Raw genomic sequence first — 286068 nt, 5'->3', positions numbered from 1 at the left:
CACTGGCCACATTTTCCCAGCCCCTCTTCTCAGTCTCCCCTCATGTGAAAATTCAGACGTCAAAGTTTAAAACTCTCACTCAAACGCTTGACTCACCAGGTAGCTGGCTATGGAAGGGTTATGCTGCCAGCAGCCAGCACTGCTCCAGCCAGCCTTTGACAGCAGTAGCAGTTTTCATATGGCCTTGCCACAGGCCATCTTGACTCCAACAGGAAAGAATCACTGAACAGAAAAAAACATCCAGTTTGAAAACATCCATTATTGTGTGTAGAATAGTTTTCTTCCCACTATTTCTTTAATCCATAATTATTTAACAGCTCTCAAGTCACTGAAGGTCCAAAAAAGAATGCAGAACATTTAAGTGTTCCACATTCCATTGAAATTACAATTTCAGTTAAATCCTAAGGACTTTGCTCATAAGAGGAGATAGAGGCTACCCATGGGCTCAAAGCACATTACAGTACAAGACAATTAGCTGCAGTCTCTGTAGAAATTGCTTGTGAAAGAGACAGAATAAACAGTCTTCTCTTGGGCTTCATAAGAACTACTGACACACAGATTTTATCAATCCTTTTTTTTCCTAGAAATAGACCAATGGATAATATTAGGTTTTAGTACTACAGCCAGTAATAAATGAACACATTTTACTGACTCTGCTTTATTACTGAAAGATGACTTGCTTTTTAGATTTCAAATTTAATCTTTTCCAGAGGGCCTTTATATAGCAGAGGAAAAAAGTCCATCCAATTTTTATGAGAGAAACTAGTTTCCCTTGGAATGAATAATTTTAATTATTCTTGGTTAGCATAAAGGCATATGCACTATTGTTTATCCCTAGAGCCTCAGGTCCTGGTTTCACATCCATATTCAGATTATTTCTCAACTGAAAAACAGAATATATCCACAACTCAAAGAACACAAAGTGCCTGGACAGGACTGCTGTCCTGAGTTCTGCCTGAGTATAGAAAACTTCAAAGCCTTTCTGGGAGGCTTTGTCTCCCGTATTATCTTTTTTCAAATACCACGTGAAGTAATGGATGGCATCAGTACCCAGGAGAGTCACCAGCCAAGAGAAAACTCCAGCCAAGGGGACTTGCTCAGTAAACTCAATTCACCTTGATTGCCACTCGCAAGTTGCAGCAAGCCCACAGACGTCATCCTGACAGCCCTGAGAAAGGGAAGCATGCAGCAGGAATACAGAGGTACACAGAGCTTTGCTGGAATTGCTCCGTGCTCCTGTGTCTTTGGGAGGGAGCAAAAAGCACTGCTAAAGCTCACTGCAGGCAGCAGACTTCCATTTCATACACTCTAGGAGTGGGGGGCTTTCCACTGCTGTGTTTCCATACTGTCTGAACCCAGCCTGCATTACATAGAGCTGCCAAGGATGATCAAGAGACTCACTTCTCCACAGAGCCAAAGAGGGCTGGCTTCTCCCCTCAAGCAGGAAATTTACAATTTGTTGAGGCCCAACGGTTCCAGGGAAGGAGTGTTACTTTTCTGTAATGGCTGTGTGGGATTTGTGATTTTGCTTTCCCACTTTTCACTTGAACTTGATTTCTCACCAAAGGACATGGACAGAGAAATGGTGCCAAAAACAGTGCCTGAGAACTGTCTCAAAGATGTAAAAACATCCGTGCCCAGGAGAGGAAAGTTTGTAGCACTGATAAACACCAATATAACGCACTGCCAGGGTCTCCATTACACAGTTCTGTAAACGCCAGCAAAAGAGGTGGTTTCTTTTTCTGACACTTTCCTAAACAACATCAGTTCTAATCCAAACAAATTAGACTTCTACTTCCAAAACAGCAGCGAATGTTACTGCTCAGTGGGGACTCCCATGACAGCACTTGCTTCACCGTTTAACACCCCAGGTGCCTTTGCAGGTGTCCTAAAGCACATCAATACTGCCAACACTTAAGCAATTGTTCAGCTCACTTGCACAAAACCCCAAACACGACACCAAAACCTCAGGCTTTGTTTGCCTCCCTCACCTTGAAGAATTTAAGCTATTTTGCAGTCCACACAAGCGGGATGAAAGAAAGAGGGCAATGACTACAGTCTCCTCCTCCTGCAAAAGGCTTCCCGTCTCCAGGAGACTTCTCCATCAGGTTCTGCCGTGCAGAACTGCTCCGATGCAGAGACAGTCACAGGCCAAGCACACTGGACTCTCGCTTCACTGAGAGGCCACCCCACAGGGAAAGAGAAGCCCAACGTATCTGGTCCCACTCATATTTTATCCGGAGAGTGCTCACTGGTGTAAGCCACTGACCTACTACACCCACTTTAGCTGTCACTCCTCAGACAGCTCCCTGCTAGTCCAGCCAGCAAGCTCTAGAAAAACACCGAAATAAACTACAAGTCTCCATCACTAGTGTTTCAGAAATCATTATATAAATATCACCAGAGTTCCCTCAATGGTCTTTTCCAACTCTATTTCCTGTGACAATGACAGTCATCACACAAATTATTTAAAAAAAAAGCCATCCCCTAATTTTTTATTTCTTTTGGTATACAAAGATTCCTAGACTTTATAGCACACCTTTTGTAATGTGTAAGTCCTTCTGATAAAGGATTTATTTTTTAAAGTATTTCACAGTCACAATTTTTGTACGCAGAACTGCTTTTGTTCATCTGAAACTTAGAAGGTAATAAGAACAGGCATTACTCGACTGTGGCCTGTTTCTCTCCTATATGAAGGATTATTAGAGTATATTGAAAGTGCTGAAAGCCTAAAGCAGCTTAAAAAACAAAATATGATTGTCTTACTACTACTGGGTAGCAGCCTGACTATAGCAGAAGCATGCTACACAAACTGTGTGATGTTTGAATGGCCTTGCTATTAACTACATCATTTGCTAACTAAATATATATAGCATGAAGCTCAAAATTTATTAATGCTGCCTTTATTATTAATCACCAAGCATTTGCAGTGTCTTTACTTTTTTTTTTTTTATACATCAAGAGGAGTTTCACGCTTATTTACGTATGGTTTGGAAGAAAACTCATATTTGACTGTATGCTTGCCTGCTTGCTTTTTCAAATAGAGACCTCAAGAATTTTAAGTACTTATGATCTGACTGCCAGTTCTGCCGATGTAACAGGATGGCTGGATCTATTTCACTTATTTTGCCAAAAGACATACCCTTCTCCAAGTGATTCTTTCCAAAAATGAGAGCTTGGTTTGTCTTTCAGATCCTTACCCAGTGCCCTATAGCAGTCTATCCAGTGATGCTAAACCAGAATAAATTACACTATGTCATGGTTGTTTAACTAGAGACTGGTTCTTTTCATGAATTAGGTTAGGATTTTTTTGTAGTAAAACTACAAAACAACAAGATGAGCTTGCCTTTCATTTAATAAAATTGGTTCAATATTTAACATCAATCCATCATGAAGCTAAATCCTGAACTAAGAGAACAGACTGACCTTGATTATATTCTTGGTTTCAACAATTCAGAACTCACTGCCATTAAAATCTGGCACAAGCTAAGTTCTTCAGCAGCATGTGAACAATAATACTTTCAAGAGGAAACACTCTTCCCATTGCAGAATCTTGGCTTACATATCTGTAAATATTAATCACCCAGAAATTCCCACGCAAGAATATAAAAAGTTACCTCTGTTATACTCAGGAAGAATTGCTATTAAAATTGAATCTACATTAATTTCATTGCTACTACTCATAGCTGAGTATTTTTTCATTACTTTAAATCACATTTAGTGCTGGCAAAAAGCATTTAATTAGCTATTAAAGAAAAGAAGTTGTACGTACACAGCAGGATGATTTCATTAATGTCTCTACCAGCCAAAGGCCAGAAAATCTTGGTGTTTGAGGAACTCCTCCCAAGTAAATGCAATCTCTAATCTCTGCTGAAGTTCTGAAGAGAGACAGTTACTACTACTCCACATTTTTGACTATGAACTGATTTCAAAGCACATTCAAAAGATAATCGCTTTGGAACGCATTGTAAAGGTCTGGATACAAATTTTGACCAACAAAGAGTTCAAATCCCAAGGAAAGTCTCAATTTCCGGAAGGAGCTACTCATTGAAGATTCTCCTAAGGTACTTATCCTTCAACTGCTCAAATAAATTGAAGTCATAAGACAAAGAATCTTTATCAAAAGGTAGAGCTATTATTTACTGTGCTGTCAGTGTTATGATTTAAAGCACTGACCAAAATGAGACAGACTTCAGGAAGGGTTATTCTAAAGCTCTGTATGGCTGAAGTAAAACAGTATCCCATTTGCAATTTTCGAACTTGGAATTACTGAGGAACAAGACACCCTTAGTGAGGTACATCCTAGAAGTGTCAGTGCCTCTGGAAAAGAATAAGCAGAGGATTTGTGTGTGCAGCTGCTTTGTTGCACCTAAGTAAGGTACCCTCATATTAAATATATTAAAGCATGAAGTTAACAACCCACTATAATCAGGATTCTTAATAAAGCTGGTAAATTTTTCAACGCAGATGTTCCCACATCAGATTTAATCAAAAAACCTTTTTATTTCTCCAGTAAAAAATGTTTGTCATATTTTTCATTAGCAAAAAAAAAAAAAACATTAAATGAAGGTAATAGAAAGTTCAGTTCCAGTTCTGTTTTCTCCAGAACGGTATTAAAACAGTTTCTTCCCTTGTGCACTCTAAAAAGGTGAGGAAAGACCGAAAGAAATGAAGAAAAAGAATTTCAACTTGAGAAGTGTTTTTAAAACACAAGTGCTACTCGTTAATTACTTTTACTCGTTAATTTACTTTTACTTCAGTCATGCATCTTTAATATGCAACCCCACATCTTTATCACTTTCACTTCACCCACCCATCAGAAGGGTCCCCAAACCCATAGCTTTGTTAAAGCTTCTAACAGAAGTTTTATAAAAGTGTTGGGATTTTTTCCATTTGGTTGGTGATTTTTTTTTTTTGGGGGGGGGGGGGGGGGGGGGGGTTGGGGGGGAGGAAGCAAGTATAGAGTCCTGTGAAGGAACAACTGGACGTATCAGTACAGGCTGGAGAGGACCTGCTGGAGAGGAGCTCTGAGGAGAAGGACCTGGGGGTCCTGGTGGGCGACAGGTTGGCCATGAGCCAGCAGTGTGCCCTGGTGGCCAAGAAGGCCAATGGGATCCTGGCGTGCATTAAAAGGAGTGCGGCCAGCAGGTCAAGGGAGGTGATCCTCCCCCTCTACTCTGCCCTGGTCAGGCCTCACCTGGAGTACTGTGTCCAGTTCTGGGCTCCCTGGTACAAAAGAGACAGGGATCTCCTGGAAAGAGTCCAACAGAGGGCCACAAAGATGATACAGGGCCTGGAGCATCTCCCCAATGAGGAAAGGGTGAGAGACCTGGGTCTGTTCAGCCTGGAGAAGACTGAGAGGGGATCTTATTAATGTTTACAAATACCTTAAGTGTGGGAGACAGAGGGATTTGGCCAACCTCTTTTCAGTGGTTTGTGGGGACAGGACAAGGGGCAATGGCCACAAAATGGAGCACAGGAAGTTCCGCACCAACACGCGAAAGAGCTTCTTCACAGTGAGGGTGACGGAGCACTGGGACAGGCTCCCCAGTGGAGTCTCCTTCTCTGGAGATATTCAAGACCTGTCTGGACGCCTACCTGGGCAACCTGCTCTAGGGAACCTGCTTTGGCAGGGGGGTTGGACCCAATGATCTCTTGAGGTCCCTTCCAACCCCTACAATTCTGTGATTCATGGTCTTCACTTGCACAACCACATACTTACTTTCTACACGGCTCCCTCCTTATTTTGTATACGAGCTCTATAAAACCGTAAAGCTGCTGCTTCCTAGTATTTTAATACTCTGTTTCAAAACCCCATTTCTATCAGTAATTTAATAAGCACACCTTATTGAGACGCCTGAGAATAACATAGATGGAAACCTGTAATATGCTGCTGACATTGTTTTTCTCAGCCTATGTACATAATCTTAAGACTAGCAAGAACATTACCATATCTCCAGTGCAGAAGTACGAGACTGATGCAGTGTTGTCAGGCAACCAACTGCAAGCTAAATATCACACTTCTCAACACATGTACCTCTCAAGTTCATTAAATGCAGGAACTACATAAAGGGAGTTACATAACAGAAAACATAACCACCAGGTTTCCAGAAATCAGTGCAACAATAAAAGCACATTTGCAAATCCAGTTAGATAAGACTGAATCTTATATATTGGTTATGAATACTCTCCTAAAAAGTATATAATTCCCTAAAAGCATGAACACCTCACTGTCTATGCTTAAATGTGATATCAAGTTCAAGGATTTCTTGTGGAGCTGGTGCTGGTCAGATAGCTGTTCTACTGCTCCCACAACAGCCTAGGACAGCTTTGCCTGTGGCCTTAATATAATTCATATAAAAACTATAAATTCAGAGTGAGATTTTCTTCCTTTCATAGCAGTGAGTTGCACAAGTAGGTACAAAGGAGGAGCAGAAAGTTTAGTGTCAGAAATGAAACACCTGAGCATTATAGGAAATGAATAAAACAGTCTGTGTGTAACATCCCTTGAATGCCACAGAATCTGAAGGTGGCAAACTGTAGCGCCAATTTTCAAAAAGCACTCTGGGGACATTCCAGAGAAATACAGACCAGATCTCTGGCTTCCACAGCAGGCAAAATGCCAGACATGATAAGGAAAATTTAAGGATACATGCATAAACAGAACATATGGAAGAAGAGTTAACACTGTTTCTAGAAGAAAACCAGAACTCACAAGCTACTGGAATTCTTGGAAGGAGACATGGAGCATATGGAAACAGAATATAAGCTTGATGTAGTCTCGATGGATTTCTGTAGGGCTTCTGATAACATTTATCACTGAAAGTTCTTATAAAAGCAATCTGCCGGGGAACAGAAAGATACAAGTTGAATGGGTTAAATGTTCAGCTAAGAATGATACAGAAATGAACACATCATCTACTCCAGGAGGCCTCCAGTGTGGTCCCACTGCTCTAGCTGCAATCATGCGGAGATCATAGCACAGATTTCTGCTAAAGACTGAACTGTTCAAAATATTCATAATTCATCTGGAGAAGGGGCGAATACCAAGATAACAAAGTCTGCTTACGTTACTAAAACATCTGTTATAATAAAAACATAATTTGACAGCAGAGAATTGCAGAGGGTTCTCACTGTACTGAGTGATTTTGATTAAACAGCAGACAAAATCCCAGACTGATAAATGTAAAGTAATGTATACATAGAAAGATGATCCTAACTTTTTACACACAGTGATTGACTTTGAAATTGCTATTACCACTCAGGAATGAGATTTTGAAGTTATACACAGTTCTGTAAACACATCAACTCAGTCTTCATTAGCAGTTAAAAAAAAAAATCAAATGCTAGGAGTTATTAACAAAGGAATAAGTGCACTCCCTTTTCTCCCCATCATAACAAAGCTGTCAGACTAGAAAAAGTACAGAAGACAGCACAGACAATCAAAGAAATGAAATAGCTTCCATTCAGATGAACAATAAATACATCAGCACTATGTCTGAAAAGAGACTGCTAAGAGTACGAGAAAGATTTTTAAGATACTAGAAGCCATGGAAAAGGTAGATAGGAAACAAGTGCTCAATAGCTTTCATAATACAAGAGCTATGGGATGTCAAATGAAATTGCAACATGTAATTACACTGTAGAACGCATTGCCTTAGGATATAAAAGCTTACACAGGTTCAAAAATTAAGTGGAATACTGGAAGCATGAGAGAAATTTTAGTACGTGCTTATCTTGCTCTTCAGTATTTTCCTAGGCATCCACTTGTGCACTGCCACAAACAGGCTTTAGGTTTGGGAAAGAGTATGAATATATACTGGGCCAAACAAGTATACTACAACCCACTTCACAACACCCACGAATTGCATTCTGTAACAGATTTAACTTAGATGAAGTATTACTGCATATTCTGAGTGGTTTAGAAACAATACAAAAGAAGCCTAGGTAACTCTCAATACAGAACTTTCTCATCTTCACAAAAGAAATAAAAGAAAAATCACTTAATAGACCCTACCCAGCTGTAAGTTACATAACCACAAACTGTCAGAAAAGTCAGTGCAGAAGCAGGGGCTGCAACAGTTTTTTCTACTGTTTTGGAAAGCATATTAAGAAATTAACCATGAAGAAAACAGTAAAAGATTAAAAAAAATCTGATCTAGAAACATTAAATTAAAACAGGAGGCATTTTAGTAATAGCTCCAGATCTTGCAACTTTCCATATCAGGTTCTTCCTCTCACCAAGCAGAAAGGGACATTCCCTGTTTTACTGCTGTTTACTGCTTTTGAAAAAAAAAAATGTATAGGAAAATGCCACTGTTGAATTCTTAGATTACTTGTTTCCAAGATTAACACTGAAGCAACAAATATGTTCTCTCAGCCTTACACTAATTCTGGAGCAAGAGATAGCACCATCTGCTTTGACAGCACAGCTACATAGGAGATGTTGTTATAAACTTGTAACAGCTCGTTCAGATTATTTGTATTTCAGTGAATTCAAATCAAGGTAACGATATGCTTGCAAAACTAAGTGCCCAGCTCTGGATTGTATGACTACTAAACAGACAGAGAAACTAAGGCAACAGAACAAATATTTGCTGACTGACCCAAAACAAGAGTGGCAGAAGAAGGAACATAGCTTCATTCCTGTATTTAACAACAAATCTCACTTTCTGCACAGCAGCCACACAATTTCCCAACCAAGGGAAAAGACGTCACTCCCGTATCCTAGAGTAAAATGTAGAGTAGGCTTCTTTCTTACGGATTTGATCCCTTTGAGTTACATAGTTCTGACTACCTATGCAGAAGTCAAAGCACAGACAATATGACCTGTAGTTCAGACAACTTGTGATTTATTTCTGGTTCCACCACTGCCCTGCTGCATTTTACCTCCCTAGCTAAACATGGCTTCACATCCCATCTTCTGCCTCTTGAGTAGTGCTCTAAGCAGACTGGAACTTCTTCCTGGCCAGGGATTGCGTTTTTATGCTCTGCAGTACCACTGCCTAGCACAGCTGTGTCTCTGTTATGGTGGAAGTCCTAGCAGGAGGTGACAAGGATCCCATCGCATATGCAGAGAGAGGAAACTAAGGTAATGGGAAAGGGACTAAAGGTAAACAGAAATCCACTTTAGTTGCACATGTGGAATATTCCTGACACAGCAAAAAGGCTCCACCTGCAAGAGAAAGACTGCCCAAAAAGCATTCCATAAAGGAAACCTGGAAGGTTGTGTGACCGCTGTGGTTTTTGCAGGCAGGTCGCACTGGCAGCGCAGACTTTTTGGCCAAGGCTAAGCCACATTGAAGGGTGAGTGTGAAGGTCGCCAAACACTCCTGGAATTCTCTCCCCCCTCCTGAAACACCTGAGCAGAATAACTCTGCACCTGAAAGAAAAATGGTAAATCACTAACCATCCAACTTCTCTCTTCTGTGGGGGATGTGTGATGCCTGCAGGAGAGATCACCAGAGCACAGCATAAAACAAGCCAAGCAAGCACATCTGTTTTCTAGGCTCAGGCAGGGCATTTGCAGGACAGGTAGGAAGACTGGGGGGCAGAACTGGTTTATTCATTGGTCAGCTTTTGACTTGAATCTAAAAAGAGCACAACGAAGAGCTTGAAGTATTCAGGAAAGGTTGGTATCTAACCCTATCTTCGCCAAGCTGAGCAAGAATTATTACAAGGCACCTTTAAGAACTTTTGCCTATGATTTCTGTGGAATAAGAGATGGTCCTCTGGGATGTTCAAAGAGTCCACAGTAGCAAAAAAGTAAAAGTAGGATTTGTGCCATTCCTTTCATTTAAGAAAGGCTTTCCACAGTTAATTTGAGCAAGAAATCCTAGAAAGGCTTTCTGCAAGAAAGCAGATGTTACAACTGTGCAAACAAAAGCATTTGCAAATATTTATGATTTATTTATAGACATTCAATGCAAGCTGAGTATTCTCCCTAAAAAAAAATTCACAGAAACTTAAACAATGAAGCAGGTTTTTTTGTGATATGCACATTAGGCACTTTGGAGATTAAAGCATATTCCAGAAAGAATAAAAGTAGCACACGAGGGGCCATCCAGTCATCTAACTAGAAGAAATTTTGTATTCAAGGCCTTAAGCCACTAGTCCCAGCAGTAGGTACACATTGCTGCTATGAAATATGGTAATATCTTAAAATAATTCAAATCGCTCCTTTTGACTTTTTCTTTTTTTTCAAATAAATCCATTGCATTTGTCAAGTCAGTTCATTAGAGAAATGGGTCTTTACGTTAGGAGAGCTAGAGGGTTAAATACAAGAGACCTTGGCAGGAAGAGCACTTATGGATGCTTTAAGCAGCAATACTGGGAAGTAGAGGAAAAAAAAGAAAAAAGAAAAAAGAAAAAAGGTAAGGCCATTAACAGCTCTAGTATCTCCCAGAACATTCCTTTGTATAAATGCAGGAGAATAAGGACGTGGAAAGAAACAAGGAAATGCTCACAAAGTCCATGCTAGATTTGTGTCAGGAAGGAGAGGGATGCAGCAGAGATCTGGATTTTTGCTGTGTCCTTGAAGTCAGCCCTATGAGAGTACACTTCAGTTTCTTCTTCAGATTTAATAGGTTTCCGAGGGACAGCCTCAGGAAACCTGCTATAAAAAGTAAGGACTTTGATTACATTACTGTCAATATTTTAGGTTTAAAAGACAGACATGGGAACCCACTCAACCTTACTACAAATGAATACCACAATTTAAACCGCACTGCCAATATACAGCAACATCCCTTTTAAACAACAAGACAGCATAACTTTTTGATCTCTAAAATACATTCATATATACAAACTGTATTTAGGATAAAATATATCTTAATTTTAACTTGATTTTAATCGAAAAGCAAAGTTTCATTACTTCAGTAAGAGTAAGATCAGATAAAACCATCATATGATCAAGTTGAGTGTATAAGCTCTAGATAAGCTCTAGAACCAAAACGGCAGCATGACTCTGTTCTCAGCAGCTCTATGAACAGAACATCCAGAAATCAAACTAAACCCACATGCTGCAATTTTCAGTTTGCATCTTTGTAAAGAGATCAGGCAAGGCCTCTGATTTCAGCTTCCATTAACTTCTGAGCGCTCCAATTGCAAACTGATCCTGTAATCTCCAGTCAATTTATTTAAAGGCATTAAATGCTGCGCAGAATCCCCAGTCATATTATCGCACAGTGCCTTGTGTAAGCTTGTGTGAAGAAATGCACATTTTACCCTGCGTAAGCCACATCTAATTGAACTAAGACCGCCCCTATCTTGTCTAAACCAGCAAAGATGGACACAGCTATCTCTTATAGTCAGTCCTGGCGTCCAGGCAAGAAGCCACCACACACAATGCTTTTAGTGCAGCCCATGTCCACACTAAACACAACAGTAGCATGCCTGCAACCTCAAGTCTTTTGTAGATTAAATTCTGTAGAGTTTATACAGAGCTCCTGGCACTGCTAAAACAAGCAAAGCATAGAGCAGAAATAAAATAATGCCATTTTACAGAGTGTTTCTCAAACTCTGGTCTACCTCCATATATTATGTCTGCTTCTTACTGTTAAAATGGACAGCAACACATCATCCCCTTTGGCCCACAGGAACCTAAGGTCATTCGGAGTATCTAGGCAAAAGGCACATTTTCAGCATTTACAGTAATTGGGACCTTTAAACCGCAAGTACTACATTAGTTATCTCCACACTGGAAGACCCTTTCCACACAGCCCAACACCCAAAACACTCAAGGTAACTGCAATTAGAGCTAACACCAGGCCAACCTCACAGCATCCTAAGGCTTGCAACTGCTCACCACAGCTCATGAATGAGTGTTTGTTTCCTGTAAATTTAAACATACACCCCCCCCCCAACAATATCAGGGTGTACATTATTTTCAAAACATGACTTTTTTTTTAGGCAATGAAAAAGTGAGTAAACCTGTGAATTGCAAGTACTATTTCAAAGGTAGTCACACAAAGGATGAAGTTAAAGATCTTCTTCTAGAAGGAACTCAGTCTTACACACAGAATCCCTTTCTCTCCTTTACCTTCCTTTCCCTTTCCCTCAGCCTTCTCAATTCTCCTAAAATGAATACACAAATGGATAAAGCAATTGAATTCATTAACATTTAAGTTTGTTCTTGCAGATAGTTATGCCTTACACAGAATAAGCAGTGAAGTGAGTATTCCGAATACAAACTGCTAAAAGTCTGAAAGAGTCCTTTTTTATTTTAAGAGCAATGCAAGTAATATGCAAATATGGCAGACTCATTTAAATAAGAACTCACCTTTTATGTTACATCACAACTTTTCCTACTTTTCCTCTCAACATGAGTGTTCTTCATGCCAACTTGTGATCTAGCTTAAGTCTCGTTTTTGTTTTTTACAATAATGGACAAAAATTACACAAATGCACATGAAAGCTGAATAGTCTCGTAACACACAATTAGAGCTGTCAATGAGAGCTTCAAAAAGTGCCCAAAAACATACAAAATGCATTGAATCAAATGAACCTGCCCATTTGCTGTCACTATTACTTCACCTTCCCACACTGCAATTCACATTTATCATCCTTAAGTGCTTATATTGGTTTGGGATTTATTTATTTTTTTTTGATAGGACATGAGGGAAACAGGGTGCAATGTTTAAAATTTAATGCAGACAGGTTGATGTTATAATAATCTGTACCCTGAAAAAGGTACCAAAATCCAAACTCTGTTCATCTCTGGACTGCAATCTGACACTGACTTCCTACATGCATCTGGGGGAGTCCTTTAACCTCTTTCTGCCCCATTTATGCCACCTACCAGACACTTCACTTATGCTCTAATGCTCCAAGTTTTAAAGGGAAAATCTACGTTACTGGAAATGTTCAAAGCTAAAAGTACTCCTCTGCCTTTCAATTTTGTGAAGAGTTAAAGTCTGGCCTGAAAAAGAGATATTCTAGAAGCAAACAAGACTGCCTTTATAGGTGAGATTGCTATAGATAAATGGGAATGCTAGGGAGAAAAACCTAGGCAATATAAGATGCCAGACATTAGATGCTGAATGTAACCTAGCAGCTATGTCAAAATAGCAGCTTACCAAACCATACCCTTTGGAAAGTCACCACAGTGTTACCAAGCAAAAAAGGCCACTCTGGGACCAGTTTTACCCATAATACTTGTCTGTAGTTCATTTACCTGGTGAATCCAAATTACACAGCCTCTCCCCTGTGATTCCAGCCTCCTCCATCTTATCTTGATTAGTCTTTCCAGCACTTCTTAGTGGTTCACATTGGCAGCACCTACCTCAGTAGTTCAGTGATAACATCAAGTTACCTGAGACAATACCTGAGAGAAATAATTAGAGTCCCTCAGCACAAAGGCGGACACTAAGTGAAGCAAACAGTGACAAACATAGAAAAAATCTACAGCTTTCATGCTAGTGTAATTGATGGGAGAAGCTCACTTGCCAGAATCTAACAGGTAATTCTAGCACAGACAATGGAAATGAAAAGCCTACAGAAAAAGACAACATGTACCCAGCTACATTACAGCATGCACATGATCTTATTTGCCAAAGAAATTTAGTGTTCCATAGCAACTAAAATAATTTCCTTGCACTACTGAAAATGTTAGCTTTTCCATTTGTAATTATGGCATGTCAATACTGATTTTAGTTTGATTTGATAAGGACCCCTGTATTTGTAGAAGGGACAGTTCAGACCATCAGTAGCACAGGCAATTCTTTTTCCTGAAAAAAGTGAAAGGATTATTTTAAAATACCCTTTCACACATAAGTAGACAAAATAATTGAAATAAAAACTGATTATATAAGACCCCCAATTAACCCATTTGTCACCAACCCATCTGTTACCACCCAGTTTCATCAATTTGTTACAACAAACTGCCTCATTATATTTAGCACAAATTATGAGAAATATAAGCCTTTACCATTGTAAGGCAGCAGAAAACCTTCCTTCCTTGCAGAGAAGTTCCTAGTTGCCTAGAAAAAACAATTAGCTGTGCAGGCTGTTTGGTAAGTCATTCACTCCATCTTTTGGCAGATGAAAGGACTGCAATGCTATTGGGTTCCCCTCTTCCTCCCCTACTCCACCAACTGTTGGAAACTCAGACTGCTAGAGATACGAATCATTACAACATTGCTTATGCCACAAGCTGAAAGCTTATCATTGAACATCTCACATACGAAAAATAAAATTAGATGCCCAATAGCGATACCTTGCTATCAAGCAACAGTGAACTTGAAGCTACCGCAAGTTTCTGGACTCCAGCCCTATAGGTCTCTGTCCTCACTCAAGCCAGTAGAAGTTATTGCTGGGTTAGTTCACAGAAAAAACAAGATCCATACCCAAAAAGGGGAAGTCAGAACATCCCCAGAGGGGCCTTAAAAAGCCACAAAAAAACAATACTTTGACAAATATTAAAATTTACTACAGATAAAGGAAACCACCTCATTCATTATTTACTGATCAATTCATTGAAAGTAATGTATTTACCCTGTGTTTACCTTTTACCACCAAGCTCTTTTATTAGCAGCTGTGTAAAACCAAAACAAGGATAGAGAATTATTTAAATTATTTTAAAAACAAACATGTAATAGCTGGGTTTTTGTTTTGTTTTTAAGAAGGCTGACAGAACTAAGTAAATAGTTACCACAGAATTCTGAATGCACGTTTATGAACAGCTTTAGATAACGCAAAGACAATATCCAGCACAGTAAACATCAAAAAAAGCTACAGCATGGACCACCACAAGAGAAAATAAAATCATCTAAGGAAAGCATCACTTCTCTTTGTCTTGGGAAATACTTTTATATAACTTCACTTTGCCATTATAGCGTATTGCTTTAGGCTACATTAGCACAATGTGCCGTGATATAACCCATGATTACATCAAGCAGATAAATGGCCTTACAGGAGCTACTTCCTGGTAGTTCTCATCCGAATAACACTCACTCTCTTTTGTTAACATAAGAGAAAAGTATTAAGTCTTATTTGTAAATCCATTTAAAGAAATATAAAAAAGGAATGCTTCAGTAAGAAGACAAATTTTTGTTAAATATGTTCTCAGAAGTCCTGATTCTCTCAATTAAAATATCCCCCAAAATATCCCTAATTCCACAACACAGAAACATGTGGCAGAAATGCCCCCAACAGGAGTGGAAGCCTCATCCAAATAACAATGTCAGCTTGATCCCTCTCTGCCCCTCGCATACCTAGCAGGGAGGAAGAACCTGGGGAGCCCCAAATTTGACCAAGTTTTACCTGTAATTTTAGAAGCAAAAGCCCCCAAAGAAATCCTTAATTAACTGAAAACTGTTTATACAAAAACAGCTTGGGGGAGGAGAATGCTTTGTACTTCACAGCTATAGATCAGATCACAAATAACAAATAAAACCCACACAAGCTCTCAAGTACTGCCAATAAGTAGCAAAGTACACTTTCACAAACAGAGGTCACAAATAATAGCTTAGTTAAATCATTCGACTATGATCAACATTTGAGTTAAATAAAAATCATATCTTCATACTGAGAAGCAAATAAGATAAGTATGTTAATGGACACTTTATTATAAGAAGTCTAACATTTAACAAAATTAATCTCACATTTTTATGCTGATGCGCACAGACAGTAAATCCCACACAACAGGAGAGAGAAAAACCCCAAGCCTGGGAAAGAAACTTCTGGAGAATATGTGAATCTAATGCTAGGGTAATGCTAACGTCAGTGCTAGGGGAATGCAACTACTGAAAGGCAAATAGAGATGAGGGGAGTAGTACAAAAGTGATGGGGGGAGGCAAGGGAGAGAAAAATTGACAGAAAACAATATGGTGTTGAGGAAAGCAAAAGTGTATCAGGTTAAAGCCATTAAAAATCACAACCATGTGCTGAAACAGCAGTTATAATAAACATCACAGAGGTTGTATCATTACAAATTAGAAGGTTAAAATTCATGAAGGCTAGTTAGTGAAAGATGAACACAATTTCAAAACACATGTCTAAGGAAAAGGCAGACCACACAGATTTTAGTTGTGTGTGTCTGTTTAGTTTGGTTTTTGCTTTTGTTTTCTTTTTTATTTTTGGGGGTGGGGGTGGGGTGGGGATCACTGAAATTTATTAAAAAGGCTGTTGACTTTTATTAAAAAGGCTGAGCTAACTCTCCAGTATCTGGTACCAGTTCTGCTGCTATATAATTTGCAAAGCCTTTTCGCATGTTACTTAGGTTAAGAAACTCAGTGGAAGTTTCCCTGTTTCATTATGCCTAGAAAGTACGTATGTTGACTGTGAAAGCTTCAATTTTGCATTCCATTTCAAGCCAGGAGTTCCAAAATGCAAGCTTAACCAAAAAGGCTGACCGGCAGCATCTGCCAACACAATAATCCTTATGGAGCCAATGAACTGTCCTTGTCCCTTTTAAATGGCTTTTAAGCATCAGAAGAACCTTGGATAAAACTTGTAGCACATGAAAATCCATATCAGTCAACAGAAATGGGAGTAGCTCTTTCCAGCACAGAGTTCATCCTCTAGGTGCTATTTGAGAGAGGCTGAGGACACATTTCCTAAAACAACCCTGAGCAGATTCTGCTGAAGAACTGGGTCAAATGCAGCTTATATCTAACACGGGAGGAAAGGCTCCGCTGATTTAAGTTTACCCCAGTTCTCACATGTACCTTGCACAAGTTTCTTTCTCTGGTTCTATGCTGAGCTTGACTCTATACCTCAAGGCTCTTATCCTAGAAGAAATACAAGACAGTAAACACCTGTTGGGCTATATAATCTACAGGAGCTTAATTTTAGTGCCTCTCAACAAGAAGTCTTTGTTGCCAGTTCTACAGAGATTGTTTCCCAAACAGGTTTAAACGAGGAACAAACTAAAAAGTTATATTTAGGAAACATTCCTACCAACTGTTACAATTCTACCACATGCCAGCTGTACAGTGCTAACCTACCTCACCCCTTCCTTACATTTCACACCTTTCAGATTCTTGTAGACTATCACAATCCTTTGCCTTTCTTGCACTTATTTAGCAAATGTCTCTATAAGCATCTGTTGCTGTGTGACCAACTGTAGGGCAAACCCACAGTGCAATCTAAACCCATGCTTAGAACTGAGATGGATGTGCCAGAGCTAATAGGTGAAAGTAAACTAAGTAGCAAGACTGTTGCAGCTGCAGAAGTAGCAGCCCAGCATAACTTTCTAAGAGCCACAAGCAGGTGGGGTGCTTGCAAACATCAGTGCATCCAGCACTGACAACTGAACTGCCACCAGGATCTGGGCTTGCTACACTGGATTTAGCTTAGCTCTGCTTTCACAAATCACACTCACATCTTCCTGCTTAATACAGCCTATAAAATTCCAGCCCTGAGAAGAGTGCAGTTTCATTTAACCTTTCAATGCCTTTTTTCTCCCCCCCAGCCTCTTTCTACATTTTACCTACTTTTCTGATAACTGTAATTTTGTCAGCTCTGTAGTGATGAAATGCCCTGATCAGAGGCCAAGTTCTAGCAGCAGTCACCCACATGATGCAGCAGAAGATGGTTCTTACAGTTAAATCACCCATCCACTTACAGCCTTCTCTTTGCCCTCCAGGAACGCTGATATCTTTGGGAGCTGATAATAGTTTCACTGGTAAAATTCAGGTGCTTCTGGTTTTACGTAGATCCATCATCAGAATTTGAGCAGTTCCTGTGAAGAGAGGCCAAAGACATTCACATTTGTCTTGAACCTTTCACCGTTAAGAAGGTGATCCAACTCATTTGAGGCTCCCTCAGAGAGCTGTTTTCATACCTATCCATAAGCACAATAGCTTTGCAGATTAGAGTCTGTCCCTGCTTTTAAAAATTCAGCAACAAGATGAAGCAATGAAAGAAGATTACATAGAAGAAACACAAAAAGGGACAGAATAAAACTCCTTCTCACTACCCTTTCAGGAGATGGCTAAAGAGAAACTGCATTTCTGTATTTAAGAGACGACATACTCTATATAGCACAGTATCACCCATTCAGACAGGCACGCATTCAGCACACGCAGGCAGCAGGGTTTCAAACAAAGGCATGTGTTTTAAATAGGACGAGCAAGAGCATGCAGGCCTAGAAGGTACAGAGGGAAGAAAAGAGCACAATCAGGAGCACAGAGCTTAAGGAGGAAAAGCTCGTTGACTGCCTGGGAGCCATGAAAGAAGTAACCTCTCTCTTCCTTGTCTTATCCCCTTCTTGTCCATTTTGGGGAAAGGCGACTTGCTTTTCTGACACTTAATACAGCACAACATCATGATAGCTCCTTGATACGAGCTTCAGCACCGCCTCCATCCTTCATTTTGGTAAAGCAGTTGTGGGAAAGGAATTCACAGGTGGCTTCGCGCTGTTTCACACATCCCTGAATTAGAGATAATGAGGAAATAAGCAGCAGAAACAAATACTTGAGCAAGGTTGAGATGAAGTAAATTGGCTGCAGTGTTAAAGATGAGCTTTGGGCAGTAGCCAATTGCTGGCTGGCTCGAGGCGCGTGTCTGAGGGTCTCTAACCAATTGTATGACAGATTCGGGCGTGTGGACAGCGCGTGGGGCTACGGGGAAAGTATATGTAGTAGTGAAAAAGGGCAATAAACGACTCCTGTTCAAGAGCCATCAAGAGTCCATGTCTTTCATCCCTTCAAATGATGACCCTAACATGGGAGGAGCAGCGCTGCACGAGCATCTGAAGTGAACCCAGCCGAATGAGTCAAGCTCACAACTGGACTGCAGCTTCAACCCCGGGACATCACCTGAAAGACAGGTGAGCAGCTGGGCATTAATCATGGGAGCTAGCCTTCCAGCAGAGGAAGAGGCTATAGTGAAACTAGTAACACAACTCCTAATAGAAAGGGGAGTAAAATATGATCCGTTTAAGATAAAACTATTATTGAAATTTTTGTGAAAACAAGGGTTCCCCTCAATGGCTCCCGCAGTATTTGATGTAAAAACTTGGGACCAAGCGGGGGAAAAAATATGTGAAGCAGCGTCCAGTGGGGATACTAACGCTGCTGAGGTGATGACTACATGGCAGCTGGTGACTGAGACTTTAAGATCGTGGCAGGCAGAAAAGAAAGTACAGAACGCCGCTTCCCAGGCAATAACAGCAGCCGAACCGAGATCAGAGCCTGCAATGTCACCAGAGCAGTGCAATTTGATAGACCTGGGGGATGACAACGAAGAGGGCCCCTCCCCGCTGCCGCCGCCGCAGAGCCCCTCCCCGCCGACCCCCTCGGCTCCCGCCTTGCCTGCCCCCGATAATGCCCCCCTGGGGGCCCGAGCTTTCGACCCGCGGGAACGATGGGAGCTGGTGCGCCGGGAAGCACTAAAGGACGGGGACCCGGTAGGAATGGCTTTCCCGGTGCAGGTGCGACCCAACGGTCCAAATGAATACAATGCCTTCCAATGGGACCTAATTAAAGAATTAAGAAAGACTGTGACTACATATGGATTACACGCACCATTTACTCGGTCATCATTAGAAAATGTTATGACTGGTCAATTGCTGGTGCCATACGATTGCCGTCAGATAGCCGCGATGATTTTAACGCCAACACAAAAATTACTCTGGGAGCAAAAATGGAAAGAAGGGTGCGAATTAGCCGCCCTGGGTAACATAGAACGGCAGCCTGACGACCCCCTCCGGGGAGCCGGGATCCCACAGCTGATGGGGACCGAGCCGTTATTTGATCCGAGATTGCAGGCTAGGCTCAACGATGCCATCCTGCGGCAGTCCGCGTCTCTGGCCCTCCAGGCTATGCTGAAGTTGCCTGAAGTTGGAAAAGTCCAGCCATCATTTACCAGCATTAGGCAACAAGTTACCGAGCCTTATATGCAATTCTTTGATAGATTGCGAGACGCGTTGGACAAACAAATTGACAACCGCGAGACCAAAGAGGCCCTTATACTAATACTGGCAGTGAAAATGCAAACACAGACTGTAAGAAAATACCCCAAGCCCTGCCTGCTAATACTACATTAGTACAAATGACAGAGGCTTGCAATCGAGTTGGATCCATAGTACATCACACTGCCGCTTTGGCCGGAGCTCTTGCTGCTGCGCTTAAAACCGGGCGTAAACGGTGTTCTCGCTGTCGAGCCACGGGGCATTTTGCCACTGAATGCCCACAGCGAGGAGCGGGGGGGGGAACGCGGTAACCCTGCTCCTCCCACTATTTGCCCACGGCGCGGCAAGGAATGGCACTGGGCTAGCCAGTGCCACTCGAAGCATAAAGCGGAGGGACAACCTTCACAACCGCGGCAGGGAAACGGGAAGCGGAGCGCGGGGCGGGGCCGCGCGATGACACAAGTGCCCCGGCCCTGCGCCGCGGGCGGGCCGTCCTCGCGGAAGTCACCGCCCCGGGCGCTGATGACCGCCGGACCGGGACCGCAGCCGCCCACTGCTCCAGCGATCCTGCCCACTACGTCACGGTGGATTCCCTCACAGCCAAAACCCGAGGAAGCGCCGGATCGGATGTCTCCACAGTAACGAGCTGCACCCTTTGGGACACTCGGGTCCGCAAAATACCTCTAAACGTAAAGGGACCGATAGGGAAGGGATGCGGCGCCCTCTTGCTGGGACGGTCTAGCACCACGCTAACGGGTCTTTTTGTACTGCCTGGAGTAATCGATGCTGATTATGAAGGAATAATACAAGCAATGGCATGGACTCCTTCTGCTCCAATGCTCATACCCAAGGGGACTAGAATTGCACAGTTAATACTATTTGAAGCCATAGTTCCACAAGCAGAGATGCGCGACCGGCACGACACGGGGTTTGGATCGACAGGACCCCCATCAGTTTTTTAGGCCTCGGCAATCGCCATCAAGAGACCTACGCTGACCCTAACACTTCATCGACCAAAAGCCAACCCCTCAAGCGCACAAATAACTGTATTAATGGATACCGGGGCAGATGTCACGGTCACTGCTCTTCAGGATTGGCCCAAAGGTTGGCCATTAGATTCCACCACAAAAGGCCTTGTGGGAGTCGGTGGTGTCTCTGATACTTTTCAGAGCTGGTATATGCTTACCATTAAGACTCATGAAGGCTCGCTGTATGATGTCCGGCCGTATGCTGCCCTCATACCTGTCAGTCTCCTGGGGAGGGATGTGATAGGACAGTGCGAGTTCACCCTGAGCTTTCCGGAAAATTTTCGATAGCGGCCATTGACGAACAACCGTGCATGAGACTCACCTGGAGGACTAATAATCCTGTGTGCGTGAATCAATGGCCGCTCCCTGCGGAAAAGGTCGCTGCTCTCCAAGAACTTGTCCAAGAACAGTTACAATTGGGACACATTACCCCCACAACCAGCCACTGGAATTAACCTGTGTTTGTTATTAAAAAGAAAAGCAGAAAATGGCGATTACTTCACGATTTACATCAAATAAACAATGCAATGGGAGACATGGGATCTCCCCAGCCCGGATTACCTTCTCCTGTTATGATCCCTCAAAATTGGAATATAGTAATTATTGATTTAAAGAACTGCTTCTTTACTATTCTGCTTCACCCTGCTGATGCTCCTCAATTTGTGTTCTCGGTCCCAAAAATCAGTAAGACCGAACCAATGGATAAGTATCATTGGACTGTGCTGCCCCAAGGGATGAAAAACTCCCCAACAATTTGCCAAACATACGTAGCAGGAGCACTACGCCCCGTACGCAAACGATTCCCGCACGTATAAATCTATCATTATATGGATGACAATATTGCTCTCCAGTCCGACAGAAAACTTAACGCAAGAAGTACTGCCTGTTCTACGGCAGAAGTTACAAAATGGGGATTACAAATCATGCCGGAAAAAATTCAAATGGAGGCGCCTTGGAAATATTTAGGCTGGAAGATACTGCAGCAAAGTATTCAACCGCAAAATGTAGCCATTACAACGAAAATTCGCACGCTCAATGATGTCCAGAAGCTTGCAATATAAATTGGATAAGAACGCAATGCGGAATTGACAACCATACACTAGCACCCCTGTTCGAGTTGTTAAAAGGGGACACTGACATTAATGCGTCCCGCCAGCTGACTAATGAAGCCAGGGCAGCACTAAACCACAAAGAGAAGATCTCTGCCCAACAATGCCAGCAGCAAGCAGAAAATTTACCCATTCAGCTCTACATATGCAACCAGAATCCACAACCTTTAGCTATTATTGCGCAATGGGACTCCAATGCAACAGACCCATTGCTGCTATTAGAATGGGTGTTTCTACCCCACCAACAGACAAAGACACTTGCCACCCGCATTGAAATGTTTTCGGATTTGATTAGGAAGGGTAGAGAATGAATTATACAAATGGCCAGAGAAGAGCCAAAATCCATTATCATTCCGATAGTTAAAGGCTACCTTGATTGGTGCCTCCAGAATAGCTTAGAGCTACAATCAGCCCTTTCGGGTTTCAATGGTCAATTTGATATATACATCTCCCATCTCATAAAATGCTTGCCTTTTGTAATAATGTACAGGTTGAGGACAAGCCGCTATATCGATGGCACCCAGTCCAAGGACAAATAGTATTTACAGACAGGTCAGGGAGAATGGGAAAAGCTGTAGTCACGTGGGAACAAGGAGGCCACTGGCAACATGTGATAGAAACAATAAAGGGCTCCCCTCAGATAGTAGAATTACATGCAGTAGTAATAGCATTCAAGCAATGGGACCAGGCTCCACTAAATATTGTGTCTGATTCACAATATGCAGTAGGAGTAGCACAATGAATTGAAAGATCTCAGATAAACACATCCAGAACGAGGCACTATTCTTAAAATTTAAAGAGTTATTATTTCTTGTAGAGCACCGTACCCACCCTTACTGCGTGATCCACATTAGAAGTCATACGACACTCCCGAGATTCTTTACAGAAGGAAGTGCCCGGGCCGATCAATTGACCAACATTGCGTTGCAAGTCCCAGTGCCAAATACATTGTCCCAGGCTCTTTTATCACATCAATTCTTCCACCAGGCAGCAAAAGCATTGTCCAAACAGTTTGCCATCCCCATAGGAGATGCTAAGCTCATAGTACAGACCTGCCCGGATTGTCAACAACGATCAGGCCCACCGACTACAGTTAATCCCAGGGGCCTCTCTTCTCTTCAGATTTGGCAAACTGACGTTACTCACATTCCCGAGTTCGGGAGGCTAACATACGTTCACGTGTCCATAGATTCTTTTTTGCACGCGCTCTGGGCCTCTGCGATGACAGGCAAAACAAGCCATCACATCCAGGCACATTTCCGTGCAGCCTTCACCGCCCTCGGAATCCCTAAAGAAATAAAAACTGATAATGGCCCGGCTTATGCGAGCCGCTCTATGCAGGTTTTTTTCCATACCTGGGGTATCACTAACAAGACAGGCATCCCACACTCACCCACAGGACAAGCAATAGTAGACCGTGTTCACCGCACATTAAAGGACTTACTGGCAAAACAGAAAAAGGGGGAGACACAGGAGACCCCGCAGAATAGATTAAACAAAGTAGTATGTGTCATGAATAATTTGACGCTACCTTTTCAATGCGAAGAAATACCACCTATAATTAATCATTTTAAATCAATGGAATCAGGACTAATGTCCGTTCCAACGGGAAAAGCGATGGTTATGATGACAAATCTGGATACTAGGGGGTGGGAAGGACCATATCCCTTAATAACCTGGGGGTGAGGGTACGCTTATGTTTCCACAGGACAAGGACCACGATGGGTGCTGGCTCGTGGTGTGCGACCATGGTTGGGACCATCATCCTCATCCGCCTCTGCAGCTTCCACGCCTCCTGGGTCTCAATCCAGACCAGACAAAACATCTGGGTCACCCTTGCCAACATGATCAGACAAAACCATGTGTGTCTGTCTATGGTCAGCACGGAAAATCCGTTCACGACCTGCCTAGTTGGGATTCCGCTAGAAGATAAGGATCGGACAAATTTGGTTAGCAGCACATCGACAGGGCCACACCTTGGGGGGGGGAGGGGGGGGGTTGGAACCTCTCAGATACAGGAAATGCCTCCAGAGAGGCAATGAACAACTGGGATGGTTGGGTGGCCCAATTACCAATAGCCCTGTTGGAGCCTCAGGAGCTAGATATCTTGGGAAGTGTTAATGCGCTTGCCTGCTTAAAGTTCAGTTATACTGGGAAAAATATTACTGTGGTTAACATCACGGCCAGCCTATCTGTGTACCGGAATGAATCTAAATGGTGCAGTATACCACCCCTAACATATCTAGGTCCTCGAACGCACCACTGGCCTTGCCAGCCGGGGTGTTCCTTATTTGCGGCGACCAGGCCTGGCAGGGTGTCCCCTCACATATTGTGGGAGGACCTTGCACTTTGGGACGTTTAACTTTATTGACACCTAATACGTCTATGATCTTGAATATCACGAAGCTCCATAGGCAGACAAGACGAGCGGTCAATCACTACCAGAAAGACTACAAGGACAATCTTGATTTCTGGGAGGCTGATAAAGTTATCGTAGCCTCCTTCCTTACACCCGGTGTTGCTGCCACCCAGGCTCTGACAACACTCAATAAATTAGGGTGCTGGCTTGCCAAACAAAACAATGTCACGACTGCTGCGCTAAGTGCTCTCTTGGCAGATACTGATTCTATTCGACACGCTACTTTGCAGGAGGGAGGTGGCTCAGGGGCATAGTGTAGCAAACAAGCTAGAAAGGAGGAAGTTGGAGCTGATGGGAGGAGGTTCCTGGATCTGGTGGAGCCAATGAAATGACCCGTCTACAACATGTCTGGTGGGGAACCCGGCAGATAACAAAGACTGGACTGTCTACTTACCGCAAGCACCCCTAGAGCCACAGGAATTAGATATCCTGGGATGTGTAACAGCAACAGCATGTGTGAGTTTCAGTTGCTTGGCCAAAAACCAAATCACAAAACAAATGGTCAACAAACTGCTCCTTATTGCAATGCGTCTCTTTGGTATAATTATACAAAACTATAATAGCATCATTCCTTGCACCAGGAGCCGCTCTGCTCGGCTGTGGGATCGACTGTGGAATGGACGCCCCTAGGTGCACCCTGAGCATTTTCCTCGGAGGGGTCCCCACTCTCAGCCGCTCACCACGGGAGTACACAAGACCTCCTGAAGCTGCAGACAAATTATTTTAAGTGATACTTTCTTGTGGTATGAATGAGAAGTGCAAGAGGCCTCTCTGCGTGATTGTGCTGTGCAAGTGAGAAGCAGCATCGCTGCGAAGCAACATCCCTAGCACTTAGTGGCTTGTTGACTGATGTAGATTCTAGCAGGCACGCTACTTTACAATCGTAATTCTACGTGTGATTCTTACCCTGTTGCTTATTGTACTGTGCTTATTGCAATGTTTTTTGCTTATGCGATGATTGATAGAAAAAATCTATAGAAAGCGTTTGGTTGGTTGAAAATAAAAAAGAGGGAATTGTGGGAAAGGAATTCACAGGTGGCTTCGCACTGTTTCACACGCCCCTGAATTAGAGATAATGAGGAAACAAGCAGTAGAAACAAAAACTTGAGCAAGGTTGAGATAAAGTAAATTTTGAGATAGGTTGAGATAAAGTAAATTGGCTGCAGTGTTAAAGATGAGCTTTGGCCAGTGGCCAATTGCTGGCTGGCTCGAGGCGCGTCTGAGGGTCTCTAACCAACTGTATGACAGATTTGGGCGCATGGACAGCGCGTGGGGCTACGGGGAAAGTATATGTAGTAGTGAAAACGGGCAATAAACGACTCCTGTTCAAGAGCCATCAGGAGTCCGTGTCTTTCATCCCTTCAAGCAGTGATTATTATTATTATGGATCCTGGATGTGGTCCAGTCTAACTGAAACCCATTCCTTCATCCAAGGACCAAGTTATTTGGCAATACAAGGCAAACTTTGCCAAGACAGAAGCAAAGATAGGTTATTAAACACACACTAAAAGTACTAAATTCAAAATCCCTCATTTAAAACTATCTTTCTACCTCTGGTGACTACCAATCTGTCTCTTTCAGTAACAATTATCGTAAGTAAACTACAAACTTATCTAGTTCATAGACTCTATAAAAAGAAATTCAGCCTTAAGTTTTATTCAATGCTAAGCAATTCCTCTTCTAAGTAATTCCTCTTTGTTCACTACTATATATATATACACAAAACGCAAAAGTACAAAGTCAGTCCAACCACTCTCCAGTAGCTGAAATACAGCAAGAGTCCTGCTTTACAGCTTTAAAAAAAATTAGAAAGTTAGGAGAAAGCTGCCAGGGAAAAGAGAAAATATTGGGTACCCACACCCTACTTCTATGACACAAAAAACCTAAGTGACACCTTTGGAAAGAAAAAAAGTCTGACAGAAACCAAACACCTACCTGGGAGAGATACTTTTCATGTTGAATGGCCAAACCATCAAACTACAGTTCAAATGAAATATTTCAAGTCAACAAATGTAGTACTGAGATATATAATACAGTGAAAGTGTCATCATGCAAAACAAGGACAGGCTATTCTAAGCATACAGAAAGTGTCAGGATGATAAACCACATAAGCACAGAATCATATCAAAGTTAATGGCTACTATCTGATATTTAACTTTCTTTCATTTCTCTTTTCTATTTTTCCATCTAGCCTGCTTGGCTAATAAAATTGCCGTTGTGAGAAGCAAAGGCACGACTCAATGCTACATCAATTATTATGACTTTGTGACACACCGGTATTCAGCTGATCCCAGCAGGCTATCCTGATGCCTTATATGCAATTAATTTTTGATTGATCTAACTCACTCTGCATGTAAAATGTTCAGATATTTGAATAATTCTATTACATGCAGATTACTGCACAGAGATCATTTGAAACTAATTGCCAAGTTATTTTAGTAAATGTAATACACCATTCCAGTCCTATTGTGGTAACAGTTATGTAATTGCTTCACGAAGTAAACTAATGAAATTAACTCCTACTAATATGTGGCACAACAGGGCTCAAAAAGTGAAATCGCACTGTAGATTTATTCTGTACCACTACAGGGTTGGGTTTGGGGACTTAACTTTCAATTGCAAAATTGAACAAGAATGAAAGACCTCATAAAAAGGATTTTGTTTCACTGGCTGCAGGTGACCTCAGCAGGGGGCAACTTTTAAAAAAATTGATAGAATATAACTTCTCAGTACCTTGCTTGCAAAACCTAAGGACAAAGAAACCATCATTATCGCAAAAGGTTGCTGGGGTTTGTTTTGGTGTTCGGTTTGTTGGTTTCTTTCTCTAGCCTAGGATCATCTCAGTTAAAATCAAACCCAGCAGCAGTGTGAATCCCAGCAGACATTACAAAGGCATAACAAAATGAATAGCCAGTTTCCCCATTAACTCACTGTATTTGCAGGACTAGGTAGGACCTGTTTGTGACATGATACAGCTATCGTGTCCAGATTTTTAAAAGGAAGGCATTCTTCACAGGTTTCCTCTGCAAAAGACCCTCTACTCTGCCCTGGTCAAGCCTCACCTGGCCTGAAAAGAAGAGAAAAGAAGACAGAGGGGATCTTATTAATGTTTACAAATACCTTAAGTGTGGGAGACAGAGGGATTTGGCCAACCTCTTTTCAGTGGTTTGTGGGGACAGGACAAGGGACAATGGCCACAAAATGGAGCACAGGAAATTCTGCACCAACATGCGAAAGAGCTTCTTCACAGTGAGGGTGACGGAGCACTGGGACAGGCTGCCCAGGGAGGTTGTGGAGTCTCCTTCTCTGGAGATATTCAAGACCTGTCTGGACGCCTACCTGGGCAACCTGCTCTAGGGAACCTGCTTTGGCAGGGGGGTTGGACCCGATGATCTCTCGAGGTCCCTTCCAACCCCTACAATTCTGTGATTCTGTGAAAAGATTTTTAATCAGATTTAATTTTGGGTACAGTCTGAAGTTCTTAATCACAATCCAGACTCTGCCATCTATGGGGAAACAGCACTTCTGCAGACCACCTGAAATTGATATCGCTAATTAACAAACTTGTTAAATTTCCTGTGTGGCTTATTTCTATTGATAGAAATTGATAAATAGAATAGATTGATATTTCTATTGATAATGTTTTAAATGAAAAAACGTGGCAAACTATCCACAGAAGAACAGCCTTAGCATATTTTCAGAACTTCTCCAATGTACCAGGGCTATAGATAAAACAATCCTTGACAGTGCATTCTTGCATTAAACACATTACTCCTTCAAAAAGGAATCCAGAACTGTACACTACAGGTTTTTAAAAGACCTACTTTATTATTATGTATTATTATAAATATTATCCTAACGTTAATTAACTCTTCTAAAGATTTTACATGCATAAACACACATTTTAATAAAAAATGCAATTTAAATACCTTATAAGAAGTAAATTTGACTCTGACTGACGCTACAGCAAGCACGACATACTCCAAATTCCAATGGCAAAAACTCTTCTGCCCTGTTTACTCCAAAGAAACCAGAGTAAAAATGAGTGCATATAGCATACATTTTTAGGGAGTCTGGACTATCTGGAAATGACACTGAAAACTAGAATGGGCAGGCATAATTATCATTCTACAAAAAGTATTTGTTCAATAATGTTTTGTTAGAAGAATCTAGCATGTGTTTTGAGTAGCTGGTACACCTACAAAAAGTAGTGTCATCAAGAAGAACACAAAAACAGTCAGCCATCGATAACCCATGCTGGCCTGTCAGTGATCTACCCAGGTAGTCTGCAGCAAAACACCTCTGGCCAAGTTTCTTATAGAAAGTAGGCTAACATTAACCCCGCTCACAGGCATCAGTGCAGAAAATGTTCCATACTGTCACTTTGGCACACTTCACATTAAGACCAATAGAAATAATAAAATCCCTAGCTGCTCAACTAGCTGTGGACACTGACTGGAAGTCTCTCTCTGATTAAAACACCCTGGGTGTAACTGGCAACTGCTTTCTTTACTGTTCACCTGCTTAATGCTGCAAGCAAAGCTCCATGTCAACTTCATGTTGGTGCAAAAAGCAGCCGCTAGCACTTCTTGTTTTGCAGGGTCATGGCCTTATTTGAGGCTGGAATTATTCCTTGTCAGGCTTTAGAAGAGGACTGGAAAAGTTGGTCAGGATCCAAGCAAATAAAGTAGATGTCTGATGGTGTCAATGCTTTAAACATGGAAGTTACAAGAAAAGTGCTTTTCCTAATTATTTGAATACTTTGTAAAAAGCAGGTGCTGAAAATATCAGCACAGAGCAAAATTTATATTGTGGAATAGTCAAAAACCTGAAAAATCCCAGACTCCCTTGTCTCAGGCACACAAAGGCAATCACCCCAAGGAAGAGGTAAGTTTTTGTTATCATAGTTACTACTGGATAGCAAAGCACAATTAGTAACTAGCACAAGGAAACGTGGTAGAGGAATCAAAGTCAGTTCAGATTAGCAATACAGTGGAGTGAACTAACCACAGTTAAGTACAAGATGAAATCCCTTAATGTTTCATATGGCCTGTATTTAACTCAAAATCTAAGAGCAATGTAAATCATTACAGGAGTTTAGGAAACCTTAGTCACAGGCCTCCAGACTGCTGCCTGCAAAATCACTAGCAACACTGAAAACATACTAAGGAAATAGAGTTGTGGAAATCTTGAGGTGGAAACTATCACAAAAAAAAAAACAAACAGCTCCACCTGATGTTTGAGCAGTGTGAGTATTTTGTTCAAACTCACCTTCCAAGCACACATCTAGGGGAAATCCAGCTCCTGTAATCCACACAATGGTCAAAGACATTACTACAGCAGCTCTGGTCTGGAGTTATTTTTTCCATTCCAGCGTTCACAGTATTACTGGTGGTAATAACTATGCTCTCCACAAAACAGATGTTGTGTCATGACCTCTTTACTTTTGCAGGCTGAATTCAGTGCCAGCAGTGAATTTGCTAGTGACAAAACAATATTATGTTCAGCTGCAGTATTTTTCCATCTAATTCACAGCTGCAGGGGGGAAAGAAAAGTCCAAACAACCAGTCAGAACCCTTCATAAATTGTTCAAGTTATCAGGAAATTAGTTTTAGATGGCATATTTCAACTCAGATGACAGAATCCATTAGCTATTGGAAGAGTGCATTTGCTTAAAACCTACTGGCTTTGATCCTGTCTTTCTCAGAATCCACTTTGGCACCAATTTTGTAATACTCATGAACTGAAGTTTATGTCTATAATAGGGAAGTATTTTTAAAACAACTAGTGTTTGTTGTTTCTTTGCTGTGACCAGATGAACACATACATTTAAGTCTGGAATTAGGTAGTGGAGTGCAATGGATCTAAATCCTGTTCTGAATTGCTATACATGGACTTCGATCAAATAATAATTAGAATGACTTGGGTTGAAAGGAACCATGACTCTGCTCAAGAATAAACTGTAGCAGGCATGTAAACTTGACATAGTTCAGAGTACAAGAAGGATGACTTGTTGGGGGGTCCCATAGCCCATATTCCTTGAAGGAAAACACAGATGCCACCAAGAGACAGCAGAGTGAGGATGAGGAGACGTAGTACGGAGCGGTTTTAAATTTTTTTCTCCCCACTACAACAATATTGTTGGCAAAGGTTAGCAGTCTATGTATCAAACAAACAGTTTATACCACCTTCGGGATGTTCTGGGGAGGTAAAAAAAATGAAGATGCAATGAATGATCTCACACAAAAATTAAGAAACCTGTAGCATTACTTACAAATCAGTTTCAATTTGCTAAAACCACTACTGTTTAGCAAAGGCACTCTATATAAAACCTTATGTAATTTCTCAAGTGATTGTCTGAATAGAAAGAAAAGTCGTCACTCCTTGCACATATCAAAAGAACAGCCCATTTTTACATACAACCAATCTGCCGTGGCCCAGCATGAGAAGCAGAGCACATTGGTTAATGGTTATCATAGTCCCTTTGTCTAATCCTCACATTGTAAAAGTCTTAGCCAAAAAGATCCTGAACGCCCCACCACAGAGAACAACAAAAATATACCATACAGTTTTACAAATTATTTCAGAAACAAATTTGCAAGCTATCCCTGATCTTCCATAATAAATGGTTTTCAGAAGCTACTTGGCAGAAATGTAACTTACTGAAGTCTATTAATATTTATGTGTACATCAATAAAAACGGGGTTTTACCAACAATCTTTCTCTAGCAACAGAAATGTTTCTTCTGGTTTGTGATGTTCTGACACATGCATATTTGTTTGGCATATATGTTCATGTTCATCTGGGTGAAATCTATCTGGCAGTCATTGCATATTGTCATAACCTATACAAACACCAGAAGTTTGTGATGGCAGCAAATGGCACAGAAATTGATTAAAGTTTTAACAAGAATAATTGTTTCCAAGTGTCAATGGCCAAGTTATTTATTGATGATAGACTCAGCACCAAAACATTCCTTATTAGTTGCAGTACCACATGTTAAAAATAAATGGATGTACTGACTTGCTCAAATTTGGTACAAACAGCTATAACTTACAATTATACTTATTTTCTTTTTAGGAGCATAAAGCTTATTAACTTTTTCTTCATAAAGTTTGTTTGTAGTTAAGAGAGGTCTTCAGCTAATATTCCATGACTGATATTCTTTAATTGTAAATTCATATGCTGTCACTGTTGCTTGTCAGTTCTAATGACAGAAATATTGTTAATCATTGAAGAAAAACAGAGTATTATTATCTGTATTATTTTTTAATCTGATGAAGTTAATCATTGAGCAGACTTCCTACCTTTGTAAAGCATTAATTGTACTCAGACAGCAAACTTCTAACCATAATTTGGGGTGGGTTTTTTTTTTGCTAATATTCTTGTGAGTAAACTAGAATATTTCTCTTGCATAACATTGTTGTGATCTGCTTATACCTCGTCTATTTGCTTGATACTCACTGGTTCCACTTTATGCCCCCCCCCCAAAAAAAAAAAAAAAGCAGGTAAGCTTTGTATCTAGTCCAATTAAATAATCATTAAATCTATAGCAGTATGCTAATACAGCAAGCAAAGAGCAATAATTATGCCAAGATGACGTGATGATTCTTGAGTAGTCTCAGTGCAGATGTCTGTGCTCTGAACTCTGCTTCTGCACAAAAAAAAAAATTCTTTCCAAGATGTTGGCTATTGTTACTAGCCTATGGGCATCTCTACAATTTTTGCCTTAACTCTGAGAAAAAGTATTCATTTTCCATTAGCTTTATCAACATTAACCACGTTCATCAACTGAAATTGTGGTTAACATTTGAAAATATGATACAGATACACAAATGAAGGAAGGCAGATTAAGCAAGCTTTGGTTACCAGACACATATTAACCTCCTCTTATACTTACCTATCCCATCTTCCTTGAGCATTACCTCTATCCTAGTTTGATGGCATTATTTCATTAGTCATTTTTCCTTCGTATCCATGTTAAACTCCTTACTGAGTATTCAACTCCTTACTCAAGAACAGTACTTAGTGTTCCTCCATTTCAAACCTTTTCCCTTCTGTTCTGTTCACCCTCCTGGAGTACCTCTATACTTACACACTTTCTTGAAGGGACAATAACTGAAGTCCACATCATCACTAGGTTGAGCTGTTTCTCTTTAAACCATTAATGCTGGTAGTGTCGTTCTGTAAAATAAATGGTAAGAACCTACAACAAATATTAAGTTAGTTTTTGATTTACTCTTCCAAGCTTTAACTGAAACCAATTAAATCACTTCATCCAAGATTGGTCGTCTTTTTTTTTTTTGTCTGTTTTGTTTCTGCTTCCAGATCCACTGTACAACCAGGTCTTTCCACAATTAAAGCTAGGCTGTGACTTCACAAACATTTAGTCATCTATAAAACTTGGAGGCTGAGCTGCATATTCCCGAGGGTGATATGTTATTGTTCTACCACTCCCTGAGCACATCTCTCTTTACCTATATCAGTCATGACTTCGCAACAGCTTGTCAAACCAACTTTAAATCTATGAAAACAGTGATTTGAGTTTTATTACTTTAATGGCTGAAGTTCTACCTCCTCAAACAGAAGGGAGGCTCCTTTTCTTTCATCTCTGTTTCTTGATTGACCCAAATTGTGTAAATCCTGCCCATTCACCCTTTGTCTAAAGTACATGGAACTGTGAGTAACCAGTATTTGCTAATCTCCTTCCTTCATTCATTCAAGATTGAGTCCAGACTTAAATTTCTTCTTCTGTTTAGACAGTGAACACACGCATCTATTTGCAATTCATGCATTAACTTTGCAAAAACCTACTTCTCTACCACTGTTTCCTGATTCATTAAACCTAGGATCCCCTGTGCCAAGCATGCCCTTGCTGTATGTCCAGCGTATCTTGTTGGGGACAGTGTGGTCTGCACCAAACTTAACCCTTTATTGCCATATGCTCTGTGTCCTATGATCCCCATTAAAGATGTACATTCCCATCCACATGGTGTGACAGCTTATGGGAGTGTCAGAGCTTTTGATCTGCTGGCCACAACCCATGATTTCTCCCATTGCTTTGCATCAGGACTGCCCCACAGCAGGGTTAGTACAAGAGAATTGTTCTTAAGGCATGACACAAAGAAGCCTGGGGAGAGGAAAGGGGCGTTCTCCAGGTAATGCAGAGGATTTCCACAAAGCAGTCCGGATCGTACAGCTATCTCCACCTCAGTCCCAACAGTCGAGGTTTCCCCATCTAAATCCTGCACCGATTTCAACCACACCTTGTTCTACCTGCAACACTCTTCTCAAACACTAAGTAACTCCTCTAGCAAGCCGAATGATCCAATCCACAGCACTGCTTATAACCACCCACCCACCCTGAAGCTACTTAAGCTTCTTTCAACCGTCAGTCTGACTCTCAGCGTGAGTTCTCATTGTCCAGCCTTTTCTCCATTCATCACACACCACCTGGATGCGCTGCAGATGCTAAGCACAGGCTCTTTGCAGTGGAGGCACACCACTCTGCGCTACTTTTCTTCTCCAGCTCAGCACTGATTCCATCTCCAGTAATTCAAGCCCTGGTTTCAAGTCCACCTTTGCCTTCCACATACAGACTATTTTTCCTTTTCTTAGCTGTAATAGACTAGTCAAAATAGTTGCAGCTCTCCACAAGGCCCATCCTGAAGCAGCCTTAACATAGCCTTAGATATAACGCTCCCCTGACAGAGTACAGATGCTCTTCCAACCTTGCTCAATGCATCTTCAGCCATGAAAGCTTCCTGCTCCCCCACAGGAATATCTTTCAGGTGACCTACACCCCTAAACTTTCCTCTGGATGGGAGGAAGTTACTCCCTTTTCTCCCCACCTGGTAAGCAGTCAGCCCCAGTAGTATTCTACGTATGCCAAATACCCAGTTACCACAACAGTCTGCTGGGCATTTGTTTTCAACTTTTGTTATTCTGCTTTTCTGCACTCAGACTCTGACCTTCACTCCAGAAGACCTAGTTTACCTACAGTCTCCATCAATTTGCAGTCCTCCGAGTTATTCCATTCAGACAACTTTTGACAGTTGCAAATAGACTCCACAAGCAGGATACAGTCAACATAAAGGGATAAAACATTTATTGGCTTAGATGCACAAAACCAGTGGAACCTCAGCTACCAAGCCTAGTAGAACAGAACAGTTCAGTTGGAAGGGACCTACATGGATCATCAAGTCCAAGTGCCTGAGCACTTCAGGGCTAACCCAAAGTGAAAGCACATTACTGAGGGCATTATCCAAATGCCTCTTGAGCACTGACAGCCACGGGGCATCCAGCACCTCTCCAGGAAGCCTGTACCAGTGTTTGGCCACCCTCACGGTAAAGAATTTTTCCTAACTACCAGCCTGAGCCTCCCCTGCTGCAGCTTTGTGCCGTTCCCATGCGTCCTGACATCCATTACTGGGGGAAGAGACCGGCGCCTGCCTCTGCATTTCCCCTCCTCAGGGAGCTGCAGAGAGCCATGAGGTCGCCCCCGGCCTCCTTTTCCCCAAACCAGACAACCGGAGTGTCCTCAGCCTCTCCTCACAGGACATGCCCTCCAGCCCTTCTACCACTTTTATTGCCTCTTCTGGATGCTTTCATGCACCTTTACGTCCCTGAAGTCCAGAACTGCATGCAATACGCAAGGTGAGGCTGCACCAGCACTAAACATAGTGTGACAATCACCTCTTTTGACCAGCTGACCTTGCTAAGTTTAATACACCCCAAAATATTGTTTGCCCTCTTGGCTGTCAGGGCACACTGCTGGCTCAGTGAGCCTGCTGTCACCAGCAGCCCCAGGTCCCTTCCTACTGAGCTGCTCTCCAGCCGCTTGTCTCCCAGCCTGTACCTGTGCCAAGCATTACTCCATCCCAGGCGCAGAACCCACATGCATTTGCCCTTGCTGAATTTCATGCTGTTGATCATTGTCCAATGCATCTAGATCCCTCTTCAACACCTCTTGTCTCTCCAGGATTCGACAGCAGTTTAGTATCACCAGCAAATGTGCTGAGAATGCATTCCAGTCCTCCCCCTTGATAACACGGAACAGACCCAGCCCTGACATCGAGCCCTGGGGAACACCAGTGGTGGGCAGCCAATAGCCAGATGCAGCCCTGCTCACCATGGCCCTTTGAGCCCCACTGTCCAGCCAGTGCATTCACACATCCCAGGAAAACTTCAGGGTGCTTCTGCTAACAGCCAGTTAGGCACAGAATCTCCGCAGGATCTTTGCAGCTCCCTGGAACGGACCTTCAGGCATCTTCCCTCTATCTGCACTCCTGCCTTTCTTATCCTGCACAGCTTCGCTACAGACTTTTTCCCACAACTCTCAACTTCTCCTTAGAAAACGGGGCCAGGGTCATACAGCTGTGCAGAGCAAGCCCCAGGCCACGGGTCACACCACCTACCTGCTGTGGAGCAGGGGAGGTCCCACACAGCCCTCAGGTGAACACCAGCACCTCCCCAGTCCTAGCCCTGTGCTTCAGCAAAGCTCCCAGACCAAAACGTGCTGAACTACTCTGTGACAAAGACATCTGAAGGAGAAAAATATATATAAATACCATTCTGAAGTAATTAGGGAAGTCCACACTTCACTGTTAATATACAGTCAGCCTCAGATGGGAAGACTGTTACAGTGTGCGCACGTGTGCGCCAAACAGCATTATCACACACCACTGCCTCTATTTTCAATGCATAAATTAATAAAACGATACTTGACTAGCAAAGCAGAAAGATATGTAGTCTGTAGCAAAGTACAAACTATTTCATGGGCATAGTTTGCTTCTTCCAAGCATGTTCTACTAGGTGCCTAGAGAAGCACTTGTGCAGCACACGCTCAGAGCTTTCACCTGCGGTGACAAATACATGCAGAGAGATGGAAGTAACCCAGAGAGTGAAGAGCTCTCCTTTGACAGAGACACTATGCTCCTTGCACACGTACCATACCTGGACACATTCCTTCTTCCTCTCCTCATACCACAGCATTTCCAGACTTCCTCCAGACTGCTTCCACAGACATCCTCCAGACTGCTGAAAATCCTTACACTAGCAAGAGAAGGCATCTAAGTACACTTTTTTGGTACTTGTTAAAGTAACACCAAAAAAGCCCTTCCTTAGGAAGGCACGATTGACACTGCCAAGCATCCCAACTGAAGCGAGGCCACAATTAAATTTTCCTATGCAACCATAACTTGCTCCCTCCTCACTCCATTGTCAGGGCTTCCTAGCAGGCTGTAACATGACCATCAGCTTCTGCCCAAAACATTCCTCATTCTATCCCAGTGCAGAACTTGATGACCCATCAGAATTTTACATTGAGACTGGCTAGGTTGATTTTTTCAGAAAAAGAGAAGAGATCTACATACACGAGTTGGTTACGAGCAACTTCCCAACATCCAAATGGAACAATCTAAGGAATCCACGAATTCCAAACAATAACAAATTGAAGATATTAACAAGTGGTCCCAAGGCTCTTGCTCACTTGTAGGTCTCAGTCAGTCCTCAAGACACAAGCAGAGCTAACAGCACTGATGCGCTCGCTCTTTCACACTCCTCCCTTTCCCAAGGAGGAGCCATGAGGGAGCAAGAGTCTGCAATACTCCTGCATTCACAGGAAGTTACAGACAAAACCGTGAAGTCTTCCCCCAGGCTCTGATATGTTCTTCTATTTTTCAAGGTCTCTCTCCAAACCGTATCATGAAGAACAAAATTCAATTCTTGTTCACTAGCAGATTCAAAGAATTCAAGCTCCTTACCTCTATTTAAGGACTGCTATTTATGTGTTTTTTTTCCATGACACAGCTTTAATTATTCCTGTCTTCTTAAATGGGTCACAGATGTAGCATGTCTGTCTTCCTGGTCACTTTCCTTTCCACTTTCTCAGTTTAGGGAGATGGCATAAAGCTCTCTGGAATTAAGTCATGCTGAAGACAGACATCTGTGAACCAAGAAATCTACCCAGCAAATGAACACACAGAACAGAGCTGTATTAAATGCTTGCTTATGGTGACTAAACAGGAGTCACAAAAAGTTGTTCTACCTATTCCCCACAATTATGACATTCTGCCTTAGCTGCAGATGAGAGCACACATCTGACTCCATGAATGAAGCTCACTACAGCAGCACAAAGTTACAAACATCCCAACAGAAAACTGGTGGTTCCTTCTCTTAGATCACAGCAAGGTAGTGCATTAACCACAGTTCAGATCCACAAATAAAAGAGCACAAGCATCTTTGTGTCCAAAATGCACGAGATAAGCACTTCTGACCACTGTTTTGTTCAGATCCCCCAGCTGTTATGCTTTTGACTGTGTCTTACACTTAGCTTCCATGGCCCAGCTGTACATCAGACATGGAGAGCTTCAAACTTTATTTTAAGCTTATAATCAAAATAAACTGCACTGACACACTATCAGAATGCAAATGAGTTGGGCATTTTATGCTGACCAAAATCCCTACCTCTCAGCAGATGTACTGATGCGATGTTGTGGTTCAAAATCACTCTGATCCTTTCTCTGCAGTATTCTCTTTATATAAAGGCAATTAAGCCACAAAACTATGACCGACAGCAAGAGAGATGAAATTCACAAAAAACACTTGGAAGTTCAGATTTAAGCACTATCCGGAAGCCAGCAAATTAGGCTGGGGTCAAGGTACCCACACTCAGGCAGTCCTTCATATGAGCTAACAATCCAACACCTCTCATGGGTGCTGAACCATCATCAACATCCAAGCTTACGCCTCCTACCTTCCATGCCTACTGGAGCAGGTTACCCACCCATCAAGGTAAAGTTCTAACTCCCAATTTCTTTTCCTCCCAGAAAACGCACCCACACACCCCTACGCCTCTAGAGGTAAAATACTTCTGATGCTAGAAAAGAAAAAAATAAACACTTGCTAATATTGTCAAATGCATAATTTGGCTAACAAACTTCATTAAATACCAGGTTTACTCCTGGCCATTTAAACAGCATCTGCCACAACACCCCCCTGTTTAAAAGCAAACAAGCCGGCAAGCAAAGCCCAGTCATTCCAATCCATACAAACATACGTTCTGGCACAAGCAAGGAGGCAGAAGGAGGGAGGGGACCATGGTGATTATCACAAAAATACTTCAGTAAGTTTCCTCAATGAGTTTGTCAGGGGACAGTGTACAAGTTTCTAGGTTGATAAACGTGTTTATACATAAGAGATCCTAGGAAAACAGCCAAATTTAAGCTTCAACTGTACCAAAGATACAAATAGTACTCCAGTAAGCCTGCAACAGCAAGAGAAAGACAAAACATAAGGGAAATAAACTTTATTTATCCTATTATATAGCCATTGTATATTACAGTTGTCTGAGTGTCATTCATCCAAGTACTAAAGAACCACATCACATGAAGCATGAAATCAATTTTTTCTCTGAAGAAAAACAGTTTAATCCTCCTCTTGCTTAAACTAAAGAATTTCAGAGAAACTCTGCAAAACAGCTTCATGAAATTTACAAACATCCTGCTGTGCCTCTGACAGAAGGAAGCATAAACAAATGCAAAATCTAGTCAAGTTCAATCCCAAGGTTGTCGCCAGGTTTAACAATGTTTGCTTTTTTATATAGCAATTAACAGCTTTCACATTAAGGATCACAAAGATAAATAAGAAACCAGGAGACAGCTTTGTAGGTCTGTAAGTCCTATCACTCCTTAGGTTTCCTGCCACATAAAATACAATAAAAAACACCCACTTAATTGCTGAAGATCAAGCTTAAATAGGAATGTATCCTTAATTTGCAAACGAACAATGACTAAGCCACCTTAGATGTCTTCTTGATATATGAAATTCCATTTTCACTTGTTGAGAAGAGATACCGATAAGCCATATCAATATAAAATCAAAATAATTAAAAAATATATAAATTCCCTTTAGTTCATATGCAGCATCTATGGGAAACAAGATCTATGAGACTAGGCAGCATACTGTTTGAGCAGTGAGACCCTACATCGCCCTATTCATGACAATACTAGTAGCAGAAGTACTATCACTGTACAGTTGGGATCATAAGACTAGGCAACACAGCAAGACTTCAAGCTCATTTTGCTTTAAAACTCCGTCCATCTCCAAAGCACATCATGTGCAGGGCTACACAAAATTTCCCATTCTAGGAAGCAGTTATAATTCACCATACAGACTTGAGGTATTCCCACAATAAGGTCCCAGAGTCGTGCAGAAAAAGACAGACCCTAAAAAGAGTCTGCAAGTGCAACTTTTTTTTTTTTAATTATGAATTAAGAGGTAAAAGAAAAAAGACCCAAGCCCCTGCAATGTATGGAGCTGCACTTCAAACTCCATATGTGATAGAAAAATAAAAAAAGCTGCAAGACAACTCAGAAGAGAACAAATTTAAAGGCAAACAAATACCAAATTCACGTAACAGGACAAACTGCTGTCAAGTTTATTCAAACAAATTTCATAACAACTTCAGAAGAACCAGCAAATCTCTATCTACTACCTTCCGTTGAGGCAACGGAAACACCACCATGCGCTGAGTAGCGCACTTTTCTTTTCCTTCTACTGTTGTATTTTGGTTTCTCCGAGATAATTTTCCTATCACTAAATCTCATATAAAGTATCTCTGGTGATATCCTCTGTGTGAAAATTACAGGAGTTTACAAAGTGTCTCTAACAGCACCAAACTGAAGACACTGACACTAGAGCTATGACTACCAGTACGAACTCCACAATGCCATTACAGTGAAGTATTTTTAAAGCTGTCTCAGGATCTGCAGAGTTGCTATGTAATTAAACTAAAGTCTTCAGACTGCACATCGGAGCGCACTTGACATTTCTGGTCCATTCAGACACCGCAAAGGAACACTGATCGTTATACACACGATTCTTGTACATTCCGAAACCGCCAATTCAAGTCTTAGACCAGCAACCAAATAAACCTTTGGCAAACACATATCAGCAACCTAATACATCATTTTAAAGTTTCTAAGCATCCAGGTTTTCCATAATTTAAGTAAAAAAAAGAATATAAAAGGTAAGACTGAACATGTAAAGAAACAACATAAAAAATCTCTTTGCAAGAAAAACAGCACTTTCCATCCAAAAACAAAAACATACGCACAAATCCTTGAAAGGCATCTTATTAAACATTTAACATTTAGTTTTGGAGAAAAGCAAAAGTCTTTTTTATTAAGACATATTTGTTCGCACTTGCATTGAAAATCTCAAATAAAAACAAAAAACAATGGAGTGAAAGAAATTGTGTTTAACTCAACCTTTTGGAACTTCAGCATGGTTGCACTTCAGACCTGTTTAACCAGTGCTCAAAAACATATATTTGAGTTAAAGCTTCAGAGGATTTTTGACAAGTTAAATAATACCATCATTAAATGAATGACGCTGAAGGAAGTAATTTTACATAGCTAGCATGGACACATGCTGTGTATTCTATTAACTTATCTGCAAGCATTGGAACTTTCTGTTTAATGCTTTACACTTCAGGACACTGATAACTCAGATTTCTCTGTACCACATCACATTCTATTTTGGTAACAGCTGGTTATTGGTATTTGGTAATAGTGGCTATTGGTTCTTGCTCCAGTGTTTTGTTTTGTATTTATGTCAGACCATTTCTTTTCTAACAGTTAAACAGCCCACCGTGCTCACTAAGGTCATTCTTAATTACATCTTAATTAAATATAAGTCATAAAATACCTTCATATATGTACTCCCTATTGGTAAGAATGGAAGCTCCCTACATAACGTGTAGCAACTACGTTATGTCAGAAGGGTATATCATAGACCTTCATCACCAAAGAGGCTCTTTGAAGAAAAGCTTGAAACAAACGATGCATGAAGAAGAAATTACTCAGCTCTTTCACTGTACTGACCAGTTTAGAAGAAGAAATAATATTCAAATGGCAACCATCTACATTGCTATTCCAGTATCAATGCTTCCAACAAACTCATGTGGAAACCTTTTTCCACACAGATCAATGCAAAAGACACAGCCCTTCACTGCCAGCATGTAAGAGACTTGTTTTGCACGAGTGTTTCATGTTCCTTTCTTCATATACCGGGAGAGGAACTGGCTTCTGACAAAGTGAACCAGCTTGGTCTCTGTGCAGAACATAGTAATGACGGTTGCTGCAAAGCACACAGCCCCAGTGCTGATGTGAATCAGCCTTGCCATCCAACCCTTATCACAGCAGAAGAATACCTAAGACAAAGGAAACAAGCAATTGCAGGAAAACTAGTCAGTACAAGATAGATGAACTGTTGCAATAAACAATAAGGTCCAACACCTTTCTTGACCACGCTAGCACCACCATCAGGGTGAGCATGGCAACTAGATGCAAGAAAGATTTGCTACATGCACTCATCCTACAAATTGCTTTAGTAGTCACAACATTTGCTTTCTTAAAAACACAACAACAAAACTGTCAAATTGCAGAAACTGAGCACTCAGTATGTACCTAATAAATGCTGAAGTTATTTACCACACAGAAGCAAGTTAATTTACCAGGAAAACTTTGCATGGATATTTGGGTGGACGCTATCCACACAAGTCTGACATTTTACAGTAACGTATTAGGCTATTTTTCCAAAAAAACAAAAACATTGGAAACCTCCCAAGCCAACAAAGCTCTCCCTTCTAAGGCATAAAGGATTTTCCATTTGTCAAATTTTTGAATATTGAAATGCTACCATCTCTGTAATAACTAGTCTGTGCAGTTACCATGCTGTAATCTGAATACATGCAATACTGAATATTGCTTTTAGCAATTTTTGCTTGTTTTTTAGTACAGAATTTTTGACGACAGTTTTTGTGCTATCACTATTTCAATTACTAAGAACCGAGGATATGGATTTACATACAGATAACAGAAATACATTAAATTTTATTTTACTTGTCAGACAGATAGTCCTCTGCCACCTGGAGGTGCATCAGATACACACATGAAGTTCAATATAACCACGTGTATTTGTTTTATCTTTTAATAGATATAAGCAGCCTTACAAGCCTGTAATGGAAGTCTCCTAGCCTATGGTTATAAGCCTTTTTTGCTAATGATATTTCTCTGCTTGTGGAAACAAAAGTCACCCGATACTCGCTTTCACAGTGAAAGAAAGACCCGAGAAAGACACTTACCTCTGAAAAAACAGTAATTACTCCACTTACAACATAAACGAGTATCAACACTGGTGAGGGAAGCAAGCCTGTCAAAGGTCTGTAAGTGCTTTCCTTGAAGTAATCATAGATATAGTGGGTACTGTGAGCAATTCGAATACCCATATTAAAGCAGTTTGCAAGGATAAAGCCTACACTGCCATGCCAGTGGGTCAAGAAGTAGGAGATGCACAGGAAGGTGAAGGACAAGGCCAACATAACAAAATTGTACCTAGGAAAAAGAAAATTTGAACAATGTCTACAGTTACAGTATTTACTAAATGTATCTTTGAAAAATAAAAGTCCCACAATTTAGTAAAATAAGGAACAAATTATCTCATCTTGAAACAGAAGAAAAACTTGAGAAAAAAAGATAAAAAAATGACTGAAAGAATAGAAAATACATCAAGGAAACTAAACCAAGAACTACATGATGTTACATAAATTCTATTGTACTATTCAGCTGCATACTCATTTCAGAAAGTCAAATTCAGTAACAATAATTAGTAACATGAAAACCTGAGGATTTTTTGCTATTTTATATTAGGTATTAAAGAAAAAGAATATTCAGCAACATGACACAGTTTCTGCTCCTAACAGTGCCTTTGAAGCGAAGTTCTAGGTTATGACAGCAGCCCTTGCTAGTCTAAAAGGATATTTCTTTGTGGAAAGCAGACCTCATTAATTAAATGACTTTTTAAAAAATACTTAATTGATTTGGTATGGTCTTTTAATGGACAGCTGCTACAGAAGTGAAAAAAGCCTGATGGTAGCAGAGGGGAGGCCACCAGGCTGCAACACCAATATGCCAGGATGAACACAGAATCAAGAAATAATGCAGGCTGGAAGGGATCTCAGGAAGTCATCTAGTCCAACTTTCCATTTAAAGTAGATTAACCTGAATTCAGATGCACAAATTAGATCCATTCAGAAGTGTACTTGATATATAGTAACTGTACATGAAAAATTTTAACAGTTGCAAGTTCCTAATGAGTTTTAAATGATAGTCTGCCTTGAAAGCTGAAACTCTAAATGCATATGTATAATAAATAAGACTTCACATTTAAATTACTTCCCCAGTTAGTCATCTACCAAAAGATGATTGAACCTTTTCATTTCTTGATTTCCGACCTTTTTACCCCAACATTTAAACATTTGCTAAAGCTTCTATGTCTAATTCTGCATACCGGCACCTCAATAAGGAGTTTGGGTTTCTGTGGGGCAATGCATTTTTATGCCGGTTTCAAATGCACCAAGCTCTTTATCCAGTCATGATAAGCTGATATTAAGACAACATTCATTAACAAACATGTAAAAAACAAAACTAGCATGTGTGTCCTTGCCCATCTGTTGCACCTGGCACAAGACAAGAACGGAGTTCTTAATGGCTGCAAGAAGAAATTGGCTCTTGGCGGGGGGGGGGGCGGAAATGTGTTTCCAAGCACATACCCAAGCAGAACAACTGTCCTCTAAACATACCACACACGGATTAATTACAGGAACGTTCTGGGGACTCTACTACTTACCTGTCTACCTCTTCTTTGCACATCAAAGCAAATGTAAAACATTCTGTTACTCCATTGATAGCAAGAAACAGGACATATAAAGAGTAACACCGAAGAAGATTTGGACCTAAAAAAAAACCATTTAAATGATACATTATTTCTTTTTACAAAGATATGTTGTTTTTACACTTGCTGATAAGAGAAAAAATTGTGATGTTATCACTGATGATAATGGAAACTTTTAAATTCATTTGAACAAACTTCTGGTTTAGATATCTTTACAAGAACATGAACAGAAAAAACAAGGCAAAATAAAAACAAACCCAGAACACAAGGGAGTAGCAGTTATGGTAACAGAAAAGATCTCCACTACCAAAGTGATATTTTATTAAATGGGATTCCCCACCAAATTAAAATTTACATTATAACTCAAGTCTTCCTTTGTACAGGAATTGGTGAAAATGAATTCAATAATGTGAGGTTCTCAAGGCAACAAAATATATACATTTTGAATACCACAGCATAAAAAAACTAGAAGACTGTTTAACATATTCAAAACTGTGCTAGATAAAAGATATTCCGATTTTACAAGTCAGAGGTAATTTATATATGACTTGAAAATTCTCCATTCCGTCTTGGAAATACTTTTCTTGTCCTTTTGAGACTAGTTTTAACACTGGGAAAAATATTCCCATGGTTTTTAACAGGTTCTTGTGCATCCCTTAATATTCCTTCTTGAGAGCTAGCTCAACAGCAGCAGTGTAGTTCCTATCACGTCCTCCCACTTCAGTCACTGCCCAGTGAGCAGTAAACACACATGCTGACACGTGGGGTAGAGCTGAGGACATTCTTTTCAGGCATACATATAAGCATTAGACTAGGGAGCACTCAGAAAAAGATCCAAAAGAATATATCCACAAGTAAGACGGTCCCACAGCTTCTGATAGACCAGATTTACATCCAAACCTGATCATACATTTCTTAGAGCTCCTCAGCACATTTCAACTTAAGGTGAGTACATATGTAAAGATGCTACTACTAAGGGATCTAGTTCTGGATTTGGACAAGCTAAGAAATTGATTTCAATGGGAGTTTCACAGAAAAAAATCTGTAAAGAGCAACTAACAGATCATGAAAGCAAATTATTAAAAAGCTATAATTCTGAAGCACTGATTACATACATAGGCAAAGCCCACACCTAACAGTTTTTTTCTGCAAGCTTTATTCATTATCTAAGTAATTGTGTATCCTGATTTAATTTTATCCTGTGCAATTCACAAAAAGCAATCTTACAAGGGATGCTCCACTAATTATTCATGAGAGCAACACAGCAGTGATCAGCTTCAACTTTACCAACAACATCAGGACTACTAAGAAAGTCAGATACAACAGACAGTTTGGAGCGAAATGGAAGGTACTTCACAGCAACACAATCATCATTTTGCGATACCACATGACTACATGTAAATGCACTAGTGCATAGGACATGAAAAGACAATTTCTTTATTCTTCCTTCCCAGTAAGTCTCCACATCTGGTTAATACTACTGTTCAGCAACATTCCAGCTTCCATAACAGTTGCTTCAAAAACAACTTCACAAGCTAGAATTCTACAGTCAGAATATTCTGAATTTAAGCATCTACAACAGGACAAAGAAATCAAACAGTTTAGCCAAAATAAGGCCAGGTGACAATATACCAGTGCTATTCAGTTCAAAATGAGCAATACGACTCAGTATTTTAAGCTTCTTTTAATCTGAGATGACCTTTCTCAAAAAGATCAGCTGATTCACCCAAGAATTCATAATAGCTGAGCTGCAGTTTCTGTTTATAAAGAATGCTTGGTTGCCAGCTCTACCCTCTTTACCTGTTCCAGAACTGAGCATTGAGCCTCCGTAAATATCCAGAGCCAGCTGAGAAAAGGCATATCCAAAAACAGTGATGGTAAGGCCAATCAGAAGCACAAGTTTCAACAGCAGTTCTAATACATTCGCAGCCATAGCAATGTCATCCTGAAAAAAAAAAAAAGGCAGACATTTACATGGATCAGAATCAGTATAACAGTTATTTTGACAAAGCAAAACTATTCCATGGAAAAAAAAACAGCGCACCTGCACACTGTAAAAAGGTGTCAAAACTCATTTGGTATTGATTTATCCGTACACATGGTCCTAACTTCCAACAGTGCTCAAATATTTATTATTCTGTGCTGTGTTTTATGCATTCAAAACTCTAAACAAACATAAGCCATCAACATGCCTGCTAAACACGTGCAACTGCTGTTTCCTTAAACAGGAAGAACTAAGCTCAGGCAAAAAAAAGAAGGGTGTTTGCCCAAGGCTGCAGTCTGAACCAGAAGGGTCAGATTTTTATTGCTGCATGGGACTAGAGATCTGTCACACCAGAACAAGCAACTTGTCAGTTCTGCCACCACCTAAGATGCAGCTGATGACACACAGAAGTCAAACGTTTTTACCAGTTACGCTATATATATACACGCAGCACACTACCTATAAAATATCAAGCACACGTACAAGTACACCTTTGTTTAGCCTCCCCATGATCTGAGGCACAGGAATTGTTTAACTGTGTGACCCTCAAACCTGAATGAGAATTTCTTATCTAGAGCATACAGAAACCTCTTGTTCAACATTCATCGTTACTCTACAAACGAACCCGAAGCACAAGTAAAATACAATTCTCTTCCTAGAATTGCACTCTTTGGAAGCACTACTCCTTAATATTTATGAGCAAAATACATTTACAAGTCAGTCAAAGCATGCTTTCATGATTTAATCTACAATAATTGCCTAAGTACCCCTAGAAATACACAGTACACAAGTGTTTACACCTCATTGTTCAGAGCAGATGATGTTAACTCCAGCTATAATACAATGCAGTACTATGCCACTGCATATCTTAACTTGTATTTCACTGGCTTTTTACCTACTCTCTTTTCTTTTTGGTACAGCCTCCCTTGACATATTCTCCACTTCAACTTACTTTCAATTTTAACAGTCTTTATACTCAAAGACTTTATAGTTTTTCACTTCACGTTTTTTACTTTAACAGTCTTCATACTCAGTTTAAACGCACACTTCTGCCATTCACACTCCTGTACCAAAAAGCAAGCATCTTACATTCCATTAAACCAAAAAAAACATACCTGCTTCTGATCCTTTACATTCTTCCCTCTTTCCAATACTTTAGCAAAAAAGACATAAAAACTCTCTTCAATAGGCGAAAAGATGAACCTGGCCACCAGTGAACCAAGATTATTCACAATATCATATACACCTTTAAAAACAAAAGTTAACAGCATCCTGTAATTTAAGGCATTTCAATTCCAAGTCTTTAACAGTGACACACATTCCAATTTAATGTTTCCACTGAACAAAGAGAACACAAGTGGAACTTAATGCAACATTACAGCTGCATTCCCCAAAATCTTCTGACAGTCACAGCAAGCACAGCTCCAAATTAGACGTCTTGCCCACAGATGGATGGCAAAGCTAGAACAAGAATTTGGTAACAGTACCAGACACATTCCAAATTCGTACTGTAGAGGAAGTTCAAAGATTCTGATGAAAGAAAAACCTATTCACTGACTGGGGACAGAAAGATAAGGATTTTACTGATACAAAGGAAGAGAGAGAGATCCATTTTTCATGTTTTTTCTTTCTTTCTGTTTTCATTGAGGTGGACAAGGAACCCTACGTAACATTTTACTAGCACTTCCATCCTCATCAAGACACTGAGCACTGCTCCAAACCCGCTCAGACATCTGTGTGTGTTACTGTAACACAGTGACTGAGAGCACACCAAGTTAGGCATATAGATAAATGCTTTACAGGCTCACATTGAAATAAAATTCTGACTGATTTCATAGGACTCAGAATCAATGTTTCCTAACATTTTGAACACGCAAGTGCTTTTGCTCTCATTGCTCTTTTAAAGACCCTTTGAGTAAGAGGCAGCTCATTTGTTCCTCCGAGAAGGATTAAGAGTGGCTGCACTTACTGGTGGCAAGCATATACAGCCAGTACTTAGGGGGGAACATACTTGTGGCAGCAATTAAAAGCAATTCAAACTTGCCAAGAAACTTCTAACATCAGGCCAACAATTATAGCCTATTTTCCTTCCCAAGCTGTAAGACCCAAGGTGCTGCTAATGCGGTCACCTGAACTGCTACTGCCATACATTACTCTGTAATGACACTGAGTTCTTTTATGGAACACAACTCAGTTTTGAGAAGTAATGCTACAAACAACGATGCTTCAGCTGTAATGTCTGACAGATTCAAGAGGAAGACAAAACAGAAAAAAACAATTACAAAAAATGAAGAGAAAGACAACTGTAATGTATCAGATACTAAACTATATGATGAAGTCAAAACCAAGTATCAGGTCCTGCACTTTGGCCACAACAACCCCATGCAGCGCTACAGGCTGGGGGCAGAGTGGCTGGAAAGCTGTGCAGAGGAAAAGGATCTGGGGGTGCTGGTTGATGCTCACCTGGACATGAGCCAGCAGTGTGCCCAGGGGGCCAAGAAGGCCAACGGCATCCTGGCTTGTGTCAGGAATAGTGCAGCCGGCAGGGCCAGGGAGGTGATCGTCCCCCTCTACTCTGCTCTGGTGAGGCCACACCTCGAGTGCTGTGTTCAGCTTTGGGCCCCTCACTACAAGAAGGACATCGAGGCCCTGGAGCGTGTCCAGAGAAGGGCTGCGAAGCTGGTGAAGGGCCTGGGACACAAGTCCTATGGGGAGTGGCTGAGGGCACTGGGAGTGTTTAGTCTGGAGAAGAGGAGGCTCAGGGGAGACCTCATTGCACTCTACAACTCCCTGAAAGGAAGGTGTGGGGAGCTGGGGGTTGGCCTCTTCTCACAGATAACCAGTGACAGGACTAAAGGGAATGGCCTCAAGTTGTGCCACGGGAGGTTTAGAATGGAAATTAAGAGACACTTCTTCTCAGAAAGAGCAGTTACGCATTGGAACGGGTTGCCTGGGGAGGCAGTCACCATCCGTGGGGGTGTTCACAGAAAGGTTGGACATGGTGCTTAGGGACATGGTTTAGTGGGTGATAGTGGTGGTACCGGTATATTTGGATGATCTTGGAGGTCTTTTACAACCCTAATGATACTGTGATTCCATATCTACTCACACAAATTTTAAAAAAAGAAAATAAATGGCACCATATATGCAGTTGTAAGTTTATGATCCAAAGGAAAACAATTAAAATCCAGGATAAATTAAGTTTTCTGAGCAACATGGTCTAGTGGGAGGTGTCCCTGCCCATGGCAGAGGGTTGGAATTAGATGATCTTTAAGGTCCCCTTCAATCCAAACCATTCTTTGATTCTATCTCCTTTTTTCAATCATTCTCTGAAAGATGTCTCAAAGTCAGAAAGGCTTTGAAATCTGAGACTTTGAAGTTACTTTCAAATACTGTAAATTATTTTCAGAATCAGGTGAATAGTATCAACTACAACACTGTCACCATTCCACAGTATCATCACACTTACCCTGATCTCCAAAATTTAACACATTCAAAAATGTCATCACGTATCGTTCACCTGGAAGTTTAAAATAAAGAATATAAGAACAAGACCCTAAATCTTTCCTAATACATATTCAGGTACATCCAACATGAAGTATTCAAGAGACAAGGTCAAATGGGACAGGACCTAGTTCAGGTGCTGTGAAAACCCTCGAAACTTGATCTGAGTAAGTAACATCTGCTGCTGCCACCCTCTGAACATCACCACCCAGCCTTCTCAAGCTCCACCTCAATTTTGTAAATAGTATTCGCTCACCCTTCCCCAACATGCCTATACATCACACCTCACCCTCTGTCAAAATCTGCTTCAAGAAGGACTGTTTGAAGAAGCTCCAAGTCAACCTTGCTTCCTTCCAGTTAAGGAAAGTCTGTAAGAAAACGAATACTGAAATGTAATAACCACGATTGAAACTACAGAGCAGAAATACAAAATAGAAAGTTCGTCCATTAGGCTAGCTCTAACCACTCTGTATTGATGAGGAAAACCCACAGTATCATAGCTACTAATATCTAAAATATCACTAAACTCAAGCACAAACGTCACTCTGGTCTGGCTGAGTAAGAATTTTTCCTTTGCTGAAAATGACTAATGTTGCAGATAGACAAAAGGACCTGAATAATCTTTCTACAGAAAACTCTAGCAGAAAAAAAAACAGAGGAGAGGGGGAAAAAAGTTGATAGCATGCCAACATAACTCTCACTCTCATAGTAGATGTAGGGACAGTTTGAAAAGCAGTAAACAATTTACAAGTCCCACAAGGAAGAACAACCTTTATCTTCTCAACACGTAAATCTTTTTCAGAATGTCTTCCTTGCTGTGTTTTTTTTTTTTATTATTTTTTTTTTTATTTCTTTGTCCCACTTCCTTTTGAGAAGGCATCAGAGATATGAGTATCTGTAGGTTGCTGTACACTACCATGCTTATTTTCTGGAAAAGCTGAAGTTCTGGTTTCTCTTCTGCCTCCTACCTGATACTAGGTCATTCCCCTTAACACTGTAAACATTCCATCTCCAATTAATGGTTCATGCAAAGCTGCTGAAAGATAAACAAGCCCCCAAAAATACAAAGGGGTCAAGTTTCATAACGTTTTTCTGTTTTACTCATGCAAACCGTAAACAGAATTTAATGTAAATGTCTTCTCCTAGCCATATATTCTAAAGCGTAGAGCTACCCTCAGAATCGTTCATTTAACTCCACCATCTCAAAATAATTTTCAAGGCTCTCTCAACAAAGGCTTAAAATAAAAAAAAAAATAAACTGTGCAACCTACCTCATCTTCCACCAATTTAGGTAATAGAGCTTTCACTCTAGCAACTGGAAATGACTTCTTTGTTGCTTCAGGAGATCCCAAAAACATTCCAAAATAAATTACATAGCACATTACCAGAACACTGGTATATAAAAGCTGAAAAGATAGATAAGGAAAGAAGGAAACCAGTAGAACAAAATTAACTTACAAATGCAGAATTACATGCTAGAATTGCATGTGGAAAAACATGCTGGAATTACAAATTCAGCAAGAACAGAACATAGTAAGTAGCTTTTACTCCTATCAAATTTTAAGCTAGCTCAAGACATTGATTTAAGCCTCACCAAGAATGCTGTTGATTTTGATTAAAGAAAAAAAAATAGGGCAACATCAATAGTCCTTTACCAGCTTTTGTAACGTTCTATTCAGCATTTTTAGAAAGATCATGTTAAGTCCAATTTTAAAGTCAAAAAAAGTTGACAGCTGACTACCAGCTACATCTCTCGCTTTGATCAGTTATAAGCTATCTACCCAGGTCACTGCAAAAACTGAAAGATAAGAGCCATGTCTGCAGCGGCTCACATTTTCCTATCTAGGTGAGCTGACTGCACAGGCCACAACATTTTTCAGGTGCAAATATATCCATTCTTCATTGTAGCAAAGATAAACTTGTAACCCAAGTACGCGTTACACACGATTAGCACTTTCTGATAAGGTGATATTATAAGGTTGGTGGTGATAAGGTTACATAGGATTGTATCCTCCTACACAACAGAATCTGAAGTCGAACCTTAATACTGCCCAGTGGTGAGCAGTCTTCTAGCATTACAATGCATAACTGATTTAGAAAAAAGTCAACATAAAGCTTATATAAAGCAATAACCTTATGTGTAAAACATGCCTTTATAGACAGAACAGGGTGCTTTCTTATACCTCCATTAAACTGATTGCGGTCAAAATGTCAAGTCAGTAAGTATCAGCAAAATACTACATATTTAAATCTTAAACCTCACAGGAGCAGTTGGTCTCACCTCCCCAGTTATGTACCAGGCTAAACATCAAAACTAACAGCAAATAATTATTTTTGAGGAATTAAGAATTCATGGAGAAAGACCACAGGAAACTTACCTGAGCCAAGGAAAAAATGTAAAGGCCCCACTGAGGATAAAGGATTACTAAAATAACTGTCAAAACACATTTTGACACCACCGAAAGGCTTTCAGCTATTACCTTTAAGAAAGAGAAAACAGAACGTTTAGCCAAGTTAACCACCTACAGAAGCATAAAATGCTTAAGTTTCACATACAATTTATGTACAAATATAAGACTTTGAAAGTCAGTATGGCTATCACATTTTTTCTGCTGAGTTGGCCACCTTAGATTGTAACTTCTCTGATTTCTCTAATCTTACAGTTTGATTCCTCCACTGCACTTCCCCAGTCCTTTGCATAGAACATAAGGGGGAAAATTTTGTGTGAGAGAATCACAAGTTCATGCCGACAATCATGTGAAATGCAAAGCTGTGGAAGCCATTTTTGCCCCTCTCCAGTTAAAATCATGACTATACATTTCAAGATCAGTTAAGTGATAATTTGTAAATAAACTGATTTATTTAACAGGAACAAACTACGTTACAATTAAGTCATACAGTATTAAACAGTACATAGCTTTTTAATGTTATTGAACATAGGAAGATCTAGTTCAGGAATCTTTTCTTTACATTCTTGGCATCATCTTTTCGACAAAAATCACTCTCTCTCTCTCTCTCTCTCTCTCTCTCTCTCTCTCTCTCTCTCTCTCTCTCACACACACACAGCTTTGTACTCAGCTTCTTTACTAACCTTAAGTCTTACAAACAAATGAGCTTGGGCTAAAACCCAGAATGGTTCTCCCAGAAGCTCAATAATTGCAGAAAGGCCAAATGCCACTACACCAGCCTGATAATGAGGAACCACAGAAGGATCAGGTACTTCAAGTAAGTGTAGCCAGACTAAGCCCAAGAAAACAGACCAAAAAACACCGAGAGGGACTCTAAAAAGTTAACATAAAAACAGTCAATACAAATGTTAATTAAGCAGAAGAAAGAACACATGAAAAATCAATTAAAATTTTAAGCATTACCACAATTTAAAAAAGAATGCCTTGGTGAATTCATTTCTATTCTAACTGCACCACGAATATCTTTTTCTTTTTTGGAGTGAAAATTTAATGCATTCTTCTGCCAAACACAAAACATTTTCCTGACCTACTCTTTGTCTACTCAAGAACCTAACATAAGGCCACCTATTTGCATTTCTTATTCTGTAGGACTCAGTAAGTCTGATCCCGCATCGCCCTGCAGAATACTGTAAATCTCTTAACAGTGTAATTTTATTGTCTTCTGTGATTACCAGAGGTTTGCAGACAAGCTTTGGTGTATCTTGCTGTAACAGACAGATGCTACTGCTCCAACTGCTAGTCTGAGTCTTCCAGAGACCACTGCTTCTCCAGAGAGCAACAGCAGAGGCAGATGAAGGAAATGCACGCCTGCACCTCAGTAATCTACTGTAGCTCAAAGCCACACTGATTAGCAACTGCAGCTAAAAAGCAAAGCTAGGCACAGGAGTATTACCCTCTGCTGACAATGCTTCAAGAACTCACAGCCTATTGCAGAGCACAGAAAATTTTATACCATTGCAGCAGGACATATCTGACCCTCCCATTATCAGATTCCTAAGGTATTTGACAACAAACTCCTAGGATGCATTTCAGATCATTCAAGAAACAATCTTCATTTTAAGCTATGCTTCTCCAGGAGAAAAAAAACACAGCTGGTCATTTATAACTGTATCATTCAATATCCATTTGAAAGGCAGTCAAACAGAAGAAAATCGATTAAAAGAAGTTACAAAGAAGAAATTTAAAGTATCATGTTTAAAGCTCTCTCTGGAACTGACTATCCCTCTCTTACACCTGGATCCAGATGACAACACACAACCCCCCAGCTCCTGGGTCAGATCTAACCCAACGAAGATGACTATTTTGTCTTGCAGAGGTAGTTTTCCAACATATCACAGACAAAATTGACTTCCCGATCCACCCGTCACTGCACAGCCGCTGGATCTGACAAGGGACGCAGCAGAACGGTGCGTCCAGGAGCCAGAAGAGAAAAGCTAGCCATAAAATCCCTTTATCTCCAATGGGTGATTATGCACTCTGGCTGCAGCTTCACATGGACTTTAAGCATTCTACTTTCTGATATAAAACGGCACTGCAGTTAAAAGAAGTGGACCTACTTATTTCCTGTTGCTTGTTTCCAACCTTTCACATCTCTCCAACACAAACATTTACGTTTCCATCCTCATTAAGTTGTATTAGGGCTCAAGACTTTAAAAAAAAATTTAGTTTGAGGTGAAAAAAAATCTTAAGCAGCTTCATAAATACATATCAAGTAACAAAAGAGTAAGACTAAGTAGGCAGAGAAAGAAAAAAGACTAAATATCTGGGTAACAGAGCTGTCCTTTACCAGCTACACCACAGATGAAACTTCGGGCTGGATAATGCAATAAACAGCTCCTGATAATACATTTGGTGACACACTTTCCTATGTGCTCTGAGACCAAGTTCATAAATACTAAAGCAGTAAATTGACCCGCTTCCTGTGGCTGTCACGAAACGTGACTGGGATTACTAAACACTCAAGGGTGAAATAGGTACCTCAGTAAATACAAATAGCCTTTCATTTTGTATGTTCCTAGGCAAGAATCAGAAATAAGTTCTAAAGAAAAAAGATTTTAAAGAGATCTTACGTCAGCCACAATAGATTAATTGTTTTGGTCCAGTTTCGCTTCGTACTCCCACTCAAGCAAGCTCTGCGGAACGCCTCCCTGGCTAGGAAGAGAACCGTTGAATAAAGTAGAGTTAGCCTAAAGATAAAGAAGAAAAAAGAAAGTTATTTCATTACATACTGTTTCTGAAAGCACGCAGTACAATTACTGACTTTTTTTTTTAAACACAATACTTTCTGGAAAACAAAAACCCCAGTTACACAAAGCGTTTCAGCCGCATACCCCACAGCCTACAAACCCCGAGGCCCCGCAACACACCCAAGCACTTTAAAAACCCGATAATAAATGAAAAAAGAACCCAATCGTGCTGGGAACCCCGACGCTCCTGGGAGGGAGGCAAGAGCGCGGCCCGGGCTCACCTCACGCCCGCTCACCTCACGTTGACGACGCCGAGGAGCTCCCGAGAGAGGTGGCGCAGGGTGAAGGCGTTCAGCCCAAACGTGACCGCCCGGAACAGCACCTGGCAAGGAAAGGAAACACCTGCGGGCTGGCTGGGGCTCGGGCGGCACCTCTGAGGAGGAGGAGGAGGAGGAAGAGGAGGAAGAGGAGGAGCCCGGTGCCGCCGCACACCTGCAGCAGGGCGCTGGAGGAGGCCAGCCGGGTGGTCTGGCTGAGCACGTCCTGCGAGGCCATGGGCGCCGCCGCCAGGAAATGGCGCCGTCGCGCCGCGATCCCGTCAGGAGGAGCGGGGCGGGCCGGGGCCGGGGCCTCCTTTCCCTTCCCTCCCCTCTGCCCCGACCTGCCCAGGTGCCCGCCAGCCTCGCAGGCTGGCATTCCGCCGAAAAATAACTAAGGTGACAGACACCGAGAGCTGAGAAGAGATGCCTGGTTAATAGCGTTTTCTGACAGATGGGGTTTTCCAGTGGTTTCTGAAAAATCTCCATGCGGGTTTGATCAGGCCCTTTCTGAACAGAGTAAGCCCACTAGTTGTGGGGATGTAAGGAGAAGATGAAAGCTGAGGTAAAAGTGGAGGAAAAAAACCACCTCGCTTAATTCCGTTTAAAAAAAAAAAAAAGCTTCAAATAGCAAAAATACAATCTAAGTGGAACCTACTTGAATTTAATAATACACTGACTTAAAATCTTAAAGACAGTTAAGACCTTTCTCAGCATAAATCAGAACACATGTCCCAAACTATTTCAGATTACTGTTTCAGCACCAATATGTAAAAAGAGTACAGCTGTCAGTGTTACAGAACACGTCCCACCAGAGCGTGGCTCTCAGAGCAGTAATGTTTTTCTTAGCAATTCTACAGTTGAACCCAAACTTTTTAATTCTAACAGCAGCTGTTAGAAAGCGCTCCCAGAGGGGAAAAAAAGTGTCCGAGGCCTACTTGATTTCAACTTTATGACAGAATACAAACAGCAACAGTTTAAATTGGGATCTTAAGAGAAACTGGAAAACCAAATGAAATTCAAGATCATACAGAGCAGCAGTCTCCCCATCAGCCACCTCCTCCTCCTCTGAGATGCTATCCAACACTTTAGGTGTTCAGAGCAACATTTTTCAGACCCTATCATCTTTGCTGATAGCATTCTTTAAACAATCTGGACGTGATGTACAGAGGTGGATGTACGCAGCAGAGGAATATATCCTGTGAATGCTTAAGTGTGGTACTAATATTGGTAACAGCTAACTTGTGGTTTGTACATCAAAGCGCCTAACAAAAGAGATTATTGTAAAGACAAGGCAATGGAGACAGAGAAGACACTGGTCTGTGTTGGTTCAAGTAATCAGACCAATGGCAGAGACAGGAAGATGATCTCAGGTTTTGCGTTATGAGGAGTGTTCAGGCTCCTCCACTACCCTTTCCTTCAGTCAGCTTTACACTTCTCACAGGGAGAAGAACTTGATGTCATGATAACTCAGGCTCTGGGCCTTTCTTAGTAGAGGCAATGGTGACAGTGGAAATCAAAAGACAGTATTTTACAGCTTGTGCTGATGCCAATAGTGGTGGTGAACTGTAGGCTTTGAATTGTCGTATTAAAATCCTTCACAAGTTACTATATACGCTGCAGAGGGAAACAAAAGTGCAGTTGAGCATAAAGTATGCAGCATCTACCAACACTGTGGTAAAGATTCACATTGTTCTCTGCATATGCCTGTTCTGACAAAAGTAGGGATCTTCAAGTAATAAAACAGAAGAAATCAGTGTGCTAACTGGAGGCAAGAGTCCAATCTTTTTGGGCATCTGTCATGGGTAACAGTGAGTGACAACTAATGATGTCTTGTTGGACAGTTTGGTTTATCACCTCAAAGTTGAAACAGAAACAGCTGCAAAGCACAGGGAGCTAGGGAAAAAAAAAACTGCAGTTTTAATTGGTTTTAATAGGAAGTGGCTTTGCCACTTACACCGTTTTGGCATTAATGCATTTAAACCACTAGATGGCAAGCAGCCACAGATGAGGCAGCCAGCAGCTAGACAGCCCGGTCAGTCCCCAAAGTACGTGGTTTGTCAGAACTTTTTTTTTTTTTTTTATTAACAATTTGAGAATGGTAAAACTTATGGTAATGAATGGTAAGACTGTGTTACTGAATTTGTATGCAGTTTGAAGAAAACTTAACGAGAAAATGTATTCAAAACCATTATTCTCCAATTCCCACAGCAGGCAATGCCCACTTAATGCATTCCTCCAGACTCCCATCAAAACGTATCCCTTTTTTGGTTGTCATGAGACAACTATTTACAACGGCATATTCTAAGATAGTTCAGTTTCCTTAACAGCAAAGGGAGGAAGATAAACTAACCACTACAAAGGTCCTTACTCCCAAAGTTAGGCTGCATCTGGAGCTAAACTAGGCTGGATGTTCCTTCGGCACTGAACAAACATACTGCTCGGCTCAGGGCAGTTGGATAAACCCCTGTTGTATGAAAGGTACATAGAACCTCTAGAGCAAAGAGAACCATTAGATCTACTCTAAAGTTAAACTAGTCCGAAAAACACCACACAGTTGCATATACAGGCCTTAGAATGAGTTGCAACTGTTTCTATAAACTTTCAAAAAGAAAAATCTTAGTGTTTATAACTTCATTTTACTATCCCATTAATAAAGTATTTCATGACAAAAAGTGATATGAAGTCAAAGTCCACAATTTTTATACTAATCGATAAAATTTTCTTGAGCACTAACTGCTCTTAACATGTTATAAGACCTTCCATTATATCACTTCATCACAAGGGAAATCATCTTCAGCTAAACTATTACAGCAAATTTCCTTTAGGACAAAAGCTTCCAAATTAATGACAAAGTGACAATGGGCAGCAGGAATCTTACATCAGCAGTGAGATCTTGAAACAAGACCACATTTTAAAACAGCTCATTGCAAAACCAAAATTAAAGCCCCTATAAAGGATCAATAGTAAACATGCAAGTTATTAAACCAAATAAACACTACACTTTATATTTAGTAATGTAACTTCACAACTTTGTCTTATTTGTGCATTTTTTTTTCCCTTAAAGGTTGCTTTTAGGAATCAAGTTAGATAACCAACTATGCTGTGAAATCATAGGCAAAGTTCTCTGCTACTGCCCAACACCTCCTGGAATAGTGCATGATGCAGATGACTACCTATGCTGTGAGCTAAAGACTGTAGATTTCTACAGCTACTGCAAAAGCCTTTAGCTTTGGAGTCAGGACCGTTTTTAGAAATGAACAAAAATACACTCAAAAACCTTGCTGCTGGCTGAGCACCCTTGTCCCCATATGGCATCCTCTCCAGTTATTTTGCACACAGAGACAAAACAAGATCCCTAACAGCCAAAGGGAGCAGCTAAAGGCTGCCATTCATATGCCCAGCCCTGCTCTGTGCCTCCGTTTGCCTGGACTCTGCTGCAGATGGAAGGAGAGGCTCCGAGGGCAGCAGGCCCTCCCAACAGGGCATACTGCATTTAAGGTTGATATGCACCCCTCTTCCTATCCCTCCCCCTCTGACCTGCAGCCCGCAGATACCACTACAGGAGACAAGGGGGTACAGAGCTGGAACCGTACAGTGCTGGCTTTGCTTTGCTGGCTTTGTAGGAAGCACGAGGCTCAACAGAACTGCTCTACCTCTGCTCTAAGTCCACACTTTGCCATTTCATTAATGAGGAAAAAATACTTTTTTTCCCTGGGATCTTTTCCAAAAGAATTTCCTTATACCGCTTGGAAGCCTTGTGTCAGTACAAGACACAAATTATGTGGGTTTTTTTGTTTGTTTTAGATTTTTAGAAGAATGCATGTGAGAGATATCTTTGTTCCTGATCATATAAAGCTTGTCCCTCCACAAAAAAAAAACTAGGAGTTTGGGTGGCAAAGCAAGGAGTCACATCTAGATTTACCAGACTAGGAACCAAACCTCATTAAGCTCTCTGGTGATCATTCATTCCTCTCTCAGATCAGGGATGTATCTGGATGTGAGGATGTACTATTTCCATTTCAGTGCAGAACTGCAAGAAGAGATAAAAGAGATTCACAGGCCATTCACTAGCAAAGGACACTAGCAATTACTGCTGTGACAGTTTCTCTTCTCTCCAAAGTGTCCCTAAAGGGCTTTTCAGATTAATGTCCCCAGGCTTTGTGGACTGAGTTAATCTCTCAATGCACGTTACGTGGTTAAACAAAGAATTGCATCTTTTTGTGGCTACATACTAGTTCAGCAAGGATTTCATTTATGTCTTTTCTTTGGGATTAAGGGTCTCCTTGAAGAATGCAGAGAATTTTTTCTATGATATGCTACATTTTAAAAAAAAATGCACTGTCTGCTTTCCGCAGTAGCCTTGGACTACTAATTAATGTTAACACAAGTTAATGTTAACTTTGCCTCACACATTTTCAGAGTACATTGGTCTTAAATACACTGCTTACATGTAATTTGATCAACTGTTTTGCTGCTTTATCAATTTCACTTTTAAATTATTTTTATTTATTGAAATATTTTAAGTATATAGTGGACTTTAATATGTAATGTAAACTAATGTCCAACTCAGGAAAAGCAAAAAATGCAGCAAATACACAATTCAAATAGCCAAATATTAAGGATGGGATAGTACCAAGTTTTCAACAACTGCGTCAAATGATTACACTGCATACTTTACAATATATTAGGCAGATTTTAAGAAATAGCGTATATTAGTTAGAAGAGCAAAAAAGGAACGTTCTGTGCAATACTGTGTGCTTCCAGTAAGCTTTACACTTCTCTTGCTCTCTTTGCACTTTAAAAATCCATAGTGTTCACAGACACTAAAATCTAAAAAAAAAATAAAAAAAATCAAAGTTATTGAATCTGGGGAAAGTAATAAATTACAGTAGTTTTGTCACTGGAGCTTGCAAGCTCCTTGCTTAAATTCTTGCAGAATTTGTACATTCCTTAAACACGTACATATTCAAATCTGCACGATCTTTACTGTTCAGTATGTTCTAAATGCTAAGCATTTCCTTTGTATGTACTTTTACGTGTTCAACTGAATTTGATTTTTGTCTTGCCTTCCTCAAGGCTAGAAATTCCAGTCATGTTCACTACAATCTAACATTCTCTTCTTACCTCTCTCATAATTGGCTTAGGAAACTTTGCATCAGCCACTCACTTCAAACACAGATTAGACAATTCATCTAACTATTGTGGCTCTGGAAGTCTATCAATATATAATGGAAACATCTTTGTCTTTTCAGAAAGTTCATAATGTCAGCAGCAATCATAAATGAAAAGTTCTCCTGAAGGTTGTTTCCTTCACCGTGTAAAATATTAACTGTCTTCACTTATCATTCATGCTAGATATATGCAACTTTAACTATCATTGTGATAAGCATTATTTCCAGGGAACAATACATCTCAAATTGTAACTTACAAACCTGAATTACAAATGTGATGAGTAGGTGTTGCAAAATTCTTCTTCCTTCATACACATTGTATAAGGTTAAACTTCACAATTACGCTTGGTGCTGGTGAACGCATTATCAGTGAGAATACACAAGTATTCTCTGGGGTATAATAGCCATACTAAAGTTATAGAAATAGATTCTGCAGCAGTAAGCACTTAAAAATCTCTGCTAACTGGTGCTTGGTATCTTATCCTTCCATAAGCTCCAAGCTACTTCCCTTGAAGAAAAGTATATTTGAAAGATACAGAGGTGCAAAAAGTCTACAAGAGACTCCTGGTTGCTATGCAAACACACGCTCATATACACTATTTCCTCTAACAGTCATATAGAAATAAGGCTCTGTTCATTAAAACACTTCACAGCTTCTGAGTATTCACGCAGGATGATCCTCCTATGTTTTCAAATTCAGCAACAAATGCTATTACACTTGCTTTGACCTCAGCATCATTTGTTTTTGCGTGAAATGGCCATAAGACTTAAAATCAACAGTGACGATAACTCAATGAACATGTGAAAATATTCACCCTGGAAGGACTCATCTAGCAAATGCTTCTTCAATACATAGTAGAGCTTGGATTCTGAAAATGCATTAAATACAAAATATTCTTGTAAAATATTCCGGTTTCTCTTTTCTTCTTTGAGTCACTGGAGACTTACTTATAAAGAAACATCCAGGAGTTATACTTTACAGCTAGTAAAGCTTTATAGCTGACACAAAACAGGATACTTTTTTTTTTTTTTTTAACTACTTCAAGTACTTCAGTATTTGAAAGGAAAAGAATCACTGAAACGGAATACCTTATAAAACCTGAGAATACAGGATTTGTGAGTCACCATACACCACCTTCAGATTACCATTGTATGATATTACATAATACTGTGAACGATCACCTGTAGAACAAAATTAATTATGAGTCAAGTATTTCTTCATGTCATACATTTCCATCTCCCTCAAGAGCTGACTTCCATTGTTAGCTGAAATAACCCCTCTGAGCATACAGTGATCAGTTTGGCAAACTGAAAAGATTAAAATACCTCTATCCCCCTTACGAGGCCTCCTCTAGCATTCATTACAGTTACGGCTAAGTGAATTTTACAATTTAAGTGAATAATACATTTTTTGGGTTCCTCTTATTCCTTAGTGACAAGTAAGCAATCTCTTAAAACAGTCAGGAACTCTCACGTTATCATTCAACGACTAAACTTCACTTCCAGTGCAAAACCCTGAAAATCCAATTACAAAAGCTCATTAGCAATATGGGAAGTAAAGCTTCTCCTCCATCAGGAGATAACTTCTTTTCCCAAAATCTCCATTTTTGAGAAGGGCTCCCAAGAGGACCATCCACTAAAAGGTAAATAAACACCTAAAAACAATATAGGGGGTTGAAGAATGTTAGAATCCCCTAAATTTGAATATAGGGGAACAATCTTGAGAATCAAAATCATCTCTGCCTTTAATCCAGATCTGCATAAAGTCACGTTACTGACCTGTGTTGCCTCAAACTGTATTGAAAATATGACTTTATTGCACACCTTTCTCTTCAGAAAAAAGTACTACTATTCTGTCCTAGATTAAGAAAGCCCAAGGTCATAAGACAACGCACTTTGACAAGTCCTTAGTTTGTTCTCAGTTCATTAGGACAAGACTACTCTCCAAGTTTAGCTGCACTGCTATCCCAGCTGGCTCAGTCTGTAGGCTTACACAGAATAAACATAGGATGGCTTAGAGCCTAGTGACACCACCTGCCCCAACCACTGTGCTGATGATGGACAAATAGAAAAGACAAGTGAGATCAGTCATTATATGAGATGCCTTTCTGAAAGTCCTCAAATACAAGATCATGCGTCACGCTAACAAAATCACAAGCTTTACCAAACCTCTTCCATTAAGAAGTATTGTAACAGTTACAATTTGTTTGAATAAAGGGAAGTATTTTTTTTGTACTTGACTGTATAGCACAAGCTCAGAGTGACAGGCAAAGCTAAAAAACAAAGTATGTCTTCAAGAGGAAATGCAATGCAACAGCTTATTTAGTAAGGAAGCAAGAGGGGACTTTTTATTTTACAATTAAACCACAACGTTTGCAACGTGAAAAAGACAAACTAGAATGTCCACTCAATTCTAAAGGTTTGTCGGTGAGGGTGGTGTTTTTTTGAAGTGTCAGCATAACAGTACATGGGGCTAAATTCACAGCTGGAAGAAGCAACTAAAAGAAAAAGATAATGAGCAATTAGTTTAGGTTAGTTGTTGCCTCAACTTAGCTATCCATTTGCTGCCTTTCCTCTCCCTCTTCAGACTCATGGTTTAGTTGCTGAGGGTAAAAATCTGAGTATTACAATAGAAGATGTGATCATCCTCTAATGCATTCCTGGTGGGTGTATTGGCCGTAGTATCATCAAGACGCTTGGGCATAAATAATTAGGCACCTTACTTATAAAGGAGTTACAGCTTTAACGTGGCTAGGAAGGCATTACAGACATTTAATAGACTGTTTCCTTTCCCTGGTAATCATCAGGGCCACATGGGCACCTTGATGCTGGTACGTGTACATACTCTGTAATTCTTACCTTCCTAAGATCTTGTGCTATGAAAAGTTACATATATCCTACTAGGTACTCTATTTTTACTAGGAAGTCTGCATTCCTACCACGAGTCACAGCTTGACTTCTTGCCCAGTGAAAGAGAGGTTGAAAAGGAATGCAGTCAACCCTGCAGCCCATAAGAGGGCCCAGGTAAGCCAACCGAACAACAAAAGTAGGTCTTCCCAGGTTCAAGTTTACTCAAGAAGTAAACTTACAGAAGAGGAATCTCTCTCAGTGGAAGAACTTTCATCTTCTTGACCTCACAAGCACCATGTTAGAAACCTGAAGGCATAGCACGTGACACGCTACTAATCTGGAGCCATAAACTGTCACTAGTGCCTTTACGTACTGTTCTGCAGCTCGTGGGTCACAGTTCACACCATGGTTCTTTCATCTGTACGTTTCAAAAGGACTATGTATTTCAACATACGTTTTTAGTTCTCCATGTTCATCATACCTAAAACAAAATTCTTTTCTGAGAAACCAGTAATAAAGGAGGCTCATCACAAAATGTTACAGGAGTCGTTTAAAGTTTTTGTAAATGGTAGAATACTCCCACTCACATCCTGAAGAATGTTGGGAGGTTCAAACAAAAGGATCTGACCATATGTCTGAGACTAAACCAGCAGTGCATATCTTCTACCCACATCATACTCCTAAAACTTAATGTTTACTATGAAGCAAGTTCCTGTCCACTTGCATGCAAAACCTACTTGATGTTATCAGTCATGCTGAAAGTCCAATGCAAAGAGTGAGAAATTGTTCTGTCTGTAGCAAACTGTTCAAATTCCTTCCATCAAATACACAGAGAATCTCACAACATAAGCACTATATAAGCACTTAAGCACATATGGTGCTTCTAACTGTTTCACTGACACTGTACCCTGAGCCTGTGACTTCAATCACCTCCCCCTCTCTTAGGTATTAAATTGTGCAGAATGAATCCCAGTAACGTTGTTCATAATGACTTCAAATGTGGTATGCGAGTTCACTGCAGCCTAGAAAAGCACTAGTCAGGAAATTATGAAATTAACCTTTTTATTGCAATTATGGCAGTTTTCCAAACCTTTACATCACTAATTCCATGTGATTATTGAAAAAGAAAAGTGAGCCATGATACTAAACAGTGAGATCTAATCCGTTACACAGATATGGAATATATAATTTGCAACAATGTAGGCCCAATATCTGAGGTGCCTTGTTAATGCATAAGTACAAAAAGTAAACAATCCTTTTCACTATACAACACTGAATATGCACAGGACTGAATATATAGTGGGTTTTTCAATAAAGTCCACTCAAAACTGCCCTCATCTTTTGTTTGTTTTTTAAACTTGCTCTTAATTATTTAACAGAATATTTACACTTGCAGAATGAAGCCTGACAAGTCTGACTGACAATGGACAATATTAAAATAACTTTTTTTTTTAACATATTTTTACCCCCTAAGAACAATCTATTTTAAAGACCATGATCACTTGTATACATCTGTAATTAGCAGTTACAATTGCTTCTCCATGAATAAAATCGTTTGCTTTAAAGTGCCATTTACTGATTTGTGTCCCCAATGTGACATTAAACATTCTTTCCCGTGCTGAAAGTGGTGAGGTTTGAAGGTGCTGCAGGCCCCTAAAACTGAGACCTGTACGGGCAGAATTGGTTCAAAATAGTTATGCAATAAGGCATTGTAAATTTGACAATAGAAAACGTTGCCAAAGCAGTAAAAGCTGTTCAAATCTCAGATTTTGTTCTAAGCATATTATTAAAATCATAGGCTGCTTCCTGCTTTTTGTGTAGTGAATATAAACACACAAAGTTTCACCAGTTTAAAAAAAAAAATGCTCATTCAGTTTGCGCTTTTTTTTTTTTTTTTTTTTGCAAACCAGACTGACATTTGGTCAATTTCCACCTGAATCAAAATCTAGCATCATTAATGAGAGGCAATGCAAAGACATTCATTTAAAGGTAATTCAATTTCATCATGATAATAATGCAGAAGTACATAAGGAGGTTACAGCTAGGTAGTGCTGTGAAGAGACAAAAGCTATCTGCTCAATACTGAACTGAAAAAACAGTAAGCTTCATCTTTGCTCATACCATCATCACTACCTTTTGTTCTACAAACACAAACTAAGAAGCACAGCTGTGTGAAAAACAAGTTTTATGCTAACTGTGGGACACAGGCAACTCACGCATGGCTACTCTTCCACTGATAGTGTTCTCTTTACGCTTTTTGCTTCAAAACTGAGCAAAAGAGATACTGACCAAAATACAGTGAAACAAAAAGAACAGTAAAATTACATGAAAAGTGATTGTGAAATAGACACTTAAAAAATAGCTCAATGCTTATAGAAGAAGAAAGACAGGTTTTGAAAACAAGTGAAGCTTACTGCATCAATCATTTTAAAAGAATGATGATTCTATATTTAGGAAAGAAGTCAGACACTGAATTTCACAACCATATGTGGAAAACATTAAAGAGAGAACTGGATGGGATTGCTAAGGCACTGTGGGACCAAAAACTGCCTTTTTTTTTTTTAATCCACCCCGGAACACCATAGGAGGGGGGAAAAAAATCACAAAAACCTCCCCTCTGCAACTATTTCTAAAGTGAAGTTGGCTAGCAATATGCAAAAGCTGACAGCACTGTACTGCCACAGAGACTGAATTATGCTGACAACATCAGAGCTGGTCGGGCAATTTTGGGACAGTTTCCAGTGTTACTCCCCATCATGTGCTGGTTTATGAATAAATAGGAAATTTCAGTCTAATTATCCTGTGCAATTTGTGAGATGAATAGACAGCACACAGAACAGAAAGACTTCCCAGTTTTCCTTTGGAAGTGCATGAGAAGATTTTTATGGTCAATAAGCAGCAGAAGTTTGCCAAAAGTTTACTGTGAACAGCAGAAAACTAGTGACTGTATTGTCAACAGATAAAAATAAATAGACTGAATATGCATTGTTACTGCTTTCTTCTGGATATGTACCAAAGGAAAGCAAAAGATAAGAACAGTCTTGCTCATAGCTCTCTAAAGATTACCTCATTATTAGTTCCTTCCTCTATAAGAATAGATTAAACCTAATGAAAGTTTGTACAACTTAAAAAGTCAAATATTCTTTTTTAGATCTCATCTAGTTTCTGCCAAAGGGCACACAGTCATGTTGGCACTTACTCTGTTCAATCCTTTGCACATTCAGAGCATCATATCAATATTGATTAATTGTCAGAACGCTTGCATGAGACAAGCACATAGAAATATGACAACCAGATGCTACGAACTGCACTGTATTAAATCAGATCTTATCATTGTTGCTTTCCCCTACTATTTTCAGCCTGGATAATGTAACTTAAGTTGCACATTCTCAATAAGCACACCATACAGTATACATCAATATAACTAAATACAAGTCACAAAATAAATCAAAATAAGGGGAAAGGGGGAAAAGAGGGAGCAGATCATTCCTTTATAAGATTAAAAAAAACCTTGGGATTCTTATTTGAAAGTTATGCCGTGCAATCCCTGAACTTCCTTTTCATCCCAATGTTTCCCAGATACTTTATCCTTCACAAGACTGTTTTTGCCTCTGGGGAAAACACAGTATTTCCACTGTTCAAGCATTACAACTTGAAAGCACAGGACAGGAAATAAAGTATATTTAACTGAGTGAAACTGTAAGTTGCATTTAGAGACTGAAATAATGTAGAGACCCTAAGAGTGAAAGCCCTCCTCTTATAAAAACAGCATGGAGGTTTCAAGAGCCACAGATCAAGAGCCACCCGTCTTCCCCTCTGTCACTGAAGGAGCATGCTGGCTCTTTAAAAGGATGTCTCTGTGATCCTCTCATTTTCTAAGGCAACAATCTGAGAGGGGTCGAATGACTCATTATGGCTCAAGGTCTCACAGGACTCACTAATGCTGCGTCCCCCCAGGCAGAGTAAGCACATGTAGAACTCTGCACAATGCTCCCAGGAGATGCATGGGAAGACATGTACTGAAGGAACCAACAGCAACTGTCACCTCCCTGGGAAACAGACTGATGAGGCTGAGACTGAAAGGACAAAGTACACGCTTCCAGTTTACTGTTCTGCCTTCTCAAACAGAAGAGGAGTCACCCACGACTAAGCAGCTTTGCTAATAATTCACACTTCCACTACCTGGAATGAGAGTTCCACTGCTTAGCAATCTGCGTAAAGAAACAGGGAACACACCTGCGTAGGTCAGAATACCAACCGTGACTTCACAACCAGTATCTTTACATTCGTCTTCTTGAAACCAGCCAGGACAGTCACATTTCAAAGATGACAGCTGTCTTCACTGACTGATTTCTAGACCAATTTCTCACCCTGTGACTCTTTAGCTCTTTTCTGTCACATTGTAAAACCGCAAGCATTAGAGATCTTGCATACACCTGCACAGAGAACAGTGCCTCCCACTTAAGGCCCACAGGATGTACTCCAAATCAGTCCCTACATCACGTAGTATTTCATCACTTCTGGAGGCACTGGCTCTAAGAGATTATATAATACGCTCTACACCTACATAAACAGGGCACTTATCTGCGTAGTGGGTTTTAATCTAGGCTCTTTGCTTGCCAGCTGTTACTCTGGGAGACGGATAATGCAAATAATTAACATGCAGCACATTCTTTCAGCTGCTATGCTATGAAATAATTTCTTAGAAGTTATCCCAGAACTAGATTAATACTGATTATTAAGTACTTGATAACGATGGGCAGTAGTAGACTGACAACTGTAACACTGAACTAACAGTACACAGGAAGTGCTGATTTTCATCTTACTGACTTTCTGCTTCTGTTTCTCTTTGTTTCTCTTTTTTTTTCCTTCAGCAGTGACAAGAGTGAATTAAGAAACCTTTTTCCTGCATGCAGACAGTTTTCTAACTCCCCTCCCTGCACCCATATCACATCTCTGATAATAATATCTTTCATTAGTGATGGGCCAGCACTACCTACCGCCACAAGCTGAGTCACATTCAGGTGGGTGCCCACAGTTTCAGGTGTGCCCTGCTGTTCAGAAACAGATGTTTCCCTCTTATAGCTAACCACACAGGCTGGCTGTGCTGCACCAAATATCCACATCCGGCTTGGCAGACAGCAGACAGACAGTAACAGTCATCAATATACTCAGCTCCATGCAGCATTTCTATGAGCCACCACGTATATTGCAGGCAGAATCTGCCAGGGTTTGGTTGTTACACTTAGTTGTCAGAATTAGCGGACACTTCCCATGAAGTTTTCTCTGCCCTAAGAGCTGCAGAAGAGCCCACTGCCACTGCTTATGATGGGACAGAAGTTATTTCAGCCCTTGCAAGAGACAATGACTTCACATAGGCTTTTGAGCAGATCCCAGTTACTAATAAACACATATTTACCAGTGTCTGGTAAAAACAAGCCTTCCACAAATGTTCAATCAACCATGAGGCTCTCTGTGAGGATCTGCATCTCATCATCGCTTCCAGCTTGCCCAGGACCTGAAATCAGTGAATCCAGGCAATGAAGACTCACTATTTAGGAAACAGATAAGTTCACAATTAAAACTACACTTCTAAAAGGGAAGTTTAAAATTAGCATGTCTGTATGACTTTTAAACTGGAGTACCCAAAAGCCATAGTGCTTTGGATTAGGGCATGTTCAACTAATTTTATGTAATTAACCAAGACACAGAATTCTTTAAATACTTAAAACTGCAGTCCATATACTGTCTCCTGCTTTCTCCTGTACCCAATCACATTCACCCTAGTATATTTGTGGACTTCAGTTTCAACAGCATTAGACATTCTAATTTAGTGAAATATGTTGAATTTGTTGAGAGCACTATTTACATTGACAAAGCCAAAAATATTAGTTACTCTAAGAGCTGAGTGTTATGGATATATCAGCTGAAGGCACTCAGTACTTGGATGCAATTCCTGGAAAAGCTTCGGGAAGCTGTTTCATTAACGGTGCTAAATCAGTAGGCTTCATACTTCTCAGTTACTAAACTGATTTTTTCATTATTTGCAGAGGCTCCCAGGGTCTGAAAAAAATTTTTTGGTAAAACTGGAACTACATACTCTGAGTATTAAAGGTTACTAGATTAAATTTTGTTTGTATGTGAACACATGGATTGTGTCCTGAGTATCAGAGTATCACTGCAAACCCAGTCAGGAGACTGCACTGACTTCTAATGAAGTTTAAGGCTGCACAGTAGTATATAGAAGTACTGTTCTGGGCAGTTGCTTAAAGATGAGAAATCACATCTGAATTTGACCTATGAGATGGTAGCCAAGTCAAAACCCTCAAAATTTTCCGAAGTGTCAGTTAAACTCACTTTCCTGTTGGATGACCTCTCAACTCCTAGCTGGAAGAATCACAGATGAAATGCTTAGTGCTAGGACCTGAAAGACTTTTTTCTTCAAAAACTACAGTTTTACTGTAATTCTGTGTCATGGTTTTGGCTGGGATGGAGTTAATTTTCTTCACTGTAGCTGGTACGGTGCAATGTTTGGGGTTTTCGATGAACATTGGTGGTACTAACACCAGGGTTTAGCTGTTGCAGAGCAGTGCCTGCGCAGCCAAGGACGTTTCTGCTCCTCACACCCCCCTGCCAGCGAGGAGGCTCCAGGAGCTGGGAGGGGGCGCAGCCAGGACGACTGGCCCAGGCTGACCAAGGAGCTATTCCATACCATACGATGTCAGGCTCAGCAAGAAAAGCTGGGGAAAGGAGGAGGGAGGGCACTCAGAGTGCTGGCGTTTGTCTTCCCAAGAAACTGTTTTGCATGACGAGCACTGCTTTCCTGGAAACAGCTGAACACCCATCTGCTGATGGGAAGCAGCAATGAATTCCCTGTTTTGCTTTGCTTGCAAGCAAAGTTTTTGCTCTACCTATTAAACTGTCTTTATCTCAAACCCATGAGTTTTCTTACTTACAGCTTTAAATTCTTTCCCCCATCCCACTGTCGGGGGGGGAGGAAGCAAGTGGCTGTGTAGTGCTGAGCTGCCTATCAGTGTTAAACCACAACATGCTGCTACCATGGAGCTGCTGAAAATTATAAAATTTATCAGTTAAAGAAAAGGGGAGGGGCAGGAGGAGACAGGGAGACTCATACCCACTCCTCATTGAAAGGCAGCTATTGCTTACAACCAAACATTATGAGGAACAAAAATCTCCTTGCATGAGGCAAACAGGCCTGCCTTGAGGCTGGAAGAAGCAGAAGATATTTGCACATGATTAGAACAGAGTATCAGTCTGCAGCCTTCAGAATGTGGTATGTTTTCAAAGAGGTTCTGATTAATCAGATTGCCTGATTTAAGTGTCACTTCTATAACTATTAAGTCCCTTGACTACTGCCTTGTAACAGTTCATTTTAAACTGTGACTGGATAGAAGTTTGACTGTGCTGATAATCCAGTTATGTTCAGGGAATTACTGTGCACCAGTTGATTAGATCAAGAGATGAAAACAGGATTAGGTACCATTTGCCATAGCTACATCAACATAGGCTTGCGTGCATGTCATAGGGCTTGCTGCTGCAAATGAAGCAAAATCTTCTGAAATAAAGAGATGATATAGGCAAGAGCAGCCCTTTGCTATTTAGGTTAACCTGTGAATAAGCCAGGCAGGAATGTAAGGGAGGTCTATTATCTTCTCTTTGATTAACAAGGAAACAAGCTGTCCTAATAAAAACATAAGCAAATGTTATTTTCAAAACTTTGTCCTGCTTCTGTCATCACAGGAAGAACCAAAGCAAGCCATGTCAGGAGTATTTCTTTTTTTACTACAACACACAAGTAAACTGTGTTTATTTGTGTGGGGTATACTTTTACCAGCTGTAACTAGACTGCCAATCCTAAAGCGTACATCAAAACAAAAAGCAAAGGATGTGATTTTTCATGGGATTACCCATACACACAACCACACCACCAGACGTTGCATTTGAAGGTTTTATTATTAAATAAGCCATAGGTAAAATCTAGACTAATTCTCTAACCCTACATTTCTATCTCACAGTAAAATCTGAAACTGCTTTGTAGATTTGCAATGGGAAAGATTAGATGCGTGTATTCTTGTGTTTAAAGAAGAAATACTTTTTGGTGGCAAGGACATATATTTGCAGTTAACTTGCCACACATCACTGCACATTATTCAGAGATCTCTCCCAAGCATTTTAAGAGTGATTCAGCAGTAATTCCAAAGCATTTCTCAGAAATTCTTTACCATGTATGGACATACAAACTTCCCCCCCCCGCCTTTTTTTTTTTTTTTTTTTGGAGTGCACTGCAACTTAAACGAGTGTAGCAAAGCAAGATTTCTGAAGCAACTTGAAAGTGGACTGTGTTCCAGGCTTGCAAATGATCAGTTATTTCAGTTTTGGGTTCAGCAGTTCACCACCAAAGAGGGAATATTACCTACCGGTTAAAGAGAGGCGTGACTCAAGACTCCAGGCTCCATTCCCAGTAGTGCTCAAGACCTGTGAATTCAAGCAATCGTCTACATTTCAGATGCCTTTTTTCATATTAGAAGTAAAGTATGTCACAGAGTTACTATAGCATAGGACAATGTACTACAGATACACACACAAAAATAAACTAGTTAATAGCATAAACTTTTGAGGCATTAAAAAGTGAGGTATTAAAAACTAAGTTATGCTTCTATACCATAAAACATTAGTAAATATTAATGTATTCGCTTTGGGAAAGGAAAGAGGTGTGCATTCATTTCAGCAACAAGGCACACAGCTCCTAAATCCTCACTGATAGATGAAGATAAGCCATAATTTTTCTTGACGGAATTTATAAAATGCCTAATTACTAAATTATGAATTAGTGAAATTCTCAGATATTTCATCCACTGCTGTTAAATAGGTTATTCTAAGATGATACAGGATCTCTTTGTAACCCACCACCTCCAGTCCTGACATATTTCTTTGAGATATATAAAAATCAGCTAAATAAAGTTAGTTATATGAAAATTGTATATTTAATAAAGGGTCTGTTGCAAACTTTAAAAATGAAAGCGTTTAATTTTCACTCCTGCCTATTCACTACCCAGGAAATGGTGTTTTCTCCTGAGATGTTTGGGTATATGCCTCGAGCAACATTTTCACAGGCTACAGTTAAGAATTTTAATTGAAGTAACCCATACACAATACAGAATAAACACAAAATAACACATTCCTCTAAGTCATTGACATCCCCAGATCCAGACAGAGGTAGTAAATCTACAGTTGGCCTTAAGGACCACAAGAATCAATAAAAAGACATAAAACACAGATGCTATTAAATGCCTGACTTTGGGACTGATTATTGGTTTTTATTGTCAAACTGTATCTGCTGCAGGCACCAGATTCACTACAGACTTCTGTTTTGCATTGATTTTGTTGAACAGTAATCAAGAGTTCAGTATTTAGTGGCATGCAGCTCAAACTGATGCTCCTGCTTACTAGACAGAGGTTTTAAATTAATTCTTCCGATTACTTTACATATTCCCATTCACTACGTAACTGCCTTGCATAAAAACATAAAAGAGCAATAACGCGATTTTGTTGTCATTAATACTCCATGAAAATTCCCTTTACTCATTAATTTAGCAACATTTATTGATCTTTAGTGTGCAAGGCTTCAAAGCAGTCTGAAAATTGACAGATTTTCTGCATGACTTCTCATCTTTGCTACTTGGAATTACACAACTGTAATGAAAGAGGCACATTGGAGAGAATAATTCCGTCACTTAACAGCACTGAGTCAACTTGACCTTATTATAAGGGGTCCAATTAAAATTCCCTTGCCATCTAGAGTTTAAATGACCCCTATTGATTACAGTTGCAACATCCGAGATAATGAACCCTCTCTCCAATAAAAATGAAGTATACCTCGTCTTTGGCAAAGATGGTGAAATCACAAAAAATAAATCAAGAAAAAGCTAAAAAAATAGTAAATTACAGACTTTGCTTGCTATCAACTCTTCAGATTGTGTGTGAATAGTCTTGCACATGTAATTACACATGCAGAAATTCATTTCTACCTTTGTAACCTCACCTTCACAATGACTTCTGGTAGAGACAATTTGTTACTACCATAAGAGCAGAGTAATGAAAACCTGAATCAATACCCGTACACTCACTGAATCCACTGCAAAGATAGAGAGACAAACCAAGTACAACTATGTGGAAGGTTAGATTTCGAGAAGACGTTTAAGTAACTAAGAATTATAGTGGACAATATGAAATAGAAAGAACTATTAAAATCCGTTTGTGTGAAAAACAAGCTGGAGAACGACAAATATAATTATGGTATGAGATTATTCCTCCCAAATTACATGAAGCAAAATATAATCAGACAAAACTTTTTTGAAATACAAAAGTGAAAGAAAGCAAAGAGACTAATTAGGGCTTGTAGCCAACAGATGATGTTGTAAGCATGGGAAATGACAGTATGGTCTGAAAGAATTTAGATACATAGCTAAAAGACAGACAGTACTACAACAGGAAAGTAGGTCCATTTATATATGTGAAAAGAATGAAAATCAGCTAACTAGATTAAGTGTAAGTAGCTTTTTACACTTTCCTACTAACGTAGAGCCAACTGTGATCACATTCCAAAAATAACTGCTGATAAAAAACTAGTGGAATCTCCAGGTAGTTCTCAGATCAGCCAGTCTCAATGGTAGTACACAGATGTGATATTAGTAGAACCTCAATTGTATGAGAGCTAAAAATTATTTCTGGAAAAAAAAAAAAGAAAAAAAGACCAGAAAAAACTTGAAACAAATGACCACAAAAAAAAAGGAGAGAATGGTCTTATCCCTTATAGTCTCCAACCTTTGAAAAATTAGAAATGTTAACAACAAATAACAAGGAGCTTTGTCAAAAAAAAATAAAAATAATAATAAAAAAACTGTAAATGATGCAGTAATTTTTTGATGCTGTGCGAAAAAATAGGAGAAAGAATTAAAGGAGACTTAATAAATTTTCTATTTAAAAATTGAAAACTGTTTTGCAACACTTGAAACTGTTTAGCTCTCCTCTGAGAAGAATGCTCTGTACAATGTATGTCATGAGATCTTTTTTTAAAAAAAAAATTAAGTGGTAAAGACATGAAGCAGAAGAGTAAGTTTCTGATAAGAAGTGATAATTGGCCATGGTACAGAGGCAAACTCCTACCCAGAGTTGTGTGTTGTCTACCAGTATTCATCACTTCTGTAAACAAAGTTTAAAGTTTTAACAAAGACATTCAATTTTTTTACTCTGCTCTAAGTATTGTCAATGAAGTTAAAGCAGGAAAACTATTACCAGGAAACAGTATCTGCAAAGTACAAAAGAAAATACAATTTTGGAAAACAAAACAAGAAAAAGTTAAAACAAAGATGAGGAGGAAAGGCAAGAAGTGGAAAAAAGCTTCTTCTTGCTTTTCCACCCTTCTCATTGAGCTCTGTGCTAACTGATGCCGAACACACAGTGCCATTAATTCTGTTGATCATCTACACAACAAAGCAGGGAATCCTTTGTAAAGTCATTTAACTAGCAATACAGGTATGTTCAGATGAAATGGTTGTGTCAGCAATTGAGAGACAAGGTAGGGGGTCATTCAGCCACAGTAGCTCTTAGCTGGCTGGGAAGCTGGATAGATTGCTGCAGACACAACAACCACCTACTGTGAATACCCAGATAACCTATCAAATCAGTACTGATCTGTGTGGACACCTGCCAATAACTCCAAGAAGCTTCTGCTTTTTGATCATGAGTGACTCCAGCCAATAAACATAATGCAGAATTTCAGGTGCAATCTATTGGTTCCCAACGCAAGACAATTTGTCAAAAAGCTTTAAGAAGTAACATTCCAGTGACAAGAGCTACAGGTATCAGGAGCAATGCTTCATTCCAGCAATGCCTCCTTGGCTAACAAACAATATCCACTCTCTGTATGGTTATCAGTCCATTTAGTGATAGATAAATAGTGAGTCTTTGAAACTACATTGGTTTCTTATCTAAGACAAGTCACAGTGGACAACTGTAAATCAGGAACAAAAAGTCAGTTAAGAAAAATGAGTATATCTGAAATCAGGTAAAAGATGCAAAACCTCCTCTGCTGCTGTAAGGTTTTCGTTCTGAAGTACTAGAACACTACATGCAACTAAAATGATCAGAAGATGTAGTTACTGAACAAACACAGTACAAAACGCAGGAACTGCATACTTTTTCCCCATAGTCCTCACACAAAGTACTTCAAATGAAACTGCCACGAATATGTAAATAATCATTCTGCTCATATCTTATGAGGTCTGAATAGCAACAAATACGCTCTATTTATGATGTGGCATCATCTTCGTGCAGCAGACTGATACTCTCTAAAGGGTAATGATTTTAAGTCAACATTCAGCTGTGTGCTCCTCTGCCAAACCCTGAGCTGGATACTAGTAGAGGGATTCAAAGGCCACAGATTTCAGTGTTTTACTGAGAGGAGCTCCTTCATGCAAGTGTTCAAGGTCAGGTACCAGAATTGTTCAGCTGCTGCAGTCCAGAACTCTGCATGGCCCAAAATGATATAGTGGGTGAGAAATATTATTAATATTAGCAGATAGCTTGCCACACTTAGCATTCATTGGACATGTACTCAGGAAGCCCAACACTATCAGTTTGCTAATTCCCATCAGCATGAGCTGAATTTTGCTAGTACCTAACAAACTGACTTGTGCATGGTCTTCCCCACATTTCCTGTTTTAGATTGAGAGATACTATGCACCTGAAGCACATGGAGCCAAGCATATATTTTACGGGAAAAAAGGGTCCATCTTCAATAGGTTATGCAGCGATAAATGTTTCTATCTATAATGAAGCATGAACATTACAGTAGCCAGACAAGGCTGTCACATCCCCCTTGTGTCACTAAGCAGCACATGGGACTGTAATCCAGCATGCTAAGGTGATGGTCAAAACCACCCTGAAAGTACCAGGGGAAACCCAAGCTACGTGTCATCCTTCAGACTTCTATGAAGAGTGATTTGTTCATAAAAGAATTTAATTGAACTACAGGTTTTGGCCGATGATCAAATATGATAGATTCACAAAAGACAGAAAAGAGTTGCACAGCTGACAGCGCTAAGAGGAACACAACACTGCCTTTTTAAATGATTTAACTGCTCTTACCATCTGCAAGGAAGCCATCAGAATTTGGCTGCCCTTCCACTGTATTCCACTTCCTTTCATCTTGAGCATGTTCTCCTCAGGCTCCCACGGAGAGCAGCTTTTTACTGGACAGGAATGAAAACAAATAAGCTGTGAAGCTAATATAAAATTCAGCCTCTTAAAATCTCAAAAATAAGACCTACTCCCTTCCTCCCTCCATCCACCCAAACCTTGCCAGACAAGAGTGAAGCACTATTGGGTAATACCAAGACACGAGAATGAGCTTTTCAGGGGAGAACATCTTTGCTCTTACTTTTCTCATCGCTCTCTATAGGTACCTTAAAGGAGGCTGTAGTGAGGTGGGGGTTGGTCTATTCTCCCACGTGCCTGGTGGCAGGACGAGGGGGAATGGGCTAAAGTTGCGCCAGGGGAGGTTTAGGTTGGGTATTAGGAAGAACTTCTTTACTGAAGGGGTTGTTAGGCATTGGAATGGACTGCCCAGGGAAGTGGTTGAGTCACCATCCCTGGAGGTCTTTAAAAGACGTTTAGATGTAGTCCTTAGCGATATGGTTTAGTGGAGGTCTTGTTAGTGTTAGGACAGAGGTTGGACTAGATGATCTTGGAGGTCTCTTCCAACCTAGACGATTCTGTGATTCTGAGTAGTAATGTTTCAGGCTACCTTTATGAAAAGGAGGTGACCTTTTAAAAAAGAAAAGTCTGCTTCTTTCATCGTAATCAAAGGATACTCAAAGGTCACTCTGAAGACTCTGCCTCAGTCATAAGCAAACTGTGACTTCACTACCCTTTGTGTTTCATACTACAGAATGGAAATCATCTGTGCTGTACATGTTAAACATGTCATATACAGTTGTGCTTTTTAAAATAAAAATTTAAACTCAGAACACAAATGTGTGAACAGATCACAGAATAGTTTGGGTTGGAAGGGACCTCAGAGCCCACCCAGTTCCAAGCCCTCCCACCAGCCCAGGCTGCCCCCAGCCCCATCCAGTCTGGCCTTGGGCACTGCCAGGGATGGGACAGCCACAGCTTCTCTGGGCAGCCTGGGCCAGGGCCTCATCACCCACATAGGAAAGAATTTCTTTCTAATGTCTAATCTAAATCCACCCTTTTTTAGTTTAAAGCCTTCCCCCTTGTCCCATCACCACACTCCCTGACAAAGAGTCCCTCCCCAGCTTTCCTGCAGCCCCCTTTAGATATCTAAAAGCCACTATAAAGTCTCCTTTGAGCCTGTGCAATTCTATTAGTTCTTTAACACAAATTCCCTTAAAACAGCATCCATACTCCCCAAAAACAAAGTCTGTTGGACAACCCAGAATCTCACGTCTTTCCTGCATTGGGGATTTGCTCCTGTTGCTTTTTTCTTACCAAGATTTTTCCGTTGTACTAGTATTAGTTTGGTTCTAGATTCTTCACTGTACTTCTTCTGTGACCAAAGACAATATTACTCAGCACCGTTTGCTACCTTTCACTACTCTCTGCAGATGCCATTCTGTTCATTCAGGCATCCACTTCTACAATGTTATTCTCTATCAATTACCTTCTCCAAAACAACAACATTACCCACGTCACCAGAGATATGACAGTGCAGCTCTGAAGAAAAGTCCATGTCAATAAGCAAGGAGTAGACATACTTTACCTTTGGGCTAGAAAAAAAGGGCCAAAGTATTTAAGAACTGATATCCCTGACACAAAGAAAATGAGCCATGTTTTCAAAGGCTGCTATGCATCCATTTCACTGTGGAATGTACAAAAGGAAATAATATCAGTGTTGATGGAGCATCCAACTGTGGGAGTGAAATGGTAACTCTTAAACATTGTGCTTCATTTCATACTGGGTAATTGCCCTCCTGTGCTCATATCTACATCAGGCTAAAAATGCTGGAGGACATGAGAACCTTGTCTACATTCCTGATGTAATCCCCAAATTCTGCAGTCAGCAAGGACAAACTTGCTGAGAAACAAATTTAGCCAAGTGAAATGTCTTTTCAAGCATGGATGTGGCCATATGGTTTTCCATGTGATGCATCTAAAGCATAACTCTTTATCTGATGTACTTTAAGAAGCAAGGGAATAAATGCATTTTCTTATTGCTGTGCCTGAAGGATTCTAACATTATTAGTGATACTTCTGTCCCTAACAAATACCTTCTTACATACAGCTTTGTGAATGAATTTCTAAACTAACAAAGAAAAGCCTGATCCAGAGCTCAAGCTCCCCATGAAGCATTTCCTGTCAGAGAAACTCACAGAAGCATCACTGGTCTGGTCTGTACACAGCACAGCAAGATTCTGGACCTCATCACTTACTGCTGAGGATCTTTTCCGGCACCTTAGGGCTCTGCAGTCTGGTGCAGAGCATTAACAAATCACAGTGATTTTTCTCTAAACTGGAGTACTAACTTAGACCTAATTTACACTTGCTTTACCTACATAAGTGACAATAGGGTGCATATCACTTGAAAACCTGATCCAAGAGTGAGATGTGGAAACAGAGGTTGGAATGAACTGCTGAAAAACAGAAGAAAGGAGTCATGGGGTCTTCTTGTCTTTCAAGAAGGAAAGAAAACAATATTCAGGTAGAAAGCAATGTTGAGAGCACTCAACAGTGACGAGTCTGTATTGGATACACACAGTATTTGTTTCCAAAGGAGTATTTAAAGCTGCATTTGTCTCCTCTGTAAAGAATGTGAAAACCACAAAACAGATGTGGATCTGTTATGTAATTTAAATAGATAACATTAATACAGATACTGAAATAAATTACAAAACATGTAAAGTCAATACTAATTTAGAACACCCATGGTTCAGTGAATCTCCCCCACCTCATTACAAAGACTTGTAGCAGGTTATTTTGTGAAGATAGCAGCAACAATACTTTACATTGCCTGATGTCAGCTGCAGCCCTCAAGCGTTCTTCCCTATAATCAAGGTTTGCTGTAGGAGGATGTGGGGGCTGTAATTGTCCCACTGAGGGCTTTTGATGGATGATTGTATTTCAGATATCTGGGCCTGCTATACTGTAGGTTTCTTTGATTTAGCTTTACATTAAAAATAAAACTTTCAGACCTCTGCCAGAAAAAACTCATTAAAATGGTTGTTCCTAAAGTGATCCACTACAAAAGGATAGGATTGTTTTTACTTTCTCTATGTAATTTTAAATAAAATTGAAGATACCAAATAAACACAGGAAATTTCACAGAAATATCCTGGATGCATGGAATCATCTACTATGAATGTTAAGCTAGAAAGTCAGTAGACTGTCTTCAACAGAAGAAATAACCAACAGAGTATGGGAAATTCTTTTCCTACATCACTTTTCTTAGGTTTACTTCACCTAAGAGATTTAAGAAAGAACTGTCCCCAGGATATTTGCACTAGTCTTTTGCCAGAGGTTATAAACAAGGTAGCAGAATGGGACACATGCCTGTGCCTCAGCTGTTGTGCACAGCCTACTACAAAAAGAGATGAGTTTGAACCTAAAGCTTTGAATGTGTTGGCAAACACGTGGTGAGGAGCAGAACTTAGTTACAAAATTTTAAGCTATATCTACTAGAGCTCTTCTCTCTGAGACCTTCATCTAACCTCAGCACTTGGACCCACATTAGCCTGATTTTGCTCTTAGCATCATAGTTATGTAATCTGTTGTTTTAAATTGCATTTTACCACCTTCAAGAAATAAATCACAGTAACTACAACGGCTTTGTTTTCCCTAACTCCAGAGAAATCAATAGTTACTCGTTCAAGCAAAATCATTCCCAAACTATTCAAAATTCACATGATGTGTACAATTGAGTACTTGGACAGATAAGCTGTGAGAGACACATTAACAGATGACCTGAAAATGGTATTCAGGAATAGAAATCTTAGTTGCAGAGCTGTCCTGATTTCTCTTCCTTTACTAACATTACAGAACACAGACTGCTTGCTGTTTACATGTAATTTTCTACGTTAACTGCTGAACTCACAAGTCCACCTACTTACCATATGTAAATTTGTTGCATACGAATGCCAAACCGCTTAAAGTTCCATTGTTTTTTCCTCAAGTGACATTTTTATGGCATCCCCACGACAGCACAAAGATCACTTCATGAGAACTCAGTGGTTACCGTTTGACCAAAGGAAAAAGGTTCTGCAGTCCGAGTGATGCACTGTGCTCCTCAGCGGTATCATGTATTCCACTGTAAGGCCTACCCAGTGACACAGGAAAATATGCGAGTTTATAGAAGTATTTAAAATACACAAGGGTCTGACTGTATTTTAAGTTTTCAAATTATTCATATTATTATTTCATATTATATTTCATATATTTCAATTATTTCATATTATACAATATAGACAAAGATGATATGATTGTTTAATCTAGGCCTCCACTTTAAGAGAAGTACCCAGAGTAGTGGCTTTAACAGACTGCTGATACAGAATTTAAACCAACTTTGGATGCAAATTCACACCAGTCAATAGTTACCCATATGTACCTTCAAGCTATTGTTTTACTTTATTTTTTCCCACTGTTTTGATGAGCATCAAGTAGCTATTTGATGATGTCACATATGTCAAACATATGTGCTCCAAATTCGATCTGTATAAAAAAAATTAGATTAAGCTTTGGAAGAGGAAATGAAGTTGCATTCTTGGACTTTTTCAATGCAAGTGTTTTGGAAACGTTCATAAACCAGTCAATTCAAGATAATTCCGTATGTTCAAAGGAAAAAGAAGCTGTTTCTCCACAAAGGCCTGTTAGAACTACTGGTACTAGAGAAGGAAGAAATATTTGATCAGTTGCCAGTGATTAAACTCACAACAGTGCTGAGTGGGGATCTGAGAACTGAGCTCAACATCAGAGCAGCTATTCATTTCTGTGAACTTGTTTATCGTTTCCCAACTTTTTAATTCACATCTCCATAATGAAATTTCAGCCCTTCCATCTTGCCCACTCTGGATACACCTTTCCCCACCACCACCAAAAGTGATATATGAGTGATAGCCATAGTTTTACTACACATATAAAACACTCATTTTAAGGCATTAGCTTGAGTACCTGCATCCAGGAGCAATCATGAACTTATATTTAACAGATGAGGTAAATTTCTTATACTTTATTAACACCTTAAAACACTTCAGTGCATAGTATTCATGAAAGGAAGCCTTTAAACATCTTTAATCTTTCAACCTAGTATTGTGATCCATAAAGCTCCCTTTTCATCCAAAGCTTCTGTTGCATTCAGTTGGCATCCCAACGTGCTCCAGCCACCAATGAATCTCAAATATCTGAGCTGCTTGCAACTGTCTGCTTCCCCAGTCAAGGTGGGAAGAGTTTTGATAGCAGCAATTCAGAAGAATAAATTTTCTAACTTTTTTTTCTCCTATTGTAATTTTACCTACCCAATTAAGCTGTTTGCTGGTAGAATATCATAGGAATGTTCCTCTTCTTTTTTCATCTGTTCTTCTTTACGGCACCTTAACACTCCACAGACTGGTCTACTTTTAAAGACTATATCTCTAAGTCAGGCATTGTGACCTCTTTTATCATAATAATATAATATAAACCATAAGTAGATGCCCTAATTGTAACAAGCACCTAGAACTGGTAGCTTATTAGGCTTGCCAACATGGACTATCAAAATAGCACTTACTTGAGAGCTTAGCTAGTGATCAAAGAACAGAATGCATTGACTTAACTCTAGGCATTCAGCTTGCTACATTATTTTTAAGTTCCTTAAATGGCAGATTGAACTTGCTACTGCCCCGGAACATACAGTTTAAATGAACAGGTGACAATTTCACTTAGAAAAAAACGGTACCTTTTCATAACCAAAGCCATGTTCTCATTTGTAAGGGTACCAGTAACAGTACCATTTCTGGAGCACCCTTTATTAAGTTCTTTTTGTAGTATTGCACAGTCCATACATTGTACATACATTGTACATACATACAAGGCTGGGCTATGAGCTGAACATTCATCCTGCTTAGGAACGATTTGAAAAATTTCCCAGTCATAGGGAAAGCAAACATTTCATATCCTTCCCATTCCGATTAGCAGCCTATGTGCAGGCCATTGAACTAAAAGGCACGAGACTGCACCTGATCTACATGGAGAAACTCTCAACGCTCAGCACAGCCAATTACATTACACTGTTCTAAAGTTACTCATCCTGCTCCATAAAGTTTTTGTTTCCAACTAAAAGCACATGCACTACTTATTTTTCCAAGAGAGCTCCATTCTTTCTGTTTAGGCTTTCATATTAAATGCAATTTAAAAATAAATAAAAAATAAAAAATAAAAGACTCCTAGAGATAAATGTTTGACTGTTCTAGATACATATGAAATTTATGCTTTTTAATTCAGGGAGAGAAAAATCTCTTAAGTATTGTGAAACAGCTTGCCTGAGTACTACTTGCCTGAGTATTTTTAAATGTCTTTTTGCCATTCCTTACTTGATGGCATGCCACCAGAAACAATGGTGAAACATCCAGGACACAAATTTGATCATTTCAGAAGCCAAAGACAGTAAGGGCTGTGGATGACAATCTATTCCCAGTGAAATTATCAGGGTTTAGATATCCTTGGCCCTTTTATATAACCATAAAGCATCATGAGCTTTCAAGATAAGAAAACATCCCTGCCTGCCTGGCTCCACTGACACTGTTAGCATCCAGGTTGCATCAGAAGCCTGAGTAGTTAAAAATCCCTTCAGAATCTTATCCATCTTCCTCCCTTCAGCTCCTTTTGGAGTTGTTTTCATATCCATAAAAATGCATTAAACTCCGATGTTTGCTCTTCTAGCAAAGTTCTCGGAGACTCTGAAAACAGCCTTCCCGTTCTTTCCCTCTTTACTACTGTTAGATAATCTGTACAGAAATAGCTACATTGTAGATCTGGCCCCACCCAAAAAAAAGCAAAAAAGCATTTGAGAGTTTATTATGAACCCCCACCTGCATCACTGTTTCAAGATGCTGCTGGGTGTTCTGCCTTGGCCCCTCGCAGAGAATATTTTTTTTCCCCCATGTTATGGGGAGAATGTCAAAGGGTTTTGTGATAAACAACAAATGTGGGTGGGAGCCTGGGGCTCTTCTCTTAGATCCCAAGACATAGTCCAAATACACAGCAAGCACCCATGCAAAATAATATTATTAAAATATTTTTGCATACTGCATCTGTTCTCAACACCCACTATCTTGCTCCTGCCTTGGTACTCTTGCCTACTGGTATGAGTATTTCAGCTTTAGACAGAACCATTTTAGGGAGGGGGGCCAGGAAGGTTAATGTCAATTAGCTTTTATCATTCAGATTTAATATGGCCAAAATTAAGGACCTCTCTTTGTATAAGAGCAGGATCTCTCAATCTATGTTCACAGACAGTTTTAATAAATAGGCACGGACTGTGGTAGCAGACAAGTTCATTATTGCAGAAGAGAACTGCCATGTGAGCTTTAGCAATGCTTCCAAGACTATGCCTATGCAGCACCTTCAGGAAAAAGTGGTTTTTTGCTGTTTCTTAATGATGCTCTTTGATCAAGCATGTCTTTGGGAAGGCTGCCCATTTTATGTGCTAGGATAACTCTGACATTAAACAGATTTGAACTTTTAAATCTGTCCATGATCAAACTAAAATTTTGAAATGAGAAATTTGTTTCTATGGCTCTGCTTCTTAGATGTCCTGTCAGTCTAACCATTTCCCATGTAACATTCTAGGTGACCCTGCTTGAGCAGGGGCATTGGACTAGATGGTCTCTGGAGGTCCCTTCCAAACTCAACCATTCTGTGATACCAGTCTTAAATTATCCAGTTCAACAGACAGTTGTACAATTATTAGAAAGTCAATTCCAGAACCACTGTAGTGAAATTGTTTTTAAAAAGCTATTAACTTACATAAAGGTGCACTTGTCAGATCAGATTCCTTACTGCTGTTGAATATGTGGCATATATTTTCTAAATTAAGGTGACTGAATTTTATAGTCAGCTGTGAACTGAAAAAGTAACAAGGCTTGTCAAAGCACACAGGACATCACAATGTCATTTTTGAAGTTTTCTACAACTTCCACTACTTGAATAATTAAATTTGAACTTTTTTCTGGTATTTTTATTATTTACATCATACTTGAAACTGATACTTTCCTGAACACATAACACTCACTAAGACCACAGGAAACGAAAGTATTCAGTCCAATAGTCCCTCTCACTGACAGCTTTTATTACCACTGAAATGAGAAAAAAAATATATATCAAAGAAAATATTTTATTACAACTCTCCCTATTCTTTCTTTTGTAAGAAAAAGTAAGATGAAATGCAACAGGGAGAAAACAGGGTAAAAATGTCACCATTCTAATAAAAACATCTAAGTTTACATGTTTCCCACCCCATACAACTCAAGAATGGAAAAAACAATGGATTTTTTCCCCTCCTCTCAGATACCTGAGGTTGGCCTGGCTTCAAGGGGGAGGCTGGGCTTGATCTCTCTTCCAGCCTAATTGTTCTGACTCTAATCCCCTCAGCAATGCACTTCAAAATGGCTAGAAACTGCAGTATAAGAAAGGATTCCTGTGACTAAAGTACTTCTACAGTAAGGAAGTTATGTGCTTCATGACTGTACAATTTAATGTCAGTTTGTTCACACCCAGACTCTACTGCAGAAATGGGGTGAGAGCAGAAGTCACACTCAGGCACAGCAACTACCCTGAGCAGTCAACCGGGACCCTGCTTCAAGGGTCATTGGGAACATTAGCCTGCAAACCAGTCACCAGCTGGATTTCCCTGCAACATGAGACAAACAGCTGATTATAATCCCAGGTAAAGCACCAGAACGATGATACACTTGCTGAGAAGTAGCCTCCTCTGTTTGGGATCACACTTCAAAGAAAATGGATGTAGCAGTGAGCAACTGATGGTCAAAGACTATGTGATTAAATGGATTTATCCGTTTTGTTCCTTAAGAACATTTTTCTACTATATAGAAGAATCTTAGCCATCGCAGACCCTTTTCTAGGGTGTTTCCCTACACTCTGAGGTCTTGGCATTTACAAGGAATATCAACACAAGTTTAGAAGGACAATTACTGTTAAAGCACAAGTAAAATCAGCACCCAAGAGCAGTTTCATTGTTACTTAGCTTAATAACAGAAGTTAATGTACCTGAGAAGTACATTTCTTATTTTTTTTTTTGTCCTCCTTGCAACAAGACAAGAGTTCCATTTATTCCATTGCTCTGGATTTGCACAAGGGTAACTCACTCCAGTAGCTTCAGATGAGTTATTCTGGCAAGAACCCAGCATAAGCAAAAGCAAAATCTAGTCTCTCATTTGCTCTTACAAAGCTCCTGATCCTTAAATATCAGACTGTCCAGAACCAGTCCATAGCCTTCAAGTCAGAGAGGAGAAAAATCTAACGTGAAAAACACAAGTATGCCAAATAAATATGGTACTGTTCTATATTCTACCAACTCAAAGATGCAGAAGCTTGTTTTTAAAGAAAGGTTATTGTGTTTAGCAAGAAAGCACTCTTAACTGGGTATAGCTTACTACTGAAACTGCTGCTTCCCCTCATTACAGCCTGTAGTGCTGCACGGGGCTGTTGTGCCCCAGGTGCAGGACCCGACGCTTGGCCTTGTTGAACCTCATACAGCTGGCCTCAGCCCATCAGTCCAGCCTGTCCAGGTCCCTACACAGAGCCCTCGTACCCTCAGGCAGATCAACACTCATGCCCAACTTGGTGCTGTCTGTGTACTTACTGAGAATGCACTTGATCACTTGTCCAGATATTTTCCTATAGTGAGACAGGGACACACTCTATTTGTAAGCATAACAAAGGTATGAAGTTCTGATGGAATATTATTCACTAAAAATCAATGCTACCTTTAAGTAGAAATAGGTTCTTGTTTTATCAAAGGGTTCTGAACCAACAATCAAAAAAACACAAAAAAAAACAACTGTCTTTGAGAGTGGCTCATTTATCCTACTATATTTCACTGATTAAGAATTCCATCCCCGCGTGGCATGTGATTGACACACATTATGCTCAGCAGCCAAATCAGTGACCAGCACAAGGCTGTAGCAGACACCAAATTAGCCATTATGCATTGGCAGCTCTGTGCTGGTACTACAATCTCACCCAGCAGCAACCTGAAGTACCATGCTAACACAGGTAGTCAGGAACGCCAAATGACGAAAGGAACACAGCAGTTGCTGAACATTGCTCTGCTCTGCGACTGTGCAGTCATTTTAGCTCTAACAGCTTCTTTTTGCCTGCTATAATTTAGTGAGCAAAAGCAGCTAGGAGATAATAGTCCATATTAAGAGCTATTCAAGACATCTTGATTGAAACGCTTGTCACTTCTAAGAAGTTCCTCAGCACTGCTAATGAGTCCAGTTACTAGGACCCTCCTAGTTTTCCTCAGCTGCAATGCATCTGCTAGCCTAATCTCTCTCAAAAAAATTCAAACACTTACTTAATTAGGCCCCCAGGACCCTTATCACATCATCAATGCTATTCAAGTCTGTGAGGCTGCTAGCGATACAACGAGCTGCTGCATTAGTGATTTAACATATGGTGATAATTTAAAGATAACAAAAGCAAAAAGTCATCGGGTTTTCTTCCTTTACATTTATTTACAGGACATACATGAAGCATTTAAGACAAGTCTTAATAGGCTTTGTTCCTTTTTTCTTTTCAAGATTGTCAAGGTATCACAAGCAAGCCTCCATCTTTTAGGCAAAATTGAAAGTAAACAGATGAGGCAAGAGATGTAAGATCAGAACTGTATCAGAAGATGACAAGACACATCACAGGATCAGCTCACTTACCCAGATTTCCAACAATTTCCAATTTCTAAACAATGCAGTTAAGGTCAAAGCAGACCACTTACAGTCCTGAAAAGTCATAAAAAAAAAAAACACACCACTTAGTCCTTCCACAAATCTTTAGTTCAGAATAGAGAAGTTATTTAGAGTTTAAACTAGCATTTGTATAGCCCTGCAAAGATTTCTACAAAAGCCAGTATCTGAGAATAGGAACAAGACAAAACCTGTGTTTTAAAGAAGGATGAGCGCTCTCTGAAATAACTCAGAGCTAAAATAGACCATTTCCTATGGTAACGATTGGTGAAATCTGGCCTTCCACCCTCCCTCTTATTAACCATGACCAGTACTGAATAAAGAAAACTGCGGGCAACATACACATTTTACAGGGAAATTAAGGACAGATCTAAAGGATAACAATGCCACAAGTCAAGGCAATACATTTGATATTACTGAGGACCACACCTCCTCACACAGTTCTGTTTTACCAAGGCTATAAATCTCCATCTCTCTCAACCCTCTCCCTGCTTGGCCACATTTCTATAGGGAATTTTTGTTCCTCCCCCAAAGCCCCACAACAACAAATGAAACATTTGTGGTTGGATTCAGAATTATGAATTAATATCTTTGTGTAATTTCATGAAACTGGAACATTCCTGAAGTTCTACACCAGAAATTCTCAGAATTAGGAGCAACTGTAAGCTAGGGGCTCAAAGTAGAATGCTAACCCACTCATGTTTGGAGATAGTAATGGTTTCAGCTCGTTTCCATACAAAAAAGGTAAAGAGTATTGAAGGGGTTTTTGTTTGTTTTAAAAAGTTTATACATAAGCAGGAAAGAACAGCATAGAGCACATCGGAATTAAGTGTGCTTCTAAGAAACACCAACCTTCCTCCCTCTTCCCCCTCCTCACCTTTAGAAGTTCTACCTAGCCAAAAGACAACATAAGGTTCAGGAAAGCTTCCAAACAATACGATTATTGTACGAACAGCTTTAAAAGTTAATACATCTACTTTTATATCTTTGAAAAGAGAAAAGACAGATAGAAGATTTACACATTTTTGCAAAACGCTAGTTGTAAATGGCTTTGTTTTTCCCAATTGTGTTTAAATTATCTTTTTTTCCCCAGTGATTTGACATTCTTCAAATAGACAGTACAGTTAGTAGCTTCTAACTGCAACTTCCAGTTAACGCCAATTCCTTTTAAATTTTTTTCTGGATAAGGTTTCACATGCTGCTGCTTTACAGAATAAGAGCTGTGCTTTCAAACTTCCAGGGTTTCGGCTTACTTTGGAAAGGGGCAAAATCCCATCATTCTGCATGTTCAAGTCCATTACAGTACAAGAAGATCTAAACAGGAAACTGAAAGAATAATTAATCTCTCTAACATATAGCTAAATGAAACTAGAAGCAACTCAGCAATTCAATGCCACTGTAAAAATATGGCTATTTACTTGTCTGTTCTTGAAATCAAAGCTTTCATTGCAAACTGGAGAGAATCCCTCCCCACCCCTTTAAAAAAAATTACACCTGAAAATGTATTGGTCTGGAACAAAACAGATGTAAATAAAGACTGCTTTGAATCTTCTGGTGAGTTCAGTCTCCTCTTGTAAAGCTGCAAGCTGTTACAACACATTTATTTTTAGGATTAACACAAAGTTTTAAAGCATTAAAGCTTTATTACATGGATTCCAAGATTTGTTCTAAATCAACATTTTTTCTTCAAGTGATTGTTTGAGTTGTGATGCTTGAAACTTCAAAATTAATGATGTCACCCCTGCCAGTGTATCTTTGAGTTTGAGCCTTCCACTGTTTATGGGGGGGGGGAGGGGGGAAATCAAACTTGTGCTAGTTTCTACCTGACCTTCGTTCACAGAATTCTGATTTTGAAGAAAAACAATTTTTTTTGTTTTGAGGGACAGAAAAAAAAAAAAGCATCTTCTCGTCTCAATTTTAAGGCAAAAGAATTAATTCTGACCTTCTATTACAATGTCTATTGTTAATGATTAGAGATGTACAATCTTTATTACACAAATATGAAAGGACCACAACTATTATCATCACCTGAGAAAGCAGTTTCCTTTAAGACTGGTACTGTATATAGCGCTTGTTTTTATTAAAAGAACCTTACCTTTGCCAATCATACCTGAACACTAACGTGAACTTTCCCATGCCTGTGACCCTCCCCTTCCCATCTCCATACGGACAACTCAAGGACCCTAACAAAGCCTTATGTTATTGCACCTGCACTGGATCAGAAAGCACAGACGCAGCTTTGTTAGCATTTTCTGGGAAAAAAAAAAGGATGTTTCTCCTGACTAAACTTCACTTCCATTAATTGCTGTCTGCTTCCCCATACTCCTCTGGGGTTCTGATTGGAGCAGGAATTTTCTACTTATTGCAGACTGCTCTGCACCAACATAATACCAGTGGTTTATTCTCAGGTGGTTTACTTCACAAGTAACTTCAACAACATCTAAGTGCACCTCGCACCTACTTAAGACCTACTTGATACATCAACACTCCCTTTATGTCCATGTGCCTTTTGTGAAACGACTAGCAGAGTGAAGTTAACATAAACAAACTCTTGCACTGGGACACCAGCAGGCTGGGTTGGCCTGTAATTTGTATTCTTGCACTGTTACTCCAGGATGACTGCATAGCTATTTGCAATGCCATAAAAAGGTACAAGAGACCAAGCCCTGCCCTTCTTGGTCAGTCATGACCCTGTAATTTGTGGTAGCAACAATCTTAGTATAGCAGGAGGGGTGTGATGGCACCATGCTTAGGTGTTTCATGTGTGCCAATAAAATGGACCAGATGAAAATGTTAATCTACAGCAGGAATGAGAAGGGTTGCTGGCAGGGCTCTGCTCCAGCTAGTCTTCCAGCTCATCAATCAAGTCTCTTCTGCAGAGTCAAGAGCACAAGTTTTCTCCCCAGTTATTCTGCATTTAAACATGGCCTTGTCCATGTTCTGCTATGTAACATTACCTGAGACTGTGCATTATTACAGAGGCTTAGATACCATAAGGCAAGCGTACTCTGTGACATTTTATTCTGCAAAACCATTAACATGATTGCTAGAAATACAAGCAGGCAGCTGAAAGCTGAATACAAAGGCTCTTCTTAAAGAACAGGTTTCATAACTAATTAAAGATGCTTTTTAAAGTAATAGAAATAAGTAATGAAATAAATAGCACAAGTAATTAAGCAATAGAAATAAGTAATGAAGAGCAATTTGAATGTACCTAGGGATGATTCCTGATTCAACTCACAAATCAGTGAGCTTCTAATCATACATCTTTTTATTCATCCATCATATAGTTTATTTTCTTCTTCCCTTGATGTCATAGACTCAAACTTTAGAAAAGCCACTGGAAGATGTCAGCAGCTACAAGTACGTAGAGATTGTATAAAATCTATATAAAAATCTATATAAGGTCCACAATATGCTATCAAATATACAGGGCAAATAAAAATTAATGCAATTATACCCAAGCTAAAAATCTATTCAGAATTTTTATATTGTTTATCTTTCTCTGCTGTGTGGCCAAACAAAAAAAAATGCATAGTTAGTTGAGTCTACAAGGAAAATATAACAATGCTCACAAAAATGTTGCTATCTTATCTGAGGAAATCAATCAGGGAGAAGGGTAGTTTATGAAGGAAGTTAAAAACACCACTAAATGTGTCTGCTGGAAGTATAAAAGAAGGTAGAAAAACATTTCTAAAATGTCATTCTGTGTACGTACAGAGGTCAATAAAACAGACTTTAGTCAGAAAACTGAGTTACAAGTTCTTTTGGCCCAGCTGTCACTTCTATGAAAAACATCTAAAACAACCAAAATTCAAAGTTGACAATAGCTTAGCTTAACTCAGGTTACTTGGCATCCACAACACCCCAGTAACAATCAGTAATTGCAGGCAAAAGGAAAGTGCCAATTCTAAAACCTCTCCTGTGCAGCTCCTGGTGACTGACAACACTACAGGCCTGTTAAAAAACACAACTGTACTGCAAAAAAATAAATCAAAAAAAAAAAATCAAGTGCTGCTTCACTTAAAACCAAATGACAAATGGAAGTTTGTTTCATGAAGATTGTTCACATGAATTCCAGTCTTCTCATATGTAAGAGATGAAGAAAGAAAATCAAAGGCCTAATAAGACTCAGACCTGAAATTCTGTATGTGCACATTGTTAAATTTAAGACCATAAATTTAAGACCATTTAAGACTTCAGGGCCTAGGCCATATTCAAGTATGAAAATTTCAAAACAAAGCCTTCCTTAAAATTTGAGCTCTGCCTTAAAACTGTATTTACAAGCAGCTACTATAGTATTGCAATTACAATCTCAATTGAAGGCTAAAATATGCTGAGATATGCAATAAGGTTTACATGGAAAATAGCTGATAGTCTCAGTGCTAGTCATAAACCAAGCATTTTTGCAACATTATTTCTTAGTATGATGATTAAGTATGAAGTTTGTAAAGGAAAGAAATGATTTGAGGAAGACAGTGTCAGTACCATAAAGTGCATTCAAGCAATTTCTTTCAACAGCATTTGATACGGTAGAATGGCTGAGGAATAACCACTTACCTTTGAAAAACAGTAGGATGCTTTTGAGAGATGACATGCGCAATGCTATATCTCATTCCAGTGAAAATGTAAATGTACCACAAAGTGAGCAGTGGGTAGTTCTGGTCAATCTAGCTAGGAACTGTCATCCTTTGAGGTTAGGCTACAGTTTGTAAAATAGCAGTATCAATTTGCATTTGTTTAAGGCCCAAAACAGACCCTAAGCACTACTGAAGTGCTGGAGATCTACAACACATCCCAGCAGAGGCTGATACTATTCCGGATGACTGAAAACAGCTATTCTGCCAGGCAGGTTTTCAACTGTACTTGAAGTTTTTATTTCTTAAAACAAAGCAAAAAACTCACTCTGAACACACCACTCAAGTTTTCTTTGCTTCCCGACAAAGTAAAGATTATTTCCCCAGGCAGTTGATCTATCAAGGCTTTGTAGTTCTTAATTGCATTTTAAACAGACAGACGCTCTGTGATGCACTCTGCGTGGTGAAACAGAATACACATCGTGAAATGTTCTCACTATATATAAAGAAGTGCTTTGCTAATGTAACCCACTGATTAGTACCTCCGCAAACAGCGAGAAGCTATTCTCTAATGCCAGGGGAAAAGATAGGAAGGGAAGAGCTGACTTGTACAGCTCTCGTACATGACTGTACAACAGAACAAGCAGAAAGCCATTAAGCCTCCTCACAGTGCTCCTGAAATAGAAAGCTCACTCAAAAAAGAAAAGATGCCAGGGTTTTTGGTTATTCTGAAAACAAAAGGTATTTTGCTAGGGCTATTTTGTATTCTACCCCATCTCCCACTCAGGGAAGACTGCCTACACAAAATGCGCAAATAACAATAACAGGATCATAAGTGGAATAAGTGTATTTATCATTCCGATTTAAAAGAAAACAATAGTATATTCCAAAGTGAAATACTAAGCAGAAACTGTAGCCCAAGTTCTGCACTCTGTATCTGGCTTAACAGTGCAACAGTAACAGCTTCAGCCTATTTGCTCCTAATTCATAGCTTTGGAAATGCAAAATTTAATGCCCATTTTCAAGCTTTAACTTCTATAACTAATATAATCTGTGTTTTATGTATTTTCACTGTCAGGCCAGTAGGGAAGCACAATGAATAAAAAAATATATGTGTACGAAACAACATGAAGAAATAAACCGTGGCATACAATATGAAATCCCCAGACAATTTCCTTTCCTAGAGTAGCATCTTAAAAGATGAGTCTGTAGAGGATGAGGACTTAGCCTTTGTTAGGCATTTCCAAGGTGCTCTTTTAGAGAGCTGGCCTCTGTGAATTTGCTCTCACTGTTACAACAAAACACCTTACCATCCACAACAGGAACCGTCCCTACCCGATCATATAATGTCTGCAATACATCAAATCGTACAAGAACTGGAATAGTATTCATTACAAGCAGGACAGCTCTTGCCAAAATTCACTCTGTTGGGTGACCTAATTATTCATCCATCATTTAAGGAATAATAATTTGAAAACCAAGCAAAACCAAACACACCAAAAGCACCGCTTGTGCTGAACGCACCTTGTACATTAACATACCCTTTTAGCTAATGCATTGACCCCCACCCATTATCTCAATATGAATGTGTTCATACATACTCACACTTTCTGTACTATCAGATTCCCAATAGTTTGTTTATACCCTAAGCTTCTTAATTTATACCCTAAGGTGTCACAAGTTTTCTGTCTAGCATACTTCATGCTGTATCTTCAAACAGTATATCTCAAATAGTGCTTTCTAAACAAAGGACCCCTTAAATTCAGTCAGGTACAATAGGATGATGTGGTGGACACAATTACCATGGCTCCAGATGTTCTTCCAGCAACTTGAGATAGCTTTGCAGTGACTGAATGAAAAAAGTGAGGAACTTGTGTAAAAAAAAAAAGTTTAAACAACAAAGACAAGAAATCAAGAAATCCTCAGTGAAGACCTGACAGTTTCGTGATCTATTAGCAGCCGAGTTAATTTAAGCATTAAATGCTTGCTTTTGTGAAGCACACAGTATTCTCAGCTGCATCTTACTGACAAAACAACTCCTGTGACTTTAGTATTATGGAAAGTTAACAGCACTCCACTAATGTCTCAACTTCTAGCTTCAAAATCCCCCAAATAAACCATTTCAAAAATTCTCTGATCCAAGGGGCAAAATGCATGTTTCCCTTCTATTTTGCTTTTTTGTCTTGCTCCGGCTAATAATTTTGTTGAATGTGGTTAGTGACACTGGCACTTTACCTCAGAAAACTGTAATTTAAAAATGGAGATGTGTTTTTCATCATCCTCCCTCGTACAAGAATCAATTCAGTGGAGAGCAGAACTAAAAACTGCTTTCATTTTGCTACACAAAAAGGTTACGGACCAAAACAGAAGGAGAACTTAGGGCACTTCATTAAAGCCATTCATTTCTCTGAAACTTTCTTCCTCCCCCCCTCCAGTTAGGCCTAAGTCCCATCCTCTTGTTCCTGTGCATACTGGTTATAGTACTTCACTTTCAAAATACAAACAGGGCAACCCTGAAAGCAACTACACTCAGCTTCCACATCACAAAAGGTAACTCTACAAAGAGATGCAGGGCCCAGAGAAGAGGGCACCAAGGATCTCGAAGATAACACAGAAATAACTCTTCTTAGGATCCTGAAGCACAGGCCTTCTGCAGAGATGACAAGGAAAGCCTTTCTTTCACATATTAGAAGATCATTAAGATTTCTGTATGTTTTCATTTCAACTACTGCAGAACACAAGAAAGGGTGGGAGCCAGAGGGAAAAATTCTTCCACACAGACTTAAACTGTCAGAATGGAAATGAAGACAAGAAGTCACAGAAAGAAAAAAAAAAAAAAAAGGAGCTGAGCTGTGATAATACTGTATGACTCACATGCTTTAACAAACTGCCTTCAGAAATACTGTTGGGCAGGGTAAAGGCTCCCTTGTCTCTTTTCCATTTACACATTTCCAAGACTTGCTGCAAAAGGAAACACCAATATTTTCCTCCAAATCTTTAGGGAGAAACAGCTTCATGTTTTTGCAGCTGCACTTGCCAGAATGCTGTTCCCACTAGTCCTTCAAGCTCTTTCCTCAAATGTGCCACAGTTCAGATTCCTTTAAGAATAATTGTTGAATCCACTTATTAGTGCCCAAAAGAACATGCTGTGGTGGTTTAACATCAATAGGTAGCTCAGCTCCATCACAGCGTGCTCTCTCCTTCCTCAATTGGACAGGGGGAAAAAATGGGATGAAAAAGCTCATGAGTTGAGGTGAGGACAGGGAGGTCGCTCACCAGTTACTGTCAACGGGCAAAACAGACTCAGCGTAGGGAGACCGATGGAATTTATTGCCAGTTGCGAACAGATGAGAGCAGTGAGGGCTGAAGGCCAACCAAAACCACCTCCCTCGTCCTCTCTCTGCTGCCTCCCCCCAGCAGCAGGGAGCGGGGCTGCAGTCAGTCCCCAGCGCTGCGTCCCCGCCGCTCCTTCACGGTCACCGCCTGCCCTGCTTCACGTGGGGTCCCTTCCCAAGCCGGTCCTGCGTGGGCTGCCCACAGCTCGCAGCTCTTCGAGCACCGCTCGATGTGGGCCTGCACCGCGGGGTCTGTCCGTCGGGAGCAAACGGCCCCAGCACGGGTCCCCCCCGGGGGTGACTCCCCCTGGGCCTCCTGCGTGGGCTCCTCCACGGGCCGCGGCGTGGGGATCTGCTCCGCGTGGTGCCCGGGGGCTGCAGGGGTCAGCCTGCTCCACCATGGGCCTGCTGTCCTGGCACCCGGAGCACCCCCTGCCCGCCTTCCTCACCAGCTTCGGGGGCCGCAGAGGTGGTTTCTCTCACTCCTCTCCCAGCTGCAGTTGCACTGTCTTTTTTTTTTTTTTTTAACCCTCTTAAATCCGCTCTCCAAGAAACACAGCCAGCACATCTCAAGGCTCAGCTCTGGCCAGCAGCGTGTCCTTTGTGGAGCCAGCTGCGACTGGCTCTTGTCTGACATGGGCAGCTCCTGGTGACAACCAAAGGCCATTCCTGCAGCTCCCCTGCCATCAAAACCCAACTCACACAGACATAGCCCCATTTTAAAAGAATGATTCTCCCATCTTACAGTTGGTACAGCTCCTGCTACATAACACTACCAAAAGGAACCCAACACAGTCCAGTGACTGCACCAACTTTTTTCTATTTCTTCTCCTTTTTCAGGGTCCATAAGCATGTTTATCCTGTCAGAGCTCACAGAACAGCCCTGCAGTCTTCACCCAGACTGTACTTTAATGAGAGTAGAAAGACAAAACAGCCCTCTAGTCATCTTGAACGCGCCCTTTTGCTCGACTCTACCTGCATAAGCAGTCAATCTAGTAGAAGGAAGAGGTCAGCTACAGGTTGAGAATATGAATATGGATGTGCTAAATTTAAGTAGGAAGGCTGATGGCACAAGGCAACAGCAAGTAAGATACATGTCTACTTCAGTTCTTTCCCTTGTAAGTGCTCTGACTGAGTTTAAAAACAAAAAGAAAAAAGATATATTACAGGTTCACAGTAGCTATGAAGTACCCCTGCACATTAAATAGCTATACTCTGACCCGTAATGTTTGCCTAACGCATCAGTAGGGACATTCCAACATCTTAAAAGAAGGATTGGTATTTTACGGCAATTAAGACCATACACAATATCTGGTGCAAAGAACAGTAGCCATCAGGTTCATTGCAGGTCTTTTCTCTTTGAAATGGATGGTTGGAAGCACTCTGCCTCCAGATTGTGCCAAAATCCTTTAGAAACTCTCACTAGCACTTGCCTTAGAAATAAGGACTACAAAATCAAAATAGCCTTGGTTGCCTCCACAGCATCACACTGCATGTAAATGCAGTTCAGTAGCACAGCGCACAAGATGTGCTAGTAACCTGAAAACAGGTGTCAGACAGAAATACCGCTCTTAATAGAGGAGAACTTCCCTCCACTCTCTCTGATCCACTTTACAGGTACTGCAACCAAAATAGCGCACGCTGTATTTATAGGTCCACAAAGTACTCCAGGAGGCTTAGTCATCAGTGTGACGATGGACACACCCCTCCTTCAAGGTCTAAAAATAGGAGACTGTTAAGGACTTCTGAGCCAGACTTGGTAAAGCGATGTAGTACTACTCACCATCAGCAGAGAAATGTTATTAGCTTAAGGTTTCCCTGCAGTTACTTACCCAGTGATACCTGACTCCTCCTTAACTACTTGCCTTGAGCATAGCTAATGATTACATGATTAATCTGTACAACCCTTGACTCTAAACAAGGGCTGATAACTCTTGTTGACAAGAGCAGTTGACAAAAAGTGCTTTCCTAGTCCCTCCAACACACAGTACTTCACACAAAACACATTCTTAAAAGGCAGAGGCAAGGACAATTGAGCCCATTTGTATCACTTAATTTTAAGTACATATATTCACAAGCATGAACAGCAGAAAATGGCTTTGCTGTCTTCAAAGTGAAAGTGAAACTTGAACTTTGCTTCAAGTGAATGGAAGCACGTTACACACCTGGTAAGAAAAAGTTCCAAAATTAAACTTAAAATGGTAATGAATCCTGAGCTTTACATGCAATCATTTGCCAAGACAGGTTTTAGCAGAATTAAGGGGCTTAAAGAAAGAAAAAAAAATAATGAGAGCTCACCTGGTGAAACCCCTCAAACCCAGTTTTTGTGCCTTTTTTCATAAAACTCATCTGGTGCTTCTCAGCTTGTTGACAGCACAGGCTTCATTAGTCCAGGTCTTCCTTCCACTGCTCTTTCAAAGAGTGCACCAGGATGAGATTTCCAATATGTCACAGCTGATGCATTCACAACTGAACAGCCAAAACACACAAAGAGAATTATTCCACTTAATCCCCTCCATAGTATCTATTTCCTTCTTTGTTCTCCAAACCCAAAACACTGATCTCAGCTCTCATAAAACTTTATATACCATGCCTGAAACTCCTGGTGATATCGAAAGTTCTACTGCTTAGCTGCAATTAGCTGCGATTTCAACTGCCAAAAATCATCTTCGGGATTAAGTGCTCTGCATCCTGTTATGATTGCCTCTCTCTTCCATTTATGTGCCAATGGATAAACAGCATTCAAGAGCAGTGGGGGGGGAGAAGCAAGAAAAACAAAAACAAACAACCAAAACAGCCACGTATCATACAGACTCACCATCTATTTCCCTGGAACATGCTTTTTTTTTTTTTTTCCTTTTGCTTGTTGTGGTCTAGAAAAATGTGGAAGTGTTCTGTGCAGCAGTAATATTAGAGAAAAAAATTACTTAAGCATCTCTCTTTACCAAACTAGTACTTCCACACAGTGTTACGATAGAACAGTTTCAGACCACGACTGTGGAATGAAAGTAGTTAATTCAGCTAACAATTGTCCAAAACCGTCCCAATTGGTCTGCTAGACACTATTTCTATGAAAAGCATCTTTGCTGAAATCCCCAAGAAAAGCAGGTCTGTGTTTAACCTCTGCTGTACAAAAAGAAAGTAGGATAAGCAATAGAATGATAGACAGGTACCTAATTAGCATCCTAAGTAAGTTTTCTGACAAGTCATCTCCAGTGGAAACAGAGGCTAAGAATATAAATGGGCAAAACTCCTTCCATTCTGGGTGTTAGTCTTGATTTTAATACTTAATTGACAAACTGCTTAACTCCACTTAATACTTAATTAACAAACTGCTTAACTCCACCAGTTTACACTCTTGTTGCTGACAGATGAGGTTGACATTACTTATAAGAAAGGCTTGAAAATCCACCTTCAGGCATTTGTCTTCATAAAGAAGCTAAAGGGAAGACGGTAGCACTAAATTTGTGACTGTGCACAGAGGTCTAGAGAAGATAGACTTAATTTTGAATCCTTTTCTAGCATACACCTACCTAGATGCATTTTATATAAGTGTTTTAGTTGATTAGGTCCTTTCTGTACTTAATTTTAATGTACTCTTTTGAATTTTAGATGCTGGCTGAGCAAAAATAAAGGATTTCTGGACATGGCTCCACTCAGGACAGTGTCAAAAGGGCACAGACTTAAAGAATCTTTTCCCACAAGGTGTGTCCCTTCCCGGGTTGTCATCCGACAGACGCATGAGAAACACCCACTGACCACAGAAGAGAATAGCCTAAGGGACAAAGGTGACAGCTGTACAAACATATTTTCAATGCCAGGTTTATCTAGGACAGTGAAATATTTGCTTCTTAGCCTTCTGAAGCATCATACGTCGTCTTCCCCCACAATTACCAAGAAAACTGAAAGGCAGAGCACTGCAATATCTGATTTCACAGAAAAGCCAAACATCTTGTAAATGAAGAAGTCAGCTTTTGCCTGTGGCAAAATTTACAAAACCTCTTGACACTGCTTAAAAGGCTGGGTTTGTTTTGTTTTTCTACCTCCTGGCTCTCCCTTACAAATACTTGGGCCACATTCAGTTTTAGCATCCAAATTACAAAGTATCCATGGCGTGCTTGACACAGCTCCAGGACAACAGTGTCAAGCAGGCTTCTCTGTGCTGCAGAATGGCACAGTCACCAGCATCTGCCAGGACAGTCTGCCACTTCTCTCCAAGAGTTACTCAGTGCAGAAAGAAAAGCAGAAGAAGGATGTAAATAGAAGAGTGAAGCTTTGTCTTTGTTTGGCGTACAAGGGAAAATAAGTTAACTCATTAAACAAAGGAAATCAGAAGGAAATAATTTAGTGAAGAAATGGGGACTCCCTTTAGTATCTGGTTCACCATTAGTAAAGGAAACAGTTGATGAGTTAGATTCTGATAAGGCCAAAAGGGACCCTGCCTTGCTTGGGTACTTATTCATCAGTCACAGGTGTTAACATTTGGCCTGTATCAAGATGAAATCAGAAACTGATAACTCAAAGGGCTAAGTAATAGAAGGGCAGATAATAGAAGGGATTTTTAACCCATCTGAATAGAAACCAGTCTTGTCCTCCTTTATTACTTCTATCTTGGACCTTCAGACTGTCTGTGAACTATGCTACAGGAATCAACAGAACTGGAGGAAAGAAATCTGCTGCCTTCCACTAAAACACGTCCTTGAAACTCTCAAACATTGACAGTTTTACAAACTGGAGGTTGAAGCAAGTGATAGAAATATGGTCCTGTGCTCTATGTTCTTATAGTTCCACCTTAGGTTTTTCTTGAAATTATTTTAAGCAGTGCAATTAATTTCATAAGATCTTAAGAAAACCAAGCAAACTTGAACAGAAAACAAGGTATGCAGCAGAGCTGGTCAGAAACCTCCCCATGAAGTACTAAAATGAAACTTCTGATCAGGGAAAACCTACCTGGGTGATGGCACTGGTGCCATTTTGCTGGCCTCCAGTCAGAGTCACCACAGCACACCTTGAGGTGCCAAAAGATACTTAAATCAGCCACCACCAGTTAAGAAAAAGCAACATTTTATTGTGCAGTGGAAGAGAGGTGAGGGCATAAAGGGGAAGTCTCACAGTGACACAAGAAATCTGGATCCCAAAAACCTTGGGGGACTGGCAGCTTTTGTCAGGTTCCAGGACATGTGCTCAGTCCTCATGGCCAGACCGTTCAAGACAAAACAAGCAGGCTCAGGGAAGAGAAGTGCTGCAACTGCTGACCAGATGGTACAAACGTTAGGTGATGTGTTTCGTTTCTCAGCCCAGACAAGCTCTGAATACTCCTCAGCTAAATACATGCTCTATTTAATCTAATTTCTCAGGTGTCAAGGGGCTTTAAGACTTGCATGGCTTAACATTTGTGAAACCTTCTGAAGATGCAAACAAAATGTAAATACCAATGCACCTGAAACTAACAGGCTTTTTCCTGTAACTGTCACGTTGCTTACATTGCACCTGAGTCACAGTATGGAAATCTTACTGAGGCACAGATTCTTCTGGCAAGAGTATCCACATGAAAACAGGAACATAAAAAAAACAAGAATTACACCTGAGTCAGCATCATCAGCCAGACTGAATCACTGTCAGACAAACAAGGAAGTTAAAAACTACAACAGGTATTTTGATTGGAAGTTTCCTCTTTCATATAACTTGAAATATTTTAAACCTTTTTTTGTTGCAGAAATTGATTAGAGAGATACTGTGGAATAGACTCATGGAAAATTAAATGTTCTTCAAAGCTAGGTATCAAATTTACAGTAATAAGCTGACGTCCTCTAAAACCAAACACTTGGCTATTGATATATAGTGATAGAAACTTTTATACTTATTCGATAAATAACAGTGCAGACATGAACTTAATGTGGCTAGAACAGTTTTCCCATCATCACATCTAATCACATTATTTGCTTGTTCAGACTACAGCACTCCAAAATTTCTCCAAAGAAAAAACTTCCTTTCCTGGTATAGAAAACCAAGTTCAGAGAATACACATTTAACTGCATAGGATATGTTGACTTTTACCCTAAAAGGTGTCAAATACACATTGAGTAAAACGTGAGTACCTGTATTTCATGGGTGACATGGAAGAGTGCACATTGCCTCTTTAGCAGGCAAAACAGCATTGTGTGAGTACTGTAAGTGGAGAATAATCCACACTGGTGAAACCACAAGAACCCAAAGTCAGGAGAGTAGCACTGCAGTTACAGGTGATGTGCTTTGGCCAGGTACCTTGCATTACAGGTTATCCTGCTCTTTACTATTGAAGTGCCAGAGGATTGGAATTCTGATTGCTGTACTCACAGCTGAATTTACCAGTCTTTGCTTGAGCCAAAGGCTTCACACAATTCTCAGACATATCCTCTACAGGTTAGACCAGATAGACGGAACCCATGTTAAACTCAGGGGTTTTCTTCACTCTTCTCACCCAGTAGGTCATCCATCGGCCTCAGCACCCAACCTCTCTTATGCCCAATGTGCTTATAACGGAAGTTACTCTGCACCACTGAAGTCACAGGATGGAACTGTCACCAACTGCACTAAACTTCTCCAACAGCTTCAGCTTTTGATCTATAGCTTGGTCTCTAGCAATCCATTGTACAGGGCACTAATTCTACACATTAGGAAACCTTCATTTAGTCATGAGATTTTGCTACCAGATTTTACTGGCGCTAATTTAAAAAATTTTCATTTTTACTGAGTTAGTGTTATTAAAATCAAGTATTCCTAATCAAACATATTAAACTTCTAAACTTATTTTATAAATACATACTTTTCAGTGGTTTGTGGGGGCAGGACAAGGGACAATGGCCACAAAATGGAGCACAGGAAGTTCTGCACCAATATGTGAAAGAGCTTCTTCACAGTGAGGGTGACGGAGCACTGAGACAGGCTGCCCAGGGAGGTTGTGGAGTCTCCTCTGGAGATATTCAAGACCCATCTGGATGCCTACCTGGGCAACCTGCTCTAGGGAACCTGCTTTGGCAGGGGGGTTGGACCTGATGATCTCTGGAGGTCCCTTCCAACCCCTACAATTCTGCGATTCTGTGAAACCCTTTTGAAAAAATAAGTGTTTCAGCACACAGCAACAAAAGACAATATAAAGCTTTCATGGTGACTTGGACAGAAAGGATAAAGCAAATATAGTGAGAAAAAGTGAGTTTTTAGTGACTTGCTGCCATTGGTCAAGTAGCATTAAATAATTTTTGTCTAGGAAATACTCAGGAGAGAGGAAGCTTTCATTATTCTGAATCTTTGTTCTTAAAATGGCAGTATGAGAAATAATCATCATTCCACTCAGTTCATTCCTGAAGAACCCTGGAGCAGGCATGTTCACTGCTAAAGAGTCTGAAGTAAACAGACAGATCACAGGTAAAGAAGCAAAAGGCATTGCCTATACCTTTCAAAAAGTCTTTCTGTGAAAGAGACCAAACAGTCTGCATCAGTGGTGTCTACATCTGTGACACTACTGTGAAGTATTGTGGGTTTGCATCTTTTTTTTCCTGAAGGAAACTATTTTTTCACCTGGAAGAAAACATTTTAAATCTCTAGCCAGCAATATCAGTTAAGGAAGGATCCTAAAGACAGACTCAGATCATTCTGGGTTGGGCTGAACTTTCTCTGCCTTACTCTACAAATTTCTCTATCCCAAATCTCTTCTTACACCCTTAACAAACTCTTGAATAAACTTTACTCCTCACTTGCCTACCTCACCCATGGTCACTCACCTGTCCCTTCACCAAGGGGCATCCTTCCCTTTTTATTTACATGAGCATCTCCTAAAATATATTCACATCTCGAATTTAAGAAGCTATAGTACTAAACTGACTACTGTGTCATTATCTAAATCACTCAGCCATACTTTCTACTCTTTCCTTCCCCCTTACGGAAGTCATGTCATTCAAAATCATTAATTTTCTGAATTTAGACATGGTTGCTGAAGAGGACTCCTTCAGGTACAACCACAGTAAGCAACAGTAATTAATAATAAATTCAAATGGTTGCATAAGAATGTCAGCTATCACTGAAGTTTCTAGCCACCACAGCTGCAAGACGAAAGAATAAAACTATGACCCAAACACACTCTAAATATTTAGAAAACAAATAAATTCCTGCTTTTCATGTTTTTACATTATTTTTTTCTTGATTTCTAATAACTTCGACAGCAGTATTATCAGCCTTGATGCTGTGTCAGTTTCAAGCTGAAATTTGGCAGTCATTTGGCAGTAAGTGTGATAGCAAATAGTACAGGGAAGAATCACATGATGAAAAGTGTTCTTTCCACACTTCTACACAGGTTCATCAGGTTAGAATGCAACATCCTGTTTTGTTTTGTTTTTCTTCTGGTCTTTCAAACCTATTTCTTCTGCTTATCATAAAGCACAAACCAAAAATAAAAGGGACCACATGACAAGTGTACTTTGCAAAGAACATAATAGGATTAGGGAAACAGTAGCATTCCTTGTTAAAAAATCACCTTGCTCCCTATTTATGAAGCTTGGACTTTACTTAGCTATTTAGGAAAGTGTCTTACAGACCAGCAGCCAGTCACAAGTGGAAGGCATGGAACACAAGAACAAGAAAATCGGTCCACATGTGCAAGGACAGATGAACTTCTTTCACCTCTGCTGTGCACTACTGAAAGAAAAAAGTAATGTTTAAACAATTACTGTGGACTCATTAAAGTAAAATATTCCATCCCACTCCCCAAAACCTTATTCAACAACCAAAATGAGTCACATAGAAAGAACATGGGAAATGGAAAGGAAGCTCAATAATATAAATGAAAAAATTCACATCTAAATGATACTCACTATCCCAATTCATCAAGAAATCTAACTCAAGTCCAATTTATTTCAAGATGTCTAATTACCTTGATGTCCCTTAGGAGTTGTATTTATGTCCCACTTACTACATTCCTGCTGTCAAAGACAAGCTTGGTTTATTTTCCTCTGCAAGTATATTTGGAAAAACAATACGAAACTGTTTTCCTTACAGGGAAAACAGAAACGCGAGCCTTTTCCATTCTGTGAGACTAAGACGAGCAGCTTCTAATTCATGAGGAAAATCATCCTCATTTTGCATCTGATGTTTGCAATGAGTAAGAGTTACAAGCTAAGTGATGAAACTTGACACCCTAGGCAATCAGATCTTGACAGAGAAAACAAGTTTCAGGATCTATGGGAGTGAACTCCGCACTATATTTCCATTTGATTTCAAACTTCCTTGTGGATAAAAGTCCTAAATATATTTTAATGCATGCCTGCACACCACTGCCTTAGATAGTTTTCTTCAGGAAGTCTCATTTTAGTTGTTTCACTCACAACGCAAATAAACAATACAAAAAGGTCACTAACGGACGGCCTTAAAGACTTTGCTTGCTTTCACCAGGATCTGCATTCTTTCATGTCCCCTGGGGCCTATTTACATGAATGATTTTGTATTTGAAGTTCCTTACCTGTACTTTACATACGTCTGAGATAACATAACACAGTAACTTAGCAGAAGTTACAGAAGTTACTATAGACTTAAATGCTTTGAAATGAAGTTTTCAGCAGATGCAGCTCAGGGTTCTCTATTTTAATTGTTCTTTATGTTTTTTCCTCAGTGAAGAACGTTTTTGCTCCCTGCTTGAGGAAGAGTGACCCTCAAAGGTAAGCCCAATCAAGGACTGCAGATGTTTCATCTGAGTGCTCTAGGAGGTTGTGCAGAACTGTAGTGAGGCATCAACATAACAGTAAGAGCCTTTCCTCAAAGGTGTGCTTTTCAGACCCCTCTCCTTTATCTTGTAACTCCTAGATTCAAAGCCTGGAAACCCCAATGTTTCAGGACCCTGCTTAAACACTGGCTGAATTTCATCAAAGCTTCTTTTGGAACAATCAATGGTCCAGAGCAGAGTTTTAAGTTACCAGGGTTATAAATGACAGATAATATATGAGTAAGAAGGAAAGAACAAAACCACAAGAGTGCAGAGAGCTGAGCTCCCATTCCATTCTTTCAGTCCATACAACACAACACATTTCACTAAAAAGAAATATGGTAGTCATAACTAAATAACATATAACAATCCTTACAATAAAAAAATTCAAAGTGTCAAATTACTTAATGCTCCACAAACAAAGGCCCTTGATATGTAGCAAGCTATTCTGAAACGCAAGTTGACAAGAAACTAGGCACCATGTTCTGCAAGCACGTGCTCTGTGGATGAACCCTTCAGACCAACAGCAGCTTGTAACTTAAGCAAACCCAGCTTTTGCAGTGCCAGGTGTGGTTTCTTTATCTTCATTCTACTTCCACTGCAGCTGAACTTAATCTATTAATATATAACAGTAAGGAGACAGCAATGAACTTAAAACAATAGGTAAATGGTATTATTTTCATCTTAGAGAAAGCAAGTGATCACATGACAGCCCTCCCAGTCTGCAGATACTTTACCCTCTGAAACACACTCCAGCTTCATGGGCTCACAGAAGACAATCTCTCCCAAATCGGGCACAATTCTGGTGCAACCAGCCCTCCCTCATTTGCAGTGTCAAATATAATATGAATCAGAATCCCCAAACCCAGCATGTTTCTCTAAAGTATATTCTGAAGTAACACAAGTTTCTAGAAAACAGGGTGGAAACATATTATGAAAACATAAGAAACCAGCACAAGAACACTAATTAAACAGCTACCTGGGTCAAGTTAATTAGCAGAGTCTTAATAAACCCAAACTCACAACTTGTCAACCTTTCTAGTCCCTCAAATCAGATTGGTTAGAAATTCACAGAGCTACATATATCACTCTTAGGCTGAGACAATATTCCATCCAATGATCTGCTACAAGTATTCTTTTGTACATCCACACCTAGCCCTAGCCCTTCACATGAGCTGGCCACAACCAATCCCAGGATACCTGTGCCAGCTATTCCTCCCAGCAGCACGGCTGCACCACCAGTCTCACACTGATGCTACACGCTCCTACCACCCCACAACCATGTACATGCTCAATACTATATGCTCAGATAGAAACAGCCCCCACCTATACTTAACTGGACCGCTTCCTCATTACTATGGTAACAGCATATTCAGATGGAGAGTCAAGAAAAGGTGAGGCCAGGCTTTTCAATCTATTCCACATGACAGACTTGTTTCCACCAGCCTATGCCTGAAATGTGACATTAAATTACCTATTAAACCAGCTACACATTAACGAGTGTTGGAAAACAAGACAGGTTGGTGCTCAGTCCAGAGCTGCACTGAACCTCAGGTAAGTAGCTTATGTGCTTTTGTCTCATGGCAAAACTTCCAGCAACTTGCAGAGTGAAATTTGAAACTTGGGAAATTATGTACAGCTTAATATACCACATATAAAAGTAATACCCATCATGAGTGCACATCCGTATTTACCTGCAAGTGAAAAAGATTTTCAATAGGAATCGTCATAAGACTGGGGTGCCACTATGCTCTGGCACAAGAAGTTCTTGACAGTAATGATTTGAAGCATCTCTGCAAAGTAGATATCGGTCTATGTGAGTTTCTGTCCAGAGAAAGTATATTGCAGACATTAACACAAATCGAATTAGCTGTTGCATCTACATCACACGTTCCAGTGCCACTGATTTATTGAGCTTCTCAGAAAATGTACCTGCTACTGAAAGTTTGAGCCAAGAGCTGTAGCCATATAATATTTTTAGGCTCTGAACAACAGCTTTGTACGTACGTCACAAAGAGAAAAGCAAAGTGATCTGCAATGACTCTTTGTCAATCATGGTACAATTTAAGACATGAAATCATAATTCCATGCTGTCAAGTGAATAGTTTTAACCAAGAGTTTCTTTAGTTCCTTAGGGTTTGCTTTGATGTTTCTGCAATATCTTCAATGAAGTATTTTTGTAGCTTTCTTCTAATGAAACAAAAAGAAAACAGTACATTTCCCGGCAACAAATCACTACCTGGAAAGACTCAATTTACTGAGGTTTTTTCAGTTCCTGTAACTAAAACACACGATGCATTTCACCAAAACCAGAACGTTATTGGTATTACAACATGGATTAAGTTCAAAAGATAATTATTCCTAATGCCTAAGAAAGTGTCCCTCAATCTGCAATGACAGTTAATAGCTAAGAGAACAATTAGTCAAATTGTTCTGAATGGGACAATATTCCAGTTGACCTTCTCATAGTCATTAGTATGTCACTTTTGTTAAGGAGGAAGGAAAGGAAAAAAAATAAATCAGATTTCACCCCCTCCCAGTAGTATTAAAAATGGATGATTTCTGGGCCAGTTATATGAGCTCCTTTAGAAATCCGTAAACAAACCTTGCATATAGAGAAAAAAAAAAAGATTTGTCTGTTTTGGAAAAAAAAAAAAAAAATCAAGCTGTCAAAAAGTTCTTACTTTATCCCCTAATTTAAACACTTTATTCCTTTGTTTTACTTAAGTGAATTAAGTCATACTAGCAGGTACTTCTATTGCTTTGCCCTTCAGTTTTGTTATTGCTCAGGATAATAAAACAAACTAATTCTTCTATGCCACTTTATGACATTGCAGCCAATGCATTACCTCCCTCACAAGAATAAAACCTTATATATTTCAGAAATACAAGTTTCAGAGTGCATAAACTTATATCTGTTGACAAACTACATGCTGAAATATTAAGTTTGTTGTTAACGGCTCAGACAACTAAAAAACTGTGTGCCACTGACCAGAAAAACACCGTCATTAAAACCTATTTCACATAGTTTGATGTAGGGTCCTGAAGAGGTAAGTAACAAGCCCCTCAAAATGCAAAGTCTTTAGAAACATGAAATCACATTTTACATTTTTTGCTATTTAGTTTGCATCAGGTAAACAAAGGTAAAAAGCATACCAGATAGTATCCACGTTGAATACTGTGCTAAAATCCCAGTAATAATAGAAAGTTAGTTCAAAGTTGCCCAAACCAGCCACTATTCTCAGCCTTCTCAACATCCCAATCACTCAAAGCATACCAAATTTCTGGCTAGCTATCATTTTAAAACAGGCAAAAAACAGTATTGTGAAAATATCCTTCAAACATATCACCATCAATCACACTTGTTGTACTGGACAACAATCTCCAAAGTAGCATTTATACTGTCATGTGCAGACCCCTTGCTTTAAATGAAAAAATACACAAGCTCAGTATTCTGGACAAATAAAAATATTTAAATGAACAGCTAATAGGCAAGAAGTGAACAAAAGAATTCATATATATATAAATCTCAACATACATCAGAACTACTAAGAGCTACTAGTCAGTCTTTTTACACAGGCAGAAAGTAATAGGACAAGGGGGAACAGCTTTAAACTGAAAAAGAGTGGAGAGATTTGGATTAGATGTTTGGAGGAAATTCCTTACTGTGAGGATGATGAGGCCCTGGCCCAGGCTGCCCAGAGGAGCTGTGGGTGCCCCATCCCTGGCAGCGCCCAAGGTCAGGCTGGATGGGGCTGGGGGCAGCCTGGGCTGGGGGCAGGTGTCCCTGCCCATGGCAGAGGCTGGGACTGGGTGGGCTCTGAGGCCCCTTCCATCCCAAACCCTTCTCTAATTCTATGACCGTTACAGACAGTGGCTTAGTCATATACTTAGCCTTACGTTTTTCAACAGCCTGCTAATTTTTGTGTCTTGGTATTTGCCGCATACTGTTAATCTTTTGAATTATTGTGCATTCAAGTAGGTGGATTACATAGTTCCAGGGAAATTCCATTATAACTTATCATAAATGAATGCTACCACCTACTATATCATCATGTTTCTGTTGTGCCTACACATTAGTTCGCCCCAAGTATTTAACTAGTTTTTTACTAAAGCATTTCAACTCTGAAATTGTACTTTTTCTAAGATGTGCTTCTGTACGTCTAAATACATCTGAAGTGTACTTTTTCTGGAGATGATAAGCATCTATGAGGAATTCACTTCAGAAGAATGAGTCATTCTTGCATTTTCAGTTTGCGATGACTGCACTCGTGCTTCTATTTTATTAGGATCTTTTGCAAGTTCCTAATTACTTGTATACCTGCCCTGATTAAATAATGATTAAGAATTAAAGTCACAACTTTATGATAAAACATAACCTAAGCATCCTGGTGTTAAATCATCTGAAGAACAACTTGCATAAACAATACATTCATATTCAAATACACCCTGGAGTGCACATAATTTCTTCTCTGAATATCTTGACTTTTCATCTTTCTTGCCTCCATATCAAAAGAAAAACAGACTTTTTTTTTTGCATTTACAGATTAAAAATAATTTCACCCAGACCTTGTTAGACAGCACACGGGATGGATTACTCCAACTAGTTCAAAACAGCACTGGTTTTGGCACAAGCACAGATCTCAACTAATGGTGGCTCACAGATTAACAAAGCAATTAAGAAGATAGCTAGCTATTCTCAGCAGACTTAATTTCACCTGAGAGGTTTCAGACTGAGATACAAAGTAATGCAATCTGAAAAGGAGCCACACAAGTTTCCTGTCACCATCCTGGCAACAGCCAGCAGCTCTGGAGTCACTACACCCAGCAGTAATTGAAGAGTTAAGTGTTTCATCTCTGACAGGAACATCTATTTAAGCCATCTACAAGGTTCCATCTTGTCACCATTTGATCACCAGAAGCAGGACTAAAACTATAGGCACCTTGCATGTTAAGAAATACCTGTAGGAGGAGGAATTAAGAGGAACAAATTAAAAAGAATAGAAAAGAAAGAGAGGAACAAAGAAACATACAAATAACAGAAGGAATATCCAACAGAAGGATATGCCACAGATGATAAAACCAGCAGGAGAAGTCCCCGAGAAGAAAACAATGAGTTAAAGAATAGACAGATCTAAGCTGGAACGTTTAGACCTGTGAGCAAGTAGATCCTGGATTCCAGCTCAGACTTGCATCCAGCTGGTAGCACGTGGGAGCAGGACACAGTGCTCAAGTACCCACTTCCAGGCTCCATATTGCCTGGAAACAAAATAGGTTTGAGTTCAGATTACAGTGATGCTAAAGCTTTCTGCTATGCTATTATACTTCCATAATTTACTGAAATGGCACAAACATATCAAACAAGGTGGCTGTAAGCATTTTTTAAAATAGTACTTTTAAAAACAAGACTTAAATGTACCTGAATGGGAGCGGCACTTTGAACACCTTTCTTCCTCCCATCTCCAGAATATCATGTAACCAGAATTGAAACTCAGTTCATGAGAAAAGCAAGCCTGATCTTGAAAACACTTACTATTTGGAGTAAGCTCAGTTTTAAAAGGTGGGTGAGTGAAATGTAGCAGCCAGCCCTCCAATCAACTTGAAGACCAGGGGCACACTTACAGACAGGCTTAACTTCAAAAAAAGCAGTTGCAGTATGTGACATGCATGTCTCCCCTTTATAATATACTTACATCATACTTAAATATTTCATGCTTACTTGCACATGGTCAAAAAAGACATGGACCAAATGCAAATTGAACCGCTTAAACTCCACATGTAACTGCAATCTAATTTACTCAATCATTTTACATTAGGCTGTTTCATGCATTCCAGAATCATCACAACAGCTCCAGCTGCCAAAAGGCAGAAATTTTGCTGCTGTCATCTTATTCTGTTCTCCATTTACTCTGCCTCTCTCAAGCACAGAAATCCTTCATTGAGTCTATGTAATTCAATAGAGACAGAAAATTGACCATGTTTAGAACAGTTCAGTTGGAAGGGACCTACATGGATCATCAAGTCCACATGTGTGAGCACTTCAGGGCTAACCCAAAGTGAAAGCACATTACTGAGGGCATTATCCAAATGCCTCTTGAGCACTGACAGCCACGGGGCATCCAGCACCTCTCCAGGAAGCCTGTACCAGCGTTTGGCCACCCTCACCTTAAGGAAATTTTTCCTAATGACCAGCCTGAGCCTCCCCTGCTGCAGCTTTGTGCCGTTCCCATGCGTCCTGACATGGGGAAGAGACCGGCGCCTGCCTCTGCATTTCCCCTCCTCAGGGAGCTGCAGAGAGCCATGAGGTCGCCCCCGGCCTCCTTTTCCTCAAACCAGACAAACCAAGTGTCCTCAGCCTCTCCTCACAGGACATGCCCTCCAGCCCTTCTACCACTTTTATTGCCTCTTCTGGATGCTTTCATGCACCTTTACATCCCTGGAGCCCAGAATTGCATGCAATATGCAAGGTGAGGCCGCACCAGCACTAAACATAGTGGGACAATCACCTCTTTTGACTGTCTGGCCATGCTGTGTTTAACACACTCCAAAATGCAGGGTTTTTGCTGGGACAGCTTGCTGACATTTTAATGAGTTAAATCAAAGAATGGAGTACTCTACCAAGCATCAAAGCTGGAACAAGGTACCTAGTGAGAACAAGAAGACAGGAACAAAAAAATGAAGGGTATGACTCCTCATTACAGCAGCAGTGAGCTGTAAAGATTGTGTTAAGAAGCACGCAGGTAGTAGACAGATCTTTAGCAATTTTTTCTTTTACTTCACAAAAGCATCCCATGAGTTAAGTCACACTTAAGGAAGATGTCAAGTATCCACAACAGCAGTCAGCACCTACACAAGATAAAAATCATCTCACCTCCACTCGTGGAAGTTTTGTTCAAAGTACTTCCACACATAGAAACAGCTTGGCTCAGACTTTCTGGCTACTCCCCAGAAAAGTCAAATGAAACTATTTTATACATATTTGCTACCAAACAGCTGGGGGAGATGTCTATTTCCCCTCCCACGCCCCCAAGGGAACAATAAAAAGCTATTCTATTTGCTTTAATTCCCTCTAGTTAATGCAGAAAAAACACATTCTTCTATAGGGCAATTCAGTATAGGAACCTATGCCAGGTGCTCCGAATTGTTGGTAGAGGAAAATTGCTTTCTAAGTAAGTCCATGGACTAACTACTCAAAAAAAATGAAACTGATATCAAATATATCCTTACAGCCCACTTTCCAACATGAAAGTCATTTAAACACCAAAAATTCAGTAAGTCCTATCTATTCCTAAAATGACAGAAAACAGAACTCCACATACGTGTGTGGCATTTTATCGAAAGAAAAAACAACAACACAAAGGACTTGAACGATTCTTTTTCAGAGCACCTATGGAATGTCAGTGCTACTGTCATAATTCCTCAAGGCATCTAGAACAGCTTTAACAACTTTGTAGTTCTTACAAGTATAAGTGAAAAGCGGTCTAGGAGTGCTTTCTATCTCTAGTATAAAGCAACTGCTTTTTAGCTACACCTTTGCATGCTCTAAGTCTCATAGAGAGATTAAACTTTTGTTTTTGTATGGTTACATGATGACTAAGATGAGCATTTCCCTCCTAGTATTCTAGAAAACAAAATGAAAGCTTGTAATTTAGGTAACTAAAAAAAATGCAAGACAAGTTCACATCACAAAAAAGACATTAAAATACCTGCGTTCATGCTAAACCTTCTACTTCTCTAGTTAACGAAACTTTGTAAAGACAATATAGGTTTTAGCAAGAAGAATCCTACTGTGACAATTCAAGAAAGCATTTTCCATTTCCTTCTACTTACACTGAAGTTATATTTCCCCCCCTCAGTAAAAAGGCAAATTCAATGGTTTTGATGGCACATCATGTTCATGACTCCCAAAATCATTTACCTGATTATTCTCAGAACGTCATCTGAAGCAGGAACTTCACCTCATCTACCTACAAGCAATTTTTTAGAACATTTGCTTCTAGTCCTGCTAGAAACTAGCTGTAGCATGATAAGTTAACAAGAGCAGTATTTAAATAATCCTGCTTTATGAACAACCTGATAAACCTTAACATAGAAATATAGGCTATCCAAAACATGTCCATTTATGAAATGTGATCCCACACAATCCAAAAAGGAAATTACTAAACAGCACCATCTTTTTGTAATTTGGTGGTCTTCCCCCTTTCCCCCCCCCCCCCCAGTAGATATATGGTGACTAAAGCAGTACATCTGGATTTTGATTTGCACTTCCCCAAAGGACAGATGTAAATATATGGGCTTGTTCCAGAAACACCGCTTTGTTCTTTTTCACAGTGATACTTTTCTACTGTAGAATACATTAATCTACATTTAAACAATATAAGGCATTCAGTCAACCTGAATTCATTCTACTGCTAAGGAAGAAGGCAAAATCATTAACACAGGGAATAAACAATGGTTCTCAAACCCTTGTATAGGTTCAGAACACCAGAACAATTTCCGCCCCCCCCCCTCCTGAAAAGCGTGAGCAGGAAGACACACATTTAACTAGACCAGGAATGACTTCCTCCCTCCCACTTTGGACTTACCTGAAAACAAAGTTTGGACAAACATAAAAGAATCATTACCACCTCCTCCTCCAAATGATTTGTATCGCTGGCATGTTCCATATAACTGGCTAATAAAAGCTCCCAGACAGTTCTAAATCTGCAGGTAAAATACAGCCTTTTCTACATTCAAAAGTAAAGAAATGTTAAAATAAGTCTTGCCTTCAAACTTCTTGAATCTTCTTGCCTTGAATCTTCTGCAGCCAACAGGAGAGTAAAAATAGCTGGAAGTATGGCAGATCTGTCCTTCTAAAAGTTCTGTACTTATCTACAAACAAATCAAATAACAAACTTTGCTGTAGTGACAGCATGATAAAAACATTAGTTAATATTTGAATACTGAGTGGTTCTTCCATTTACATTCGTGTCATGAAAAAACACAGATCTTTATCATGAGAATGACTGATGGTGAACCATATTTCATATCAGACTGGAAAAAAATCTGGGGTGGCTTAGGACACAAAGCCTACTGAAAAAAATCTAAACACATTCAGGGATGTTGTAGATCATAATTAAGAAAAAAATAGAAAAATAAAAAAAATAGTTTACAAAAGCAAAAGAGATCCCAGAGCAACTGACCGTGGAACATTTAAGTACACGTACTTTCAGTGGTGTTACCTTTAAACTTGTATAAGGGTCAGGTCAACAACAGCCAGAAGTGTGTGTGTGATCCCATAAACACTTTCTAAATGCAGAAAAGCAAGGCCACACCTTAGAATTTAGTAGACACACTTGCATCAAAAAGCAGCAACTCTACAGCCTCTTTTTAACAGAAGAATTGTAACCTCCCAAATTAATTTCGTCAAGAGACATAACACTATCGAATTACACCAATGGCCCAGTTGCACGTAGATCAGATATGCAACAGAATTTATTCAGGAAATGTCTGGAGCACTGGCCCTAGTGTTTGTGACAATATAACCTATCTCTAGACACATCTGCAAAGTAACTCTGCTGCAGACAGGCTTTTCATCTTTAATTCTGCTGCTATAAGCCTCAATTTATTTTTATGCACAGTACACTCCTCAGGGAATGAATCAATTTTTTAGCCACTTTCTAAAGATTAAATATGTTGTGTCTTTATCATTTCAACAGGTTTTAAATGGCAATGTCAAACACTATCCTTCACCCCACTACCAGTAGCGGTAAGCAAGCACAAGTAATAGGAGTTTGGTTCACTCGTTGTTTGGCATACTCAGTGCAGAACTACTGCTTCCACCAACACTCCTCCACCAGGCAGTGTGGGTAAGAGAAGCCTGCTGACATCTCTCCCTGAATTCGCATGACTCAACGTCTATGCCATGACATTACAAAGCTGTCCACTCTGCTGAGTCTTTCCTGCATGGTTCAACAAAACTGCGACGTGTCTAGGGCAGGTGACTCCAGTCTTCCATTTCACCCGCCTCCTGTGCAAATGCACATCCTATAGTTTCATTACTGATACTTGCTTTCATTTTAAACGTTTACTAGGATTTATCTGCATACTATCTTGTTTCACTGATACTATGCTCAGCTTTTGATAGCAGCACTTGTACCAATAAAAATAAACCCAATTAAACAATTATCACAATACAATAGTTGTCTAAACAGCCTATGCCAGAGTACAGGCAAGTAGAAGGATAAAGAAGGACAGCCTGGAAGAACATGAAAACAAATTTATGATGCATCGTGTTGTTCATTAACAAGGAAAAATACCCAAGCAGAAAAGAATTAGCATTTGAAAATTAAGTGTTAGAAGCACTGGGTGCCAAAAACCAGTGATAAAATTACGATATAAAATTACACAACCAGCTGATGAAATTAGAATTCAGGTACTCCCATATTCTCACACCAGGTTGCAATAGGTCATATTTTTCTTTTTGCAAACAAAAGCTTTGCTCCAGTCACACTGTGGGACTGATCCATGTTATTGTTTGCACAGTCTGATATCATAGCTAATGCATTCTAAGCGGACAAAAAGAGCGAAAAAACACTAACTCCCCGCCGTCTTGCATTTGTGGATAAATAATCATTCATACCAATAAAAGAAATTTTAATTTATAACTTTTGTCTGACAATCTGAAAGTAGCAAGCCCTGGGGGTGGGGTCGTTCAGGTGCTGCAGCTCTTATTCCTGTGCCTTGCCAGCCCTACTCATTCACTGAAGAAGGAACAGCACAGAGCAGCTCTCTCTCTCCCTGCTGCCCACTACCAGCAACTGCTGAGATGGGGGGGGATGCGTGATGCAAGCAAAGAGCAGACAGGCTCACATGCTCTCCCCTTACAACCTTACCTTGCTGCTACTGTGAGTGACAGATCAACAGTCTGACCAGCAGAACTTTCCTCCTTTTCTAATCCTTCCAAATTCACAACGAACACGATGCAACTCTGATCCATAGAAATAACTAAGTAAAATAGGGTTAACATAAAAACAAAACTTACAAGTATTATCCTAACTTCTCACCATTTAATCAGTTACCACTATTGGCCAGAATTTCCTGAATGTTGGAGCCCTTGATACCTGACACCCCTGAAACATCATCCTTACAGCAAAAAACATATTCAGCAGAATTGTATTCCTTGGTTGGTTGCATGTTAATTCCTCTCAAGTGAGTAGCACAGACATAAGGTAGTTAGTACCAGCTGAAACCATGTGATAGTCTAAATTCATTGACTTGATGGTCTCCAGTTGGTTCTCACTGACTGATGAGTTAACTTCAGCTGCAGACCAAAAAGAAACAGAATCACAGAACATCCCAAGTTGGAAGGGACCTATAAGGATCATCAAGTCCAACTCCTGGCACCACACAGGTCTACACAAAAATTCAGACCACGTGACTAAGAGCACAGTCCAAACGTTTCTTAAATTCAGACAGGCTTGGTGCAGCGACTGCGTCCCTGGGGAGCCTGTTCCAGTGCTTGACCACCCTCTCAGTGAAGAGCCTCTTCCTGATGCCCAGCCTAAACTTCCCCTGCCTCAGCTTGACACCATTCCCTCGGGTCCTATCACTGGTGACTAAAGAGAATAGATCGGCACCTGCCCCTCCTCTCCCCCTCGTGAGGAAGCTGTAGGCCACAATGAGGTCTCCCCTCAGCCCCCTCTTCTCCAGGCTGAACAGGCCCAGTGACCTCAGCCGCCCCTCATACGTCTTCCCCTCTAGGCCCTTCACCATCTTCGTTGCCCTCCTCTGGACACTCTCCAACAGTTTCACGTCCTTTTTGTACTGTGGTGCCCAGAACTGCACACAGTGCTCGAGGTGAGGCCGCACAGCGCAGAGCAGAGCGGGACAATCACTTCCCTCGACCGACTGGCGGTGCCGTGCTTGGTGCGCCCCAGGATGCGGTTGGCCCTCCTGGCTGCCAGGGCACACTGCTGGCTCATATTCAGCTTGCTGTCAACCACAACCCCCAGATCCCTCTCTGCGGGGCTGCTCTCCAGCGTCTCGTCGCCCAGTCTGTACGTATAGCCAGGGTTGCCCCGTCCCAGATGCAGGACCCGGCACTTGTTCTTGTTAAACTTCATGCGGTTATTTTTTTTTTTTCAAGTTCGACCATCTTCTCGACGCTCCGGCAGAGCCGTGACTGACCCCACCATGGCCAACCCTAGGACCTCACTAAACCATCCAATTGGTAGTAGCGACAGGCGGTATGTACAAAGGGCAGGGACTTAATCAATGCAAGCTTATGACCCACACTTAATGGGAATTCCTCGTTCATGGGGAATAATTGCAATCCCCGATCCCCATCATGAATGGGGTTCAACGGGATGTGGGGGAAGAAAAAACCTGACCAGTACTCCTCCCCTGTCCTGATAGAATTATTTCTATCTATGGTGTCTCTTCTGCACAAACAGGATTTTAATTTCCTGAAGCTTACACAAACATCAAAAATCAAATGGAACTGTTCAAGAGAGCTTATAAACAAAACAAGAGGTCAGAAAACCATGTTTGCATTATTTATTACACACAACAGTTCTTGCTTTAATACTCACTGAAATATAAAATCAAGTAGGAATAGACTGTGGTCAGCAAGAAAATTGCATCAGTACATACACTTCCCTATTCTACCATTCTATTCACTTCGCAAAGTAAAGCTATCATAAGGGGGAAGCAGAACCACTTACATTGCTCAAAATCAACGCTGCCAGCGAGTGTGTTGAAACTCACTGTAAGGGAGTGTCTGCAATAAATACTAAAGTCATTTTAAACAAATTCTTCTGAAAAAAATGATTAAGTTACTACTACAGCCTCACATGTTCAAAATGCAGTTATCAGCTCCCTACCATCAGGAAAAGGCAGTGGGGTTGGATATTGATACGATCTTAAGAGATTCTGAGGTTTCTTTTATTTGTAGCCCAAATTTTTCAATTTTTAGGGTAATCCAGATCACATCTGCAAATCTTCTACACAAGCATATGGAATAGATTTTATTTATAAAAGAGGAAAAAAGTGCCCAAGACTTTCATGTAACTACTTTCTCAAACATGTGGGCCTTTAAAAACAAACATTGTAAGAATCAGTAATGCTCTCTAGGCATGAATCTCAGCAAAACCATCAGAAAACTATTTTCTTGCCTCATTTATAAGTGAACCATATTTTAAAAGTGCCTTCAAATAAGTAAAACTGCAGAGTGGTTGGGACATAAAGCTTATCTCAGTTTTAATCTCAAATTCTTAAGATTCACATCTGATAACCAAACCACTCTGCAATAAGTTGCTTATACAAATATTTAGAAATTTACATGCTTGTATCTGGCACCAGAACGCCCCAGGTTCTGGGGCACAAGTCAACTAACATACATCTCATCCTTCAGGAAAAACAAAAAATCATGTTATTTAAGCTCTACTAAGCACAGAAGATTATGCAACTGCAAGTTCTAAAACATAGTAAATTTACATACAGAGATTCTAGCTCCTCCTGTTTGTAGCACCCAACCACAGTGTCTCACCTGACCAACTACAGCTCTGCACAGGCACAGCAACTTGCACAGGAGCAAACCCTTAAGCAGGAAAGACCAACTCAGCTGCAGATCACAAGAAGCAGCACACTGACTAATAAAGAAATTCTTCTTTTGTCAGCATAAGAACTTAAATAATCTGCAAAGTTAAGTTGTAAAAGTTAATTTATATCATTATGGAAAGAATCTTGAAAGTTTCAAGACTTTAGAGAAAAGGAAGGGTAATTCCCGTTTCAATTGGACATCAGTCCAAACATATATGGCAGCCAGCCCTCCACATGATGAAATTCAGTAGCTGTTTTTGTCACTGCTAATCCACAGAGTTTGTGTTCTTGAAGGAGAGAAGTAGGAAAAACTAGAGGAAAAGCATTATACATAAATCAGGTCTTTGACCTTAACCTTGAAGGGAAAAAAAAAAAAGCTGAATAAATGACTATGCATAATGATCAAAACATTTCAAGAAGAATCTACTCAGTAGACCACAGACCCGTGCAGTGGGTAACGAGTGGAAACCCCCATCACTTTTAGATCATCACCAGACTCCTCTTTTCTCACCCCCATCACTACCAGAAAAGGGGAAATGAAAGCAGGCATTTGGTGGTTAAACTTGGAAAAGAGAAACCAATGAACCTCTGTCACAATGTGGAGCTCTGTGAAAAAGAAGCTTACAGTAACTGCCATGATTCTTTTCTGTTCGTCACATCGTAGAATCTGAAGTGATACTTCTGAATAAATAATCATCTTTGCATAAATCACTTATCTACCAATAGAATTAAAATCTGATTTGTTTGCTTGAGGTAATAGACACCGTAGATACTATTGGTTCAGCTCGCAAAATGTTATTACACGCTTTTAAAAAATGTTTTTTTACTCAAATAGCTCTGAAATCTTCAGGGGACTAGTTCTTACTCTCCACTATGAATTTTATTTACTTTTTGCTGCAGAAAGCTTAATTTCCCACTTTCCTTTTTAATATATGTTCATGAAATTGCTCAGAGTCATATCACCACCTAACTTCACCACGTTACGTGCCAAAAATTAAGTGGCTTCAGGCAAAGCAGGTTTTCCAAATGGGAGAATTCAAAAGAACTCAGCTGCAGGAGGCCCTGCTAGTTAATTTGATAGCACATCTCCTCCACACATTTTTCTGTACAGAAACAGTGCCTTACCATGGGGTTGTGAGTTATTGTGCTATCTATTCAGCTACACGAGAGATGAAATGCAAAGAGAAAAGACTCAGGATGATTTAAAACAGTATCTCAAGGCACATTTCAGGACATTGGAACAGAGTAACACCCACATCCCTATCCCTCTTTACATCCCCTTTCCTTTTTTTTTGTTTAAATGATTTACCTGTTTCTTGCCCTGAAATTTCAATATTTCAATGAAATCCGGCATGCCTTACCATTCACCTAGAAGCTGACATAGAACACCAGTAAATACTGTTCAGCAGTACTGGGTTTTGTCCCCTTTTCAATTATCCTGAGTATGAAATATGCTAATAAAGCCTTCTGAGTTGCATCAGGATCTACTCTGATGAAAGAATTTCCAGCTGTAAGAGGGCTACCATGTATTTTGCACTGCTGAGTTTTAAAAGCAAAATTACACAAAATAATCAGTCAGCAAGAGTTTCTCAGTACCAGGAAATACCTCAAAGTTCTAAAGTCACATTCCTCTACTAGTTGAGCAGATCCTCCATTTTATTTTTTGAAGGCCAAATTTTACATCTTTACTCAGTCCTAATTAACGTTTAACCCACTGACTGACTAATCAAAGACAAAAGATACAAATCTCTTTAAGCCTTGCACTTTTCTGACAGGCTGAAACAGGAATGACTATTTGTTTCAGAAACACTTTAGCCAAAGTGATACTCTAAATAATTGAAACGCAACAGTAGTTAACAAATGGCCTGCTGCATCATTATACCATAAAGTCACAAACTAAAATGAACTCTCTCTGACCACTTACACTCCCAATGAACAGGACGTTAAACAGAACGCATTTTTTATTTTGCCAAACTTCACTGGAAGTATTGAAATGAGGAAAACCACTTGGCAAAAGTTAGTGTCTCCTTTTCCCCTCTCATTCAAAGTAGTTTTAGTTTTATGAACGTAACATTCATGAGTTGCTCATGCATATAAAGTTCCTCAGATTTCAGCAGCAACACAAGTAATTTTAAATGAGGGTCCTCATGGAATTTATTACAGCGTTATGGTTAATTCAAACAATATTTCGTGCCAAAACATGCAAATATTATTTATTATTTGTAAGCTAAAAACAAAACAAAACAAAAAACACAACACTAAAATAGACCTAAGAACAAGTACAAAGTACCACATAGTTTAATTTGCAGCAGAAATAAAAAGCAACCAAAGACTCCTCTGCTCTGCTGCCTTGACCCAACCTGTGATTTTCACTGTACCCACCAGAACTCTCAACTAGCAGTATTTTTGTGTTAAAACTAGACTTTAATTTAAGCTTCCCACATATTAACGCCCCTCCCCCCCCCCCCAAAAAAAAATCAGAAGTCTGAGTTACATACACATCATAGCCTTTCAGATTTGAAATGACACAGAACAGCCGATGAACTTCCAGAGTACCTCTTGAGCATGAAGTGCAACCTTCTGGAAAGAAACTGGACGCTGAACCCGTGGGATGTGGGTTTTGGAGATGGCTCCACGCACAGCCTCCTAACGGCCGGCTCTAGCACCCTCAGCTGCCAAACACAGCCTGGCACCTGCCTGGACAAACAACAGCAGCTCAGAAAACGTTGGGAGTTTCATCACGGTTTTCAGCTAGATCAGAATGAGCTCATTTAAGATGAAATTGCAAGAGTAATTACACCCAGATTAGTAATATGTTTATCCATATGAGCTAGAAAACGATGACAAAGGTCTGCTTTGGTTCCTTCAGGAGGAAGGCAGCATTTTCTCTCCTATTTATGTTTGTCATGCTCCTGTGCTGTAACCCAACCCCAAACCACCTCATTTTAACGCTCATGAGCTCCATCCCTCAGAACATGAGTCCAAGGATGGCTGGGCCAGGACACCAGTGGCCTGCTAGGGCCTGCAGCCTAAGGCACCCCGCGGTAAAGGCACTGAGGCAATGCCAGAGCTCACAGACCTAGGGCCTACCCAGCTTTAGCCTTATCATTAAAACGACACTCACGGCTTATGAAACCACCAAAAATTCTTTTAAGTAAGAGTCTGGAAGAGGAAGTGGTGTGGCGAGGCGGTGGGGAAGCTTGAACGCCGCTCCCCACAGGGTAGAGGCACACACCAAGCACTCTGCGGCCAAGCTCCAGCTCCTCAGCCCCAGATGTAGCTCCACGTCTCGGCCCAAAATAAATAAAATAAAATCACCTCCTCGCTTCAGCCGTGTCCCAGTGCCCGCAGCACCGGCACGACACCAGGGCCTTTGGCTAAGGGACGCTGTGCTGGGGGAGACCACGAGGGCTGGGGCGTCCCCGGTGCAACGGGACGGAGGGGGCCGGGGCCGGGGCCGGGGCTAGGGACGGGGACAGAGCCAGGCAGCGCCACCGCCTCCTCTCTCAGCACCTCCGGGGCGGGGCGGGCAGTGGCGGCGGCCGCAGGTGAGTGCGCGGCCCGCGGCTGCGCCCCGTGGGCGGAGCGCGGGGCGGGGAGCGCCGGGCACGGGCCGTGGCGGCGGGGAGCCGGCGGTCGCTGCCTGCCCGTCTTCATCTCTCGCTCGCTCGCTCCCGGGACGACTTCCGATACTCGGCTCCGGGCAGGCGGGTGAGTACCGGTACCTGCCCCCGCGGGGGGGGGCTCCCGCTGCTCGGCGGCTCCTGCCCCGCCCGGCCCGGGGTGAATGAGGAAGCGACGCGGGCTCCGGCTTCCGTGGGGCGCACGGTGGGGAGAAAGACGCCCGGCCCGGCCCGGCTCGGCTCGGCGCTGCCGTGCTGGGGCGGGCGTGAGGAGCGGCCAGCGGGGCGGGCGCGACGGAGCCGTCTCCGGCCGCGGGCGGGTGCTGGTGCTGCCGTGGGGCTGCCTCCGGAGCGGCGCCTCCATGTTGGGCTCGGGGCCGGGGGCCCAGCCCTGCGCCGCGCCCCTCGGCCGCCCGCACCCCCGCGGTGCTCCGGGACGGGGAGCCCCGGACGGGGCCGCCCCCGCTGCCGCCTCGCCGGGCACCGGCCGGAGCGGAGCAGGGCGGATCCGGGGACGAGGTCCCGAGCTCCCCGCGGCTGTGTCCCCGGCACAGGCACGGAGTTTGCTCTTGGCACGAGCGTCGGCTTTGATAGCAGCAACTTTTGGGTTGTTTTTTCTTTTCTTTTTTTTTTTTTTTCTCCTTCCCCACCCCCGCCCGGCCCCGTGGATGCTCAGTTTCTGTGCAGCAGCGAAGCTGAAGCAGACAAGAGGCACGGTCTTTGAAGCGGGCAGTTTCTAGCTGACCGGTGACAGACAATGAGGGAGCAGGAACGCCGCTCCTTGGGCGTGCATGCCGGGCGTGCATCTCTTAAAAACCCACTTTCAGTTCATCACTAGGGAATTCCCCGTTTGCGTTAGGGGATGAGCTGCTAAACCAATGGGGTTATGACACCGGGTGGTTTCGTCTGACACCTGTTTGCTCGGGGGCTGTTGTACCCCTTCACCTCCGTGTTATTTGTCCAGGTAGCGCAGGGTGGCGAGGCGGCCGGGGGTGCTGTGCCCAGCAGCCGTCCCTTGGCAGCTGGAGGCCTCGGGGGACAGAGCCAGACCTGCAGAGAAGGCAGGTGTGGGGGAGTGAGTGCCAGCGCTCTTCTTGGTTTTAAAGATTACTTTAGAGCCTGAGTTACAACCCTTAAACATCTCGCCGAATAGTCCATGTCAAAATTCTGCATGCTTGCATGTGCCCAGCTTTTGTCAACTCTTCTTTGCGCCTTGACCTCGTATGGTCATTAGTCTCGTAACTATATAATAAGCCAGGAAATAACCTGTCCCAGTTTTCCATCCGTAAGATAACGCCATGCAGCATTGTATTGATCAAATAGGAAGCTGTAACAAATATAACCATTATGGGTTTCTGAACAAAAGACTGCAAAGTGCTTCTTAACTCATTAAGCAATAACTCATAAGCATCATTTAAAAAAAAAAAAGTATACACAGCATTTCCTATTTATTTTAGTTCCTGAAAATGGTGGTTTTAAAAAATTCAAAATTACAGTGGATATTTAATCTTTGGACTGACAGATTTTCAGTTACCCCAGGATGCTGCTGTGGGAATTCTGGGGAAAAAAGCAAACGTAAGAGACTGCAACACGTAAATTTACATTGTGGGTTTGTTGTTTTTTTTCCTTTTGTCCTGGGTTTCGAGATAAAAATCTGTTTTAAAATACAGCTATGTGCTTTAGTTTAAGAAATGTTTAAATATTGTCATTTTCAGTTTTGATCTTTATAGTTTTAGGATTTTTTTTCTGATCTTTTCAGTTATCTCTTTGTAAAATTGGCTATAGCAAACCTCTAAAGACGTATGATTATCAGAGTAGCATGCATAATATTTGAAACTAACAATTTAAAAAGTAAAACACATAAGCAGGTATTTCACTAGGCATTATTTGTATGCTTTTATATAATTCTAAGCATAAAAGAATTACAAGTTATCAATACTTTGAAATTTTCATCTTACAACTAGGAATATGGATTTAAGTATGTAGGAATTGCTGCCACTCAGTGGCTGATACAGAAGTATAGGAAACTCTTCTCACTTATGTAGCTGTGATGTATGTGCAGTTATTGAGTACAACATAAGGTAATTCTGTTCCATGAATCCGTGTGAGATATTTGATCAGGAAGATGCTGGTATTGTTCTGAACTGTTCTCAAACTCTTTTCTGTTTTGTATTTCATAAGTTGTGGCCCTTCTGTGTAGATAAGTCTAATGAGAGAGGGGTTACAATTTTCTTATTGAATGAAATAGTGAAATAGCATTATATAATAAATCAAAAAAAAAATGACCACACAGCTAGTTGAAAAGGTACTGTGTAAAGAAGGAATTCTTTTAAATCTATTTCTGAACCGTAGAAAACATAAGTTTTGTAGCTACTTTTGTTAAAGAGAAACTTTTAGAAGAGTCTTTCAAAGAAAACTTGGCCTGATGCTTTATAGATTAAGGAAACATCAATAGAACCTGGAAAGATGACATCTTTTATTGAAATAACAGCTTTTCTCAGGAAAGTGTACAAGCTTTCAGGCCTCCGAGTCTATTTTGTCTAAAAGCTGCAGTCATTAAAGTTAATCTCAAATTGAGTACTTTAGGACCTAATCGTTAAAGTTAACCATCAATCCTGGTTTCCATCTGAAGGCCTTCCATGCCTTCCTCTCTGTGCTTGTTCCTCTGCCCCATGGCTGTGTTGCCCGTCTGTAGCTGGCTCTCAGCTCTGGCTGCTGCTCCTGGAAAGAGGAGCCCCTACAGCACCCCTCGATCTGCAGCTGCACTGCGACCGGAGCTGGGACTGCAGCGTTGAACTTCAGTCCACTGAATATCAGTAGCATCTGCAGTGGCACGAGCCGCAGTGTGGACTGTGCTGTGTAAATGCTTTCCAGGTGTTAGCCAGCACTGAGGTATGTGCCTGTATAGGGTTCATTGACATAGGTATTTAAGTTCCCTAAAGCTAACTCAGATGTGTCTGTGCATGCTGCAATCAAAATGCACAAAGTATCTATAGTCTGCCATCCCCTTCATTAAATATATGAAGTACATATTTAACCTACCATAAAAAGAATGGAGGAAGAAAGGAATAGGGCAGAGTTTGAAATGTTTATTGCAGATGAGTCAGAGCTGAATGTGAAAGATGACAAGTGATTTACCAGTGGAGTCTGGGGGCTGGCTGACTTCATTAGGAACCAAATCCCTCCGTTAATCATCCACTGCTGAGAAAAGTAATGGGATTTTTATTCTGGAGTTGTCCTTGCGTTAAATGCAGCATCTCCATTCTGGTTGTCAGGTTCTGGCCAAGAGGCATCTAATAAACACCAAATTCATTTGTGTTCCAGCAGTTGTTTTAAATGTTTTCCATACTCTGTGAGAAAACTTCTCAGCTTTCTCTGAATCTTCCTTTACCTGAACGATCTGAGTACAGAATTTTATTTGTAGAGCTCTACGTGGAGCCAGAGGGATGAGCAGGAACGGGGAAAGGGGGAAAACTGTCTGTCCTGTGCCCATTCACAGGTCTCTGGGCAGCACAGGAAAATTAATCACTCCACATCCGCTTGGCTGTGCTTTGCAAAGATACAATTAACAGAGATGAGCCTGGGAGAGCTCTTTACAGCCTTGGTAAAGTAATGCTGAAATGGCTTGTGTTATGTTCTCATTTAAAAAGCAGTTATTTTTAACTGTAAGAGTTTTTGTGCTTTATTACAGAGGCATTACCACTCCAGACAGAATTGAGTTACTCTATTAACTTTTTATGGTATTCTTTGAGTAATCTTGCAGAAGTGCTCTGTAGGAAGCAGTGTGCTGTCTCTAGCTCTACAGGGCCATCTAGATTATACGCGCTGCCTTTATGACTAGAAACTGCGCCGGTGTTCTGCTGCTGTTACCGGTCACCGGTAAGGGTTAAGAAATGAGAGATCTGGCACAGGGACATCACAGATCTGTCCTTGGCAAGAGTGGTGCAAAATGTATTTCTGGTCCATCTAGACCAGATTCTGCTACTAGAAGTATCACTGACAAGGAGAATGGAAATACAATGTGTATAGCTGCATGTTTCTGATTGTTTTCCTTTTTTTTTATGATAATGTATGTAAAGGAAGCATTGTGTCTACCTTTCAGTGACAGAAAGGTGCCCTGCCATCCATGCAGTAAGTTATGTTTTGAACCTATTAAATTAGCTGTTGCTGTTTTCTGATTGATAATAGATTTGACTGTTTCTGTCTCGAATGTAGAAGTGAAGTGGGGCAGATGTATATCCATAGCTCTGAAGCAAAGAGGCAGGCCATAAAATTTTTAAAGATATTTTTTCAGCTAAAAAAGTGCATAAAACTGCAGAATACACCTTATGGTATCCTCTTACCGCAGTTAATGTTTTTGCTGGTAATTTCTTTGACATTGAGTGTAATGCTCTATCAGGAAAAGTTTATTTAAAGGTACTCAAGTGCAGTTGGTATTCATCTGATAATACTCGTGATCCATAAATTCTTGGAGTGACTGTTTCAGATAACTTCATAAAACTGATGCACATTAGGTTTTTAAGCCTTGCACGATGTTTGTCAGACTTCTAAGGGAGGAGGATGTGTGCTTACCATCTCCTGCCTTTTGATGAGCCATATATTAGATTTATATAAAAAATAAAAAGCAGCACCTCTCTATATGCCCCAGAATGGGATTATTTTGAATTCCTGGGTGCTACCCACCTGTGAGAACAGAACAGATATGCAACATATATTCCTGTCATGCTGTTCCTAATATGTTTTCTTAGAGCTGTGAGCGATATCTGGTCTTGTGTGGTTGAAAAGTAACCAAGCAGTGTCACTTTTACCCTTTGATAGCGAGAGAGGAGTTGGGATAGCCTCTGGGAGCATAGGTGATAGGTCAGTATTGCACTAGGCATTGTGTGTTTCTGTGGCAAAGAGACCCTACTATAACAACTCTTCCCAAACCACTTAGGAAGCGTGCCACTCTTTTCTGAGAAGTACAATGTGGGCTGAAGTCCTTCCAGCTTCACTGGGCTCAGAGGAATTGCCTGAATTGTCTGAAATAGTATCCTGTTTCGCATCTCCCAAATGGCTGCAAACCTCTAAATTGGGTTGTATATTTGTGCATAAGTGTCTCTGATTTCTGTTGTGTTCAGTCTTCTTCAGTTTCATAAATGATATAAGTGTTAATGGGCTTGGTTTAATCCCACCTACCTGCTGTAAGTATGGGGTATCTTGAAACATACACAGTAAATCTAAACCCCAGCCCCAGCTTTGTTCCCCACCCCTGCGCCATCAAGTCATATGTGCTACTGATTCGGAGCTGAAAGCCTAGACCTGTGTTGGATTAGCCTTGCTTTTTGCTCTATGTCAGTTTTGTAAAGATGAGATGACCAAGAGAGAAAATTGCATGTTTTTTAGCACTTAAGTGTCAAGTTACCTTCTGAGCATTTGAAAATCTTTTTTTTTTTTTTTCCCCATCAATGCCTGTTTATTAGATCTGAAAACACAAACAAGGATTTTAGTAGTTCCTTATCAGATTCTCTGGTTTCTCTTGGAAGAGCAGTTTAAGCTTTGACGTAGTTTTTCTGCCTAAGGAGTTCATGAAATCTGTGTTTAGTCAGTACTTCTTTACACTAATTTACTTCAGTGCATCTGGTGTTTTAATATCCAATATTAGACAAGAGAAGAAGTGTTCTTGGTTGTGATATCAGGCTTGTCTTCCAGATAATAAAGTGGTGTTTTTAGGTAGTTTTTGTTTGTTTTGTTTCATTTTTTTTTTTTTTTTTTTTTTAAGATTGAGATGCTTTAAGATGTAGGTAGATACTTGAAAAAGTGATCTGAAATGCCTCACAGACAAGCTCAGTGTTCAGCTTGGCTCCCTCAGGCTGCCTTTTTCTGGGAAATTCCCCAATGAGTACAAAGGCAGTGTAGTTAAGCTATTGCTAACGCATCGTTCAGTAGCTTGTGTGAGCTATGCTTTTCTAACAGGAAGCTGTATTTGATTCTTTTTTTGAATGAGGGAGGAATCCTATATTTCTTTCTTAAAAGAAAATTCTTCTGAAAAAGCCCTCTGCACAAAAATTTGGTAAGAATTTAGAAAATATGGTCCAAGCAGTTGCTAGTAGAACCCATTTCATGCTTTTTAAACTTCTATTATGAGGAGAAATTAAGACGAACGGGCACAGTGCAATAACTTTGAAAGATGGTCATGTTTGTCACGTGACGCTGACTGCACTGTAGATTTTATCTCAATTTTTCTTTTTGTTTGTTTTGTAATGCCTCTGGATGACTTTGCATTTTGCTGGCACGACTAAGTAACCAGAGTAAGGAGTATTTTGTACCTTACTGATTTTGTAAGTGCCTGTTGAACTGCAGAACTCAGTATTTCTCTTGCTAAAGACCAGTTGTTTGTCAGAGTACATTCCTGGAAAACTCTTGTGAAAGTAAGGTTTATGCTTGCTTATTTTTAAAATTGTGTTTAACGTACATGCCTGTAAGAGAGCACAGATGGTTGTCTTGTATCAAGAAGGTGCTGCCAGGATTTTTGGTGTTGATAATTAACTGTTCCATTTATAGATTAAATAAATAAATAATCTTGCAGTAGGATCTGGAACCCTCTATCGTACAAGTATCTCTGCATGTGAAGGAGTAAATTTATTACAGATGCTATTATAGATGCTTTCAATACTGATAAACATCTTCCCCCCCCATCCTTTTTTTTTTTTTTTTTTGAATAGCACCACTCAGCGAGCAGAAGGAGCAGTCCGATAATTGTTTCTCACGTCCAGTGTCCTGGTCCATGAATGCAGCATTTTTGCTGAGCTGTGAATTGCTCAACAGCTGTTTTCTCGTGTATCCGTTGGCCAATGACTTTGGCCTTCAGTGAACTCAAGTGTTCTTACTAATGAGTCGGGAATGCTGCAGTGCCCGTGGATGCTGATTGCCAAATATCCACGGCAGATTTGTCTGTCAGGAAGCTGTGAGAACCCTCTCATATTACATTTGCTTATGTTCCTCGATAACCTACAATTTCTGTTTGACAAGCATATTGTGGCTAATGTAAGCAGCAGTGTCCCAGGGACAGGAGCTTCTTAACATGGACCTAAACTCTTCCAGGTACTTCTAGAGTTACAGTTAATTCAGTTGTGCCTTGATATGTATACAGTGAGCCACTGGCACTTGGATGTGTCTTCTGTTCTCTCAGCCAAAAAGGAGACTCCAGCATCCCCAATTGCCTAGTTACTTCAAAGTTAGCACAAGGGTGAGGGCAGGACAGATAAACACCAAGGGATCAGTAGGCAGCACTTGTGTCCTGCCCGGAAAAAGCCTGTTGGAGAGCTAGGGAGCAGGGAGATACAGCTCGAAGCAACATGACAGCATTCCCCTGTGAAAGAAGCACCTCCTGCCGTGCATGACCAGTGAACATGCTGAGACCAAACCCTGCACAGACACCAGTGTTCACAGTGCTTCCTGGAGGTCTGCCATTTTATAGGAAGTTAACTACAGGCTACTCCCTGTCTTCTCCCCAGCAGCAGAAGAGAAATTTCATGGGGTAATATTGATAGATTTTTTTTTTTCCTGGTAGATTTTTTTTTCTACAGGCCTTTTTGAAGAAAGGTGTGATTTGGACCAAAGGATTTATACATCTTCCTGTTAATCCCTATGGGGCTTGCATTAGGCCCTTAGTCATTTTTTTTTTCGTTCCTCCAGTTCCCTTAGGCCCTTACAGTAAGGGAATCTGCAATCAATTTGTAGCTCTCAGCACATCCATAATTGCAGAGTAGCTGTTCGGTTAGCAAGACTTGCTTCATTGCACTTGAGAAAAGTATGGAAGGTTCTCTGGAAATCTGGTTGTCCCCATTTATCAGGTCTCATTTGAACAGAGGTTGCTTTCTTCTCCGGGAAGTCAGGGCATGCCTGCATCAGTCGGGTTGGCTGGCCAGTCTCGGCTATGACTGCTGACTTCTGTGGTGGTGCCATGACAGCCTCGGCGCAGGTTCACCAGAAGGCATGGCTGCAGGATGGTTTGTCTCACTTTAAGGTCTGTTTCACATGCAATTATACTGCTGTCATTGCATCTGACATGCATGCTTTCGCATGCAAATATCTCATTACGCTATTGCTAGCCTCGTTAAATACTTTAGCTAAAATAAGCACATACACCAAAAGTTAGAACGAGTTTTATTTAGAGTGGATGGTAGCGCTCTGTGGCAGCTTAGAGACCATCCTGTTTTTTTCAACAAGCTTTTCCAGATTACTCTACAAGTTGAAAGGTCAAGTTACTGGATCTGCACCACCAACTTGCCACACCACAGGACCCCGTGCACCTGCTGAAGCCATCCATTGAAGGGGAAATTGGGGCTGCTGCTCATGGGGAGCGGGAATGCCGAAGCTGCCGTTTGGGCACAGAGGTTAGCGGGTTGCTGCAGCAAGGCAGGAGCAGCAGTGTGAGGGTACCGACAGAGCTGGCTGCAGCAGGAGCAGTGCTGCGCAGAGCCCGCAGGGCTGCGGGCCTGCCTGGTGCCACCCGCCCTCCTTGGGCCTCGTGTGTCACAGAGGTGCTGCCGGCCCACTTGCTTCAGCCTTGCAAACTCCAGCTCCTTCCCAAAACCTCTGTAATACAGCCTAAGTGCCTGCCTGCTGGGGCAGGGAGAGGAAGTCTCGCTGCTGTTTTCTGTTTCAGTTTAATTTGCAAGTTCTCTATTTTCTAGCAGTGCTGCTAAGAGTTTCAAGGCAACCCCAGGAGTTTAATGTAGTCCATACTGGTATCTGTCATACTGGTTTTCTGACCTATTTTGGGGTATTGCAATTTGGAATTAATGTTACTTTCCTTTTCCAGTGGGTGGCAGTTGAGGCAAAGAGAAATGTTTATTTGCTTGGAAGTTTATATAGATATGTATTTAAGGAATGGGAAGCAAAGCCAAAACAGGCCAGCCCTTTATGGCTGACTGGTCTCTCCTTATGTTGGTTCTTTCCTTTATTATCGCACCTCCTAGCTGGGGAGAAGGACAAATCAAAGGAGCTCTTGTGACCAAAATCCGCTTTTAGTTTCAGTCTCCTGTGTGTGTGTTGTTCTGTTGCTTGTTTCCTTCTTCTCTTACTGCTTAATAACAGTGAGCCCAATCTTTCCGTCATTAGAGCTTTGCCTTATGTAAACCTAATTTCAAAACTTCGAAACAGAGAGCTGCTAACTTTTTGCAGCAGTGTTCAGCCTCTGGGATCCATAGTTTGATGTGGAATGCCATATGTAGTAGCACTCATTGCCATTTTTCTCTGAACTCAAGCCAGAAGAAAAATCTAAATCACATTACAGTAAGTGTTTTTAGTGTTTCAAAAGCTGACGACAATATAACAGCCTCAGCAATGCTGACTTTATATGGTTTTTCTTCTGACCAGATGCTCTGAGGCATTTCGTGTCCTGCATTACATTGCCTGTGTCACTAGAGTGCTTGGTACATTTGAAATGGTTTGTGAAGAAAGGAGCTTTGTGGGTTTTTATCAAAGGTTCCTGTGTGGATTTTCAAAATACTCCCAGCCAGCAGCCAGGAATGTCCTTTCTCCTTCAAAAGCAAATCTTGACAAGAAGTCTACAATACCGATTCTTACAAATTGATTATATATAAAACCCCTAAACTCTATTTCCTTGAGGGGCAAAATTGTGACGGAAAAGTATTTTCACACGTGTTTCTTGTACAGTTAGCATATACCTTATTTACAGCCAAGTTTCAAGCATATGTTATTAAAATAGCATACTAGATTCCAAGTGCTGCGTAACTAAAGTACAGAGTAGTGCATTTAGTGAATATAAAATTATCAATGAAATATAAATGAAGTGTATATTTATAGAGATATTAATATATGCTCTCATCTGTAAATTACTTGATTTCTAAAAGTAGTGGAGATTAGGTTAAATCTGTTTTTTAAAATGTAAGAATATGTATATCAGTGCTGAAACCAAAAGTCAGGTTGAGAATTGTTGTTGGGTGATGAGGCATAATTTGACTTACTTTAAGAAGAGCTAAATTTCTTTTTTTTTTTTTTTCCAAGCCATTCCAAACCAGTGATAGGGCTTTTCCACTACTTTCCTGTGCTTTACATTTTGGGTAAATACTTAATGCTGCATCAAAAGCAGAAGATGCCTTTTATTTTTTTTCTTTTTTTTTTTTCCTAGGGATGAACCAGTGGTTTATCTTCTATAATATGTGATTATAGCTAACTTAACAATTAATCCCCATCTTCTCCCTGAAGAAAATGAGGCCTTATATAGTTATTTAATGTACCCAGGCCAAAATAGATCTAGTTAAATTGGATAACATTGTTATCAATTCATTTCAACAGCTTTGCCAAATCCAAATGGAGTCAGCTTATCATAGCTAAGCCTTGTCTAAGCTTATGTGACATTCCACTTAAAGTCAGTTTTTACATTGATGCAGTCAAATACAAAAGCTTCTGCAAACAGAGTCATTATAAACACTTACAGTGATTATCCACCTAAGTGGATACAAATTCTTCTGCTGCTGCTGTTAGAGCAAAGTTCAGCCTGACTGGTAGATGAAACTTGTAAAATGATTTCAGATTCTTATCCCTTCTGGTCACATGAAATAAATGATGAGAAATTAATTGCCAGAGCAGCAATGAGTTGAGTTTCATCTGGTTGACAGCAAAACTCTGATCTTACTTATCAGCAGTACTCTTTGGTTGTAATGGCTTAAAATGGAAATCTTTTTTTATGCTGAAAATACTCTGAAAGCCATGACATAGCATGTATTCAGTTTTGTCAAAGGGACACAGTCAAATAGAAAATTGTTTTTTTTTTTTTTCCCTTTTTTGTTACAAGACTGCAAAAACATCTGTGGTGACTGTAATGTTCGTCAGTCACTAGAAACAAAAATCACTTATTTTCAGTTCCTTCAATTTATTTAGCTGTCAATTATTTGATTGCCATTTGTTGAAAAATATAGTGTATGCTAAATTCTTTTGAAAGGTTTTGATGCATGCATGTGTGCACATGCAGTGATGGCATACTTGAATTCTAGAGGGTGATTTGTTTATTGCTTTTTTTTGTTTGTTTGTTTTGTTTTTTTTTTTACTGTCTTGACACCTATGTCCAATTGACAAACAAATCTTATTTTAGGGGCTAGGGAAAGATATGTGCATTATTTCTAGTCCAGATTAAAAAAAAAAAAAATCTATACTAGTATTATGGTTTAGATCTTTTTTTCCCTATAAGTTTGATTTCCTTCCTACTTCTGGTACTGCTTTCCAGTGTGAAAGTTGATCCTAGTACTAGAAAAATTTTTGAGGGAGCCTCAACAGGGGGATGTTTTGTTTGTTTGCTTTAAGCCAACCGTGAGGGTTGTACAGCTCTGTTTTAAATTAACAGCTCCCCAAGCTAGGCTGCACGCTTAACGCTTTTCAGACACTGTCATGAGGCAGTAGTACAAGCATTCATACTTCAAAGGAAAGACAGCCATATCTAGAGTTTTATCTTAAAAACATAAAAAAGGCTGTCAGACTCATGTAATTGAGAATGTTTGCCATAGGCAAGGTGTCCCAGACAGACCGAAATGGAAGAACATATGCTCATGCTGCTGCGTTTAGTTTTACGTTAGTTACCAAGGGATCCCTATTGCCTAATAAGTAAAAGTTACAGAAAACTTCAGAACATGCCTGTTTGCGTCTCTGTGCTTGGGTATTTCTTCTCTGGTCCTTCAGCCCTTGTTTGGAGTTCTAGACTGCAGTAAGTAAATGAATAAGCGTGTACTTAGGGTCTTCTGATCAGACACTTACTTTGGAAAGTCTGCTTAATGTCACTTAAGGATTGCTTAACCATTGAATCTCCCAAAGTAACTTGTTAGGAAATTTTGCAAAGCTACAAAAAGCAAAAACATATACTTTGCAGTACATCAGTCTCTATATGTTTGAAGTTGTTTAAAGCCTGTGAAAAAATATGGTAGCACAGCTTCATCTAATGCGTGTGCTCAGTGCATGAAACAACTGGGGGCTGGATGTGGGATTCTCAAGAGATATTACAGAAAGACTACTGTGCTGGATAGCAGAGTTGTTCTGCTTCTTCATGACCCCCTAACATGCTGTGTTGTTGGGGTAAATTGCTTGCTGGTTGCTTGCTCAGAAAACTGTGGGTAATGCATTGTGTTTTCTTCCACTGGTCGCTTGTCTTACCTATCGCAGTAGCCTGAATGCAGGAACCTGTTTGGAGGACCTCACTGTAGGATGTGATCTGCTGCCAGCCCCATCTCTCACAGGGCAAGTGCTGAGCCGTCTGCCTGGCTTATTTCCTCTCATCCAGTGTCACAGGACTGGCAGCGCTGAGCTCGGCCGTGTACGCTGCGGAGCAATCCCCAGTTCTGAGCCCCTCTCTGTTGGAAACCGGAGAAATCTCCGGGTAATTGATGACATACAATATTGCATCAAGGCTGGAACAAAGATGAGGTCAATGTTTCTGCCAGCATCCTGGGGGAAAAGCAAATAGTCTCAAGACATTGTGGGTTTTCTTGTACATTCTTTAGGGCTTTACAGTGTATTATAAAGTTTCTAAGATTGTTTTTCCTTTAAGTTAGACTTTACAGCAAGAATTCACATCCTGTATGCCAATACAGGTGGGTTAATAAGATAGGGAGGGAACGAGAGACGCAACTGAGAAAGAGGGTTTTGCCGTCTTGGAAAAGAAGCTGGAGAAGCTTTTTTAGTTCGTTTCATCTTTCTATAGATGCCAGTGAGACTCACTTGGTGTTGTTTTGAGCCCTGTTCTGGTGCTGACTGCTTCTCTCAGATGGGAATGACTGCAGAAAACCAGAATAGCAGCATCCCATCTGCTACATATTTACCTGAGATTGTGTTTGGCTGAGCTTGCAAATCTTCACACTCAACTAAACAGTCTTTATTTTTTGAATCTACTGAATGCTTGACCTGATAAACTGCAAGAAAGGTCTGCTGTATTTATCAATGAGCAGAACCCTTTCCTTTTGGAGAGGGGACATGGTAACATGAGGTGTGGAAACTATGGGATGTCTCTGTTGTGTGTTTGGTGCAGCCACAAGCTGGAGTCACAAGTTGGACATGGACGAAAGAATGCGAGATGTGAGCCTGTCCTCTCAGTCCCTGAGTCTTTGTGTGGCATGCAAGGACTTCAGCTGGGGCAGGGCTTTTTCTTCAACATTTCTGAGCGCTCCCATGTTCTGTAGAACTAGTAGAACTACTCATGTAATTTGTGTTCAGCTCGAGTTGGGGAGATGGAGGGGGTTGGCTAAAGAACCTTTGTACCATGTGCCCATTAGTTGTCTCTCCCCACAAAGTCAAACAGTAGATTTTTTTTTCTTTGTTGTTTTTTCTTCTTTGCAAATGTATGGTGCCCTATGACATCAGGTGCATATGACATTCATAATTAACCTGTGGTGAAAATGTTCATTCTTATACCAGAGTGATGATAACAGCTACAGGTGAGCAATTATGTTCCTAGCCAGCAATATATTTAGATGGAGTAGGCTGGTTGCTTCTGTCCCTTTTATGTGGGCTCTGTAAGCCAGAGGCTAGTTGGCTTTGACCGTTCATTTGAAAAATGCATTTCTAAGCTAGCTACCAAATCACTGATGTGTTGAAGATGTCAAAGTTCTGACCTGGCCTTCTGGAGCACACCATGGGCACTGTGGGCAGGCTCTGTGTTTTCAGGTGCTCCTACATCATAAAAAAGAAAAATAAAAAAAATGCATGAGTTTTGACTTTGAAAGAGTTTTTAAGATGTTTGGTTGTGTGTTCCAAGTATGCAAATCCAAATGCTGTGTTCTTTATAGGTCAGCAGACGGGACCAAACGGGCAGCAGTGATGAGGCTGGCGTGGTGCTCGGGGGATGTTGCAGCAGTGTACGGGGCTTGCAGCTGCACCAGTGAGAGATGTCAAGGGGTCCAGGGGGGTGGCAGATGAACCTCATCCTTTTAGTTACGTCCAGCACCAACAGTGCTAGAAGTGGCCCAGCAGGGAAAGCAAAACACTGTTTTACTTCATGGCCCATGCAAAAGCCAGAAACCTCTGCACTTTGCCTACAGGCTTTTTCTATCGCAAAAATGACCAAGTTTATCTAATGCTGTTGGACTGCAGTTTGCCTACGCATACTCAAGTACCGTACAGCCCAGCATATCAGGAAGGAGTTAGATAGTGACTTGAATTACTTGGGTTCACCAGTCTTTGAGCAATATTTGAGGAAAAACAGATTGAAAGCAGTTAAACCAGTTTTTATGTTGCACCAGATGTGAACACTAAGATCCCAGTATGGTCAGAATTTAGCTGGCATAATAGCACTATCATTGACATTGAACATAAAGGTTTATTTATGCCTTACTTCATGCTGTAAGCTTGTGGTTCAGCAATGGAGGTAGATTCCCAGGCTTTAGCCAAACAGCCTATTTGATTTAAGTGTTAATGAAGGCAAGCATTTTCTCTTGTTGCAAGTGTTTGGACCTAGTAGCATTGTACCTGTTGGGGGACACTTGTCAAGAAAGAAGAAAAAACAAACAAAATTACTTTGTTATTAAAGTTGATGAGTTCAAAACATAATTTTGATACTGCTTTAAGCATGAGAGGAATTAGAGACCTCAAATTTTGTACTTTTTCCAAACTGATTTTCACATGACCTTCTGGTGATATTAATTTTAATAGGTCATATTTCACAGAATTCTTTCAAACTCTCCTTTCATTTTTCATTTTGTATTCCTATGATCCATTTTCTTATCCTATGCCTTTTAGTCCTGTGCTTTGCCGAAGATCCAGCTGCTGTTCAGTATTTTTGTCTCTAAATGACATTTTTTACAGAGAAGGTTTGCAGTGAAACCTGTAAATCAAGAAACTCCCAAAAACTTTGTTTTTCTGTCATTCACCTTGCTCTTTTCTTTGCCCTGTGGTTTCTGTGATACATAGTAGCGTAATTTCTGTGATTAAATAGTATGTAAGTAGCAAACAGTTGAAAGCTTTTCTGGGTTACTTTTATTTTCTCTGATATTTTTTTCCTTCCACAGACTCATGGCAATTCATGCGAGTTCCTAGGAAACTTTACTTTTCCACAGAGAGTTCATTATTAAAACAAATAACCAATGCCAGCAAACATGCAGGATGCAGTATACTGCAATTTAATGAATATTTGAGATCAGTCGTTAAGTTATCTTTCTGTACCCTTAATTTGCTATGGGGAAACTGCTGGCTTTACAGGTGTCCAAATTTTGGAGAAAACCCAAATTAATGGTCTCAGAAAATGTGTATGACCTTAGTATCTAATTTATTCAGCAGTGGATGATAAAACTCTGGAGGAAAAATGTGATGTGATTAAAAAGGTGCATTTTGCCCAGAACAAAGTCTCTCAAGGCAGCCTGAAGAGATGAGGATGTTTGGGTGTTTGCCCACTTCTTTTTTCTCCTTTCTTCTGAATTGATCTGTTGTGTGTTACTGTAAGGTCCCCTGCAGTTTGCAATCTGATGTTTCCAGGATCTGTCACAATAATTAGTTTGCTTGTATGAATCTCTTCAAAGAAGAAATTTTTATTTTCTTTTAATTGCTGAAGTTATGTATTAACCTTTCCAGTGGGTGTATTTTCATCAGCTAGCAACGCAGGCAATAGCACAGTGAGCTGATATGCAGAAGTAGCTTATAGATTGAGGCTTTTTCCTTTACAGAAAAAAGGAAAATGCTTTGTATAATCAACAGAGCTCTGGATACTTGGTGTGAAATATGGAGCAACTACGTTGCGATCAAACAAGTCTGCAAGTGCATACAGTTCCCTGCCTTGAATTTGTGGCAGCTCCTGATAGTTTTGTTTAGTGAAATACTTTAGAAGAACTGGTATGACATTAGTGTCAGGTGTAAGGGTATACAAATAAACTAATGTATTTCTATAAAACCCCACCTTTCAAAACCTCTCGGGGTATGGAAGTTTTGGTTCTTTCACAGTGGCTGTTTTGTCCTTCTTAGTTAGATTTTCCTGTGCTTGAAAGGATCTTTGTTACGCTCTTTGGCTTCTCTTGCTGTTGATATGCAGGGCAGGGGTTTTCCTGTTCGGGGAAATGTTGGCTGGACTCGATGTGCTTTTTCCAATAAAGCTCATCGGGCAGGGTGTCATCTTGGAGTATATAACAAATTGGGTTTTATTTAGCTGGTATACTTTGGACCTTTAACATGTTCTCATTTATCTCTCACTCACAGGAACACCCTAAAATGGCAGCCTTCTAATCTTTTTCAGATTACAAAGCATTTGTTATGGCTCCAGAGTTTGGCTGAAACTTAACTACAGGCTTTGAACTGTAGTTTTTTTAGTATTTTCTTTCTTTCCCAGTGCTTGTGGAAGCATTCAAACTCCTGACCGTTCTCAGGGGCTAATATAACTTCTTACAGAACAGAAAGATCTCTGTTAAAGTAGTGCTTGCTTTACTTCATTTTGCAAAGTTGTATCTATGGCGAACTCATAACTCTTCTCTATGAAGGTGAAGGTTTCATCATTTTGCATTCTTCCTCTGGGCTTGCTCTTTGTGACCAAGGGAAGGATTCTTGGTGACACCCCTTATAAAACATAAGGGTTCCTCTTTTGTCTGCCCTCCGACTTGTTTTCTGTCGTTCATATTGTAGTTGTCCAAGTTCAGGAGACTTGGTGCAATAAAGCTATAGCACTTGCAAGAAGCTTGTGCCTCTTTGTCAAGAGCCACATGCACTATTTCAAATAATTGCTCTTGACTAAAGTGCAAGTGCTCGAGAGAATGAGGAACGTGCAGTTCACGTTGATTGTTGCTCCATTTACAGTGTGGAAAGCTCGTCTCCTTTGGCTGTGCCCAGTTTATCTGGAAAAGCAGGAAAAGTTTTCAATCTACAAGGCTCATTTAGATGGATTCTTCTCGGTTTTGCTCAGTTGTCAGCTACTATTTCCTGGCAGGTACACACACTGCGTCTGCTTCCTGAATGGACTCTGTCAGTGTGACTTAGATTTACCAAAGACTGGATCTCAAAAGTTGTAGGCTATCTAAAAGAAAACTCATATGTCTGAGAAGATACTACCAAAGAAAAAAAAAGAAAAAGAGGTAAACACTGAGTCTGCAGAATTTTTATTTTGTTCTTTATTATTTGAATTACATTAGTTAAGTTAAATTTTTGCAGTTAGGCTGTACTAGAAACAGGCAGGAAGCGAAGATTGTTGTGCTGAAAAAGACAGATCTGGTGGCTTGTTGGGTTAGCACATTACTCATCTGTTACCTCATGTATTCAAGGAAAAATCCAAAGCTGATGATGTGACTGTTTCTGTCTTGCTTGAGCATAGTTAAATGCGGCCTATATCCAAGAGTTTTAGAAGAAAGAAGGAAATCCTTGCCAAGTGTGAAAGACAGGTATGATGGGTGAGTGCTCTTGGCAGACAAACTATTTCATTTATTATGCAGCTATTTGAAGTGGCAAGCTTCCAGATTTCCGCATATAAAGGAAGATAATTGCCTAACAAGGTCACTGGGAACAAGGAATACAATGTGAAAAAAATTCTGTCCTCCTGCCCTTTGGTAGAACAGGTCCTTTTATTTCATGGTTCGTTGGCGGGACCCACTAGGCCAAAATGAGGCCAACTCCAGACAGTGTATGTATATTGGTTATGACTCCCATCACTTGTTAGAAAAATGAGTTTATGAAATGTTGGCAAATGCCCAAATGAAGGTTAATATGTGAACTACATCTGGGCCAGCTTCTGGATATGTTCATGGTGCAGGCTGTAGTTTTTATGGTACCTCCTTCCTTAGTGCATGAAGGCTGCAGGTAGCTGGGTGGGTTTTGTTCTCATCCTTTAATTCTCTGGGATTAATTTGTTTTTATTTGTATTTGCTTAAACTGTGCTCTGAAGATAGTAATTTTCTGGTTTGTTTGTTTTTTACATTCTTTGCAAAAACTTGAGTCAGTCGGCGTGTCGTTGAGACATGGAATCATCCTCATTTTAAAGGAGGGAAACTGTTACAGGAAAACTAGAATTCTCATTTATTTCAGATGCTAATCTCCTGTTTTGTTTTTAATTATACCTGTGTCTTCAAAGTACATCCCAGGTGACGTCTGACATCTAGCCCTGTCCTAAGAAAGAGCTGAGTTGTTTTGGGTGAAACTTTAAAAACACCCTGTCCCTTTGAGGCAGAAAACCGGTCTGTGGAACTTTCATGTGGTGATTAGTTTTAGGCATGGTTGTAAGTAACTGAAAACAAGTCTAGTAATCAGAGAAGTTAAGCAACTTCAGTGGAGTTTGCTAGCAGTCATGCCTGTAATGCATGTCAGAGGCTATTATTGCTGTTTTGAATGAATCATTTTGGTGACAGAGGCCATAACTTAATTCATAGTTGTATATATAAGAGCATAGAACTTGGGAACTACCTATTAACTACTTCTGCATTATAGTACCTTCTTTACTGTCTCATCATTCAAAAATGTATTTTCAAAGGAAGAGGAGTACTCTGATAGAACTATGTGCTTGTAGAGGTTAGACTGCTTGTATTCAGATTTTTATCTGGTGCCACACTGAAATATTTGTTATATTCAAATAATACATGTGGAATAGACACAATCAAGTGTCAGTCAGCTTCCAGAAAAGTTGTCCAGTATTTTCTCAGAAGGCACAATCTTTCTTCATCTTCCTGGCAAAGAGGAACTATCATTTGGAAATGAGCCAGTGATCCATCTAATGAAATACCATAGCTCAAACAATAATCAGCACCAAGTGGGAGATTAAAAAATCCTGTAATGTATGGTTTGCTGTTATATAATTTTGTTCCTAACAAAAGCCCCTTGTCACCCTCACAAAAAAAAAAAAAAACTATTGAAATGGAGCATTTATGGGGGGAAAAGATCAGCAGAAGGAGCTGCTGCTGAAGTTAGCTTGTCCTCGCAGTTTTTTTGCGTCAGCAACAGACTACAAATGTAAAGAATGGTTGTAGCTCTGTGATGTTCCTCACATCCTCCAAAAAAGCCTCAATATTACTTGGTTCTATTTTAAATATTTTTTCACGCAAAAATGTTTTCGTCCAGCATTATGAGACATCAACACTACAGGCTCTAAAAATCTAAACTTGTTCTTGCCTTAGCAAATGGCACATGTCTAGATGAGAGTGCTGTGAACCTTTGAACTTAAGCTTTTGTTCTAAAAATCTAGTCCTTACGGGCTGCATGTAAAATGTGTCCAGCAAAAAACCAGGATCAACTGAAGTGACTTTAATTAACCTCAAGTTCCAGAAGTGTCAAGTCCTTATAGAAACCTTCAGGCCTCAGCAAAAGTGAGCAAAAGTGATTTGAGATTTATATAGGTATAGATATTTCATTATTTCTCTTAATCTTTTCTAAAACTTATGTTATTTTCCCCTGCTTAGAAATGCTTCTAGAAGCCACAGTTGCAGGTTTTGGAGCTTAACAGAACTCGGACAGCAAGGCTGGACAGAGAAGAATCCCATGAATAGACTTTTGCAGCCAGGAAGATGAGTGATGAAGGCAAAAGATAAACTTCTCCACTCATTCCTTTGAACAAAGATGAAGAAGAAAACAAGGGCAAAGTATCTCCTGTTCCTGTAGATGCTGGGATTTATGTAGGGCTTGAAGGCTGCAGGCAGCCTGCCTAATTGGGCTTGGTGACGATGGTAGCTGCCTGGGGCAGCAGTGTGCTAGGGTGTTACGGTTTGGTGCCTTCTATGAATGTGTCAGAGCACAGTAAAGTGAGCCTGTCTGGTGCCAGAAGGGGTATACCAGGCGCATAACAGTTCTTGGGGGTTTTCCTGGTCTGCAGCTCAGGACCACTCCTTTCCATCCTTCCCCTTAGTGCAGCAGGAACATCCCTTCTCTCCAGTCCGTGAGCTTAAAGGCAATACAATCCGGCTTTGCTTAAACTGCTGCAGAGCTGGGATCCTTTTCAGGGCTGTTTCATCCACCACATCCATTCCTGGCGTGTGTCTTGGCATCCGCCTCCTCCTAAGAAGACATGCACTTCTTTAGGAGCTCAAGTGAAGCAGCTAATCATGGTCCCTGGAATGCATCCTGACAGGGATGTCGCCACCTCCGAGGAGCATGAGAAATGAAGTTGGCAATATCTTAAGGTCGAAACACTTAACACATGAGTTATTTATTCCCTTAAATCGTGGAGTGCGTGATTGCCAAGTTGTAGCACAATGTTTTTTGTTTTTTTTTTCCACACTGCTTGATGGCCTATGTTCTGGAACTGGGAGTTATCAGGTAAAAATTTTAAACATCGCATCAGTCATGGTGCTTTGTTCTTTATTATGTTTTCCTAATAAACTGCATGTTCCTGTTTACTCCCCTAGCTTACTTGAGCAGGAATATTTATGTCTCTAAGGTTTGCAAAATGTAGCATTTAAAACCTGAAGTGATAGTTGCTGAGGTGTGATGAGAGGAAAACAATTCTTCTAAGATATACTTAAGGGCTTGTCAGTTGAAAAATGCAAGCAGACAAAAATCTCTGCTTACTGTAATCCAGAACTCACTGCCTGCAGTCTGCTAGTTTGTTGGTGATGGATCTTAGATGTGTTGTCTATGTCCCCAAATTCAGGCCATCAAAGTCTGTCCCCTGGGTGATTAAGACCTGTTGTTTGGAAATAGGGGAGAAAGCTAGCAACAGAAGTCATAATTGTTAAGTTCCTCTCCATCTTTCCCTCCCACCTGCTGCTTTTTTTTTTTTTCCTGCCCCCCTTCTAGACACAGTTGCCATGCAGCTTTCTAAGCTGTTTTGTTTCTAAGCCTTTTGGCTTCCAAACATGTTTGAGTCATTTGCTAAGCATCTACATCTCTCCACTTTACTTCGTGGGTTGGCTGTTGCTGACTTCTGTCTGCACACCGTGTGGTCCACAACGTTTATTTCAGCTACCAGATAGCACTGAGGAAACAATCTTGAGTTCTTACAGAGCTACGTTTTTGAGTATGTTCTTTATCTCTGTTAGCTGATCTTAGTCGTATTTTGCATTACTTATACTGTTGGCCCTCAGTGTAGTGTCTGAGCATCTCTTTCCTGGTAGATGCTTAGATGTTGCTGTGGAGTGTTTGTAAACTTACAGGCAGAGTGCCTGGGAATGTTTGGTGTGTTCCCATAGAGCTGCACTGTGTTTTGACAGCTGGTTGATGCAGAGCTTCCAGCGCTACCACTCTTGCTGTGATTCCTCCACCAGTTACATGGCCTGTGACAGTTCTGCAGACGTGGCTGTGACTGACAGTCTCGATTTTAAAATACAGGCTCTTCCATGTAACTGGGGTTTGTGGGGTTAGTTCAGCCCAAGTAATTTTGCTTTGTTGCAAGTTGAGGTGAGAGTTAGTGTTAACAAATTTCTTCCATGCAAAATATTCTAGTTTGCATCTCCAGTCTTCGTAATTAAGCACTGTGGCAAGTATGTGTTTATTGGGGCTAACTAAGGAACAGAGGAGTTGAAGGGTTGCTCAAGGTCCTGGTGCATTCAAGGTTAAACTCAAGGGAAAACAGTACAGTTCTTGGGACCTTGGCTCCTTTTATGGTTACTAACCCCTCCCTCTGTAGTAGCAGAAGTCACTGATTACTGCTATATAATCTAATCTCTCCATGTTCTTGTTTATTTTTGGATGTGAGGTTTCAGTCACTGTTGTTCGTAGGAAGTCCTACGAATAGTGAAACCTGAAAGAATTATGCTCTTTTTTCCTGTTTGAGAGATGCCTGCTGAAACGAAGGCAAGCTAGGTGTTTGTACCAGAATAGAAAATGAAGACCCTTAGCTGTAGTGTTCCTCAATGTAAGGAATTTAGACGAGGTGTTGTGAAACTTCGATCAAAATAATTCTTTGCTTGTGTGTAAGGAAAAGGAGAAAAGAATGGTATGTTTTTAAGCCTGGTCTTGCCATCAATCTGTTCTGGATAAAGACTCTCTACAGACACCTTCTAGCCAGGTGGCTAAGTGGATAGCGTAAGAAACTCTTGCGAAAATGTACTTTGCTAATGCTGGTGGTTATATCAGGAACAGAATATCGTAAAATAAATTTACCTTTCTAGTATAATGTATGTGCTTTTTTTTTTTTTTCCTACTTCCCTTGGTATTTCCATACTCCATCAGTCCTTATATTTAGCTATGTGTACTTAGTGTTATTTAGCGTGCAGGTACTGGTAAAGGAAGCTTGGGCTTTTCAGGGGTAGCAGTTTTATGTAAGTAAGTTATGCTAAACATTGCATGGTATAAACTGAGGACTTGTCAGTTAAGGGGCTACTACATCAATTACGGTGCATCTACATCAAGCTTGACGTATAGTCGTGGCATCCAAAACCAGCACTCAGTTATGTTCATGCGTCCTTCAGTTTTTCCCCAGGTCATCCTTTTGGTTGGTTCCAATGCCCAGCCACCCACCAAGCCCATTAAATTGCTCTGGGCTTCAGAGGACGTTGGAATCTTTCCTAGGAAATGTTTGGAGTGTCAGTGGTTTCCCCTAATGTTTTTAAAAAGTGATCTTCATAGATTTGCATTTAAAATCTGTGAAAGAAATTGAAGAGGGCCAAGCATTTGCATTTAGCATGATACCATCTTAAAAACAGTATTATGGTAACTCTTACTATATTTTGTTGGCTGCTACAAAGTTTTAAATAATCTTTATGATAGGTTATCAACATATTCAGCTCTAAATAGTTTAAGTAGCTCTTAACTTGGTAGGAATATTTTTTGCTCTTACCATGATCATAGAATCACTTTTGTTTTTCAGGCCATATGGAACAAACTTGTTCCAGGGCCCTTGAAAAGAACAGCTTTTGAAAAACATGCCTGTTGATTATTCTTGCTTAATTGTATAGATACTTGTCTCAGAGATGAGTAGGCAGTCTACAGGTGCCTTGAAATGCTACTTGGAAATTCAGAGCAGTTGTTTTCGACTTACTCTTAGCTCCAAGTTTGCTGATTTTGTTTCAGATCTGAAAAAAAAAAAAAAAAGGACTTTCAGGTCTGGAACTTTTAATGAGTACTTGTAATGGGAGATTACCTGTCCCAGCAATTCTGAGCTATACGCTTACTTAGTCAGCACTGTTGGCCCTTGGCTTATGAGTAAGTGAGGAAGCTGGGAATTTCTGCAAGAATGACTCATATCAAGGAAGAATCCTAATACTCTTCTCTCATGTCTAATGATAAGAACAAATTAATTAACCTAGTTACATAATGCATCTTCCCAAAATTACTGAAAGATTGTTGATTTAAATTCTGAATATAGGTTCAGTAACTCTGCCTCCAAAGTAGAATTGCTGCTTGGAACCTCTAACTGGCCATCTTGGCACCTTCCTTACAGTACAACATTGACTTTCCTTGCTGATTGTTATTGAAAGAAGTCATAAAACTTTAGACTTTTAAGACCTCAGATTATAATCCTTGGATATGATGTCATCTTGCTTCTAGACAAGCCTTTTTCAATCCCTTTGGGTAGCTTAACTTTCTAGTAGGTAAATGTTGTTAGAAAACTGGAAAGGGGGCATGAAGGTCAGCAATAAGTGGATTACAAGTCTGAACCAAGTTATTTTGACTCTCTCATGCCAAGATCATAAATATATCACTGTGCTTCTCTAAGCCTGCACAAGGATCTGAAATAACCATTTCTTTGTGTAGCTGTTGTGACTTAAGTAGTTGATGCTAGAGAACATTTAACTGTCTTGTAACCTTGCTACTGCAAATTACTTGGAGAATCTCACTTGGAGCAGAAACTCCAGAACCTCTCAGGCCAGCTTTTAAGTTGGGTGAACTCTCTGTTTCTTGGGCAGTGCCAGAGCTATGCACCATTGCACATCAGCAGTGAATACTTGTGCCATTTGTTACATGTTTGTGTCTGAGTCTTTCAGAGGTAGCAACCTTGGGAAATTTAAATCAAGCCTGGAATAACTATGGATTTAAACTCTTGTAACTCCTAATGTCCCCATTTGTACAGGTCTGCCAACGTTAATTGATGCTGCACAGAGCCTTTTAGTTAATGTTATGTATTTAGAGAAAGGTCAACATACAAATCCAATTTGCAGTGTGATTAACACAGTGTATTAACACAGGCTGATAAGAGTATGGTTAGCACCCTTTTTTTTTTTTTAAGGAGCTATCAGTTTCACCTAATTTGCTCATGCTAGCTGGGTGTCTTCTGTCTATCTATCTTGAGCAACCTGGGCTGGTTCCTGCCCATGGCAGGAGGGTTGGAACTGGATGATGTTTAAGGGTCCCTTCCAACCCAAACCATTCTGTGATTCTATCTTCCATTGTAAATGAATGCAGTTGCTCAAAAAAATGTGTTCAGCTTATTTGCAATGACAAAAAAAAGAATCTACCTTTACCCTTTTTTTCTATTTCTTTCTTGAGAAGTACTTGCTTTATTTTCTAAGTAACTTTTTGCCCTATAAAGAAGGGCAGAGCAGCACAGATGCAGACTTTGGTATTCCAGAGACATCTGCATAGTCCTTATGGGTAATGTCTGAAGTCAGCAATTTGTTCTTACAGTTCCTCTCCTGTAAAATGGAAAGGGAAATGAAAGCAGCTTGAATGGCCTGTATCATTTTCTTGAGGTGTGTAAGTTGTTACTACGTGTAATTTTTTATACATCCATGTTACTAACCAAAAAGGGAAATATTTATATAAAACTGTCCAGCAAGTACAGGAATGTGCATTGTTCTGTATTTCCTCCAGTAGCAGCTGAAACACTATTCTCAGTTTCACTTACGCATAGGTATGGAAGTTCAATAATGCCTTTTGTCCAGGGCACTATTATACATATCTGTATATGCTTGGTAGTCAAAATTATATCAAACTTTTATTGAATATATATTAAGTATCATGATTTCTTTATGCAAATATTCTCTGAACTTTTTAAAACTGGAAAAAAAAAGTCCTCAAACTTCAGCAGAACAAAATTTTTGCATGGGGATATAATTATGTAAATGATCCTTGTTCTTTGGGATATCTGAGTTCTGTTCATATGGTATATATTTGTATATCGTAACCAATAACCAGTGTTTATCATTACACACCACAAATGAGCACAGCACTGACAGCTACAAGAGAATTGTGAGGTTCCTTTTCCCTTTCACATTTCCTCAGATTAATTTTAAGTGCCCCCCCCCCCACCAACCGATTTTGGCATTTTCTGACAGAGATAAATTTTGTGGCTTTATTTTTCGGTTTATTATTTTTATTTTTAGGTTTAATTTTAGAGCAGTTAAGAGGACCCTAACCACTAATGTTCTAATTAGAGAACTGTGTCTTGCATGAGGAAATTTGTTATATGAACATAAAAATTAGATTTACGAAACTAAAACTGCTTTTAATTAAAAATTTTCACAATACAAGCAAATACAGTTTTCAGCATAGCTGTGTTGCAGTTCAGAGTAAATATTTATTTTTTTAATATTCCCATAGAGGCAGAGTGGGGTTGTGTATTAGAGCTGGAAATGTGGCGCTCTGCAGCTCTTTCCCACAGAGTTCATTCATTGGGCCAAAGTTGATTTTGGTTTTGTTTACTCCTAACAGGACTCTCAAATTATCTATGACTTGGACCAACTTTTCATCAGAAGTGGGTTACATCCACTTGCCTCTTCTCAGTTGTGTGGCTTCCCTCTTGGTCCTGGTCACATAACATGTCTGTGGCTTCGGCAGTAATTGCTAACACGGAAAAGCAATATTAGAACAGCATTTATGTACTTAGCGTCCTGTAGTGTGAGCAAACATGCAGAGCTGCGGGGAAGCGCCAGCTCCCTGTGGCCAGCGGAGTGCCGAGCACCGTCAGGCAGAAAGGAGCCTTTGGGGCTGAGCTGTGCTGGCGATGAGGTAAGCAGCGGGAGAGCTACGTGCCAGCACCCCCTGCTCGCTCATGTGAGCCGTGTCGGCGGCTGAGACTGAAGATGTGGCCACCGCCGCATGGAAGTGAAAGGTATTTCAGATATACAAAGCACTAGGGTGATTAAGTAAGCTGCAGAGTAAATAGCATGAAAGAGCTGCTTGGCATTCAAGGAGGAAAGAATCGAGACAGTATGGATAGAGCTAATACACAGAGGAAAGATTTGGAGGCAGGACTAGGCAGACCGTTCAGGGTAGATCCACTCAAACAAATTACACCATGTGGAAAGCGAATTTCCCGCTCCGCTGCCTGGGGACATGCTGAGAGTCTTTCCATGCTGAGAGTTAAGAAAGGGATCTTCTCTAATTGCAAGTGGGAACATTGCATTTGGAACCGCTAAGAGCATGTTGGTCTGTGTGCTTCGCTCCCCTTCTTGCTTTCTTCCCATTATGCTGTCTGTCCCTTTTAAAAATACAGTCGCACCCCGAAGATTGGGCCAAGCATTGTACGAGTGGTGTATGCTATTGCCTTAGCGGCATTGCGGTTTTTAGCTGCTTGGTTTTCTTCTCGAATATGTCTGTGTCAGTAGCAGCCATACGCCATCCTTTTTGCTTCACGATCTAACAGAAATGGCATATCCTTCATGGTATGTTCCCCAACCACAACACGATACACAAGGTGGTATCTGGTGATAGCAGTGATTTAGCAAGAACTGTTACAGATTGCTATCAGAATTAGCACAAAGGAGCACTTCTGTGGCAGAAGAATATGTGCAGCAAAAAGTCAGACGTACTTGAAAGGTGCAGGGAAAGTAACCAAGACTTTAACTCATTTATCCATTTAGTGATGGAGGAAATGATAGGCCGTAATGAGCCAGGAAAGCTTGTCTGTAGGAAAATCATTACATACTCCATTGCTTCTGTGGACTAACTGGGACTTGGGAGCAGAACCATAGCACAGTTTGTGTCAGTTACTTCTTGGGGTAATCTACAGATACCCTTACGTGTCAGTAGCATATGTCTTTTCTTTCTGCAAGTAGGTTTTATTCAAATTGCAAAGTTTGTGTGTTGTTTTTTCAGGGTGCTCATTAGTGCAGTGACCTGATAACGTAATAGAACAGACGCTGAGTTGCAGTGTTGAGGGAAGCTCTTGAGTATATGTTTTATATTTCTGTGTGTGGGTTTATCTATCTATATGTATGTATGTACAAAGTGTTTTGCTTATGGAAACTAAACATCTCATTTTTAGACGACTCTCCAAGATTAGTAGGATGAGCACTAGAGTGGAAGCTGGACAAAGTCATGACAGACCATTATGCATCTAATAATTTGATTTGTGCTTGTTCTCCAGAAGTTTGGATCTTTCAAGGAGTAGAAGTAGCATTTCTGGAAGGTGGCCAGAGGGTGTTTTTGACAGCACTCATCCCATAGGAGAAATTCTGCTCTCTCAAAACTCAAAAGAGCTGAGTATGCAGTGGTTGTCTTTTCAAACAAGATTCTGGTTCATCTAAAGCTCCAGGGATTTTAGTTCAGTTTTTCTTTCTTGTTTACTGTGTTGTGTCACAGACATGTCAGTATTTAAGCATTTTCTTCCTCAATAAGGGTACTAGAATGATGTGGGTTTTATTTGTTTAGTTGGAGATCAATTAATATGGCTGATAGACACATAACAAAATGTTTTAATAAAAACAGCATCTGAGCTGTTGTGGTGTGTGGAGTTTATCTGTTTAAACCACAAAATTCAGGCAGAGGTCAAAAATAAAAATTTGCTCTTCTTATCTTGTGGATTAAAAAGGAAGGAATAAAATTGGTATTAAATAGTATATCATCTCACCCTGAGTTTACGCTATAACTTGTACTGTAAACTCTGTTCTATTTTTAAATAACCCAAGTATCTCTTAACAACCCCTTATGCTTTCATTGACCTTGCTGTTAATAAGCCTTCTCCATATTTTTGTGTATATATTTTAGCTGGGGATGCCCGTTCCACTGTAGAGCTTTAAATGTTCATTTCCTCTAGAAAATGACTCAGAAGTTGAAAAGCATTTGCGATTCCATTTTCCTGTTTTTGGAAACCTTAGCTGGAGATTTGAAGTTACAGGAGGAGCAAGGACTTCTAATTAAAAATAAATTTTGGTTACACTTACTCCTTTCCAGTTTCTCCTAATCAATCACTCATTATTTAGCATCAACCTATACATACCCCAGTGTCACTTGGTTGTGCTTATTTCATCTCTTTGTTACAAAGATGAGAGATTCTTTCATAAGTAGCAATGCAAATATCCCTCTATGGCTTCACTGTTTATTTTCAGTTATTAAACCAAAAAGTCTTGATTAAGTGGATGTTTATTGGTTATTTATATTTCTGACATATTTTTTGGCCTTCATATTTTAGGTAATACAAAAAAAAAAAAAGAGGATAAAAGGATGATTCCTGCCTATGGCAGAGTCTTTAAGTACCAGGAAGTAGTCAGGAGGAGAAGCATCGTACTCAGCAAGGCAGATTCATCCCATTTTGCTGTCTGATGTCTGATCGAAGCAGACTAAATGTTTGTGGCCTCAGGGAAAACGTGGCTTCTCAAAAAAAAAAACAAAAACAAACAACAAACAACCCCAGCAATGCCAAATGCACTCAGGGGGGAGGATTGGAACTGTTCCTGCAACTCAATACGCAGTTAATGAGCAAAAATCTTGGCTCCCAAATCTTGTGTCCTTTTACTTTAAAAGCCCTGGTTAAAACCATGCATCCGTGAACTGAATATGGGTTTCATCTGATGAGGTTATCTGAGCAGCAGATTTCCAGTGTGTATGAATGATGATACAGTTCTCTTGGCTAATGAATATTGTAGCTTTCCAGATACTTGGAGGGTTAGGTCATAGTGCTGGCGGTAATGCAAATTTCTGGCTTGAAGGCTTGTACTTTGCAAGAGGCACTTACGCTGCACAGTCTGCTGGTGTTTTTCAAAAGTCCAAAGTAAAACTGTTCTCTAGTTACAATGTACAGAAGACTTTTTTGTGGTTTTCTTTTTGTTTGTTTTGTTTCTGTTGAATACACAATTTCTCTTTTTCCATTTTTCACTTCTTTATTTTTCATATAGAGGTATTAACCTGGTACATTTGAAATAAGGCAAAATTCCAATTTCCTTTTTTTCTTAAGCAGTAACCGGCATACTCTCTTTATGATATTTTGCAGTTTGTGTCAAGGGAAGAGATGGGAGATGTATTTTGGGTTGTAAAAGCTTAGCTGAAGTGTTGTCATGTTTTACGTTTGATTTGAAAATGTTGTTGGCACTTTGTATTATTTGGTCTGGGAAATATAGCTAAAATTCCAGGGAATTTATAATCGTGAAGAAAATAAGTTTTGTGTGCATAGTTATATACCAGAAAGAAAACCTAGAACGTTACACTGAATCCTAGATGAAAACACTGAGTGGGAGTGGGGATGGTGCGCAGCTCCTCCCTTAAAGGTTTCTGATGGACCGGACCTACTAATTGACGCTCACTGCATATTTAGTGCTTTGCGTAACCTGCTGGCAAGAACGGTCTTAAAGGACCTGAAATGTAATATCTTCAGCCGTAATGCCTTCATTACTTGTTAGTGGTATTTTCTCTCTGTGAATACATAATTCCAAGGCTTTTCTCAGAAGTGGGAAAGGAAGAAAATGAGCTCTTCAGAAATCACCGGGGTGAGCCTGCACGAGGAAACTTAACCTTGTGCATGCAGACCGTGAGCTGATAGCTGTCTGAGTGATGGTTATGCCTGAGACGACAAAAAGCGCTGGTACCAAAGCTGAATGTGGAAGAGGTGATTGCTTTATGGTTATGGTGATAGCTAAATAGATCCTGTACAAAATGCTGGATTCTCTTCGGCTACTTTCCTCCAGTTTGCTACGTCTGCAGGCTGCAGGAGTAGCTCTGCTTTCCCGGTGCTTACTGGCTGTCTTGGAAAAGTCTAAGGAAAAGTCTGAGCCTTCTTGCAGAATTGCATGATGCCTTTGGAGAACTCGTATTCACATGATAAACTTGAGGTACAGTTTTGCAATTTACTTGTGCTGACTAAATGCAGGCAAAGTCCTTGAACAGAGTTGAGGAAGTGGGAGCCGAGAGCTGGCTGGGGACGTGCAGGAGGCATCCGGGAGTCTACTTGCTGACAGAGCCAGACCTGGCAGGGAGCTGGGGCTCCAGAGCCTACTAACGAAGGGAAGGAGAGGAGTAGCTTCATCCCTTTCACCTTAATAAGGTTTTGCTATCATATGAAGGGAATTGTGTTACTTAATTGCCAAAAAACACCCAAACTTCAAGTTACTTCCCTTGTCCAAAAAAGCTTCCTGATTAGTCTACCAAGATATGCGTGTATAGAGGCAGCGTTTGCCTCCTACCTAGTATCTGGGACATGCTCCTATTTCAGAATGTGATTTGATATTAATGAATTGTTCCCTTGCCTAGAGCTTCAGGAACATCTGACTAGCCAGCCATGTTGTTGCAGTTATTGCTTATCAAGTGGTGTCAGCTCGCGCTATCAGAAGTAACGAACAAAGCCTTTGGGCTTCAGGCAGTGTTTCTGCTCTTGCATCTTTCTAATGTCTGGTATTTGTGCTTCAAGTTAGTGAAGAGGATTCTTTGGCAATCTTGTTTCAGAATTGATTTTGGTAATGGTGAAAAATAGCATGCCTACAGTGCGTTTACTGTGTAGTCCTGTGCCTTCAATGAGGAAGGAGAACTTGGGGGTAAAAAAAAAAAAAGTATTAAACTTACTATTTCTACTATTATAGAAAAAGCAGCTGACAGTACTTCCTCACCCCCAAGTAGTAGTTGTGGAATATCAAAAAAGCCAACTTTGGTGCTCTGAATGTTCCCTTTCCCTTTCCAAAAAAGGACATTCAGTGTAAAACGCTTTTTTTATCTTGCAGCATATGCTGTGTAACAGCCTGTCCTGCTGTCTGTTTCAGACTCCAAAATTACCTCAATTGCCTGATCTTTTAGTGTAGAACCCAGATTTGTCTTACTCAACGCACTTGAAAAAACCACTTTAAAACAGTCAACTGTTGTTATTGGGCTAATCTTATGTTCTCATATGCTCAAATAAATTGGGCTGCTTGTCTTCCAAAAAAAAAAAAAAAAAAGATAAAATCAAGTCTGCACTAGATCTTCCTTGCTTACTAACTGCATTCCCCTCAAGCTTTTCAGGAGTTTGCACTTCCAAGATTTAGAGTTGGCGTGTTCAGTAAAAGGTTTCTAATGCTCATATTGTGAAAAGCTTGTCATAATAAAGATAGGGAAAGCACCAGTAATTTTTTTTTGGCCTTTGGGAATTAGTGGAAGTAGTTTTTTTGGGGAAGTACCAACCACTTATAAAGTAGCCATAAATTCAGGCAGTTTGGGGACTGTTGGACATGCCAAAGAGGTGTGGAAACTCGGAATTATCTGTGCTTCTGGCCAAGCAGGAGAGACCCCAGGAAACATCTCTTGCTACATGACTTGTCTAGATGGATTTTCCCCATGCTGTTGCTACACAAATAATGAAACATTTTATTATGTCATGTTTCTAGTCCTGTCCAAACCAGCAAAAGCAGAAGTATTTGAAAGAAAATAATGGGGTGAGGAGGGAAGAAGGAAATGGTAGCTACATTTTTTTTCAAGCTGTATTTATAGGATATTGTGAACCAATCTGCATGCACTATTTGAAAAACAAAGCAGACCCCAAAATTTATGTAACTTTCACTAGAATTCAGTGTACAGGATTATCATTTTGAAATTATGAACCAGAAAATACATACATATATATATATATATATTTGTCAGTAAATTTAACAGCAAGTAAATTGAATTGTGTTAAATTTCTCATCAATCTTTTCTCACTTTTCATAGTCCTCTGGTGCAATTATTTCAAAATGTTTTATGAAGATGTATTGTTTTGGAAATATTGCTGCAGAAGTTGTAGGTGGTTAGGCCACTTTAAAGATACTCTTTTCATGCTTGACTTCCCAAAGGTAGCTGCATTTTGTTAAATATTTCCTAATCCATTAGGTGTATTGCTTTTCCTAATCAATTAATTTTGCTTTTATCAGTACAGTCCACTGGTTCTAATTTTAAGGTCTATTTTTATTGTGTTTGTAAAATCTTCTCCATATGATATTTCATCAAAATAGTTGCTGTGAAGCTTCATGCATCTAATTACTGCTCTTGGTTTCCATAGACAAATGAATCTGTCAAATTAATAACTGAAGTAAATAAAACTTTCCATAAGAGATAGTTGTAACCTGAGTGGCTAAACCTGAATAACAAGTGGCGGAACCCAAATAAGAGCGGGGGTGATGGTGGTGCAGGGGCCGTAGCTTTGGTTGCTTATCCTTTCCCTGCAGGGATGCACATGCAGCGTGTGAGGTCAGCCCTATGTGTTGGAGACTGCTCTTAAAACCCTCTGTCGATGTTAAGTTTTGAAAGGAGTACCTGCAGATAATGTTTTTTGCAGTCTCTGGCATCTGTGAGCATTCAGCTTCACGACGTGTAGTGACGCAGCGTCTGCTGTGAGTACATTTCTCCGCCTTTAACTGAATGGCAGCAATGCAACAGTCTGCAGTCCTTAGGGAAGTCCAGCTGATAAAGAGTGCTGCAGTGTATCTTCTTGACAAGGCTGCTAACAGCAAATATAATAAACCTTTTTTAAACTGGCTTCCTTTTTAGACTGACTTCTTCCCACTGAACACCAAATAGAAGCCAGGGCTTGCAACAGAACCTCCTAAAATTCTCTGTAGAATAGTTGCAAGTCTGCAACTTAAGCAGTGATTACCATCATTGTTACTTTGGTCCAGTGATACGTCCTACAGCACCATTACTGTTTCTCCTCTCTTGCAGATGGGATTTTGATCGGCTCAAAGAATACCTGTGAAGGGAGAGGTATTCAAGCACCGTAGCCAGCCTGCTTCCTATGAGTTATTCTTTAATGTAAGCAAAAAGCAGCATAAAAGGGAATGATAAAAACATAAACGTGCACGTTAGTGCTATGCACAGATGAAGGATGTTAATCATGTGTCCAGCATCTCTACTTGCAGCCCTTCCTGTGTTATCATCCTGACAGTAGCACAAGCACCTTTGTAGGAAGTACACAAAGAGGAGGCAGGTTCTTCACCATGTTTTTGAAAGTGCTGTGGGGGAAAGGAAAGTTGGGCAATAGTTCGTTGCTGTCTTTCTAGAACCTTTTGTCCATTGCCAGAATGGAGGATAGGAAACTCTTGTGTAAAAAAAGATGCTTGCTAGTTGGAAATAATTCATATTTTTGCATCTTAAAAGGGGAAAAAAAAAGTATTGGTGCATATTTTCGGGGATGACCACCCATCAGTCACTGATTCTGGCTGCTGGTGTTGGTGTTCTCCAAAACATTTTTGTGTCCTCAGAAGTGGTCACAGTGAGGAACTGAGCAGAAAGCAGACGTTTTTTGCCATCCAGAGTGTTTTTGTGAGACAGCAGGGAAAAGACATGACTGTGCTGCTTTACATCCATTTGCAAAAAGTCAGAACTTGGTTGCTTTTCAGACTACTACAAGGAAATCAGAGAGGAGTTATCTCCTTTGCTTTTCTCTTGGATGTATAGACCTGTACTGGTGATGGAGCAGCCTGTTCTCTCTTTGGGCCTTCGATGTTCTGTTCTTGGCCTCTGTCGGTGTTTCCTCCTCCGCTGCTTTGATGTTACTTCCTGCTCCGTGCAGAAGTCACAACTGCCTATTTGTTTCTGGATTGTGTTAGAGGTGACTTGTCCTCACTATTTACAACAAGGAAGAGTTGTAGCAACAAAGGAACTCCGACAAGTAACGCCTTCAGCTGCAGCGTGAGTCCCCAGTTGTCGTTGTGCACTGTTGGAAGGAGAGAAACTGTAGAATTTACTCTTTGTCCCTTGTGTCTTTGTGGAGAAGATTGTTACTGTAATATGAAATTTGTGCTAGCAAATGTGAAAATTATCCTTGGAGTTTTTTGAGATTTAATTTATCCAGAAGATTTCCTTAAAACTAAGCATTACAATCAAGTGAAAACCGAACGTTTGTTCACCCAGCAGATGTTGGCATTGAGGGGAAGGTGTTTCATTTTTTTCAGTATCTCTCCATGCTTACTATAGTCAATGGTAACATGATTGATTTTCTTTTGATATTAAGAACAGTCAAAAGCTTCCAATTCTAAAGCTTCATGGAAGTTACTGTGGATTTTACAGAATCTACTCCAGATGGTGTTGAACATAGCTTTAGCTTGCAATAGGGTGTGTCGGGGATCCTTGAAGAAAGGAATATTGTGCTGGACAGCATCAGAGAGCACACTGAATCAGGGTGGCCATCTCAGTGTACTGCATACAAAACAATCCTACTAAAGCATTTTTTCCCCTATTTTTTTTCTCAGCTTGTAGATAACTTTGAAACTGTTTGATATACTGAACCTGTAGTTTGGAGTTGCAGTACTTTTGGAGTTTGCATCTCAGTTTTTCCACTATTTGGTTTTAATAATATCACACCCTTTAGGGAAAGCAGTTTGGCTTTAATACTTTTAGCAGCAATACAGGTCATATGAGTAGATTGTAAAATCTCCATGTCCTAGCTGGTGTTTTATAGCAGTTCAGTTCTTGACAGATACAGCTCTTAAAACTAGTCAACACTTTTTCAGTCCCTTTGGAAATAGTCAAGGAGACCTGAGAGGTGCTTGTGTCTAAAATGCAGTGAACAAAATGCATGTATTGCTCTGGATGTTTTTGCTTTTCAAATGTGACAAAAGTTTGGATGAGCACATTCTGCAGGGATTTTGAGAAACTTTGTTGAATTAAAGTGAATCTCTGTGTCTGGAGCTTTGCTGCCAAAAACAGTTTTAGTGAGGTATGTTTTTGTTTTTTTCACAGCAGTACAGCCAGTACATGTCAACTGCAGTATTTTAGGATAGACAGGGATTGGAAAACGTACCTGAGGAGCAAATCCAAGCCCTTCTTTCTCACTTAGACTGTACTGTGATGCAGGGAGGTTATCATATATGGTGAGATTTTACATGAGACCACTGAACATCTTCACTTTTCTGAAAAAAGCAGAATGTATAAGGATAGAGAAACTTGGCAGGAACAGGTAGTTTGTTATGTGAAACTAAGTTGTTGAGATTTTTTTCTGTTAAATGGAAAGGTAATTTCTAGTTTTCTTCATGGCAACTTTGAACTGAGCTCATTTTGAACATCATCAGAAATTCCTGGGGTTTGGTGTTTTGTCTTAACTCCTTTAATTACTTGTGTTTAGTACTGCATTTCTGAGTGAGAATTTGAGATTGCACTGAAGCCAAGTACTGTGAAGCTAAAACAAATAACCATAGTCAAAACTAAAAAACAGCTTTGGAGAAGCAGAGTAGAAAATGTGGCCTTCAAAGTAGATTTTGTATTAGGCCACCAGAAATGAGGAAGATTGTGTGATTATATAAAGTCCATGTGCTTTTTCTACCCCTTTCTATTGAATCTGTATATTTGCTGTTGAAGTAAATGTCAAATGACAAGCCTTGTGTTCCGTTTCAGGACTGATGTTAGTTTGAGTCAATTTGAGTGAAATCAGTGCAATTGTTAGTTTAGCTTTGTCGATGCCTTCCAATTTTTTGTTAGTGTCGTTCCAGACTTACTGGAAATTGTGGTTTCTAGCTGGGCTTTTCCTTCCAACCTGAATTATCCTGCAGTCCTGTGATTCTATCAAATAAAATTTCCTGTGGGAGCTGCATGCTGACCTACCCAGCTTGTTTCTACCTATGGCCTAACTGGGTCTTAAAGCTGTTTCCCCAGAGGTAAAAGATTATGAAATCTGGTTTCTTTTGTGTCTGCATTGAGTAGTAATTTTTTGTTATGCAGTATTGGCAAGTCACATAGCTAGTCACTTGAGGGTAGTTCTGAGTGTAGCGAGCATGAGGTCTCTCAAGCAGTTAAAATATGTTCCTCATTAAAGCTCTTGATGAGCATTGTTGCATTTGTCAAAGGGAGGTATCTGATGGTATTTGTTAATTTTTACAGAAACTATTTTCTCTCTTTGTGGGGTCATCTCAATCCCCAATCTCATCAACTGGTGTTCCAAGCTATTTTAACCAGTGGATTAGTGTGGAAGGGTTGTTGTTTTACTGAAAGTATGGATATCAGGCTGTGGGACTGTGAATTACAGTGGTGGCTCTTAGTTGCCCAGTGGGAAAAGCAGCAGTGCCAAGTAACCCTAAACCTGCTTTCTAACTTTGTCTTACCCTACCTAGAAGAGAAGGTAGGGAACCAGTCAGTTAATTAAAAACAGCTCAATAAATGTTAGAAAATAGTAAGATTTTTTTTTCCTTTTTTTGAGAATGGTTTCCACAAAGGGAGATTCTGCATGATGTGCAGATAATGGTGTTAGGAGCTATATTCTGTTTTGCTCCAAAAAGTGATTTCACGGTCTTATCTAAATGACTGTTCTGGGCCGTAAAAGATACGAGAAGGATGTTAATTGCTTCTCAGGTTGATGATTTATATATAAATTTAAAAAATAAAAAATACAAGCATATGCAGTATTGCTTGAAGTGCTCTTCCTAGTGCTGGTTAACAATCTACAGATAAAAGGCCATCTCAGCACTCTTTTTTTTTTTTTTCCTTTTTCCTGTAATCTCTTCCTATTACCTTGTTAACTCTTTTCTCCTAATCCCACCTGTTCGTTCTCTGATTGCACTTAACGTTCCTTGCTAGCAAATGACTCTTTTCTCTTACCTTTTGAATACCTCATTTTTGCTTCACAGAACAAGTATTGACATACGAGCTACAGGGCCTAGCTGTATTGCTGAACATGCTGCAAGCTGTGAACTGAAATCTGCTCTGAGTTCAGGAGCTCTTGAGAATGAGGGAAGACCAGTGAAACACCAGTTGCTGACTTAGAAATTGTAGGATTCTTACGTCTTGGGTTAAACCAAGTGACACGGTACTGCTGTAGTTTTTCCTACTCCTTTTGTCTGGTATGTGTTCCCACCTTCAAAAAAGGCTATTTCAAAGTTTGGTGTCTCACAGTTTGGATCAGTAGCTCTGTGATGTGTCCTAGGAGTAGTATAGCATCACCTGAAAGCAACACATGGAGTTGTGTGTTGTTATGTGTTTTGGTTTGGTGGTATTCTCCGGAAGGTACATCGCTTTCCACATTAAGTGTCTAAGTGGAAAAAAAGTAGCATGAACTCATGATGTACAAACCAATTACTCGGTCTGTTAATGTTGACCAAGTAGTTATATGCAGTGCAATTACTTGATCATGCTTAAGAACATGTTACCCTTACTGTACAGCTAGTAGTGCTTTTTGCTGCAGTGTCCAGAAGTTATGTGTATAGTTCAATAGTTTCTTGGATAATCTTTATAAATATAATTAACAAGGGCATTTCTTTTGTGATTTGACTGGCAATTGAAGCATCTAGGTATTCTGAAGCTTTTTGAGGTTGTGTAGGAACTGAAAAATAAAACCTTATACACCCAAAGGAAAAAAAAAGTGTATATATATAAAAACAGTTTTAAGAGATAAATTTTGCTTGTATTTGTGGCACCTTGCATTATGAGAGAGGTTGGGAAAGGGATGTGTGGAACAGACAAAACCATTCTTCCTCACTTTTTGTTTCCCAACCCAGCCCTTGGTCCAGTCACGATGGTTTGTTTTTTTTCTAAACACTTATACAATGTAGCTTTAAGTTCCAACATACTGAATGATACTTAAATATAAACATTCTATGATACAAGTGGCTCAAAAACCTAGTTTTTTATAGTAACAAAACTCCATAATTAAAAATCAAAGGATCATCAATGTGTTAAGAAATGCATGCAGTTTGTCCACTTGAGTTCTAATCTGTCTCTTAGTTTATGAACTACTTCTTTAATAAGAGTGTCCATGTAACTGTGTCTGTTAATGAGTAGGGTCTCAGCCAATTAAAAACTGAGGAAGGTCTAAGTCAAAGGTATAAATACTACTTATTTTTAACAGGATACAGTTAAAAGTGGGTCTTAAGTTCAGTCTTTGATCAAACGTGATGTTTTTTGTTTCAATACATGCCAGTTTTACTTAAGCTTCTGATCTCAAAAGCAAATTTAAGACTTGCAGACTTCAGTGGATGCGTTGTGTTGGTTATGATGGCTGAGAACTGTGTATTGCTTTCTCCCGTGTCTCAGACCAAGTCTTTTATTCTATTCTTTCCACATAGGTGTGCATCAGCATTGCTGTGAACAATGGCCCCCTTCTTAAGGATATCTTTCAACTCATTTGAGCTGGGACCTGTGCAGAATCAAGGGGAACAACTACAGCCTTTCTGTGCTATCAAGATGAAGGAGGCATTGACTACAGGTGATGCTTTTCTGAGTATGAATAAACTGTTGAGAAATACTGCAATCCCTCTTAGGCTGTGAGTAGTAACGAGTGCTGCTGTTCCTGTCACACCAAGCACTTCAACACAGGCTTTTCTTTCAGAATGCAAGAAATAACAACGACTGTTGTTTCTACCCCCTACATAAAATTAGGCTTCTTAATTAGAACTTCCTTGTCCTGCAGCAAGAGTGGTAGTATGAAGACCAAGCTTTCTTGTCTCCCGCTTCACCAACAACACATAACTATTCACAAAACACGTGGTGAAGCAGCTGAAACAGTTGAAATGTCACTTTTGCACAAGTTAAGGTGCATGGTGAGTTTTGTATGATGTAGGTTTGCAAAATAAAGTATCGTTCTCTCCAGTTCTGCAAGAAGCCGACTGCACTCACAAGTGCTCTGCAAGGAAGATAGTTGTGTAGCGGAGTGCCATGAAAAGGGATCTGAGCTGCAACAGGTTGAAGAATACCCTCCTCAAGCATAGAGCAGTACACTGTTTGTATTGACTTAGAGGATGGGTATATTAATGAGAAACATAATTGGTTACAATAGTAACTGAGGCATTTTGCTTGGAATGACTTGCGGCCAAGGTCTTGTTAGCATCTCCGTATTCATCAGGCCCTAAGTCTTCGAAGACCACTTCTTCACAGAATCTGGTCAAAAGCTTTGTAATAGTTTCAGACATTTACCTAAAATATGTCACTATAGCTAAACAGAATGAGAGAAAAGCCTAGGAATTGCTGTACAGGATCAGACGGAGCCTTTTAAATCCTGCCTTATGTCTTTAGGGCTTCACAAAATGCCACAGAATGCAGAAAAGGGGTGAATTTTCTTCTTCCTCACAACATGATTGAGCTATCTCCTTTTTGTTTAGATAAAGGCTCCAAAGGAGCCGTTTCTTTGTGTGTTGGGAGAGCCTCTAAAGAACTGGTGCTCAAAGTGTTGTTCCTGTTGCAATGTATGGAGAGGTGGAAGTGGTCTAAATAAATTCCCTTTAAAATTTTGCAGCTTATGTCTCCTGACAAGTGTAATCATCCCACCATTTCTCTTCTCTGCTTGCATGTATCATTGAAGCACTGAAAAGTGGGGGAGAAGGGTGCTATGAACCTGAGTGGTGACTCACTGGGGAAGGGAGGCGCTCAGGAAAAGAAATTGATGCACCCATTATCAGTTTGACAAGATCTGGAATAATAACTTCAGTTGGATTTGCATGCTGAAGCATGATTGAGGAAAAGCTTATCATATAAGAAGAAAATAATTTGCCTAATGATTAGGCATTAAGCCAATTTGCAAACATGTCAAGTATTTTGAAGCCACTAGTGTTAGCAGAGAAATAAAGGATGCCTGGATTCAGAAGGGGTAGGAAAAGTCTTTTTAAAGGCTGTTCTTTTCTGAGACTGAAGTGTTCATTTTCAGTCAGATATTGTGATCCATGACAAGTCTTGATTAGTATGATTTTAATTACAAAAGCAGCATGGTCAGGCTGGAAATTGTTGCCAGTAATTCAGGCAACTTCTTTTAGTTCTATGTGAGGTAAGAACATGTATAGTAACTGCTCAAAACAGATCTTAATTGGGATATGAGAATAGGGAGACTTCTGTGGATGGACTGAAATAGTTCTCGCCTCTAAAAATCCAACAAAAAGTATTAGCGACATGTCTGTAAACTGCTGCTGCTTCTGCAAACTGTGAATTACTGTCAAAGGTTCTGCAAATAGCTGCAATTTTTCATGTTCCCAAGGATGATGGCTGAAGTGTGCCTTTATGGTGAGAGGGTATAGCTTTAGCAATCCAAAAAATAGGCTCGTGTAATACCCTTGTTGTGCAGTCAGCCCACCCTTAATTCCCCTTGCCTTTATTGGCCATTTTAATAATCTCTAAATGATGTTCTCTTTGAATTTTCTCTATATATTTTCACCATAATATTTACAAATTATTCCATAGCTATGAATACCAAGTACAAGGCTCTGGAAGTAGGTTTGGATCACTAAGAATTTGGGTTTTTTTTGTTGTTGTTGTTTTTGTTTTTGTTTTTGTTTGTTTTCTGTCTGCAAAGTTCCCCAATTTCCACATAAAAGCTTTTGACTGAGTAGAGGAGGAATGGTCAAGTTTTCTGTGAAATGGTGGAGGTCCTCAGGTGGCTGTTTGTGAGCATTTTAGAATGCCTTTTGGCAAGCAGAGTTGGGTGTGCTTGCGAAAGTTGTAATTTGTAATGCTGTTGTTGGCAGGCATTCCCTAATAAAGAAGTAAAAGGATGCTACTTGTTACTCTCATTTGGATAGCGCAGCGCAATCGAGCAAAGGGTATTGAGCAAGTTATTACTGAATGAATGCAGACTTTGCCTTGAGTTTCCAGGAAGTAGTGGTTTTTTCGTGTTTTTTTTTTTTTTTTTTTTTTTTTTTTTGCATAAGATGCATCTAATTCTTCCCTCATTGAAGTGAATGAAAATTTGATTGCATTTTAGGAGGCATATCACACCGCAGCTTGTTGAAGAAGGGTCAAGCTATTTAATCTGCTTTGTTACTGCCTTGATATCATAAGAACAGGTTACACACTTACAAAGAAAAAAATGGATCATTCAGAGCTGGAGAGGAATTTAGAAAGCACTTTCATTGCAGCAAATAATCTTGATAAGTAGCAGAAACTGTACAGAATGTACAAAATGATATTCAGCTACCTGCGTACAAATGGGGAGTAATAGGCTCGGGAGCAAATCAGAGCAACACTGAGGAGGTGGCATCGTGTACCAGAGTCAGAGTGAAAAACTGGATGTGGTTGCTTGGGAGGCTGTATCATTTTGGGTGTGTTGATGGGACTACTGAGAGACTCGGGTCAAGAAATAGGCTGAAGCTTGTTATAGATAGGGACAGAAAACAGCTGATTGGTGCACTAAGGTAAAGACAGGAAGAAATTACGTTGACTGGTAGCAAGAGTGATAGAAATTGTATATTAGAAAAATCATAATCTAGCTAATAAGAATAGTGTGGCATTATAAGACTTGAAGGAAAGAGTCTGTAGAGATGTTCTTACGGGAAACTAGGTAAATGTTAGGTGGAAAAAAAGATTTATTTTGAGGTTCTTTCAGTCTTTTCCTTATTCTTTAGGTATGCAGGGTCTGCATGTGCTAGAGAAGACTGATAAAGCCTTGTAATACCATTTAAAAAGTGGCAAACATGGCAGAGAGAGTGCAATGTCAATGAAGTGACTTGCTTATGAATAGAAGTGAAATGTTGGGATAACTTGGGCGTGGATTAATGAAATGTGAAGCTTTTCATCTCTCAGCCACTAGTATCAATTTAAACTGAAGTCAACCTAAGATCTGTCTTAATTTATCTTCTAGCGGTAGGTATTCAGTATGATCAGATGGCCCATGATGGAGATTGATGCCAAAAAGCAGACATGCAAATATTCCCTGTCAAGATGCAAATAACTAAACCCGCTTCTGAATTCCATAATGGGATTTGTCCCTCCTGGTCTCTTGGGCTGCACATTAACACCTTCACTGCCTTTGCATGCCCTGTTTGTCAGGGTGAACTTTGCCTTTTGATTTTACAATTTTCTCTTATTTTGTGTGTGGCTTTCAGAGAGAGGAAAAACTTTGGTTCAGAAGAAACCCACTATGTATCCAGAATGGAAATCAACTTTTGATGCCCACATTTATGAAGGACGTGTGATTCAGATTGTTCTCATGAAAGCAGCAGAAGAGCCATTATCTGAAGTGACTGTAGGTGTGTCAGTCCTGGCAGAGCGGTGCAAGAAAGGCAACGGCAAAGCAGAGTTCTGGGTAAGGGAAAAGTTTAATTTCTTAAACCTGCCGACCTGGTTATGCTTCTTTCAAACTGAACAGAGACCTTATGCCTGTGAGTGTTCAATCTCTTTAGCATGTGTGGCAGGAGTTTGTAAGACAATTAATTTAGCAATGTACAATCAAAGTTCAAGAAACTGACAATAAAATCAACGGCTTTGGTATTTGAAATACTGATGTAAGTCACACTGAGAGCCTATTTCAAAAAGCTTAACAGTCATTGCAGCAATTAGCAAATGTTTAAATTGGATCTGATCATTGTGATTCATCCAAATGTGAAGAAAAGTGAAGCTGATTTCAAGGCATTTCAGTTTAGAATTCCTATTTTACAAATTTATTTTTACAGAAAATTTTACTTGGGTTAATGCTGCTGAAATGGGCATTTTTTAATGCCCACTCTGTTTTAATCGTATCTTATCTGTCAAAGTACATAAACCCAAAGAACAACTGCTAAATAATTGTGTGTGAATGTCTTTCAATTACTACCATAAACATTAAATAAAAAGGAAGTTAAGAACATAAAATATTTTCTATTTTATATCGAGAGGAGTACGTGACAGGAAAGATCAAAACCCTGAACCAAGAAATCTGAAACATTAAACATAAAATTTCATTCATTCAGTTGATGTGTTGCAATGATTTCTCAATGAATTAAGGTTTTAATGATATGTCTTTTATAAAATCCTTAAATATACTTAAAATCCTTAAAATATACTTTAAATCCTTAAACATATGTTAAATAAACACAATTTTGTGTTGAAGTTGTTCAGACCCTTGTGAGAGCATTGTGAAAGTGTGATGAGGCATTAATGTCCCACAGAATTGTATCAAATTTTGAAGCAACTCTAATTAGTGGCCTGAATAGATAACATTTCTCAAAATGCAGAAATAAGACTCAGAGAGGAATATCTGGATATCCCATGATTTGGGTGAGAGCTGTCTAGCTGGGTGGTTAGGTGCTATAGTATTGCCCGACATCCAGTTGTACGTAAAGTTGTACTCCAGACACTTTGCACAAAAAGTACATGTATTTGGTACTACAGGAACTGACAAACTCTGTATTTGTAGTATGGGTAATGCAGAGGTAATATTTGCTAAATACAAGCAGGTATCCTTAAAATCTCATGTGTAGTCTCATATTCAAAGCCTTTTGGACTGGAGTGTTGCTGAATTTGCGCAGAACACTTCAGGAGACCTTTTTGTTGGTCAAGCTAAAGCAGGATGAGCAGGTAGCAACAGGTAGACAACTTGATGAGTCATCTTGCTCATACAATTGACAATGCTGGTCCCCACTTGGAAGGGGATGGATATATGAATGGTATCTCTTCCTGAATGCTAGGTAGGAGTTTCAGAGGGAGAGAGGGAGTACCCAGTTATTGCTTCACATAGTATGGAAATACTTCTTTAAAAACAAAACAAACAAACAAAAAAGACCTATTCTCTTTCAAGTCCATTTTTGCTGTAAGTAGCAAGATTTTGCTCCGAGTATGTGCAAGTCTTATCTCAGCAAGCAGATCTTGGGGGGTGGGGTGGGGAGACGACAACTTAAAGGGACGTTTAATATTGAAGGTGCTTACAGATTTTGCTGGGTCAGTAATATCTCACTACTTCGTGTTCAACTGTTACATTCTGAAACTACAAGTTTTTTCCCACCTTAACTTGAATTCTGGGATGAGCAATTATTCAGAGGAATGGTTAAAACTAAAAGTGATCAGTTTTAGTCTAGTCAGTTCAGTGTTTTGAAATCCTCTGCGTATTACCCACAGGGCAGGTACCATATAGTCACCGTCAGCATTAAACTTCCTCCTAAACAAGCTCAGTCATGGCTTGGACCTACCATCATGCCCAGAAGAGATATCAGTTCACTTTTCATAGCCTGTAAGGTTGGTTTTGTGTACAGAGAGAAAGTCAGTAGTAGCTGTAACTGAAGTCTTTGCTTTCTGTAAACTTTGTTAGGCAAATGTTTCTGAGTGTCAGACAGTGCCTTAAAATGAAATAAATAAATAGCCTAGGCAGTATCCCACTAGGGCAGTAAGATTTATGGAGATATATCTATTTTAATTTTTCTTGTTTTTTCCAAGTTGCATTCACCAATTTGTTATTAACCCAGTGGTACTTTGCTCTTTGCTAAAGTGAAGACTGAATCAGTCTTTCAAGCTTAATAGCTTCCTACTTTGTAAGAAGGCAGCAGGTTAAGCATTAGTGGTTGCTCTCTGAGCCCAGGAACTGGCTTAAAAGGCATTTCTTTTTGCTGTAGGGAGCAATGTAATGATGCTGGTCTGTAGGACATTCCAGAGAAACCATGTGTAATAGTCTAGTGGGAAAACAAAATAAATTTTGATACCACCACTATTTTTATGATGATAGGCAATGGTATTTGGTATGTCTGTGGTTTGTGCTGTCAATAAACACACACGGCATTGTATAGACTTTAAAAACTAAGTTCATGTGCAAATTGAATTTATGAAAAGTAAAAATAGGTGCTGACAAATGTCTTTGCAGAAAAGGGAAAGGAACATGCAAAAACAATGTGAACTTGGACTGCAATGAACTTTTGGGTAGACATCAAAGCAATGCAGCATACTAGCAAAAACAATAGAATAAAAGCACCTGGTTCAGCTGCAGCAGTGAGATATAGAAGAGGATTGTAATCCAATAGTTACTGAATATTACACTTTGATTCCCTAGAAAGAGCTGTGTAAATTCCTGAGAGTTTCAGTCAGCCACATGCTTCACTGTTGGTATCTTTCTTTTCACAGCTTGATCTACAACCTCAGGGAAAGGTGCTGATGGCTGTGCAGTATTTTTTAGAAGATGCAGGTAATGTCAAATTTGTTTTCAGTTGCTTTTGTAAAACATGGAGTGTCGCTTACAAAAAAACCATCTGTTGTGCTGGGTAGAATTTTCTAATTTTGTTAATTTGGTTTGTAGGGTTTTTGTTTTGTGGAGTCATAGGGGCTGCATTTTTTAATTTCTAAATGTCTTCATACTCTGTATTCCTGTTGCGTTCAGCCATTTTAGGGTTGTTAGTATGTCTGTCCTCGTGTTTTGATGTAATAGAAAAGTATAATAAGACCCTAAATAGGCATAAATAAGTTAATTTTCTTGTTCTGATTTATGTGGTAAACTTTTGTGGATTGGGGAAATAGGTCTGAGTTTCCTGAGATTCAGTTGTGCTATTTGTTAATCGTGGAAACCAATTGTAGCAATGAGTGAATGGTTAAATGTTAAAATGCAAATCTAGTCAATGTTCTGCCATATCAGTTTAAAAAGTGAACAAGCTGTACGTGATAGAAAGCTACACACGCTGTTTGGAAAAGAAACTATGAGGTAAGAGGAGATGGTTAATTATGAGAGGGAAAGCTTTAGGTACACTAACAAAAACAAATATTTTAGCAGAGATTTGTGTAATTTTCCTAAAGGAAATGATGTAAACCTCACAACTTGCTTAACTAGTGGTTAAAACTTTCCTATGCTAGAAATGACAAAACCATTATTTCTTGGGAATTAAACTGGTTTGACATTTTAGCTTATCAGTCTTACATGGTTTTATACTGTGTTTGTAAATCATAAGTAGAAAGAGTAAGCAGTAAGTCTAAAAGCATTGTTTGTGGGTTTTGTTGGTGGTGGGTTTTTTGTTTTCTGTTTTTATTTTTTTTTCCATATATATATATATACAGGGAACATAGTTCTACTCTCATAGAACAGCAAATTGTGGAGGTTTTTTGTACCATATGTGCAATCTGTGTAAAAGCTACTGGAAAAGCTGCTAAAGATAGAATGTGATATGCAGTAAATGACATTTCAGAGCTGACATTTTAGCTTTGCAATGGCAAAAAAAAAAAAAAAAGACAGCCATTACTTTGGTCTCCTTTATGAAAAGTTAACTCTTTAAAGCTAAGTGGCGTGAATCTGAAGAGCCCATAAGTAAAAGTAAGTCTCCTAAAGCTTAGAAGCTCTCTGATTATGCACCAGTAGTATTCTGGCTTGTATTCAAACTGTTATGAACCATGATGTTAGAAAACTTTCATCTTGGACTTCATCATGGATTTCCCATGGACGGCACTATGCATGCACTGAGGATTTCTCGGTTTAGTAAGACATACAGAAATTGACTTGTCCAGGAAGCTTAAATGTTTCTCAACCGAAAGTGCACAAAAACAACTTCATTTTTTTTTCCGTTGCTCATTTAATAAATCTGAAGCTTATTTCCTTTTTTCCATACAGATATAAAAAACAGTAGAGGCAGAGTAAGTGAAAACCTTCTGTAATTTGCCATCAGATGCTAGGAAGAATAGCTAATTTGTGCTATAAGTACTAAAATAATTGTACTTAGTTATTTGTCAGAATAAATTTAAAATAGATACAATGCTCTTTAAAATGCTTGTCATTGCCTTTATTATTAGGCATTGCAGATGGCAGTGGATGAAGTGTAAATACTGAACAGATCTGTAAATCATCCAATCATACTTTAATTGGCAAGTTGAAATTCATGTGCTAATGTTCCTGTTCGATCTTCTACTTTGCAAGAACTTCCTATTTACCTTCCATTTTACAGGCAGTTACTGACCACTAACTTTTTCATAACCAAACCATTGAGGCAGTGGAGACTCCTTTTCAAGATATAGCTATACAACTACATTTTGTGGAGGAAAGTCGTTCAACCTGACACTTGGAATGCTCGCATCAAACATCAGTACACAGTAACACACTAACAGTCCTCAAAATCACAGACTTCCCTTGTGTCACTATATACTTGCTAAATTGGAAAACATTACAGTGATTTTGGCTCATCGTTGCACTGCTTTAAATGTTTTCTGTAGTTAAATTAGCTGCTACCAGTACTAGAGCGGAGAAGTTTGTTAGTGCATTACAAGGATGTTTGTGTTAACTTCCATTCTTCACATTGCTAAAACCCTTAGTTAATAGTTGAAAGCTCAGAGACTGTTCACATTCCTTCCTATGTACATACCATTTGGTTTTCTCTCTGACGTGCCTTTCCATACAGAACTGGATGGTAGAGTGTCTAAAATACTAAAAAAGGCTTGTTCTGAAAGTGGTATTTCAGTTGTTCCCTAGTGAAGGTATTGCTACCAGCAGTGTCTTTGAGTTACAGGTGGTAGCTTTCGTTTGAAAAACTCCAAGCACTTTGCAAAAGTGACTAATTCTTTCTTTGGCTTGCTTTGCAGATGAAAGCTTTTGATTTCCAACCCTTCCTTCTAAGTAGAACACATTCTGCCACCTTTAGAGAAAACTGCTTTTCTTTGCTTCAGTAGTAGGCAGTAGTGTTGAGAAGTAAGCATGTTACTGCTCCATTACCAGATTTACTGTTAGAGAATAATTTTCTTCGAATTAGCTGGTACTGACGTCTGCTCCATGGTGGGCTACACTGAGACATTTCATTTCTATGTTCCCTTTGCCTACTGGAGCCTGGTCGGCTACTTTAGAGGCACATATGAAAAGTTTTCCCAGTTTTAGATGCGTTTTTCTTTCTAGACTCTGTAAAACAGGGACTGCTGAGCCCCCTGACTTAGAGCTGTTGAAGAATTTATTTTGCCTCCTGTCCTGTGGTCTGAAAATAAGTTTGTGCTGGAAATCAAAGCTTGTCTTCTGATGTGTGAAATACGAGAACAGGATGTTGACCCCCACTTTCATTTCAGAATACTGTTTTCTTTCTGCCCCTTGTTCTCTTGCTGTAGCATTGAAAATAGCTTATAATTCTGTAAGGCAGCTTTAGCTTTAATAGGTGGAAGTTGCAGTGTGTTTAATGCTTTGCTTGATCGTTGTTTATTTAAATGTAGTTAATGACCTTACCGAGTAAGAAAACCCAGGATCACCGAGGTGGCTTACTGTACTACCAAGTGTCTCTCTCTGTGTTAGCAGCCTCAGAGGTTTTGGAAATACGCTTTTTTGTCTTGTTTTTGAATTCTGAATTACTGTTTTCCTGGCTTCAGCTTCCTGGAGAAAGGGTTAGTGAATTATTTCCTTCAAATGCTATCAGGTGGATCAGATTTGCATGGGAACCTTTGACACCTGAAGTGTCCGACTTCTGGGAGATGAATATGAACTGGAGAGCTGCAAATATTTCGAATATGTTTTTCTTTGTGTCTGTTGTGATGAGTGATGGGCGAGTGTGAGATCTGAGAATTTTTCTGAGATATTTGAAAAATAATGCACAGATTCTCTGATAGCACGGTCTGCATATCGTATGGGTCTAGATTCAGATATAAAGCAGGTTTCTGTGTGGGTGAGGCATGTTGGGGAAGAGTTGTCATGTTATCAATAAGACATTATGAGGGCTAAAAAGCCAGAAGTGATCCCTCATAGATGGAAGTGGAGAAGTTGATACGATTTAATCATTTGACTGAGAAAACACTATTTATAAAACATGGTAGATGTGATAGCTATTCAGCAGCACCTTGCATCTGCTTAATCTGCATCTAGAAGTGTGATTGCACAAATTTAATAAAAATGTCTTCTGGCTTAATTTTTTCTTTTCAAGGAAGTAAAACATTCAAAGATAAAGTAATTTAATAAATGCAAAGTTGGTGGTGTATTTGGTTGGGAAGGTAGGTAATGTGTTGTGTAGAGCTGAGGAAATTATATAATATCTGTGTTCATAAGAAATTTGACTTAGATGCTGTTTTTTTTTTTTTTAAGGCTGTTTTTTCTGTACCTTTTTAATTTAAAAAGGGAAAAAAGAAAAAAAGGTGTCTTCCAGTTAATTCCCTGTTTTACCACAAGAAATGAGATATATCTCAGGTATCTGTGTATATATATCACAGATATATTCTCAGGTATCAGAACTGTTAACTAAAACACTTGAAATTAAAGCAAAAAAAAAAAAAAAGGAAAAGAAAAAAAACACCACAGTCTGTACAACTGTGCTCAGACTGTGCTAGTGCAACAACTCTGCAGATGGTGTGAGCGCTACAAAGACTGCAGCCTGGACCCAGGATTTTCTTCTCCTGGATTGAAACGCGAGCCTTATTCAAAGTCTGTTTTGTTTTAGCTCTTTTCTGAAAGACCGCTGGCTTCATTCATGCCCATGACACAGTAGTTCGGTGTGGTGACGTGCTAAAGGCAGCTGCAGAGCAGTGCTCCTCAGCGCTTTCCTAAGCACTGGTCAAAGCGGTGCGGGCCCAGCGCGTGTCCATGGGTGTCCTGGTCTGCACGCAGAGGAGAGCCCAGCACATGTCTTAGTGCAGCAGAAATGCCCCAACTCTTACATGTATTGTGTATGCCTTTGTGACGGGTGCAACAAAGGATTCATAACAGTGGTTTTGAGACCACGTTAAAACTTCCAGTGTTAGTTCCTGGGTTGGGAGAGGTAACGTGAAATTTTGTGCCAGCTTTGAGAGCAAATGGCTTGTGCAGGATCAGGCTGTTGGTATTGCTCCTTCCGTGTCAGCAGCATAAAATCCACAGGTATTGAGAATGGGGGAGATGGCTTAAAAAGAGAGAAATACACAGCAATACTAATAGCTTGTGTATAATAATGAAACGTGAAGATTGCACAATCCAAAATGATTTAGCAAAGCAAATTCATGTATCAGAAACCTAGACTTTTGGGAAACTTGTACTTCTGTAAATGTTTTTCTGTACAGATCTGTAAAGCAGTCCTTTCCTCGACCAGGTTAAAGAGCAGTTCTCTTCTGAGATAGTTCATACCAGGAAGGTTTCCCTTGTGAGAAATAAGCTTTTCTTTTTAATGATTGCTCTGTGAGATTAATATTTTTCTTGACCTGAAGGACACGCTTAACTTTCAAACTAAGCCAAGTGCAAGGCAGTAGACCTGCAGAAAAAGACATTGAACAGAAATGTCGGTAAGGTTTATAATTTATGGTAAAGTTTCTGGCAAATCTCTTTCAACTCGATCAGCCATTTAGCTCAGGAAATGTTTTGCCCATCCATGTTTGAAGCAAAGTCCCAGTTCTCAGTTTCTGACAGTAGCACTGTTATCTTTTCTCTGTTCAGCTTATAAACAAAACCACAAAACGAGCAAGTTAAAATGAAAAATGAACTCTGAAGATGGTAAATATTTTTCTATTCCTTCTTTTTAAAACTCTAGTAGGGTTATTTTGGAGGTTGTTTTCTTTTGTCCTTGAACTTCAGAGGTTGAACTAAGACAACTTGACATCTCGCCTTGAGGTTTATTACAGTTTGGCTGAGTCCTAGCGATGTTGTTTTAGGTAGCTCAGTAAATGCTTCCCAGACTTCGCTTCGCATGTTACGTTACTGGCGGAAAGGACTGCAAAATAGTCTGAAGGGCTGGCGCTACAGTTGTGTACACAGGGGTATGGTTATAGCACTTCTGGAGAACTGCAGCATTAGTTCACAGGCATGCTTAATGATTTCTTAATGAATATGCGTCCCAAAGGAGTGTCGGGTCCTTTTGTCAGATCAGCTGCAAGTTCTGAGGAGGATCCTTGAAATATATGAACAGCGTGTCAGTGATAAATATTAACCATAGTTCTCAACAGAGGAAATAGATGATGTTTAATGGTGTGTGCTGGGTTCAAAATGATTAATTTTGGGTCCAGGCTGCCGCTGCTACAGAGGTCACCAGGATTTTAGTTGCTGATTCAGCTGTTTTGTCCGAGACTGTTTCTGACTGTGTGCCGGCCCAGCACAACCGTTTTGTCTGTGTGAGTCCTGGTTGGAGGGGAGCAAAGGCTGTCCCTCTGCGTTTCTTCCTCTCTCTCTCACCATCTACACCCTGCTGTTGGAAAATTCACTTCCTTGCAATTGTCAATTCTCTCTGTATCTCTGAAATAAAGCCTCTGTTCCCTAGCTGAGTCCGTTCTTGGCTGAACTTCTGAAAAATTTCTGGAGCAGTACACATTAAATGGTAACTTGCTAAACATACTCGTAGCAAATGGAAATGAACTATACTATCGTTTCAGAGCCATCTTGGGTTCAAATACACATGACCTGCAGCTGCTGTCCAAACCTCTCAGTTTCTTCAGAAGCGTACAAAAATGTTTTCAGCTATGCTTTGATATATTGGTTGATTTTGGCAAAGGTATTTAATAACGCAGCTGCTTGTGAAGACTGTGTGTTCTCACATGCAGATTTTGAAGTTTTGCTGTGCTCAAGGATTTTTCACAGTCAAAGTATGCTTAAGGAAAACATTTATTTTCCCACTTTTTTTCTTTGCACAAAGAAAGTAAGTGATGCAGCCTAGTTTATTAATTATCCTTTAAAAATGGATGTCAGTCTAATAGATTTCTACTAAGTTCAATATCAGTTTTCAAGATGGGATAGAAACGCCATGTTTCCCGTATGGTTTCTCGTACCCTGATCGGAAGTGTTGTCTGGGAACTTTGCACGCAATATCAGCAATGCTAAATTGCTGTATTATCAACACAAGGTGAAGCTTTATCCTGTTGACCTGGTGAATCCTGTTTGTTTCTCATTCAACACTTCGATTTCAGATGTTGGGAAGATTTTTGTCCCTAATCTGTTCCATCACAGGGTATCTTAGAATACACGTGAAAAAACAACACACCTTCCTCTGCTTTGTTGCTGTTGCTGATGGAATCCCCCTTCTGAAGACATCCTTTCCATGGAGCAGACAGTATGAAGTTCTACCGGCTCTCGACATCATTTTCCTTGCGCACCAGTTTTAGCGTGTGGTTTTCCTGAAGCATTTGAGGGACAGTGGGTGAGGCCTGTGTATTTGCTCAGCAGGGTTTAACAGAAAGATAGTGCTGTTGGCAGACATCGACAAACTGAAGTACAGCAGTTGATGGGAGTTTTTGCTGGGTGAACTCAGTAGCCTGTTTGAACAGCAGAAATGAATCCTGTTCCTGGAGGGGAAGTGGTGTATGTAGGGTCAGAGTGTCATTATGCACCTTGTGAACTTTTCAGGGCAAGACAGGGTGGGGTTTTCTTTGAACCAGATGGTCAGTTTCTCAGAAAAGAACATTAATACCTGGTGGTAAAACCCTCTATTGATCTTCGTTTGCAGTAAAATGCTCAGTCTTTCCTTAATCCCTGAACTGACTTTGCCCTTTCTTTTCTAAGACGGCAAATGCTGCTGCAGGCTGATGAATTAGCTCAGGAGACTCAAAATGGTATCAAATGATAGATTGTGCTCCAGGTTCAGCGGTCTGTTGGAATAGCAACAGTGGCAGCCAGCTGATAAAATGATGAAGAACAAGCACAGCTAGCAACAAGAAAAACAGGGCTTCTGAGTAACTTTGCAGTAAATGCAGGCATTGTGGTTAATGTGACTTGGCAAAGGAATCTCTTTCTATCAATATAGAAAGCAAAGTGCTGACTGATATTGATGCCAGGCAGCAATGCCACGGAGCAAATCTAAACCAATTGTGTTGGCAGTGGGAAAAGTACTTCTAAGGCTCTCTTCTTACTCCATAGCCGTGGAAGCTCTCACCCTGCAAGCTTTGCAGCACCTGCAGCCTGTGAACCATGTCCACATTGTTCCAGGTTATGACTCTAAGCTGCTGACCAGAGCTGATGTGGTTAGCAGTCCATTTGCTTCCATTGTAGACTCAAGCTTTTTTTTTTTTTTTTTTCCCTGCCAGATGGGGATTGTCCCTCATCAGCTCTTCTCTATCTGAAAGAAACGTGCCCTACAGTTAAATTACCAGTAATCCCAGTCTTGTTTGATGCACCTTTAAGTGGTTATTTCCATTACAAACTCCTCCTGTTGTTTTCAAAATGTGTAAGTGAAACTACAGAGTCTTGAGTTGCGGCTGAAAGATTGTGATGTAAGAGACTCATTTTTGGAAGAGAAACTCAGAAGCTTCCTTGGAAATTAGTGGAAATAACTAGAACCCATAGTGAAGGGCCTGTATTGAGCCAGTTGGACTCAGATCCTTAAAAGTTTTTTTTTTTTTTTTTTTTCCCCTTGGGTAATATTACACTGTATGTAGTATAGTACTATATGCTACTGTATATCTCCAGCATATACTGTTGTTACTAGAGTATTTATAGTACTATATACTTATAATCCTATGGTGGCTGGCAGGGAGAGGAATGAGACTGGGATGTGTTGACAGACATAGCATCAAGACTTGTCATGAGTTAGCATAATGGGAATATCTAATAGAAAATTTCATTTATCCTCACTGTGTAATGATCTTGGAGGCCAGAAGAAACTCATCATTCTGTCAAAATGGAACAGTCATATGGCCCAGTGATGGCTCAAGGTCAGGTTCAGGAGGGCATACAGAGCATGAAGAGGTTTCTACTGATGGAGAAGACCTCCTGCTTCCAATAAAACATTATTTATCTTGTGCATAAATCATAAAGTAGCAAAGCTTACAATTTTTCAAGAAACATCTGTAGTTGTCATTTCTCTAGCAAGGCTGTACTACTTTTCCTGATTCCTCCTCTCAGCTTGTTGGCTGAAGGCTTCCTCTGGATGAGCAGGAGTGGGAACTGCCTGCAAACAAGAACATGGAGACCCCTTAGGAACCAGCGCATTTGTGTGCTCTGCCCTTGTTGGACTGTGAGTCTGCAAGGATGTGTGGAATAGAAACATGAGCTGGAAACAGTTTTGGGGAAGCATGTATTAGTCTTTGTCATGACTTCAAGAGTTAAAAGTATGCCTTGTCTTCGTTCCTCCCCCTTAGATTGCAAACAGTCTATGAGGGAAGAAGAGGGAACAGTAACTATGAACAGGAGAGGAGCTATCAAGCAAGCGAAAATCCACTACATCAAAAATCATGAATTTATTGCTACCTTCTTTGGACAACCCACATTTTGCTCTGTCTGCAAAGACTTTGTATGGTAAGAAGGAAGTGTTAAGCTTCCCCCACCTCCAAAGGATTAGTAATTGTAAAATTCGCTTCAGGTGTATTGAAACAAAACATGACGTGTAAATTCATCCGTGCTATGAGAGAGATGGAAATAATTTATTTACTATGAGTATTGTTATGCTTCAGAGCTATAGTCATCTCTTTCACATTAAAAAATAGATCTGAAATAACTGGCAAAAATTCCATCAGCATCACAAGTGAAATTTGGCCTGTAACCAACAGCAGCTCTTTCACAAAAGAGTGAGATGGGTGGAACTGACAAAATAATGCTCAAACTTTGAGACGTGAGGTGGCTGACAGCAGAGTAAAGGCCCATCAAGAGCAAGAAGCTGGGTCCCTTTCATAGGAAAGCTGTTTTTATAGTAAGTCAGATCAGGACTTCCCATGTAATTGAAACTTTGTCTTTTCGGGGTTTTTCTCCTAATGTGATGATTTTTTAGAACATTCTACCTTTTCTTATAAGCCTTGCCTTCCTAAGACAGAGGATTCTGAATACCAGAAATTAGATCAGTTTCTTAATTGGAACAAATATTTATGTAGGCAAAGAATATATTTGTTGACATGGTAAAAATAAAATAAAAACTTTCATTCTAGCAAGCTTATATGATTTCCTATATCATTTGTTTTTCAGGGGACTCAACAAGCAGGGATACAAATGTAGACGTAAGTTGATTTTTGCCTTTTTCTTGTATGACCTTCTACATTATTTTATAGATCTAGTATTCACTATATTGAAAAATCTGTGAATGTGCGTGGCACAGTGCACAATCACCGTGTTTGTTAGTAGATGTGAAACATAAATTTTGCGTGATAACTTAAGGCTTTCTAGTTGTGATTCCTACCTGAAATTTTAGTGTCAAGATTTAGACTTAGCTATTCTTCTCATGTGTGTAATGCGTTTGAAAAGTTGCAGTCATATATGACAGCAGCTTTTGTGAAACCTGTTCTAAAATGAATTACAATTATTGATGGGTTTTACAGCAAAATTCAAAAGCACTTTTTAACTTAGCATATATCTCAGTGCAGTATTCCAAACAGCAGGGGAGGTATCAAAGAGGATCAAAAGCATAATATTGTCCTCTTATTATCAAATGCTGACAGCATTGCCAAGTGGAGACAGATTTAGTGTAGAAATAGAGGTTATGATAAAAGAGAATGGGGGGAAACAGCTTTAAAAAGATCATCATCTTGATAGAAATTATTTTGATGTGTATGCTATGGTGGAAAGGAGTGTGTTTCTCACGTTGTGCTAAGAAATGCAAACACTTCATCCTATGTACGTATTACCTAAAGAAATCCTTTTTTTTTCTTACGCATGTCTTGAAGAATGCAATGCTGCTATTCATAAGAAATGTATTGATAAAATCATCGGGAGGTGTACTGGTACTGCAGCCAACAGCAGGGACACAATGGTAAGAGCTGGAACAGTATATTTAGAGTGTAACTAAATACTCTTGAACAAACAAAACCTGTAGAAACAGCCAAGTCCATTTTGGGAGCTACTTGGCTGCACAACTAAGCTACTGTCCTCTCTTTATGTTTATGTGGAATGTGTAGTGGAGGAAACTTCTAAGCAAAAAAAATACTTAAAAGCCCTGCAAGAAGGTGGTTAGTGTTGCTTGATTGTTTCTTTCCCTGCTAGATGAAGGATGTATTTATAGAGCAAAAAGGATTGTGGCAGGCTGCAAAATCCCAAGATGATGAATTTTTCTCTTGGATATGTTTTGTGTGTGGTGTGTTGCTACACCTAGAGGCACATTGTGAGGGTGAAATGACATCTTTTCCTGATGTTCTGTGTGCATTTCACAGGGACTCTCCTATCCTTCATCAGTGTACTACAACATCAATTTCACTCTTGTCAGGACCCTAAAACCTCACACAGTTGTCTCAAATATTTTTAAACTCCAAGCAGTTTATGCATGTAGCTTCATGTTCACTGCTAATGTGGTGAGATGTAAAGAGATGCTGCTAAAAGCACAGTTTTGTTCAGTTACTGTCCAGTTAGGGTGGGATGTGTACCCACCTTCTTACTTGCAGTATGTTAAGGCTGGGGTATTGAGGATTAAATTGTTGTAGCTTTGTAATATCCAAGCTATTTTCTGTAAGAAACTGGTCCTGTTTTGGGTGAAGTGGCTCACCCCTCTCCCTGCCAACAGTTTCAGAAGGAACGTTTCAACATCGACATGCCTCACCGCTTCAAAGTTTACAACTACATGAGCCCTACCTTCTGTGACCACTGTGGCAGCCTGCTCTGGGGGCTGGTCAAACAAGGACTCAAATGTGAAGGTATGGAGGCAGAGGGAAGGCAGCTTGGACCTCTTCCTGCTTTTCCAGCGTGGTCTCTTTCTCTCTGCCCCCCACTAGAGATTAGCTACACATAGTGCATTTGTATATGTGTTATACAGAATGGGATTTATCTCATCCATGTGTTGTTTAAACACTCTCTTTTAGCAGAGAGAAAACTAGGCACTTGGCTCATGTAGCAACTCAGCCAAGGTGAGCTTCTCATGCAGTCAGAAAACCTGGTAGAAGTATCATCTTGCATATAATTGAAATTACTTCTGGGAATAGGTGAAATTTGGTGAGTCTGACTCAAGGTAGCACCTAAAAGTGTCTTTAAAGTGTTCACTGTAAATACCATTTTTATAATTCTACCACAAAAATGCAAGATGATCTTTTCTTACCATTTTGGTTAAGACGATCTTTTGAGAAGATTTTGAGAAGAAAAAAAATAATTGCAACTTCTTCCTTTTGAATAGATTTTTGTAGCCTTCATTGGCTTAAAGACTAAAATTACAACTTCATTAAGAACCATAAATCAGTGTCTAATCTGGGCTCGCTATAATGTTTATGAACTGCACAGCAAAACAGCCATTTTGTTGTAATGTTGGCCAGTATTTTCCTGATGCTTGTGTAACTGTACATTTCTTTTAGAATGTGGGATGAATGTGCATCATAAGTGTCAAAAGAAGGTGGCAAATTTGTGTGGAATAAACCAGAAGTTGCTAGCTGAAGCTTTAAATCAAGTTAGCCAGGTATGCTTTATTGCTGTTTGTCATGCAATTTTGTTTCAGAGCTTTTTATTTTTACTTCCCTTTCCCATGTCACTTATATGGGGAATGGAAATTTGGGCCTGAGGCAATGGAAACAGCTTTCTCTTCTTAATTTGACCTATAAAGAGACTAACAAAGATGGCAATAGCCTAGAGGAGAAGCTGGGGGAAGAACATCCCACCTGACAAAGAATTTTTAAACAAAAGGTTTGTGTTTTCCTGAAATACAGCTTGGTTCTTTAACGGTGCCAAGGTTATTTTCTCCCTTTGTGTTTGATTGCATTCAAACAGTAGTAGCATAAAGCTGAAGTCTGCCCGTGCTTCAACTTTAGAATTCCCTTTGAATGCTAAATTAAATAAGTAAGGAGAAATAGAGCAGAGAGCTTCCATTTTTATTAATCTGATATATATACACACAGAAAAGTCCTCTGGAATTAACACAGGCCCCACAGTTTACATTGTTGGTCTCCTGTTGCACCATAGCCGTCTCTTGTGTACGGATTACCGTCAACTTCTGACTTGCAAATAAAGATTCAGACACAAGCTCTGAAATTAAAACAGGAGAATATATCATAAAAGCCAACAGTATTTCCTGTGAGCTGAGCATTCCTGAGCTTTCACAGGATATTTACTTTGAAAACAGTGAGAGCTGTTACACCAGCTTTTTCACGACACAAAAAAAAAAAAAAACACGATCTGCTCATTACTAAAACTTGATCTTGGGGATCTTCCATACATAAAATTTGTTTGCATGCGCTCAAAAAGTATGTCACACGCTGTCTTCAGCGTGTTCAGAATGACAGTGGTTCCCACCTTGTGTTTCAAAACCTTAACACTAGTCCAAGGGGATGCTTTCCCACAGTGGATTCAAACCAAGCAATTATTCTCACTGTGGATTCAAACTGTTATAACTTTCATAGTTTTTCAACAGACAATTACATAGACTGTTCAGGAATTTTAATATTTTCTTGCAGTGAAGAAAGTAAAGCAATTGGCTGAAGCTGTAAAAAGTGCGGCTAAATAGTCCGAACTACATTTTGAGAAGAATTATGTACTAGGAGTTAATTATTTAAAAGAAATGATCATACTGCCATCTGCCATCATGATGTTGTATTTAACAGCTTTTGTTGTAAATATTTCTAAAGTAACAGTGCAAATATAATTTCAAATGTTCCCTTCCTCCTCAGAAATCTACACGAAGGTCTGATTCTGGATCTGTAGAAAGTGTTGGTATTTACCAAGATTTTGATAAGAAACCTAAAGGAGGAGATACAACAGGTGAGAAAAACATTTTTGTTTAGCCATTTGCCTACTAGACTGTACAAACTGTCACGTTTATTTATTCATTCTTGCCTTATGTTAGATAATATTTTTTGAACAAGCATTGTTAAAAAAAATATGCACATAATTCTTTTTACCTGGCCACACAAAATGCTTATATAGTTTTTGACAAACACTAGTATTTTTAGTCCATGAGCATACCCACTTTTAAGCAAAACGCTCGCTTTATTCTTCGTGGCATGGTTCCCCATGGTGGAAGCAGAGGATGGCTCACTAATCAGACATGCGTGTACAACACACCTCTCTCCCTTCTGTAACTGAAATGTCATGAATATTGTTAACTATCTCAATTTGTTCACAGAATGTTAGAGGCCTTTGTACAATACTACAAATTTTAGGATTTAAGCCAAAAGACTAGTTGCAGTTAAACAGCTGAGGTAGTTTAAGGACCTGGAATAGAGAATAAGCTTCAGCTTCAGAATAAGGGTTTACTTTGTCGTTGTTGGTTTTGTTTGGTTTTGTTTTGGTTTTAAATTGCTAAAAGAGTTCTAGCATTGTAAAAGTCTCACAAAGACTGGTGAGGTGCGGCCTCACCAGAGCAGAGCACAGGGGGACGATCACCTCCCTGGCCCTGCTGGCTGCACTATTCCTGACACTAACCAGGGTGCCTTTGGCCTTCTTGGCCCCCTGGGCACACTGCTGGCTCATGTCCAGGTGAGCATCAACCAGCACCCCCAGATCCTTTTCCTCTGCACAGCCTTCCAGCCACTCTGCCCCCAGCCTGTAGCGCTGCATGGGGTTGTTGTGGCCAAAGTGCAGGACCCGGTATCATCTCATGATTGTCATCAGAGTGTCTTGGTGGCACAGGAGATCTGTGTAGCAGGGGTGCAAAAAAAAAAAAGTTAATTTTAGGATATAATCAAGCCTAACCTGTATGTTCGTGCTTCTTAGCCAGGATCAAGCATAAATCAGATCTTTTCATGGCCTCTCTGCTTTGAGGGACTAGCTTCCTCTATTAACAGAAGAAAATACAAGCCATCCTTGTAAAGTACTCTGTTCTCTAAACTATGCTCTGAATCTTAGCAATAGGGGAAATTTAGGACCCTTTATTTTTGTAATTCCTGCATATGTGTTGCTTAAAGCCAGCATCAGAAACAATCACAGATCCAAATGCAACATTATCAAATATGCTTCATAACTTAAACTTTATTATGAACTACATGATTTGACCTGTATGTTTAGAATTGCCAATATCCCAGCAGCAGATGAACTGAAATAGTATGTTAGTACTTAATTCCTAATAGAGAATCTGAGTCATGCAGTTTTTCTGCATATACTGAACTTTAAACTCCCTGTTTCAATTAGCAGATAACAGCCAGTACGATAAACTCTGGGAGGGAAGCACAGCCAAGACAGCATCACGAATTGCAAGCAGGAGAAAATTCAACATAGACAGCTTTGTCTTCCATAAAGTATTAGGGAAAGGAAGTTTTGGAAAGGTATGTAACAAATTTATAGAGCTTAAGGTGACTGCCTTGCTTGATCTCTGCAATATTATGGGCTATTTTTGTTAACCAGAAAGGTCTTACAGCCACTTGAGTAGATAATATTTTAAGAGAACAAAATATAGCCATCTCTGTCAAAGACACTGGAAGTTCTTTACCTGCAGCTTGTCTGAACTCAGAAGTGTTTCATAATGTACAAGGGGTTTTCAACCCAGTCAGAGGAATTGCCCTTTATCCAAAAGGGCAATTACGTTCACATTCTGTCTACCGAAACAGCCTCATAATGCTCCAGTGCAACGGCAGAGAAATGTGGGACAGCAGCGTGACCTTCCACTCCCATCTGTCTCTGCTCCTTGTGCTCCTTGCTTACTCTGTGCTTGTCCAAGGGTGATGTGACCTCCACAGATTCTGTCCTCTGTTGTCTGTGAAACTCCAGCTGTAATGAAGGAACAGACTTTACACGTCCTCTGTTCATACTCTCACGAGTCATTGACAGAAAAACTGCACTGGAAGCTGCTGTGCCTGTGTTACAAGGTCCTTGTACCCTGTCTCCTCACATCTATGCCCAGCAGCTTCACCTTGCCAAATCTCACCATTTGCATAGCTGCCACAACTACTAAAAAAACAAACTGCTATAAACACCTTTGACTTCTCCTTACTGATATCATCAGCAACAGGCTTTTCTACACATGCTGTAATCTCATCTTTTTTTTTTTTGTAGGTTCTGCTTGCTGAGCTGAAAGGGAAGAACGAATTCTTTGCTATCAAAGCTCTGAAAAAAGATGTGGTACTAATTGACGATGATGTGGAATGTACCATGGTGGAAAAGCGGGTTTTAGCACTTGCATGGGAAAATCCGTTTCTCACACATCTTTACTGCACGTTCCAGACAAAGGTAAGGGGAGGAAAAAAAAAAGGCAAGGGCAACGCAACAGATGTTGCCTTTTAATGGATGCTGTTACCAACAGTCAAGTGAAAATAACTTTAGTGATGCAAGAGTTAAATCCCCCTTCTTGTGTTCTGTGTAATAGTTCACAAGCCTTGTGGAAAGTAAATATAAGTGCGATACCCATATACGCTGACGAGATCAGAATAACATCTACACGATCTGGAGTAAGAGACAGTTTAATTTAAAACCTTGACCCTAGCTTTATCCTCAGTGAAGGGAACAAAGATGACTGTCACAGGTAGAATTCAGGAAATATATTTGAATGTATATTTATATTAAATCTAGAAGCCCACAGAATATGAGGTGAGCTCCTTAGCCTTGCAAGACCATGCTACTCAAACCTGCAGCAGCCTCATGCGTTCTTAGGGGTGCATGAAACAGAAATATGTCAGGACAGGACGAAAGTGGCTGCTGGGTCCCCACTGCCAGATTGCTACTTGAGGTGCGGTTGTGATAGCATCAATAATGTTTCCATTCTCTGATTATTTGCAAACAGGATCATCTGTTCTTTGTTATGGAGTTCCTCAATGGGGGAGACCTGATGTTCCACATACAAGACAAAGGGCGTTTTGATCTCTACAGAGCAACGTAAGTCTACAGCACTTCAGTCCCTATCCCCGTGAATTGTTATAATCTTTGTGGCTTTACTACTTCTAGTTCTGCACCACTTAGCTGTTAGTCTTTCACTCGTGTTTCAGTGTCTGATGATTGAAAATGTGTTTTATAGGCATCAGTTTGATACAATGAAGCTCACTTAATGATGTATTGAGTTAGGTTTCCATCATTTGCATAGCAGTGTGATGTTTTGCTTGAAAGGATACACCTGTATGTGGAGATGCTAGGTAAACCTCAACATAAGCCAGCAATGAAAACATATGGTCTTAAAGCACACTAAAGCTGTACTGTCATGGAAAAATTAATTTCCTAACAAAACAGCACTGGGGAGCAGGGGGAACCTAGTAAACAATATATCACTGTTACTGATAAGTTGACATAATATTATAGGAAGATAACCTGCACTTTCTACAAGATACTAATTAAAATGGGAAAACACTTCATTTAACAAGTGTCATTTTGTCCGTTACCTATGGCTTGAAGGTAACTGAAGCTGAAGACTTACAATTATATAATGGTTTTGCATCTTTTAACTATAACTTTTAGTTTTAGAACAATTTGAATGGGTTCATGAAAGACCTTAAAAGTAACACAGGGTGGGGTAATGGATCTGCCCAAAAGCACCAGTGTAACCGACTGGAAAACAGCTTGCATTACTGTGCTAACTAAGAAATACAGATTAGATTGGATTGGATCAATAAGACCAGCATAAAAAGCAGCCTGCAATAGCCAGCCTCATGGGTCAGGGCTAGCTCTGTTCTGACTCTCCCCAGCAGAAATCTGGACAAAATCCCCCAACTTACTTGTGTTTCAGCAAACTTCTATCAGCTTCTCCTGGAATTTTCTGTACATATTTCTCAAGTTTTGGGTCAACATTCATTCTGCAATACAGAAGTGGAAATCACTATTTTTTTTTTTTAAACAATTATTAAGTTTACATCCTGGGAGGAGGAGAAAGCATTCCTTAAGAGTTTTTCTTTACATCCTGTGGATTAACACTACCTTTTTGAGGAGAAACAGCAATGCTTTCTGTCTGCTGCAATTGGGTGGGTATAGGAGTGTAGGTAATTGAGGTCCATTCCAAATTTAGCCATTAATGTGCCGTCCCTCCTAAAGCCGCCCCATGAGTACTGACCTCCCAGTAGCTATCTTTCAGAAGGCATATGCATACCTCTCATAAAACTGAAAGAAAAGGGACAGTGTTCCCCCATGGAAGGGGAATGAAGCATTAAAGAAAGCTGGTGTCCACTTTACTGTTTGGCATTAGACACCACAGATGTGTGGTGAAAATTAACTTGCAGATTATAGCATCCATCTGTGTAAATACAAGTGTAATATTAAATATGGGATTTCTCTTTCCTAGTGTTTAAAGAAGTGTACAGTAATTTTCACTGCATGAAGTTTATGGCAGCTCTTCTGGCCAGCTGCATTGTCTAATGTTTTAACTGAGCAAGACAGACTAAAAGATGTTTTGGTCTTTTCAGGTTTTATGGAGCTGAAATTTTATGTGGGCTACAGTTTCTTCACAGCAAAGGCATTATTTATAGGTGAGTACCAGCTAGCACCAGCGTGGAACCTATTAATTGTCTTAGCACTTCATGCATGCTTGAGTTACTGATTGATGTAACAAGTAAAAACTGTCTGTCAGAGTTCTGATGTTATTCCAAGGGCATTAACATGCCTGAGATGAATCTGTATCTTTGTGTCTTTTCCTTGGCAACCAGAATGATGGAATGCTATTTACATTACACAAAAGCAGTTTTGTCTGTTATTTTTAAACACTCCCTTCACATCACGAGTCTTTCGAGTTTGGTGGCAATGGTGAGTGTCCTTGAGGGTCTCAGTTCCTACCGGTCTTGGAAAACCACTGAGGTGGAAGTCTTCTGCTTTTACTTTCCATGTGAAAGCAGGGAATTGATACTTCTGCCTCACCAGATTCTTAAACATCAAGGAGCAGATCCTGACCAACTGTTTCTTAATGTAAATATCCACATTACAGGAGATCAGAATTTTTTGTTTTGTTTTTAAGATGTGTTTTTTCCTCTCAATTTCCTTTCTCCAGCCTTTTCACCCCACCCCAGCTCTAAAACCGTTTGGTAACTACTTGCTCAGGTAGCTCTTACCTCTAACAAACAAGTATGAAGGATAACAGGTGCATGCTTGAGAGCAAATTCTGCATGGCCTTAGGTAAAGGTGCCCCACGATGTCCGCTATTGCCCACCTCCCTTTATAGAAACAGGAAATGTCTGGTGGAGCACCATCCTGTAAAGCAGTTTCCTGAAGTTAGACTTGTATTTCACCAAAAAGAAAGTGTTTGTAAGGAGGATCAATGTTACCAGAAAACTTCTTGATGAAGAAAGGTGATTCTTCGAAGCCTTTCTGCCTCACAGAGAAGACAACTGTAGCCTGGAAAGGTACTTAATGCATCCAGCTCTATTCCCACTGCCTCCTGCAGGTTTATACATGGGAAGGGACCAAACTCCAGGACGTGTTGTTATCCGCAGGAAGTCTTTCCATCCCAAGTTTTCTATATAGTTTTAGGCTTGCTGTTAAATTCCCCTGTGTTAAATTAGTGTTTCTAGAGTGAAATTTCACAGTATAAAATATTTTCAGACAAACTGGTACCGTTTATCAACAGGACATCAGCAAAGCCAAAGGTACTTTTTCCCCTCTTGCACAGGAAGTTTACCAGTATAGTCACTGACCTTGACTGTAGTGGTTTTAGGTAGGTGTTGCATTGCAAGTAAATCCTTCACACCCATACAAAAGATTTTAGAAGTTGCAGCTAGGTAAGTGCAGTGCCCTACATTACGATGAGCTTTCCCTGTCTCAGAAATATATTCAGTTTACTCAAGGTGAACAGCAGCTGATGTCCAAACACAGGGTTTATAGCACATTGCGTTAGAGCAGGGGCTCTTGGTTCAAGCTGCAGCTCACGCTTTTGGCAGCATAAGTAGCTGATACTGTAAGCTCAAGTTAACAAAGAGAAAAGACTGCCCTGTTCCTATGTAAAATCTGCTCTATTCAAGGCTTTCTTGGTAAGCAGAAGGGCTGTTCAGTTTCTCTTCAGCCTGCCCTCTTCGGTATGCGCTTTTGCAGCCAGATGGACAAAAAACACTTTGCAGTCAAAGGGAGGGAATGTAGCTTTTGGAAACTGCTGTTAAAAAGCTCTTCCTTGATTGAGGATTGTTATTCTGTAAAAAAGGCATGAATAGGCACTTCACAGACTGTGGCCACAGCACATGAACCCCCCCCCCCTCGTGCTGTAACTAGGAGCAAGTCACAGGTAAGATTAAAATCGGGCATGCTTTGAATTTGGCTTGTGCCAAATGCCCCAAGAATCCAACAAGCTTTCTTTTGAGCTATGCAGTCCATTGTAGTGCTGCTATGTTAGCTGGTGAGGCGTTAACTCACACCTCCGTCCAGAGGCAACAGAAGCACTGGGTGTGATTTTGGATGTAAAAGCAGATGATGAGGATTATATGGGCATGCTATATACACATCTCAGCCACTTTCTTATGCTTACAAGAGATAATTCTTCTTTTCTCCCTACCCTCTTCCAAGTATCAAAGTACAATTTTGCAGGTATTATGTTGATAGATGATTATTTTCTTGAAAAGCCTCTTCGTACAACGTAGGGAGGACATTTTTAATCTGTGAAGAAACTGCATGCATCTGAATACAAAAATGACATACTTGTCCTTAAAAGATGTTTCTTTTTTTTTTTAAATATACCTTTTGCAGAGACCTAAAACTGGACAACGTGATGCTCGATAAGGAAGGCCATATCAAAATAGCTGATTTTGGAATGTGCAAAGAAAATGTAGTTGGTGAGAACAAGGCAAGCACATTCTGTGGGACCCCAGACTACATTGCTCCTGAGGTCAGTACATCACTGCCACATACTGCAGGGGCGGATTTAATAGACTGATGTTAGAATGGCCATTGTGATTTTTCTTCTCTTTAGAGAATAATCGTTCCAAAATGTAATAATAATAATAAGCACAGAAAAAAAAATTAGATGCCTTCTTCTGTAGAGGGTTCTGAAGATAGAATATTTACAAGTATCTACAATGTTTTTTTAATAGGTTTTGAAATGTTAAAATTTTCAGTTGTTGAAAAACTAGTTTTCTCTTCTGCTTTTACAGCTAGCATACATGCAGGACTCCTGCAAAATGAGCATGTGCACTGCAGCTGATAAAGCAGATGCAAGCAGCCAGAATTCAAAGGAGAATCTTAGAGAGTTAAATTCCTTGTGTTCATAGTTGGCTTTTTATCTGATTTGCATAGTAGTCAAATAAGGTAGTTAGCTTTTAAAGCTATAAATGTCAAAGTCTGGTTAATAATCTGCTTTCATTGCCACACGTTCCTTCCTTCCCCTACTTTATTATCTTGTAATGAAACTAGAGCAGATGTTTTCCAAGTACATGGTATTTAAAGTCAATGGAGGAAATTTCAGAATGAGAGCAAAGATCTGTCCACAGAGCTGTCCACATTTCCACAAACAGCAGCTGAGCAGAAAACTACAGCTGTACTTCAGTGTCAACAATCCTCTCAGACTGCTGGATTTTTCCCTCTAGATATGCTAGTTATTAAAAGATTCCCTCTTAAATTCACTGATCTGTTTTTTTGTATGTACTTCTGTCTTTTACTAATTACCCATATTTCTTCCCCTGCCCCTCTTCTGTGGAACAAGATTCTGCAAGGCTTGAGGTACACATTCTCTGTGGACTGGTGGTCATTTGGGGTCCTGCTGTACGAGATGCTTATTGGACAATCCCCTTTCCATGGGGATGATGAAGATGAGTTGTTCGAGTCAATCCGAGTGGACACACCTCACTACCCACGCTGGATTACCAAGGAATCAAAAGATATACTAGAAAAGGTAAGGCTGAAGATTGATGAGTGGGTCACGGTCCACTATTTCCGCTAAGGAGGGACAAATCTAGGCTTTTAAAAGGAGCTGTTAATCCATGTTAGCAGATGACTTTTACAAATGGAAAGCCAGGTGACCTTAATGTCTGTGTACTGTTAGCAACTTTTGTTCGTTCAGCAGTATGCCAGTTATTTCTTCCACTGCCACCTACCTTTTGAACGGATGTAAGGCCTTGTTGGCTATCTTGTCTTGCAGCTATTTGAGAGAGATCCAACAAGACGACTTGGGGTCACTGGGAATATCCGAGACCATCCTTTTTTCAAAACTATCAACTGGGCAGCGTTAGAGAAGAGGGAGGTAGACCCTCCTTTCAGGCCAAAAGTGGTACGTGGATTATTCTGTGTTCCTGTAACAGTGCTGCACGTCTGTTGGTCACCAACCTAGGGGTGATGGGTGAATCCTGCAACTTGCTCAAAACATCCTTACAGTAGTTTATTCTGAAACCTGAAATCTTTTCTACCCTAAAATCTTCCTATTGAGACCATCTTCCTATACAGCTTTAAGAAACCTCTTCACTACTGTTGTCTTCAGGAAAATAATGAATAGTGCTGCTATCCATTCTTTTCAGATCAATGGAGGAATGCAGTGTTTTGTATGCATTGATGTTAGCACTGTTGATAGCACTGTTAGTGCTTACTGATAGTTAACTTTAACTAGAGCAGCTCAGAAAAAGATGCATTCTCCATACTGGTGAACTTACAGCTACTTCGAATGCACATCCCTAGTGTTACCTGAAAAAGTGTGTAAAGAACAAACTATGCAGTGCTTGATTTGTGTCACCACAGGCTCCCACTGCTTCGTCACAAAAAGTTCACATTAAAAATTCAAATCAGTTTTCCTCCACCCCAGTACCAGAATGGATAAAACAATCTGGAAGTAAAGTACATTTTAAAGAGTGCTTACATACTTGATGCAGGAGAGGTGTTCCATTTGAGAACAGGAGGCTTCATGTTGCATTTTCCCATACAGATGGGCTCTGGAAGTTTAAGAATCCTGCAACCCATAAGCTTTGAAGGTTCAGAATGTAGAATGTAGTCTTAAGTAATATGAATTCTTAGGAAATATGCACAAATATTAGTTTTATCTAGACACAAAGTAGCTGCAATAGCTGAACAAATGCAGACCTTAAAATGCTTTCAGAAATTAAAAAAAAAAAAAGTTGTTAATGCCAAGGAGTGTTGGGTTTAAATGTAAATGCACTGATTTTTGTCAAGATAGAATCTTTGGCTAATTCATTGAAATGTTATCACATATCCAGGTGGTTCTTTTCCAAAGCAACCCAGTGCTGTTTGTTTTCAACCAACAGGTAGTAATTTCCCAGTTGTAATGTTATAGTATTGTTTAAAATAGGCAAAGGGATTTTTTTTTTTCAGCAGGGTTTGAAAAATAATTTGCTAAGCTTTCATATTTAGCAATCTTTTCTGGAAAAAAAAGTTTGCAACTATTGTCTCAAACTATCTTCCCTCTCTGTTTAACACAGAAGTCAGCAAGTGACTACAACAACTTCGACAGAGAATTTCTAAATGAAAAGCCAAGATTATCTTACAGTGACAAAAACCTGATCGAGTCTATGGATCAGTCTGCATTTGACGGATTTTCTTTTATCAACCCTAAATTTGAACAGATCTTAGAAAAATAATCTCTGAACAGTTGGACTTTAAAGCAGGGTTAAACATTAAGAACAGAAAACTCCAAGTGCTAAGTGTTACCCTTCCAACGATGTTGTCAATACTTCAGAATAATAACACAGTAGTGTGATTAATTATGTCTAGCTGCTGATTTATTGGCAGTGTCCTTTTATGCATGGTTGGGTTTAAGGTATGTGAATCATGTGCATTATTTTCTCTATTTGGGAAAATGTAAATTGTTTGGTTACTTGAATGTAGTTATGTTATATATATATATATATATATATATATGCTGTATATTTTGCTCGGAGGAAGACATTGGGGAACATAATGTGTCTTTTTAAAAGTGTTTGAGCCCTTGGTTCTTTTATTTGTCTTCAATTAAAAGAAAGTTATGTTAAACTTTCATTTTTGACTATGATTTTTTTCCCTAGAAATATTCAGTTAAGCTCCAGTTGATTTAATCTACAGTAAAAAATAATAATTTGCAAGCCCTCTTCAATTACAAAGATAATACAAATATTTTAGGAGAACTACTGGAAATGAAGAATTAAGGAAAAGCAAAGATTCATAGAACAGTCTGAAGCCTGAGATGCTTAATTGTTAGTGGCAACGGGGAAGTGCCACTCTTACACTGCAGTCTCTCACCCAAAGCAGCCAGTGCCACTCCTGTGGATAATATCCTTGACTACTGCAGTTAATAAAAAACGCAAGTCTTTAGCTTTACAAGTCTGGGAAAAATTAAGAAAAACTTTTTTTTCCCTTCCACCAAAAGGGCTTTTAAAAAAAAACTGCATGATAGAGTAATTCCAGTCAACTTTGACCTCTGCAGGTCTCCAGCTGCAGTGTAGCTGGGAAGTATTCTGGAGCTCCTCTCCTCTCCTCTGTGTGCCAGGCTTTGGTGGTTATTCTAAATACTTGCTCTGAGGAAGGAGAAGCATTAGACAGTTTGGTCTAAGTATCCAGCAGCAGCATACCACTGGGGAATATGACTTTCCACTATTAAAATTCCAGTTCTACGGAGGGACCTCAGTTGAGGCGTTTCTCCTCCAAGAAGTAGCTGCTGTATTCTTTGCCGGCGGCAGCACTGTGCCCTTTCACCAGGTGTGTCACCTTGATTGCACCATCTGAACGGGGCACTGACCTGCTACAGGAGCCTGCTCAGGTTGGAGCGACCAGAAATGAAAGCACCACAGGTTGTACAGTTGCACGGCCTCTGGACTGCCTCCACTGAATGGCTGTGCCCGAGGGCCACCTGGTGGGCGGTAGACAGAGAGATCAGTTCATGCATTTCAGACCAGGTGAGTCCTCACACTACACTGAGAAATTACATATTGAAAATTAAAGTTTTTTTTTTTGGTCCAGAAAGCAGCCTGAAAGCGCTAAAACAAACACGAAAGCCTCCCACACAACCATACAGTGTACAGTTAAAGAAAACACTAACATATTAAACTACACCATAGCAGAGAAACTACAAGGTGAATACCACGCAAAAGTATAGTGATCAACTACATGTGACAATTTGAGGATGTAATTCTAAACTACAAACTATTAATTTTGTCCTTATCTTTCTGAATGACAAGTGCCCCTGCAAATTACAGGCCATCTAACCTATACATGCAAATACATACCAGAAGGCAGCGTTTTGCTGTTGATTTTCAGCCTTCTGAAAAATACCAGCAGCATCTGGACGATTATGTCAGAACATTGTAGCTTTAAGTGCATGAGTCAGATCTTAAAATACCAGTCACAAGGAGAAGTTAATAGTCTTCTTACCTTTCTGCTCCACTGTGTGGACAAATCTTGATGTGCTTTTATTTTATGCATTCTTCCAACTTTTCCCTCAATTACTGAGTTTGTTACTTTAATTAGTTATTTTATCTGAGTAATTCTACCAGCTGCTTAATTCTTCTGTTTATGTATAAGCTGTTTTAAACAAGCTACAACTCCTGCACTTCAGAAAGCTGTGGAAACCAGCTGACCTGCAGGAACCCTCACCTGGCACTTCAGCTACCGTAACAGACACAGAAAGAAACACAGCAGTGCAAGGTGTAGCATTTGATCTTTATTACTTGGATCAAACGTCAAATGATTACATTTGTCTGAAAGATTACAACGAAGGCCAATGATGTAAGAAAAGATAGTTTAACCCCATTCTAAAGACTGCATCTGAGCTAGCAAGTGTACTAACAGTCAAAAGGTAGTAAAATACACATGGGTATAAATATGCAAGGCCAGGACAAGGATTTTTACCTCCCCTATCAGTGGCAGATCGGTCAGTATTGCATGGTCAGGAACACGAGGGGAGGACGTACGCAGCTTTTAGACAGGGACGATGATCTGCCATTCTTAACAGTGTCTCCCCGGAAAGGTAGTTAGGCATTGGGGAGAACTGCTTCACATTTACATTCATTGTCTACATTTGCTCTTACCAGCTAGAAAGGGTTGGATGCAGTCAATGGTTTAAGTACCTTCCTAAAGTAGAACAGACAACTTCATATTTTTTTCTCTTCAAGTATCAGCATAACAGTTTATTTACACTTGTATACAACTCTTTTTACTGAACACCCACTTAGTAAAACATTCATCACAGTATATTCAAAAGCAGGCTATAAAAATACCTACTATACATAAAACATTTAGCCTCAGGGAATTTTACAGCACCTCTGAAAGTTTAGAGGTAAAACAAAGAAAAGGAGAAAGGGGAGACACCTCCAGCTGTGCTTGCCAGTGCAGAAGAGCAGCCTTTTGGCTCACCTCTCACTAGGGGAAACCTTTCCTTCCACATTTCTTCAACCAGGTTCAAGTACCACACCCTGATAGTAAAACCCTGCTTTTCTGATATAGTATCCCGGGATCTGCCGCCTGTAACTCAGAATAAACCCTGACTCTTTCAATTTAAAAGTTGTCAAACAACTCCTGCTCATGGCTGGATGGCAGAGCTCCGGAGGAGCGAGGGCTGCCTGGAGCACTGCCCCGCTTCCCACACAAAGCACACACGGTATCGGAGGGGGGAATGTTATTCCTACACTTTTGCCACAAAGTTGGCCTTGTTTAATATGCATCAATAAATTAACTACTCTGAGTAGCGCTGTGTGGTCTCTCTCCTCAGATAAGAGCTATGAACACAGCTGAATTAATAAAGATCTGAAATGCGCGTTACTGAACTAATGGATCACACACACAAAGCTCTAGACAGCAGCACCTGAAGCAAGCGTTTCTGGTCATTTCACACCCTACCCATTCCTCTTCTGAAATGAAACCCAGCGATGTGATATGGCTTACTTCCAGAGCTGAACATATTGCTGAAATTAGCTTATTAAAACAAATCACAACAGCAGCACGTTATCTTATAAACCCTGCACAAACAAAACACAATGTAGCCCTTCCCTGCAAAACTACGAGGGCCCATTATTTCACACAGGAATTGAGCAAACAAACAAAAAAGTTTCTTTAAAAAAAATCAACAATGTACATGGTAAAAGTTCAATCAATTGAAGAAAAGTCCTTAAATCAAAAAAAAAAAAGCACGGTCTATCTACAAAAAGATAGTTCTCACTTCAAGAACTAAGAGCCAGCAACAGTGTTGGCAGCTCACTTCAGTTGTCTGGTAACACATACAAAATACACTGATTTAGTACAGTCAGAGGGCTGTAGCCTCAACAGACATACAAAATTCCATTTTTAGCACTGGAGTTTCACAAAGAAATATAAAAGAGCAGCAAAGAATTTAAATAGTGGAAGGTTGCTTAAAAACAATAAAAAAAGATGTAGGTGCATCTTGTTAAAAAACAATTTCAGAGTTTACCAACTGTTTTTCTTGCATGAGCTGTAAGAAAGGTTAAATGCCACCTAACCTTTCTGTACTGTTTCCTGATATACATGTTAGATGTGGCTATAAAGAGAATCATACATGTTGAAATTCACTCCAAAAACTGCCAAAAAAAATCACAGCACTAGTAAGAAAAGCAGCTTCTCCAGCCTTTGGCAGTCTGAATCCTTCTTCCCTACCTCCCAGTCTCAGAAAGCTGCTCATCCCCTCCTGTGGCCACAGCAGAAGGGGCATTTCTCTTTCTAGTTTCATTACCCGAGGCTGCTGTCTTACACTCCCACTTGTATCCCACAGCCATTACTTAATACCGTGTCCTCCACTGTGATCTAAATACATCTGGCTCCTAGAAAACATTAAAATCTTGCTAGAACCGCAGAATCTTTCAGATAGCAAGTCTACTTTTAATGGTGTTATTTCCAAGGGGTAAGTCTCCCCATCCCATACAAATTTAAGTTGAGGTTGGTAAACCAAAAATCACTATAAGAGACAGAAGCTAACGTGACTGATGAGCTTTCCAATTTAAAGTAGTTTTGCAACGTGAATCCTCCAATGCTCAAAATGCAGAATTTCACGTGTTAAATACGCCATCAAAAAAAATCTTTGTGTAATTCTAGGCAACCATTCACAGTAAAAATAAGAGGAACTCTTACAAAAACACTAAAAGAAAGTAAAATCTAGTTAAAATCTGACAGTAAAATTGACACGGGCAATTAGCCATCTTGCAGTATTCCACAGATGAACAATAAAAGCTACTGAAACTGCACAAATTTACATATGAAAACCTAAAACCAACATTACTCTGCTTCTATGAATCTTTTTTTTTTTACCAATACCTTTCGGCACTGGGAGTTAACCAGAACTACAGGTTTCCTCCAAAGAAGCTGAATCACATTCGAAATGTCTTAAAGTGAAGGGGAGGCGTATTTGTTCCAACTTGCTCAGCGTTCAGCACGCTGTCTCCATTCTCAGGGACCCGAGCTGCTACTTAACGCTGTCCCGGTGGAGGAAGGGCTGCTGCCACCAGGAACTGCAGCTATAGATGGTTAGGTACTGTCCTCAGAGCTTCTTCTCTCGATCGGTCCACGCCTACATTCTGCAAATTTAAAGACAAAAAGGACTTTAAAGCACGAGTCTCGTGATCAGCCACAGCTTGACTCAACACACGACTATTACACAAAACAAAAATTAAGCAAGTTTTGATGCTTATTTCCTCAACGTGTCTTGTAAAACAAAACGAAAGGTCCCAGCCCAGAACAGAAATCAGAAGCCAGGCTCTGACCTCGTCCCAGCCTCCGCGTGCTTTGTTGAGATGCAACACAGGCTCTCTCAAAAAGCATCTCTAAGACACATATCACACCAGGTCTGGTAGGACAATCGGTCTCTCCACACTATATAGAGATCACACTGTTATATTTAAAAAACAAACAAATAAATTATAACCACTGTTTTTAATCATCTTTTTCTAATCACTTCTAGCCTTTCAGACATGCATACAGTGTACGAGGAAAACAAAACCACACAGCAAAAGTCATAAACCAGACAAAAACTGACAAAATTTGGAGGGAGGGAAAGTCACCTCTCCTTTGTGTCAAGCATGCTTCAAGAAACAACTCAACATCGACAGCCAGAAAGCTGTTCTGGTCCTGCCTGTAAGCAGCTATCTCACTGGGAAGCCTTTGAGTAACTCCCTAAAGAGCTAGTAACATAAAGTTTAAATGCACTTTGGGACATGTGGGCGGATTGGCATGTCACGCTGACATCAGGTAATGTTCCAGTGGTTTTATAACCACGTTGATTAGAGTTGACTTTCAAAACAAGTCTCTCTAGTCCAGCTCAAGGAGAAGAGCCTCATGCAGAGAGGGGGACTCGGTAGTGCTCTCAGCCTGCAGGCACACAACTCCATCCCTCAAAACTATCCCACGAAAAGCAAACCACTCCCCTCTCCAACCCCAGGTTCTAGGATTTTCAGCCATTCCATAAGTAAATGAGATAAACGAGTAGTACCTGATTCGATTCGGGGCTAAAGTATGCCAATGTCATTTCTGCCCTCACTGATTCTCCTGTCAGCCCTCTCCTCTCTGCTCAGCCTTCCAGCCCTTGGTAAATCAGCCCATTTCCCACCATAAGCACACCACGCAAAGCTTTTTGAGGACACATGCGAACGCTGCCTGCCCCACTCTCCAACTGCTCTCTCTGAGTAAAGAAAACAATGCTCCTGTTTCAGAAAGATGCTTCCACAGGCAGCATTCCTTCTAGAGCGAAGGATACAGAGACAGCATTGGCATCTAGGAACATAAGGAGCTGGCAAAACAAGTCATACTCTGCATGACCACAATGGAAAAAAAAAAAAAAAACACCACTGTGTTGGCATTCGTTTTATTTGTTCATATTTTCTTAGCAACTGATGCAACATACCCAGAAATTCCTTGAGACTGTGGAGATGTCTCCACAGGCCATCTGAGAACACTGGCTAACATCTTTTAAGCTGAGCATCTGCTGTTGATTCAAAGAAAATTAAACAGAGCACGAAATAGAGCATCAACATGCAGGAATCCAGAGGTACTGGAAATTAAGTCCACAAGCAACAAGAACTAGACAGCTACAATGCAAAACTAAGAGAAAACAACATGGTCAAGGCAAAAGATACCTCTCATTGAGTTAAATAAGGTGCGTCAGACAAAAGCAGCATCCTAGCGGCTGGAACAGCCACAAGAGGGAACACTGATACGCAGTTAAAGCTGGAACAAGACGTCCTCCAGTCAGAGTGCAGGCGAAAGGGAAAAGGCTGTGGAAGCAAAGCACACCGAACTGCCACATGGAAGAAACAAAACCTGTGTAGGACAAAGCCTAATAAATAAACCCTGGGGCTTATTAGACAAAGAAGGCACCTAGCTCAAGACCAGATGAGGCGAGACTTAGAAAGGGACTACCATCCCCTCGAATGGAAGGTGGATTCCTACCCTCAGCAATCACATTAGGTTTAATTACGGCAGCTGGGACTGTGCTCCCACGTGGACTGAGAAAGACAAGTGTGCAGTGAGAACAATGCTGCTGCTTACGGAGCAGACAGAGGTTTTTGCCTTACTTTTAGGACCAAAAGGCATCCCCACAGCCATCCAGCAGCACCTTACCCAAACACACTTGAACAAAATTACTGTCCTGGAACAGCACTACTGCTGCTACATACTGGAGAGCACAGGAAACGCAGCAGTGGGAATCCAAACGACAGGTGCCTGGTTTTGAATGCTTCTTCTACCAAGGCATATGGGATCTCCGCAGCCTTGGAACACGACATCAAGTCAGCCAGCACCATCAGGCACATTTCTTTTAAGATTCAGAAAGGCCTAGGTTTCTTAGACCACAAAAATATCCATAAAGAAGATAAAAAGCTCAAGTTGGCTAGGTGAAACAACAGAAGGTGCACCTCACCGAGTCCTCTCTCAACTCAAACACACGCCGACACCACTGCTTCTCTCCTCATCACACTCTCCCTTGTTTTGTGTTTGTTTTTTTTTTCCCCCTACAGAACAAAGCATCCCCCAGAAACAAATGTGCTACAGATTTCCAAACAGGACAGCCTGCCATTTTAGTTTCATTGCTACACGCAATCCTCACAACAAAGCCAGAAGATTTTGCAATAAAGGGCTCCTCCAGGGAAGAGGGTTCTGAGCCGCACGGGAGTCACAAGGAAAGCCAAAACAGATGAAGTTAATAAGGACCATCCACAGCAGAAGAACAAGCATAAAGTGGACAATGCAAAGAAGTGCTCTTATCAGCCAGGTTCCTCCTGGTGAGCTGTACAGAGAACTCACTGTCCCTTCCCATTCAGCGTTAGGCCTTTCTTTTACTAAGAAAATAATCTAGGGAGGACTACTAAACAATGCTGCCATAACAGGAGACCCCTTAAAGGGCAAAACTGCTTTTAAATCCCATGTTACTCCATTATACACATCTGCAAGAGGTTTTGTTTTGTGTTTGTTTTTTTTTTTTCATGGATTTTGTCTTAACCAAAAATTGAACGTGTTTAGCTTAAAATTGCACAGTATTTCCTTAGTCACAAACCACAGAGGTGAAAGCACTCCAAGCCAGCTCTGAGTGGTTTGCCAGCACCTATGGAACATGTCCCTGTGAGCTCTAAGGGTTGTCACCTCAACAGTCAGGTAGAAAGAAGCAACCGGGCTCCCTAATTAACTGTGCTAGCAGGTACAGCAGGCTCAGGTCTCCTTCTCCATGGCATATCCAAGAGGATACAGCAATTAAACACAGAAAAGCGACAAAAACTCCCACATCATAATCACAACAAAGAGAATTCCCATTCCCCCAGGCCAAGCCCATGCTGCTTTAACTAAGTATCAACTGGTACAGCAGGAGGCCCTCTGTCCAGGGGGCTCTTTAGTTATATTAGACATTCCTGAATGCTATAAACCTCAGAAAACTGCGGTGTAACTTCAGAAGTGCAAATGCGTAACACTTTTTTCCAAAACCCCAGTTCTGGAAAAAACTACCGTTATGAGAAACCTCCCCAGCAGATAAAAGCGTTCCACAACATGCCACTCTTGCTTACACTCAAGACACAAAGACCCCCCTCAGAAAACAGCTCAAGGACTCGGTGATTTACCGCCTTTCCCAGACTCAATGCTACATAAACAAAGCTGCTTCAATCGCACAATGCTTCAGGCCATCTTGTTTTGCCCACCGTAACATTGCAGAGAAGGGAGCCAAGGCATGACACCACATCGCAAACAAGCTGCGGTCTCTCCAGCATGGGAGAAGTTTTGTTGTAATTCTGTTTAGGATGCATGCCCTGCTGTTGTGAGATCATGTGCCTGCTGGAGGGAGGAAAAACCTCCTGTTTCCATGCCTTTCAAGGCAAGTCACAACCTAGTGAGCAAATAATCTGCCTAATGCTGCTTCTGCTTTGTGAAACAGTCAACACTTCTTACTGCAGCCTAGGTAAAATTCATCGCTGTCAGAGCCAGCCAGTGGTTGCACTGAGGCACTCATCCACTCCTTGCATTTCAGCAGAACGAGTACCACCTATTTTTTCTGTCTTAGTTCCTCACTGAAAGGAAATTTAAAATCACTTCTGCCGGCAGGCAAGCTCTGAAGCCCAGTTAATGCAGAACAGCTGTTAAAGGAAGTAATTCGTATATTAAAAACACTTCTACATATTCCTGTACCTTCAATAACTGTTGCAGGCTTAAGTGAAAACTTGCTACCCTCTTCCAAACAGCACATCATTGATTAGCACATCTAGAACACTAGTGCTACAGATCAGCAGGATTAAGGTTGTACAGTAACTATGGATTGTTATTTTATGCTACGTAGCAGTCCAATCACTCCCAAGGGCACTGAAGTATATAATAATGGTGCCTAGAAAACAAACTTCAGCTTTTTCATATCTCATGCATGATGTCGTGCTTCATAGTTTTCACAAACAAACACACTTCAGCTAACATCAAATGATTGCTGGCTGTTACAATAGCTTTAAAAATTAACGCTGCAGGATCTTTACATTACCGCAATTTACAAAAACAGCTTTCCAGTGTCAGCCAATTAATGTTTGACAACCCATCCACAATAAATTAACCAGGGCGATGCAGTTTTATTGTGATTTGATAATTTTTTCGAGCCATGCACTGTACAAAGATTTACTTTGGGTTTTGAGTTGTTGGGTTGGTGGGTTTTGTGGGCTTTTTGTTTGTTTTATTTCAAAGTGATTGGAATGATTTGCTTTTCAATTTATTTTGAAGTAGTAGGATGAAAACGGCACCCCAAGTTCGATAGTTGATCAGGACACAGGATTCACTGATGAGCAGGGACTGTTACAAGAGCTTCCTCAGGAGGTCTGGAAATGTCTACATTCTGTATAATAATAAAAATACAGAGGAGAATATTTATCACGCAGCAGTAAGACCAACAAAAACACCAATCACTTGTACCTTCACAAGTACACAGCCGTATTTATAGAAAAGCAGAGATTTTTATGTTTATTTTTAATGCCCCCGCCCCAGAATGCGGCAGACTGACAGCCGGCTGGTGTTCCAGAACCAGACAGCAGGAAAATGTATGTACAGTAATCACTGATCCCATGCTGATGCCACCAAAAGCTCAAGTCATTCACATTTAGGAGGAAGTCTTTCACGGGCCCAGGCAGGAATCCACTTAAACACATACTCCAGCACGTACACTTCTATCCAAATAAGCAAACTTGAAGTGCTTTGCTAAACTATGCCACATGCTTCCTTCCCAAGCTTTAACTTTGATTGTGTGATAAGCAATGTATTATACCTGCCTCTTCCCAGACACCTTCATGGCTCAAGACTGATTGCACTGACTAGATTTCACCTCATTTTGCAGAGGTCATAGGGAGAGAGAGGAAAAAAAATAAGATGTTCAGTGCATCAAATTATTTAAAACAAAATCTCCCCCCCAAAAAACAGCACAGAAAAAAAAAACACACTAGGAAGCACAGCTTTGACTCTGGCCACCCAGAACAAGCCTCAGGAATCAGGCCTGCCATGGTACCACCTCACGTAAGAAGGCTGTTTAATTGCTATTCTCCGTTCTACCAAGAATGCAGATTATGAGAAACTGGGCTGAAGATCTTTCTCAGACCTTGATCTAAGATTTGGCCTGCTTTAGACTAAAACACTGCCAGTTCCGCTAACACATTCTTCAGGCTTCATGCTGACATGCTTGACACTGTGGTAAGCAAACTCAGCTTTCAATAATCCTCCCTCACTTCACACCCCCACCCCACCCCCCAAAAAAAAAAAAAAAAAGGAAAAATAGGATTTGGGTTTGTTGCTATGAGCAATATCCCTTTCTGTCCCTTACCACCTAAGATAGAAGCACAAAGCAGATGTTTTACCCCAGCACTTGCTTTCTGACCCAAAGAGAGGACCCAAGCAATAGCTCAAGTAGTTCCCCTGATTTATATTCAGTAAAAAGACTGGACTCCTTCATTTGAAAAGGTCAGGAACTTAAGCTGCTACAATGCTGACAAACGCACAGCTTCAATCCACTTGAGACAAATCATCCCCACAGAATGAGGTTTACACATACTGTAAACAAGTACTCCAGTACCTTGCCTGCAGTGTGAAAATACGTCTTTTCAGCTGAAGCAGATAAGGAGCACGTTGTCCTGAAACACTAACTACGAATTACTTGTGGGGGCACAGAACAGTACAGTAAGCAATTCTTATTCAAATAGTTTCATTGTTTAACAATGTCATTATCTGTGATGCTAAACTTAATTAAATGCTTTGACTTCAATAGAGTATTTGAAAATTTAATTTAACAGAAACAATTACCATTTGAGTAGGTTATGTAAATGTAAGCTTTTGAAATTCTCAGAGCCCTTTGAGCAGTGTTTAAATGCAGACAGAATCAACCTGGCCCTCCATCCAGCTATCCTAAAACGAACAACGTATCATCACCTAAACTCCACTGCTTTGGGTAACTTTGCGGGGACAGGGAGAAGGGCATCTAGGGGATTTTGATTAAAAATATCACTGTTATTTTTTTTTAAATTCATTATGTCAATCTATTTCTGTTCTAAACAAACAGCTTTGTGCCTTTGTGTGCACTGCAGTGCAACTGTCCGTATGATCCTCTACGTGCACCTGAAATACAACTACACTGCCACTCCAGTATAACCACACTGTTTGCTAAACATATTAAAAGCTTTCCCCAGAATTAATGCCTTCAGTTAGAGGAGTGGTATTTTCAACAGCAATTCCCAAGAAACTTTAGCAGGTTGTAAATTCAGCACCAGTATTTTATCAGACAAACTATAGGTGTTCAATTGATCTGCCTTATTTAACATAGATGATGTTAACACCTGCTCTACGACATTTTTATTTTTTTTTATTTTCACCATGCTTTTAGGCACTGTGAAATCAGAATGGATTTCACGAATCTAACACACCGAACGAAGACGCGAAAGTGGTAAAGCACAAAGATAAAGAGGGAAAGAGAAAGAGTGAGAGGAAATAAGTAATATGACTATCGGATGGAAAATGTCTTTGCTATGAATGACCAAAAGTCCGTATTCGCAGAACTCATAATGCCTGAGTCGTTAAAACAAAAGTTCTCCACAGACTCTTCCAGCATTTCTGCACAACTACCAATGTGTACCCTCATGTAAGTAAGGTAATTTGTGTCTTGTGCCGTACTGTACACACACATAAAGAACACATTTGTCTTTATATTCTTTTTCACCATAAGCCATTGTTCTGAATGACTGAATGTTCTGAAAAGCCCTTTTTTCTCACTTTATCAGACTGACTTAATTCACTAGTAGGCATGGCTCATAACCTCAGCAAGGACACACTGCCATACCTAGTGGCATTAGCATGAGGACATGCCAGGAAGTTTTTAATCATGACACACTTTACGTAACTTTCATAATGCAGCAATGGAAGAGTTGGACTAGATGATCTTTGAAGGGCCCCTTCCAATTGAACTTTTCTATTTTAAGAGCTTTGCACGAGCAGCAGAATCAACCCAAGCACATGACACAGGGAGAATACGAAGCTAGCACAGCCTTCCTTTCTACCTCCACTTCCAGTTTACAAACACACTCAATTTCCTTTTCCCCAGTTCTGCTGTATCCTGAGACCTAGTGTTCCGCTCTAGCCTTGGCCTCCAGCTGCTGCAGTATTGGCAGCACCACCAGTAGTGCTTTACCAAGTGTACAGTAATAATCACAGTGACGAAAAAACCTAATGACTTCATTACTGACTCTCTCCAAAATAAGTAACAACAGCATATTAAAAATAATTCATAACAGTATATATATTTTTGACTGCACTCTACTTATGCTGAATGACAAAGCCTGGAAGAACTGAAGTTTTTAGATTGATATCGTGTCTTCAAATTCTCATTCATCTCTATACATATTTTATTTTTTTTAAAGATAAAACACTACTTCTGTTAGAGCTCTAGGTAAATTTGCTCAATAAAAAGGATCCCCACCCCCACAACAGCACACCAGTAGTAAAGCTTGTAAAATGTAAGAATGTAAAATTAAATATGTTCTGCAGAGTTACCAAATCATTTCTAACCACAAGGACAACAGAAAAGAGCTCGGAACATTACGTCAAGTTGTCTGATTTAAAAATATTCTTACCTCAGGTTTATCTCTGTGTGTGTTTACAGCTTCAACATTCAGGAATATAGATTCTACTTTACATCCTGTTGACAGAAAACATTTTTAGAATTTGACCATTTTAAAAAATGAAGTCACAGTTAAGATGCAATCTAATTAATCTGATTTTCAGTTTGTAAAGGTTAAACATTGATTCATAGCAGAATTTCCCAAACTGTGAACAGATAAATCTATTGAAATGAATCTATTTCGCCAGGATGAATACAGTTCTCAGTCTGACAATCCATCCCCTATTCTGACCTTAGCTTTATCATTGTTTTCTCTGAAACACAAATTCCCACTTTTAAACATACAGAAACAATAGCATCCAATCAGAAAATTCTTCTCTGTAATTTTGCATTGTTTTTTAACATCCTAGACTTACTAGGATTTCACTGTAGTACAGAAAATAACTGCTGCCGTTTTTTAGAACGTGAAAATGATTACAAGGTACACCTCATGTTGCTAGCAACTCCTGTTCCTCATGTGTGCAAAACAAGAGTCTTAATCCGCAGCTAAATTGGAATTTAAAGTTGCCTTCTGGAGAGGATCTTCTCTTCTTCACCCCAAAATGGAAAACTTCAGAGTAAGAAAAATTAAACGCTCAGAAGACACAGCTATTGGCTAGTACAAGCTGACCCACTTAGAGAATAATTACTCAATACACTGTGACCACACCATTTTAAGCAACATCAAATTGCCAACCACAGTCAGATCTCACATGAACATGATTTTTATAAAAGCTACCCAATACAACATTAATAGTTAAATTCCCCTGACATGCCACACATAAGTCCATCATCTACCACAAACAACAAATTAAGTTTTTAGGAAATAAATGAACAGAAAACTCTGAATTCATAACATACTCCATAAGATTATTGCATGCCAGAAAAAGGTAACTTCAGCCTTTCCTTAGAAAGTCACTGCACTTCAATAGACTAATACAAAGTAATATGGCAAATATTTGCCTTTCCTTAGGGAAGCAGATTCTGAGAAACCCCATTTGTCACAAACACTGAGCAACCACCACAGGAGGGCAAACACTCAGAAATATCCAACAAAAAAAAAGGGGAGGGCATGGGGGGGAAGCATGCTTCTCGCACTGGGAGAGTACCCTAGTCACCCTTCTGTTCATGGATCCCTGCAATTGAGCAAAAGAAAACTCTGATCTCCCATGCTGGCCATTGCTAAGGCCTGGTTACACAGAGGCCTTGAAAAAAAAAAATCCCTATGGTAAAGTTTAAATATAAAGCAGAGGCACATGAGTTACTCCACAGTTAACTGCTGATGTGCATATTCCTAACTCATTTTTAGCTACTGACGTGCAAGTTCATAAGTACAGCAAGGTGCAGTTCCTCTCTCCTGCGTGTTCCCAAACAGACTGCCTGCTCCTCAGCCCCCCCATAAATACATTGCACTCCCTGGGCTGCGCGGTAAGGGTCTAACTGATCCTCATCCATCTGTCAGGCCGTAACAGAGTTCCCCTTCTAAAGATCAGACACTGCGGCTTCAAACGCCAGGAAGAGCAAACCCCTAAGGGACATGCTTCCCCAGAACAGGATTAGCTTGAAGGTGCGAAACACCACGTTTGATCACGCATCCTGCCTTGCTGGGCCCAAGTGAGGCATCAACTTGAAACGATTTTGTAGAAGCATTAGTGCAGAAATATTTCACACAGTCCCTGTATTTTGAGATGGTCAAATTCCAGGAAGTGGGTCAACTGAAATGTCCTAATCAGACATGTTTCAAACACTTTAAAAAAGAAACACAGCACTTCTTTCACTGAAGTCAAAAGGTCAAGGACAGTATTTCATACTACTTCTTTTCCTTCCTCATTTTGAGTGCGAGTAAACACTGAAAACATCCAGGCCCTCTTAAAATTTATGAGCAAAGTCAAGCAAGCTCCCACTAAAACAAAAAACAAACACACATACACAAACAAAAAAACAGCTATACACACACACACAAAAGACCAAAGGACAACCTCTCTGTGGAAGCAGTCCACGACTACTGAGTCGACATATTCCAGCTTCCAAAAACTGACTGTATTTTAGAAAAGTATTAACTGTCCTACATCTTGATTTTCAAAACTCCAGCTTGTCATGCAAAGCTAGGAACACCAGATGTCACCAGAGCATAGAGTGTTACTACTTACTGTAGGAGCTAACTGCAATTAAAGGACAAAAATCTCTTCTGACATTTCCCAGTGTAACCACTAGTTACTGTGTCTCAACTTTATTTGAAACTAAACACAAAGCAAAGTATGGTTATAGACTGCTTCTTTCAGAGCAGATAATCAAAGATAACTTCGCATTTTCCATGAATAACTCAACTAGTTTTTGGTTGTGTTTTTTTTTTTTTTTTTTTTGGTAATCTATCTCAAGGGTACTTTGTCTGAAGTGTGATTAGGTATCAGAAAATACAATTAAGCCATCACTTAAAGAAAATTAACAGCAGGCACATGTTAAACTTAAAACAAAGCTTAATTAGCAAGCAGCCTACAACCAGTAAGAAGTACATGTTGCAACCCATACCCTGCACTCTACAAGCTAGCAACAAATCTCAGCTAAGGCCCCCAAGCTAAGCTCTAATAATAGCTGCCCACAAGCATATGCCAGCAACAACAAACGAGAAAAGCTCATGTGGCAATGTGAAGGTCCACAAACAAATACTTCAGGAAAACAGAACAAAACTATTTAAAGGGTAAGGGGAACACTTCATAATATGTTAAACCTACATTAATTTAGATTTGCTTGTTTTCTAAAGCACAATACCCTCAAACACATCAACAGAAACTGAGATCTTACTGTACTAGAGCTCAGTGGCACAAGTTTGCCAGACAAGTTAGTGAAATAGCCTACAAGCTAAATATCCAAGACAATTCTCCAATAGCAATTTCAACCACTGGTACTTCCAGACCCTCGCTAATAAAAATATATTTTTTGGCATAACACAAAGAAAATAAAAAACAAAAGATTAGTTGATTCTAACATAGCTGCACAGGCAGACATGCAAAGTCAGACCCGTTTGATTCTCTTTTACAGCAAAATAGATGTTTTAACTGAAATATTTCACAAACTTTACCAATGGCACGGACATTAGTAACACTATATTTAGTCTTCTTGGAAATACTGCTTACCATAAGCCACTGGGGTTAGCTTTAAGACAGTATGTAGTGGGCACTTCAGGTAAGGCAGTTGCTCTGAGAAATGAAACATCAAATTATATATAAAAAAACACAGATTACAAAAACATTAACTCTATCATTATGTTACAGGCCAATCACTTAAAAGTTTCTTTTTATCTGACAGTGTATCTATTTTAGCAGAAATGCTATTAAGACAGAGTAGAAAAACAAACATCACAGCGTTTCAGGTGAGAAGCAGCTCAATAAAATCAACTACCAAGCTACATGAGCAGATCAAATATGAAAAATTATAGTTGTATACTTGCCTAGCACAAACAATTCCCTCTACCATCATGGCATGGTTGAATTCACTGTTTGGAACCTTAATCAGTAAATTTTCAAACTAACTTAATAGAGGAAAATAGACCATTTGTAACTTATCGAGGAAGACTTACCTGCAGGCTTGTCAAGAAAATATGCAAGCAAACAGCGCATGACAGCTTGGTGACATATGACAAGCACATTTTCCTGCCTTTCAAGTTCCATAATTACTGGCTCCAGCCTCTGAACAAGATCTTCATAGGACTGGGGATGGAGAAGCGGGGGAAGAAAAAAACATAGCACATTAAAAAGGGAACTCTTAACAGGCATATGTATATACATTGGATCTTAATTTCACATTAGCCATTTTCTAAACGTTGTATTAGGACACTGGCAACTATTGCAGTAATAATTTTCCTGAAATTAAAAACCACCATTTAGATCTTCCATATATCAAAGAATACACATATAACTAAAAAAAAACACACATCTCCTTCATAGAAAAGCTATATTAAATTAGTCACTATGCTCAGAAATTTCCAAAAAAATCCCTAGAATTTAATTCAGAACATCTGCAAACATACAGGTTAAGTCTTGCACAGTATTTTAAATACCTCATCTTCAAAAGCATCTCTCTTCCAAGCACAAATCTGGGAAGCCCAGCCTACAGCCATCATACAAACAGTTCACAAAGCCTAACTTGTTCAGGCTGCCCTTTGAAAACAAACCATGGGCTAGATGAACTGGTATGGCAATGGCAGCCACCATCTCTTCAAGTCACAAAGCAGGAGGCAGGATCTCTCTCACACCACGTCGCGAACAGCGCACGCACACCAAATCTGCTGCTGTAGGTCAACACCAAGGTTTCTATACGTGTGCACTCAAGTTAATCTTCACATGCACAGCAAACAATATTTCCAGGATGCGTCACGCATTACATGCAGGGAGCACAACACGTCACCAGGGCCCAGCAGAGCAGGAAACGATGGCAGCAGAAGGCCTTCCCCTCGTCCCAGGCAGGCATGGGGCCTGCTGATCCAGCCCTTATCATGGGAACCACCGGTACTGGCAGCATGGAAGCTGCTTGTGACAACCACCAAGATCAACCAGACAACCTGAGGCAACGCAGTGCTTCAAGATGTTTGTCACCATCCCAGAGGAGACTTCAGTTCAAAAAAAAGAAACACTTCTTCTTCCAATGGATTAGGAGAACTTTGCAGCTTAATGACTGCCTCATTAGTAAGACAGGGGTCACACCTGCAAGCACATGCTCACATGCTGCTCTCATCACCCTGATTACTCTTGACCGCTAGGTAAAGAAGATCTCACAGCTCTGGTTCCTCATTACCAAGGGTGCAACACAAACAACAGAACAGCTGCTCCAATTACTCCCCTGCCCTGCTGCCCTGAATCCTAAGCCTTTAGCACCCACACCCAGGCCATGTGGCATCTGGTAATTGCTCCACTGGAATGGCTTTGCTTTAGAAAAGCTGCCAGCAAGTTACTTTCCCAGAGGCAAGGAGTTTAATAAAGTGAAAGACCAATATGGCTATGGATTTCCATAGCTTTTCGGCCTTAACTGCTTGTAAAATAACTATCGTCTACAACAACAATGAATAGAAAAAGGTAATCTTGATAGTTTGCACGTGCAATATGCTGAAACCTTGCAATCAGTTTTCCTGCAGTATCACTGCAGGACCAGCATAGAAACGATGCTCACAAGACCAAATACCTCAACTGTTTTTTTAAATCTGAATTTTCTTTTCAAACCCTGAATCAGACTAAATGGTCTCAAGCTCCATCCTTACAAGTCCCTGTGTGCCTTCCCCTGAAGACAGAGACAACCTTTTAATTAACTTTAAAACATTTTTCTTTCCTAAAGCCAGCATGCCTGCACTCAAGAAGACAAGGAATTCAGTCACCTTGGGAGAAAAAATAGCATACCTCTCCTTTAGGGTATCTGTATCTGTATTTGTCTTGGTCTCTCAGTGCAAACTCAAGTGGGTAATTTTCCTGTATTTCTTCATATGTCATTTCTTCACACACTCCCTAGAGGTAATACAAATAATTAAAATATGCATGTTTCTAACAGTGCAAAAAGCAAATATCACTCTGATAGTAAAATCATATGTAAATGTCATTTGACAATTGTTTTCACTTCATCTGGCACTTAGAACATCTTTACGCATGACAAATGCAACACCTGGCTGGACCCAGACACTGTTACAATGAATTTCTAAATCACTCTATGAGTAAAGCTACATATATTGGCAAGCAAGGTCACTAGGTGAGCAAGGTTACAAGTTATCTATTGCAGCCGCTTTATATCTTAGAGGTGCAGTTGGAAAGTGCCAACCACCAGTTTGGGCTTTTTGTTTGTTTTTGTTTTTCTTTCCAATCCCCACCTACTAAAAATTTCTTAGCACTGTTTCTTCTACTAGGGAATGTTTTACCAGGAAAGGCAAAACAAAATTAAATTAATTATTACATGTTAATAAAATATTTAACCTGGTAAACAGGAATTAGTTTTTCTAGCCTCTTAGAACCACTGCTTAAATGAATTTCTATCCCATAAAAGGCACGTCATTATAAAGTGACACATTTCCTTCATCCCTAGCAAACAAAGAAACATTTTAGACATTTACAAAAGATGGACTTACTGCATCTATCTCATTCAAAACCTTCCACTGTTCATAAGGCACTCCCAAAGCTTCAGCAGTCTGAATTGTCCTTTTCATCTGACTGGTCCAAACTTTCAGATCCTTGATATTTTGCTCATTAATAAACTGTGCCAAGCTCTTGGCAAACTGAAATAAAAACCATGAGACACTGGATGAGGGCTCAGAAACAGGACACTACATTCATTTTGGAATCTGCAGGCTCTAGCCTCTGTAAGCTCATTGTAACTTTTCTACATGATCTGTCAAGTTTTTGCTAAAAAAAAAATACATGTCCTGTTAAGCCAAGAGGAACAGGGGAGGGAAGGAAAGGAGTACAAGGAAGACGCAAGTGTTCTGCTATTCCCATGTTTATCTCCAGGAATTTTACCTTCATCTTTAACTTGTGAACTTTCCCTATTATCCAACAAGTTAGGATTTTACAAAAATACAATTAAAGTTATAGCCTCCTTGACAACTGCTTTGTGATTTAGGATAAACAGGAATTTAAATCAATGACAGACAAAAGAGCTGATACCAAATCACAGCACAAAGCGTGTCCATCCACATACACATCTAATAAAATCTTTAACCTGTTAAGAGGAAAGGGTGTAGAGGCAGAAAGTTGTAATTACACAGGACAGACTCTGCACACATGCAGAGATACAACCTAAACCCAGATGCACGCTTTTTCTGGAGGTACTTACTTCTTTACCCCTGACAGACAGTCCAGGATCTCCTCCTATTCTCCCTTTCAGATTGAGTTCACTTTCTCCATGTCGACAGAGGTAGATTGACCGAGGAGTCACATGGATATTCATGAGGTAGTAGACAATCCGGCTCTGGATGTGATCCATCACTCTGTTCACAAGGTAACTCCTTCCAACATCCATAATTTTAATATAAGAAAGATCCCTTTCATAAGCAAACAACAACAATGAAAAATGAAGATTCCATACAGTTTCTATTAGCACATATCACAATCTTCCCACGCCCTCTCTCACTATAAAATGCAGAGAAAACAAGCCAAAGCAATAAATAAACCCTCAATTACCCATGGAATATGTAGTAGTCCTAAGGGATAATCCTCAAATGGTGACAGGAACATCGCAGTACCCTGAAAGTACAAGATTAATTCTATTCCTCTTCCACGTGTGAGCTCCTCACAAAACTTCCTTTTTTGTTCCCTTCACTTGCAGTCTGTCTCTCAAATCTAGATCCTGTTCTTGGGAAGACAGCCCTCTATTGACAGGAAGATTCAGTGTAGGCACTCAACAGCAGCAGCTTCAAAAAGATTTCCAGCTGTTTTATGATACTGAATATTTTTCTCCAGGTTACAAACACTTTTTCCCACAGCAACTATTTGCCTGATTGCACCCAGGTTCACAAAGTCATGGTCTCTGGGAACCCTTCCAGAAAACCTGCAGCATCAGATGGACTAGGGACTAGCCTGAAGCAGGACATTTTCTCAACCACTCTAACAACCATTTATTAACAGTACTGCAATTTACCCCACTACTTTCTCTCAGCCTCAGAAAGGTTATAATTTCAATTTTCTTTCCTTATCCTTTCTCATCTAAGCTACAATTTCAGAGTAGCATCTAATTTAAAGGAGGACAAAAGTCAAATAAGCTGAAAATAACCACCACTGTTTTCTAGAGATGCATTTGAGACATTACACTATAATAACACAAGAATATTTGTAATAGAACCAAATGGAGGTGATGAGAAACAAGCATCATCATCTCATCTTTGACTGTATTCTTTGGAGTTAATCATTACTGTTTCACACAGGCACAACGGTTAGGTCCATCACAGATATTTCATGCATGAACTGATCTAAATGAACCAGCTTCACATTGCTTACACTCAATTACATTAAAATGTAGCTCAGCCTTCCTATAGCACTGGTCCTTAAACAAACCAGGAGCCCCTGGTATGACTGGAGCTCGAAATGAAATCCTGGACTGTACCAACAGAAACGGGGTTCATCCTCACATGATTCATCCCTACCTTACTTTCAAATGTTGAAAGTTAATGAAAAACAATTGAATGCTTTGGCAGGAGGGCAGATAATCTAAATATGAAACTTTCTCACAACCCTCCATGTACAGCATTATTTGCAAGGGTAAATGAATACATTTAGAAATCACATTTAAGAACAATGTGTTCCAAATTCATCCTAGCCATGTCAACAAATTAAGTTATGCTTACAAATCACTCAGGCCCCTGCTACACATTTAAAATAAAAATAAATTTTAAAAAAAGCAATAACCGACCAGCACATCTCATCTGGAATCACTTAGAAATGGTGGTTCTATCCCAGAAAAATCATACCATTCTCCAAGTGGGAAAATCAGAAAGAATATTGTCCCAGAATAAACTCATAAGCCAATTTTCCCTCAAGCAAGCAAGCTTCCAGGCTACGCCTCCAGAGTCAACTGTCTCTCATTTACCAGTGGAAAAAGATGTCCAGACATGAAAACCATGACTAGAAAGCCCCCATCCCTAATATGGGATCCTCCAACCTCTAATGAAACATCTTAATATAACCCAGTTGTGATCACAGTATTACTGAATCTCTTACTTGTCAAGATTTTCATCTAATGTCTCATATGAGTTCTTGTAGCATTCTATTCTTTTCATGAAATCTTCAGTTGCTTCATCGTTACTACAATCGACATAATCTGGACTACCCAGCTTCACTTGCTGTTTAAAACAAAAACAGGAGAGTAGTACATGAGTTTACTTCCCTTTTTAATGGAAGTTTAAGTAAATGAGTGCAGGGGCAGAACACAACACAAAAACTTATTTATTTTGTTAATTAGAATATATGTAGAGCAAGAAGATTTGTTATTCACAGAATTTAACTTCTGGGATAAACGCAGATAGGAAAATAAAAGAAAAGTAAGTATCACACTAAAGGGAGCTAACAGTTTTTGCTACTGGAAGTTCTTATGAATGTACCTGTAAACATACTGAGCTACTTTAAACTTCTTGACTTAAAGCAGTTAAAGCAAACTTTCCTGTACTCACCACAATGTTTGCAGCAATGACCTCTGGATCTACGCATACTGACTCAACAAAAAAAGTCTTCAGCCCGAACAGGAAGTCACATGTACAGAAAGAAGGAAGAAAGAAGATGAATTGGATGGAGACCAACACGGACAAGCAGCAGGCTGACCACTTCTATGCTCTTTTCTAACAGCGCCTTCCTTGGACTTTCCTCCATTGACTCAGAAGGTCTGCTTCTCCAGACCCTCTCAGCAGCAATGGATGGCTTACAGTTCCCTGAAGCATCATGCTTTACACCCTTTGCCCCAGCAATGCTTGTAAGTGGAAACATTTTGGAGTGAGAACAATTTAGGATGGAAGAGGCAGAAATAAATGGAGAGGACGTAAGTTCAGCCATACAAACGGTAACTAACACTTCCGAAATAATAAAGTAGGAACCTTTCAGTTAATGGAGTAGCCTCACTCAAGAGGTTTCTGTTTGGCTGTCTCAAAGGTTTGTGGAGATGCAAGGTTAGAGCAAATGGAAGATTACTGGCAAACAGCTAAATGCAAAACAATCCTGGACAGAAGGCAGAAAGACACAGGAAGTCTTTGGTTTGCACAGAATTAACACAGATTTCCCTACATGTTTCTGCAGGAAAAACATGGCCAACACTAAGAACCACAGTTTAAATAGCTCTTGCTAACAGTATGCTAAGAATTACACGTCCAGGACAATGCAAGTGAAGCCCTACCATAAAAGAGACTAGCTCCGAAGAGTACAAACATTAAAAGACAAGAAAAATTAACATGGGGCAACTTTTCATCACAAACAATGCTTGAGGACACAAAACACCACACTGACTGTACATCTAGCAATGATGTGCCTAATGCTAGTGCACGTTTAAACTCAGATTACAGACAGGGCGAGGGGGCAAAACTACCATCACCATGCTTGTCCAGGCATTAACTAAGAACGCTTCTGCTTTTTGACTCACCTTATACCCATTTTCTTCTCCAAATTTGTAAATAGTTTCTCTACGTTCTCGAGTTGTATTTGTAGCATCAAAGACCTAAAAATAATTATAGAGAAAGAGCAAAGGAAGAATTAGAAAAGCATCATAGCCTGTGAAAAATGGTCAGTGACAACAAAAACGAGTGCAAAATCCCTCAACGTGAAGGAATGCAACAAAAATAATTCCCCTTCCCTTCATTCTGCTACCTTTTATTAAGTCAAGACACTGCTATTCCCAGAAAAAAAAAGACATAATTATGAAAATAAATTTATTTTATCTGACTCAAGGCCACGCTCTTCTTACATATCTCAGTCTGACAACAGATGATCACAGATGGAGGTTACATTACATTTCTATAGCAGCTTCTTTCGGTGATACACAGAAAGACATCTTTGAATTTTCACAGTCCCTTGTCAGAGATTAATGCTGTGGCTCTTAAAAGGTGCCTCAGTTCAACAGCCTAATGGCTTGAAAACAAGCCAAAGAACACATAAAAAAAGATGCTGAAATTAATGCTACTGAAAATGCAAGTGTAAAACTATGCAGAAGACCTGCAAGACTAGCAAATCCTGTCTGTGAATTATAAGGAAAAATGCAGAGGCTTTTCTGAGAAAATATGTTTAGCTTTGAACATACCAGCATTTTACCAAAGTATAAAGTTTACCTCATACACACAACAGAACTTGTAATTGTAGCTAATGGTTTTCCCTGTTCATTAAAACACCAGAGTTGTGTCAGTATAGTCTTTAAAAAAGCAATGTTATATATTTCAGGTGAACGTACAACATACACAACAGTGTAGTTTGTTGAACACCTTATATTTTGCATCCCGTTAAATACTCAGATACACCATAATTTAAACTGAGTTTTTTTTGCTCTCTTCAGAGATTTCTTCAGTGTCAATAACACAACTGCCTAGCAATACTGAGGATGCTTTTTGTTCAATAAGTCATTACCATCCACTCAAAACACTAAACTATCAAATAAAAACACAAGTACAAAAAAAAAAACAAAACAGATGTACAGATGTGTTTAACAGAACATTATATAGAGTGGAGAAGGTAGACAATTTTCTTAGTGTCATCCTATCCCCAGTTAACCCCTCAAATCAAAGGTGATTGCCCAGTGTAATCCTCACCCTAAACTTAAGTGCTCTTTTCACTGCAGCAACAAGGCAGATCTAATTTACAATTACAAGAAAAGAAGAGAATCTGATATACTGAAGAAATACTGGAATAACTCAGATTGCATATTACCCATCAGAGAGACACTGTTTTGTAGAGAAAGCTCTCAAGAATTTGTCTTCATCAAGAAACTTACAGCCACGTGCCCGTTTTCTTCACTGAGGTACTGTCGGACGTCATTCAGCGCTGCTAAGGCACACTGTCTTAAAAATGAAAAAGAAGACAATTCAAATGCTGGTAAAAGTCATCTTATCAACGCACTTACACCTTGAGATCAAAGTGCCCCGGAAATATTATATCATTTCCCTCAAAAACACATATTGCCAATCAGTCCCTCCGTGAAACATGAGAAAACTGACAAAGGTGAACTAAGCCATAGTAAGGAAATACGGTGATGGCTATCTGCCTAAAAGACCAGTCCCATGCTCCTCTGGGCAACCAATACAACTAGACATCAACACAGAATAGCCATCATCTGTTCACAGATAGTTGCTTCCTAGTTTGATTCTCAAAGAGAAAAGAAAAAAATCAGCTTCAGCCTTTCATCTTGTTTCAACATTCACTTCAACTTGAGGCCACAACAGACCTTAAAAGCATTTTTCAGTAATCTGCTTCTCTTGTTAACTATTGTGTAAAAATTGCTTATGGCAAAAAATCTGCTAAAACAGAGAGTAAAACAAAGTTAGTGTCAAGTATTAGAGAGAGACATGAAAATAATACCCCATTGTAATCACCAACCCAATGTAATTTGTACTGGAGACTGCTGAAGACACAAACACCAAAAAATCCAACCCAAACACTTCATACTTGTGTTAAATCTGGACAGGAATAAATTCATTATCAACTTTCCTATTTGCCCAGCATTGGTGTTATCTCCAAAGTCCATTAGGATTTGTAACACATAAATAACACTGTGGGTAAAATTAACATTGTGTATTATTTGCTCATTAATAGAGCAAAGCCCCATTTATTTCAAAGAACTACAATCTGTTTGAAGGGCCAACAGAAGAATCTGCCCATTTCAACAGCCTTTCTATGCATTACTGCTCTGTTCTAACTTCCAGACTGAAATGCACCACTCTCTCTTTATGTACATTCTGCATGCAGAACTTTATTTTAAAAGGAAAACATTTCAATCCTGACAGTATTTCCATATTAGTGTGGTTAACAGATGTCAGGAACTGAGATTCATCAGTCAAATCTTCACTAAATAAATATAAACTCATTGCTAACTAGGCAGATTAGCTCACACAGCCCATTTCATGTGCTATTCCCCACCATTTAGTCTAATAGGTGACATGGAGGCACATGAAAGGTTTCGTTCTACCACTAAGCAAAAGGCAGATGCTAGCAAGGCTAATGCACCACTCATCTACAAAGGTTCAGAAGCTTTTATGTAGGTTATAGCAGTCCTTAATTGCTGCTGAAGTGGAGAGGAAGGGAGAAGAGAAAGAGGACAAGCAGAAGGGGAGCCACAAAACAAAGTCCAGACAGCAGGAAAGTCCAGATATTTTTGATGCTTGACCTGAAACAACTAAAAACAAAATACACTGTATTTTAAGCAGCCTAAACAAATGACATTTACATTCCTCTAGAAATTCTTTTCCTTATTACTTCATGGTGTACTAACTGTTCTCCTGAGCATACAAAAATGAACAAGGAAGAAAATCAAAAGATCATCCTATTGAATCTTCCATAAGAAAGGCAGCTCCCCCTTGCTCTGATCTTTTCTTCATCTATCCTTTCTTCCAAAGGTACTTTCTCTACACTGAAGAGCAGATTCTCTCCAGGAAAGAGGGGAGCCTCAAGTGCTTCTTCTGGGCACAAATGCTTACCCCAAGCTCACCTTCCTTTGTACAATGTTAGCAAAGTATTGCAGCTGCTCAGGCACTGCACTAGTTGAGTGCATGAAGCACCTGTCTGGGGGCCAAAAAGACAATCTCAGGGAGAGAATGCTAGTGAGTCACTCCTGCTCATTTGACTGGATAATGACAAATACATTCAAAGTACTGCAGGTGAAAAATCCCAGTACGCAATCCTGAAAGAAAAGGACCTATGTGGTTTTTCTTTTTCTTTATGATCCACACAACTGCTCTGAAACGGCATGATAGGAATTAGATAGTGGAAAGGTCAAGCCTAGTAACTGGTACCTGACAAAGAGGTAAAAAAAATAATAATTTTCTCCTTTGTTTTATGAGAAAATTTCCTGGAATATCCATATCAACAACAGCTTACCAAAAGGTCAAAAGGAATCAAGTTTGAGTATTTACCTTCTCCACGTTTTGATGCTTCAACTGAAGCAGTTAAGAAAAAAATACCCTAGATTTTAAGGAGCCTAAATAAATCACTTTTCAATCCCTTCTAGATTTCTTTCCCTTGTCATTTCATATTGCGGTCTCTTAAGGGTCTTCTGAAGCATACAAAAATGAAACTTAAAGCAGTATTCAAGAGCAAATTACAAAGTACCATTATAATACAATTAGCATTGTATAGCCAAACACATTCAAAACTTACTTCCTGATTTTCAAGCCTTCTTCATTGTCAGGCAGGAAGAATTCAAAAGATTTATATTTCTTCACCAAATCTCGACGATACTGACCGACATTAAATTCTGCCAAGAAGAAAACGGTATTAGTGGGAACTAACAGTATTCACATAAAAAGGATAAACGTTATGACAGCTTTGAAACCAAACTACCTGAGAGGATAAAATAATTCAGTGTGCTTTTTTTTCTCCTTTTAAATACAAAGACAACAATAAATCATAGAAATGGCAAAAGCATATTTGAGCTGTAGGCAGCTTCTGTGGAGTCACTTGACCATATGGCTATGCCTTTCTCTGCCAGTTTGCCTGAACAATAAAAATCTCTTTTCCTGTTTTGCGGGGGTGGCTGGAAGTCCATTTCAGTAGTCTACAATGAACAACTAATAATCTAGCTTTTCCTTCTGCACATATGTGCAATATTCTGACAGCACTTCCCAAAGCTTTCAGCTCTTATTTAAGCAAGGAAGGGCTCTAAACAGGACTAGCCAATCTTGCTTTTGATAAAAGACACTCAAGTTGTGGAAACAATTTTTTTTTTTTTTTTTTAAGGACCTTGCTCCTTAAAATAGTTCTACTCCTTAAGGATCAGTATATACCATTTCACAACCCCTGTTCCTTTTACTAAAACAAAAAATAATATTTTAAATGCTTAAATAAGGGGAAATGTCACTACAAGTACTGAACACAATCTTACTATCATCTGTTAATGGTGGTCAAAGAAAAGCTATTCCTTATCTGGGCAAAGGTCTACGTGTGTCTACGTGTCACACTGTATCAGAGAGGGGATTAGGGCAAGGCAACTCTGTTTTGCCACACAGCAGGCAATGACATTGTACCCTAATTAACTTCACTCAACAGCTCTTAAAGTAGGTATCTGAAATGCAATTAATGTTTAACTTGTTTTCTGACCTATAGGTTTTCTCTGCTGAACTGCAAAGCATTTTTGTTTAATGTTAGATCAGACAAGTACTCTGAGAAGCTGCCAAGGTATCACTACTTGCCCAACTTCATTTCTAGGGAAAGAAATAACAGACATCATTACTGAAATGAGCTTAAGAATTAAAAAAAAGACACAGGGTTAAAAAGTTCAATCTTAAGTTTTCCTGACAGAAGCATATAGACTGCTGTTTGGATGAGGGCAAGGAGAGGATAAAGAATAATCATTATTTGTCCCCTCCTCAAAGTTGAGTTTTGTTTGAATTCTACAACGTTGATGTATGAGGTGGATTATAGTACAAACCAGGTTATTCTGTGACAGGTTTAATGAGCACTGGCCATACTGGCTACTGGAAAAGGTGATTCCTTGTAAGAAAAAAAAAAAAAGAAAGAAGAAAATGCAAGAAGTTCAGATGATCCATGTTGTCAAGCCATGGCTCTTTAAGTAAACAAAAATGAAGAATTTCATATCAAGTAATAGCTACTGCAAGAGCGTCATGCACAACAAAGGAAAAAGTGCTATCTGGTGACATAATTGTTCGTCCTTATTATTAGCACCTACCTCTGTGGAGTTTTACAATGCTAACTGCTATCACAAGTACCACACAGCTAAAACCATTCAAAAAGCTTCCCGAAAGTTCAGTTATCTAAAATCCACACTGAAATACAATTCTATTCAGGCATCTAATTGACCTCATTTCCTTCAAAAAGCCCAGACAAAAGTCCTTTGTGTTTTTAAGCATTTAAAATTCTTAATGACAAAGGATTTTGGAAGGAACAAAAGAGAAAACAGAACTGATGGCTTAAATAATTTAAATAACATCAACCCTGGGCTATTTACTTCCAGGGTCTGTTCTTGAACTCTGCAGCTTGCTTAATGCATGTTGCATGAAAAGACAGCATTTATCTTTTCTCTGGTTTACATAAACTAATAATTTTAACCATCTGTCTCAGAGGATAAGAACTGTAAAAAGTACACACTAATTTTAATGCATTAAGAGCCAGAGGATAACAGATGTTAGTAATACCCGATAGTTATCATATCACTCATCGATTCAGTCCCAAACAACAGGAAGCATGAAGTCGTGTGCAATCCAGTCCATCAGTGAGGTATTTTAAATTGATCTCTGCTTCAGTAACATTGCATCACTGATGACCACAATTATCGGACTGTGGTTTTCTAAGAAAACCCCGTCACACTTTCTAACAAAGGCAAACCATAACCAGCAACCTAGGATGGAAGCCCATACACTAACTTTATGTTCCGTATTTTGGTAAAGTGTTGTAACTATTTGTTAAGCAGCACAGGCACAAATATTTTCTGATGTGATGCTTCCTATAACTGAAACAGTCCACTGCTACTTATTTTACTTTACTCAGGATACATTCAACCAGCCACTGAGTCAGATGTGGACAATATTATATTTGCTGCCTGGTACTACATTTCTGCTTTTCAAAGTTCACAGTAGAATGCTCAACACGAGCACATAGCCACGGTGTAACCAGCCTAAGCCATTGCTTCCCACTCAAAACACACATAAAGTCCTTAAGAGAATGAGAACAAGTGACTGGTTCAGTTCCTTGCACTCTTAATGTTCAGACAAAGACAGAGCTGTAACCTATTCCACAAATACAGTTAAACAATGTGTTGTTACACAGAGAATTACACACTGCACAAAGTTCACAGAGAAAAGAAGATGAAGAAGCCAGAACTTTAACCCAGAAGTGCTGACTGCTCAACAGCTTGTAAACAAGCTTCCTTTTCAGCCCCATACAGAGAAGGGGGGGAGCAGCTGAAGAACCAAAGTGTTAAGGGAAAAGGGCACTGTTGATTTAGGCGTCTGTCATAATATGGAGGTAAACGAACAGCCACTAGAACTTGATCAATAAACATCTAAACAGAGCACAGAATGTGTATTAGTTTAAAATATAAAATAAAATAAAATAAAATAAAGCAGACATTCTAAGTAGTCAAACTGGGCAACAAAATTGCTGGGAATTAGGGTTATAAAACACCTAACCTCACCCCTGCACTTCTGATGCAAACAAAAGTCAGTCCATCACCTTTTGTAGGCACTCCAATCCAATTTAAATATCGTGTCAGCTTCTTCGAGATGTAGGTTTTTCCTCTTGCTGGCAGACCCACCATGACAATCAGAGTAGGGCAGTTGGTCATACATACTGAAACAGAAAAACAAGACGACAGTTATTTACCAATAACATTCCCACAAAGCAAAAGCTTATACTGCAGCAGCAAATTACAATCCGTGTGCTCTCAGAGGAAGTGACTGTTCAAGCAGCTCATGCACAGTGTCTCCCTGTTTCAGGGGTTTCTTAAGCAGGACAGTGGACCTAACTGGGATTCGTAGGCTGTGTGGAATTTCAGAAAGGAAAACCAGTGGCAGTACAATGCTGGACACACAAGTTGTATATGGGTAGAAGATGAGAATCAACAGTCTTTTCAGCTATGGTTTAAGACATACAAAAACAACAGCAAAAAGGACACTGATGTCTTATGCCCCTATGCACCTCAGTTCAGTGCTTGCATTGAAAGGAAACTGCAAGGTGTACACAATTTCTAAGATAATTTTTAAATCCCTAGGACAACACCTCAACACTGCTCAACCTTTTCTTAGTTTGGAGAAAAGCAGGGATGACATATGCAGCTTAATACATTATGGCGTGACAAGGTGCTCAGTATTTATGATTTCTCCTTCAAATATTATTAACAAAAAATCTCTCTTGAAACAGCACAATTTAACTGCTCTTGGTTGGTTAGTAGAAGACATAAAGCACGAGTATTCTAGGCTATGAAGCACAATAATTGGATGTACAGATATACATAATCACTCTTAAATCAAAGAGAGAGTTTTTAATTTAAAAAAAGTCACTGGACAAAATTGGAGGAATTTGTGTCTATAATCTGAACACCTTGAGGCATTCCTTTCAAACGACAAGGGTTTTGCATGTTTTAATGGTACAAAACTATGGATACCTTGTATGAATCTATCACCGCTACAAGGAACTGCCTAAAAAGAAAGAAGATATTAAAGTGGCTCAAAGATCGCCCACATTCTGTATTTCAAAGGGACTTAACTTGCATACCACAACCCAGATGTGCACCAATTTCCTCAGTCTCTCCATTGAGGAGTCAATTCCCTCCAAGAGACTAAACCTCAGTGTCTCACCGTAATGTGTAATTAAGCTCTGCTGCACTGCGATTGCCTGAGATTCCCAAAGCTTGGACTCACCCGAAGTCCCATCCCACTAAGTTACACGTGTAAATCTTGCACAGCAAGTCCATCAAAAGAGAACGAACAAATTAGCTAAGACAGATGCACTTTCTTAAACACACACTGGAAGAAAAGAACACAACACCACTTCTCACAGGAGAGCAGGCAAAAGCTGTACTTAACCTCAAACCCGTGAAAGAGAGGCTACTCTCCATGCAATGAACGTGACAGGGGACTGAATGCAAACCAAAGCAGATCCATCCACACACATGCAGGTCTCCAGAAGAACAGTGATAAAAGCCCTAAAAGTTAACTTTGCTGTGCCCAGGTCTATGAAGAAGGATTACATTTTCTTGTCCATCTTCCTCTTTGTCCCACATTCGTGCCAGGGAACTCTGACTCCAGGAGGAAGGCAGGCTCTGGGGAAACGAAGTCTAGGAGGTGCAAAGAGGACAGTGCTTACTGAGCTTAACAGCTTTGCTTCTGGTTTTACAGGCACAAAAAAAATAATAATAATAAAATTAAAAAAAAATGTGGTGAGAGAAAAAACAGAGCCCCTAAAAGTTTTAAGGGAAGTCATTGATCTTTGAAGCCAGTGTAAAAGGTCCTTCATCTGAAATATCCTACTTGAGTTTTAAACTATCTTCCAGAGTAATACTGCAGTGAAATAACAGTTGGGAAAACGATGACAAAAATCAGGATCTGCACAGAAAGTCTACGCACACTGCCTCAGGTCCACTTGCTCTCCAATGAACCTGTGTAAGCCACACTGGCTTCCCAACCGGGCTGGGCAGAATTTACCAACTGACAATATACCCAGCCCACCTCAACTCTTTTCCTTTTCCTGTAGCGGGCCACACAAATCTACCCATCTCATGGAACATCTGTCTTTTAGTAATGTAACGATGGGCAAGTGCATGACTGTTTGGAGTCCCACACCGCTCCGACATGGCTGCCCCACCAATGAGGTCTGTGAGAACCCCGTGCCCCTCCGACATGGCTGCCCTACCGACGAGGCCTACAGCCTCGCATGAAGCTCACGTCCCGTCGCTGGCACCACTCTGTACTTGGCCACCTCAGCGAGCAGCAACCAGATCTACAGCAGCATGCGAGGAGTATGCTTTCTCCCACTTATTGCCCAAGCCTGGCACCTCGTGTATTTTCACACAGATTTCCTCACAGAATGTACAAAACCCAACAAAATTGCCTGTATCCGAGGCCTGTGCGTACAGATTAGCACTCAAGTCCCATCTGCTGCTCCAATCTCTCTGCACGGCTGTTCAGCGTGCGACCATAGGGCAGAACCCAAGGGACTTACCGGCTGGTCCCGATCTAACAAGTGGCATTCCTGTTCTGACGACGTGCCAGGCTGCCCGAGTGTCCCCTTCCGGCACACAAAGCAACTGTTTTTATTCCTTCTCTACCTCACTGTAGCATTATAAACACATGTAAGACTCAGCACAACAAACACTGGTTTTTGTTTTCTTCCTTATCATTGTGTATAGTTCAAAAGGCTGAATTTTGCTCATTAGCTTGGTAAAAAAGTCAAGTCTAAAGCAAAACGATAAGTTCTAAAGATGTACCAAACACTCAAAAGTTAAAATTAATTCAAGTATCCTCCATGTTATCTGATTGCAACTTTCTCAATAATGTTGCAAACGCTTATTACTGCAAGTGGGAAAGAACATTCATTCAAATGACAACATTTAAAATGTCAATGTCTCAAAACTCACACCTTCCTTTAAAGAAATGTACGCAATTTTGACATGAGGATGTGAACTGATAAAAAACAAACAAAAAAAAACACAACCACACAAGTAGCATAGAACTAACTCCCAAAATAAAAAAGCCTTTATGGTTTAACATCTTTCCCAATGGCACAATGCTCAACTTCCCTTTACACAGCACCCCTCCATCATTCACTTCACCTAAAAAAAGCTTGCAGCACAAAAGCAAAAGGAGCATATAATTGCAAGCTGCAGAAACAAGGCACAATCTACTCTCAAGAAACCAAACTCATTTTTTTAACACCGCTTCAGGTAGACAAACCCTGAGGGTTTCTGACAGCGCCGACCTAGGATGTGCCATCAACATTAATTAAATTTGCTAGAGGAACATACACATTCAGAACAGCAAAACAAAACTTAGAGGGCTGTATGTTATCACTTAAGAAAGATGCTCTACTGCTTTATTCATTTTTTTTTCTTTAAAATAGATGTTTGCAATACATGCAATACATGCACATAAGTTTGCAAGCTTACAAACAGCAGCATCCAAAGGAAACGTATGTTGTGTCCCCTCAGTCAAAAAAAAGCACACACACATAGAATAATGGAATATCCCGAGTTGGAAGGGACCCATAAGGATCATCATCTAGTCCAACTCCTGGCTCCACACAGGTCTACCCAAAAATTTAGACCATATGACTAAGAGCACAGTCCAAATGCTTCTTAAACTGTGACAAGCTCGGTGCCGTGACTACGTCCCTGGGGAGCCTGTTCCAGCACGCGACCACCCTCTCAGTAAAGAACGTTGTGAAGAACACACAATACCAATCAGTGAAGGGAAATGGCCAAGTGACAAAGCACATTAAAATCAAATATCAAAATTTAAGCAAAGTCATTACCTCAGCTAAAAAAATTAAAAATATATACTGAACAACACAGCAGGCTACATCGCAGTGTAAAATTACGACTGCCTATCCTTCTAATGTTATACCCTGAACGGTCAAGGAAAAAATAAACTACATACTCGTTTCTTGCCTCTTAAGACTCTATTGCGAAATAATGCAAGATACTGAAGAAGGTTTCGAATATGAGCTGGGACACTGTATGTCCTAGATCAGCTGCACAGAATTTCAATAGCCCTCCAAGCTTGCATCATCACGTGAAAACGGAGTTGATTATTTTCAAGTTCATCTACTACCTACCATATTATCAACTATCCCTTTTCATCTAAAATGAGACTTTTTTCCCCATATTTGTTAATATTTATGGTGAGGTAGTTTTTTTGTATTAGGCTGCTCTAGTTAGCCATGTGAAGTTTACTGAAGGATTCCTGCTGTTCCAGTGGCCTTCAACGCAAGGCCTGCTCCTGTACTATTTAGAGGCTCATACACAAATATCTTTAACTATATGCCAACACAACCACTCTTTCAAATCACACTAGGCTTACATGTTTTCCCATATCATTTATCCAATTTAACTAATTCTTTTTCTTTTCCTGTTGATCAATACCAACAGTTTGTCATCTTTCTTTGCATGTTGCAGGGAAAAGTTCCCCATTTGGTGCTCTTCCTCCCTCTCCTATACCTGAAAAAGTCCATCTTCTTCTATTTCTCTCCTCTCTTTTTTCCAAGCCACTGGTTTCGAACAGCACTTTGGTACCAGGGATTCATACTTGCCCTCTGGCGGCCAGCCTTGTACCACCATCTGCTCACAGCAGCTCTGCCACCCACTTGGTCTGGGCTAACATTTGCTTCCTACAGCTTTGACACCATCAGTGATCGCCCTATTGTACATCCCGACCTCCTTCACTTTCTCCATCTTCAGTTCCTAGGGCTGGGACTACTGATACGTAAAAGCAGTGTCAGCTCACAGGGCAGAGTTCTCTAGAGCAAAGATGACCTTAATTTGATACTCATCTTTTCTTTTTGGACCTGAAGTACATCCACGCTGCTGTAGGAACAGCAAATAAAACTCATTAGAACGACCAAATTCCAGCTCTGGGAAAACAAAGCTGTTAACTGTAGTTGGCGGGGAATAATCTTTAACCATAGGAAGCTCAACGTTTATCTGCCACTCTGTAAACATCCTCTGCTAGTCTCTCAAAACAGCTTTCGCTGTAGCATACTTTGCTATTTATTTTTAATTCCTGTGCTTGAAGCCCATTCGTTGAGCTTGTACAAGTCCAACAGCCAATGCCAAGAGTAGCTCCAGTGCAACCCATTTAGAGACAAAACCTTTCACCAAAGGCCACAGAAGATGAGTGGAAGCTATCAATAGAAATGAACATCTCTCTGCTGCCCACGTCTTTCTTTGGTAGGTCCTTTAGAATAGTTCTCTCTATTTTCCTCATCTCAGCAGCTGTAAAAGCGCAGTCTGCTGGGTAGGGTACGTGCAGTCAGAACTCCTTGATCTTCCTCAAAGACCTCGTGATACACAGACTAAAAGAACCAGTGCTTCAAAGACCTGCAACAGCTACAACCCAGACATACCTAACCAGGTTTCTTCTTCCTCAGATAATTTCAGCTGTTAAAAGTTTTTAGAAAAACACAGAAAAAACACTTAGAGTAGGTAAGTCCCTTTGAACGCAGATCTGCTATGTCCTCCACTGGAAGCATGCACGATTCTGCTCAGCCACCTTCTAGAACAATAAAGACTAACAGGTGGTGCAGATCAATGTCATCAGCAGCACGACAACCAAAAAGACACTTGAAGAGTTCATCTTGCTTAGCCAAGAAATGGAGATGTCAGAGAAACTAGCTTCACTGCACCCACCGGGAAGCTGAGGACCAGAGATCTACTCCAGACTTGAGCTCACCGTTTCTGAGCAACAATCCTTAACCTGGGTACCTGCAACAGCAGAGGACTGGAACAGGTCAACCCAGTAGTGCCAAGGCATCGCCCCGTCAGGGCAGTGCTGAGTCCCACACCTCGGCCACAGGGCCCGCAGCTCACGCTGCTCATCAGAGCACGAGGTGACATGTCCTACGCAGACACAGAGGATAAAGGACACGGACAAGGCCCCAGCAAGGGAAAAACTACAGCGCGTTCTCAGCGGGCTGATGCAAGGGAGATGGCTTTTAACACAGAAGAGCAAGTCCTGCCCCTCTCTAGGCTGTCTGAACTTGGCGGCTAGCACAAATGGCTGGAGATGTACCTGAGGTACACTGCAAGAGCAAATACCAGCAGGATTAAGAAAAACAATCTCCAAACCTGGCTTTCTAGCTAAAAGGCTTCTCAATTATTATGGGTCTCGGGCATCCAAAAATTACTGAAAATCTACAAAAATAAAAAGACTTGGGAAATAAATTCTAAAAATCTAATTTCTTAGTCAAGAGAAACTAAATAATTCCATCATGGAGACTCCATATGTCACCAGATTACACGTGACCAATGTGCGATTTCGTACTTGGTTCTTTTATTTTTATTCATTTATTGGTAAAGCACAGTGTTTGCATCAAAGCCGTAATAAATGCTATTTTGTTTGGAAGAGATGCCGTGTTACAGCCAAAATGAAACGTTCTCCTTAGCCGGTTTACAAAGGCGATCACATACACTGCCCGAACCTTTTCTTACTGCGGCATTCTCCTCCTATTAATGCCTGCTATTCTGCAGATGCTGGAGCAATGTTTCACACCGAAATACAAGCCTGCTTACCTAGCAGAAATCAAGACAGTTTGGGCTATTTTTTTTTTTGTCCTTTTTAAAAAGCACAGGCTGAAAAGCAAAGCACCGATGAAGAAGCCCGTGGCCGCCTGCCACGGCGGCGGAGCCCGCAGCCCATCCTGCATGCCCACCGCGAACAATTGCTCGCCACAAAGCCCCTTTTGTCTCCAGGGCCGCCGCAACCTGGAGGGGGGAACGAACCTCTGCGAGACCTAAATAAGAGTTAAATAAGTATGAAATAAAAAAAAAAAAAAACCCACGCTGCAAGGCAGCTTGCTAACAAGCGATGGTTTACAAACGCCACAGCCCAAACCCTCAGAGCCCGGTGACTTGCTCGGCTGCGCCTCGGAATAAGAGGAGCCATTAACTCACACGCCAGATGGCCGATAAAGCATCGGCTGTAAGAAACAGCACAGTAACATGTTCAGGCCTTTCTTCTGGAAGAATCTACCGAAGGCGGAACCAGAGAGATTGCAAGTAAGCAATGCCCCACACGATGCCCCTTCCAGCCCTCCCCCCCCCTCCCCGGCCGCCCTCCCGGCGCGGGGGCTCGGTGTCCGCGGCCCCCGCGGGCGCTGCGCTGCCCGCCCCGCCCCGCTCACCGCCGCGCTGGGCGCTGTGCCCCGCCGGCAGCCCGTTGTCGTACGGCTCCCACGTCTTCTGCAGCGGGTTCTGCGTGAGCTCCCGCGACGGCGACGCCGCCGCCGCCGCCATCCTCGGCCGCCTCCCGGCTCCCGGAGCACGGCGGCGCCGCCCCCTCGGCACGGCCCGGCCCGGCCCGGCCCGGCCCGGCCCGGCCCGCGGGGAGCTGCCCGCCCCTCAGGCGCGCTGCCGCCCCCCAGAGCCTCGAGCCCCCGCTGCCGCCCGCAGCCCGGGCTAGGTGGGCGGGCCGCGCGGCCCCGTCACGGCGACGGCCTGCTGCGCCGCCTGCCTGTGGGCAGGCCACACGGGACACCTGGGTTTTGACAAGGCGCCCCTCACAGCGCAGCGCAGCCGGGACGGAAGGACGTGGATGTGGGGTTCCTTCCACAGGGGACAGTCCTCAGCGACTCTGGGTGGCTGATGGGCACAGGAGGGGACTGCACTCTCAGCAGCCAGCACAATCAGCCCACAGAATGATATCACAATACTTCCAAAAGGAATGTTAGGGCTTAACAGAGTCCCACGGCCAGTCAGCAAACGTTGGTTTAGAAAATCAGACACCGAATAATACATTTGTTTAATTACACTCTATGTCACAAGGAAGGCTAAATTAATACCAGTGCAGAAAATCGTAAGTAAACAGCAAGTTCCTAACATCTTGTTTAGCCGCAAAATAAACAAACTCACAACATGCAGTGGAAGAACACAGTTCTGCAGTAGAAATGGTGTGGCTTAAATAGAGCATCCAGCTGCCCTGTTTCACATCAACGTTATCAGCTTTACGGCTCTGAGAAATCCCACACCTACGTTCATTGGTGGACTTGCTGGGTTAGCTTCACCTGGGCTAAGCAAAGTCATTAAAGAAGTGATTATTTCACTATTGCATACACCTCCATCTTCATACTTTACATGCAGATTCTCAGGGCACTTAGCTTATGGTGGTCAAACGCAACATGCATTTTTGTTCTTGTTACCTATCAGGTACTAAGACACTTTGACATTAGCATTTATATAAACATGACTCAATGCGGCTGCATACGTGTATATACATATATTTAAATACTAGTCAGAGTCCGAGCATCTGAGGATCATTTTCAGTTTTTCTACTCCACCACAAGCCAAAAGGTAGCTTTTTAAACAACAAAAAATCTGTCCTCGGAGACGTTAGGTAAGACGTTCACAGGAAAGTTGATGCTGTTCTTCCAAAACCATGTGTGCTTGACCTGCCCTTCCCTCTTCACAAAGTTCATTTCCTTCTCTTCAAGACTGATTACAGTTTTTAACCCTTGGGGCCTGCACTATGTTTTTATGCCAGCAATTCTTTCTTGATTTTGTTTTGACTCTATAGCTGACGCAGGGGGGCAGAGGGGTTACAGGATTTACGTTATAAGGGTCAGAAAACAAGGAGCAGAGAGAGGAAGGACTTTATGAACATTTAAAGGCTTCTGTCTTTTTTCTGTTAAGCATGTATTTACTTCCAAAAGATACCAAAAGCCCCGTGAGCAGGAGCAGCTTAATCTGTGTTCCAGGTCAAACCCATCGCCCCGTCGCCTGTGTGTAGACGTCGCATCACAGCCAGCCGATGACTGACTGAAGGGCAGTCCAGCATCAGTCCAGCATCAGCCCTGATGTGTCTGCCTTAGGCTTCTGATCAGGGCAATGCCATGGGGATGCTCCAGTTTTCCTAACAGTTCCTCCATTAAAGACGGCAAGTCCACACTTACTGGAACAAAGTATTAAGAGAAAAAGGAGATTAATGCCAGCTTTGGAAAGGCACTTCTCAGGCCTGTCGTGCATTCATTAAGTAGAAAACAGCAAGGTGCCATCTCCCTCCAGCCTCTACAAATGAAGTTTGTTTCTCCTTTCTGCAAATCCACTCAGCACACAAGAAATGAACTCCACTCACTGACCTACCTACCTCACACCTGAAAGCGCTGACCTGATGTTGTTAATACAAGAACAGCATTCCTCAAAGGCCTGCAGGGTAAATTACTACATTTCTAAATCTTGCCCCAAACATTAGGCGCACCACACACAAACTCTCTTGCTCTGGCAGATTTAAGGCTGTGGCACCTGTGCAAAACTTAAATAAGGGTTTGTCGAGCTGTTATAAATTCGTGGTTGTGGCCATGGGCTGCTTTACTGAGAAGACAAAGTGAATACAGAAATATTGTGCCACTCCTGAGGTCTTCTTTCAGAACATGGTTTTCAAGGGCACTATGTTGAATTCCTAGACAAAGACAAAATAAACATTGCTCAAGTAGACTCCAGATAAGTGATGGAGATCAGCTTCTACACAATCACCTTGTCATCAACCCCTGTCCTAATACAAAGGCTGGAGAAGCAAGGTTGGTTTCTGCAGGTGAGCTGTTGCAGACTTGGCTTTGCTACAGGGAAACCACAAATAAGCCTCTACTCTTTGGAAGGGTTTTACACAAAGCTTCTGCTCTCAGGGCCATGCTGAGCTGAAATCTTACCTGCAAAAACACCTCTCTGAAGAGAGAAAATGCCGCAGAGAAAGGTAGCCTTGGAAAGGAACTGCTGCATAGAAACAGAGCACGCTTAAGCCAACTAACCAAGCTTTCCTTATTGTTTTCAAACAACTGGCTGACAAGACAGGAAAGTCTTATGGCTTCATGCATACAGCAAGTGGTAATTATTTCTCTGAGACAAGGAAAGAGAAAAGAGGAGACTGCAACAAGGCTTCTGCCTGATCGTACAGGAACCCTACCTTCTATCTGTAAATAAGCGGGATCGTATTTTAACTATATAATAGAGTTCCACTGTATCTGCAGCTTACTTTCATGGGTCTCTTTTCCATGCTCAAGATGTCACTTTGTAGCCTGACAGCCTATAAGACATCCATAAACCACCCAACATCTGTGGCTTCTGTCTTTCTACCATTTCTCTGACAGCACCAGCTCACTGCTTGGAGTGAGAAAAGAAGACTTTCCAGTCCTCCAGGTGTCCACACCCTCGCTACGCCAAGCTCAACAGATACAGGTCATGAAAAAACAGTTCACAAACCTTTCTGCAGAGCAGAAGATTCTGCTACTTGAAAATATATTTGTAAAATGCTTAAAGAACACGCTGCCAGCCAGAGGTCACAACACACGCTGTACATAAACAGGATATTTACAAAGAAGTCACCACACTGAGCCAAGCCCTGGAGACCAAGCATGTGCAATGTTTCAGATGAGGCTGACCAGAGCTGGGAGCGCTGTGACAATATCCTGTTCCTACTCACAGCAAAACGAGAAATGACTTCTTCGGGGAAGTTCCTGAAATACACACGGGAACGCCTCCACGATAAAAAGACGGTAAAACACAAGCTTTCCATTTTCACTCCCCTCTTATCACCCCTGTTTAAACAAGCCCTGTGATGCTGGCCGTGCTTTCCAAGACACCGCGAGCCGCAAGCCAGCAGCACGTAGAGATCCACCGGGCGTTACGTTACCGGGACCACCGACACGCCTGCAAGGAGGACGCAACCCGAAAACTCCGAGACCTTTCGCACCACAGAGGTCAGCCACCGCGGCCCGTGTCACCGGGGGGCCCGACCTCCCCTCCCCTCCCCTCGGGGAAGCCTTGCGCTCCCCCCAGCCCGCGCTCCGGCCTCTCAGACCCGCGGGGCCGAGCTCCGTGGGCGGCCGGCAGGCGGCACCCCGACACCGCCCGGCGCTCAGCGGGCGCGCAGGCACCGCGCCGGCCTCCGGACGCGGAGCTCGGGCAGCCTCCGGCACCCACACCAAAAGCGAAGCGGCTTTGCGCTTCCAAACCCGGCACCTAACCTGCCCGCCGCGCCCTTCCCGGAGTCCTGACTGATATGAAAGGGTGCCAGCTCTGGGTTCTGAGCTCCCAACGCAGAGTTAAAGGCTGCAGAAGGGTTATCGGGAAGAAAAGTCTTATCTGCTAATCCTGACTTTTTTCCCCTTAACCAGAGACATTAAAAAACCAGACATTATATTATTGGGTGGGGGAGAGATCCCCAGTCAGTCTTAGAACTAAATACTCCCCCCCTTTTTTTTTGTATGTATTACTAACAAATGATATTTCTTCATTAACCTAACACTTCCATTTCTCTAAAGCAATTCTCTTCCCACAATGTCATGAGGTACATTTTTTTTCCCTGCAGTATCAGTTATTTACTCAGCACTTTGAGGAAACCAACAGAGCTAGCAAAAGCCTAAATCCAAGCGTTCCCTATTGCAAGTAGCAGGCTGCTCTGCCAGCTGAAAGTAGCAGGTAGGAATTAGCATAAATGATCCCACCTTTAAATAGGCATCTTCATCGTCTACATATCACAATGGTGAGAGGAAAGAGACGAGCTAACAGTCCTTATTCCCCCTTTAAAAAGTTGTACAGATAGGGCTGTATATTTCTGCAGCTTACAACTCTAAAAGACTTCAGCCACACAACACAAGCTTATTTTAAAACAAGCTAAGGAGGCACAGAAGAATACAGAATTTGCCAAGATCTTCAGCATGAAAGTTATTTCAGAAACACAGGCACGCACCAGCACAGTCTTCAGGCACACGCATCTCTCGCTTATCCAGCGTCAGCGTCCAACCAACACTCCCTGCTTCCACGCAGGCTGGGCGGCCATACCCAGATAACTGGCAGCCTGCTGTGCTTGAGTCACAATATTTGTATGAAGCCCACAGGATAATTCCTACCGAAGTTATAACTGATTTTTCTATTTTAATGAAGAAATGGTGTCACATCTACCTTTAGCAGGCTTGCAGTTGTCCTTCATTGGCCAGATCTGTGCAGCTGGAAGGAGGATTAGAGGATCACATAAACTAATTCAGCTAAACAACCTGAGGATAGCCAGCAACAGCTATCTAATATACAAGGCAGTTGCAACACTGCGAGCCAATTAAAAGAGATGGTGACCAAACACACAGCTATGCTTCACCCTTTTTGTTCACAAGCAACAACACTCCAGCATTTCAGAACCAGATTTTGGGTGGAACGGGAGAGATTTCTCCCCACGCACCTTATAAGCAACAGCGCTGCTTTCATTTTGACCAAGCACTTGCTGCGGTGCTGATACACGGTGAAAAGCTGCTGCTTGAGGGTAATGACAGCATCCAAGCTTGCACCTGCACTGAGTTTCAGCTATAATGACCAAAACTACCATAGAGCAGATGGGACACTTGGCCCTCTCTGTGACAACCCTTATTACATCAGCTCCTCGGCTGGGAACACGCTGTTCCCTCCCCTGGGCAATTCCTATATTCCTGAAGTACGGATCAGGCCCAGCAGGTTTTTCTCTCAGTGGAAGAGATGCCTTTAACAAGCTGCGTAGGTATGTTGTCACCTTTGTAAGGCAAGAACTAACCCAACCTTGGTGTGAAAAGAGCCAAAAAGGCATCTCTCTTCCTCCTGGGCTGTTTGTGAGTTCCTGAATGATGACAAAGATGATGCCTTCAGAACCATCATCCTGTCTTTGGAACCATGCATCCTTTAACTCATGATTCCTCATGAGTTAAAGGACTTCTCACACAGCTTCCCACAGAGAACAGGATGAGTTCCCTCCATAGCGAGCTTAGCAAGCACAGTGAGCAAACGGGGCAGAGAGCTGTAATACCACCTTAGCAAAACGACATACATTGATTCATGCCTTCTAAGGTCAGTTTCTCAGAACTTTCAATTACGTCACCATCTTAAATGAAGATTTCCCATCTCCTCAAGATTGCCAATGGTTATCTCCACAACCAAAAGTACCGTCCATTTTGTTTTCCTATTCAGCCTAATATCACAGGAGTCAAACCAACAAAAATGAGAAATAGCCCACTAAGTCCTGAAAAAATGTCAAGCATCCCACATTACGAGTTCAACAGGTTCCCTATACCATCTCCACTTGTCTTTCCATTTACCACCTGATTCCAAATCAGCTGTAATCAAGAGGACCAGATATTTTGATACACAGGCCTAGCACTTACTCCATTTCTTTTGAGAAGAAAAAAGTGCATTACTGGTACCATTCACTCCATGTCCTATTTCATATCACTGCCTAAAGGGAAAAAAGTTTTAGTTCTTTTGAAGTGGACCTGCTACATCAAAGACAAGCATAGCCTTAAGGATTCAGAACTTTAAAAAGAATCTGGCCTCAACAACACACACCTATAGATGTTATTTTTATGAGTGTTTATTTTATTATTGGACTTCCTGGCTACAGTTCAAGCTACTAATGAGATTTGGGGAAAAAAAAAAAAAAAAACACAACGTCATCACGCCCTACATGAGAATGAGGTACTACCAGGAGCAAGACATCTCTTCAGTGCTAATTGGGGATCAGATTTAAACAACACCCTAGATCCCATATTGACAAAGCTGTATAAATGCAAACACTCGAGAAATTTCTTAAGCTGAAACAATATAATATTCCTTAGCATACATAAGAAAAACAAAAAAATCATCTAAACAGAAGACATTGGTATAAAGTACATCAGTGAGAAAACGAGCTCGTACCTATTCTAACAGATCTGACACAAGGGAAGATCTTACAGGGCTCAGGCACTCAGAAGCCTCAGCCACACTTCTTGGCTGGAGAGAGGACTAATTCCCACACTAATTTGCATTCATTATATTTTCTTTATCATCTGCTGAAGCATCATAATAGATATTCATCATGCATGCAAAACAATGATGTATCCCTTACAGCACTATTTATATGTGGCTTGATTCCAGCATGGTTATGTGCTTTCAAAAGCATAACAACCTAGCGATCAAGAAGCAAGCACTTGCTATATAAGGGTTTTTATTGCAAGAATTGTATCAATAAAGCCTCGAACAGCTTTCTACTGAACTCATGCATTGTGTTGTATGCATATAAAACCTATCGGGCAATCAAGATAACTTGGGGGTAGATGTGTTATCTGCAGAAGGTCATGTCACCAACACAGGGACCGCATGAGAGTCCAGGGATATTCACATGCACGTTACTGACGTCAGCAAGAACAGCAAAATACACCTTGCTACACTGACACTCTGATCCTTGTTATCTTTATGTGAACCACTCTTGAAAGCATGGCCTTTCAGAGTAGTTTTATTATTTCTGAAAGTATAAACGCATTAATTTAGATATTTTTTACATTCCAGAAGAAATAATCGCTTTATCTTAAACATGGGAAAAACCTAACACCTGGAAAAAAACATGTTGATTGGACGCTGTGATTTTCCTGCAGGGAAGGCTAGATCGCTAATCCATTACACCTCCCATCCAAGCAGCCACCTCCCACCTTCGACTCTGAGCATGCTGAAATGAGTTCCCTGAAAAATTAGGCTAGATCCTCAAGTGATGCTCCCAGGTATGGCTTAAAACTATTTCCATCATCACAACATTAAAGCAATGTTTTAAATCTTCCTGTTATGATGCAAGATAAAGGAAAGAAGGCATCCATTATTCATGCTATCTGAGTGCAACACAGTTTTAAGAAATCCTTTGTAGCTTACTGTACACCAGCAACTTCAAACTATTTACACGAGGGGATGGCTGCCCCTAAGAAGAGCAGAAAGAGAACATTAAAACTGGTGGCGTTTGCACATATTGCCCATTTGCATTCACAGGTCTAGAGGGTAACTGGAAATACAGTTTCCAAGACAGTAAGCCTGCCATAGAAAGTCGTTCCTACACATTGTTCCGGTAGCGTCCGATGTTGTTACTACAGCAACAGCACGTACAGCATTGCACAATCTCTGGACGGCGGGTGGGTGTACCCTGAAACATTTTCCTCTTCCTTGGTAGTGTGATGCAGCAGCAAGGCCGCTTCCCGCAGCTGCATCAGTTACCTGGAATCCATGATGCAACCCAAGACAACCAAGGCTAGAGAAGCTTGAAATATTTGAACAAGAAAACACAAACACACACCTGCATTCACCAGCGTGTTTGTCTTTGCGCCTCTTGAAGCTACATGAAAACAACGTCTACAAAGTGGTCTGAAAGTGTACCTATCGCCTTGAACCTCTCTATTCCTTTGCGGACACATGAGCATATTAGAAAAATCTTCCCAATTCCTAATATTTGGGTTTGCTGTTATGAGTAAAAGTATAGTTAAAAGAAGCATGAGGGAAGGATTAGCAATTTTAAATAAAAGAGAGAACCCTTCTCTAGGCTGAAAGGCTTATGAATTATGTTCACTTACAGCTAGTTTTGTATTAGGTATTTTAACATTTATTATGTATACATATCCTTTGTATACATATCCTTCATTCAGCTAGGACACGATGAATGCCACTTGTTTACAACAGCTAAAGCTGTGCTGCTAAATGTAAAAATCAGCAGGGCAAGGGCAGCTGACTTCTAAGAGAAGAACTTAACACTATCTAAAACCAGATGCTATCGACTGACTTCAGCAGTAGAATTTCTCAGGACATCCATTTAAAATAAAAACAGCTGAAAAGACTTACTATATGCATTAGGAAAGAAAAGTTATATGGTGAGCTGGAAAAGGAGAAATACATTGACAATAAAGAACGTGCAGAATTTCTATGGGATTTAAGCACATGAAGTAAACCAAAGGAATAAAAACAACCTAAAAGGCTTCAGGATGAAGCTACCCATCAGATGGCAGCGTTTTAAAAGACAAGAGAGAAAGGGAACTCATGAAGCATGGTAAGGGGCGTTGGGGTTTGAAATCGAGTTACTACCGATGGAGAAATCAAAGAGAAAAACACCAGCAGAAAGACAGATGCTGGTCTGGATGAAGCAAACCGTCAGAGGTATAGAGTGCATCTGTGAGTCATCAGCACATAATAGAAGCTGAAGCCATGTGAATGCCTGAAATAGGGCATGGGGAGACAAGAGAAAAGCAAGGTCATGTTGTGGGAGGAGGAGGAGGAAACATGGGCTGGGGGGTGGAAAGAGTATCATAAAAGCAAAAACATCAAGATGTTAGAAGAAGCAGCGACTATGCAGAGAGGTCGGGGAGAACAAGAAAAAAACATGGCTCTTTGAACATTCTGGTTCCATCAGTAAGGTGTAAATTGGCAGAGACCAATTTGAAAACATCTAAAGCGGACTCAGAGCAGACATGGAGTTGGAGGTTGTACAATCTCACGTTGTTAGAGGGACAGGACTTGTCCAAGAGCTAGAACAAACAAACAAAAAAAGAGGTGAGTACAGTTCCAACAGGGTATAGCATTCAGCATATATTACCGTATGGGATAAGCAGGTCACTAATGGAAAAGCCCATGGTGATGGAAACAATAGCAAACAAGTTATTGGGGCAGCAACTGGGCCTGAAGTCCTGCGCCCACACCTACAGTTACTCCCGGTTTCACGTGCATGCTGTAGGCAGCAGAGATTGGAAGGCAGGTTTTTGAAAATGAGGAATAAATCCCCCTGGAAAGGCAGCATGGAAAACTGACACTGACACAAGGAGCAAAAAAAAAAACTCGCAGCATACATGACGCCAGCTGCCTCTGGAACTGTTCTTGAGCTCTGTGGAAAAGGAGCGTATTCATCCAAACAAAAATACAAGAGAGCTAGAGCAAAGCTTCTCAGCAGAGTTTATAATAAAAGCAAAATACACCTCAATTTAGCAAGCTGCAATGCTGTCATACAGTCTAAAACCTAGCACTGGAGGTGACAGAACACCGGACAGACATACCATGATCCCAATCACAAGCAAATCTGTGTCTTCATAGCCTCCAGGGCAGATTTCTCATTTTCTGTGTGTTTTGCAAGTACAGCTAGATGGCTTATCAGCTTCCTGAGACTAACAGGGTCAATACGTAGATGAGGAAGCTTAATAAGGATAATAAAATTACAACAGCCAAAATAATCTAATTTGTGAAGTGCAGGCAGGCTAAACAACAGAAATATTACAAATAAAAACTGCTGCAAAGGCGAAACATTTACCAAACGACAGTTGCCATCATAATATTAGCAAAGAAACCTTTTTTGTTTGTATTTAAAAACAAAATCCCTCAATTCTCAATTATATTTCTAAAAAGAGCTTTGTTTCAGCACCAGTCTCTGTAGAGAAAATAAACCATAATGAATGACTGCAGAGTGGAGAAGGCCATACTCCAGCACGTACAGCATATGGGAGAGACTGGCACCACGATATGTAAATACACATCCAAAGAATTAAATTTTAATATAAATTGAAAGCAAATAGCACACGCAGCAGCGGTAGCAACCTGACAAGCAGGGGACGGATGCTTCAGGTTAGGAGCACCCACATTATTTTGTTAAAGTGCATTAGCCACAGCCTGAAAAGTAGCTCCAGAAAGAGAAAACAGTCGAGGAAACTGGAAAAAAAAAAAAAAAAGGTTCCCTGTGATGTAAAGCAGAGGGGTTTGCTAGAGGAAAAGGAAACCAAGAAGCTTGGGTGCCCAAACACAATCCTGAAAATTAATGTTTTTAGAAGACTTTCATGTCCCAGCATAAACAGCCTCCCTCCAGTATGTGAGTGGGGATGGGCTTGATATAATTCACTTCATGTTAGTATTCGGCTATGTAAACGGGATATGATGGTGGAGCAAAACCAAAACAGATCAAATGCAAACGCATGCACTCTCCACCTCCCATGAAACGTCAGCTGTTCAGGCTCGCTTGCTCAAGCCCTGTCCCTTCAGGAATCACATGGCCAGGTCATCCATTAATTTGAACCTTTTCGGACACAGGTCTCAAAAACATTAAAATCTCCTACATTTTAGTGAAAACTGGCTACCAAGAGAAAAGAGCTACCCTGCCTGCACTTCAGCCTTCCCCATCAGACACGAGACTGGCACTGGATGAGCCCAGGTCCTCAGACATGACCCAAACCTGGGGAAGAACAAACAGTTACAGCCACAAGACCTATATCCATGGGAGACATCTCTTCCAGAACTGCTTGAATTTTAAGTTTCCATACCCTAACCCCCAAGTGGAGCATTTCTCAGAGAAAAAATAAAATAAAATGAAAGAGAGGGAGAGAAGAAAAAGAAAAAAACACAGCTAGATCAATCTCCTACAGAAAATGAGGAATGACTTTGACTAACGGGAGAGCTGCTTTCCTCCACAACGAGGGCTGCCTTGGTGCTTGTTCCACTCCTCCTTCATCCCTACCAGCCTGCCTCTTGCAAGCCACCTAAATTTTTTTTAATTGCAAGAGGTCACGAACCCCTGAAATCCCCCCATTGTTTTGGGGAAACTGGTTTCACACTGATAATAGAAAAACTACAAAGCTCTTCTGTTTTTCTCCCTCCTCAGCACAGAAGGTAGATGTTGCAGAGCTCCAAGCTGAAGAATATCCATCAGGTTCCCATGAATGACAAATGTTGCTTGTTATTAACTGACAACATCGATTAGATCTCCAGGGATATATGATCATAAGAGAAAACTTAAGAGGAAGAAAAAGGCAGCCTTAAATCCAAATATTGTTGTGGCAGCAATAATTGTCAAAAACAATCTCGGATGCATTAAAACAACTCAAATTTTTAATTTATGTCAAAAGAGGTGTGCGTAGCCATACGGAAGCTTTTAACTATAAATAAATCACTACAAATATTTTGTCCCTTGCATCACTTGACATAAACTACCCATGGGCAAACTGGGTATGTCATCCAGCAGTGAGGATTTCTTGCTGTTTAAGGAAACTTTCCTGTTTATGCACCTAAATACACGCAGGATCAAACCAAGCCTCGGCAGTTTCAGTACAGACGAATCCAGCTCACAAAACTTACAGCTATCTGCAGATGGAGAAACCATCCGAGTGTGAACCCGTTTCAAAAGATGCCACACCGCAGCCCTTCTGAGCGGGGCAGGATCAGCACGTCCGAGTGACATGTTGCTGTCACCACGCGGCTTCGCGCCAACCCCGCAGCAAGCTGAGAGCCCCCGAGCCCTGGCAGCCCAGCGATCCCTGTCCTGGGGCACAACACACACACAGCCAGCCCCGAGCCCATGGAGAAGAGAGAGGCTTGATGCTACGCAGAGAGAGGAGAAAACGCACATCAGAAAAAAGAATAAGGTTGGGAAGAAGTTTGGTGGTCCACTATCTAGTGACAAGGGGAACTAAGGGCTTCATGGCCTGTAAACAAGATAGTAACGTCCTGAATCATCTGAAAACTAATGCCACGCAGTCATTTTGGATATCTAAGTAACCAGTCGTGCTGAAATTATACCCACACGCACAGATTTAAAGCTGCAACAGGCACATTATATCCACAAGGGCACTCATGACAAATCCGTCCCATTTTATTAATAAAACATTACAAAACAACCCTCTTATCCATCATGTGGAGAAAAGTCAGTGCAATTAGGAGACTCGTTGTGTGCATTCAGGCCCTACCACAGAAGTTGCTCACTGAAAGATTTCAGGCTCATCGCAGCGCGCAGATTCAGCTCCTCAAACGTTACGGATGCCAGCGCCCCGAAGAGCCCCCCCTTCACCAGCCTCTCAAACAACAGACGAGGTTTTTGGACATAGCAGAACCTCAAGGGCACTTCAAAACCCGCAGGTAATACGACACACTTCATGCAAAACCAGAAACATCGCTTCTCGTCGCAGCGACACAAACTCACGGACCCACCAGGTCAGAGCGATTTTACCCAAACCACGCTGCTACACTCAGCAACTCCAAGGTTAGCACTTCACCTGGCAGCACATTAAATACGTCTGGGGATCAGTATTCATAATTAGCATGCGATTACAATATTTAGGGCCAGGGTTTGGCAGGCACCCAAGAACAAGCCTGGTTATTAGCCAGCCCGAGCCAGCGCAGTCTCTTGGAGTGAGCCAGGCCAGCACTCCACCGGAAACTTCCCCTCCGCGCAACCAAATCACACCAAAATAACCCCCTGGCCTCTGCAAATAGCAACGCGTGTGGCTCCTTTCCATGTCCCCACTCTGAGCACCTAATAAAAATTGAGTAAAACCAGGAATCCACTTAGCTTACTTAATTTCAGCTGCTAGAGAGCCCGACGAGACAGATAAGCAACTTCAGACTTCTTTATTCCCTTTTACCCCCTTGTAGGATTTAATCACTGGACCTCTTATGCTCTCAGAGAGCTCAAGTCAAGCACTGTCTGCGACAAAAGGTTAGCGGACAATTATTTGACCAAAAATGGGACGAAAAAAGGCTTCTGGGGAAAACCAGAGCAGGCACAAGGAACACAGCACTTCCCATATCTGTGGCTGCTGCTTCCTCCACTGCACGTTGAGAGTTTTTGTCATTTCTGCAACATTTGCCTTGTGAACTTTTCCATGGACCTGCCCCACGCAGGGCGTGGGGACGACAAGCCTACCCTATATTCTGTACGCAAAACAACAATCAAAAATAACACACAGAGCGAGAAGGTGAGAGTACCCCACCAAGTCTTTTCCTTCAGAAAAAAAAGCAGAAACCCTCCCTACAACGCCTTCCAGTGTTTAAAGTCCGATGCAGAGAAAAACGGCTGGGCCAGCGTGCTGCATGCAGCTCGAGCCCTAAGGAAACCACACAGCCTCAGCCAGCAATCTGGGATGCAGCCGCGGTGCTCCGCCGGCAGCGAGACACCAGACACAAGCTGCACTGACCAAATCTCTGATTCAGAGGAGCAGAAGGAACATTGATGCAATCCAGTTGAGAAATAGACTGGTGTAACCAAGCTGATTTTTTTTAATTAGACGGATGACACAAAAACCATAAAACTGCTAAAAGCACTTCACTTAATCCAACAACACCCTGCTGCTGGGCTATGTTGGTAAAACCTTGCGCTTTTTCCTAACAAAATGTCCTATTTCACTCAATCCAAGCAGACCCTCCCTCCGAGCGACCTCGACAAAGTTCTCAAACAAAAATCCTCCCCGAGAAGCTCCGCGCGCAGTGCCCTCATCCTGCATAGCTATCCCTACACGAATGCCCTCATTAGATGATGGTTCAAAATGACCGGGACCTGATGTAAATGGATGCTGTTGCTTTTAATTGCAGCCATAATTATGGGAGTGCCTCGCAGCTGAGTAAGGCCACATGAAGCAAACTTACTGGAAGCCTCGCGGAGAGCCCCGCGCTCGCCCCCCCCCCCCCGGCTCCCCCCGAGTGACCCCACGCGGGATCGCTCCCGCTTGGCTCAAACTGGTTCCGCCTCGCGCTGCCCAGTTGCTGTCGGACATCTGGGGAGGTTTAACTGGAAAGGAGCGGGGTTTTAAGCCCGAGCCAGTTTCTGCCCTGGCTCCCCCTCCTGCCCCAGGCTGCGGCAGAGCCCGGGAGGAGCGGGGCTCGCCCTCCGCAGCCAAGATCCCCCTTAAATAAGCGGGGGGTACCCCGCGGAGGGGGGGGGGGGCTGGATCCCGCCGCCCCCCGCTGACCCGGGGCCGTGGCCATCGCCCTCCCCCCCCCAAAAACCCCCCGTGGGCCTCCGCCGCCCCCCAACGCCCCCGGTCCTACCTCTGCGGTGCCGGCCCTGCGGGCGGCGGCGGCCCCACATCGGCGCCGCTGCCTCCGCTCCTGCGGAGCTGCCCGCGGCTGGGCGCGGAGCGGGGGCGGGACCGGGCCGGGGCCGAACGGGAGCGGCCCCGGGCAGCGCCCCCCCCCCCCCCACCCCGCCGCCCGCCCCCGGGCAGCGCCCGCCGCGGAGGAAAGGGCAGGTGCGGGAGCGGGGAGGGCGCTCGGAGCCCCCCACGGGAGCCGGGGCCGGAGCCGGGTGGCTCCGGGCCCCCCGCAGCGCTGGGCAGGGAGCCCGAGGGGCACCAGCCCGACGGGGGGGGGGGGCAGGAGGATTTCACCTTAACATCGAAAGGGTTGACACAGGGGATGGAATTTGTAGGTTTGTTTTTTTTTTTTTTTCCTTAAACTTCACGTGATGTTTTATTTATTACCGTGGCAGGATGGTTTTTAGTCAGTGCCTTCGTCCTCCTGCCTGGCTCCCTCCAAGAGGGCTCAAGCCATCCCTGCTTGCTGCCTGGGCAGCTGGTTCCAGGCCAACACAGGTACCAAAAGCGCCGCAACCGTCCTGGCTCTGCCTGGGAATCACCAGAGGTTTAAACCTTCAGTTACCAACGTGCAGCTTCTTAAACGTTAATCACTTACAGAGGTGAAGTCATGTGAAAGAAAAGTTGTTTTTTTCATAAACATGGAGTGTTTATGTGCTTATCTCCAGATGATGATGCCCCCTGCAATGAGGAAGCTCAGTGCCCGAGGTCAGCACGGTGCTGGTGTCGGTGTCACTTCCCTGACGCGTGTGTGAGGTGACTCACACCCAGCTCCTGCTGCTCCCCTCGTCCTGGGCTGTACCTAAAGAAAGCATCGACCTACTCAGAAACCCCTCTGGAAATCAGATTGTTAGGGACCGTGGGTGAGTGGGGAGAAAAAAGTTGCCCTGGAATTAAAGGGGCAACCTTCTGTTCTTTGGGGGATCCCTCAAAGTAAGATCCAGCTCCTTGTGCATCCCCTGGAGCACCGAACGGCTTCTAAGGGTGTCTCCGTGCGAGCAGTGGTCTCTGGGGGGGGCAAGCAGAGCTTCCTGCCATGCCCACCTCCTGGGCAGCACGTCATCCTCCCTAACTCCCTGTGATTCTGTCTGGACTATTGATACTTCATTTGCTTCACTGGCACATACAAAACAGTGCAAAACACGATTTGGGTCTTGGTTTGCAATTCCTTCCAGCTTGGGGCTGCTGGCTGGAGCTGTCTGGGAGTTGCTACATGAGAAATGTCCTCAAATTGCAGCCCCCCAGGACAGGGGCAAAGCCCCGTCTTGTCTGGTCTCTCCCCGAAACATCTTATAGTTGTGGTTTCTGGGTTTAGCAAAGTCTTTTCCCAGCATTGCCTTAAAAAAAAAAAAGTTAAAAAAAAAAAGTGTAAATATATATATATGTATGTTATTTTGGTAGGTGGTATGAAGCCACATGAGGAGCAAAGAGCCAGGCCACTGCAGCAGCCATCCTGCATATTCATCCTTCTGTCCTTGGCCTTAAAAAATGAAGGAAAAAACAGCAAAACCACACGTCTGCAAGGAATCCTCATTGCTTAACGTAGATAAAAGGGTTCAAAGTTCCCCCTTCTCCCCCCAGCCAGCGGGAAGCAGCTCAGTAACCACGCCAGGAACTTCAACTGCTCCTCTGGCAGAAGAAACACTCCCAAGTACCAACGGCAAGGAAAGCCTGTAATCCAGCCTGGGCTGCAGCACAGCCCGTCACTGATCAAAGGGCTCCCGCATTTTCTTTCGGTGTTTTTTGTCCTCTGTCTGGCTGCCTCTCTCCTCCAGCTCCGCGGGATGGGAAGGGCAACGTGAGCGCTCAGCGCCGCTGCTCTCCTCCCAGCGCCCGCTCCGGGCTTGTCTTCTCTTGTCCGGGCGGTGCGTGCAGCCAGCGAGGCTGGATGCGAGCTGTGCTCATGCGCTCTTAAAAGCAAAATACAGATCGAGCAGGATGGGGTTTAGCTGAGGGAGTTGTTAGAAAGCTGGGGTTTCGCTCAGCACCCACGCAGTCAGCGCGTCGCGCAGGGGGATGGCTTTCTGCCTAAGCTAGGAGGGCCCGAGGGAGGTGGAGTTGGTTAGGCTGGCGTGGTTAGGAACAGATTCAAGGAACAAAAAAATCAAGATAAGCACTCACACGATTCACACCTGGGATTTTTGTCTGAGCTTGTTCCTGGATTAAACCGAGCAAGCAGGGTCATCCTTTGGACTTACTTGGTCCTGTGCCCTTCTCTGACGTTTTCACAAGTTAACTTTTTTCTGCTTTAGTGCGAGCCAGTAGCCTTTCTCTCTGGATCTCTGGAGGACAGTAATTTAACAATGGTTAAACCCAGTGAGGTTTTATAACTATTTTAGCCGGCTTGTAGTCGAGTTCCTTGGTTTCAATGGAAGGTTTAAGCTGTTGGTCCTTTGTTTTTGTTAAATCTCTTGGGAATCGGGCAAATGCAGGACTATGCTGTAGCTGGCTGAGCCAGGCAATGCAACTCTTTTTTTTTTTTTCCTTACAAAGACATTTTGCAGTCTTTACCCAGACAAACTGCAAACTCTTAGAAGTGTAAAAGGCAGAAATACCCATCATCGAGCCAGCAACAAAAGGTTAGCGCACTGCAATTATTCATGTAACCACACTGTACCTCATTTTTCCTTTCTCTTAACTACTTCATTTGTCCAGACAGTAAGATCTGCAAAAATGACGTGGGCCCTTGTCCTGAGGTGCAGGAACACATCAGGGTACCCCGAGGCTGGAGACTGCAGAAGTCTGGGATGCTGAATCTTATCAAGTGGGAATTCTCCCCTCGCCCAGACCCCAGGCGCTCGCCTGGCCTTTCTCGGGCTCTGTGGCAGGGGCCGCCTCGTTACGTGCATTGCTGGCGTGTTTGCCTGGCTATTTTTGTGCTCCTCGCTTACTGTACGTGCAGCTGCAGCTGAGTGCTGCGTCTCTATCAGGGACAGCTGAGATTTTCCATAACCTTTGACTAAGAAATAGCCCTATCTTTAATCGTGGCCCCTCTGCACAACAGGTAGCACGTGAGATTACATAAATATTACTGCATTAAACATGTTTTTGGCACGTCGCTTGCTTTGGTGTTGCACTTCTTTCCAATAGTGGCTGTGAAGAAGAGGGAATAAATGGCACATTCACATACCATGGGAAAAATGAATAGTCTGGTGTATTCTCTGTTTCGCTTAGGGATTACTCACTGATTAATCTCCTCGTTATTTTAAACCTTTATATGGATTTACCTAGCAAGAACCCAGACTGAGGCACCCTTAGGAGGAAATCCCCCTGTTCTGTGATGTTGGCAGGTATTTCCGTATCAGCCTGCATATGAAGAAATAGTTTCTTCTTGCTCAGAAAGCACAGATGGGGGTTATTTTGCAAGCCCCAGAAAAGGGGCACTCCAATTATGCCTTCTGGCCATGGCAAAAGAGGAAAAGGTTGAATGTCTCTTCTGCCCAACATCCTGAAGGGTAGCTGCTGGCGGACGTTGGTGGTGGTTCTCCCTGGGCTCACCTGACTTCATACACCGATGGGGAGGGTGCAGCTTTTCAAATTAATTCATTCAATCTGGGTGCCATTTCTGTAAATGATCAAGGGAAACCGAGCAAGTCTTAGTACACAAAATAAAAAGCAATACGAGTGTTTTTCAATATGATTAAACCCAGCATGGTTTTTTGGCTGAAAATCTGCTCCACCTAGCTCATTTTGCTAGGGTGGCAGAGGTGCGGGGAGAGCAGAGTCACTTCCTTCGGTGAGGTTGCTCTGCTCCAGGCCAGCGAGTGCCAAGAGGCAGCTGTGCCCCACGAGCCGTTCGCACAGCCCGGGGGAGCAGGCTGGTTTCAGGTGACCGTTTGCAAAGGTCACCACCTCCGCTGTTTGGTGAAAGAAAAATAAGTTTAAACACAGCCCACTCCTTGTCCCAGCTGCCTCCGCGACGAGGAAGCGAACGCAGAGCTGAGTGTGGTGCAGATGCCTTGCATCCTGCAGTGTATTGGACATTCGCGGTCACGCACCCGCTGGAGCCCTGCAGCACGCGCCGCGGCCACATATAAAGGGTTCTGGCTACCGTCAGTCTGCCATCAAAGCTGCACCTGCTGTGCTGGGTACTGCTATTTGTGCTGTACTTTGCAGGTTTGTTGTTGGGGTGGGAAAAGCTGGGCCTTGAGCTATTCAGCTCCTTGCTATCTCGGCTGGTATCTGCATCGTGCAGGTATCTGGTGATGCATATTAAAACAAGCAAGATAGCAAAGCATATGCGCTTTGCACCAAGGGTCAGATACAGCCTGAAGGCTTTCTGCCCTGCTTCAATTTCAGCTTGTTTTGTTTTTTGGCCAAAGCTAGCCCCAAACTGCCCAACAGTACAGAGGATTGCAGCTATTTCATCGTAGCTGGGAATTATGGCTAGCAATCTGTCAAATCAGACTTTTCCTCCCAAGAAAAATTAGAGCCAAATGCTTGGTGGTTTGTGCAAACTGCTTTGCTGTCAGATTTGCTATAATGTTCAGTGTTTACTTTAAGTTTGCCCACAGTGTAGCATTGGAGCATCAGAGCAGCATCTTGGAGCACTGTGTGGCTGTGCATTTAACGTGTCATGGGAGGAAAACTTGTCTGCAGGGTGTTCTATAAAGCACAAGCGAGTCGGTTCACAAGTCTGACGCTCCTTGGGCTGTTGATAACCCTCCTGTTGGCTTGCCAGCACTAGCACAGGACACTGATGAGCCTGTTTTTAAAACCCCAGGGTGGAAAATAACCAGGAGAGGAGTTACTGCCAAGTCAGAGCAGCAGAGATACTGCAAATAGCGCAAGTGTTGTGCCTCCCAGTAAGCGAGCTTCCCAGCGCGGAGGCATTTTTGTTTACATAACCTGAAGCAGGCTCTGCTGTTTGGGCTGGATGTCTAAACAGTTGTTGAGAGCCAGCAAGCGATGCCTCAGGGTTGGCAATTTATTTATTTTTTTCCAAGTAACTTCTGAACTTGCAATCCACTGAGCCGGAGGAAGGAGCACTGGTGCCCCCGCAGTGCTCTGCAGCGAGGTCTGTGCAGCACAGGCCGGCTGCGGAGTTTGCGCCCCAGGAAGACCAGAAGTCTCGATCTTTCCTAGAAACACCAGAGCAAGACAAAAGAGCAGAAGCGGGAGGTTTTCAAACGCCAAATCCAAATAGGCTGTAAGGAAGAGCTGCCTTCACTTGAGATGACGAGAGCTGGCAGCTCTTGCGTTCAAGTTGGTGCTGCCCTGAGCGAACAGAGGACAAAGCCCGGGGTGAGCCGTGTCGTGGCACGAGGTGCGGGCTCTTTCTGGAGCTTCTGGAGATGATTTCTGCAGGTGTTGGTACTTTAGAAACAGTCATCAAAAGTGAGCTTCGACACTGCATGTGAAAGAGAAGTTGCGGGTTTAATTTGAAGCAGTAATCAGCAGGAAAGCTACGAAGCCTCATGCACGCCCTTGACGCTACTGCTGTGTGTGGGGGCAGGCTTTGTCCAAAGCCAGCAGAACCTCTGCTCCTCTGGGTAGCACCCTGTGCTGCTCGCACAGCCGAGCTTCTCTGGAAGAAGCTTTTGTGCCTCCTTGTGCTCCTGCGGTTGCATTTCTCCGAAATGTCCCTCTCCAAGTCCTGCGAACCGGCGTGGCTGTAACTTTCGGCAGGGCGCAGGGGGCGTGCTGGGTGCCTGGGCGCGCTTTGGCTGTGCTAAGTCCCGTGCAGGTGGCAGGGCCTCGCCTCTCCAGACATCGCCACCAAAAGCACGCCGCTGTTCTGACACCTCTAGCGCCGCCAAGCCAGCACCATCAGCGTCTCCCCCAGGACTGCAGCACCCCGCACGCCTGCATGCATGCAAAGCAACCTGAGCTAGGGACAGCCACCAGCGCATGGTGCCACGAGCCTCTGCTGCACGTATGTGAGAATAGCAGGCATCTTAAAGACCCACATGCTTGATTTTAAACCATACAGCTCCTGAGGCTACTTTCAGCATGGATTTTGTGCCATCCAGAAGAGCTTTGGGCTCACACCAGCTCCACGCACCCAGCGGCCAGGAGCATCGGCAGAGGGAGCCTGGCTCCAGCCCCCGCAGCGCCGTCCCGTGACTCCCGCGCAGAGCTCTGCGAGGTGAAATGAGGTGGCAAGAGGTGGCTGGTGGGGGACTAGCACTGCTCGCGAGATGCCACCTTGCTCCCTGATCACCTGCTGCTAACCGTAAGCGTGGGCTGGTAACGCACAGACAGAACTGCAAGCAGTGTCTGAGTACGGTGATGTTTGGCAGCGCGGGGAGTTTCTCTGTGCTGATTTTGATGTTTTTAGTCAGGGTGTGAGGTAGAGGAGAATTCTTATTACCTAATTAACAGCCCTCTTATTTCCAACTTGTGTCTGAAAAGCCTTTCTTTGGGGGAGACGGCTTTCTTCTTTCTCTTTTACGCAATCTCCATGCTTTATTCAATCTGTACTTTGCCTTTCAGCTAAACTACTTTATGTCCTAGTCATATTTAAGTATTTAAGGGCTTCTGATCATTAGCATCTTTGTTCTAGGTCCTACAACATTCTGCCTGGTTTCAGAGCAATCAGCATTTCAGTTTTCACTGTTTGGGATAGTTAAACTATCCTAAGCACTTAAGATAGACTCTCTTCTGGAGACAGCACGTAGCTTAATTTACCTAGACCAAAAATACTCAACAAAATACTTTGTTGAAATGAAAAAGCAGGCTCTGTAAGGACGGCTTTAAGTGACCGCCTGTGTTTCTTGGAGCAGCACTGCTCTGAGCAGTGCAGATTTGCTCACCCACCCTGAAAACCGTCGGTGCCTGACACCCGTGCGAGCGCTGCGGGCAGCGAAGTGAAGCTCACAGCACCTGGGTGGATTTGCAGAGCGCTGTGCGTTTACAAAGCGCTGCACATTATTCAGACCGCCCCCGCCAAAACCAGCAATCCAGTAGATGTTCAGTGCTTCTAAGCTGTCTGTGTACGGTGTACCTACTTGCAGCTGCTCCTTGGAGCCAGGAGCTGGTGACGGGACATCCAGTGTCAGGTGTCTCTGGCTACCCCGTAAGCTGTCCTCCAAGGACGGAGGAACAGCTACCATAAGGATGACTAAAACAACTCCTTTTCAACACACTGAAAACTACTACTTGAAGGTGACAAACCTTGTTGGAGCCCAGGCTTACGTTATTTCAACACCAAGAAAAAGGGCTCGTCCACCTTGCCAGCCTGGCTTTTGCTTCAGGCGAGCCATGAGCCGGCACCTGGAGGCAGGGTTCTCGTGGCGCTCATGCAGCTTCTGGCAGTGTTAAGACATTTCTGCAGCTCGAGAGGCAGCATCTCACTCCTGGTGCCCTTTTCAGTGCTTTGTTCAGGTAATGGGCTGAGTTAGCCTAAACTTCCATGCCCATGAGACTCCCCAAAGCAGCCCCTAACACCGCACCAGGTATCCAGAAGCCAAACACTTGAAGCACATCGAATGACAAGAAACTCCAAGCACGGAGCTGTGACACCTTCCAGGCATAACAAGGACATGGACATCACAGTCTTTTTCCTTCTGTGAATAGAAAGGTGAACTTTGATAGAAATATCAGATTCTTAGTAGCTCGGGAGGGACGCATTTGGAGCATTCATTGAGTTGAATCATGTTCTGCATACAAAAAATACTAAGATAATATTGTTTCCAATATTTACACACAGCATTTGTCAAGTTCTTGCTGTAAGAATTAGATTAGACAATTTTTTCCGGGCCAAAATCCAATTATGACTAAGTTTTTCAGAGGCAAAGAGCTTGGCAATCAGGTGGTACATGTTTCTGAAGCCTGTGGCTGGAGAACCGAAGGGTCCAATCGCATCTCCATCGTTACCTTGTCCGATTCCTATTCAAACTAATAAGAAGATGTGAGCAGGTTGGATACCTACGCTGTCTCTGCAGGAATCAAATGATGGTCGTTATTGGGGTACACACAAGGACGGGGGTATTGGCAGCCAGCCCCGAATTATTTCAGATGGGAGGCTGATGTCGCCAACTGCTTTGTAAAAGACACTCATGCTCTGGAGAGAGCGTCTTGTAAAGGGATGTTTGGAAATGTTTCTATGTCGGTGGTGTTCCATTGCCAAAATGATGCCTGCTATCCACAGGCGAGCTTTTATCACTGCATTTGAACGACTTGTAAAGAAAAATTTCTAAACTGTTTAAAAATCTTCCAAAGTATTTCAGTGTGTTTTGAACTCATAAGCTGAAAAATATAAAAATGCAACCCTTTGAGAGTGGCTTGTAAGGACAAGGAAGGGGCATCAGAGACCCACAGCAGCTTTAGAGCAGGAGGTAATAGGAAAAGGATTCCCCAAGTTGTAGATGTCGCTTCTGTAGCGCATCACCACGGTGCAGCCATGAGCTGATGCCTGACCTGGCCCTGGGAGCGACCAGAAGTATCAAGCCCCTGCCTAGCAGTTCTTCCTTCTTTATGTCTGCTTTTAAGAAACCATTGTCATGCTGCATTGCACATGCCTCTTCAAAATATGCCGATTCAAAATCGAATTAATTCTCTTCCTAACATTCAGCTACAGATTTATTGACTCCTCAACCCTGCAGTCATAACACTCAGCGTGCCCTCTGCCCACGGTGCCCTTGTGTGTCGTGTAGTCTCCTGCAGGGACAATTCCCCACGTGGGGAGGTGCCTGGGGAGAGGGGCAGGGAAGTGGCACCCAGTGCTCTCCTGTGCCTGCAGCGCTCCGTATGAGCCGGAGCAAATCAGAGGGGACAGGCGCAGCGTGCCGAGCCTGCTGCAGGGCATCGGGGGGTGCTGCCAGACCCCATGTCCCGATGCCAGGCCCTTTGCAGCATCCTGCAGTGTCACGGGTGGCACTGGGTGCCCCCCCCCACCCTGCCACCACCAGCAGCCAGGGCCACAACGGAAGGACATAGCGACACTGAGTTGTGCAGAGCGGTTTTATTTTCAGCCTGGGCTTTGCGTCCCCTCCTTCCCAGCTGGGTGTGAGGCGGTGCCACCCTCCCCACCTTGTGTGTCCCCAGCACGGGGGTGTGGACAGGATCTGGGCACGGCTCACTCGGAGGCACACTGGGTGTCGCAGCGCTCTCCCTGCCAGCCGCTGTAGCACTGGCAGCTGAAGCCTTCGGCCAGCTGGGACGTGTCCACGCCAGCAGCCAGGGTGCGCACCATGGGCTGGGGCTTTGTGGCTGTCAGGTCAATGGCGAAGCGGAGGGGGTCGAGGTATAGGAAGCTCTCCTTGTCCCCCCTGCGCACGCAGCGGCCGTGGCCAGAGCACAGGCTCTGGCTGCACAGCTGGGCGCTGGTCGTCACGTTGACAATGTAGTGGCCCAGGGTCCCATCCACGTAGTCCTTCAGCTTCAGGCACATCTCCTGCACGGGGAGGCGGCGTCACAGCCCCATCGCGGCGGCAGTGGGGGTCCTGCAGTCCCCGACCCCCCTCCCCAACTCACCTTGGAGGTGCTGTAGTTGGAGCTTCCCCAGAGCACGATGCCCGCAGCACCCTGAGCCGCGCTCTCCCCGATGGTGTTCACCAGGTCCTCCTGCGCCCGAGGGGAGAGGAGAGGTCATCTGGGCACACTGCCACCCCACACACCACCGAAAGCCACCTGGCGCCGAGCCATCGGCCACCTTCTCCCAGCACGGTGCCGCAAAGCCCCAGAGCGCCCTCGGTGCCCCGCACCCCGTCCCCACCAGCCCCACCTCGGACAGGAAGTCAACGGTGTTGTCGAAGGCGATCTGGGCGTAGGGCAGGACAGGGATGGCGGCGGCAAGGACGCCATTCTGGACGGCGAAGGCCTCGGCCACGCGGTAGCGGACGTAGCTGAGCACCTTGCCGGTGCCCTTGAGCTCTGGGGGCAGGTAGATGCTGGGGTAGAGCGCCCGGCTGCTGTTCCAGAGCCACCCCAGCTCCTGGTTGCGCTGGCGCTCCACCGCTGGGCAGGTGCCGTTGTACTGCGGGCTGCCGAAGTCGTTGTTGTAGCAGTCGGGGAAGCCGTAGAAGCCCCAGTAGCCGCCGGGCCGCAGGCGCTCGCCCAGCTGCAGCGTCTGCTCCATGAAGTCGCGGGCACCCTCCTCGTATTGCTGCTGGGCCACCTCCTCCACCAGGCTGGAAGGCCACTCTGGGTGCTGCTGCTGCACCAGCTCCTCCGACTTCTCACGGTAGACGTCCATGGAGCCCCAGTCGCGGGCCCAGAGCGGGCGCCAGCTCTCCCAGTCGATGACAGCCAGCCCGCCGTAGGCGGCGTCGGGCAGGGCGGCCTGCACGTCGCAGGCGGCCTGGCGGAGGTGGGCGGGCAGGCTGGCGTTCTGCGGCAGCCCCCCGTCCACCGGCACCCCCTGCGCGGAGTAGTGCGGGTAGAGCCCCAGGCGCTGGCTGTAGAAGAGCGTGACGTCCTGCCCCGTGAAGGCCTGCTGCGCGTTGGCCAGCACGTCGAAGACCCCGAGGGGCAGCGTGACGTTGTGCCGCTGGGCGCACGGCTCGCTGGGCACGTTCCACACGGTGACGAAGGGGCGGCCGGCGAGGACGGGGCCCGGGCCGGGGCCGGTGGCGGGGGTCGGGGCGGGCAGGAGCAGCAGGGCCCAGCAGTGCCACCACCGCCACATGGTGCCTGGGGACGGCGGGGTGGGGGCACGCGGGGCTTTTATGGGCAGCCCGGAGGGACGCGGGGCCGCCGCCCGCCGCGGGTCCCAGTCACGGGCAGCCGGAGCCTGGCACGGCGGCGGGCCCTGGTTAATGAGTGACGGGGGGGGAACGGGACGGGGACAAGGTCGGGCTGCGGATGGGGACGGCGCCGCCCGGTGCCCTCCGTGCCACCCCCGGGGCCTCCCCCCCCGCACCGGCCACGCTCGCGGGGCGTGGCCAAATCCGGGTGTGGGCGTGACCACGGCCGGGTGTGGGCGTGGCTAACGCTGCTGTGGGCGTGGCCCCGCCCGGGGGCGCGCCCGCGGCGCTCCACGTGTGTCCCCCCCCCCCCGCCCCCCGCCGCCCCCCCCGGCAAGGAGCCGCTGTCGCTCGGCGCCGCTTCGGCTTTAATCGCGGTGCGGCCGCGGGGGCTCGGCTCGGCGCCACGCCGCGCCCCGTCCCTCCCCTTACAACAGGAGAGGCCCCCCCCGTGCCCTCCCTCCGTCCCCAGCCCCCCGGTGGGCAGCAGCCCCCAGCACCCGGGGCAGGGGAGGGGTGACCCCCCAGCCCCCCCACCCCAATAAGCTGCCGAGCAGGCGATTTAGGGCCAGTGTCCCACAGGTCCGCTACACCGCTGCAGAAAGGGGGTGCCGGGGGGCCCCGTCGCAGTCCGGCGAGGCTAGAGCCAGCCCAGGAACAGCAGCAGCAGCAGCAGCACCCCCAGTCCCACGGGCGTCGGGGGGCCGGGGGCTCCCCCGCGGGGTCCCGCCGGCTGCTGGCAGCCGCTGCCCTGCCAGCCCTGGTAGCAGTGGCAGCGGAAGTTGGTCCGTAGGAAGCGGGTGTCGGCGGGGGACAGGCGGCCCTCGGCCCAGAGGAGGGGGCGCTGGGGGTGCTCCGCGTCCCGGCGCCGCAGCTGGAAGCTGGTGGGGTTGAGGTGCAAGAAGACGTCGGCGGCGCTGTCCTGGCGCAGGCAGCGGCCCTGACCCTGGCACAGCACTGTGCTGCAGAGCTGCGCTGCCGTCGTGACGTTGACGATGTAGCGGCCCAGGTCCCCCTCCAGGTAGTTCTTGATGGTCTGGCACGACTCCTGGGGAAAAGGGGTCATCAGGGGTGTGCTGGGGTGCCCCAGGGTGCATCCCAGGTGGAGAGGACACCCCTGTCCTCAAGCTGTCAGTGCCCCCCCACCCCTCACCCAGGCGGACCTACCCGGTTTTTGGTGTAGTCTGCGTCACCCCAGAAGATGACCCCGGCCGCACCCAGTGCCGCGCTCTCACCGATGGTGGAGATCAGGTCCGGCTGCAGGGACAGAGCCTGGTTAGTGCCCACGGGCCCCACGAAGCACAGGACGTCCCAAACAGACCCATGCCATGGGGCGAGGGGAATGTCCCAGCTCCTCAGAGAGGAGCCTGCCCCCAGACCCTCCTCCCTGGGACTGGGCCGACCAGCGCAGGAGCTGTGGGCTCTCGCACCTCAGGGTCCCAGCTGCAAGGACCCATGCGTCCAGTGACACCTCCCGGGGGAGGGGACGTGGGGACAGCAGCCAGCACCCTGGCCAGCCCAGAACCTCTTTTCTTCATGGGTTGAGGCCACCCATGGGTGGGATGAGGACAGCCCAACAGCACAGCCACGGGGCGGCCCCACCATCAGCCCTACCTGGCTGAGCACGTCCATCTTGCGGATGTAGGTGGGCCGGGTGTAGACGAAGACAGGCAGGCTGTAGCCGTCGTGGTGCTGCTGTGAGATGCGCATGGCCTCCATCACCCGCGCCCGCACGAACTTGCGGCTGTTGGGGGTGGAGGCCAGTAGGGGGTCGAGGTAGATGGAGGGGTAGAGCGCCATGCTCTCCCTCCACAGCCACGCCAGCTGGTCGTTGCGCGTCTTCTCCACGTCCGGGCACTGCCCCGTGTAGCTCTCCTTGTTCTTGCTGTAGTCGTGGTTGTAGCAGTCGGGGAAGAGGTAGAAGCCCCAGAGCTGCTTGGGGCGGAAGCTCTTGGCCGAGCGCAGCGTGCTCACCATGAACTGCCGCGCCGCCGACTCGAACTCGAAGACGGCCTGCTTGTTCACCTCCTCGAGGGACCGGTGGGGCTGCCGCTGCACCACCAGCTGCCGCGACACCTCCTGGTAGACGTCCTTGGGCTTCCAGTTGCGCACCCAGATGGGCCGCCACTCCTCCCAGTCGATGACGGCCAGCCCCTCCTTGGCGGGCGAGCGGATGTACTTGCCGATGCCCTCCTGGAGCCGGGCGAGGTGCTCGGCCAGGCTGCTGCGCTGGGGCACGCCGCCGTGGATGGCCACGCGCTGGCTGGTGTAGTAGGGGTAGAGCCCCAGGCGCTCCTTGTAGAAGATGGTGAGGTTCTGGTCCACGAAGCCCTCGTTGGGCGACGCCTGCAGGTCGAAGATGCTGAAGTCCAGGGCCACCTGGAAGCGGGGCTTGCAGTCCTGCGTGGGCACGTTCCAGGCCACCAGGAACGGCCGCCGGGTCAGCAGCGGGGCCGCCGACGGCTTCTCGGGGGGCTGCCGGGCCAGGGCCAGCAGCGCCAGCCAGGGCAGCGGCAGCGCCGCCGCGCAGCCCCCGCGCATCGTGCGGGCACCGGGCGGGGGGCGAGCCCGGCCCCGCTCCCCTCCCTCCGCCGCCGCCGCCTTTGTCCGGGACAAAGCGACCGGGGCGCGGCCGGCGCGGGGCAGCCACGTGCGGCGGGGCCGCCCGCTCCCGCTCCCGCTCCGGGCCCGGCGCCGGGACCCGCTGCCGCCCCGCGCCCCCTCCCCGCCTGCGGTGCCGGTGCCCGGCGCCCGGTCCCCGCCGCCCGCACGCTTCGGCCCCGCTCCGGCCCCGCTCCCGCCGCGCTCCCCGGGCGCCGCCCCCCCGCCGCCCGCTTTAAGCCGCCCGGCGCGCACCACGCCCGCCGCCGCGGGGGAGCCGCCCCCCGCCGCCCGCCCGCCCCGGCCCGGCCCGGCCCCGCCCGCGGCCCAGCCCCGGGGCCCGGGGGCGCCGCTGACCGCCAGGTGCCGGCGGCGCGGAGCGGAGCGGCCAGGCCGCGGCTGCGAGGGCGCAGCGCCCCGGGAACGGCCCGGCCCCCCCCCGCACACCGCACTTGGTACGGCCCGGCCGGCCTCGCGCGGCGGCGGGGGCGGGGCCTGGGCGAGGGGCGGGGCCGCCGGCAGGGGGCGCCCGGGGGCGGGGGTGGCCCCGGGGCGGTGTCACCGCGGTGGTGGCGGCGGCCCCGGGGTGGCGGCGGTGGCCCCCGCAGCGGTGTCCCCAGGGCCATGGCGTCCCCACAGCGGTGTCCCCAGGGAGGCGGTGTCCCCACGGTGGTGCCCCCAAGGCGGAGGTGCCCCCAAGGCGGAGGTGTCCCCCCACAGCGGTGTCCCCGGGGAGGCGGTGTCCCCACCGAGGTGTCCCCAGGGCAGTGGCACGTGTGCCCAGCGGGAGCCAGGCCGTCCTGAGCAGGACACTCGGTGCTGGGGACAGGGACAGGGAGCGGCAGACGCGGGGACGCGGCGGTGGCTGTCCCCGCGTCCTGCCCGCGCCCGGGGGACAAGGGTGGCAGGAGGGAAGGCAGCGCCCGAGCGTCACCGCCAGCGGGGACGAAGTCAGCCCCAGGGCAGCTGGGGAGAGGCTGGGCCACCGCAGCCCCGCCGCCAGCCGCTCCCGGAGCGACACGGCGGGGACAAGCAGTGCTGTGCCGGGACCCTCCCTGCCCTGGCGTCCCCTCGACAGGCAGCGGGGACAGCGCCCGGCCGGCCTCGGCGCCCTCCAGGAGCCCTGGCTGCTGGGGACACGGGGACGGCCGCTCCCTGCGGTGTCCCCATCCCTGCCGGTGCCAGCTCACCCCCTGTCCCTGTCCCCGTCCCCGGGAACGCGCCACGAGGACAGGAACGTCACCCAGCGGTAGCGGTGGCCCCCACCCACCCGCCGCCGGTGCCGCCAGGACGGGGACTGCGGGGACAGGAGCCACCCAGCCCGGACAAGGGTGGGGAGCCCAGGGCGAGCCCGGCCGGCGCGGGGAAGGAAGCGGGGCTGAATCTCCGGAAGTGCTCCCCGGGGACGGGAGCGCCATCGTGTCACCACCCCGAGTCCATCCCCGTCCCCTCTGTGGGGTCCAGCCCGCGCTGTCTCCCGCGGGTGGCTTTGGGGCTCCATCCGCGTCTGGCCCGGGATCCCGCAGCGCCCACGGTGCCGCCGGGGCTGCCAGCAGAGCCGCCACTGCCCTGCCAAAGAACCTCCGCCAAGAGCCAAGAAATCTGCGCGCCGGCGGGCACTGCCCTTCCCCTCCGTGCCGCCTGCTGGGGCCGTAAACAGGCGCAAGAAATGCCTCAAATTTTCCACCCCCGCGCGCCGGAGGCCGGGTGGCACCCGCGGTGGCCGCGGGGTCAGGGCCGGGCGGGCCGTGGGGGCGCAGGAGCGGGGCCCGGCCGCGTGTCGCAGCGGGACGCAGAGCTGCCCGGGGCCGAGCCAGGGCGGCCGCATTGTTCTGCCGCGCCCGGCCGTGACGCCCGCCGCTGGGACGCCGCGAGCCGTCCCCGCCGGGGTCGGTCCCCACGGGACAGCAGGCACACCCGGTGCTCCGGGGCCCGGCCCGGTGGCAGCATCCCCACGAGCCGCGCCGGTTGCTCTCATTAAACCCTTCGTCAGCGGCTCGTTTTCCAGCCGGCCGGCGTGGAGGAAATGATGCGAGGCACATGCGGTGGCAGGAAAACGCTCGCGGGGCTGCGGGGTCGAGCAGGATGCAGGGCTGCGCTGAGATCATGCTCGCTCCGTCCGGCAGGGCCGGGACAGCGGGCGGCATCCCGGCGTGGGGTCACGCCGGCGATGAGAAACTCGTTAGCTGAGCGCAACTGACGAGGCCCCGATTTGTCAGGCGGGTGATTAAGGAGCGGACGCGCAGATCCTGTCCCCGCGGGGCTCCGGTGCAGGGGTGGGAAGAGGTCAGCTTGAGTCAGCGCGGCCCGGCCGCACGCGGCCAGGGCAGGATTTTCACTCGGTTTGGGAAGAGGAGCCGGCTCCAGCAGCTCGTTAAGCGGCAGGTCCCAAATCCCGAGCTGGGGCATCAAAGGTGTCGCCGCTAAGGGCCCCGGCGCGTGCGGCACGGCGGCAGGAGCCCTCCCTGCTGGCGCTCGCCCGAGCAGCCTTCTCCGAGCGCTCCTGCCCACTTGGGAAAAAATCCGTGAGCAGGCAGAGAGCTAAGCAGCTCGGACTCACCGAGCACCACGTTACCGAGCCCCCACCCACCCGTGTCCCTGCGGCCCCCAGGCACGGCACCGTGCCGGAGGACGCCGGGAGCCGCTGGGTTTCGCCACCGCGTTGGCGCCAGGCGGCGAGAGGCGGCCGCGGTTTCGCAGAGGAGAAGCCGAGGTTCCTGGGGTCCCCGAAACCTCCCTCCTCGCGCGGGCTCCCGGCCCCAGCCCTCCCCAGCGAGCTGCTCCCAGCCTTGCGGGACCTACAAACAATTTTATTGAAATTTAACAAAAGGAGACAGATGCACTCGGAGGCAGAGGAAGGACCATAAATAGCGTACGTCTCTCAACCCCCCGCTTCCTATCCACACGCTAGAGGAGCAAGAGCCCTAGTGTCGGTGAGTACGCCTCGGCTACGCAGCCACACGGGACAGCACAAAGTTGCACAGAGGTGGTAAAAAAAAAAAAACAACACACGGCAAGGAAACCTTCCTTTTTTTCGCTCGCTCCAACGACGCAGGGGACACAGATACTATTTACAGCGATCTTCACATTTTTCCGGGTGCCTTCAGACGCTCCCGAGGACCCTCCAGGCTGGGGAGGAGAAGCAGGGCGAGGCGGATCGGCGCCTGCCCGCGCGGCTTCGCCGCCTCTCCTCGGCGGGGAGAAGAGGGTGGGAGAAGGCGAGTTTCTGGGGGAAGCGCGGTTCGCTGCCCTGGGGGGAGGGAGGAGGGGCAGGGCAGCCTCTCAGCGAGAACAAAGCGGCCCCAGAGAGGCGGTTTTCGAGGAGATTGCGGTCTGAGCCCGACTCGGAGCAGGTGGCGTGAATAAGAAACCCTTCGGAGGGGGGAATTGTTTGAAGACAGACTCTTTCAAGCAAGCGGGAGAACAAAAGATGTCGAGAGAGGCGCCCAGCATCACAGTGTAGACCAGCTCCCCGCTGGAGCCCTGCCCGGCACATCCGCCTCGCCCTCCGTGCCCGCCCTGTCACTGGAACAGCGGGTGGGGGACGCGGAGGGAAGAGGTGGTGACAGGAAGACGGCAACAGCCACGCCGCGGTTATCTCCCCGAAGCCAGGAATGTGGCCCTGCGCCCGGGCCGCTCCGGCTGGGCACGGGGATGGATACATCCAACGCAGACGCCGATAGGGCCGGCAGCCAAGCGCCAGCAGCTTAAATCAGAAAAAAAAAAATCGAGGTAGCGAACGTCTGAAGTGCTTAGAAAGTAAATAAGTTCTGGGACGAAAGAGCGGGGAAGCCGGGCGGGCTGCTGCGGGGGCGGGCTCGGGGGCAGGCTGACACGCGGCTCCTCGGGCCATCGCCGGTCCCGCAGCAGCCGGCCCGGAGCCCCGGGGCCCGCTGGCAGGGGTGGGAGATTTTCGGGTGCGGCTGAGGCGCCCCCGGCCTCGAGCAGGAAGGGAGAGGAGAAGAGAGCAGGACCTTCCGGAACGGAGCAGAAAGCCTCCCGTTAAAGTGCATCGCGTTTCTCCTCCTGCCGCCAGCTGGGGCGCGGGGGGAACCGTAGTTCACATCGCCAGGGAGATTTCCAAGCCGGGGCAGGCCTAGCGGCCGATTGTTTGCGAGGGACGGGGAGGGAAGCGATGATTTCCTTCCTGCCGGGCTCTGCCGAGGCCGATCCCATCGGGAGGTACCGTCGAGAGGGAGGGCGAAGCTGAGGCGATGCCCAGCCCCGCGGCAGAGAGGGGCCGCGCTCTGCAGGAGCCAACTCGCTCCCGCGGCGCAGGCGGCGCTGCCGGGGAGGAACCCGGAGGGCCCCGCGGCGCGGGCAGCGGCGGGGCCCAGCTCCCCGGGGCCAGCGGGCAGCGCGAGCGGGGAACGCGCGCGGGGAAGGGACGGAGGTCCGAGAGAACGGCACCCGATCTCCGCCCTGAGAGGAGCGCGGCACCCACCGGGCGTGCTGCCAGCCCGGCTCCTGGCCGCCCTCCGTCAGAGCCAGCGGGGAGCTCCGCACAGCGCCGCGGCGCCGGCCACCTGGCCGCCGGGCAGCGGGTCACCTTGCCCTGGCTCTCCCGGGGCATACCTGAGAAGCAGGGGGCTTTGTGTGGTGAGAAGTGCAGGCTCGCCCTCCCTCCGACAGCTCGAACGCAGCAGCTCGTGCGCAGTTCCAGTTACCCATCCAACCGTCGGCTAGAGGCTACAAAAGAGATTTCAAGTCTTCTGACTCAAGCAGGGATGTTTGTAAGCAGTCGTTGCACAAGGCCACCCATCTCCTGCGAGGAGCAGCAGCCAAGCACAGCCCGGCCGAGCCCGCTCCGTCCCGCCTTGCCCCCGGGCGAGGGGAGAGCCACAATCCGCGTCTGAGCGTCCTCCTTCGTCCGAGCGCCCTCCGCTTCGCCGGGAACTCGGGGCAGCCTCGTGCGGTGACACTCGGGGCAGTCCCGCCCGTGGGCAGCAGCACCCGGCGGTCACACCTCGCAGATGATCACGGGGAAATCCACATGGATGCGAGGGTGCTCCAGTTTCACTATACCCTGAAAGAAGAGGCAGGGTGGTGGGCTGGGGGCGGCACGGGGACAGAACAAGCGCTCCGGAGGCGGACAAAGCTCCGCGAGTCACCCCGCGCGGTGTCGGCACCACGGAGGGCGTCGTGCCCTCGAGGAGCCGGGCCAGGAACCGGTCCCCGAAGCCGCCGCGGCACCGGGTACCCGCGAGCGGCCGCGCGCGCCGCAGAAGCGCTCTGCCCTTTGCCCTCATCCCTGGGGAGCCAACGAGGCGCGGCCGCTGCCGCCCACGGCGGGTCTGGAGCGCAGCCGGGCGCAGGAGGAGGGAGCCGCTCTGCCAGGCACTGCCCGTGCAGGAGCTGAGGCGTGACTGGCAGAGAGCGGCCGCCTGGGCTGCTCCCCCGGCACCTCGCATCCACGGGATTTAAAAGACTGAAAAGAGCTCTCTGAGAGAATGCAGCGAGGGCAGCTGGCACGCAAGAGAAGCAGCTTTCTGTCCAGAGGGGATGCTGCTGAATGCACGCTCCGTCCACGCCAGCTACAGGCGCCTTTCCCATGCTCCGGGGCAAGCGTCCTCCTGTCCCAGCACCGCCAGGACCCACTCGCCGGGCGGCAGCGGGAGCGGGGCTCCGTGCCCGCCGGGGCGAGAAGCGCGTGCCTGCTTGGCAGGAGCAGGATAAAGGCCGACAGAAAAACCTGGCCCAGTGAAGAGCCGCTCTGTGCCCTCTCCAGCTGGGCCAAGCTCTCCCACTGGGTGGGTTTTAACCCGCACCGAGGAGGGCTGGGACGCAGCTCCCCATTTCACGCCCCGCCGCTGTGAGAGCAGCAGAGCCTGTCCTGCTGGGGGCTGCCCACCCCTGGAGCACACCAACAGCTCCCCCTGGGCTCACGCTCGAGCCCTGCCTTTCTGTGTCCCTCAGAGAGACTCCTGCAGGGTGCTCTGCAGCCAGGCTTCCTCCTCCCTTCTCGCCGCTTACGCCCCTGAGAAGCTTCCCTACACTTCAGTCATCTTTCTCCCGCACCCCGGTTAGCATCCCACCTCCTGCCTGGCTTCACCACATTCACTTATTTTCAGGGAGCACTGAATCCTGAGCACCTCCGAGGAGGGAAAAACATCGCTGGCAGCACCGTTGTCACCACCGAGCTGCAAGGGGGATGGGCACGCTCGTGTCAGCACGTGACTGGCTTGGGCTGCTGCGCCCAAACCCTCCGCAGCGATGTGACAGCTGTGCGAACGCCTGCGCCTCAGGGAAGGTGTTTGGTGATGGGATGCCACGGCCTGGCGCTGCACCCTGCTGCACACGCCTAGGTGAGCCACCTCCCGGCCTGGTGGCTCTGAAGGACTGGGGCTCTGCTCCTCCCTGGAAAGGGAGCCTGGAGGGTGTCACCAGCTCTCCCTCTTCTGCCACAGCCCGGCAAGGTGCCGTGGGGGAGCTGGGACGCCCAGCAGCTGCAGCTCGGGAGTAGGAGCTGTGGGAATAGCAGAAAGCCAACGCTCTCCCTGCAGTAGGGTGCCCCGAGGTTTCCCCCTAACCCCGAGGCGTGCAGGAGCTGCTGCAAGGCCAGGACCGCGGGCGCAAGCAGGATGTTTCGGCACCTGCCTTCCCCCACCCCTCTGCTCACGCTACCTGAGGTATCAGGTTCTTGTGGATCCTCTTCAGCTTGGCACGCTTCCTCCCGTTCTTGGTAACGATTGTCTCCTCATAGAACTCGTGGGCAAGGTCCCCGTCCTCGTCGTAGTACATGGAGCTGCGGGAAGGCGCGGGGGGACGGGGGGACGACACGTCAGAGAGGTGGCAGCGCCAACGGCCCCGGCGCTCGGCGGCTGCTCCGGGCCGGCCGCGGGGCCCGGCGGGGAGGCGGCGGCAGGGGCGGCCCCTCCCGTTCCGTCCCGCCCGCTCCCGGCTCCAGACGCTGCCGCGGGCCCGCTCCGGGAGGGACGCAGCGGCGGCCGCGTTGCCACGGCAACGGCCCCACGGCAACCGCCCCATAGCAACGGCCCCCATGGCAACCCCCCCCCTCACTCACTCACTCCCCCGTTGCCACGGCAACGCCCCCCCTCCCCTCCCCTCCCCTCCCCTCCCCTCTCTCACCCGCGGCGCGTGAAGACGAAGGGGGTGGCGGCGCGCGCGCCCCGCGGCCGGGCCAGGGCCTGCTGCCCGCCGGGGCCCTCGGCGCCGCCGCCGCCCGCCGCCGAGGAGGCGAAGGGCCACAGCCCCCGCGACTTGGAGCCGCTGGCGCCCATGGCGGCGGCGGCGGCGGCGGGGCCCCGAGGCGGCGAGGGGAAGGGGCGGGGCGGGGCGGGGCGGGGCGGGCGGCGGCACCGACGAGCTCCCGGCCGCCTCCTGCCTGCGCCGCCGCCGCCGCGTTGCGACACTTCCGGCGCGCGGCGGCGCCCCCCGCACGTGACAGCGGGGCCACGTGACACAGAGGCCACGTGACAGCGGAGCCCGCACCCCCCACCCCTCCCCGTCGCACCGCGAAGCGCGAGGCCGCGGGTTCGAGTCCCGGCGCAGCCCCCCGGTCGCACAGAGACGCCTCAGCCGGGTGGATCCAGGCGCTTTATTCCTGCCCCAGCCCCGCGCCGTGCCCCCACCCCCCCCCACCCCCCCCGCCCAGCCCCAGCGACGTCCCCCCGCCGGCAGGCGTCCGTCGTGGCGGCGGCGGCGGTCACCGCGGCGTGCGCGTGGCCAGGGCCTCCTGCATCTCGCGGCGGCAGCAGGCGTAGCGGTGGCGGACACGTCGCACCTGCTCGTCCTCCTCGCGCTGCAGGATGCGCAGGAAGTTGTGCAGCTCGGGCAGCGTGAAGGCGTCCCACTGCGGGGCACAGCGCGCCTCGCACCGGGCACGGCACGGCGCGGGTCGCCCCGCAGCGCCCCGCAGCGCCCCACCGGCCCCGCACTCACGTTCACCTCCCCGGTGTCGTTCTCCTTCAGCACGAAGCTCAGCGCCTTCTCGCTGGGGCCGGCCAGCAGGCGCAGCCGCAGCGGCTGCTCCTCGTCGGACAGCTTGCGCAGGTACACTGCGGGCGGGCGGCCGCGGGTCACCACCGCGGGGCCGCCGCCGCCGTGGGGACGCCGCCACCATCACGGGGACACCACCACCATGGGGACGCCGCCACCGTCAGGGGGATACAATGACCACTCTGGGGACACCGCCACCACCATCACGGGGACACCACCACCGTGGGGACACGATCACCACCGTGGGGACACAGTCACCATCATGGGGACACAGTCACTACCATGGGGACACCACCACTATAGGGACACAATCACCACCATGGGGACACAGTCACCATCATGGGGACACGGTCACTACCACGGGGACACAATCACCACCACGGATGGGGACACCGCCACCATCATGGGGACACCGCCACCACTAGAGGGACACACCACCCACCACCACTGGGGACACTGCCACTGTGGGGACACTGATGCAATGGGGACACCACTGGCAGGGGGGCCACCACCGCACAGGGACGCTGCTGCCAGGGGAGTGCTGCCACCACAGGGCCACCACCACCACCACAAGGCCGGTGCCACTATGGGGATACCACCGGGACCCCCAGGCACTACCTTGCTCATCCTTCTCGGACCTCTCGAAGAGGGCGAACTTGCGGGGGTCGTCCACCACGGTGAACTTCCTGAGCAGGGCGCTGATGACCTCGCTGGCACGGGTGTGCGAGAGGACGTGCAGGTGCTTGACGGTGCCGCGGGGCAGGTAGAAGGAGGTGCGGCGCTTCACCCCTGGGCCGCGCTGCCCCGGCCGCCCTCCGGGACCCCGCTTGACAGCTGGCACGGAGACGGGGCGCGCCAGCTTCAGCTGCACCTTGATGAAGCCGGTGTAGGAGCCATCCTTGTTCTGCCGCGGGGGAGATGTAGGGGTGGTGAGTGGGGGACCCAGGGCAGGGCGCCGCGGTCCCCGACGTCCCCCCGATGTCCCCGTACCAGGCTCATGAAGAGGTTGCTGTTGATCTGGCTGTTGTACTCCTTGATGCGCTGCTCCACCTGCGCCGGGTCCAGCTCCGCCGTGTCCCAGCCGCTGGGCTCATCCTGCGGGAGGGCGGCGGGGCTGAGCAGCCACCCCGGGGGGACACCGCACGCACAGACACGGCCCTGCCCCGTGAACTGCAGACGGGGCGTGCGGGGTTGCATCAGCCCCGGCGCTCAGCCGCCGGCTGGGTGTCCTCTCCCGGCGCCCCAGATCACGGCGGTGTCCCCGAGGCAGCCGCCGGCCCGGCACCGGGGCGGGCTGGGTGCCCGATGGGGACGCCCCGGGGGTTTGGGGCAGCCGGCCCGGAGCTGCTAATGAGTATTTATGGGGTGCCGCGGGGCTGAGGCGCAGCCGGGGGGGGCTGCTGGGGGTGCTGACGGACCCTGCTTGGGCATGGGGACAGCTCGCCGCCGTGCTCGACGTGCAGCAAGCCACGCGCACCCCGTGGGCGCCCCGCAGCCAGCCGTGGGCACCCCACAGACACCCCCGTGGGCACCCCGTGGGCACCCCGCCCCGAGCCATGCGCTCCCCCCCCCCCGCGCTGCCCCGGCACGCAGCCAGCTGCCCCAGGACCAACCCCCCCCCAACACCCCTCGCCGTGGGCTCCCCCCCCGTGACGTCACCCCCGTGACGTCACCCCCGTGACGTCATCCCCCCCCCCCCCCCCCCGTGACGTCAGCGGCGGCCCGGGACCGACCTGGCGGCGGCGCGGGCGGCGGCCGAGGGAGGTGCGGGCGGTGTAGAAGAGCTCGGGCTCGGAGTCGGAGTCCTCCTGGCTGCAGTAGCCGCTGCTGGCCGCGCTGCCCCCCGTGCCCCCCGCGCCGCCCCAGCGCAGCGCCAGCGCCGCCGCCGCCGCCCCGCAGCCCCCGGCCGCCGCCCCCGGCCCGGCCCCGGCCCCGGCCCCGGCCCCGGCCACGGCTGCGGCCCCGGCCCGGGCACAGGGGCTCGCCCGGCCCCGCGCCAGCCCGGCCGCTCCGGCTCGGCTCCGCACGGCCCCGCTGCGCCCCGAGCGCTTCGGCTGCGGCTCGGCGCGGCTCGGTGCCGCCGCTCGGCCCGGCGCGGCGCGGCTCGGCTCGGTCCCCGCTCGGCGCGGCACCGTGGCCCGGTCCCGGCGCGGCTCGGCTCGGCCCGGTCCCTGTCGCAGCCCCAGTCTCGCCTCGGCGCTCCCCGCTGCCCGGCCCGGCTCGGCGCGGCCCCGCTCGCTGTCCCGGCTCGGCTCAGCCCGGCCCCGCCCCGCCGCGGCCGTTGGGCTGACGCGGGCCGGGGGCGGCGCGGCGCGGCCCCGTTTCCGGCGGTGATTTCACCCGGGCCGGGCGCCCGCGGGGTCCGGGGCTGCGGGGGGGCACGGCACGGCACGGCACAGCCTGGGCTGCCTCCCCCCCCTCCCCCCGCTCCGTGCGCCCGCGTCCCCTACCACATTCGTGTCCTTCTCCAGCTCCTGCTCGGTGCCGTCGTCCTCGTCCCCGGTGCCCAGGGGGCCGCTGCAGTCCAGCCGCACCAGGGCCCGGCACCGGTAGTGGCAGGTGAAGCTGCAGTCTGGGGACAGGAACAGGGGCACAGTGGGGACACCGGCACCGCCAGACCCCCGGGGCCAGCACCCATGCGGAACCCGGTGCTGTGCCGCGCTGCCCGCTGGTACCGGGGTGCCCCTGTCCCCTCCTCGGGCTGCCTGGGGGGGATGCTTGGGACCAGGACCCTCGGTTTGGGGGTGCTTGGTGCCGGGACACCCATGCCCAGGGAGGATGCTCAGTGCGGGGACTCCCGGTGCCCAAGGCGGGGGATGCTCTGTGTCAGGATGCCCATGCCCTGGAGGAGTGCCCAGTACTGGGACACCCGCTGCCCGGGGGCGGGGGGGGTTCAGAACTGGGATGCTCGATACGGGGAGGCTCAGTACTGGGATGCCCACTGTCCGGGGTGGTGCTTGGTACAGGGACCCTTGGTACTGGGATACTCGGTACGGGGATGCTTGGTACCAGGACACCCGCTGCCCAGGGGGGATGCTCAGTACGGGGATGCTCGGTACCGGGATGCTCGGTACCGGGACGCCCACTGCCCGGGGGAGTGCTCAGTACGGGGATGCTTGGTCCCGTTGTGCCCGCTGCCCAGAGGGATGCTCAGTACCGGGATGCCCACTGCCCAGGGGGACACTCGGTACTGGGATGCTCAGTACCGGGATGCCCACTGCCCAGGGGGACACTCGGTACTGGCATGCTCAGTACCGGGATGCTCGGTCCCAGGGTGCCCGCTGCCCAGGGTGCCCGCTGCCCAGGGTGCCCGCTGCCCGGGGGATGCTCAGTACGGGGACGTTCGGTGTGGGGATGCTCGGTACCAGGATGCTCGGTACCGGGACGCCCACTGCCTGGGGGGATGCTCAGTACGGGGATGCTTGGTCCCATCGTGCCCGCTGCCCAGGGTGCCCGCTGCCTGGGGGGGTGCCCGCTGCCCGGGGGGACGCTCGGTACTGGGACGCTCGGTCCCGGGGTGCTCGGTCCCGGGGTGCCCGCTGCCCGGGGGATGCTCGGTGCCGGGACGCCGTGCCCGGCGGCGGGCGGCCGGGCTGGGGAGCGCTACTCACGGCGGCACTGGAGGCTCTTCCTGCCGCCCCCCCAGACGAAGTCCCCGCAGAGGTCGCACCAGGTGTGGAGCCCGCGGCGCCGCGGCTCGAAGCGGTGCCCGGTGCCCGGTGCCGCCGCCAGCCGGGGCTCGGGCCGCGCCGCGGGGCCGTGCCGGCGGGCCGGGCTGATGCGCAGCGCGTTGGCCCGCTCCAGGCGGCCCCGGCCCGGCCGCGGCTCCGGCTGCAGCTCCCGCAGCTCGATCAGCTCCATGGCCCCGGGCGGCGCCGCGGGGGAAACTGAGGCACGGCCGGGCGCCCGCCCACCCCCCCGGCCCCGGCGAGCGGCGGCTGAACCGGCGGCGGCTCCGCTGGCTGCGGCCGGCGGGGCGGGCTGGAGGCGGGGTCGGGGCGGGGGGCCCGGGGCGGCCCCGTTCCCTGCGGCCCCGGGACCGGAGCAGCCCCGCTCCGTGCCTCAGTTTCCCCGACGGGCGCCGTGGGGCAGCCCCGAAGCTGCCGCGGTCGGCCCGGGGCCATCTCCTCACCCCGCCGCCCCACGGAGCAGCCCCGGGAGCACCCCCGGGAGCAACCCCCCGGGTCCCGGCAGCAGCGGCACCCCCGAACCGTGCCCCCGGGCTGCCAGGCGGCACCGCTCCGGGGCCACCCGGTGACAAAACGTGGCCCGTGGCACTGCCACCTCCGCCACCGTGGCCGCGGGGGAGCAAAGCCGAGCTCCCAGCCGAGCTGCTGCAAGCCCCAGTGACACCAGTGACAGCACTGGGATCCCCCCCCCAGTGCTCTGGGGCCCACGGCGCCTTGGGACCAAGCCCTTGGTGCTGACGTCCCAGGAGAGGGAGCGTCTTCCTCGGAGCCTGGGAGATGGCAGACGCTGAACACCCCAGAAACTCGACTGCTCGCTCGGGTCCTCGTGCTAACCACATCCTCTGCCTCCTGCCCCTGCTGCTCTAACGACACGAGGTGGCCTGGGGGCCTCTTCGCCCCGCTCACCGCAGGGACGGGCCCACGCCCTGCGTGGCGGGGGGGCTTGACTTTTTTGGTAACCACACAGCTATCGGCTCTTTTTCAGGTTTTCCAGGATTTCTGGTGTTGCACGGAGTAAAAAAAATAACACACAAACCTGCCCCTGGGTGCAAGGGAGGGGAGGAAGTGGTTTTATTATATTCAGCGAGGAGAAAAGAGGGGGTGCCGAGCCCCGGCGGGGTGCAGAAGGAGGGGTGATGGTTAGCGGTGAGGAGAGGGAGGCTGAGGCTGCTGGGGGCTCGGAGAGCAGCGGGCGGGGAGGTGCTGCTGTCAGCCCTCCCATGTGGTACCGAGGGGCTTCTCCTCCCTGGCGGCTGGGCCGCAGGCTGCAGGCCAGGCTCTGCCCCGCTCACGGGGCACCCGCTGTCCCCGGTGCCTGTGCCAGCAGGCTGCAGGCCGTGCGGTGCTTCTGCCAGTGCTGGACCTGGCACGCCCTGCGAGGGGGAGCCGCGGCTCAGGGCTGCGCCCGCTCTGCCGAACCGAGCAGGGACGCAGCCCGTCCCCGTGAGCTGAGCGGTGCCACCGCCAACCCCCAGTGCTGCCGGGACACGCCGACCCCGCAGCAGCAGCCCAGCGCTCGCCAGCAGCCCCTCCGCCAGCGCTTTGGTGCCACGTTCCCTCTGCGGGGCGCAGAGCGGGGTGAGCAGGGGGCTCCGGGCTGCCTTACCGCGTGCAGTACCACTCGTTCCGGCAGCGGGAGCACCGCTTGGCCGCCTCTGCGCCGCACGCCCGGCATCGGGGCTTGTCGGGGGCGAGAGCCTCCAGCATGTCCAGGCTGTACGTCTGCGCCCACCTGCAGCGGGGTACAAAGGGGAGAGGCGACAAGCAGCGAGCTGCCGTGGTGCCAGTCCCCGCTTACTGGGGCAACTGGTCGCGCCGGGCGTGGAGCAGGGCCTCACCTGCGTGCCTGGAGCTTCAGCTCCTCCTCGGTGGGGCTGAAGGCGTGCTTCACCTGGTGCTTGGCGAGGGCTTCCCACCTGCCCGCGTTTTTCCTGAGGAGGTGGTCCCAGATGACGGGCACCTGGCGGGAGAGGCAGAGCTGGAGGGTGGCAGCACAGGGACGGGCAGGGGACAGGAGGGCAGCTGGCGCAGAGGACAAGGAGCAGAGCGAGCAGAGGCAGCACGCAGAGGTGCAGGCACAGCGCGTGTTTTCGGTTACCCGGAGGGGACGGATCCCCTTTCCCAACAGAGGTGAGGGGCGTTAGGTGAAACGGGCACAACCTTCGGGAGCAGGAGCTCGGCTGCGAGGCCCCGGCTCCCAAACGGAGCCCCGTGCTCTCAGCGCTGCGCCAGGCAGCGGCGTGAACCCAGCGCTCCGGAGCCGTTTGCCTGAGCAGATTTTTCCACTCGTCACTTCCCCGAATGCGAACACCAGGGGAAGGGCTGGTTTTTGCAAAAGGGAAAGCGCCAGCCCAGAGCGGCGCACGGAGAGGAGGAGGATGCTTCAAACGGCGCTGGCATCTCCAGCCAAGTAAAAATAACCAGGCCTGGGAGGGGAGGAGGCTGCTCTGGGGGAAACCGAATGGAAAAGACTTTTCTCAGCTTGGCTCGGTGACAGGGAGTGAGTTCAGTGCTTGCTGGGCAGAGCGGGGAGCCCGTGCGTGTGCTTCCAGCTGGCTCCCCCTGCCTGCCCTTGGCGGAGGCAGGAGCAACGCAAGCCCAAAAGCGGAGCTGTGGTGAAGAGCAGCAGCCCGGACAAGGGCTGGACGAGGTCCCCAGCGTGACAGATGCCTGCCTCTGCCCCACTGACACGGTGGCAGTTAAGCTGGGGCGCACAGAGATGCTTTAGAGATCTGCCCTCCTCTTTACACACAGAGTTTCTCCCCCTCAGCTCACGAGAAGGCATCAGAAACACTTTTCTCCAGGAGTTACCACTGCCCAGACTGGAAGACCCAAGGACCCCACAATGTCTGAAGACCCTCAGGGCCCATCTGCCAAGCCCCAGGCACCAGCAGGGAATCAGGCTGACTCCAGCCTCTCTCCTCAGACCACTGCCTTGGCGTTTTTCCGTAGGCAGCGTGCCAAGCAGCCCTTGGCCAGGGCTGTAGAAGGGGCTCTTCCTAGGGAAGGCCAGAATCCAGCAGGAAAACAACGACAAATGTCAAACAAAGAGTTAATTGTTAAAATGAGCCGGTGGTTGTCTCTGCCCCGTGGAGCCACCACCCCGAAGATTCAGTGCAGTCTCGACAGCTGTTTATAGCCCAGCCTTTACGCCATTAGGAGTGACCGCTTGGCCACAGCTGTGGCAGACGAAGGGCAGGAGAAGTGGGTGAAGTGGGAGCCAACTGAGCCGGCAGTAATGGTGTCACAGTGAAACGGGTGCTTGACTGCTCCTCTGTGCCACCACCTCTCCAGAGCTGAGTTTGGCAGCAGGAAAAAAGGGGAAGGGAGTGACAAAGCTCAAAGCGGAGCAGCTGGAGGGAAGAGCTGGAAGAAGAGAAGAGCTGGAAGAGCCACCCGATACCTGCTCCAGCACGAGATCCTTCTTTGGGGGAGCCGGCTCTGTCACTGCGAGGCGGCTCAGAAATCTCTGCATCTCCACCAGGTTGGGCAGCTGGTCCAGGAGGACGTCCGTCAGGAACGCCCGGAGCTGCGGCCACGCACGGGGTGAGAAAAGCAAAGGGAGAGAGGTCAGGACAAGGGAGCCAGAGCCGGGTTATGGGGCTGAGGAGTGAGAGGGCTCCGGCTGCGTGCTGGGCATCGGCAGGGAAGGTCTACGGGGCACCGTCAGAGCGACTCACAGGGGTCCCAAGCGGTGCCTCAGCAAAAATGCAGCCCTCGCTGCCGCTGGCACGGTGTCGGACCCCGCCGCTCTCACACCGCTGTCCCCTAGAGAGCCTACCTTGAGGAGCTGGCTCTTGTTGAAGCTGTCGAAGTGGTATTTGCGCTGGCATTCGGGGCTGAGCAGAAGGTTGAGGAGGGCAAGCCACACCTGCCCATCGAGCTTGGTCATCTTCACCTGATCCTCAGGGGGCACCACATGCCACGCACCGTTCTCAAACTTCTTGAGCTTGCCTGAGGGAGAGACAAGCATGGGGCTCCAGGGAGAGAGAGCTGCCTCGGGAAAGACAGCTCGGAGGGGGGGTGCTGCCCTGCGCTCACCTCCTTGCTCTGGCTCAGGCGAGCCCCCCAGTTTCTGCCTGCCTCAGCTTCCCCACCCCTTTGCTCGGCACAGCAGCCTTCTTGGTACAAAACCAATATACTTGAGAGCACGAAAAGCACAAAGAACACGTCTTAAAGCAATACGGCTGTGGCAGGAACTAAAAGATCCCTGCGATATCACCTTCTGTACTCGGCCAGGTGCTGAAGAACGCTAGCAGATGGTGGGGGAGCCCACCAGCGCGGCTGCAGAGGCACGTTTTGGGATATCAGCAGGGCCAGTACCTGCTCTTCCCGAGGTTCTTCTGCCGGTGAAAGCCAGAAGAAGCACGACCATAACTGACGTGACAGAACAAGCGACTGTGCTGCTCTGGGGGGGGTGGAGGAGGATGTAACCCTGCATCTGCACAGCCTGGAAATGCCTTTGCGCTCTGGTTCTTTCCCCATCCCTCCCTTGGGGCCCTGGATCAAAGCTCCTCTGACACCCCAAGCTTGCAGGCGGAGAGAAGGGACGCATTTCCTGTCCGGAGGAAGAAGGAAAGCTCCCGCATCCAGCTGGGCTCCTCTCAGCAGGCCTGGAGCCACGTGCTTCCCCCAATCTCTTCCTCTCTTGCCTGCGCTGTGAACCCCTGCTGAGGCACCTTCCCCTCGCAGGGCCGCAGCGGCGAGCGCCGCTTCCCACAGGCTGTGCCCGCTCAGAGGGACGCGGCGAGGAAGCTGGGGGGCAGCGGGGGGCCGGGCCTGGCTGCAGAGCTGCAGGGCTGCGAGGGCTCCGCAGAAGACCCGTCAGCAGACGCAGGTCTCAGCAAGACACCACGGCGCCCCAGGTGCCGCGGGGCACGCTCTGTACCTGCTTCGTGGCAGCTCCACGGGCAGTGCTCCACCAGCTCGACGAGGAGGCAGGGCAGGTTGTGGGTGTTCAGCATCCGTGTCAGCGCGCTCAGGGGCAAACTGGAGATATAAGAGAAAGGGTGAGATGGTGCGCTCAGACAAAGGCCAGAACGGATACAAACGCTCCCGGAGGCAACTGGGAGAGGCAGCAGAAAAACAATGACAGTCAGAGCAGCTCCTGTTCCCACAAGTACCACAGAGCAGGGTGGAGTGCTGCTGTATTCGCCTCCCGGGGCGTAGTGCCGCTGCCACCACCGATGCAGCCAGCTGCTGAAGGGGGCCCAGGCCGCCAACCCGCAGGAACCTCCAAAGGACTGCTCAGGGCACGTCCTCTGCCGCCCCTGGGCACCCACCTGTCCACCTGGTCAGTGATGAACCGCAGCACGGACAGGGCTTTCAGGGAAATTTCAAACTCCATCGCCTCCGCCTGCTTCTGCAGCTCCTGCGGAGGGGCAAGCACAGACTCAGGATTTCAGGCCCCGTTTCCCAGGAGCTACGAGGAGGCAGCTTGTTGGCTGCACATCAGCAACCACGGGCTGGGGAGGAAACCAAAACCCTGTGAAACAAACTCTGGTTCTCATCTGGACTGCAGCAGCGCTGCTTGTTTGCCAGAGCAGGGACAGGAGTGCTTGCAGCCTGCTGTAGCTCGTCCCTCATCTCCCTACCCGTTACAGGCCACGGGGGGGGTACCAGTGGTGTCAGGAGTGCCACCCCCTGGAAGAGGACAGTCCCAGACTGCTGCTCTCTCCCCCCCTGGCATCACCTCGTGGCCCGGCAGAGACACGCGAGGCTGCAGGAGACGGGAGCTGCATCATCACGAGGACGAGGAGGAGAATCTTGGCCCAGGCACAGCAGCAGTCCTGATCTGACCCTTTTCTGGAGCTGCCTTTCCCCTCCAGCTCGCTTAGGGCCAGCAGAGTACGTCCCTGTGGCTAACCCAGCTCACAGCTACGCAACCCGGCCTCCGGTCAGCGAGGACACCACCTCCATCCTCCACGCGCCCAGGCTAGCAGCCTGAACGTCCTCTGAGTCAGCCTCTTTTGAGACCATCGCGATGTCAGGGCTGAGAGGTGCCAATTCCTTCTCCGCTCCCGTCCCAGATGCTCGCCAGCTCACGGCCGTGCGTGCAGAGCACTGACCTCAGCAGCTCCCATCGGACACTGCTCGCGTTCCTCTAAAGCTTCCAGGAGAGCATTTTGAGCTCTCCCCCTCACACAGGTCACCACCTCCCTCTCCAAACTCCCCCGGCAGAGTGGTAGAGCTCGTGGGGCTGCCCACAGGAGCCCCGCTTCCCCACAGCTCCCGCTGGTAGCTGGACCTCATCCCTGCTACTGCGGTGCAGGGACTATCGGTGCTGCTGGGTGCCAGCAGAGCAGAGTGCCCCAGGGTCACCGCAGCACGCAGCCGTAACAGACAGCAGGCCCCGCGACGCAGGAGAGGGCAGGAACTGCTTTTTTAGCACGGGGTTGTTGCATGCAGAGTCAGGAGAGGCTGGGATAAATCGGGGGAAGCCAGGCTTCCTGGGAGGCGAGCGCTTTTCAGAACCCAAGTAGAGAGGATTGTTCTTCCTCGAGTTGTGTCAAAGCGCAAACTGAGAGCCCTTGCCCCCCCCCCGCCCCAGCTCAAGCTGGGAAAGCATTTCCTGGAAAACATCCCTATTGTGCTCAGGAGCCCTCCACTTCCTTCCCCTTTCTGGGAGAGGAGCACGTGCTCGGGCAGCAAGCCAAACGATGGACGCAGAGGGGAGGTGCTGCCAAGTTTGCAGGCTATCGCTTTAACTCCATTTCTCCAGACGCTCCTCGTGATCTGCACAGCTCAAGGGAAAAATTTAGGTGCTGGGAAGCAAGAAGAGCTCCCACAGCAGAAAGCTGTGCGCAGCCCCCCGGAAACACCCGACCGAGAACAGTCCTGGACTCGCCGCTGGCCCAGACCAGCGAGGAGAGGAGGTGTTTTCTCGGAGAGCAGAGGAAGTTAGAGGGAAATGCATTAGGGCAATTCCTAGTTGTGTCATACGTGGATTTACGGATGGGATTTCTCTCACGGTTAACCCTGGCTGGCTCCAGTGGCAGCCCGAGATCAGGTGGTTTCATAAGCTCCATGGAGACGTACCCACACAGCTTTCAAGAGCAGCAGCAAATGGCCAAACCCCCTGCACTGATTACTTTGCCTAATTATCAACTCCCCAGGTGCCCCCCCGACTCAAAAATCTGTCCTGCTGGCAGCCTGAAGCTGGCACTGTCACGAGACAGGGAGGAAGCGCAGCTGTGGGGTGGAGGGAGGAGCACGCAGCCTGTCCGAGCTGGGCGCAGATGATCTCTAACACCAGACCGCCTCGGAAAGGGCAGGAGGTGCCAGTGCTGCAGCCGAGGCTTTCTCTGTAAGAAGACCTCTCTGGGCTCCTTCAGGCTGCCTGCTGCCTCTGTCACTTGTGTCCCCAGCAAGCTACAGGACTTTCTCCTCACCTGCATGGACGACAGGCTGGCCAGGTCCTTGGGATCAAGTTCTTTCTGAGTCACTGCCTGTCCGTTGGTGCTTCGAGCCGCAAGCAGGGTCAGTTTTCGGTGGCAGTAATCGATTAAATCCAGAATGCTGTCCTCTGCCGACTCGCAGATCTCCTTCACAACGACAAGAGGTTCACAGAGAGCCAGCCCCCCCAGCCGTGACCTCCCACCTTTACGCTAGAGAAAGCTGAACGTGCCACTCACCTTGTAAAAAAACACCGTCTCCAAGAGGTTGATGATGGAGGCTTCGTGATGCAGCTGTGGGGGGAAAACAGCAAGTGGGAGTTAACGGAGCGGGTGGCTGCCAGCACCGGGGACACCGGCAACGGGATGAGGCGCAGGGCTCTTCTCCTGAGAAGCTGCTTCTACAGCTGTGGCCAAAAGCTAGCGTGGACAGCGCTGTCCTGAGACCAGGACCCATGAGATAACTGCCTTGAGGCAACGCTGCAGACAAGCAGCTGCTCAGGGAAGACACCGCCTTTCCCCAGCAAGGTGTCACTCTGGAATGAAAATTGGCTAAAACTTCAGAGTTTTGGGGCAGATTTGCCTTAGAGCAAGGGCTGCATCCCTCCACAGGGAAGCCAAGTTACTCAGAGCACTCTCTTGCCAAGAGTGGCCCGAGGGATCTCTGCTCTCAGTAAGAAAAAGCTACTATTTCTGTTCCTTTTTTTTTTTTTTTTTTCTTTTTTAAACGAGGAGGCACATAAGCAGCAGTTAGAAACACCAGAGAAAAAACAGTGCTCAAAGAGGGGCAAATACCCCCGGGGCATAGCTGCTCAGGAGCCAGGATGGGAAAAAGGGTCTAGCCATTCCCTGAGAGGGCTCCTCAGCGCCTCTCCAGGAAGAAGGGGGTGTGTGGGGGAGCACTTCTGACGGTTTTCCTGGCACTGATCTGCTCCTGGTCACAGAAGAGGCAAGGACATCACAGGGGCTGCCAAAATCCCAGGGGCTGTGTTTTTCTTTACCAGACAAAACACAGTCCTGCAGGGTCTGTTAACCAGCAGGTACAGAACCTGCTGCCAAGAGTGACTTCTCAGCCTGCTGAGAGGTAAAATCACAGCTCTGAGACCTTCAGCGCAGGATTTATTTTTAAATATAGCAGTGTCTGCCCAATTTCCAGGCTGGTGAACTAACTCTGCTGCTTGCCCAGCTCTCCTGCAGCTTCAGGAAACGGGCGATTCCTCGGTTTCTGTTCCGAGCCCAGGCGCCGTTTCACGACGCAGCCCCAGCACTGCGTGTCAGAGCTGGCAGGGGCGACCCGAGCACCTGCCTGGGTTTCTCAGGATGGCTGCGACTGACCGAGGCTGTCACTGACCGACCGAGGCTGTCACGCCACGGGTGACTGGCTGAATGAGCACTTTGCCACCAGCCCCTCCTGCCTGCCCGGGGCTGCCCCATCACACCCCCGGTTCCTGTCCCCGCTGCTCCCTCCACTCACCACCACGTAGATGGGAAAGGTGCTTCTCGGGTGGAAGTCCTCCAGCCGGCACAGCACGGGGAAGACCTTGTGCTTCCAGACCTCCGCTGAGATCAGCTCCCCGATGAGAACGGGAATCTGGACAGGAGCGGAGCCTTTCAGACCGGCGCGAGGCAGAGGGGCCAGGCTGGTGCCCAGCGCCCCGTGGCCATTTCGGTCCTGGGGCACGCAACGCAGCACCAACTTGCTTTCTTACACCACCAGTTTTTGAGCCTTCCCTTCGCGGCAGATACTGCATGAGTGGGAAAGCCTGGGAAGCCAGGGGACCAGGCAGAACCGCTATTTCCCAACACAACTGCCACGTTTCGAAAAGGAACAGGACTTTTATCACCCGTGTTCAGTTGTACAGACTTTGGAGAGGCATCACAAATCAACAGCTTTTCACCGAGCCTCTGGCCTCAGAGACCAGAGGGCAGAGAGTGCTGCTGGGGTTACAAAGGGGAAAATCTCCCTGAGGTCTGGGCAGAGCCAGGGCCCCACACATCCCCATGCAGCCCAGGCTGTTCTGTGGCTGAGCCACCCCGGGTACGGGGCAGGGACCTGCAGCCAGAGGGGCCAGCGCAAACCAGCGCCTAGAGAGGAACCGGAGAACAACAGGCAGGAATACCGCAGCTTGGCTTTTAATTTTTTTTTTTTTTTAAAAGCAACAATGGCAAACCACCAGTCAACTATCTTTGCCAGCAGATTCTTCACCATCGACGGTTTATCCCCAAACTGGACGTTGTCCAAAAGCCGATCCCAGCTGGAGGCTGAGGGCCTGGCACAGGGATGGCTGCTGCCCCCACCCGCTGCCCTGCCTTACGCCGTCCCTCCCGACCATGCAGTTCGTGATTTTGTCACAGACCAAGAAACCCGAGGAGGAGTACCAGGACCACAGCACCCGCGTGGGGCAAGCCACGAGAACCCGCATTCCTCCGGCGGGGAACACCCGGCTCCTGCAGCCAGGCGCAGGACGAAGCTGGGTGCTCGCCGCCACCTTTCCTGACAGACCGGGGACGGGCCGAGAGCTCGGGGAGCAGGGACAGGGCTGGGCAGAGCCGGGTGCCCCCCGGACACCCAGGGCTCACCTTGCCGTGGGTGATGAGCAGCTCGGTGAGGAGCTGCTCCTGGCCGGCGGCGGCGCTCAGGATGGCGTGCATGTTGAGCTTCTCCACGCTCTCGTGCTGCCGAAGCCACCTGCGGGGCAGCCGGGTCACCCCGCAGCTGGGGCCCTTTCTCACCCCCACTCTTCCCAGTCCTCAGGGGTACACCTCAGAGCCATCCCCCCTCAGGGGCGACACCCCAAATTTACAGCCCCCCATTCCCACCACCCTCTGCCCCCCCCAAGACTGGGGCAGCCCCAGACCTGGTGCCCCTCGCTACCCCCTCCCAGACCCTCTGGAGACCCCCTAAAACTGCTGGGGGGGGGGGGGCACACCCCACATTTACAGCCCCTGTTCACTCCCCTCCCAGAGCCCCTGGGGACCCCAAACCCCACCGATCTGCAGAGGGGACACCCCAAGCTTACACCCCTCAGACCCCCTGGGCCCCCTCCCCATCCCCTCAGGAGACTCCCAATGCTCCCCAAATTGGGGACACCCCAAATTTTCACACCCCCCCCACCCCTAGGAACCCCCCCGCACCCCTGCCCGCCGGCGTCCCGCAGCTCGGTGCCCCGCAGGGCCTGCACCAGCGCCTCGGCCTCGGCGGGCAGCAGCGGCCCCGCGGCGGCCATGGTGGTGTCGGCGTCGCTATGGCAACGGCGGCCATGATGGCGGCTTGGGCCTCTGCCGCACCCTGGAGGTGCCCAGGACCGTGTGGGGACACAACGGGGGGCAACGGGGGGGACAGGGGGCACAGGGACACGGGGGGACAACTTGGGGACACACATGGCGCACGCCCCGGCCGGCCCGGCTCCATCACTTCCAGCACACGATGATGTTGGGGTCGTTCTCCAGGCGCTCATCCAGCTCCTTGTAACTCATGCCTGGGGGGGGAAACGGGGTGCCCAGCGTCAGTGCTGCGTGTTCCCTCCTCACACCTCATAAACCACCCCCCCCCCGAGCTCCTCCATCCCTGCCTGGCCGCCCTGCTGTGACTGGACCCCGTGCGCTGCTCCTCTGGGGTTTAATGGCTCCCAAAAGGTGAGGGGGGAACACCCCAAAACCACCCCCGGGCACGCAGCACCCCCTGCCCCACAGCTCCTCACCCGTCTTGCAGCAAATCTCGTCGTAGCTGTGGCAGCCCGTGTAGAGCCGTGCCGGGTGGCTGCGCTCGTCCCGGGCCACCTTGACGGGGTATTTCTGGAGCCGCCGGATGAGCCCCTTCATCAAACCGAACTGGATGAGCCTCCTGCGGGGGGGGGGGGGCAGGGGAGAGAGGGACGCGATGCTCAGCCCTCAGATGTCCCCTTCCATCCCCTGCCTGTTGCCCCAGCCCTCCCGCATCACGCCCCCGGATGGGGCTCCGACCTCTCGTCCACCCGCTGCAGCTGCAGGGTGTAGCGGGAGATGAGGTCTCGCACCGTCGTGCCAGGGCTGAGGCCGCAGTACAGCTGGAAAACGTCACGGAGGCTGGCTCGTTTGTGCCCTGCGGGGACGAGACGCTGTCAGCTGCCACGGATGGGTCCCCAGCACCAGGACACCACACGGGAGCAGCGTACCCGGCTTGGTGACGTAGGACAGGCACTCCTCCTGGAGGCACTTGTCGTCCACCAGGTCCTGGACCTTCGGTGTGGTGCAGTAGACGTTGGAGTACTGGGGAGCAAGGGACAAGCGGCTTGGTTTTGCCGCGACTCAGGAGGACGACGGGTGCCCCCCGTGTGGCCACGCCACCTGTGGCTGCCAGCTCACCTGGAGTATGGAGACGAGCGTGACGACCCCGTAGTACCTGCAGGGCAAGGGGAAAGGTGAGAGGGGCAGAAGTCCCGGCCAGTCCCTTCCACCCCGAGTCGGGGCCGGCCTCATCCCCCCGCGCACTCACAGCAGGTTCTGCACAGCGATGCGCACCAGGTTCAGCTCCACGTCGGCTTCAGCGGAAATCTTCTGGACGTGCCGAAATCCGTCGATGTAGGGCAGGATCTGGGAGGGGAACAGGAGGTAACGGGTAGCAGGGGGCAAAATCCTGAAGGAGCCACCCATAGCATCACCCCACTGCCCACGAGACTCCCTGGCGTGCTGAGCGAACAGGTCACCTGCAGCACCGAGCACAAAAGGTGGGGAGCACTGAGCTGTGCTGGGGACCACGGAGCTCTGGGGCAGCTCATGCTCTAAGCACCCTCCCCATGCGGACCTGCTGCGTGGTGAGGTCCCACTGGGAGTTGAAGAAGTCGTCCTTGTCCTGGGTGAAGACGGGCACGTCGTACTCCTGCACAATGGGGGGGTCTGGCCGCTGCTCGATCACCTTCAGGTGGATGGTGTTTGACTCATCTGCAGGGGAAGAAGGAGCCTGAGTTCTTACAGGAGCCTCCGGAGCTTGCAGTCAGCAGTCCCAGAACGCCTCAAAGCTACGTGGAGGAAGGTGTCTGTGGCCAAAAACCTCATCCCTTTGAGCCAGGCTGGCTCAGGCAGGCCCCAGCCGCGAGCACAAGGTGCCGGACGCAGCGCAGGGACGGCTGCTGCCTCTCAGCCCCGCTCCACCCTCACTGCCCGGCTGGGCAAGCACAGCTGCAGTACCTACCTATGGGCAGGGTGCACTTTCCTTTGGCGTTCAGCTCCTCCAGCAGGATGGTCATGATGGGCACCAGCTTCTGTTTGCTCTCCTCGTTGGAGATGAAGCCACTTTCCAGCTAAAGGTGGCGGGAAGGAGGTCGAGTCAGCTCCTCCCAGAGGGGTCACTGACTAAGGAGCCGCACGGCCGAGATGCCGCCTTTTGTCAGCCTCAGTGAGCCTTCCTTCTAGCAGAGCAGCAAATTGAGCCAGGCTGCCACTGGAATGCGCTGTAGCAACAGCGAAGACCCCGTACCACCACTAAAGCAAGAATCTTCCCAAGAAAAAAAACACAAAAAACTGCACAGCAAGAAGGAAGCAGGAGGCTGGGGAGCCCCCCTGCTTGATTCAAGATCCACATGAGGAGAGGCCTGCTGAATGCTCAGGAAGAAGTCTGGGGACATCTGTAACCCTTAAAATTCAGAATAGAATAGAACAGAACACAGTAGTTCAGCTGGAGGGGACCTACATCAAGTCCACGTGTGTGAGCACCTCAGGGCTAACCCAAAGTGAAAGCACATTACTGAGGGCATTATCCAAATGCCTCTTGAGCACTGACAGCCACGGGGCATCCAGCACCTCTCCAGGAAGCCTGTACCAGTGTTTGGCCACCCTCACCTTAAGGAAATTTTTCCTAATGACCAGCCTGAGCCTCCCCTGCTGCAGCTTTGTGCCACTCCCATGCGTCCTGACATGGGGAAGAGACCGGCGCCTGCCTCTGCATTTCCCCTCCTCAGGGAGCTGCAGAGAGCCATGAGGTCGCCCCCGGCCTCCTTTTCCTCAAACCAGACAAGCCAAGTGTCCTCAGCCTCTCCTCACAGGACATGCCCTCCAGCCCTTCTACCACTTTTATTGCCTCTTCTGGATGCTTTCATGCACCTTTACATCCCTGGAGCCCAGAACTGCATGCAATACGCAAGGTGAGGCTGCACCAGCACTAAACATAGTGGGACAATCACCTCTTTTGACCGCCTGGCCATGCTGTGTTTAACACACCCCAAGGCGCGGTGTGCACTCCTGGCTGCCAGGGCACGCTGCTGGCTCACGGTGAGCCTGCTGCCACCAGCACCCCCAGGTCCCCCTCTGCGGAGCTGTGCGTGGGCGACAGCCCCACGACGCCCTCCTCGGCCACAAACCTGCCCCCGGCCCCGCGGGGCAGGCCGGGGAGGAGGCGCCGCGGGGCTCACCTCCAGGGTGGTGAGGTAGCCGGCCAGCTTCTTGACGATGGGCTCCAGGGCGCAGGCCTTGGCCCGCGCGTCGCAGACGAAGCCGAGGTTGAAGAGCAGGGCGTTGCGGCTGTACTTCTTGTGCTCGATGCAGACGGGGCAGCCGATCAGCTTCTTCTCCATGGCCGTCCTGCGGGGAGGCAGCGGAGCCTGCGCCCGGGGCCGGCGGGGAGCGGGTGGGCGCCGCGCCCCCCGCGCCGCGGGCACTCACACGGTGATGAGCTTGTTCTGCAGCTCGGGCTTGGTGATGACGTACACCTGCACCGTGTCGAACAGCTCCCGGGAGATGAAGTCCTCGGGCACCTGCGGCGACACCGCCATGGCCGCCGCGGAACCGCCGCGCCCCGGCACCGTTGCCGCGCGGCGCGCGTTTCCCCCGGCGCCATTTCTCCGCGGCACCGGGGTCTAGCCCCGCCGCCGGCCCCCCCGCGGCACCAGTGTCCCTTCGCCGCGGGTCCCCCCCCCGGTGCCGCTCCCCCGCAGAACCGTTCCGCCCCGCCGCCGTTCCGCCCTCGGCGCCGCTCTACCTCCCCGCCCGGTGCCGCCGCCGCCGCCCCGTGCCGCCGCCCCCGCCCCGCCGCCCCGCACCTGGTAGGTGATCTTGGGCCCCAGCGTGGGGTGGAACTCGCTGAAGAACACGCACTCGATCCTGCCCCCCATGGCCGCCCGCTCCCGGCCCGCGCCGCGCACGGCCCCCGCCCCCTACCGGCCCCGGCCGCGTCACGGAGGGGCGGGCCTCGGCGGCGGGCGGCACCCCTCCCAGCCAATCGGCGCGGCGGGCGGGCGGACAGACGGCCGCTCGGGCCAATGGCGGCTCGCCGCTCGCCCCCCTCCGGCGCCCGCGGCGGCGTGCCCGCCCGGCGCCGCCATGTCGCTGCCGGCCGAGGGGGAGCCGCGGCTCCTCCGCTCGCTGCGCGCCGCCGCCGCCGCCGCCGCGCACGCCGCGTCCCTGGGGCTGCCGGCGGGGGTGGCCGCGCTGGCCCGGCCGGGCTCCAGTGAGTGCGGGCGGGCGGGCGGGCGGGCGGGGGGGGGAGGCCGCGGGGCCGCGCCGTGCCCCCCGCTCCCCTCCCTCACCCCCCCCCCCCCCCGCCCCCGCTCCCCGCAGGCCTCTTCTCGTGGCACCCGGTGCTGATGGCGCTGGCGGTGAGTGCGGGGCCGCGGGGCCGGGCGCCGCCGGGCGCCGCCGGGCCCCGCTGAGCGCCCGGTGCCGCCCGCCCGCAGTTCTCGCTGCTGCTGACCCAGGCGCTGCTCGTCTTCTCGCCCGAGGCCTCGCCGCTGCGCGCCCTGTCCCGCAAGGCCAAGGTGCGGGCGCACTGGGCCCTGCAGGTGCTGGCGCTGCTCTGCGCCCTGCTGGGGCTGGCGCTGGTGGCCTACAACAAGCACCTGCAGGGCAAGGGGCACTTCCACACCTGGCACGGCCGCGCCGGGCTGCTGGCCGTGCTCTACGCCGGCGGGCAGAGCCTGGGCGGGCTGCTGCTGCTCTACCCGAAGCTGGCCAGGGGCTGGCCGCCGGGCAAGCTGCGGCTGTACCACGCCACGGCGGGGCTGGTGGGCTACCTGCTGGGCTGCGCCAGCCTGGTGCTGGGCATGTGCTCGCTCTGGTTCACCGCCGCCGTCAGCGGCGCCGCCTGGTACCTCGCCGTGCTCTGCCCGCTCCTCAGCAGCCTGGTGGTGATGAACCAGGTGAGCAACGCCTACCTGTACCGCAAGCGGAGCCAGCACTGAGCGCCCGCACGACGTCCCGCCGCCGGGGGAAGCTCCGCGGAGCCGGGCTCCCGCCCGCTCGCCTCTCTCGTGAGTCCCGGAGCGCCTGCAGCGGCGGCCCCGCGGGCTGCGCGCCGGCTGGGACGCGCCCCAGCGCCGGGGATGCCGCCGGTCCCCGGCACTGGGAAGGGGAGGGTGGGGGATCCCTGCCCCTTCCCCCTCCCTTCCCACCCGCGCGCAAATTCCCGTGCCGCCGGGTTAATGGTGGCGAGGTTTCAGCCTGGCGGGGGCCAGGGGGTGTTTTGCAGCCTGCCGGGGGCCGGTTCGTCCTCCGAGGGGTGCACGGAACAGCGCGAGCGCAGGAGGAACCTCGGCGGGCAGCCGCACGGGCTCCTGTCCTCCGCGCGGCCCCGGCCGGGAGCTGGCGGCAGGGCCCGGGGACGGTTCCTGGAGCAGAGCGACCCTCGGGAAGGCTGGAAGCCACCGCAGCACCTCTCCTCCCGCCACAGCCTGCCGCCTTCCCGGCCCCAGCGTCGCGGGGCTCCGCGGGCCGCGCCGGGACGGCCCCGGGGCTGCTCCCCATCGTGCTCCTGGCAGGGCCGGAGAGCCGGGAACAGCGCCCGAGCTGGGAAACTCGTCTGTATCCAGAGCTTTTATTCAATAAAGTTTTCAGGCAGCTACAGCGTGGCACGGCCTCCTTACTGCCCGGGGCGGGGTTTGGCCCCCGGAGAAAGGGGACCTCCTGAAGCCACCGAGGGTTTGGTTTTTCCAGCCGAGGACCTGAAGCGGCACCAGCCACAGGCAGGCAGTCGGCAGGGCCCCTCAGCCCCCGGGGGCCTCCGCGGATCCCGAGCAGCCCCCCCGTCTGGGGAGAAAACTCTTCCTCGAGGCACGGCTCGGTGCCCCGGCTGCGGCGTGGAGAGGCCACCGAGCGCTCTTTCAAAGAACTGTTTATTGATACCGAAACGTCTGTGTTTTCCCTGGGTGACAAAAACCTTCCCGCGTGGTCCTTTAGAAAAATAAACTCACGACGCCACGGGCTGCGTCCCAGAGCCCCGGGGGCGAGGAGCTCTGGGGAGCAGCCTCTCCCTCCCTCGCAAAGGACAGCCCGGCCACGCAGAGGGAGCGGGACAGGAGGGGGAGCCCGTTTCTACTTGAAGGAGAGAAACCCGGCGCCAGAGGAAGCAGCTTGTGCCCCGCTGTAGAAATTAATTCCAGCTTCTAGGATAATCTGGCAAACGGATTAGCTGAGCGGCAGCTGAGGGCACCAGCCCCTTCTGGGGCGCTGCTGCAGCAGGAGAGGGGGAAAAAAAGAGATCCAACGCCACGGAACGAAGCCCGGGGGGGTCGGGGCCGATCCCCGCTGCGGGCGCCCGTGGCAGAGCCGGAAGCGGGCGCTGGCCCCACGCGGGAGCTCCGTCGGCCTCCTGCTGGGGCGGAGGGAGGGAGGGTGGAAGCGGGCAGAGGACTCTGAAAAGACCCACGAGCCTTCCCGTTCCCGAGATCAGGAACAAAACTACATCGAGAAAGGAGAAAACGGAGTTTCGAGTGCAGAGAAGCGAGGAAGCGCGGTGCCACTCGCTGACTTGGCTCCCGGGGTGCCGTGAGGTCCCTTCGTGGCCTCGGAGCAGGGGGCCAGCCTGCGCGGACCAGCCCAAGGTCCCCCTCCGGAACAAAGCTCCCGGCGCAGGCATCCACCTCCCCGCGGGAGCCCCCGTCCACGCCGGGGGGCAGCGAGAGGCAGAGCCCCGCGGCGGTCAGGCCCTCGGCGCTGGGGTGAGGCAGCCCCTGTCCCCGGGCCAGGAGCGTCCCCGCAGGCAGCGTCCCCGTGCGGGCGTTGGCGGCTCTCCCGCGGAGCTGGGCAGGGAGGACGGGGCCGGCACGGCCGCAGCTCACGGCTGGGACGGGGCGTCCTCAAAGGTGATCAGGCTGCTCTCGTGGGCGGCCGCCTTCCCCGCTGCGGCGGCGGCCTCGGTGGGCAGCGGGCCCTCGCTCTTCACCACCACCTCCTCCTCCTCGTCCTCCATGCTGGGCCACGCCGTCTGGTCCTCCACGCGCTTCAGCCGCTCGTTCAGCGCCTTCAGGGCCAGCTGCCTGCGGGGCAAGGGCAGGTGGACACCGGGGTGAGGGGACGGACGCGGAGCGCGTTACCTGCTCTTCCCCTCTGCTCTCACCCCGCGCACAGCCCCGTGGCGGGGGGGACCAGCGACCAGCACCCACGGGCTGCCCGAGCGGGGGCCGTGGCAGAGGCGGTGAAGCCAAACGGAGCCACCGAGACACGACGTGCAGAGTTCCCTCGCCACGTGGTGTGCTCGGATGCCGCTCCAGAAGTGGAGGGGAGCGAGGCGAGCAGCGAGCTGGCGCCTCGCCCCGTGACCGAGCTGCCGCCGCACGTGCGGGAGGGCCGGGTCGCGGCGCTGACTCAGCTCGCCTCCCGCTGCGCCACGGTGGCGGGGAGGACACGGCAGCAGGAACCGCGCCCCGCTCCCCGACACACCCCTTCCCCGGGACCCCCCGCTCGGCCCCAGCACTGTGATTTTGGCTTGGGAAGCGGGCGGGCAGCCTGCAGCGGGTGTGTGCCAGCTGGAGGCCCCGTGGAGGAGGCTCCCCTCAGCGCCCTGACCCCACATCCCCCCCAGACGGAGAGCGGCGGGTTTACAAGCCGCCTGCAAACGTGCCCTGCAGCGGCGCGGGGCGGGCGGTACCTTCTCCTCTCGGCGTCCTGGGGGTCCGTTCCCGGCAGGCTGATGGTGATGGACGAGGGGGCGCCCACGTCGTAGCGCTTCACCGTCTTCCGGCAGACCCTCACCTTCACCAGCAGGCCGTACACCAGGTTGGCCGCCAGCCCCACCACGGGCTGCAGGATCTCGGGGAAGAACGTGGCGAAGGCGAAGTGGTCGGACATATCCCCGCGGCCCCTGCTGTGCCGCTGGTAGAAGCGCAGGTAGACCCAGCTGGAGAGCAGCCCGAAGCCGTAGGAGACCAGCACGTTGCTCTCGACGAGGGCGGCGAGCCGCAGCGCGGCCAGCAGCAGCAGCAGCAGCATGGGCACGGCCTTCACCCTCACCTGCGGCACCCGCAGCACCGTGCTGTCGCCCATGGTCTGCTTGAGGGCCACCAGCACGCCCGCCAGGAAGCCCAGCGTGCCGTGGATGCGCACCTCGAACAGGTAGGCGAGGCGGAAGGTGGCGGCGTAGGCCAGGCAGTAGGCGCAGGCCCCCAGCAGCCCCACGGCCGCGTTCACGGCCGCGAAGAAGACCAGCAGCTCCAGGGCCCCCCAGAGCGGCTCCAGCAGCCGCCCGGCCGCCGCCACCGTGCCCAGGCTGAGCGCCACGGCGGCCGCGCGCTGCTCCACCAGCCCGTGGGTCAGCAGCGTCCAGAGCCAGCAGCCGGGCGGCAGCAGGAAGCCGGGCGTCACGGCCAGCCCGTAGGCCGTGTCCAGGCCGAAGGACAGCGCGTACAGCAGCACCACGGCGCCGCTCAGCGCCTTCACCACCACGCTGCTGCCGCCCAGCGCCCACGCCAGCTGCTGCCGGGACACCGGCACGTACCGCCGCATGGCGGGGCCGCCCCGACGCCGCTCCGGGCCCCCGGGCACCGGCCGCGGCCCCGGCCCCGGCCCTGCCCCCGCTCCGCCCCGGCCCGGCCCCGGCGCCGCTCGGCCCCCGTCAGGCGCCGCCGCTGGGCCCAGGCCGGGCGCGGACAAACAGCGGCGCTGCGCGTGCGCGGCGGGGGAGGGGCACGGGCGGGGCGAAAGGGGCGGGGCGAAAGGGGCGGGGCGAAAGGGGCGGGGCGAAAGGGGCGGGGCGGGGCGGAGCCACGCCCACTGGTGCCGCGGGGCGGGGGGGGCGGGGGGGGGGCGTGTGAGGTACGGGGGCGCGGGGACGTGGGGCACGGGCGCGGGGGCGCAGCGCATGGGCACGGGGACGTGGCCATACGGGGGGCGTGGGCGCGGGGAACGTGGGCACGGGGGACATGGACGTGGGGGACATGGACGTGGGGGACATGGACGTACGGGGGACGCAGGCGTGGGGGACACAGGGGACGTGGATACGGGGGATGTGGGCATGGGGGACACGGACACGGGGGGCACGGACGCAGGGGACGCAGGGGACGCAGGGGACACGGGACAAGTACAACGTGAACGGGGGGGGACACGGGACGTAGACATGGGGGATGTGGATATGGGGGACACAGACGCAGGACACGGACGCGGGGGACACGGGGGACGCGGGACAAGCGTGACGTGGACACGGGGGGCACAGGGGATGCAGATACGGGGGATGCGGACACAGGGGACGGGGATGTGGGGGACAGGAGGTACACAGGGGACACGGACGCGGCGGACGCAGGGGACACGGTGCGGATGCTGGGAGACGGGGCTTGGGGGACGTGGTTTGGGGGCGCAGGTGGGCACGGGGGTGTTGTCCCCGGGGGACACAGACACGGGGGACATGGGGGGGGGTCACAAGGGACGTGGGCATGGGACGGGGAGAGGGGACAGACCGGGGACACGGACACGGCGGGGCACAAACTCCAAGGCACGCGGACACGGGCACGAGGGTGGCGCCT

General features: G+C 44.4%; 11 protein-coding genes and 1 long non-coding RNA gene across 18 annotated transcripts; 2 read left to right on the top strand and 10 right to left on the bottom strand.

The window, feature by feature from the left end:
• Nucleotides 1–40563: 40563 nt before the first annotated feature.
• On the bottom strand, nucleotides 40564–68273 carry RFT1 (RFT1 homolog). Of its 3 annotated transcripts, none has more exons than XM_050712843.1 (13): nucleotides 68133–68273; nucleotides 55088–55173; nucleotides 54675–54791; nucleotides 52728–52917; nucleotides 52015–52116; nucleotides 50908–51042; nucleotides 49926–50004; nucleotides 49602–49652; nucleotides 47248–47378; nucleotides 45949–46093; nucleotides 44104–44209; nucleotides 42560–42809; nucleotides 40564–41626 (listed from the first exon to the last, which is right to left on the bottom strand). In XM_050712843.1, the coding sequence occupies exons 1-13, from the start codon at nucleotides 68256–68258 to the stop codon at nucleotides 41462–41464; spliced, it is 1683 nt and encodes a 560-aa protein (XP_050568800.1). In that variant the 5' UTR covers nucleotides 68259–68273; the 3' UTR covers nucleotides 40564–41461. The 3 variants fall into 3 exon arrangements, with proteins under 3 accessions (XP_050568800.1, XP_035402910.1, XP_035402909.1); XM_035547017.2 differs by lacking the exon at nucleotides 68133–68273 and adding an exon at nucleotides 59051–59089; XM_035547016.2 differs by lacking the exon at nucleotides 68133–68273 and adding an exon at nucleotides 55284–55394.
• A 53649-nt stretch (nucleotides 68274–121922) lies between these two features.
• PRKCD (protein kinase C delta) lies at nucleotides 121923–190063 on the top strand. Of its 2 annotated transcripts, none has more exons than XM_035547010.1 (18): nucleotides 121923–122062; nucleotides 159939–160078; nucleotides 163680–163879; nucleotides 166660–166720; nucleotides 175504–175660; nucleotides 176321–176352; nucleotides 177016–177101; nucleotides 177846–177975; nucleotides 178624–178724; nucleotides 179929–180019; nucleotides 181388–181521; nucleotides 182249–182422; nucleotides 182973–183064; nucleotides 184576–184638; nucleotides 186836–186974; nucleotides 187788–187976; nucleotides 188223–188351; nucleotides 189508–190063. In XM_035547010.1, exons 2-18 carry the CDS (start codon nucleotides 159964–159966, stop codon nucleotides 189664–189666), a joined length of 2052 nt encoding a protein of 683 aa, XP_035402903.1. In that variant the 5' UTR covers nucleotides 121923–122062; nucleotides 159939–159963; the 3' UTR covers nucleotides 189667–190063. The 2 variants fall into 2 exon arrangements, with proteins under 2 accessions (XP_035402903.1, XP_035402908.1); XM_035547015.2 differs by having other exon boundaries at nucleotides 121937–122062; nucleotides 181391–181521.
• A 1637-nt stretch (nucleotides 190064–191700) lies between these two features.
• Nucleotides 191701–241164, bottom strand: LOC118248263 (6-phosphofructo-2-kinase/fructose-2,6-bisphosphatase 4). 4 transcript variants are annotated; one of them, XM_050712842.1, is made up of 14 exons: nucleotides 241053–241164; nucleotides 219488–219604; nucleotides 216458–216554; nucleotides 214080–214146; nucleotides 212742–212816; nucleotides 211786–211842; nucleotides 211337–211458; nucleotides 209457–209664; nucleotides 208753–208899; nucleotides 208037–208141; nucleotides 206227–206356; nucleotides 205784–205846; nucleotides 202624–202688; nucleotides 191701–194580 (listed from the first exon to the last, which is right to left on the bottom strand). In XM_050712842.1, the coding sequence occupies exons 1-14, from the start codon at nucleotides 241090–241092 to the stop codon at nucleotides 194521–194523; spliced, it is 1353 nt and encodes a 450-aa protein (XP_050568799.1). In that variant the 5' UTR covers nucleotides 241093–241164; the 3' UTR covers nucleotides 191701–194520. The 4 variants fall into 4 exon arrangements, with proteins under 4 accessions (XP_050568799.1, XP_035402912.1, XP_050568798.1 ...); XM_035547019.2 differs by lacking the exon at nucleotides 241053–241164 and adding an exon at nucleotides 226649–226805; XM_050712841.1 differs by lacking the exon at nucleotides 191701–194580 and adding an exon at nucleotides 199073–199352 and having other exon boundaries at nucleotides 241053–241137.
• LOC118248265 (uncharacterized) lies at nucleotides 227249–234691 on the bottom strand. Its single transcript, XR_004778702.1, has 2 exons — nucleotides 234565–234691; nucleotides 227249–228411 (listed from the first exon to the last, which is right to left on the bottom strand). It is a non-coding gene; the product is annotated as an uncharacterized LOC118248265 (long non-coding RNA).
• An 8819-nt stretch (nucleotides 241165–249983) lies between the features above and the next one.
• HYAL1 (hyaluronidase 1) lies at nucleotides 249984–251846 on the bottom strand. The gene is made up of 3 exons (XM_035546708.2): nucleotides 250764–251846; nucleotides 250514–250603; nucleotides 249984–250433 (listed from the first exon to the last, which is right to left on the bottom strand). The coding sequence occupies exons 1-3, from the start codon at nucleotides 251664–251666 to the stop codon at nucleotides 250116–250118; spliced, it is 1311 nt and encodes a 436-aa protein (XP_035402601.1). The 5' UTR covers nucleotides 251667–251846; the 3' UTR covers nucleotides 249984–250115.
• A 360-nt stretch (nucleotides 251847–252206) lies between these two features.
• HYAL2 (hyaluronidase 2) lies at nucleotides 252207–254265 on the bottom strand. The gene is made up of 3 exons (XM_035546735.2): nucleotides 253339–254265; nucleotides 252892–252981; nucleotides 252207–252772 (listed from the first exon to the last, which is right to left on the bottom strand). Exons 1-3 carry the CDS (start codon nucleotides 254263–254265, stop codon nucleotides 252365–252367), a joined length of 1425 nt encoding a protein of 474 aa, XP_035402628.1. The 3' UTR covers nucleotides 252207–252364.
• Nucleotides 254266–259033: 4768 nt separating this feature from the next.
• Nucleotides 259034–261566, bottom strand: TUSC2 (tumor suppressor 2, mitochondrial calcium regulator). Its single transcript, XM_035546668.2, has 3 exons — nucleotides 261415–261566; nucleotides 260950–261070; nucleotides 259034–259351 (listed from the first exon to the last, which is right to left on the bottom strand). The coding sequence occupies exons 1-3, from the start codon at nucleotides 261564–261566 to the stop codon at nucleotides 259286–259288; spliced, it is 339 nt and encodes a 112-aa protein (XP_035402561.1). The 3' UTR covers nucleotides 259034–259285.
• Nucleotides 261567–261991: 425 nt separating this feature from the next.
• RASSF1 (Ras association domain family member 1) lies at nucleotides 261992–266145 on the bottom strand. Its single transcript, XM_035546963.1, has 6 exons — nucleotides 265896–266145; nucleotides 264735–264856; nucleotides 263275–263379; nucleotides 262903–263188; nucleotides 262228–262343; nucleotides 261992–262138 (listed from the first exon to the last, which is right to left on the bottom strand). The coding sequence occupies exons 1-6, from the start codon at nucleotides 266143–266145 to the stop codon at nucleotides 261992–261994; spliced, it is 1026 nt and encodes a 341-aa protein (XP_035402856.1).
• Nucleotides 266146–267016: 871 nt separating this feature from the next.
• On the bottom strand, nucleotides 267017–276704 carry ZMYND10 (zinc finger MYND-type containing 10). Its single transcript, XM_035546620.1, has 12 exons — nucleotides 276503–276704; nucleotides 275948–276056; nucleotides 274842–274958; nucleotides 273608–273661; nucleotides 273365–273517; nucleotides 271256–271344; nucleotides 270862–270962; nucleotides 269755–269927; nucleotides 269377–269502; nucleotides 267812–267933; nucleotides 267580–267705; nucleotides 267017–267346 (listed from the first exon to the last, which is right to left on the bottom strand). The coding sequence occupies exons 1-12, from the start codon at nucleotides 276592–276594 to the stop codon at nucleotides 267262–267264; spliced, it is 1347 nt and encodes a 448-aa protein (XP_035402513.1). The 5' UTR covers nucleotides 276595–276704; the 3' UTR covers nucleotides 267017–267261.
• NPRL2 (NPR2 like, GATOR1 complex subunit) lies at nucleotides 275485–280508 on the bottom strand. Its single transcript, XM_035546618.2, has 12 exons — nucleotides 280381–280508; nucleotides 280004–280095; nucleotides 279754–279922; nucleotides 278538–278646; nucleotides 278151–278287; nucleotides 277842–277939; nucleotides 277712–277748; nucleotides 277522–277615; nucleotides 277331–277448; nucleotides 277069–277211; nucleotides 276749–276846; nucleotides 275485–276056 (listed from the first exon to the last, which is right to left on the bottom strand). Exons 1-11 carry the CDS (start codon nucleotides 280450–280452, stop codon nucleotides 276779–276781), a joined length of 1137 nt encoding a protein of 378 aa, XP_035402511.1. The 5' UTR covers nucleotides 280453–280508; the 3' UTR covers nucleotides 275485–276056; nucleotides 276749–276778.
• Nucleotides 280509–280657: 149 nt separating this feature from the next.
• Nucleotides 280658–282176, top strand: LOC118248053 (transmembrane reductase CYB561D2). Its single transcript, XM_035546623.1, has 3 exons — nucleotides 280658–280787; nucleotides 280898–280935; nucleotides 281014–282176. Exons 1-3 carry the CDS (start codon nucleotides 280661–280663, stop codon nucleotides 281515–281517), a joined length of 669 nt encoding a protein of 222 aa, XP_035402516.1. The 5' UTR covers nucleotides 280658–280660; the 3' UTR covers nucleotides 281518–282176.
• Nucleotides 282177–282430: 254 nt separating this feature from the next.
• TMEM115 (transmembrane protein 115) lies at nucleotides 282431–285111 on the bottom strand. Its single transcript, XM_035546622.2, has 2 exons — nucleotides 284202–285111; nucleotides 282431–283590 (listed from the first exon to the last, which is right to left on the bottom strand). The coding sequence occupies exons 1-2, from the start codon at nucleotides 285053–285055 to the stop codon at nucleotides 283389–283391; spliced, it is 1056 nt and encodes a 351-aa protein (XP_035402515.1). The 5' UTR covers nucleotides 285056–285111; the 3' UTR covers nucleotides 282431–283388.
• Between the last annotated feature and the right edge of the window lie 957 nt (nucleotides 285112–286068).

The sequence above is a fragment of the Cygnus atratus genome, chromosome 10, assembly GCF_013377495.2.
Source record: "Cygnus atratus isolate AKBS03 ecotype Queensland, Australia chromosome 10, CAtr_DNAZoo_HiC_assembly, whole genome shotgun sequence".
NCBI classification, from domain to species: domain Eukaryota; kingdom Metazoa; phylum Chordata; class Aves; order Anseriformes; family Anatidae; genus Cygnus; species Cygnus atratus.
Note: the sequence above shows the minus strand (reverse complement) of the source record. Positions and strands in the feature narration are given on the sequence as shown.

Coding starts and splice junctions, on each gene's coding strand:
- RFT1 (XM_050712843.1), bottom strand. CDS start 68,258: ATGTGGATATTTGGTGCAGCACAGCCAGCCTGTGTGGTTAGCTATAAG. Junction 50,005..50,907: donor CTAAATTGGTGGAAGATGAG/GTAGGTTGCACA, acceptor GTTTTCTTACAG/ACTTTCCTTAACTGGAAGGA. Junction 44,210..45,948: donor AATGCTCAGTTCTGGAACAG/GTAAAGAGGGTA, acceptor GTTTTTTTTTAG/GTCCAAATCTTCTTCGGTGT.
- PRKCD (XM_035547010.1), top strand. CDS start 159,964: ATGGCCCCCTTCTTAAGGATATCTTTCAACTCATTTGAGCTGGGACCT. Junction 182,423..182,972: donor ACTGCACGTTCCAGACAAAG/GTAAGGGGAGGA, acceptor ATTTGCAAACAG/GATCATCTGTTCTTTGTTAT. Junction 188,352..189,507: donor CTCCTTTCAGGCCAAAAGTG/GTACGTGGATTA, acceptor TGTTTAACACAG/AAGTCAGCAAGTGACTACAA.
- LOC118248263 (XM_035547019.2), bottom strand. CDS start 226,760: ATGGCGGCGGCGGCGGCGTCGCCGTCGCGGGAGCTCACGCAGAACCCG. Junction 219,605..226,648: donor GCACAGCGCCCAGCGCGGCG/GTGAGCGGGGCG, acceptor TTTCTGTTTCAG/TATGTATGACCAACTGCCCT. Junction 214,147..216,457: donor GAAGGCTTGAAAATCAGGAA/GTAAGTTTTGAA, acceptor TTCATTTTTAAG/ACAGTGTGCCTTAGCAGCGC.
- HYAL1 (XM_035546708.2), bottom strand. CDS start 251,666: ATGTGGCGGTGGTGGCACTGCTGGGCCCTGCTGCTCCTGCCCGCCCCG. Junction 250,604..250,763: donor CCGTTGACTTCCTGTCCGAG/GTGGGGCTGGTG, acceptor CCTCGGGCGCAG/GAGGACCTGGTGAACACCAT. Junction 250,434..250,513: donor CCAACTACAGCACCTCCAAG/GTGAGTTGGGGA, acceptor CTCCCCGTGCAG/GAGATGTGCCTGAAGCTGAA.
- HYAL2 (XM_035546735.2), bottom strand. CDS start 254,265: ATGCGCGGGGGCTGCGCGGCGGCGCTGCCGCTGCCCTGGCTGGCGCTG. Junction 252,982..253,338: donor AGATGGACGTGCTCAGCCAG/GTAGGGCTGATG, acceptor CTGTCCCTGCAG/CCGGACCTGATCTCCACCAT. Junction 252,773..252,891: donor CAGACTACACCAAAAACCGG/GTAGGTCCGCCT, acceptor CCTTTTCCCCAG/GAGTCGTGCCAGACCATCAA.
- TUSC2 (XM_035546668.2), bottom strand. CDS start 261,566: ATGGGCGCCAGCGGCTCCAAGTCGCGGGGGCTGTGGCCCTTCGCCTCC. Junction 261,071..261,414: donor TTCGTCTTCACGCGCCGCGG/GTGAGAGAGGGG, acceptor GCCTTCCCGCAG/CTCCATGTACTACGACGAGG. Junction 259,352..260,949: donor ACAAGAACCTGATACCTCAG/GTAGCGTGAGCA, acceptor CTCTTCTTTCAG/GGTATAGTGAAACTGGAGCA.
- RASSF1 (XM_035546963.1), bottom strand. CDS start 266,145: ATGGAGCTGATCGAGCTGCGGGAGCTGCAGCCGGAGCCGCGGCCGGGC. Junction 263,189..263,274: donor GCAACCTCTTCATGAGCCTG/GTACGGGGACAT, acceptor CCCCCGCGGCAG/AACAAGGATGGCTCCTACAC. Junction 262,139..262,227: donor ACGACACCGGGGAGGTGAAC/GTGAGTGCGGGG, acceptor TGTGCCCCGCAG/TGGGACGCCTTCACGCTGCC.
- ZMYND10 (XM_035546620.1), bottom strand. CDS start 276,594: ATGGCCGCCGCGGGGCCGCTGCTGCCCGCCGAGGCCGAGGCGCTGGTG. Junction 269,928..270,861: donor GTGGAGCTGCCACGAAGCAG/GTACAGAGCGTG, acceptor TCTCTCCCTCAG/GCAAGCTCAAGAAGTTTGAG. Junction 267,706..267,811: donor CTGAAGCTCCAGGCACGCAG/GTGAGGCCCTGC, acceptor ACCCCGCTGCAG/GTGGGCGCAGACGTACAGCC.
- NPRL2 (XM_035546618.2), bottom strand. CDS start 280,452: ATGGGGGGCAGGATCGAGTGCGTGTTCTTCAGCGAGTTCCACCCCACG. Junction 277,449..277,521: donor GTCCTACGTCACCAAGCCGG/GTACGCTGCTCC, acceptor TCGTCCCCGCAG/GGCACAAACGAGCCAGCCTC. Junction 276,847..277,068: donor CGAGATTTGCTGCAAGACGG/GTGAGGAGCTGT, acceptor TTCCCCCCCCAG/GCATGAGTTACAAGGAGCTG.
- LOC118248053 (XM_035546623.1), top strand. CDS start 280,661: ATGTCGCTGCCGGCCGAGGGGGAGCCGCGGCTCCTCCGCTCGCTGCGC. Junction 280,788..280,897: donor GCTGGCCCGGCCGGGCTCCA/GTGAGTGCGGGC, acceptor CGCTCCCCGCAG/GCCTCTTCTCGTGGCACCCG. Junction 280,936..281,013: donor CGGTGCTGATGGCGCTGGCG/GTGAGTGCGGGG, acceptor GCCCGCCCGCAG/TTCTCGCTGCTGCTGACCCA.
- TMEM115 (XM_035546622.2), bottom strand. CDS start 285,055: ATGCGGCGGTACGTGCCGGTGTCCCGGCAGCAGCTGGCGTGGGCGCTG. Junction 283,591..284,201: donor CAGGACGCCGAGAGGAGAAG/GTACCGCCCGCC, acceptor CTTGCCCCGCAG/GCAGCTGGCCCTGAAGGCGC.